Source organism: Miniopterus schreibersii (assembly GCF_964146895.1).
Source record: "Miniopterus schreibersii genome assembly, chromosome: 11".
NCBI lineage: Eukaryota > Metazoa > Chordata > Mammalia > Chiroptera > Miniopteridae > Miniopterus > Miniopterus schreibersii.
This window is the reverse complement of record NC_138111.1, coordinates 29,728,170-30,016,527: the sequence shown is the minus strand read 5'-3', so window position 1 is coordinate 30,016,527 and position 288,358 is coordinate 29,728,170. Positions and strand designations below refer to the sequence as shown.

Sequence of the window (288,358 nt, the reverse complement as noted above, 5' to 3'; positions counted from 1 at the left end):
AAATTAAGTTGTTTTAGGAAAATAAAAATGGTATATTTTTCTACACCTGACTTGATTGGTTGAGAATCCAGGCTTACCACCACTATTACCCTTCAGTGTCCAGGTCAAATTCACCCTCCTCCCTGAGGTCTTTCCAGATATTTCCCTGCCAGGAATTCTTGAGAACCCATCTCTCATGTGTTATGGACTGAATGATGTGTTCCCTACAAAATCAATACGTTAAAATCTAATCACCAAAGTGATGGTATTTGGAGGTGGGGGCCTCTGGGAGATAATTAGGTTATGAGGGTGGAGCCCTCATGAACAGAATTAGTGCCCTTATGGAAGAAGACAGAGAGTTAGTTTGCCTCTTTTTCAGCCATGTGAAGACACAATAAGAAGTCAGCCACCTGCAACCCAGAAGACAGCCCTCACTAGAATCTGTCCATGCCTTCGCGCTGATCTGGGACTCCCAACCTCCAGAACTACGAGAAATAAATTTCTGTGGTTGATAAACCATGCAGTTTATGGTATTTTGTTATAGCAGCCTGAGCTGACTGAGATATCACATTACTTTTTAGCATGTATTCCATGTATTTTATGCATTACAGTTATTTGCTATAAAGGCAGAGGTGTGGGTGTTTGGGTTTTTTTTTCTCACTTCTTTTTTCTGAAGCATAGCAACTCATAGAAAAGCACTTGGGGATTGTTCCTTGAATGTAAAATGTTGGTTTAAAATAGATTAGTCATAGAATGGGAGTAGTATCTCAAAAGTTGAATACATCATAAAATCGAGCGGTGAATCCAAAAGCATTTGACAAAAACAAAAATGGAAACAGCGTCTCTTGGCTGGAAACCTCTCCAAACAGTAGAAGAAAATGTTCTCACAGTTTAGGGGATAAAGATGATTCAGCTGAAACAAGTCCAGGTTCTTTGGATGAGTAAGTATTGAAGCTTTAAGACAACTAGAAGACTTTATTTTCAGTAAATCTAAAATTATGTTGTAAAGATTATAAAGCTAATAATACCTATAACATGCAAACTTTAAAAAATATTATCAAAGTTTATTTTTGCCTCTCAGAAAGCTGTCAAGCTTCAGTATTCTTTTGGCAACAATACTTAAAAAAAGTAGATACAGTAGAATTGTTTCATGTGTGGAAGTTAGGTTCTAATATAAAAGAACTAATATAAAAGAACAAAAATGAGTTTAGTTAAAAGTCCTCTTTAAAATCTTTTAAAATCTTTTAAGATGCTAATTAAATATTTTATATATACAGGACTCCTTCCTTATCAGTGGGTGATATGTTTCAAGATCCCCAGTGGATGCCTGAAATCACAGATAGTACAGAATCCTACATATACTATGATTTTTTCTATATATAAATATCTTTGATGAAGTTTAATTTATAAATTAGGCACAGTAAGAGATTAACAACAATAACTAATAATAAAATGGAACAATTATAAAAATATACTGTAATAAAAGTTATGTGGATGTGGCATTATTAAATAAAATGACACAAGCACTGTGATACCACAACCGTCAGTTTGATAACTGGGACTACTAAACCAAAAGGTTTTCATTCATAGAGAGGAATGTTCATTGTGCATTATCTACTTACAAGCAAATCTATGATGACAAAAAAGAAACAAACCAAACAAACGCCAAGGGACATATTTCTGAAAAGAGTGGTGCCTCCTTGAAGGCGTGAGGCAGGCCCTTCAGGAGGTGTTTTAGGAGGCAGCCCTGCTATCACAGGAGATGACGGCTCCGGCATGTTATTGGCCTGGTCTTCTAGTGGGACAAGATGTGGAAGTGGAAGACAGTGACGCTGATGCCCCTGATGACACTGTGTAGGCTAATGTGTGTGTTTGCATCTTAGTTTTTAACACACAAGTTTAAAAAGGAAAAAGTTTTGAAAAAAGCTGTTAGGATGAGGGTATGAAGAAAGAAAATATTTTTGTACAGCTGTACAATGCGTTCCTGCTTTAAGCTAAGTGTCATTACAGAACTCAAAAGTTTTTTAAAATTTAAAAATTTATACGGCCCAGCCGTGCGTGGCTCAGCAGTTGGGCATCTACCTAGGATCCACATGCCCGGGTTGCGGGCTCGATCCCCAGTTGGGGGCGTGCAGGAGACAGCCGATCAGTGACTCTCTCATCTTTGATGTTTCTATTTTTCTCCCTCCCTCTCCCTTCTTCTCTCTGAAATCAATAAAGATATATTTTTTAAAAAATAAAAATTTACATGGTAAAAACTTACAGTAAGCTGAGGTCAATTTATCACTGAATAAAGAAAAATATTTTCATAAATTCAGTGTAGCCTCAGGGTATGATGTTTATAAAGCCTACAGTCATGTATAGTAATGTCCTAAGCCGTCACACTCTCACTCACTGACTTACCCAGAGCAACTTGCAGTCCTGCAAGCTCCATTCATGGTAAGTTCCCTTTCCAGATGTGCCATTTTTAATCTTTTATACCATATTTTTTATTGTTTCTTTTCTATGTTTAAATATGTTTAAATACACAAATATTTACCATGTGTAACAGTTGCCTACATACTATACATGCTATACATGCTATAACATGCCATACATGTTCGTGGCCCAGGAGCAATAGGCTATATCACATGGCCTGGGTATGTAGTGGGCTACAAATCTAGGTTTGTGTAGGTGCACTCTGTGATGTTTGCACAACAACAAAATTGCTTAACGACTCATTTCTCAGAATGTATCCCCATCTGTCCTTAAGTGACGCATGACAGTAACTATGAATAGCTAGCAGTTCCTGCCACATTAGCTCAAACAGCCACACACACATAATTACAGCTATTTGGGAGGCTATTTTCTAGGTTTCAGAGTTGCTCAGGTTAGAATTTAGGTGAGCATTTCTCTTTGCAAGATTTGAGTCTGAAAGGGTGAGTTTGCTTCCACTGCTGGAGAACTGAGATGTATATCATGGAGAGACACCCAGACACACGACCCAAGCAGACAAGATTGCCTTTCTTCAGTAACAGGGACTGCTCTGCCACCTGGAGGATGAGTGCCCGGGTGACAATCCGGTTTACTGGGTGCTCAACATTTGTGGGAATGCATTCTCTCTTGTTTTAGAATCTCAGCTGCTGGTGAAAAGGCACACAGGCACAAATCTTTTTCCTTCCTAGACTCTATGCAAGCAACCTGAAGCTGGTACAGAACTAATCCCTGTTTCTTTCCTTCAAAAGAAATAAATACATCTCATAAAAATACATAAATGAGCCAATTCTAGCTGTGGGAAAAAGCTCTGAGCACTAGTAACAAGGTTTTGCTGAGGGATTTTAAAATCTTTGCAGTAAGACCTGTCTCTCCCACAATCTAACTAGGAAGAATTGGCACATTTACTATGTTGACTCTTCCAATCCATGAACACAGTATGTCTCTCAGTTTGTTTAGATCTTCTTTGATATCTTTCATTAGCATTGTGTAGTTTCCAGTATACAAGTCCTGTACATTTTTATTAGATTTACACCTAAGCATTTCTGTCTTTTGGGGGGAGCAATTTTAAATGATATTATGTTCTAAATTTTGGCATCTATATTTACTGTTAGTGTATAGAGATACAATTGATTTTTGTATGTTTATCTTGTACCCTATGACCTTGCTGAATATACTTATTAGTTCTAGGAGCATTTTTGTATATTATTTGGGATTTTCTACATAGACAATTAATTATCTCATCTGCAAAAAAGGACGGTTGTGGGGGTTTTTTCTTTTCAAACTGTATGCCTTATATTTCCTTTTTTTATATGTATATATCTTTATTGATTTCAGAGAAATGAAAGGGAGGGGGAGAGAGAGAAATAGAAACATCAATGATGAGAGAGTCATTGATCGGCTGCCTCCTGCACGCCCCCAACTGGGGATCGAGCCCGCAACCCGGGCTTGTGCCCTGACCGGGAATCGAACCGTGATCTCCTGGATCCTAGGTTGATGCCCAACAGCTCAGCCACGCTTGCCAGGCATATACTGCCTTTTATTGCCTTATTGCACTGGTTAAAAATTCCAGCACTATGTTGAATAAGAGTGATGAGAGCAGACATTCTTGCATGTTCCCAATCTGAAGGGTAAAAGTAATCTTTTTGATGTCCGCGGGGTCTGCAAAGATACCCTCTGCTTCATTTTTAATATTGGAAGTTTATCAAGTTTATTTATCTTTTCAAAGTACCAGCTCTTTGTTTTCTTTATTTTCTTGATTAATTTTGTTTTTCATTTATTGATTTCTGATTGCCTCTATTGATTTCAGTTATTGATTTCTGATTGCCTCTATTATTTTTTTCTTATGCTTTCTTTGATTTATTTTGCTCTACTTCCATATTATCAGGAGCTTAGATGATTGATTTGAGACTGTTCTAATGTATGCATTTGCTAAATAGGGTATCCCCAAAACTGTATACATACACTTTGAATAGGCAGTGTTTATTTAAATACATCTCATTTTCAAAGTCGAGCTATCAGCTGTTAAAGTGGGTATACATTTTTGAGGGACACCCTGTGTATTTCACGCTTAGCACTGCTTTAGCTATGCCCACAAATTTGGATATTGATATTTTCTCTCAGTTAACTACATTTTATATTTTCTTTTGAAATTTCATCTTTGATCCATGGGTTATTTAGAAATATGTTATTTAGTTTCCAAGTGTGTAGAGATTTTCCTGTGATCTTTCTGTTACTCATTTCTAGTTTGATTCCATCCTGGTCAAAGAACTCACTCTGTATGATTCCAAATCTTTTAAAATTGTTTATGTTAGTTTGTGACCCAGGATACAGTCTATCTTGATATACGTTCTATGGACACTTGAAAATAACATCTATTCTGCTTGGTGGGATATTCTATAACTGTATGTAGATTCTGATGAGTATTCTATAAATGTATTTAGATCCTGATGTGTTGGAATGGATCTCTAGGTTTATCCTGTTTGAGATTCACTCAGATTCTTGAATCTGTAGGTTTATGTACTGTGTCAAATTCAGGAAGTTTCCAGCCATTATTTCTTTGAATACTTTTTCAGGCCCACCCTTCTTCTTCTTCCAAGACTCCACTGACACAAAAGTTAGATCTTTAGTTATAGTCTCACAAGTCCCTGACCAAAAGAGTGGTCATATGGTTCTTAAATTCTAAATAGAGACTTGGGGTGAGGCATAGTAGGATACCACTAGTTCCACAGGTATGATAGCTGAGAAAAAGATTGTCTTTTATTTTGGAAGCTTGTGGTGGAAAGTCTACCAGAGGGGAAGGACACCTAGGTACCTTTCTAAGTGGGAATCAACCTAACCTAATTTTAACAAATGGTAAAACATAAGCCAATGACTCTATATTTCATTGGCCGTTAAATAATGAATTTAGTAAAGAGAAGCTGAAAATAATGAATAAACTAAGGAATGATGCATTGATTTCATTAATGTGTGCTATCCCTATCTTTGATCATGAGTATACAAGAGCTAGCTCTATAATATAGACAACAATACTTTCTTTTGTTTCGTAGTTATTGAGGTGTTTTGAAAACAAAATATTTCTGACCACCTAATTTATCACATATACTAAAATTTACAATGCATACTAAAAAGAGAAACTTAGGTGTATTACTGAAAATAAAACATTGATTTTACCGTGGAATGGTTTCAATGTTCTTGACATGACATTTGTCTCAGTCATGTGGATTGCTCTTTCAAAGATAAGAGTATTGAAGAGAGGAGAATTTCATTTGTAGAGTGAGTATATATAACTTCTGTTGACAAAGAATAAAAATTGCCTTGAACTGATGCAACTCTGATTCAAGTCACATATTTTCTGTCTAGTCTCCCTATCTTTGGATAGCATATAAATTCCTAAGAACTAGGCAGAGAGAATGCTGGATTTGCATACAAATATTGATATATTTTCCAAATTTATCTATCCAATGCAAGAAAGCTATCTCAGGAGCTGACAAAACATATTTAAATAATGGAATTTGGGGTTATAAAAGATCACATATCTGATGCTTACATTGCAATCTATAAAATGATTGCAAGTTAATTATTTTTGAAAATTGATGTTTTAATACAAGTATTTCAGAGAAACATTGAGACTCACTTAGTTTCTTATGTATTAATTTTGCTAACTATCCCTTTGATAACTATCCCTTTCATAATTAATCAATTTGTTCAACAGATTTGATATGTGCCAGGCAGGCACTGCCTTAGGCATTGGGGATACAGCGGTGAACAATAGGAGTACAGTCCTTCTTGGGGAGATTCCATTTTGAGGAGAAACAAGAAATAACTAAGCAAATGAATGAACATGATAATTTCAAACCTTGATAAGGCAATGGGACAGGATGATATAACAGAGAGTAACATAGGAGTGCAATATGAGTTGGTCAGAGAAGGCCTTTGAGGAGGTGATCTTTGATCTGAGACAGAAATTGTGCAAAGGAGGCAGCCATGTGCATAGAAATCTCCGTTCGCTCTGATATGAATAGTATAAAGGAATACCACAGCACTAGCATAATGTCTTATTCCATATAGCTGGTTGGTGCTCAAAAACATGTTTTCCTGAAAACTGTCACATTTACAATAAAATACTTATAATTGTAGGCGTTATTTTATCATGCAAACTAAGGACATGGTCAGCTTCTGCTTCAAGATGTTATAGTCTGATGTCTGGGTGGGGGTCCCTGAGGACTAAAGGAAGAGGTAGGAATTGCTAATTCCTATTTCCAGCTTTACTAGTCAGTGTCAATTACTAGAGCCTCATTAAATGCTGTTTGTGCAAATGTATCTTTGGCTGCATTCTTGTTGTTTGATTTTAAGTTGGGATACAAGTTACTTAACAACACAAAGAAGTGGACAGTTGCAGATCTCTCACAGGCTCAGACACGTCTTTCCTAAGTATTTCCATTTGTTCTCATTGTAACTATGAAATTGCAGATACAGTCAAAAACAGAAGTACAATGTACTATTGTCCAAAATATTCCAGTTAGTAAACTTTCACAGAAGCATATGTACCAGGACACATTCCTATCCTTAAACCTTTCTCTAATATTATTTGAAAACAAAACTTTAAAGCAATTTCAAGAAATAGTATGATTATGTAAATGTTCATGATGATTCAAAAAGTATGAAATGGCTCATACTGATCACAGTGTATTTACATTTCCTCAAAAGATGAGACCAAAAATTATTCTAAGAGGATTTTGTTTTCAGAAAAGTCATTAATAGTTGCAGTGACAAGGTTGTAAAGGGAAGCAAAATTGATATAAAGGAGAGGAAATGCCACACAATCTGGTATATCTCAGACAGTTAATGGATGAGGGGAATAAATGAATGAGGCTGATTAAGACATGAGAGGAGCTTCAGAAGAGAATAAATTAACTGTCGAAGGATTAGGAAAGGCCTCTTGAGAAATCTGATGACATGCGTAGTTTTGCAAAAATACTTATGCTGTGAAAGTCGATTGTGAAAGATGCATCTCTTACTATCTTGTAAAAATCAATTCTTGAACCATTCTTTATTTATTCGATTATCCAATGCTTAGAGTTGAAATTATAATCCAAATTGTCTTCAACATAAGATAAAATTTTTACCTTTTTTAGTTTTATGTTTCAGGATAAATTTCCAATTTAACCTTTTATTTTTCACTACTTCCATGAATGTTGTTCCCATTCGAACTTATGTCACTTTAGAGACCTTTTTCCAGTACTGGTTATCCCTGATGCTGAATGCCTATGCTACTTACAAATACCTATGCTATTCCTGAACCAGGTTTTCACTTGGACCTGCAGTCTTGGCTCTCTCTTAGCAAACAGAAAATAATATACTTGTCACATAAGTAATCAAGGGTTGGGTGAAAGGAGGTATGTTATGTGTCTGCTAATGATTTGTAGTAATTCTTCCACTATCACCTCTCCCTCAACCCCAGAAGGAACTAGAGGAGCTAGTGTGCTGACGGCGACATGCTCTATGCTGTATTATATCCTAATAAATCTCAATGCAGCTACTGATTCCTATCTCCCAGTGTTACCATTGATGTTGTGGCAGGATAGCAACAAGCTAGGAAAATTCCTGGCAAGTGGAATAGGGAAACTGAGACAAGAAAATCAAACAAGGCCAAGCAATTTGAACAACTTACAGCCAGCTAATGAATCCCAAGACCTTATCTGCCCTAACCGAGGACACTTGAGAGCAAATGGTTTATACCTCTCCTCCCTAACCAAAGAATACATAGCTTAAATCACCCTGGTTAGGGAAAGCAGAGAACAGAGACCCAGTTAATGCCATTTGTGCCAGCTAAACCCAACGACAGATGAAGTCAGGGGTAAAAATAACAAAAACTACATTAAAGCCAGACAGACTGAAGATTAAAAAGTGAAACATTAAAGCTGACCAAAGGATAATCCCAAACTCCCTATCTGCTTATATTGATGCATCACCTGGAAAGCTGGTGAATATTCTGCTGAAACCCTCCCATAAAATTCTCACCGGCAGGAAAAAAAAAAAAGATAAAAAACCCTCAAGACAAAGATCCAATTCAGGCTCACTCTGGAGCACGCCTATGCCTCTTCTCAGGCATGAACTTTTTACTTCCTCCTAAACTCTGAGGGTCCCCAGGAAACTTGCAACCAGGGGAGCATCAGGCAACCACAGCTCGTCCTGAGTTTACCTCCTGATCCTGTCTCCAAGGCCCCCTTTTTCTCTGACTTCCCAGTGAGCTAACAGCAGCCCCACCTTCGCTCACTTCTTTCCTATAGCATTTCTAGGTAGCCAAACATAAGCACCACCTAGGCTCTCTCCTATTGCTTCTTCTACCCTAAGTCCTTTGTTTCACTATCCCCAGCTTTCAAAAACATACTCTCAAAATCACCTAGACTTGTGTTGTGAAATCTTTCCTACACAAAGTCAAGAACCCACATACTACAGGCCGGCCTGAGGCAGACCTGCTCCAGGTAGATACCCGCCTGGTAACAGTGTCAGGGGCTGGCCTCCACATCAGACCCAGAAGAGAAAGCTGTGCATTGACTTAGGGAAAGTGTCATATTCTTATCTTTTAATGCAAATGTCTCTTTCATGGATTCCGCATGGGTGATAACAATTCAACTCCTTCAGGTATTGCAAATTTCCTTATTTTTAATTTCTTCTAGTTTAACAAACATATATAACATGAGCTACGTGCTTGCTCTAACTCATTTAATCCTCAAAACTGCCCTAGAAGGTAGGTACTATTGTTAATACTCACTCTTTTTAGATGTAGAAACATCTACAGACCAAGTTAATGGCAGAGCCAGGATTTCAACCTAAGGAGTTTCAGACTTTAGGGCCTGTGCTCTTAACCCCTAAATGTATGCCTTTCATTCTGCTACCCTGCCTCTAGTTTAAGATATTTTTCTAGAAGTAGATGGTATATTTATATACCTGCAGAACAATAGGCCTGAACCAACCCTGAGTTGGGCCTATTGCTCTGTATAACCTGTAGGCGTTCATCACTCAAGCCAGAAAGAAATTTCAGATGTCACTTAATGCTTCAAGATGCAGATTATGGTAAAAATGTAGCTTTTCTAAGCACTGAAGGGACGGTTTGGCTGAATAGATGCTTTTCCATGCCCTGCAGCTCTAAATCCTAGGCTCTGCCTTCAATTACCCCATGCTCCAAAAGAACTTGGAAGGGAAGGACAGTTAATCAGCTGGTGGCTCCAAAGAAGCACAGATCTGTTGCTCACTGGCCCTTATCACATTCCTTCAGCCCTGCACAGCAATCTGTTGTTTTTTGTACACACTCTCAGCTGGACATATGTGGTTTTATTATTATGTGTTCATTTATAGATTTTCAATATTGTTGCTTTTTGCATTATGTCTTTTTCACTTAGATATTATTTTATTAAATAACCAGTTTATTTTATCCTCTTTTACTTTTCTTTGATTTTAAAATTAAAATTATGCCTGTATTTTATCACGTCTTATTTTTTACCTCTCTTCTGTCATTCTATCTTTTGTTATGTATCTCTTTTTCTTGACATTTTAGTTTCACAGTACGCTGTTTAGATAGTTTTGGGGTTTTTTTGTATCTTATTTTTTACTCAACTTCTACAAATGATAAGCAGGAAGCCCAGACAAAAGGGGCATAGTGTGAGATTCCTCTTCGCCCCTAAGGAAGGAGGACAGGTGTCTCTTGAGTTAGGCCTGCAGGGGCCAGTTCAATCTCCACAACACACTTTTAAAATATTAAGTTCAGGTGTCATTTCAATGGTTCTAAACAATCTGTACCTTTAATGAAATCTTTCCTGTTGGGTTTTTGTTTGTTTGGTTGGTTGGTTGGTTGGTTGGTTGGTTAGTTGTTTTTTTGGATTTTTTTTTTACTGCAAAATAGCCAAGGTTTTTTTCCTCTTTGAAATCTTCAAACTTAAATGCAATTTGTGACTTCATTCTGAATTTATTTGTGGGACTGCAGGAGGAGAGTAGTATATTCATTTTCTTGGTAATTTTTAATGTTGATATAACTTTTAAGTTGCAGAAATATTCTAATAATATTACAAAGAACACCTGTAATCCTTAAACCAGGTTCACCAATTGCTTACATTTTGACCCATTTGCTTTATAATTTTCTCTCTCTATAACACACACACACACACACACACACACACACACACACATTTTTTTCCTCTGAATCATTTGAGAATGAATTGCAGACATTATGCTTCATTATTACTAAATAGTTCAGTGTTTATTTCTTATGAATGAAGATATCCTCTTAAATAATTACAATAAAATATTCAACATCAGCAAAATTATCATTGATGCAATAACATTATTTAATCCAAGTCCATACTCAACTTTTTACAGTTATCCTAATTATGTCCTTTGTAGCAATCATATCCCCTACCCCCTACCCCCTACCCCAGATTCAGTCTAAGATGACACTTAGTTGCTATGTCTTCTTTAATCTGGAACAATTCCTCAGTCGTACTTTGTTTTTCATGGTTTTGGTAGCTTTGAAGAGTATAGACGTTATTTTTGCTAGAATGTGCCTCAGCTTGGGCTTGTCTAATGTTTTCTTGTTATTAAATTCAAGTTATGCATCTCTGGCAAGAATACCAGAGCAGTGATGTTATATTCTTCTTGGTGCATATCAGGAAGCATACAATGTTGGTTTGTTCCTTATTAGTGAGGTGAATTTTGATCCGTTGCTTACCGTCATCCTGTATTTTGAATACAGAGGGCAAAAATCTCTGGCTTTGAGGGAAGAGCTTCAGAAATGTCATTGTTTATTGGAAATTATTTTAAACTTGCTTTAACTGACATAAGGTACATCCCAATCATAAAAAAAAAAGTGAACCAAAATGATTGGCATGATTACCACCAGGAATTTCTCTCTTGACATTGCAAACAAGCCTTTTAATTGTGTTTGAGGGATCAGATAAACATTTAAGTTCTAAGTCATTAAACAGAGGAATCCTGTATTTCTACAGTCCAGAACTTACCCTCCACCATCTTTCAATCTCCATGAGAACTCTCTGCATTGGCCAAACATGCCCACGTAATAACTTTTTAGGCAGCTGTAGCATACGGACCTCAGAATTACTACAAACTCTTGTCCATCTGTCTGTTTGCTTCATATCTCCTCATTTACTTGCAACCCACAGATTTCATCTGATCTCGCATGCTTCTTGGTTCCATCTTTTGTGTCATGGGATAACTGCCAGAATCCAAACCAAATGCCTCTTCATCACAGGCTTGCTTGCCAAGGGGAGCGTGGGAGGCGGGGGGCTAGGGAATGAAACAACAACCATTTCTTCATTCAACAAGTAAGTTGCCCAAGGACACTTAGCTAATAAGTGCCAGGCTCAAAACCGGTGCCCTTAACACTGTCCACTTTGAGGTCCAGCCTCGAGACACAGGCCAAGAACGGAATGCTTCATGGTCTCCTCCCTACTCCCACTGGCTGCACGAAAACTCAAGCTGGGTGGGGCATCGTACCATGTTTTAGCTAGGAATGGGCTTTAAGAATCATTCTCTCCAGCTTCAAAACACGCCCAACCTGATCACCTGCTCCCTCCTCTTGGTCCCAAATGTTTGTTCCCATCAGCCACACCCATCCAACCTTTCAAAGGTAGTAGAAGGATAAGGCTGGGGACACAGGAAGGATGATAATTTGTCAGTTTGTTTTTCTCTCCTTTCCCAGTGTCTTGCCGCTCAGATGTCGTTTTGGAGGCTGCAGGAAGTGTTGCAGGAGGAAATGGATCTTTGCCTACATGAGCAAAAAAAAAGTAGTATTAAATCTTTGAATACCATTTTTTCAAACAAGGCGTATTCTAAAATGAAATGCTGGGATCCCATGTTAGCCCCGCTCCAACATAATATTCACTAAACTGGTTCACCTCCCATCAAGTTGGATTTTGAGAGGTTTCTCTCCATGTGCTTCTTCTGGGTTTTCCGTTCTAGGAGTAGAGGTAAGAAGAGTAGGCTCCAGTGAATTCAACAGCTCAGGAAGGTTTTGCTTTTGTTTTTGTTTCATCATGGAAGTAGCTGCTTTTGTAGATTTCTTGTACAAATAATTTACAGGTCACTCGTTAACCAAACAGGATCTGTCTGGGACCCCAAAATCCTTTAGGAATCCTCTCTCCATGGACTACAAAAAGAAAAAAAAAATCCTGTTATCCAGGCCCATAAATCCTTTTATTTCTTCTGGATTTACTGAAGGAAAAATAAAAAGTGGCAGAGATAAGGCTTAGCCAGTCATGCTAATGTAACTTAACATGACATTTGATATCTGAGCATTTGTGATTACGTAATCATAACATGTCCCTCTGACCTTCATTCATCTCCCCAGTGAATGAAAATGGTATGTCTCAGTATTTATATTCCTTCTGCCAAAGTGCAAGACATCAGATATTTATTTGAGTTTTCTAAACTCTGTATATTTTATAGTAGGAAGCCTGGTATGTGTAAAAATGACTGCGTGAGAAGTCAGAATGCCTGGTTTAAAATTCCTACTCTCATTTTGGAGACTGTTACTTAATCTCTATAAAATGAAGATAATTACACCTAATCTATAAACCTGTAAATCTTAAATAAATGTATGTAAAGTGCCTGGCCTTCGACGAACTTTAGTTTATTGAAAATTTTCCACTCCTAAACTCAAATGAGCTACTTGATGAAGCTGTTGCCAAAACTGCACCCACAAAAACTCTAATTATGAGAAGTCTTTTCGCAGGAGTCACCTATAGGTGAAAGATAGATGAATCAATGAAGAAATCACCTGGCTGAGCCATTCATAACCTTCATACTGACTCCACATGCCCCTCAATCAACCACCCTATTTCTTTGCTCACTTTATAGCAAAATTCCTGTAAGGACTGTCTCTGCTCATTGCCTCCTACTTTTCCTTGGCGGCTTTTATCAGTTTTGGAACATTCTTGGCCACGATCTAGTTAAATGTTGCTTCCTCCTCTAGTTTCTCCATCTGGAGCACATGTAAGTGCTTCTGGTCTGATGATCCCTCTCCTGTCCTGTGCTTCTTCATGCCTTCTTTCTTTTCATTTGTGCGCTGTTCAGAAATCCAGGTAGGAGTCAACTGATGTTTTGGTCATTTATGTGAGACACTGAGAGAGCCCACAGACAGGGATATGAATTATTTTTTCCACCTAATGAGCAGGAAGAGAGGGGAGATTAGTTTGTGTGGATGTATGTCAGTAAAGCTCCCCGGAAGCGGAGTAAGCATTATCAGCACAAAGCTTCACAAAGATAGGCATCAGCCTCACCTGGAAGGCTTGTGAAACCACAGAGTGCCCAGCTCCACCCCCAGAGTTTTTAATTGAGTAGGTCTAAGGTGGGGCCTGAGAACTAGTGTTTCTAACAAGTTCCCAGGCGAGGCTGGAGCTACTGGTATAGGGAGCATGCTTTGAGAACCACTGCCTACTTGAAATCATAACAGAGGCTTGGGTTGGGGAGCTGGAGGTGACTTACTGATATTTAGAGCAATTGCATTTTTTCTGGGTTTGTGCAAAATAACTGTTGCCCTTTTTTTCCTGACAGCTCTCCCCTGGCCCAATAAGCCTATTTCTGATTCCTACTTCAGGAAGTTATCGGGCTTCAGCTGACTTTGTCTTACTCTGAAAAGAACTGAGCTGCTAAAAGGGTGGGTTTCATTTCTACCTGGTAGGAGGTTGAGAAGAGAGTTCAGAGAGAAGCCTCTATTTAAAAATTAGATTTTAGCAATTAGAATCAAAGAGGTAAGTTCCAATATAAAAGAAGTGGATTATGTAGGGAGGGAAAACACTTATCCAAAACTTTAACAAACAATTGGTAGCCTCATTAAATAAAGCAGGTTGCCCTCTTGAATGGGGGGGTGGGGGGTTCATCCAGTCAGTTGAAGGCCTGAATAAAATGAAGAGGCTTATGCCCATTTTCACTCCCCATAAGTAAGGGGGGAACTCCTCCTGCCTGATGGCCTTCACGTGTGGAACATCAGTGTTTTTCAGCCTTCCGACTCTAACTCGAACATTGGGTCCTCCTGAGTCTCGAGCCTGCTAGAACTACATCATTGCCTCTACTGGTTTTCCAGCTTGCCAACTGCAGATTGTGGGACTTAGCTCCCATAATCACATGAGCTACAAATTCTTTAAAATAAACACACACACACAATTCTTTATCCTATTCACTCTATTTCTCTGGAGAATCATGATTAATAAAACCATGGATGATCCCAACCACAGAACAGAATGGCCATAGAAGTCTTCTCAGTGGGCATCTGATGAGGAGACCAGCAAGAAGAAGGTGCTTCGAGCCCAGTGATTCTCAAGATAGACTGGGCTTGGAACAAAACCTCAGCCTTGTCTTCAGTATATTAATGCCTTTTCGGCACAGTCCTCACTTTAGGCTAAACCTAGGCTAGATCAGCTAAACTCACAGTAGGGATCAATGGTTTGGTCTCACCAATTTATATTTTTGTCAGTTTTTTTCTAGAGCAGTGGTTCTCAAGCCTGGCTACACATTGGAATCACCTGCAGTATTTCTAGAAAAATTTATTAATCTAACCATACTGCAGACCAAGTAAAACAGAATCTTTGGAGGGGAGGGTTGGCCATCAATGTTTAAAGCCCCCTGGATGATTCCAATGTGCAGCCAAGGTTGAACCTCTGAGTCCAGAACATCCCAAATTTGCTAGAAAATAAATATTATCTAAATTACAGTTGTGAGTCCCAATATTCCTTTAGTTGTAGTATATAAATCTACTTGACGAACTGCATTCAGAAGAGCAGTGTGTTTAATTACTGATCCTTCCTCATGACTCAAGGCTACGTCATTTTATAGACTAAAGTTTATAAACATCTTGATGATACTTCATTTAATTCTTAATCCAAACCTAAAATATGGGTAGTGTTATGACTACCTCTAAGACAGTAAAACTGAATCTTGAGGATGTTGTGACTTGCAAGGTTCATATAGCTAGTAAGTGGTGAAGCCAGAATTAGATCTCAGGTGTCAGTGGATCCAAATTCCTCTTTATTCTATCTATTAATATAGTAAAATGGTATGCACCTCTGTGACCTGAGAAACCACTGTATTTACTTTGCACTAAATACTAGATACCTACTGGGAGGCATGTAATAGATCATGTAAAATACAACAGTTCTCAGAACTAATGGGTTATTGGCAAGTTAGCAACCAAAACCTCAATTTAAAGTAACTTAAATGAAATTTCTTAGTGAAATAGACATGTTCAAAATACTCATTGAAATACTATATTCATAAAACAATTATTTAATTGCTGCAGGGTGGGTTTTCTTTTTCAGACTTTTTCTTTCCTGAGAATTTGTCATGGAAATGTCACATCTTATTTAAACAGAAATTGTCTTCCATATCTTGATAACCTATAGGTTCAATATGCTTGGTTCCTGATTATCAGCGAACACAAAATTGTCTTCACATAAGTATTTGCCGTCTTTTGTATCATTACATCTTTCTGTCCTTTCCCTGCTATTCTGTAGCCTTTCCTGGGAGTGGTGGAGAATATCTCACTTATTCCTGTGGCTTCAGAAGTATAGAAAAAGTGACCTCATTTCATACTAAACCTAAAAACCTAAAAGACAGATGGTGTTACAGATGATGAACTTGAGGCTTAGCCAGGAAAAGCAGCTTTACTACTTAGACATTTAGGTAGTAAATGGCAGAGCAAGAACTGAAGCTCAGCTTCATGTAGTCCTAACGACTACAATCTCTACACTGCTTACCCTTGGACCCCCCAAACTTACATGTCCCTGATTTTCCATTGTATGGCTATATACCCAGGAGATCCTATTGCCTTAAGGACTTGCCTCTGGCCCAGTCTGAGAGTTTCAACCCACATAGATTAATATAGGATGGACTGTCCTAGAATGTAACTCTTTGAGTTAATTCCTCCATCGAAGTTTTTTTGTTTTCTATTGCCAACTACGGTACCAATCTTAGATGAAGTAGCATGTAGTGAACCACATTAGTTTGGTTCCCAATGGATGGTAGTTCTTAGCTTAAGACCAAGGCTGGTATACATAACATTGTTTGTAGGTGTTACTTGTAGAGTTTGGTGGGACCCTTCTGGATATATTTGTTGTGAATACCACAGTGGATAGCTAAGCTTTAGTGACCAGTGTTGCAAATTTGACCAGAAACTAGATACTTGTTTTTACCTTACAAGAATCCAGTGTGCCTGACTGGCAGAGAAGCAAGGTAATTAGATGAAGCTCCCCCACCACAGTCCAAGGTCTGACATGCCTGTCTCTGGGTCATGGTATAGCCCTTCCTGCTTGGTGACTAGCCATATGGATACGTTCTGGCCTGCGTGGGGAGAAACGGAGAGCGAGCGGAGGCAGCGACTAGGTAAAACTCTACTCTTTTCTATCTGAAAACTATGAATTCTGACTTCTGTAGCTATGTAGATGAACACACCCCACCCCCCCAACTTATTTGACCTATGGAATTCTCTAGGGGGTATTCAGCCATTTCACCCACCAGGAACCAATCCAGTGACCTTACATAACTACTGTCCCAAGAACAACTCCAGTGTAAGACGACACCAGGGATGATTATGCTCTGCTGGAAAGCCCAATATACATAGAGTTCTGTGCTCCAGAAGTTGAGGTGGGGCTATAAAGAAATACTCAGCTTTACAAATTGCCCATTCTTTGCTACCCAACCAGTTGAAAATCAACATATGCCTGGTGAACTGGAATTTGTGAAATATTATTGCCTGTAGCAAGGCCTCTGGGCCTTGTGGGTAGCCACAAATCTCTCCAGTGGTCTCAGGCTGGCCACAAAATACCAAGCCTCACAGGGAGCATGACTTCTGCTTCAGGGAGCGTGACTATTCCAGGAATTTGAGTTCTGACCAAGAATATATCTTTTACCTCTCTGAGCTGGAATCCAAAGCCCTGTGAGACTATGATTTTTAAAAATGTTATATTAATGTATAATTACCAAAAATTTCACTCATTTTAAGGGTACACATCAATTCTTTTTAGTAAATTTAGTTATAAACCTCAAAGCTTAATTCAATAATCCAATTTTAGAACATTTTCACCATCCCAAAAACATCCCTCCTGTTTGCAGTCACTCTCCATTCCCATTCTTGTTATCCCAAATGCTTTTTCAAAAAGCAGCTTTATTGAGATATAATTCATATATCATGCAATTCACTCATTTAAAGTGTATAATTCAATGGCATTTTAGTATATTCAGAGCAACCATCACCACAATCAATTTTAAAACATTTTCATTACCTCAAAAAAGAAACCTTATACCCCTTAGCAATCACCCCCCCCCCCAACCCTTTATCTCCCCTAGTCCTATGAAACTACTAATCTACTTTCTGTCTTTAGGGATCTGCTTATTCTGGATATTTCATCTACTTTGAATCATATACGATGCCATCTTTTGTGACTGGCTGATTTCACTTAGCCTAATGTTTTCTTTTAAAAAATTTTTATTGAACTTACTGGGTTACGTTGGTTAATAAAATTATATAGGCTTCAAGTGTACAATTCTATAATACATCATCTTTATGCTGTATTGTGTGTTCGCCACCCAAAATCAAGTCTCCTTCCATCATCACTTATTCCCTTTACTCTCTTCTACCTGCTCTCACCCTGCCTTTCCCTCTGGTAATCACCATACTGTAGCCTGTGTCTATGAATTGTTGCTGATTTTTCGAGTAATCCCTGCACCTACTGCACCCAGCCCCACAGCCTCCCTCCCCTCTGACAGCTGTCATCCTGTTCTCTGTACCTAGGAGTCTGTTTCTGTTTGATTGCCTCTGTCATTGAAAAGTTTTAATATTAATCTTTTTCTAATAAAGGTATTGACTCTGAAAAAATAAAAAAGACTTCTGTTCAGCTACTTTTCAGTTGGTTATTCAGGTTGATTGTTCTATGTTTTAGTTGTAATTTCATATATTAGTATATTTGCAGCAATGCTAGATCTTGAATGTCCCTAGGGAGAAAAAATGCTAGAACAGTACTGGAAATGTTACTAATCATAGTTTGTAACACGTGGTGCCCCTCTCCCCCCCTCCCCCCGCCCCATACACCCTTGCCAGTATATTTTATCTGGATTAGCTTCAAATTATTTTAGTAATTCTTTGGTACAAAGATTGTTAGAGAGGTATCATTTCGTTTCTTTTTTAGCTACTGAATTCCAGTTTTGAATAAATCACATTCTTAGTCTTAACTTCATGTTATATGTTCCCACTTAATGATACAAATGAACGTAAATCTCGTTTTGTTTGTACTCAAGCATATTTTAAGAATAACTGGCACTGAATAATGGAAATATGCCATTCTATAAATAACAACATTTTTTTCATGATTTTGTTTGAGTTGTCCAAACATTTTTTTTTAATTTCTTTTTAATCCTCACCCGAGAATATTTTTCCCTTTGGCTTTCAGAAAGAGTGGAAGGGAGAGAGACAGAGAAAGAAACATTGAGGTGAGAGAGACACACTGATTGGATGCCTACTGCACGCACCCTCGCATGGGCTGGGGTTCAAACCTGCAACTGAGGTATATGCCCTTGACTGGGAATTGAACTCAGGACCCTTCAGTGTGGGGGCCGATGCTCTAACCACTGAGAAACCAGCTAGGGCCCAAAAGTTTTTTTAAATCTGGCTCAGCAGTTGAGCGTCAACCTAGGATCCAGGCGATCCCGACTGGATTCCCGGTCAGGGCACATGCCTGGGTTGTGGGCTCCATCTCCAGTAGGGGGCGTGCAGGAGGCAGCCAACCAATGACTCTCTCATCTTTGATGTTTCTCCCTCTCCCTCTCCCTTCCTCTTTCTGAAATCAATAAAAAGAAGACATAATAAATAAATAAATAAATAAATAAATAAATAAATAAATAAATAAATAATAAATAAATCTTGACAGAGTTCTCCAAGTACTTCTTCAGGTGTTTAGGGACCATGCAAGTTAAATAGCATTTCATTTCTTTTATAAAAGGTAAACATGATCACTTATAGCTCTTATAAAAAGTCACATCTAAAGGATAAAAAGAGAAATCTATATTTTTGGCTCAATTTAGTTTAGAATAAGAGTGGTTTTACATTTTATTTCAGGGCTGACAATCACAGAGACTTAATATACGTCTTTAAGCATCTAAAAGGCCACTTTTTAGGCAACCAGAATGATGTTTTTCATCTACACTGAGGACTTGTACAGAAGCTGAAGCATGAATGTCTTAATAGTTTTATAAACTCAAGTCACTGAAATGGATTTCTGAAAGATGGGAATATAAAATAAAGAACCTTTTCCTCAAAGATGTTTTTTAAAATGGGAAAAGCAAGCCATGAGTCTCAGTGTGACAGAATGAAGTACTGGAGCCTCACTTTCAGTGCTGGACAAAGAGCCTTCCAGACAATGTAGTCAAGTGGTACTGATAACCAAGACATCAAAAATCGATAAAAAGAACCACATTATGTAACTTTACAAGTCGCCAAACTCTCTCATTCTTATAACCCTGTAAGTGATGCGAAGTCATGGCTTGTTGAATGAGATCTCTGTGATTTAGCATATTCAGGAGACGCTCAAGGTGGCTTTGCTGGAGGGGAGGGGTGAGGCGGGTGGGTGGAGGTGCACTAGGGCATAAAGGGGATAAATGTTGATGGAAAAGATAATTTTTAAAAAGAAAATAACCCCTTCACTAGACATTCTGTTAAATATGGAGGACTGAACAAAGGTATTATAACATCCACAAAATGAAAGTGGAAAGGCACACACTCACAATGACAAAACAAGGGGATGAAGGAAAAAAACAAACAATATCTTTGAAGATATGAAGCAGATATATGGAGACACTGACTTGGCAGACCTAAGAAAGCTGGATCAAAGGCCAGTTGTGGGGAAAGCTAAAAAGCCACCCATTTTTGTACCCTAGAAACACCCAGAAGACCCAGGAACAGGTGGAACCAGATGCCTCCAGAGGGGGAGGTTAGTGTGAGGCTAAAAACAAAGGAGTGTGTTTAAGAAGCACCAGGACTTGACGTCTCCCAATTCCGTCTCCCAATTCCATGTTTGGCTGTAATTGCCTTTCTTCAATCCCTGTAGAAGATTAGAAAGAGTAAAGGAGAGAATCTCTGGCAAGGTGGGGCTAGCGTGGGGTAGGGAAGGGCTGCTGGAACAAATGAGAGGGGAGTTCCTTAAGAAAACCAAAGATTAAATGAAAATGTTATAACGGATGTTGTGATTCTCTCTCCTCCACTTCCCGGCCTTTTTCCTCCATTCCAAATGGCTGTTTAGCTAGCAGATTTTTGGAGCATAGTTGCTAAATTGCACAGCTCTGGGGGAGCCTTTCATACACAGACTTTATGTGAATGACACGGATGAAGCTGTGCAGTGCCCAGCTTTCACTACCATACATGAAGGCTCTAGATCAGAAGCACTTTCTCTGAGAAATCGAACCAGCCCAAGACACAAGACCCAAACTTAATGATGTCAGAGATTCGCCAACCAAATGGTCCGGCTGTCTCCTAACAGTGAAGGCAACATTTGACAAGTCCCTACTAGTAACACAGAGCCTTAGATCTGCTGTTGGAAACCCCAGGCTTCGGTGTGAACTTCTAGCCAAGAATCACCAGACTGAAGAAGTCTCTAACATGAAAAACAGAGACTGAGATTATTCGGGAGAAGGGGAAAAAAAACCTCAGAGGAAATAAAGTCTGCAGGGAGAAGAGAAAATATCATTAATGTTATCAGATATGAGAAGATAATGCATATGTAGAAAATAAACAATATTTTATTGTGGTAAGGAACATCCATAGAACAAAAAAGACCTCTTGGAAATTAAAAAAATGTGAGAGCAAAAATGAAAACTTGATAGAAAGTTTAGGAGATGAAGCTGAAAAACTCTCCCAGTCAACAAAGCAAAAACAACTTTCAATTTTTTTAAATAATCTTAAGATACAGAAAATATTTTTTTAAATTAAGGAACCAGTTCAAGACATCTGACATCTGAATAGTGATATTTTTAGAAGTTGATGACAAAGGACGAGGGGAAGGATACAATAAAATACAATTTAAGGAAATTCCTAAAACTGAAAGATACGTGTTTTCACAGTTAAAGAGTCCACTTAATGACCAGCAAAATGAGAGAAATAAAGAAAACAGATTTAAACTTTAATACGGCATCATGAAATTTCAGTACGGCATCATGAAATTTCAATACTTTATCAATCCTATTTGATTATTAACCAGTAAAGTTTAAAATACATAAAGATAAAAATACATAAATAGGTGACTCCTCAAATTTTTAAACAAAGATAACTTTAGATCAAGGAGGAATTGTAAAAAGGTGAAATCAAGCCCTGGCCAGTGTGGCTCAGTGGTTAAAGCACTGGCCTGCACACCGAAGGGTCATGGGTTTCAGTCCCGGTCAAGGATCAAGCCCACAGCTGAGGTATGTGCCCATGGCCCCCCAGTAAGTGGGCCAATGCTCCAACCACTGAGCCAAACTGGCTAGGGAGTGACTAACTTTTTAAACAGTCGATCCAGAACACAACCATACAATGAAAAAATATATATAATAATAATATATACATGTGTTATTCTTTTAACATAAAACTATAAAAAATAGATTTTTTGAAACTGTATAGTCTGTATTTAATTTTCTGTTACTTAAATGCACTTAAAACAATAGAACTAGTTAACAGTGGCAATTAGTAGTAATTGATAGTAGGAATAACTAATTAAAAATGTGTGAGAAAAACATAACTATATTTATAATGTTATAAGCATTATACAGAAGATAATTATATATTATCCCCTCCTACAGAAGTTTAACTTTTTAATAACTCTATGGGATTACTGTGTATTCTTAAGATATATAAAAGTAAGATTTTTAAAAACGAGATTATAAATACAATAGAACTAAGTTGATATTACCTATACTTAATAAAAAAAAATAACATGTTCCTTTCTGTCACATGATACAGTAGGATATTTTTATTCTTCTTATTTCCTTTCCTGAAAGCATTTCTCCAAACTGCCTGCAGCCTTTAGGATACCCTTAATTTCTCTTATGTAGTGGTAAAATTTAATACAGTCAAATGTAAAATTTGTAAAAGCAGCTCTTATCTATCCCAAGTTACACTGGTTCCTGGTATTGGTCAATATGATGACATCAAGCTAAATTTCCTCTCAACACATGTGTTTAAGCATGGAATACTTAGGGTTCTACAAGTCAAGATTTAGACTCATACGAATTAGTTTCCAGTTCTCCAAAAATGCCCATAAACTCTGTTACCTACAGACCTATTTAGGCAGACCAGTTATCTGTTAATCAGTTCCTTTGCATTCATTTATTCATCATGTGAGGCTACCTGTTTAATTGTTTAACATGCCCATCATTTTTCAACACTATGAAGCATACAGGATTATAAGTTAAATGATGATAAGTTAAACTCTCTTTCTCAGAAAAAAATGTTTTTAAAGAAAAGAGGTAATTAGAACTAGTGAAAATAAATTTGAACTTAAATAAATTAGAATTTAAGTAAGCAAATTAAGAAAATCCTATTTCACTTGACTGCCTTGTTCTGGTAAAAAAAAAATTGAGTTCTGAAGCAGTTTCATTTCCAAAAATTGGTGGAGTGTTGTTGTTGTTGTTTTGCTATATCAGTTTTTGTCACGATCTATACATACTACTGAATAACTTAGATGCAATCAGTTCATTCTTTTCTAGATTTCTTATGGCCTCTGTAAAGATTCCCATATAGTTTTGGAGAAACAATATAAATTTCTGTTTTACTGTAATTATTTCCCACCTTCACATCTTCAGTACATTTAGTGGGTGCCTACTGTATGCCAACCACTGCCCTAAACGCTGTGAATACATGTTTAATCAAAGTAGGCAGAGCTCCTGCCCTTAGGATACATATTATCTTGTAAGAGACGTAAAGATGTGTTGTTGTTTTTTTAAAAAAACAACTTTATTGAGGCTTGCAAAGAATAAAATGCACATTATTTCAATGATTTTTTACACATGCATCCACCCATATAACGATCACCATAATTAAGACCCAGAATATTCCCAACCTCAGATCACCTAGCCCTACTGCAGTTAATCATTCCTTGGTACCGCCCACACTCCACCCCAGCAGTCACGGCTCTGTTTTCTATCATTGTAGTTTAGATATGTCTTTTTATAGTTTCATATAAATGGAGTCATACTCGTTTGCTCATACTCTGATTTCCTTTGCTCAACATAATTGTGAGATTCGTGTTTTTGCATGTCAAGTAGTTCACCCCTGTTTGTTGATAATTACTGTTAATTACATCGTATGGCCATGCCCCAAGTTATTTATGCATTCACCAGTTGATGAACATTTGGGTTGTTTCCAGTTTTTGATCACTAAAAATAAAGCTATGAAACTTAATGTACAAACATGGTTTCATTCCTAAGGAAATCCCTAGGAGCGGGACTGCTGGATCATGTACGTGTATGATTAACTTGACAGTAAAAGTAGTTGTAACCATTTTGCACTCCCATCGGCAACAGGAGAGGTCCAGCTGCTCCACGTCCCAGTCAACCCCGGGAATCCTCTTCTAAACGTTAATGGGTAAGTAGCGGTCAAGATGCGTTTCTTACCTGTACCAGGCTACTTACGTAACCCCACTTTAAAACCGATTGTTTCATTAAATTTTTTGTGAGAGTTTGAAAGAAAATGGCTGGCTTGACCCTGCAGGTACTTTGTTTCTATTTTCCTTCACGAAACCCCCAGGCGCTCTCCAGAAAACTAAACTGGGTGTCGGGGAGCCCTAACTCGGCGGAACTCTAGTTACCAGAACCTTCCCTCAAGACCGCAACTGCTGGGCTCTACTAGCACCTCCGCGACTCCCACGAACCTTCACGTCACCTTCCCAAGAATTTCCCAGGTAGCCGCGCGGGACTGGGCTGCCCCTTACCGGGACCCGCCCACTATCCTCCCCGGGGACTCCGCGGACCTCGGGAGAAGGAAGGTATCCTCCTGTCTCGCGAGAAGACAAGACCACCGCCTCCTGCCGAACGGTGGCAGTGGCGAGGGAAGGGGTGTGGCCGGGGAGCTCGGAGTCCCACGAGTGTGGAAGGGGCGGGGTGGCGCGCACCGGGCGTACGCATGCGCGCACGCAGCCAGTCGCCTGAGCTGAGTGGGGAGGGGGCGGCGGCGGCAGAAGAGGCGTCGTTATTTCCGCGGTCTGGACCGAGCGTGGCGGCGCGGGTGGCCACGGGTGTAGTAGGTAGGGATCGCCCGTGCGCAGCCATTGAGACTTCCTGTCTCCCGTGTCCGAGCGCTTCAGACCCGGCTCGTGTGGCAGACCCTGGGGACGCCAGGTCACCCTGCGGCCCCGGCCCTCCAGCCGCTCTTCAGGTAGGGGCTGCGGATTCCCGGGTACCGCTGCCCGCCGAGGCCCCGGCCCTGACGGGTGTTAGCGGGGCGAAGACCCGGTGGGTACTAGGCGTGCCCGCACGGCCGCGCGACAGTAACCCTGTCCGTGCTTTCGCGCCCTGTGGGGCCGAGGCCGGGGCGCGGTGACCGGGGTGGGGGGGCGGGTCCCCGCCTCAGGTGCGCCCCAGCTCTTGGCCTGGCGGGTGGGACCCTGCGGAGCGCTCCCGCTCGCCGTGCCCTGGGCGAGGCTGCGCCGCGGGTCTGCCGGCGGAGGAGAGGTTGGCCCAGCCAGCGCCTGGCAGGTGAGGGGCCACCTTGAGAACAGTTGCGGGAGGGGACGCGGAAGAATGCCTTGGTCATTTGCGGCCTGTGTTGAATGTTGGAAGCCCTGGAGTTGGTTCTGTTTGGGCCAGCGGTGGGATGGTGTGTGTTTTTTCTCCTTAAATAGTGAGAAGGCAAACTCTTTATGAGCACTGGGAGGTGGCTGGCTAAGGAAATGAGCAGCAGTGGTGTTAATTATCGTGAGATTTAATTGTACGAAGATACGTTTTTCCAGTAACAGCCTCAAACTCAGAAGAGCTCTGCTTAAACAGTTTAGTAAGATTTTCACCCAATACTTAAACACACATGGCTTGCAAACACGCCGGCCCTGAAAGCTCCATCCTGTCTTTTACACCAGTATTAATCTTGTAGGCATAATGGTTATGAAAGCTTCCGTAGAAGACGACGATTCAGGATGGGAGCTCAGTGTACCAGAAAAGATGGAAAAAGGCAATGCAAACTGGGTGGACATAACTCAAGATTTTGAAGAAGCTTGCCGAGGTGAGTTTGAATTTTTGGATTAGAAGTTCAAAATCCGGGCAAGAGTAAAATAAAATTTTTTTTTTTCCTGCATTGTCTCAGTAAGTCAAATCAGTTAAGTGTGGCTTGCTTAAGTTTGTTAACCACACTTACTCATTCTCTACCCTCTAGCTTTAACTTTCATTTAAAGCCAGTATATATAAATAGCATTAAATACAGATGTTGAGGTGATTTCTTCTATTAAAACTTTCTAACTCTTTAAGTAAAGATTAGAGAGTGTATAGCAATAATTTTGAACTGTGTAAACAGGGATTGTGTGGACCTAAAACACAGTAGTGTTATTGTATACTTGAGGTTTGAAAATGGTGAGATTATGTCATTCTCTGCCTGAGATCCCCCAGTGGCTTCCTGTTGCATATAGAATAAATTTCAACTTCTTCCCCATGGCCTATATGATCTGGTGCCTGCTTACCACTCAGATTTTTTTTTTTTTTAATCCTCACCAGAGGATATGTTTTTTACTGATTTTAGAGAGAGGAAGTGAAAGAGACAGATAGACAGAAACATCAGTGTGAGAGAGAAACATTGATCAGTTGCCTCCCTGACTGGAATCAAACCTACCACCTTTCGCTGTATAGGACCAAGCTCCAACCGACTGAGCCACACCGACTAGGGTCCGATTTCATTTTTGTATCACTGCCCCACTGGGCTCATTATGTTACGTACAAATCCTTCTTATCTTACTAAACACTCCAAGACGGTACGGTCCCCCTTCCTTTGCGTATTTTATTTTCTGTATTTTAAATTACTTTGCCCCTGGGTCTTCACATAGCTGGCTCCTTCCTGACCACTTAAATGTTACCTCTCCAGTGAGCACTTGGCAAAACAACCAATCTAAGCAGATTCACCCCCTCATTCTCTTCTGTCTAACTCCAGCTCAGTTGAATCACCCTGTTTTATTCTCTTCATAGCACTTACATACTGTCAGAAATCATCATTTTCAGTTATTGTTTATTGTCAGTCTCACCCACTGGATTGTAAGCTCTGTGAGTGCGGAGATTTTGTCAGTAACCCTAGCCCACAGAACATTTCCTGGCATATAGTAAGTTCAGTAAGTGTTTGGGCATAAGTGATTGGAGAAATGTACATGTTTGTTGTTTGAGGGGAAGGAGCCTTACTGAGATGGGAGATTAAAGATAAGAGAAAGGAACAAAGACAGAGTGAGAGCTTGAACTTTAGGAGAGGATTGGGTGAAAAACGTGGAGAAATTAACTTGGGGGTGGAGGAAGAATAGGGATGTACTCAGACAGGAGGAACTGAGGTTAGGATGGTAAAGGTATAGGTGTATTTCTAACTGGATGAAGAGGAATGGTGGGGGGACTCACACCTTGATGGCTTCTCTATTCTTAGTGAACAAGGTTAGTCTTTGGTGATGGTGAGGTGGAGTATTTTTAGAACAGTGGTCTTGAGAGGAGTGAAGACTTGGAACAGCTGTAGGTGGAAAGGGAGCGAGTTGTGTATAAGCAGAATGATAAATCATGTGCCTACCCCTAGACTCTTAAAATGTGTGTCCAATTAACATATGCCTAAGAGTGACAGTAGAAAGAACATTAGGCTGGGAATTAGGTGACTGCCCATATATGTCTTATCTAAGGGAGAGAGAAAGAAGTGTAAGTTACAGTGTAGTTTTTGTGCTCAGAGATCTTAGACTATTAAGTGATCTTAGACTGATTTTAAGTGATCTACATTAGAGGGCTGTCATTATGAACCTAAATGGGAAAGGTTTTATAAAGTATATATGGCTTAAGTTGGGCCTTGAAGGATTGGTTGAGTTTCTCTAAGTGAATATAAGGGAATTATTCTAGACCGAGATGAACCATTAGAGCCAGATACAGTTTTTATATTTGAGGAACAGTGATTAATTCTGCTTCTTCATGGAAGGAACCTAGAGTAGGAGATATGGTTTAATCCCTGCTTTAGTGTGGATTGAGAGAGGGTGGCATGTTATTTTGTTGCCAACATCTAACCATCCTATTAACTCTTCCATAATTAGCTCTTGCATTGCCTCAAGTGGCACACATGTGAGGTGTACTTCTTGAAACTGAAATGTTGATATAGAATTAATCTTCCTTTACATGTAGATTTAGGACTAAAGACTGTTGTCAGGTCTGCAGCCTGTGGTATTAATAATTTGTTTTCCCCTCTTGAAATAATCAGATTCATTGCCTGGATTATAGTTTAGACTTCTGTTCTAGCAACTTTCTGAAAACTAAATTTAAAACAGACATCATTATATCCTTTTCTTTAACCTGTTTTTCCTCTTCTTTTGAGTTAATTTATACCCTTCTTTAAAAAACATTAATTCTAGTGGTTTTAATGAGATTTCAGGAGGAAATTAAAAGTAGTTGCATGTGTTCAGTTGGCCACCTTTATGCAGGGGTAAACTGATTGATGTTTAAATATCACTGTTCCAATGGTATTGGATTTCGGCTATGTTGTGGACTCAGGAGGGCTTTCATAGGGACCCTAGCTGGGAACTTAACCATCATTTGTAATGTTAATGTATAGAAGTCTATTCAAAGATCTTTAATACCAGTTTACAAATAACCTTCTTATTTATAAGATGGCAAAACATGTTTGCATTGCATAGTTGCATGTTTTCTGTCCTGTTAAATGATGTTTCTTCAGGGGAATGATCATATGCTTCGGGGGCTCAGCACTGCTGCATACCCAAACTCCAGCCACTAGTTATGATTCATTGTTTATTTCCAAGGCAAAGGAAGTATGTTCTTAGCAAGATGTCCTGAAATTCTGTAATTGACAAATTAAGTTAAATTTTCTCTCACAACATTTCTATCCATGCCTTACACAAGAGTGAGGATAAAATAGAAAGGTGGCTTTCTGTCAAGATTGTCCAAAATCTTTTAAATAATCAACTTTTTCTTGTATCTGATTTTTCCCTTTGCTCTGAGTGGTTTAAGCTATATACTATCTCACCTACTTAAGGCTTAACTTAAAAGTAGAAGTAACTAAAAATAAATCACTGTGTTAACTTAGTTCAGTGGTTTGGTGTGGTCCATAATCCCTGGGATCCCTAAGACTGTTTCATGGTAGGTCAAAACTATTTTCATGGTAATTATAAGACACTGACTTACCTTTTTGACTCTCATTCTCTTTATTAGAGTACAGTGGAATTTTTGAGACTGCATGATATGTGATGATGTCAGTGCTTTGCCTGCTAATGATAAATGTAAAACATTATTCTTCTCACTAAATTTTTTGAGAACTGCTGCCCAGTTGGAAAGACCCAGGTTATTTATGTCTCTAGTGCTATACAGGATCATGATTCTATGTCCAGTTATTGGTCATGCAGTGAGAATGCTGGTACTCAGTGAGTACATTTTAAAATTTACTGCCTATTGTTTACTAGTGAGTGAACTGATTACTGGAGTTCTAAGGGACCTTGTAAGAGTCATCTAGTTCAACCCCTCGTTTTATGAATGAGGAAACCAAGTCCCAGAGTGATTGACCTGCTTCTAGGTTTGTGGAGTGTGTGTTTATTTTTTAATCCTTACCTGAGGATGTTTTTTTCCATTGATTTTTTTTTTTTTTTTTTTAGAGAGAGTAGAGGGGAGGGGAAAGGGAGGGAGAGAGAAGCATCGATTTGACAGAGACACATCAGTTGGTTGCTGACCAGGGCTGGGGGTCAAGCCTACAACCCAGGTACATGCCCTTAACCGGAAATTGAACCTGGGACCCTTTGGTCTGAGGGCTGACGTTCTAACAACTGAGCCAAACCAGCCAGGGCTGTGGAGTGTTTTTATTTTAAAGTTTGGTGAAGCCCGGTTGGGCTTGGCTCAGCGGTTGAGCATCAACCTAGGATCCTGGAGATCGCAGTTCGAATCCCTGTCAGGGCGCATGCCCTGGTTGTGGGCTCGATCAATGACTCTCTCATCATTGATGTTTCTGTCTCTCTCTCCCTCTCCCTCTCCCTTCCTCTCTCTGACATCAATAAAGATATATTTTAAAAATAAATAAATAAATAAAATAAAATAAAGTTTGGTGAAGCTCTTTGGTACCCAAATATACCCTAAGTATATGATAGATTATTACAGCAGTTCTCAGGGCTTTTTTGGTCTTGGGACCCCATTATATTCTTAAAAATTATTCTCTTACACTCTTCATTATTGTTTATGTGTGTCCTATGTAGATACTTACTGTATTAAGATTAAAAACTGAGAAATTTTAAAAATACTTAATTCATTTGAAAATGATAATAAGCCCATTCCATGTTAACATAACACTTTTCTAATGAAAAATCAATGTATTTTCCAAAACAAAAGTAACTTAGAGGAGTTGTTGTATATTTTTGAAAATCTGTTTAAAGTTGGCATAATGGGGGGCACCTGAATTCCATACCTGCTCTACATTCAATTGGTTACCCCAGGTTATTTTGGTTGAAATACATGAAGTATATCTGACCTCACCAAACATGTAGTTGAAAGGTAGAGTAAACTTTTTAGGTAATTGTGAATATTCTTCTTTGAATATTCTTTACAGGTGGTAGTTTCTTAAAGATTAGTTATGTGGAATGTGAAGCCATATCAGAGGATTTTTCATGTTTTGTTACATTAAAATCCGTTCGTCTGTCTTGAACTTTGAATGGAGCTTTTATCTCTACCTAATTTTGTAACATGCATTGCCTTTTGCAAAATACATATTGAGTTAAGCAGATCCTCTTCATTTCATTAAACAATATTAAAAAGCACATTTGTTAATACCACCATCAATAGCTTCAGAAAAGTCTTTATAAGTACTGGGAAACTGCCAAGCTCACAGCAGCAGATAACCATTTTCAAAAATTAAGTAAAAATGGTGTTCTGTGATAATTGTGTACGTGCTTTTCCTCGAGACAGCTTCTTATACTGTATGCACTGGAAGTGTTAATATATACTTCCTATTCTGTCAAATAGAATATTAAAAAGATGTGTACTCAAAGATTGAGATTTAATACGATAAATCAGGGCCAGCACTAGGGTGAACCAAGTAAGACATCTCGAGTGCAAAATTAAGAAGGCACTACAGAAAGCAAGTGCTTTGTTAAATTTTGTACAATGGTGCCTCACTTGTTGCATCCTGGTCCTGTCTCTGAGATTAATAATTTTTACTATTTCATCAAGGACTTCTTGAGTGAATTAAAAAAAAAAAAAGTCTTGCAAGTACATGGAATTGAAAAATCCACTATTTAGGGTGGAGTCACTGTCTTGATTTGTGCTGAAGCTACAGCAATTTTGCCCAACATTTCTCCCCTCCCCCCTTCACATCATTACTTTTGTATTATCTATGCAAATACCAACACAATGAAAAAGACAACATTTTAGTAGTATTATGAAAATAATTTTAACATCACAGACTTCTGGGTTTCCAGAGCATCCTTGAGAACCACAGTGTGTTCTATTATATACTTTATTGTGGTATTTTGATATATGCCTTTCCTTGATTTGGTACATGAAACTGTTAAAAATGGTTGTTATTTAACTTGTGGTTAGCTAGGAGGATTGCTGTTATTTAACTTATGATTAGCTAGGAAGTTCTGAAAACTGCTTCCACAGGATTTGACCATCAAGTTTTAAGCTATTTAAAATGTCACAGTAGTGGTCCCCACTTTACCTGCTCATTGAAATGACCTGGAGTACTTTAAAACCACTGCATAAGCCCCACCCCTAGTTGATTTGGGATGTTGCTTGGACTTTGAAATTTTCAAAAGCTCCCCAGTTGATACTAGTACGCAGCCTTGGTTGAGAATTGCTTTAGAGGGGATGAACAATGTTTTGATTAGCTGTTTATGTAAGTGTTTTCTATATTATTTAAATAAAATTTAATTTTAAAAAATAGTTTTAACACTGTTCCTTGCACAGAAAGAGATTAGAGTGACACCAACTGGTTTAAAAACAACTTGAGAAATAGCAATAAGTTCTATGAAAAAGTTTATTTAGGGGGAATACTGGTGATTTTTTTAAAAATGAGGTTGGTATCTCTAATTGGAATATTTTGGCCTTTGATGGGTCATTTGTTAATTCTTAAAAGTTTAGTTTATGGTTAGTATCCAGATGTTCACTGTGTGGAAGGCATTGTGTTAGTGAGTAGAAATAATACAACCATATCTTAGAAAATGAAGTTTAATGCAGGCACATTTTTCAGGTGCTAATATTTTGTTTCATTTTTTTTCTTATTTAAAGTTAAATATGGTGTTATTCAAAGAGTTTTTCTCTTTGTTTCTTTTAGAATTAAAGTTGGGAGAACTGCTTCATGATAAGCTGTAAGTATTTGTGTCCTTTGAAATACTGTGGTGTGATATTTCCCTTTTTTCCCCTCATGTGCAGTAGGGTTCCTTGAAGTCTGTGATTTTACATTTAAAGCCATAAAAATAAAACTAATTATAAATATATTTTTAACCTTGGTGAGCTATTTTGGGGCAGCTGTCCCTAGTTGCGACATGAAATGTTTGTATCAGTGAACCTGTGACTTATGGTCCTTTCCTTGAGGATAAATGTACAGGATATGGAATTTCTTAAAAAAGGTATTGGTTATATGTCATATATGAGGCTGATTGTTGATCAGAGATAAGTGACTAAATGCCTGGATGAAAGTAGATTTGGAATCCCTGGAAAGGTAAAGTAAAGTGAAATGCTTAATTTATATTCCCATAGATAACCTCAGTTCCCATACTGCTACACGCGGGCTTAATTTGTAAGGTTAGGAATATGAAATTTTAAATTTGTAAATGGGCAAGATTGGACATTTGGGGAGAGGGAGTAGAACCTGAAATTTAGTTCTTTTCAAACTTTAATGTGCGTCAGAATCATCTGAAGGGCTTTTAAAAAAGTATATTGATGGGCCCCACCCCAAGAGTTCCTGTTTGGTAGGTCTAGTGTGGGAGCAAAGAAGATGCATTTTTAACATGGTCCCAGGTGAGATTGATGCTGCTGATCCTGGGATCACACTTTGAGAACCACTGTCGGTCATTATTTTGATGTTGCAGTTAATTATAGGAAGGATGTAATGAAACAAAATCACAAGCTGATGCAGGAAAGCTATAGAACAAGATTTGAGAGAGCACAGGTAGAGGAACTTGGCTTTTTTTTATTAGGCTTCAGGCTCAGCCCAGGGAACAGCAGCCTACCCTGACCATCTATTCAAGTTGTATCTATCCTTCCAGTGCATATCTTCATTAGCTCTTTTGTTTCTCCCTAGCGTGTACAGTCTTCTGACATACTATGTAATTTACTTGTCTTTATTGCTTATTGTGCGTTTCCTTCCACTAGAATCTAAGCTCCATGAGGTAGGCAAATTTGTTTTGCTCACTCATGTCCCAAGTGCCTGGCACAGTGTCTAGCACAGTGCCTAATACATAGAAGGGACTCAGTAAGTATTTGTTGAGTGAATGAAATCGCTACAGTCAAACTTTCTTTTAGGCTTTTCTTCTTTCTCTGCCATTTCTTGAGGCCTATCTCAGTTAATGAAATACTAATCATTCCATAGTGCATTACCACTATCTACTTTTATGGCTAATAAACCACAAATACTAGACCGTTGGGATTTCTGGATTACTTTTTATTATGTACTTGCTAAAACTTTGGGCATTGTAGAGTATAATGTGCCAATAATTGGACTTTCAAAATATAAAGAAAATGTAAAAATCTAAAAGTTACATTTGATGATTATTCTAAGCATAACTTTCTAAATGTTAAATAGAGAAAATTATTTACAGAAGGCAAACTGATTTGGGTTGGTGAACACACAATACAATATACAAATGATGTATTATAGAATTGTACACCTGAAAACTATAATTTTATTAATCAGTGTCACCCACCATCATACCCAAAGACAAGGACTGGGTCACCCAATTATTTTAAATGTACTAAAATGCAAGAAAAACAAGAATTTATTAGAGCAATAAAAATACTAAAATGGCTGATGTAATCCTTAAATTAAAAGGCCAAATGTTTAATATGTATTTTGACCATCAGTCAAATAGAAATGTGGATGGGGTCCAGGTGGCCAGAGGTGGTGATGTCTGGGAAGTTGCCTGGAAACTGATGGGCTTTCATGGTGGAGCTTCCTTTGGTCAGGAAAAGATCAAGGAAGGAATAAGCCTTAAACCTCACCCTGAAAGAAAAGTATTTAACCATTCTAGAAAAGGAAGCTCTAGCTTTAGCTCCAAGAATATCTCATATTCCTAGGTCTGGTAAGCAGTACCACCAAGGGTTGGTAAGAATCAGATGGCATGCATACCAAACACAAACCATTTAGAACCAGAAATTTCTCACTGTTTAATGAGATAATTCAGCTTGCCTTGATGATACTTCAGAATATTTGAGAACCAAACCCTAGAGAATGTGTGTTTCCTGTTACCCTAATTGATGGTCAAATGCATCCTCTTAGGAACACAAAAGGCAAGTTACTACATGATGAAGATCTTCCTCCAAATCCTCTAGACATTTAGACAAATATTCATCTACAGATGAGAATCATACATGGATTTAAAATACCTAGAATGTGAAGATGTCATAGAAATGTCAAATGACTTTCGAAATGACTGTCAAAATAATCAGAATCCAGATCTTCAGGACAAGGATGTTAAAGGTTAAGGGAAAAGGAGGTGGGTGTTCTAAAATTAAATGATTTGAAAGTGCTGGATTAAACTAAGTGGAAGCAGTTACCTTCCTGCAGGACTCCAAGAGCTAATGTGCTAATACACTCGGTGCCTCTCCAAGAAGAGGACCTGGTATAGAGTTTCCAAAATGCTGTTGACCATGGAAACTTTATTTTATGGATTCCCTATTGGACTAATGTTCTACAAAAAGTATTTTGGCACATTATCTGCATTATGAAGTCCCATATATTTGTTCAGCGTACATTCATAAACCAAAATCAGCACAGGCTCTCTAGAGGCCATAACTACTAGGTCACATAACACTAAGCTTTCTCAAGACTCAGTTGAGCATATAAAATTGGTAAGGGTCTCCAGACTGCTATCCATAGGATTAAGCTAAAAGTTTGAGAAATACCAGTCCCACTAATTTATATATACAAAAGAGAGTTTTTAAAATCCCAAAACTGCATCATATAGATATTGTGCTGAAGCACAGTTCAGTAGAATAGAAGGGCACCACAGAGAGATTTAAATACACCCTCCCGCCCAGCCGGGTGTGGCTCAGTGGTTGAGCGTCAACCTAGGATCCAGGCAGTCAGGGTTCGATTCCTGGTCAGGGCACATGCCTGAGTTTGGGCTCAATCCCTAGTCGGGGGCCTGCAGGAGGCAGCGATCAGTGACTCTCTCATCATTGATGTTTCTATCTCTCTCCCTCTCCTTTCCTCTCTCTGAAAGCAATAAAGATATATAAAAATAAATAAGTAAATAAATACACCCTCCCTTTGGAGTAGAGCAAGTTGACGTCATGCTTTCCTGTGTCTCGTTGAAGGTCTCCAACACTGAGAAAGCTGGCATAGTAAAGACCTCCTGAGGGTGACTGTATGCTCCCTTTTCCCCTGGCCAGTTCCAGCCTCTACACCTTTGTATACTCTTTTTAAACTTCATCTGTACTTTTCCTCACCTGCTCTGCCTACCTAAGTCTTTGCCCTGCCTGGTTATTTAATTATTTCATATATGCATGTCTATCTTTCCAAAAAATAAATTTAAGGCCCTGATGACAACAATCATATACTTCTTCCTGATTCCATCATAGTGTCTAGCTTAGAGCCAAACCTTTATGAAATATTGGCAATAATTGTTATATCTAAATGACATGACTGTAAGAGATTTTCTTATCACTTATATTTCAACAAAATTCCACTTAGGTGTCCTGAGAAATTAGACTAATCTGATGCTCCTGGTTCTGTTCTTTTTGTTTTGTTTTTTGTTTTTATTACTGGTTTACTTTTAAACATCAACACAGGTTCTGATTCTCTAAGATGCTGCTTTCTTAAAACTTAAAGAAGCAGCAGGAAGAAGGAAAATTGGACACCTAACACACGTTTGGTGAAGTGTTGATGTTTCTAGAAGCTAAGTTCTAGAGCTGTGCTGTCCAGTAGCCACACATGACTATCAGCTGCCCCAAATTGAAATGTGGCATAATATATGCTTTGGAGTTCAAAAACTTAATATGGAATAAAGAATGCAAAATATCTCACTAATAATTTTCAATACTAAGGATTGATTAGAATAAAACTTTTGGATATATTGGGTTAAATAGAATACGTTATTAAAATCAATTTTATCTGTTTCTTTTTACTTTCTTGTGTGGCTACTAGGAAAGTTAGAATTATCTATGTGGCTCACATATTTCTATTGGTCAGTGTTGCGTTAGTGTTTTGAGCACCCAGGACTAAAATGTGGTCCAAATATTAAATGTGGTTACTAACTTATAGATCCTAGTTTCATTTTTTTTTCAAATTCATAGTGCTAAAAAGAACAGCAACAATAAAATTGAAAAAAAACAAAAGGCGGCAAACTGGAATCTGTTATAGGTCAGTTGATGTCTTTTTTCCAAAAATTGCTAATGTGCAACCTGTTGAAAGAAGTGCAGTAATCATCTTTTTTTCCTCCACAGTGTGTGTAAAGTAATTTCAGTAACAAGTGCATGGAAGAATTTTTGTGTTGAAGGTTATTTAATTGAAGTAGAAGTGTTAGCAAGTTGGAAAGACTTAAATGTTAAATACACAGAATACTGTAGTTATTTAAAGTACTGTTATAATTTTATACCATTGTGGGAATTGGGATAAGCTTACTATTTCAGAAACAATTTGTGGGGTCAATTTTTTTATTTGCAGATTTGGTCTTTTTGAAGCCATGTCTGCCATTGAAATGATGGATCCCAAGATGGATGCTGGCATGATTGGAAACCAAGTTAATCGAAAAGTTCTCAATTTTGAACAAGCCATCAAGGTAGTCACCGTTGTGCTTTTTGTGTTTTCTTTTATTGTTTCATATTTTAAAACATTTTGATTAATAATGGAAATGAAACTTAGTATATTAAAGTATAGTTTTCTAAAAGTATCTCAGATATATAAACAAGAATTAGTTATAACTTTTAGTTATTTATCTCTTTCTGTTGCAATCTGAAAATTAATTATTTAAGGTCTTCATTAGAAATTTGCTCCAAGCCCAGCCGGTGTGGTTCAGTGATTGAGTGTCAGCCTATGAACCAAAAGGTCACTCACTGGTTCAATTCTCTGTCAGGGCACATGCCTGGGGTTGCAGGCTAAATCTCCAGTAGGGAACATGCAGGAGGCAGTTGATTGATGTTGCTCTCTCACTAATGTTTCTATCTCTCCCTCTTTCTCTCTCCCTCTCTCTAAAAAAAAAAAAAAAAAAAAAAAAAGCAACAAAACATTAAAAAAAAGTTTGCTCCAAATTTCTATGTGTGCATTTTTTAAATTGATTTTTTGAAAGCATTTGAGTATATATTCAAATACCAGGGTGTAATTGGCTTAGGGATTAAATTTTATTTGTTAATATATTATTATTTTTTAATCCTTACTCGAGGATATTTTTTTTTTTATATTTTTAGAAGGAGAGAGGGAGAGAGGGAGAGAGAGAGAAACATCTATCAGTTGCCTCCCATACGCGTCCCGACCAGGGATCGAACCTATAACTTATATATTAAGTAAAATGCTTGTGGTAGTGAATATGAAATTTACTCATTGAGAATAGATTTAGAAATTCATTCATAGTTACCACAGAGTTTAATTTTGCATATTTTAAGAAGAAAGATTTGCTAAGTAAATGGATATTGTAAACAAAATTTACAAATAGTATAGTTAACCAACTTAATGGAAGTGTTTTTAAAAATGTTTTTTCTTTGTAAGTTTTGATTCATTAAAATTATTTATATTAATGCTTGAAACTAATTTGAACTGCTTTAAAAATATTTGTTGGTTTGACTTCTTTATAAAAGGTCTTCATTCTGTTTCAAATGAAAGAGGCTTTGATTTTTTTTTATACTAAAGACCTGTTTTAGATACATTCTTTTTAAGAATATAGGTTAATTTGACATCTTAGTTTTATCAGATGATGAGATAAAGTTTTCTTAGAATTGCTATCTTTAAATACTTAATTTTTGAAAGCCAGAATGCATGGATTTGATACAGCATTTGCAAAATGCTACTGTACATAAATTTTAAAAACTTCTGTTTATATGTCATATTTCCTCTCCTTTTTAGGATGGTACCATTAAAATTAAAGACCTCACCTTGCCTGAATTGATAGGGATAATGGATACATGTTTTTGCTGTTTGGTAAGTTAAAATAACACTTTTGGTTAATTTAAAAACTATGACTTATCTGAATCTTTAGATTTAAACGTATACACACCAATGCTGAGTATGCAATACATACAATGCTTGGCCTAGTAAGGTGTACGTAAGATTAGCAGGGCAAGTTATGCTATAGGAAACAGCATTTTATCTTCTCATCTGGTGAGTTCAGGTTCTCCTTTTTTTCAGTGAGGGGATATTTTCGTTCTAGTGAAGATAATAATGTAACCATTACCCTAAGTACCCTTTAAGTTCCCAAGGTACCCAGGGAAACAAACCTGTAATTGGAAGTTTCCATAAATAAGCATAGAATTGAAACAAAGACCTTTGGATTGGCTTTGGAGAGATAGTTCTCCTAATCTAGAGTGAATTGTTGTAAATTTGCCATGTTTTTGAAGATGATGAAATTTTTTTAGTACTTTCTATGTGCTGAATAAGTTGCCTTCCCTAAACAATGTTGGTTAATTGTGGCAAAATTCTCATTTGTACTGCCTGGTTTTCCTTTTTTGCCTATTTTCTAACCATCCTTTTCTTTTTCAACTTTTAAATCATTGTCCTTAGAAATATATAAATATTATTCATTTGGTCATTTAGTAAGTATTGATTGCCATTGTGCAAAGTACTTCTATTAGGGGTTTTACATGTATATTTTTTACTTCGATCTTACATCAGCTCTGTTCAATATATGGTATCATCTTATTTGCCTAGGATTACATTGCTAGGAAGGGGCATAACCAGAGTCCTGATCCTGATTCTTCCTCCTCCAAAGCTATTTTCTTCAAAGATATCTTTCTTATCCTTTAGCAGGTTACAGTCCCAGTGAAATAGGACAAATGGAGGCAAGAGGGAGGGTTTTTGTCAAAGTTGAGCAACTATTATTTTTATGAGACTCTTGGGACTCTACCTAAGAGTTTTGTCTTTAATAGGCAGATGATTTTTAGTCTGCAAATTGTTCCGCACACTGATAATACAAAATACATACCTTAATTATAATAGTTATAGTAATTATAATTACTATAGTAATTTTCACGTGCATTTCTCATTTTGTAATACAACACTATGGGCCTTGCTCTGTTGCACAGTTCTTGGACTTTATAACTATATAAACTTGGGCAAAATTATTTACACTCTCTAACTCTGTTTCTTTATATGTAAAAGGAGAAAAATATGACACTTCTCAAAATGTTAGGAAATATAAGATAAAATACATGAAAATACCTAGCATAGCACTTGGGACATAATAGTTACATAATAGTTGGCTGCTATAGGTATTCCTAGCTTTAAGCACCTGGTACCTGGCCCATTATAACTACTCAATAAGATAGTGTTGAATGATTATTTTTACGTTTTAGATTCTTCTGGTTGGGGGTATTGAATTAGAGATGGGAGGCAGTAAAACCAATGTATAGTTTCTTGCAGTAATCTAGATGAGATATGATACTCTTGACTGGGTTGGGTATTAAAAATGCAAAAGAAGAGTTAAATAAGTGGCTAGGGACCTAGTTAGCTCTAAAACAGTAAATTCCTTAGTCTGTGGATTTTTATTGACTACATGTGGAATTGATTGCTTTTGGATGCTATATTTGGAGGCACTCTAATTTCATTAGTCTCCAAATATTTTGCAAACTGAGCTATATATAAGAATGCTTTCCATATTTATATTTTTAGCTAATTATATTTATGGTATGTGACTCTTGAAAGACTTCAGTCATTGAAAGTGAATTCTAACTTTTTTACCTTTCCCTGACCTTCCCTTTAATCACCTTTTAAATCTTGTGATTAATATTATATTTATTTGGGTCTGTGGCACTTTCATCTATGACTGTTAGATCAGTTTAGACTTTGCAGACTCTGTCACCTTAAACATATACATTCTTTTATTTCATTTATAGATAACATGGTTAGAAGGCCACTCCTTGGCACAGACAGTATTTACATGTCTTTACATTCATAATCCAGACTTTATAGAAGATCCTGCCATGAAAGCTTTTGCTCTGGGAATCTTAAAAATCTGTGACATTGCAAGGGAAAAAGTAAATAAAGCTGCTGTTTTTGAAGAGGTAAGAGTGTGTAATATAAGAATTCCTGAAGCTCATTGACCACTGTGTTCACTGTGATGTATTTAAATGATTATATGGTACATATTTTTGTAACATGTATAGTTAAGAAGAATTTTTAAAACCAATACTGTTGCTGCCTGGCCAGGCATGGCTCAGTGGTTGAGCATCAACCTAGGATCCAGGAGATCGTGGTTCGATTCCTGGTTAGGACACGTGCCTGGGTTGTGGGCTCCATCCCCAGTCGGGGTGTGCAGGAGGCAGCCGATCAATGACGACTCTCTCATCATTGATGTTTCTATATTTCTCTCTCTCTCCCTTCCTCTCTCTGAAATCAATAAAGATATATATATTTTTAAAAAAACTGATTCTGTTGCTATTTACAAATATATTGGCTAAAGTAATCCAGTTCTCTAGGAAAGGACTTTCATCTTAGTGTATGTTCTTTCTGTCGGTACCATTCGTTGAATATCTGTTATGTCCAGAGTACTTTGTTCTGAATATCGTGGGGGTTCACAAAGAAAATAGAAGAGCCAGGCTCTGCCCTCAAGTCTCTTATAAATTAAAACACAGAGTGCTTTACTTTTAGTCTTTGGATAAGAGAGAACTAACGAAAACAAAGGTAAGAATAGTTTAGGGCAGCGATTTTCAACCTTTTTTATCTCATGGCACACATAAACTAATCCTGCGGCACACCAAAAAAATATATTTTCTACTGATCTGATAAAAAAAAAAGATAAAGTTTTGATTCATTCACAGCGGACAGCCATTGTTGTATTAGCTGTTATCATTTTTTAATTTGACAATCTAAGCCTTAGGTTCTAAGGGAAAAGAGATCAGTGCTCCTGACTAGTCAGGTATTGCATGTTTTAAAAATTCTTGCAGCACACCAGTTGAAAATTGCTGTTTTAGGGTAATAACGTTTTCCTCCAGTTAGTACTAGGCACCTTTCCCTGAAGAAGTGTTCTGAGTTACAGACATAGATATTTTTTTCTCCTTATAGAAAATAAAGTTTCAGATGCTGATAATTTTAAGGGAAAATGTGATAGCATTTGAGATTATTGATAAGTAATTATTTAATTCTCCCCTTTGTTGGACCTGGTAATAGGCTCCTACAGTGGTCTGGTGTATAGTACGTAAAGCTTTTCTGAGTTAATGTTTTGCATGTGAGAATAATTAAGTATATACCGAACATGATTGTCCACATTTAAATGTATGTCTTGTGAGTTGTTTATAAAATACTGTCTACTTTTTATACACTCATTGGTCATTGAGGCGCATATTTGAATTGACATGGGTGTCATTATGGAAAATGTAATTCATTGGGTAGAATTTTTTAAAAGATTAAGTTAATAAGTGAGAAGAGAAATACAAATTATTTTAAATAGTTGCATTCTCAAAGTACATCCAGAGAACATCAAAAATCAGTGGGGCAGAGAAATGATTCATTTAACAAACCGTACTGTAACAATTGATTACCACCCTTCAAAATGAACTTATTTTACATCTGCCTTAGTCCCTTTGGGCTGCTATAGCAGAATACCATTGACTAGTTGGCTTATAAACAACAGGAATTTATTTCTCATTCTTCTAGAGGCTCAGTCATCCAAGATCAGTTTCTGGTGAGGGCCTGCTTCCCAGTTCAAAGACAGCCATCTTACAGTGTGTCCACACATGGTAGAAGGGGAGAGGAGCTCTCTGGGGTCCCTCTTATAATGAGAGTAATTCCATTCATGAGACTTCTGCCCTTGTGACCAAAGCACCTCCCAAAGGTCATGTGTCCAAATACCATCACATTGGGGTTTAGGACTTAACATATGAATTTGGGTGGGGTTGGGGGGAGGATAGTTGACAACATCAAAATAAATTACAGATGAAATTATTTTTTCAATATATTTGTATTGATTTCAGAGAGAGGAAGGGAAAGGGAGAGAGAGAGAAATGTCAATGAGAGTCATTGATCAACTGCCTCCTGTATCCTCTCCTCCTGGGGATCGAGCCCGCGATCCAGGCATGTGCCCTGACCAGGAATCGAACCATGATCTCCTGGTTCATAGGTCGATGATCAACCACTGAGCCACACCGGCTGGATTACTTATTTTACTTTTTCTTTCAGTCTCTTCTCACTCACTTGGACATTCTCCAACAGGACATTCTTTTCTACCACTACACAGAAATTGGTGTTAACAAGGTCCTTAATGATACCCATCTTGCTAAATCCATTGTTCTCACCCCTCCCTCTTCAGTCTGTCAGCATCATTTGACCTTGTTGATCACTCTTTGAAATACTTTCTTCTTCTCATCTTCCTGATACAGCAGTGTCTTAGATTTCATTCTTCCTCACTAGTGAGTCCATTTCTTGCTCTTGTTTCTCTAGAATGCTGGAATATTCTTGGGCTTTCTCTTTCAGTTGATTTCCTCTAGTTGTGTGGCTTTTAATACCAACTATATGCTGATGAAACCCAAATTGATATCTCTAGTTCTGATTCCTCCCCTGACTTCCATCCTCGAGCAATAGCTTCCTGAAATCTTCACTTGATTGACTAAAGAAATTGCAAATTTAACATAACTGAAATTGCACTCCATTTCTGCCTTTAATTCTGCTCCTCCCTAAATCCACCCCGTCTCAGTAAATGGTACTGTCATTTACCACTTGCTAAGGCCAAAAATTATTCTTGATTGTATAGTTTTCCTCAAACCCCATATTCATTTCATCAACACGTCATGTTGGCTTTACCTTTTAAAAATACACTGATTTCCACCACTTCTCACTCTTAGTTATAACTCAGTCCAAATCACCATCAGCTTCTGCTTGGACTGTTCGAATGTGTCCAGTATCTGGTTTCAGTTCGACTTTTGTCCTCCTTAAATCCACAAAGTTTTCAGCACGATCTTTTAATGGCAGCAACTCTTTACCCAGCTCCTCTGCTTCAGCCCTCCAGTGACTTAAGTTCTTGCTACTGAGGCTCATATTTATTACACAGACCTGTGATATTCTTCCAGACAAATGTTTTCCCTTAGACTCCTCTTGGCAAACTCACAGTTCACAGATAGGGCTTACGGGTGGGTTTTTTATTTGTTTTGTCTTCACAGTGTTGGCCTACTTAATTTTTTAAAAAATTGGTAACACTTAAAGATTGGAAGATTTTACATTAAATTAGGTTTTTGTTCTGAAAAATTAAGAGACCTGCCCACACTAGTCTTGCATTAATTCATGGCCACAGTAGGGTAACTAGTGGCTGACTTCCTTTAGATGAAGTATGTGTTCTCTGGTTTGCTGCAGTCTCTCCCATTCCCCAAGGTATCTTATAACCAGCCTGATGTACTCAGGAAAGTTACCAGCTGTTTACTTTTATGGCCCCTACAGTAAGCCATCATTCATTCAACAAATATGTTTTAAACAGTACTCTGAGCCAAGCACTGTTCTTAAGTCCTGGAATAAAATAGTGAATAAAGCAAAGCTTGAACTCATGAATTATGCATTATTTTGGATAGTCAGTGTGTAAGTAAACAAATACATATATAATGTCAAGTAGTGATTAGTTTTATGAAAAGTAAAGTAGGAGGAGGGGAGAGAAAGTGGTGGAGGGTGCTGTTTTAGAGAATGCACAGGGGGAAACCTCTATATGAGGAATCGACATTGGAACAGAGGCTGGAATACATGGGGGTGGAGCTCTAAATCTTTTGAAGAAAATAATTTTGAGAATGGGGTCAATAAGTACAAGGGCCCTGAAAAGAGAGTGTGTTCGATGTGTCTGAAGGACATAAGAAAGCCTGTATGACTGCTGTACAGTGAACATGGGAGAAGAGGGGTGGGTAGGAAATGAGAGTCCAGACAGAGGCCAGAGCCACATAGTGAAGGGCTTTAGAGGCCCAAGGCTCATGGTGGGCTTTTGGATTTTCCTGTGAGGAAGGAAACTACGCTTTGAGTAGAAAGTGCTGTGAGATGACTTAAAACAATCCCTTTGACTTCTGGTGGCAAATAAATTGTAGCAGGGACAAGTGTGGGAAGGTGGGCAACCTAGCTGGGGACAGTTATAGAAGTGAGAGATGGTTGTGACTTGAACTAGAGACAGCTGCGAAAGGAGTGAGAGCTGGTTAAATTAGAAGTTAAAAGATAGAACCTACAGGATTTTCTGATGGATCTGATGTGGGCTGTGGGAAAATGAGAGGACTTGAAGTGTAGGTTTTTTCAGCCTGAGTAACTGTGGATAGGTGGAAGCGCTATAGCAGTGTGGTAAACACAGGGTGAGTTCATTTTTTTCAGACACGTAAAATCTGAGAATCTTATTTGATGTTCAAATAGAGATTTTTAAAAGACTCAGTCCTGTCACTGATGTAATACCATTGAGTTGTTTGAGACCAGGGACGTAATTTATGTTTGTTTTCTTTCTCTTTGTAAGATAGTAATACCTGGTATGAATTACATGCTCAATGATGTTTTTGTTAAGAATTCAGAAATTTTGCTATAGTTCTGGCCACTGCTGTAAATACATATTAGTGCATTATATTAGGTTTTTATATACATTTTTATAAGAACTATAATGTGACAGAAACACTCCTTAAATAGAGCTTCTGGCTTCTTAATCAAATAATCCAGATGTTATTAAATTCATCCTCAATGTGAGTCAGCGAACCACTTAATTTGTTAATGTCTCAGTAGTGTTTTAAATTATTTTGGGGGTGGAAATCATGTGTGAATAATTTTTTTGAGAATGGGGCTGAAGTGGGAATGTAGTTTTGCTCTTTCACTTTGAGTAATTCTATTTGAGAAGGCTTAAGCTTTTTATCCTAACAGTGAAACAGGCATTTAATAATTTTTGAACTAAGAGTCTTATTTAAATCTTGAAATCTTATAATCAAACAGTAATTACTATATATTTACTGTCCACCTGTGAATGTGAGAATGTTTTGTAAGTGGGGATTACCTTGTGATATCATCATAAGCATTAGCCCTGTTTTACAAATGAACATATTAAATGCAAGTATATTTAAATTGCCTAAGGACAAGCAATTGAAATTAAGGACACAGCATTAGAAAATGGTGTTTTAAGGATACAATGATAAGGAAAGCTTGGATGTTTGATAGCAATATTTAGACAAGCAGGTTGACATTCCATGACTGTTAGCAAATAGTGATTTTGTAAGCAAAATATAAGGAAAGGTTTTGCTACTACTCAAGGACCTAATTATTCCTTTTCTGTATAGGAAGATTTTCAGTCAATGACTTACGGATTTAAAATGGCTAACAGTGTGACAGATCTTCGAGTTACAGGTAATACCATCTATAAAGATAATTCACAAGTTCAGCATTTGGATTTGATTCCTTTTTAACCTCATTGTCTCTTTCTAGGCATGCTAAAAGATGTAGAGGATGACATGCAAAGAAGAGTAAAGGTATATATCTATTTTTTTCCTCTCTTTTCTTTGGTATAGGATTTTTTTCTTCTAAATGTCAGGTTAACTCTAAGTACAAATAACTAATGTAGGTAGGACCATCAACTTCCTTTGTATATGTTGTGCCTTTTGGTAATGAGTTTGGAGGCTGTTATAGGAGCTTCTGATAAGTTACTGTCATTTTTAGTATTGAAAAAATTAACCTCAATTTTTCAGTTTTGAGCCAGTGTTTTAGAGTTTTTGTATGATATTTTGTTTTTGTTTTTGTTTGTTTTAATCCTCACCCGAGGACATTTTTTTCCATTGCTTTTTCCGGAGGGGGGAGAGGCAGGGGGAAATATCCTTGGCCAGAATCAAACTTGGGACCCTTCAGTCCATGGGCCAACGGCCTAACCACTGTGCCAGACTGGCTAGGGCTGTATGCTGTTTTAAGAGTAGCATAATATTGTAGAGTTTTAAGTTTCTCCAACATAACTATCTTCACCTTCATATCTTTTAATAGCTAGGACAGTGTCTACAACATAGTGGAAGAGCTCAGTAAATGATAGTATCCCAAATCTGGTAAATGCCTTCTATGAATGACATCCTTCAGCCAGGTGACCCTGATGATTTGTGTCTCATAGAGATTATAAAAGGAAAAAAGTTAATATTTCTATTTTTTTTACACTTGTATAACACAGCATGGTTGTCAAAGCAATTTCACATTTTCATCTTATTTAATATTCATAATTATTTATTGAATTAGACAATAAAATGTACACGGTGCCCTACATTTAGGTTAGGAAAATACAGCTCAAAGGAGTTTAGTAACCTGAGTCTTACTCAAGGGCATGCCACTAGTCAGTTGCAGCTCAGTGCTAGAAACCAGCTCTTCTACTAAGTCTTTCTAGAATTTTGTCAAAATAGGCAACTATATATTATTGTGTGTTAACAGGATGTCTTGCATTTTAGTGCAGGACAGATCAGTATTTACTATGTGACTTTATTTTTATGATGTGATTTTGTAAAGGTTACTTTTTTTAGCAGGGTTAGTTTTGAAATCATCAGGAATTTCAATGAATAGATCTTTTTAAAAGAAAGAACTACCGTGTTCCATGTGCGTTTACTTATGTTATTTTACTGTTTTTGCTGCTTTTAATGCCTTATTCTTTTGTGTGATCTTTGTAATTTATATCAAAGTTAACTTTCTATATATAATATTAATAGGAAAATAAATACTAATTACAGCTTCTTTTCCCTCTCAAATAGTTTTCTTAAAAATAGATTCTTACAATAAATTAATTTAGTGCTTTACCTTGTATATTTATAATTTCATGTTTCTACAGGTTTGTGTTTGTTTTAATTCACCTTTTTTAAAATTTTAGAGTACTCGAAGTCGACAAGGAGAAGAAAGAGATCCAGAAGTTGAACTAGAAGTAATTGAACTTATTTTCTGGTAGATAATATCAGAGAAGTCTACCTCTTAATGTTGTAGTTTTATGAACTGCGTTATAATTTATGGAAGCCCTTTTTAAGGTATTTCTTTAAAAATTGGACATTGCAAGGGATTTTATTTCCCTTGTATTTATTTTGATAGAATGATAATTCAGCACTTTCAAATACCTGATTGATTTCAAAGCTGAATCTTCAGTGTTCCTATGAGGTAGGAAGAAAAAATGACCTTTTACAGATGATACATCAAAGCTTGGCAAACCTCAAGAACTTACACGGTGTCAAAAGTTGCCAAACCCGTGTTGAATCCTAAATTTTCTGACTCTGTTTAAAATATTTCTTTAACAGTCCTTTTTAAATTCTGATTAAATCCATTTTTGAGATGATAGTGTAACTTTTGTCTTAAGGAAAAATCAGTCCTGTTGTTATAGAAGCTTTATATTTCTATTTCAATAGAGTAGGCTTCGTTATGTTTCCTGCAGCTCCTACTGTCAGGTGTTTAAAGACTGAGTGAAGGTGTTTGTAATGTAGTAAGTTATTAACTGAAATTTAGGACTTAAAATAACATATTTTAAAATGAAATTCTTTTGACAGACTTTGCATCTTTTAACTTCCAGTTCTTTATTTTTTAGCACCAACAGTGTTTAGCAGTATTCAGCAGAGTGAAATTTACTCGAGTGTTACTGACAGTACTTATAGCCTTTACGAAGAAAGAGGTAAGGGCATTTACTGTAATCTGTTTATTTTAGTAGTGTTTTGGGGGTAGGGGTGAGGGAGATAGAATGCTTTATTGAATTAGTTCTGAGACTTTTCCATTGGAATGCCCCTGGTTGCACATCTATAGCACTCAACATTTGGTATATTTACATCAGAGTAGCCCTGATGATTTTCTCAAAGTCACATGAATTTTACATTCTGCTCCATAACATATACTTGTCTATTGTTGATATAAAAATGGGGTAGTCATATTTTGTGAATCGAAAGGAGAAAGTAAAAATAAGAATTTTAGTGTGTCTTCTTTCATTCAGGAAATAATTAACTGTTAGATTTGCATAGACTCTAAACTAAGCCCTAGAGGGTGAATTTTGTGTGTGTGTATGTGTATCTTAATCACAAATGAATTTGTGAATATTAATAAGTGGTGAGTAAAGGGCTAACCTTTACCATGGTTCTAACTTTTGTAATACTTTTTTTTTTTTTTCACCTTGATGAATGACAAAGTAGAAATGTTGAAATTTTCCAGTTGGCTGCATCTCTTTTTAAACAGAAGATTAATAGAATAAACCAGAAATGTTTTCTATTGTTTTTAATGGTTTATACAAAATATAGGTATGGGTAAAAAAATAATTTCTATCCTAACAGGATCTGGGCATCCTGTATTAAGTGAATAATTTGTGAAAACCAGTGTCATTACAACAAGGACTTGATTTCATTATTGTTTATAGGATTTTCCTATTTAATGTATATCTTTCAGTGAAAGAATATGTAAGAATGTTTTTGGTGATTTATTTGCTAGACCAGTGCTGTTGCAGAAGCTCAAAAATTGATGGTTCAAGCAGCAGATCTTCTTTCTGCCATTCATAATTCATTGCATCATGGCATCCAGGCCCAGAATGATACTACAAAAGGAGGTAATTGTCTGTTTTGCTCCTACTCTCTTTTCATTCTTTCCCATCCAGAGTGTATAGTGTTTGATTTGTTCTAAAATATCACTTAATTCGGTCTCTCTGGACCTTGGAGTGTTTTGTTCCATAGACTTATAAAGTATTTATGCTCCCTGCTTTTAAAATTTTTTCTAGAACAAAAGCAGTACTGTACCCTACTGTATGTGCTCTAAGTATTTACCCTATCTGGTGACCATGCTGTGATGTCAGCAGTACATTCTTTTTTTTACATTCTTTTTTAGTCACCTCTCCCCTTCTTTAAGAGATCATCACCTCCATTACAAAGTCTTCCCTGACTCCACCAGGCAGGCCTCAGTATTCCCTCATTGCACTCATGCATGCCTCTATTACATCATTTTTTAGTGTATCATATTGTAGTTGTTTACCTATTTGTCTTTCCATGAGCTTTTGACACTTTAAGCTAGGGACTGTCTTATTTGTGTATCTCGATAGTGCTTGGCACATTGTTGACACGCAGATTTTATTTATGAAATATGCCTAAAAATGAAAGCAATAGTGTACTTATGTTGTATAAGTTGCAGTTGAGTTTAATCTTGTGTGTCTAATCTCCTTCTGCCTCTCTTTTAAGGACACTTAGGATAGCATTTAGGGTCCAGTCAGATAATCCAGGATTATCTTATCAAAAGATCCTTACTTGCGCCCCAGCCAGTTTGGCTTAGTAGCTAAAGTGTCAGCCCACAGACTGAAGGGTCCCCGGTTCGATTCTGGCCAAAGGGCATGTACCTCGGTTTCAGGCTTGATCCCTGGCCCTGGTCAGGGCTCATACAGGAAGCAACCAACCGATGTGTCTCTCATCGGTGTTTCTCTCTCTCTCTCTTCTCTCTCCCTTCCACTCTCTCTGGAAAGCAATGGGGAAAAAAACCCTCGGGTGAGGATTAAAAAAAAAAAAAATTTGAAAAAGATCCTTACTTGCATCTGCAAGGACCTTTATTCCAAATAAAATAACATTTATAGGATTCAAGATGACCATAAATGTGAGGGTTAATTGTTGGATTTTTTTTTTTTTAATATATCTTTATTGATTTCAGTGAAAGGAAGGGAGAGAGATAGAAACATCAGTGATGAGAGAGGCATTGATCGGCTGCCTCCTGCAAGCCCCAGAGTGGGGATTGAGCCCGCAACCCAGGCATGTGCCCTGACTGGGAATCGAACCAGGATCTCCTGGATCCTAGGTTGATGCTCAGCAGCTGAGCCATCCCTGGCTGGGCTAATTGTTGGATTTTTAACTCTGTTCCACAGGTCTGTGCCTGTCTTTATGCCAGTCTCACATTGTCTTAATTACTGTAACTGTAGTAAGTTTTGAAATCAGAAAGTATGACTCCTTCAACTTTGTTCTTTGCTCCACTGATTTCTAGTTTCCATTACTGTTGTTGAGAATTCTAATGACTTTCTATCTTGATTCTATATATGTAACTTATTTTTGTCTCTTTCAGTCTCTTATTTTTGTCAGTCTCTTAGGACTTTGCGTTTTAACACACCAATTAGAAATTTCATGATGATATGCTTTGATAGAAGCTCTGTATTGGCCCTTTCAGTCTAAGTATTTGTATCATTCGATTCCAGAAATGTTCTTAAATGATTTGGGTTATTTTGCTTCTACTATCTGATCTCTATTTCTGGAACAATTTTTATTAGTTTACCCTTCATTTATTTTAAAAGAGAGTCAGGGAGATTAGACACCAGAAGAGGAGAAGGTGATGTGAAGACAGGTATATTGGCATGATGCAGCTAGAGGCCAGGGAATTCTACCAGCCACAAAAAGCTGGAAGAGATGAAGAATAAGTTTTCCCTTTAAAGTCTTCAGAGTGCTACCCTGTCAATGCCTTGATTTCAGCCCAGGGAAACTGATGTTAAACTTCTGGTCTTCAGAACTGTGAGACAATGTGTCTGTTGTTTTAAAACACCCAATTTTTATGTCCATTTACATACATATATTTTCTAGCTGTATCTTCTAAAGGACCTGGGAGACCTGTCATCCAGATCTTGCTTCCTAAAGACCTTTGTCCACTAAAAGTAACTGGGGGTGAGACTTGACCAAGATGGTGACATAGGCTCCTGAGCTACCTTTCTTCCATGGACACAGTGAATGTACAGCTACGTACAGAGCAATTTCCTCTGAAAGAGATCCAGAAACTAGCTGGTCAGCTCCTACACGTTAGATGAATGAGAAAATACCCACATCAGAACGGGTAGGAAAGGCTGAGATACTCTTGCCATAAACCCCCACACCTGACATAGTGCCATACAGTCAGGAGAGTACCCTCAACTCCCAGCTTCTACCTGAGGAGTGAATGGTTTGGACCCCATATCTAGCGTCCCAACTTTTAAGACTCCTGGAGAGACGGACTCTCTGAACCTCTAGCTCTGAAAGTCGACAGGGTTTGTGTCCACAAGACCCACAAGACTATGGCAAACAAAGAAGCAGTTCTCATGGGGCTCATGAGCATTTGCCAAGGCAGTCCCTGTAGGAGTCAGCGCAGAGGGAGCAGGCAAAGTTACCCTTCTCCCAGTCTATCCCTGAAAGAGGTTCATCTGTATATTTTAAAAGCTGTTGCCTAAGGGCCAAGTTTCTAATTTAGCAGGCACTAGGGACTGGCTGTGAACCTTCCTAGAGACCAGGGAAGCCCTAGGATACCTTGCTTGCCTTCTTCCTCTGACCGACTCCAAGTCACCAGTATGTCCCTAGAAGGAGCTTGTTTACCCAACTGCACCCCAGCTTTTACTGCTACTGGCTGAGGGATGGGACCTGGATCATCTAGCTCTGATAGCCATAGGGTCCCAGAAGACTAGCAAAGAAGCACTTCTGTTGGGCTCCTGAGTATTTGCCCTGGTTATCCCGGCAGGGATCAGGGCAGAGGGAGCAGTCAGAATCGCTCATCTCCTGGTCTTTCCCTGAAATAGGTTTGTATGCATACTGTTAAAGCTGCTGCCTGAGTGTCGGGCTACTAATTTAGCAGGCTTCTAGGGACTGGTGAGATCTTCCTGAGACTAGGAAACCAGTTGACATCTTTCCCACCTTGTTTCTCCAACTTACTGCAATAATAAGGCCCAGTTACCAGTATCTCCCAGGAAGGAACTTATACACACAGCTGGTGCTCAAGCTTTTGTATCTGCCACCCAGAGGACAAGCCCCAGATCACTTGGCTCTACTAACCACCAGGGTTTGCGTTCAGGAGTCCCACAGGACTGTAAAACAGAGAAACAGTTGTTAGCAGGTGGAGAGCACCCTTCCCCATGGATATGCACTCAGGCCCATCACAGAGGGATTAGGCAAAAATGCCCATCTCCTGGTTTCCGCCTGGAAAGGGACTTAACTATATACTTCCCCAGCTGCTGAGGGGTTAGCTTCTAATTGGCCTGCATGTAGGTGGTGACTTTGGGACACTGATGGGTCTTGGCACACCCTCAACTACTAAGTACTGAGGAGGAGATGTGGACAATCAATAAAAGTTTGAGTGGCAGCTAGCAGCTTGGGCTGGGCTGAAAACATAGGAAAGTATGTAAAACTGTTAAAGGTAAATATACACAGCCGTCCCTCTGTATCAGAAAGGGATTGGTTCCAGGATCGTCTACAGATGCTCAAGTGCCTTATATAAAATAGTGTAGAATAGTGCATACATTCAGCCTTCTGTGTTCACAGATTCCATATCACACATTGCATGGTTTTTGATCTGTGGTTGGTTGAGTCCATGGATGCAAAACCTGTGGATACCGAGGGCCCACTAGTTTAATTCAGAATACTCTAATGCTGGGTAAACCACTTATAACACTTGTATGAAGGTTAAAAGACAAAAGTATTTAAAATAACTAAAATAATTTGTTAATTGATGCACAGTGTAAAAAGATGCATATTGTGACATCAAAAACAAATATGGTGGAGGAGCTTTTGTGAGTGTTTGAAGTTATTATCAGCTTAAAATGGAGTCTTACAAATGTATTTTATGCAAACCTCATGATAACCACAGATACCTATAGATTCACAGGAAAAATAAAGAGAAAAGAATAAAAGCATAGCACTACAGAAAATCATCAAATAACGAAGAGAGCAAGAGAAGGAAGAAGGGAACAAAGGAATTACAAAAACTATAAAACAACCACAAAACAGTTGACAGAATGACAATGGCGATTCCATACCAATCAATTAAGTGTAAACTAAATTCTCCAATAAGTAGACATAATAGGGAGTGTAGCTGAAGGTTTGTCAATTTTGTTTATCTTTCTGGTAAACTAGTTCTTAGTTTCTATCATCTTTTCTGTTGTTTTTCTGTCTCTATTTCATTTATTTTCACTCTGTTATTATTTCCTTCCTTCTGCTGACTTTGGGCTTAATTTGTTTTATAGTTCCTTTAGATGTAAAGTTAGATTGCTTATTGAATCTTTCTAATATTTTAATATGTGCATTTATTGCTATAAACTTCCCTGTAACAACTTTTGCAGCACATAGGCTTGGATAGGTTTCAGTTTTCATTTGGTTTGAGACATTTTTTTATTTTTTTTTGTTTTCTTCTTTGACCCATCGGTTGTTCATAACTGTGATGTTGTTTAGTTTCCACATATTTGTAGATTTTCCATTTCTAATTTCATACCATTGTGTGGTCAGAAAAGATAGTTGTTATGAGGGAATATATTAACCCTATTTTATCCTATTCTCGGTTTGGAGGTAGAAAGCCCTGTCACCACTACCAACACCATGTACATAGGAAATACAATTTTAGGTTATTAAATATGCTTATCTACTTTAAAATATGTGTTTATAGATATATAAATTAGAAATTATAAAATCTAGAGAGTATTGTGATTAGAATTTGTTTGGAGATTCTTTTGAAACTGGCATTTTTCTTTTTACATTTAGTAGTATTTGAGGTTTAAAATTCTGAGAAACATTGAAAATCTTTTTTTTTTTTCTTTTTAGATCATCCAATTATGATGGGTTTTGAGCCCCTTGTTAACCAGAGGCTACTTCCACCTACCTTCCCTCGATATGCAAAAATAATTAAAAGGGAAGAAATGGTTAACTACTTTGCAAGATTAATAGATAGAATAAAAACTGTCTGTGAGGTGGTAAATTTAACAAATTTACATTGTATCCTGGTAAGTACAAATCTCTATTCTGGAATATAACTATTCATTTTAGAATTTAAGAAACTAAAGTCTAGAGAAGTTAGATAATTTATCCAAGTTTTACAAATGGGAGTTTGAACCCTGGATTCTGTCTTCAAAAGCTTTTATATAATGTGTGTGTATACACATAATGCATGTGTATTAATATTTTTTCATACAAAATATTAATGCTTGGTAACCTTTTTTCATTAATTACTAATCTCTATATCATGAATATCTTTTCATGTCAACACATATATTTCTATATTATTTTAATGGCTGCATGGAACTTCACTGTAAGCATATATCACTGTTTTCTTCAGCCCATTCATATTGAACCGCATTTAAGTCTTTTTCAGTGTTTTGCTATTATAAACAGTACTGTGGCAAATATCTTTATAGGTAAATCTTCGTATCAGGTGCTTTCTTCTCCCTTAAGATAAATCCCTAAACAGTGTGGTTGCTGGGTAAAAGGGTGTATATTTTTAAGTTTGCATTTTTTTAGATTAATCTTTTTTATGGATTTAAATACAGAAAAAATATACTTTTATTTGGGGAATATTAACACGCTCAGAGGTAGCCCAGCCTGTTTGGCTCGGTGGTTGAGCGTCTGCTCATAAACTAGGAGGTTACTGTTTGATTCCCAGTCAGAGCACATGCCCAGGTTGCAGGGTTGGTCCCCAATAAGGGGCATGCAGGAGGCAGCCGATCGATGATTCTCTCTCATCACTGATGTTTCTCTCTCTCTCCCTCTCCCTTCCTCTCTTTGAAATCAATAAAAACATATTAAATTCTTTAGGAAGCAAAGAATTAAAAAAAAAATTCAGAGGTGGAGTTGTGTTAATTGGTAAGGTTATAGTGATATTTATAAGGTTGCTAGGAAGGTGGGAAATATGCAAAATAATACTATTGATATTTAGACATAAGTACACTAATCTGTTTTGCATGACGGTATGTAGATATGCATTTGACTATTGTTCCCGTTACATGCTGAGGTACATAATTCCTATCCCATGTCATTTCCTCTTTGAAATCTTCCTTATTGGTTCCAGGTTTCTTCTGTATCTGTATTCTTGAGATGACAATCAGTTTATATTCCTGGAATTGAGCAGCAACCTCTGAGATATAGTTAATGGTCAATAAAGATTTGTGCTTTTGTTTATACTCTGTCTTATAATAACTTTATTTTCCCTTCCACTAATTCTTTGTCATTAAAGCCCAGCTTAAGTCTTCATTCCTTACTGAAACTTTCACTGATTATGCCTTTATTACTTCCTTTTCTATTTGCTTTCTTTTTAGTATTTTGTCCCTAAGAATCATGAATCTTAAAGGTAGAAAAAGATCACAGATGTAAGCCAGTTCATTTTGCAATTCATTGTATAGCTAAACAAAGGTTTAGAGGGATTGTAACTAAACTAGATTGGTTAGTGACAATGTCTGCATAATAAATAGAGATTTCCTTACTCTTCTGCTGCATCTATTTTTCTGATCCTTAATTGTTACACAGATAACTATTCATGTTCAGATTAATTGTAGGGTTTTAGAAAAGGAGAAGATCAGTGTGAATTGGAAGAAGAAAGTATAATACAACAGTTGAAATTTGTATTCTGGCAGATTATAGATTATCTTATTAGGGGGGTGAATGCATAATGACGCACCATAGTAGAGGGGAGCTGGGTGAGCCTGGACTTCTGGCACTGGACATGGAAAGAGCATACTAGGAGAAAAGTCTGGATTCCTGGAAGGCCTGAGACAGAGGAATAGGCGTGGTAGTGGGAGAGTGTGGCAGAGGCCAAAAATAGAGGAAAAGATTAAAGTTAGGAAAGGTAAGAGACCAAATGGTCCTGTAGATCTGCATAAGAAACTTCTTCTTAGGATAAAGTGCCAGATTATAGAGGATGCTGACAGATCAGTAAGGTCAGATAAGCATCCAAATGAAAACTTGGGATAGGACATAAGCACACACATTTAAGAAGAAGTAAACATTAAAAATGCCTAACCTTACTAGCAATTAAAGAAATGAAATTTGTAACAACCAGATTGAAAAGTATAATAATATTTAATGTTGATAAAGGAGAATAGTCAATCACCTCTACTCCATTGGCTCTCTCCAGTCTTAAAAATATGTATACTTTGACTCAGCAAAATGCAGAATAATGTGAAGATGATACAGTTACTACCCTACAACCTACAGATGTTAACATTTCAGCATATTTTCGTATCTTTTTTCCTATCTGTGTAAAAACCCATGTATAGTTTTCTGAGCATATCTCTTGGCCTTTCCCTAGAGTCAGGAATAGTCAGTCAATAATATGAATCCAGTTGGCCTGGTTATTTGGTATTTATTTATGTGAAATAGGAAGTAAACCTCTGTCATTAGTTAGTAAATTATTATTGATACTGTTATTTTCATGATGTACAAATTTAATATGACTATCCACACAACACTATTATTGGTCAGTTTGTTTAAAAAAAATTGAAGCTCTGAAATTATCCAAAGTCTCTTCGAACAATTAGATACTTCCTGTAGAGAACATCTTTAGCTTTTGTCATATTCTAACTCTGGTAGGATATTATTTCCAGTGAAAATTACTCTCTGTACACAAATGTTTTCTGCTTTTATTTCATCCATTATTGACATTACTTTCTCTCTGTTTATGTCTTAGGATTTTTTCTGTGAGTTTAGTGAACAGTCACCTTGTGTTCTTTCAAGATCTCTATTACAAGTAAGTTCCATTTAGTACTGAAAATACTTCTTTAAACATCAAATTATATGTCTACAGACATTGTTTTATTGATTGACAGAACAAAAGGTAGATGCTTCTTTCAAAAGGATATTCCATAGTTAATGTTACATTTTTAATTAGAAGCATTGACTTAGAGTGTTAGACATTCATCAAATAAACCTCAATTTGAAAACAACTGAAATGATACAAAGTATGCACCCTGACTGTTTTGGAATTAAATGAGTAATCAATAACAGAAAGATATCTGGAAAATTCTCCAAATTTTTGGAAATTAATACATGTCTAAAGAACCCATGGGTCAAAGAGGAAATCTTAAATTAGAATGAAAATGAAAATATAACAATTAATGTGGTCGGTTTTTGACCAAGCACAAAGATAAATCAAGAGAGAAATGGTAGTCTTTTCAACGAGTGGTACAAGGACAGTTGGACAGGAATATGGGGGGAAATTGACTCAGAATACATCATAAGCCTAAATGTAAAATGTGAAACTAAAACTTTAAGAAGAAAGGATAGGAGAAAATCTTTGTGACTTTGAATTCTCAGGTGTGATATTAAAAGCACAATCCTTAAATTGATCAAGTTAAAACTTTAATCCTGTGGAAGACAAGAAAATGAAGAGGGACTACACAGTGGGGGAAAAAATACTTTCAAATCATGTCAAAAGACTTGAATCTAAAACATATAAAGAACTCCGTAAACATAACAGTAAAAAGACAGACAATCCAATTTTTAAAATGAGCAAAAACCTTGAAAACTTCAATATGAAAAAATATTTAACATCATTATTATTACTGAAATGCAAATTAAACCACAATGAAATACTCCTACCCATCCTTCAGAATATCTTTTAAAAAAAAGTAAAGAAAAGGAAAAATAGAATATCAAGTGCTTGTAAGAATGCCATACTGATGTGAATGTGAAGTGCTATAGACACTTTGGAAAACAGTTGGCACATTCTTATAAAATAAAACTAACAAATCCCAGTCCTGCTCGTTTACCCTAGAGAAGTAGAATCTGATGTTCTGGAAACCTGTGTGTGAATATTTATAGCTGTTTCGTTTATAATCAGCAAAATCTGGAAACCACCCAAATGTGTTAGGAATCAAGTACAGTATCATATAGTAAATATTAAAACGCACTGAGATTAAGGGGAGAAAATTAAATGCTAATTACTATTAAGTAATATTTTATTTTAAATTTAATAATGTACTACTTAATCTATTTCTTCCAGTTTTGGAAAGATTGTATGTGTTCTGAAATGTTCATGAGAGAGAAAGATTATTGACTACCCATTTATTATTTCATAATTTACGAAACCCTAACTTACATATTAGCTCATTTGACACATTTAGAGTAGTCAGTTTATTTTGACCAGTTCACAATTACTACTATTGACTTGGAAGATTTTTTCCTGCATATTTTTTATTCTCCTGCGTCAAAATACACCTTAAGGAGGGATTAATAACTAATACCCTTTGTGGATTTATAAAAATTTTCCACTAACTTTTTATAGTTTAATCTCTTGTATTTTGTGGTATTTTTAAGAAGTATGCTCATGTCACAGTAATGGCATCTTTATGTGCAATATGTCAAGTTTGTGATGGCATTACTAATATATGACATTTGTTTTAAGACCACTTTCCTGGTGGATAACAAGAAGGTCTTTGGAACTCACCTCATGCAAGACATGGTGAAAGATGCACTTCGGTCTTTTGTCAGCCCTCCAGTGCTTTCCCCAAAGTGAGTATCGTAGACGTTCTGTGAAAAGTCTCTCTTAAAAGTGTTTCTTAAACACCCAAACTCTCTGTTCTCCTCCTTTCTAACCAAGGTATAAAAACTGTTGGAATCAAGTATCCATGTAAAAAGCAACAAACTCAGTCATGTTAAATTAATTGATTTATGCGACATGTTGTTTACATTTAAACTGAGATTTTTATGAGGTTGACATTAGGTCCAATATGAGAAGAAAAACTTCCAAGGAGTTACCAAATTCAGTAAATTGTATTGACTTTAACTAAGTGCAAAGGCACCTGGGGGATATAATTACAAAAACAAGGTAAGGTCTCTTTTCAATGAGCAGAGTCTAGATAGAGGTAGAAAATGCAGATAATTGATTCTTAAATTATGTTCTGATAGAGTCACTGCCCCCAAACATCCTGCCATAAGAGGCTGGAAAGTGTTACAGGCAGAAAGAATAATCATTTTTGTTGGCATTTTGGAAAATAAATAGCTTTCCATGATGGAGGGAAGAGCCTATTTCTTAACAAAGAAACCAGCATGTGTGAAGACCAGGTGTATGAGATTATGTGTTTTAAGAGCAACTAGTGGTTCAGCATTCAAGTTGTTGAATAAGTCGTGCCACATCTCACTGAGAACTGTCTGGTGGCTTTCTTTCTTAAAGATTGTATTCCCTCGAAGCAGACCCTGAGACAAAGATTCATGTAAACATAATTACGAAGTGTTCCCAGGAAAACCAGTAGAGTGGTGGGGAAACGGGCCATGGAAAGGAAGAAAGCCTCCACACAAAGGTGTGCTCCATGGTGCTCCATGGAAAGGAACTCTGGTTCAGTCCTGTCGGGAGCTCTGGAGACAGTGTGGGGGACACCTCAGATTGTCCTAGTCAGGGGCAAGGGAGCTTGAGAATTTACCCAGATACCTCTCAGTAAGGACTGCCCCTTAACTGGGAGGAAGGAAATTCCCAAGCATCCCGTGTTGGTTAATATTTACCATTTCATTCACAGTAAAAGCCGAAGTCTTTATAATTGAGCCTCAAGGCCCCATATGCTCTGATCTGTACCCCTGTACTGGTGCCTCTCTGACTTCATCTCTCATTCCTCTCCCCTCATCTCCTTTCTTTCAGCCACACTGGCTTCCTTGTTCTTCCTGGAATGTGCACTCTCATGGCCTTTACACGGGGATGGGAGTAGAGGACATTTTCCTCAGAAATTCCCAGGGCTGGCTCCCTCACTACCTTCAGGTCCCTTCAGTGTCACCTCAGTGAGGGCTACCCTGATCAGCCTATTTAAAAAGTGTCAACCTCACCCCCCAAGGCCCAGCACTCTTTTTCTCTCCATTATTTTATGGTCAGTGAGAAATTGCTTCAAGTTTTTAGAAAGGGATTGGCATAATAAAGTACTTTTTATAGGAAGCAAACCAGTGGTGATGGAGGCAGAGTGTTTAATTAGGCTGGTTTGGTAGCACAGGTGAGAGATGAGGAAGAACTAAACTCTGGGACTATAAAGGAGAGGACAGATTTCAGTAGTAAAATTAATAGAAATAATTTTGGTAGTAAAATCAGTGGTACATGATAGGCTCGATCCACAGCAGGAGGCAGTCAGATCAATGTTTCTGTCTCCCTCTCCCTTCCTTTCTCTCTGTCAAATCAATAAAAACATATTTTAAATAAATAAATTTTAAAGTGCAATTGTAGTAGTTCACCCTTATCCATGAGGGATACATTCCAGGATCCCCAGGGGTTGCCTGAAACCTTGGATAGTACCAAACCCTTATATACTGGGGTTTTCTGTAGATAATGTCTTTTCACATGAAGGAAGCACTTCACAGCTTTCCTTGGTATATACAAATTGCCATTATGGGGGGAGAAAATTTTCCCTTTTCCCACTTAGTTCTTCTTCCTGATCAAATCATTAAAATGACATAGGACAGATTAACAGGAGAAAATAGTCACATTTAATTACATATGTATGTACAGGGGTTCCGTAAGAATATGGAGCCCTAGGAAAAATTAGGCAGTTGAGGCTGTGTGCCATCTGAGCTAAGGAGAAAGGGAGGTAGCGGTTTGGGACTTCACAGAGCAGGAAGGCAATTCACATAGAAATGTAAAAGCAAATGTTTGATATATGTTTTGCTGGGTCAAAAATGAAACACAGAGAGGACTTTGATCAAATAGGCCTTGCTAGGTTCCTTCCTGTCTACCACATCTAGTTCCTATTAAACTATAATTATCTATGGTGAGAGTTCCCTTCTTGGAGCAGGTCGTGTATTAAAAATCTTTTAAACAGTTAGGGGGAAGGTCAAAGGTTCTTCCTTAGTCTTGTTTCTTAAAAGTAACATCTCAAAGCAGCATGGTTTGGGTGGCAAACTCTGCTTCCCTTCACCAGCATCATTACTCTTGTGCTTTCGGGCCATTATTAAGCAAAATACAGTAGTCCTGCCCCTTATCTGTGGCTTCACTTTCTGCAGTTTCAGTTCCCAAGGTCAAATGTGGTCTGAAAATATTAATAGAAAATTCCAGGAATAAATAATTTATCAACTTTAAATTGTTCACCACTGTAAGTAGCATGATGAAATCTTGAGCTGTCCCACTCTGTCCAGCCCTGGACGTGAATCATCCCTTTGTTCAGTGTGTGCACACTGTATATGCCATCCTTCCTTTAGTCACTTAGTAGCCATCTGGTTTATCAGATAGAGACTGTTGAGGTATCACAGTGCTTGTGCTCAAGTACCTTACTAAGTGAAGAGATAAGATATTTTGAAAGATACCACATTCATATAAACTTATTATTTCTGGAATTTTCCATTAAATATTTTTGGACCACTGTTGACTGTGGGTAACTGAAACTGCAAAAAGCAAAACTGGATAAGGGGCAATGACTGTCTATAAATAATATATGGTCCCACTTGAAAATTTTAAAAATGCAGAAAGATATGCAAAATATAATACAAATCACCTGAAATCTTACCTCTTAGATATGTACATTTTGATGACTGTCAACGTATACATATTTATGTATAAAGATACACACATATATGGCTTCATATAAATAGGATCACATTAACAAGCTGTTTCTGTAAACTTTTATTTTGTGGATTGCTTTTTTAAAAAATATTTTTATTTTAAAATTGTTTTATCTTTTTCTACTCAAAAAGGTACGTCATGAATTTGTTTCAAATTATCTGATATAGATCTAATTAATTCTTTTTAATGGCTGCCAAATATTTTATAATATGATTATACTCTAAGGAGTGGGGTTACTGGATAGAAGGGGCATGTATAGTTTTAATTTTGATAGATATTGACAGATTGTATTCTAAAAGATTGTAACAATTCATATTTCTACTAGCAATATATGAGATTATACTTTTCCTGCATCCTGACTAACAGTAGATGTTATCAGCAATATGTGTTATATATGGTGTCTGGAAACAAATACCCATAAACAAGGTTATGTATTGATTAGTTGATAAAAACCTGACCAGAGACTGGCAGAAACATAACCTTGTATTTTACCCTAGCAGCAGTGTTTCAATATTTATCTAACTCAGTGTCCACAGCAACTTTATAAAAGAGAATTATCGTAAACACCAAGAATCAACTGTCTATATAGCAAAATTCATTGTCTGGTAGCTTGTAGATGGTGTCCCACTGTTTTTAAAATTCCAGTGTCATAGATAAGAAATCTGATGCTGATCTCATTAATTTTTCCCTTTGTAGTGATTTGACACTTTCTTCTGGACCATTGTAGAGTTTCTCTTTATTTTAGGAGTTCAGGAGTTTTAATAGAATGTTCATGTGTAATTTTCAGCTAGTCCTATCTGGAACTAAGCCTTTCAATCACATCAATTTTCATATGTTATTTCTTGTTTATTTATATTATTATTTATTTGACTTTTGCTTTACCTTAATCATTTTTTCTCTCATTTAGAGTTCCTTATATACTATATTCTAATCTCTATATTCCTCATGACACTTATCTCTCTGTTGTTTTTACTGTGGTTTGAGAAAGTTGTTCCTCTTCATCTTCAAGAGTACTTACTAGTCAGGATCTTTCATCTACTGAATTTTTAAATTTGAAAATCTTAGTTTCCAGATCCAGAAAGGTTTTTTTTAAGGGTTTGTTTGTTTGTTTTTAAGTCTGCTTAAGTAATTTTCGTACTCTGGAGTAAAAGATGTAGTGGATCTTCCAGCTCTCTGTTTTGCCACCACCTGTTCCAGGTGTCCTGCCTTTTTTTTCTCCTGGCTCCTGGGAGCACCATCATTTTCCATTGCATGTCACGGCTCTGTTTATCTTTGAGGCTCTGGTCACATTGCTCAGTTATGGCAAACACTTGGGACGTTGTCAGCTCCTCTCAGTGCACCCGGAGAATGTCTTTGCTTTCTCCCATCTCCTTAGGGCAAAGGCTACTGACCTCCCATCTCGAGGAAAGAAAAAGACTGTCTTCCGTCCACTCAGTCCTCGTGTTCCTCCAGAATCAGGAAAGTAGCAAATGCTTCCAGACTGCTCAGGAAAGCCTTAGTCAAGAAGCATTGCTTTTGACTGAGATGAGGAATGCCACAGGGAAACACTTCTTGAGGATAGAAAATGAGGTGCCAGAGAGATGTGCGGGTGATGATTTTGGCCAGTGGTTGAAAATGTGAGCACATCATGGAGAAATTAGGATTCTTTATAGTACTTTCTCTTTAATAACATGATTACAGTCCATAAGGTTATCCGTTGTAGGAAAATAAATGACATTGGAGTAGCATCAGGTAAAAGTGGAGCTTTGGAATTTTCCTTCTTTCCCTGTTAATTTTATCTTACTCGATCTAACTCTAATTGTTCCAATATAGAACTATGGAAATTGGGAATAATGCACATTTATTGTATGAACAACACAGTAATAATGAAATATTTCTTCATCTAGAGCCACCAGTCTTCAGCTTAGCAATGTATTTGGTTCCATTTTCTCTTTTTTCCACCATCCCTATTTTGGTAGCACCTACAGAAATCACTGCTGCTTTTTGTAGGCCAAATAGTTTGATTTTAATAACATGAATATTGTCTTACAGGTGCTGCCTATATAATAACCACCAGGCTAAGGACTGTATTGACTCCTTCGTTACTCACTGCGTGCGGGTAAGAACTACAGTTTGGATCATTGTGATGATACTTTAAAATTTGTGGGGTGTAATTCCTTCAGTGGCATTAATTTGTGCTGTTTTTCCATCTAATATTTCTTACTCATTTTCACTGAATAGGAAGTTTCTGTCTCTTCTTATGCTTGAGTCGATAGCATCATAACCAATTGTCTTCCTGGCAGGTTATCAGGTACAGAGGCTCCTTTGGATGCCCTCTTACTGCTACCCTCAGGAGCCACAAAAACGGGTTAAATTATGACCCCCATCTAGTAAAACAATTCACATTTCTTTTTTTTGTAAATGGACACAAAAATTTATTTTTGGCCTTATAAATTAGGAATATTTGTAACATCCCCAGGCACACATATCCCGTACTATCTTAATGAACAGGATTATAGTAAAATTGAAATTAATTTAGATGAGATCACAAACTTTTTTCAAATCTCAGGTAATTAGGATAAAGTACAAACTTTGTGGTGGATTAAATTTATTGTAAGTCATTTTTATTTATAAGCTCTTTATTGACAGCTCTTTCGGATCTGATTCCAATTATTAAACATATATGTGTGCGCGCACACACACGAAGACGGCATGGTATGGTCAAAGGAGAATCAATAAAAGCCCAGATCTCATTTTTATCACTAAAATTTTATCACTATCAGGCAGATTACTTTACTTTTCTATAAATGTCCCAATCTTTAAGAAGTGAAATGTTAATACCAATTCTATACTTCTTAAGGAATAGACTAGTTATTGATCAAATGAGATAATCTGTCAAAGTATACAATATTTAAACAGTGTTATACGTGAATCTTATGATTCAGACTTCTTAAATCAGAGCGCCCTACTGTTCATGTCTGTTGTCTGATTAATGAAATGTTATAGTATTTTATATGAGAATACTATATAGATTAGGAATAGAAGAACCTTAGTCAGTGTTGATGGGTATTAGCCCTTACGCAAGCCTTATGATTATTAGGCATTGTGATATATTTAAAGCACCACAGAAATGTCAGCCTTGAACATTGCCTTTTGACTTGAAATAAATACAAAAGAAACTGTCCTCTTGAAATTGTGGGACAATATCTGAAGATTGAAGAAAGATATTTTTGTCATATGGAAACAACTTTCATAAACAGCCACTTTCTTCTAGCTATTGATAAATTCTGGTGTTGAGTTCCTTGAAAAGAAACGCCTATGTAAAAATACACATAGGCATGATTCTTATATGCACAGTATTTTTTCCTCCTTAAAACAGGTTTTGGAAACTTGGAATGTTAATTTTTTATAGTGTCAGAAATTTCATATTGAGGGTTAACAGATTTTATTTGTATTGCAGCCATTCTGTAGTCTTATTCAGATCCATGGGCATAATAGGGCTCGACAGAGAGACAAGCTCGGTCATATTCTTGAGGAATTTGCTACCTTGCAGGATGAGGTAAGAGCCAACAAGTAGCCCTCCCTTCTAAAATTAAGCAATTCCTATGCCCTGACCAGATTTTTAAAAACAATTCTTTAGAATAGTATTTTGACTATTTAATTTTTCCTACAGTGATTTCTCTTTTCACTTACAATGTAACAGTTTTATATACCAAAGTAAGAGTTTATAGAGAAACAACAATAATCCAAACTGAGAAACAAATTATTTCTTTGATAATCACTATAAATTATAAAATATGTATAGAACTATAATTTTACAGCAAGTTCACATTAATATAAAAATATATTACATATTAACCTTAGAGTAAATTTGTGAGCAGCAGCAATATTAATTGATAATATAATTAAAGACCTGAAGTCAATTATTTTTATTTTTGGCCTATAAATTGGATGTCTTTTTAGTTTAAGGACTATTTAGCTAAATGTTATCCATTGTGAAATGAGAAGTTTGGATATAAACAATCAAAACTGCTTTTGTAAGTATGAGTTCCTTTAGTGGCAAGATTTATGTTTTCTGCTCATGCTATTTTTAACTGTTTATTTTAAATTCTCTCATTACCTAAAAAGGAAGTAAATGTTATGATACTTTATTCTGATAGGCAGAGAAGGTTGATGCGGCCCTTCACACTATGCTGTTGAAACAGGAACCCCAAAGGCAACATTTGGCCTGTTTAGGTACCTGGGTCCTTTACCATAACCTTAGAATTATGATACAGTATCTTCTCAGTGGCTTTGAATTGGAACTCTACAGCATGCACGAGTACTACTACATATATTGGTAAGAGAACACTTTGAATTAAAATTGGTAGTGGGTGGGATAGAAAAGATCTGAGAAAACATCTGTAGAATATAATTTCAGGCTACTTTTTTCATTTAGTATATTTTAACTTTAGTTGTGAGACAGTTGGAAGATTTCTTATCTATTTCTAGGCGGAAAAATTAACACACATTTTGCCCTACGTTCAAAATTTGAATCAGATCTTTCTTCTTAGAAAAGCAAGATTGAGATTATCCTTGGGAGCATAGTTTTTGCAAACAGTGGCCCCAAAGATTTGTTTCGGAAGGTTTGAAGAAGTTGATAAGAGACGATCCTCAGCAGAGTAGTTCTTAGCTTTTACTTGGAGATGAGATAAAGAAACCTAGTAAGAGGATGCTTGAGAATATTTTAGGAATGGAAAAGCTGTCATAGAAAGAAAATAAAGAATATCAGCCAGGGACAAAGTAATTCCTTGTTTATCCCAACTTGGCTTTTGGTCTGCGTCATGCCTGGTTCATGCCCTGGACACGTGCAGGGAAAAAGAGAAAATTGTGAGCTACTGAATTCAGTCATCTTGAATCTTTTTCTGAGTCTGGCAAAATATGGTAATTTTGAAATTGTAATAATGTACTATTGTTCACAAGCAACTAAGCTTAGTATATTAGATCTTAATATAGTTCATCTTTTTAACTCATTCAAGTTATTTATATTACTAATTAAGATACCCTGGAGTAACTGCTATGAAGGAAAGTAACTCTTTTCCATGCTGTTGACATTTTATCATCATGGCTGCCAGGTTTCTTTAACAGAAAACTCTTGGCTATGAAAATGGAATTTGAGCATCAACTATAGTGATGTAAGAAAAATATTATTTAGTATATTCTCCAACATTTCAGTAGATAACTCTTACCAGCAGGTCTTGGTAAAAATACTTGGGATACATTTTGTTAACTCATAGTAGACAAAGAAGACAGCTTATAGGGGAAAATGCTCAAGTTCTTTCTTTGTGGTTTGAGGCAGCTGATTGGAAGCTTTTGTACTCTTGGTCTGGATTTATTTGCTTTCTTTTGTAATTAACAGGAAAATAAAATATTTACTTACTAGGTTGAGGTGAATTGTGTCCTAATAGTAAAACCAATGTAATGGGCATTCATTAGATTTACATATACACATCATTATCAAGAAATCTTTTGTAAAGTTGTAAAATGCATGTTGTTGTAGGAAATTAAACAAATGTTTCAGTATTGTATGGCAACATAGATGGCTGCAAGAAAAGGAAAGTTAATCACTTGTGACCCTCATTTCTAATCTTTCTAATTTATCTAATCTAAGATCTATCAGTTATCTAATTGAATAATTATTTTTTAAAGACTTTATAGCATTATGGAAAATACCTCTTAATTAGTACAATACATGTGTTGATAAAGCTATCTCATTTAGACATCCACTATTAACTAACATTTTTTTATCCTGTAAGGTATCTCTCTGAATTCCTTTACGCATGGTTGATGTCAACATTAAGTCGTGCCGATGGCTCTCAAATGGCAGAGGAAAGGATAATGGAAGAGCAGCAGAAGGGCCGTAGCAGTAAAAAGACAAAGAAAAAGAAGAAAGGTGCAGTGGATTATTTTTAAACTTAAGTAAATAACATTGGAGACTCTAATTTCTACAAATAAATAGATGGAATGCTACCTGTCCCTCTAATGTGTGAATTAGTCACGTATTAATTTTCATCTTCTCTTCAGAAGTATAAGGTAGAAACTGAGTCCCAATATTAGTGATACAAGCCTTTTTGGTCCCTTTCTTTGCAATTCCATGTGTCAGAGGTCCTCAGGACAAGAAGTAGCACATAGGTCATCCAAGCAAGGTACAAGGTTAAGGAACAAGATCATCCAAGGTTAAGGAACAAGACAGACCTTTGATCTTTGGACAGAAGGCTGACAGCTCAGAAGGGAAGTAGATCTAGAGCTGTGCTGTTAGAGTGAGCACAGGATGATTACTTAGCGCCTGGGCACACCACCCATGGACCACGAGGAGAAAGAAGTGTTTCAAAGGGACTGCCCCTTTGCTCACTCATGGAAGGGTACAGATACTGCTACAATCATTACAAAATATCACTTTGTATTTCCTTAGGATTTCAACAGTTTGGGTGGGCTATTAAATGACTGTTCATGGGTTTCCTATTAAATAAGTCTCTGAACTATGTATGGTGCCAGGTGGGTACTGGAAATATGGGGGAGAACTTGTAAAGTATATGATTGTCTTACTACTGTGCTGTACACCTGAAACTAATACAAAATAATATTGAATGTGAACAGTACTTGAAAAAAAAAGAAACATCATTTATCACAGCTATTTGGGATTAAACATACCAAATTGCATATAGGAAAAAAAGTTAAGTCTCTGTATGATGAATTCAGAAGTTAAAACTACTTCATATTAGAATTCTATGGTATTAGCCATTTGAGGAACATGATTTTTGGTTAGCCTTTCAGTTATATTTTATTATTTATAGATTTGGGCGATAAAATAAAATGTAGCCCATAGGAACAAACTGTTTGAAATTTTAATTTAATAAACAAGGTGGAAGGTTTTTTTAAATTTAGGTTTTCTCCTACAGTAATGCAAGAGGAGAGGTGAAAGAGTATAGGTGATTTTCTTTCTAATTACAGTTCGCCCTTTGAGCCGAGAAATCACAATGAGCCAGGCCTATCAGAATATGTGTGCTGGAATGTTTAAGGTAAGTTATTGAAAATAAAGTTCTTCGTGCTTTTTAACTACATTGCTATTAATATAGTTTAGTTAAAATGGCCTGTTTTTGTGATTTTTTTTCTTTCTGGGTTCTAATTTCACCTCTTTTAACTATCTGCTTGAAATACCTTTTCTCTGAGTCTAGTTGTTTTCATTAAATTGTTTACCAAATATTTGGGCCCATGCTGTGTGTCAGATATCTTGTACTGAGTACATTGCAGAATATCAAGTCTAATCAGATGTGATCCTTGTCCCAAGTGCCTAATTACTGACAGGCCAGATGACGTTGTGACACAGGTAATCAGAAAAGGAAGAGTTTACTTCTGATTGATGATCAACAAAGTTTTATTGGAAGAGATGGGGTTTGGATTTTTTTAGGAGTGTATTAGGAAAGGAGTGGGCTCCACAATGAATGGCTTAAACAAAAGCAGGCATTTTCAAGGAGGTATAGTGAGTACTGAATCCTAACTGGTATTGGCAGTAACAAGAAACTTATATTAAAATACATAGAACATGGACTCCTTTTTGAAAAACAGGCCCTATCCTATGCTTTTCTTATAAAAATGTATATGCTACTTGTTTCTTCAGAAGCTTTTACTTGAAGGTTTCTTGTTATGAAGCATGGAAAAATAGTGTGCAAATGGTGTCATTTCACTGAGAAAAATAGTAACATAAACATTAGACATTGAGAACTTTCTATGAAAGGTGGCACGACATAAAAACACTAAAGCCAGTTTTTCTCTTCCTATTTCTGTTTCTGAGCCTTAGGTTTTAGCTATCTGTAAATAGCTGTTTCTTGTTTTCTATTCTGAATTAATAAGAATGTTCACTTTTTCGTGTGATATCTTTTCTCATTCTCTTTTTCCTTTAGACCATGGTAGCATTTGACATGGATGGCAAAGTACGAAAGCCCAAGTTTGAGCTTGACAGTGAACAAGTTCGGTATGAGCACAGATTTGCTCCATTCAACAGCGTGATGACACCACCCCCCGTGCACTATCTCCAGTTCAAGGTGACCCTGCTCATTAAAGGCACTGTAAAATTTATGCGGCCTTAGACCTTAGAGATGTTTGTTAAGATAGTCAAATCAGGCTATTGTTAGACCAATGGGACAAGGTGAGAAAATATTATAGTGTGAAAATTTATTTGGCTTTTTGGGGATAGTATTCATCATGTGTAACAGTCATGAGAATAATATGACATAGTATATGAAGCTTGAGAATTTAATATTATGAAGGAAAAAAATAGAGATGCTGAGTGTTCGCTTCAGTGTTCGATATAGGAATGGATAGTCAGTGTCGGATTCTTTAATTTAAAAGGGTGTTTTAGAGTCGTTCCTGTTAAACATGTTTTGAATAATAGTATTTCCCCCTTTTAGGAAATGTCTGACCTCAATAAATACAGCCCTCCCCCCCAGTCTCCAGAACTGTACGTGGCAGCCAGTAAGCACTTCCAGCAGGCCAAAATGATCCTGGAGAACATCCCGAACCCCGACCATGAGGTACGGCGCAGTCACAGCGGTTCTAGAGGGAAAGACTGGTGGGGAGTACATGTCTTACTACTGGGTGACAGTTTAATTATAAAAGTGAACTTCACAGTATTAATAAATGAAGCCTGTCATGTTTCTGCCAAGGATTTCAAATGGCTTTGCTAACCTAACTTCGTCAGATTTAAAATTATTTGATAAGAGAGGTGATGTGAATACCTCCTATGGATAAATTTAGAAATCAATGCAAGGAGAAATTAAGACTTAGGACCGTGAAGAAGAATAGAAATAAGATCCAGATTGATCCACAGCTTAGAAATGTTAACATTTAAAATATTTTAATCTATAGTTTACTATATTCAGATATAATTATATAAATCTTAAATCTGAAAAAATGATCTGGTCAGTTATCACAGAGGTAAAAACCACCTTATCCCCTTGACCATCTAAAAAAGGCTATTGTTTTTGATTATTTTAAAATACCATTTTACAGAGCTTAGAACTTGTATATTAAGTTTCAGGCTTTCATTATTTTCACAATTTGCTGTATATCTAACTTTATTGAAATGCATTTATTTTGTAAAGAGAGTTTCCTGTAACATACATCATTTTAGGGGAGTATATCTTGGTACAAACTCCATGGAAGGGTAGTTCAGTATCTGTCAAAGGTCACAGATGCTTAGGCAGTTCTGCGTCTTAGGGTTTTTCTTACAGATACATGTGCACATGTGGAAAGTGATGACTATACAAGAGTATTCATTGCAACAGGATATCTAATAGCAAGAAGATGAAGAAACTTCAGTGTTCTTCAGCAGGGGACCGTTAAATAAATTATGACACATCATACAGTGAAATACTGTGCAGCCTTTAAAAGGGCAAGGGAGACCTTTATGTACTGTAATGGGACGTTCTTTGGAATACAACAAGTTTAAAAGGCAAGGTAGTAAACTGTATAGTATGCTGCCATTTCAATCAAAAGGGGCAAGGGGCAAGTATTTTCTTATACAACATATTTCTGGAAAGATATGTAAGAATAACAGTGTTTGCTTCTTGGGAGGGGAGATGAGTATCTTAGGGAACAGAGATGGGAGAGAGATGACTTTTTAAATCACATATAACCATGTAAAAATAAAAGGGGGAAGTATAAAAATTAGAGGAAGGTATATATAATAAATGGCATATTTCTTTTAGTGGACTTCATTTATTCAACGAGTATTTCCTTAGCGCCTCCTATGCCTACAGCACTGTGGTAGATTCCAGCAGTGAAAAAAATCCCAGCCCTCCTCGAAGTTGGGGAGAGTGATGAGTTGCAGACAGTAAGTAAATAAGTAAATAAATGAAAAGATAAAAATAAAATTTAAAAATATAAAAAAGAAAGAAAATAAATGAAAAGATAAGTAAAAATAAAATAGTATATTAGAAGATCATAAGTATTATGAAGAAAAATCAAGCTGGGAATGGGATTGCTATAGGAGATAGGGAGTTAGAGGGATGAGGCATTTTTAAGTACGGTGGCCTTTGAGCAAATCCTGGAAGGCGAAGCAGCAAGTCATGCGGCCATCTAGGGATGGAGCCTTGGAGCCTTCTAGGCAGTGGGACCTGCAGGGTGTGCCTGGGATATTTGAAGAACAGCCACGGACTGGTGTGCTGGAGTGGGGTAAACAAGGGATGAGTTGTTTGAGGGTTTTGAGCAGAGGAGTGACCAGATCTGTGTTCTAAAGGATCATTCAGTCTGGCCAGTCTGCTGAAAATAGACTGTAGTGGGGTCAGTGGTGGAAGCAGGGGAGCTGGTTAGTTGGCCACAGCAGTATCCCAAGTAAGAGTTATTGGTGACAGTGGAGGTGATCAGAAATGATCACGTTCTCTATGTATTTTAAGATAAAGCTAGCAGGTTGGTTGATGGATTGGATGTGGAGAGAGTCAAGGATGACTCCAGGGTTTTTGACCTGAGCCCCTGGATGAATTGAGTCATGTGCGGGAGATGCAGGTATAGTAGGATCAGGTAGGCAGGCAGAGCTGGGAAGTCAGGAGCTGTTTTGGACATGCCTATTGGATGTCCACCCAGATGGAGCTGTCATCAAGGCAGCTGGATGTGTGATCTGGAGCTGAGGAGGAGGGGTTCTTGAAGTTTTGGTAAAGTGTTTTCCTGAGAGGTCAGCAAGACAACAGTGGGAACTTTTTCCTTCCAGCTGCACATTACTCCCTCTTAAAGAGGAATGCAGTATGCCATTCCATTGGTTTTCATGTGTTGAAGTGCAGCTTTTCAGACAGTGATAGTCACAGATAATAACAGTTAACACTTAAAGAATACATACTACCCGCCAGGCCTGGTTCTCAGCTCATAATATATATGAACTCATTTAATTTTCACAACAAATCCTCATGGGACAGGTAAAATTATTGCCCCCATTTTTATAGAGGAAGAAACTGAGGAACAGAGAGGTTAGAGAACTTGACAGAGGTTTCATAGCTAGTAAGTGGCCAAGCTAGACTCTGAAAACAGCCAGCCTTACTCCAGAGCCCAGGCCCCACTCTATGGTGCCGCCTTTGCAGCCTAATGTTCTTTTGTTTTCATGAGAACAAGCCTACAGTAGCCCTTTCAAGTTTTTAAAGTTGACTAAAGTAGGGTTCTGTGCTACTAAAAAATACATTTTAAGTTGCTTTTATTTAATAAAATATCAACACTTCTTTTGTCAAAGTTCCTATTAGTATCTATAATGTAAAAACATGTTGACTATGAATTTTGTGTTTTGATAGCTTAAATGTTGCTCATTGTTTAGGTGAATAGAATTTTAAAGGTTGCCAAACCCAACTTTGTGGTTATGAAGTTACTGGCAGGAGGACACAAAAAGGAATCTAAGGTAAGTACATTGTGGGGAAGATAAATGATCCTAAATTATTGTAAAACCTCACTTTTTTTCAATAAGATGTATAAGTATTCCAAAAAAGTTAAGCAGTCAGAAGTCATCCTAAAAGAGGTTCAGCAGAAGGAAATAGAAAATAAACTGGAGCTTGCCATTGTGCCTTAAGACACATTGTTAACTTAAAATTTCAAGTCTGCCTTTTCGTTTCCCTCCCACCCTGTCATTACTGAATGATTTGGGTTAAAAAAGAAAATGTGTATAAATACGTTTACGGGAGAGGTATTTAAAGTCATCTGCCTTTACAGCCCACCAGTGACTCACTCGCATCATTGATATTTCTCTTTCTCCCTCCTTCCTATATTTTAAAAAAATACTTTATTTTTTTTTTAAGTCATCTGCCTTTAGAAAAGTAGATGATTCAGTAAGATTTCCAATGGTTCAGGAGATGGAAGATTCCATAAGCTTCCTGGGTAATAATGTTTTATCAGTGCTTTATAAACATTCAACACAGAGGTTCTGCATCTTGTTAGAAACCAGCCACTGAGGCACTTTTGGTGGCACCTGCCCATTATATGTACCTTTGTTTACTCCCATTGTTTTTCTATCTTACCTCCTGCCCTGCTTTACCTGTGACTCTCATTTCGTTGCTCAGTATTATCAGTGACTCTGGAACTAAAAAATTTGCTAACCCATGACTTTTTCCTGTAATTTAAGTCCATTTTCCTTTGTTAACTATTCTCCAAAGATAGAAAATAGATGGTCAGCTTGTTTTCTAGTGATCTTCATAAAGCCAGAGAGAAACTAGTCGTTTTTTTCCTCCAAGTTAGTTCCTAACTAGTTTTTTTCATTTAACCAGCTTTTTAAAAATCTCTCTTGTGCTGCCTTATCTCTTAAAATATAGGAAACTCTAAAATAAAAGTAATCTTTATGTTGTTTACTGTCTGAATATTTGTTAGATATAGTAATTGACTTTCTGATTTTCTTTACAGGTTCCTCCTGAATTTGATTTCTCTGCTCACAAGTATTTTCCTGTTGTGAAACTTGTTTGAGACTGAAAGGTGACCATAAAGGGATAAAATCTACTTTCAGATTCTACTCTTAGAGGATTCACCCATCAGTCTTACCATATAACATGAAGTGAAATGGATTTCCTGGATAACAACCCATTATAAGGAATTCTTTTAATTTGACAGCCTTATATGACGTGAATGAAAACTGCTGTTTTAAAGTGGTTTATTATGTCCATGGATGAAATTGGTCTTGTTGAATGCGTTGATGAACGTTATATGGTTTTATTACAGATTTAATCATAAATCATTTTTTATGAATGAGTGAAAATAGTGTTTGTAAAGGTTAATAAATTTCTTGACAAAAATCTGTTACTGGAGATGAGAAACAATAGCATTTTGTTGATATATGTTAAGAGCTGAAGGTGTTGACTCTTTAGTGTTTGAATAATTCACACAAACTATCCAAAAGAAGTTTCAAATCAAGGGATTTATTAAACACTTGTTGGGATTTGGGCAAAATGCATTTGAAAGGGACCTCGTCTAAGCTATATAGAAAGGCTAAATTACATGGGCATTGCGATTCTGTGTCATGCCATGTTAAATTATATACCTGTAAGAACGTAGATATTTTTTAAAATGTCCTTAACTGTTACTTTAGTACTTTTAAAAGATTAAAGTTTAGACCAAGCCCTTTAAAAGTACTTAGCACTTATAGTTGTAATTTAAATAGTTGTTTCTATTTTCCCAGCTGTAGTATAAATTTGAGAAGAGGGACATCATCCCAGAACCTGCCCATTCAATTAATGGAGTGTGGATTTTTTTTTTTAATGTGCAAAAGACGTCCTGATGGTATTGAGCTATCCTGGAGGAAACTGAGTAGAGTAGGTAAAAGGCGGCCATTAGGGCAGTAGGTTGACTGCCATTTTTAGTAAGAGAAACACTGATGGTGGGAACACGGGACGGCTGGAAGTGCAGAGGAATTTGAAGGTAGCAAGTTGGAGTCCGGTGCCTTCCCCTTAAACAGTTTGCATGAGCTGATGACATTGATTCATTTGTCTCATGTTTGCAAATCAATCCAAGCACAAGTTGGTGTATAAAACACCTCCAAATCCTTGAGTAGGGAGCCAGAGCTGGTGGCTTTTGCAATAAGGAGCCATAAAACTTGAAATGATTGAATTATTTTATCCTAGAGCAGCTGCACAGTGTTTTAAAATTTTGATTCTGAAGAGACGAAATGACCTGTCAGAGAGACTGAACCAGTCCACCTGTGCATTCATTTACATTGTAAGGTGTTTTTTCTGTAGTCCTCTAATAATGCCTTCCATTCCTTCCATTTAAAAAAGAGAATGTATCTGCTTTTGGAAGATCATGTAGTTATTACAACTCAAACCTTCTGTCTACAATTCAAACATTAAGTGAAGCTTAAAGGAAGGTGTACTTTGTTTTGATCACAGATATGTAACCTGTTGAGTTCTAGAATAGTTTTTGAATGAGCCCATCTCAAAATACCAGAGCAAGATTGTCCTTTACAGGAAAAGAAAACCCTGGCATTTGTAGGCTGCTGGTTGAGGTCACAGAACTACTCTGGTTCAATGGTACAAAAATGTCAAATGTTGATGGTGCAGCAGCTTTTTTAGAGAGTGAAAACACTCAGGTGACTGTTTAAATGTGAACATGTGAGTTCTGGGTAAAGGCAGGTGTGGAACATCACCCTGGCAGTGCATTACTGTCACTCACTACAGCTCTGAGACTGATGAGTAAGCAGCAAGCTAACGAACGCCTGGAACCCTTCCACAAAGACTGGCTTACTCTTAGAGCCAGGCAGGTTGTCATCCCGATTCCCATGTGTTTAACATCCATCTAAATGTTTATGAAGGTTCTAAAAGGCAAACTTCATTGACATGGAAAATCAGGTTATCTAGGACATCTCTGATCAATCATTTATTTGGACTGAACAGTCAAATATTTACCAAGCACCCAGCATAGTACTAGAATCTCTGTAGGGGATATAAGTTTTATTAGCAACTTATGATCTGTATCACTCAACTTAGGACAAGGTAGCACACTATTCTACGGATAGAAAACAAGCATTTGTCTCAACTGGTTAGGGCCTTGGTTTGTAAAACTCACTATCTGCAGTGTGCATATAGTTTAAAGGTGAGAATATTGAAAGCCATTTAACTTTCCCAGAGATGCACACCGAGAAAAAAAGCCATTCGGTCGTAGTTAAGTGCATGGGAAGATACCTACTCAGTAATCCTTCAGTGTATACATTGTCAGAACTTTACAAACCAGTTTTTAAGGAACAGTGGCCTAGTACACTTTAAGAAAGTGTTGCTCTCTGAGCTCAGAAATAGCATACAAATACACAAACATTTAAATACACAACTAAAATAAACTCTCCCCAACTTTCTGCCACTAATGAACATTTTCAAGATCTAATGTGGAAAAAAAAAAAGTGCATAACCCAGTTAATGGAACCTCTTTATTTATATTTTTTTCTAAAATTCATTTCAGAGATGTGTTAGAAATTGTTAGTGTCCTGTGAACTATCATTATACTTAATAACCTTTTAGGCTAAAACATAATTGGAGTAAAACTGATCCCCTGGACCATGAACTCACAATCCTGTTCACCATTCCAGTTTCTACTATGAAAACCAGTTGTTACCAAATGAAAACAGTCATGCTAGTTATCAATCTAGTTATTTAATAACAACATACAACGGAGAGGTTTCGTTCTCAAATTTCATCCCACCAAAGCACAAACATTAGCTCTGTGCCATGATTACATTATACTCAGGAAAGCTCCGTCTAATCCCAGGCTGCGTAGGGAATCCCCACCCGCAGCCTTGTCTGCAGGAGAGAAGATAAACGACTCATCGCCCCTGTCCACGCACCGTTTTAAAGTCGAGCACGGTGTGAATTAAAGAGTCGATGCCTATTAAAAATTGGAATAGCTGCTGATTTACGTTTGGACGACACCGAAAGACCAAGGTCGGAGGCTGGATATCTACTTGATGCTAGTACACGGGTGCGTTTCGTTTATTAAACAGCCGTGATCCCTCCGGGGGGCTGCCCTGGGCTGGGCGCCCGTGGTAATAAAGCGCGACGACTGCCCAGGAACCTGCTCCGAGCGCGCCTCGGGAACAGAGGCCTCGGTGCCTCTAAACGAAGATGAAACCATCACGGGTTACGCGGTTTGTACTGACATCCCGCCGCCACAATTTAAAAGCTGGTTCTTTAGGGAGCAGACAGGTTGAGGGGAAAGCTGAGAGCAGTTTTAAAGCTGAACTAACCGTATTCTATTGCCCGGCAGCTGTGTGCGCCGACGGAACAGGAGGGGAACAGAGGCTTTATTATGGGAAAGCGAGAGAGAAACCAACCCTAAGACGGAGGCTGGACCAGGACTGAGATAAGATCTTATAAAGCTACTTTTATCCTTGTCTTCAGTTGCCTTTTCTGGGTGGAAAAGTTTAATCTTAGCGATTAGGTAAAAGGATATTATACATGAACATCCAAGGTGGACAGCCTGACCCGAACGCAGGGCAGGAGGCGGCAGGTCCGCAGTGGGCGAGGCCAGGTTCTGCTCCGCAACTTCTCCGGGCCCGTTTCCTCTCTGAAGACCAGGAGCTCTACCAAACGATGCAAGGAGACGGCCTCTCAGTCCTGTAACTCCAAATGCGTCTTAGTGAGCGTCCCCACTTACCCTGTGGAGAGCTCAGTGCCAGTGTGGCTTTGCCCGTCTTTCACAAGTGGGAAAAGCCTATGGACCTGAAATACTAAGGACCAACTCAAGGCAAACCTACTATCGCTATTACTAATGTAAATTAGGGTTAGTCATTTTCAAATGAACGTTAACTTGATTTTTTAATCAGTTTTCATAGACATTTCCCATAAGCTAAATATGTAAACTATAACGAACACTATCTCCGCTTTCCCTTTCTAAGCTTCCCCAACTTGTAACACAGTGTGTGCTCTTCAACATCAGCTTCCTCCTGTTGTGCTAGCAAATAGGCAGTGTGTCTACAACAAACCCGCCCCGGGGTGCCCTGCCGTGCCACCCTCCACGCTCTGCGGCGGGCACCCCGGGCCCCCCGCTCAGGCCCATTGTGTCGAAAGCCTAATCCACTTGTAGCTTTTCTTGGTGACAGGCACTCATTACAGAAGATTCTGCTTTGCCCACACATATTAGCAAAGTAAGTACAGATCACAAGTTTTCAAATTACAAGCCACTTAACACTAATGACGGGCTATTATACAAGTAATCTTTTAAAAATTCTCCCACAAAACACCTTCATGTTTAAACTCATTTAAAACCACTGTTAGTGGTGGTAACAGTTAGTGCTCCAGGCCACTGAGTGTCAGAACCAGGAATGAGCACAGAAGAGCAGAAACCCATAAACCAGGGCTGACCAGGGAGAGCAGAAGTGATGGCTGGTGCTGTCAGTCGCCGCGGCATTTGGAGAAGGAACCGAGGAAAAGATCTCTAAGTGCAGCAGGCCTCTCCTTCGCATCAGAAGATGGCTTGTTTTAAGCAAAGGTGGATTCCAGAATAAGTGCCACTGTCGCTGAACTCAGAGAATTTGTGTTCTGATTTTGGTGTTGATCTTGTGAATTATCTTTTAGCCAACACACTTTCACATCTTCAATACAGATGCTTCAGAAGTAAACCCCAAAAGACTGTCTAAAAGACAATGTCATTTCCCTACATAAAGTACATACTAAAATTCCACAATAATTATCTCTAGATGTACATTTTATTTAGTACATTTCACAGTATTCAATCCCTCATGAATATTTTGTAGTTACCACCGTTCAGTCCTGACACGAAGTATCTGATTCCAGTTTGTGTGATTCCTCTTTCCATGCTGATCAAGTAAATTTATCATCTCTATTCTGATTTTCAGCATTAAGAACTAAAAAGGGAAAAAAATAATATTCTAGTATTAAACATTTTGAGAAACCAGCCCAAGCAGGTCCGATTTGACATAAGTATCTAGAAACTGTCATAAAGACTATCTCCCAAAGCAACATTATAATGGGGACTGCGCTCCTGCCAAGGACAAGATAGCAAACTAGACCACAGGGGCCATGAAACAAAGCTAAACCATCTGAAAATGCCATACTGTTTGAAATAGTGCAATAATGCCCCATGTCCTACAAAATGGGTAACAACATGTATTCTCAGAAAAGTTTTGATGCTCTCACAGTCCTCACGCGCCGTGTGAACCCCTCTGTTGGGGCACCTGCAACAGGAAGCCCTCTGCCTCCTGAGAGCCACCGGCAGCGTTGGTCAGCTCTCCTCCAAAGCTCTTCCTTTACAGAGCAGAAGCTGACACTGGCTCCCACCGTCCTTACTCTATCCTTGGACACACACGCACATCAAGGACATGTCACAAATAAGACCTAAAACCAGTATCTGATTTACAACTATTGCACGTTTAATTGTTAATGATGTTATTTAATTAACTGCCTTAAATTGCTAGTCTTTTACAGTTCTCTAATAAAGTTGGAGCTAATGCCTCTTTCTTCTATTGACCCTAGAGCAAGCAGGGCCTTAAACTATTTCAGTGGCATAATCTTAAAATGCTATTGATGACATTTCTTCAACTTGAAACTCTTAAAAGAGCTGACAGAGCGTTCAGCCTACCTTGCCTATCTCCTTCTTAAAGCCTTACACGAAGTGAAATCCTCAGAAGGACACCTGGGTGTAGGGGATGCAAAGCCGAACATTTAGGAGGACACTAGGCTCATTTAAAAGTATGGTAAAGAGATGTAAGACAGTAGCCACATCAGAAAGCACGCTATTCAAGAACTGAGGTACTACACAAATGAGTAGTGATAAAGAACAGAAAGATGGAAAGACCCTGTATTTGCTCAAAATTCTGACAATAATGTGTTAACCTGCATTGAAAAAATGTTACCTAACTAGCCTAAGAAAATAATCTAAAAATCAAGTTAGGATTGTCATTTCTAGAGACCTCAGACAACTCTGCCAAATGTAAAAGTTGACATGCTGGATAAAATATGAAAGGTATATTTTAAGAAGACAATGTTGAATCAAACCAAATTGAGGGACTTTTCTACCAAATAGGTGTTCTAGCCAGAACACTTAAAAAATACCCAGGTCATAAATGATCAATACAAACAGCTCCCGGTTAAAGAACACTAAAAGGCATGACAATAAATGCAGCGTATGATCCCGAATTAGATCCTAAACCAGAAAGTGGCATTTGTTGGACAATTCACTACATCTGAATAATGTCTATAGATTAGATAATACCATTGTATCAATCAATATAAATTTCTTCATTTCAACCTCTGCACAGTGGTCACATTTGGGGAACCTGGATGAAGGGTATAAGGAAATCCCTTTCATTATTTTCTTTTAATCTAAATTACTTTAATATGAAAAGTTGACATTTTTTAAATAAAACATTAAGAAAAATGCATTGCCTGTAATGGTAATAAAAGAAGGAACCTGTGAGGCCAAAAGTGAAGTGGAAGCAATGGCACCTGCAGGTGGTAAATATCAAAGCCAGCTCTGCCCTGAGGACTCTGCTGAAGACTGAAGACACTGGGCTTCTCCCTTCAGTTTCCAGAGGTGCAGGGGGACAAAAACTAAAGACTTGGGCTCCACTCAAGGTGGGGAGTCATGACAAGGACCCCTCTATAAAGCTGAAACATCAAAAAACTCATATCCTTGGTTTAAACGTAGAGTGGGAAATAAACCTGCAATGAAAAGCACAGCAAGAGAGCCTAGTGTGTGGATCGGGGCCATTCTTAACCATGTGAGATGACTGTGCAAGTACATAATTTCAACTCCTTTTTTATCCAAGAAAGACCTGAAGAAAGGAATTTACTTTATTAAAGAGTTTGTGAGTCTGTGGTGCCTGCACTGAGACTGGCAGAAGCAAACCACCTTCTCCGGTGGAATTCCTCACAGACTTCCCACAGATACAGTTCCCAGGAGACTAGTAGCTCACGGCTGAAAAGTAAAAAGCACTAAAGGAAACAACTGGAAGACATGGAATATAAAACAGCTCTGTGATATATTTAAGGAAATAAAAGATGTTTGAAAATGAGCAAGGAATAAGGGACCATAAAGAACGGCCAAGTAGAAAGACTAGAAATAAAAAATAAGTAACATTAAAAACAAAGTGTGAATTAAAGAATAGGAAAGGTACAGCTGAAGGAAAAATTAGTGAACTAAAAGATATTTTTGAGGAAATTATTCTGCATGCAAGCTAGAGAAAGTGGAAAATATGAAAAAGGGCAAGAACATAAATAGAATGAGATGGTCTGACACACTTGTGAGTTCAAGAAGGAACCAAAACGGGAAGCAGCATTATTCAGAGATGTTGGCTGAGATGTTCTTCCAGAGGGACTAGCCTTGCCAGATACCCAAAAAACCCCACATACACACACACACACAAAAACCCCACCAAAAAAATCTGTTATACTTAGAACAGTGTGTACAATGTGAATCAACAGAGAAAGCAATGGGACAGAAATAGCCCCAAAATAAGACCCAAGCACACATGGAAATTTAGTATTTGATGAAGGTAACACTTCAAATCACTAGCTTTGAGATGGCCATTGGAGGTGGTGTTGAGTCAACTGGACAGTCTTCGAGAGAGAAAATTTGACTCATACCTCATGTCATATACTGAAATGCCTTTAAATCCAGAGATCTAAATGTAAAATACGAAAGCAGAGAGGATTCTGGAAAGATGGTGGCAACAGTGGCACAGTTTCTGAATCTGAGAACCTAGATAAACTGAATTTAAAAAGTCAAAAACCAGAGACATTTACAGTGAGACTAGATGACGAGGAATCCTGCAGATCCCACGCAAGCATTTAAAGACAAGTTACAGCCAGCCACCTGTGTGACAGCATCTGGGAAAAAACAGGGAAACAACGGAGCACCGATGGCCCCGGGAGCAGGACCCCAAACAGCCAACAGATTTGCAGCAGAAAGTACCCGGGTCCCTGGCGAACTGCAGCTGGAGGTGGGGGGATTTCTGCTACTCCCAGAGCAGGTGACCACAAAGTGGCCGTGCTGAGAGCTGAGGGGCCCATGGAAGCGGCCCCCGTGGACTTCCAAAACGGACTGCCTGGGCTGCTGACGGAGCTCACTCCCAGGTGGAGCCCCACAGACAGAAAAAAGAAACCTTGGAGAGCTGAGTGTGCAGAGAAGCAGTATCCAAGCAGGACAGGAACGGGACAAAGGAACCTGAAGGTTCAGATAAACATGGGGAAGGCCCCACTGGCCATAGAAGATGGGGCAATTTCAGAAAGGTAATAATATGTTTAAATCCGTAAGTTTATTATTACGTTTTTAAAATCATCATCTTCAGAGGATGACAGGAAATAATTCATTACTGGGAAAACTGGGAAATAAAGAGAACCAAGCATTTGTCCTGCTTACATTAAATGAAGAAAACCACTGACTTGTCTATTTACAAAAATATTCCAATTAACAAATAGAACAGAAATGGCTGACTCAGAACAACCCTGGTGAATTAATAAAGGCACTGAGCAGCAACTGCTGCTTGTATCACAAAAAGAAGACACCAGACATTACGCTCCTCCAGGTCAAGAGCAAACCTCTACCTACCATCTTCCCAAGGGGTGAGCCTGAACCTGAGTCTTATTGAGCCTCTGGAGATCAGCTGCTGGTTTGTAGGAGGTAGAGAGAAAAAAATGGTAAACTGCACCATGAACATATAATCAGCACTATCCAGACTGCGGGAAACTCCAAGTCAACTTGCTTTGGCTCTTTAACAGACTACAAAGAAAAAAACGGGAATGGAGCCCTGGGGAACTATGGGTTAAAGGACATATCGAATTTAGGAAAATAGGCAAGACTAAACTATGTCCAGGGATGCCCACTTGGGTGATAAACCCGTAAGAAATGCAAGCAAATGCCTACGAGAATGGTGAGGAGAGCGGTTACTACTATGGGGAGGAAAGGTGCTGGAACTGGGACAGGGCACAGTGGGGGGGGCTCCGGCGGGCTGGCCAAGTTCTATTTCTTGACTGGGGGTTGCTGGGCAGGGGCAGTTACAAGGTGCTCACCTTCTAAAAACTTGTTTGCTTTGTGTTGTTTTTCTGAATCTGTTTTACATCATAACAGAGGAAAACTTTGTGAGCATACTCAAAGAAAACACAGGTGAATTCCTTCCAACTCCCAGAGGCGATAAAAGACGTAAAAACTGTCGAAACTTGCACATGTTTTGCAAAATACACCAGAGGCAAAATCAAGACAAACAGGGAGAAGGTATTTGCAACCTCACAGATACGGAGCAATCTCTCTAGCACATGAAGAGCTCTTAGAAACTGAGAATTAAAACACCAAAAATCTGATAGAAAAAATAAAATTTTAAAAGGAAACCATAAGTTCATAGGGAAACTAAAACAAACCAGTATGTGTGTGAGTGTGTGAATGTGTGTGTGGGCAGGGGTTCCTCAGAGAATGGCAGCTAGTACCCGTGAAGGGCGCCAGGATCGGGAAAGTCACGCTTAGCAAGGGCTTGCAGCGGACGGTAGAGCCCCGCCACTTCAAAGCGCCCGCCTCTCGGGGATGGAACGTGCAGTGTAATGGAAGCGGTTCAGTGTCTTATGAAAGTTGTTAAGAGAGTGGATCCTAAGTGTTCTTATCACAAGAAAATATACTTTGTAGCCCTATGAGATGCTGAATGTTAACTAAACACTGTGGCAATCATTTCACATATACATAAGTCAAACCATAATTATGCTGTGCAACCTAAACATACAGTGTTGTATGTCTATTTTTTTTTTAATCCTCAGCTGAGGATATTTTTTCCATTGCATTTCAGTGGAGGGGGGGAGGGGGGAGGGGGGGGGCATCCATGTGAGTGACACACATCGACTGGTTGCCTCCCGCACGCACCCGGACCAAGGCAGGATCGAGCCTGCAACCAAGGTACATGCCCTTGGCCACAATCAAACCCAGGACCCTGTAGTCCGGGCCAACGCTCTAACCACTGAGCCAAGGCGGCCAGGGCTGTCTGTCCATTCTATCTCAATAACAATGGAAAGGATCCATCCCTTTCTAGATGACGTATTAATTATATGGGAAAGTGGACTCTTATGAGGGAGAGACCTGGCGGGCACCGCCGTACCAAGCCATCAACCTGCCATCACGTGCCTCCTGGTGTGAGCGAGAGGAACACACGGGAGCTGCAAAAATGCCCAACCTGAATCCAATCACAACAGAACTGACACACCAAGAACGTGACCCATCCCACTGGCCTGGACGCTCCAAAAATTCAAAAGCAAAACAATACAAATGCTACTATAAAAAGCTGCCTGGAAGCTCTGTGGATAGTTTAGGGCTTTCTGATTAGTGCTGTAGAGTGATCACGTGGTTCCCTGGCCATTTTGTTGGGAAATCCCTAAATGGCACTGAAGACACATCCTCCAACTGACCCTCGAGGGCCCGAGCCCCAGAGCCTGCTCCTCAACCCTGCACCTCCCCCCACTGCCCCTCCACGCAAAGGCTTCTGAGGAAAAGAGAGTCTTCAAGTGACGGATCCCTTACAATGCTACCACTGGGATTTGTACAGGCACCTTTGTGGTGAAGGCTCACAAAGCAGATCATTACCACCACACCCAGAACAAGGTCACCCCCACCCCCATCCCCGCCCCCACAGTTATTACCATTTACGTTTTTGTCATTTCCTGCAAGGGCTGCCTGCTTATCTGTTTCAGATTCCGCCTCATTTTCATCCATGTTGTAGTCATCATCTCCCACTTTTTGCGGGTTTCTCCCTGTAAAATCAGCACAGGCACATAAAACATAAACTACGTCATTTCCCTCTCGATGCCACAGACACACCAGAGCCCAGATGCTGGGTGCTCCCAACCGCAGATTCACAGTCCAGTCTTCTTGCCACGTCCCAGGAACGGACAGGGATGTGCGTGTCTGCCAGAACCCGTACCGCGGAGGGGTTCTCCACTCACGCGTGTTGCTTCACCTCCGAGGCTACGTAAAATGGGGTAACTAGCTAGCTAGGTGAACCCAAGCCCCAGTTTTTCAAAGAGACAATCAACTCGCCATTAGAGGAAGACACCACTGCTTTTTGGAAACAGCGGGTTTCTAGTTATTGACGGCATCTCCTTAGCAGAGCTCATCACTCTAAAAGAAGGAAAGAGCATGGCTGCTGTGAGCCAAGGGATAAAACTTTCCATCATACACACAGGCGTCTATCATTCATCACTACATCCATCCCTGGAGAGAACAGCAACCAGAAAAGATTAGGACAAAATGCATTCCACAGACACAGTCACAGGATTTAATGGAAACATGTTACATATGTATACAGGTAAGTAAACAAAATCTTTTTAAGCACACCTGGAAAAGTCAGCTCTAGTGCTATTTCTCTGCACTCGCTGCCTGAAGTGGAAACAAGCACAGGCCTGTGTGCCCTGTAGCTTTGCAAAGCAGATCGTTACTAGTGCACCTGGGACAAGGTGCCTCGTGTCCTGCAGGATCGAGAGCCCTCTGGTGACTGTTATGCTTTGTGACCAGCCGCCGAGTGGTCTGAAAGCTGAATGCCATGGAACCAGCCACCTGGAGTTTTTTTATTTCAATTCTTGAACTAAGAACTCATGAGAACACATTCTTCCGAAAGAGAAAGTTGAGTGAAAATTAGATTTAAATGGATAACTTCTGCAATAAGCATATTCCCCAACTTCTATTGCTTGGTCACTCCCAGACACAGGTGTCTTCTATTTAAGTGCTCCTGGCTCAGCTGGAATTGAGATTTTTCAAATCTCTAAGAAACCAAAATACATCCCAGAATATTCTGTTGATCTCAGTTTCTCATACTTTATTATTTTTTAAAATATATCTTTTATTGATTTGAGAGAGAGGAAGGGAGAGGGGGAGAGAGAGATAGAAACATCAATGATGAGAGATCATCACTGATCGGCTGCCTCCTGCACGCCCCCAACTGAGAATCGAGCCCGCAACCCAGGCATGTGCCCTGACCGGGAATCAAACCTTGATCTCCTGGATCCTAGGTCGATGCTCAACCGCTGAGCCACGCCCTGCCGGGCCTCATACTTTACTTTAAAAAAGAGAAAAGTCGGCCAAACCAGAAAGGTGAGATTCACGTGTTCCTTTTCCACAAACTAACTTTCCTCCTTCCTTCTTTCCCTCCATCCGTCCTTCCCTCCCACCCTCCACCACCTCACCAGCTACTAACTGGTGACTGCATGTGGCAGTGCAGAGACAGAGACAAGGCATGTGGTCTGCCTGCCGGGAGGCCTACTTTACTGAATGCTAAGCACCCATCAAGGTGGGCTCCCTCCTGAAAGGGCCCCTCGATTCCTCAGAATATTATTCTGAAAACTCCACGTGCCAGGGAGTGCACTGCTCTTCCCTCCTGCCTCCTACTTGACAGCTGATACTCAATACACAAAATGACGCACGAGATCGTGGACTGCTATTTCAGGGGGACCTTTCCTTCCCATCAGCAGGCAGCCCCCAAAGCCTCTCACCCACCTTCCTCGTCAGCATCCGGCTCCTCCTGCCCATCCCGGACCACGAGCTGGTCCCGCTCCAGCTCCTCCCCCTCCTGGTTTTCCTGGCTCATCAACAGCGTGGCCGGCACCTGCGGGGCTTGGCCGAGGTCCCCAGCATCTCCCGCGGCTCTTCCGCCCGCAGGTCTCTCTGCTTCCACAGCCTGCTCGTGCTCTGGCTCCTGCGGCAGCCCCAGGCTGTCCCTCCGAAGCGCCTCCTCGCTGACGACCTGAATGTCGTTGGTTTCCTCTGTGCACAGAACATTGTTAGCGGTAACCTCACTGGGCTGTGGATGGTGGGGCAGCTGAGTAATTCATTTAGTGACACTGGCAGAAGGCTTCAGTCCTCTCTAGGCCTGCAGCTCATCTTTAAAACCATGAGAGAAAAGCGGTTTAGAAAAAAAAAAGCTGGACTAAGTTACCTCGATGACAGTGACAACCTACAAGTGGAGGAAGGTGTACTGCTGAGGTCATCTGATCACTGTATAGGAGACGAGTACTTGGGAGCCACTAGACGTGCCTAGGACTCAGCTGCCTCCCGTGATCCTACAGTCCCACCAGGGTCCCGAACAAAGGCCAGCCTAGACCTTTCTGTACACAGCTGCCATAGAACAAGGCACTTTACAGGGATGAGACCAGACAGAGAAAAAGCCCAGCAGGCCCAGCTCCAGGTGCCCAGGGAGGCACCTGCCACGTGCAGCCCCTTATCGGGCTCGCGGCCGCCTCCAGCGGCACACTCTGCCCTCGGACTGTTAGTTTGGAGGGGAGGGCTTGAACTGCCACAGTGTTTTTATTTGGATGGGGCTCTGCAGAGGGTTTGAACATGTAATTGCCAAGCTTCACTTACCTTTCTCACCCTCTCTCCTCAAATCCAAAGCCGCCTCAGAGCTGGGGGCTGGCGTCTGGGGCTCGCCGTTCCTGGGCATGTTTCCTGTCACTTGCGGCTCCTCTGCCTGGAGCAGGCCTGCTTCCTGCGACCTTGACTGAGGCTCGCTGGGAGCTCGGAGCTGAAACAGGAGCACAGGGCAGTCGAGGCAGGGGCTCTGTGACTAGAAACCTTGTTAACAACCCTGAGCAATGCAACAGACCACCATGTCCTTCTGACAAATGAGAACACGGAGGCCCTGAGAAGTGCCACGAGATTCCCCAATCGTGCCCCATCACCTAGCATAAAAACCAATAAATTGCAAATATTACATGGATGAATTGTACGGTATAATAAATTACATCTCAAAAAAGCTGCTATATTTTAAAACAAAAACGAAGATCTCCCAGAAGCAATTTCACGGGCCGTGCTTTACGTAGGTGGCAGCTGGGCTCCGATCGGCTCCATCACTGACCGGGTGGGGGGACCTTGGCCATAGTATTCAACCATCTTCATGGGCCCAGCACCCTTGAAACAGGAAAACAGCAGCAACTCTCCCCCAGGGTGGCTGTCAGCTTTCAAAGAAGTAATCCTGGTAAAGCCCAGACTCGGGGACAGGGACCGGAGGCTGGCCTACCCAGCTGGAGTCCCAGCACCCCAGGACCCGGCTGCGTGTCTCAGGGGAGCAAGCCCACTAGGGAGAGGAGAGTGCAGAGCACCCCGCACAGCAGGTCAGGGAACAAAATGCCTGAGGAGCAGCAGGACTAACCTTCTGGAAATGCTTGGCAGAAAAATCCAGAATTACCTGCTGGCCCTGCTCCTTCTTTTCACTCAGGTCTCTGGAAGCCACAGCTTCGTTCCCCTTTTTGGTGACTTCTTCTATCTGCTCCTCGCACTGCTCCTTCACCTCTTTCATCTGATTGATGCACTGGCTCCTTTGGTGACAGAAGGAAAGGACAAACATCTACAGGTGGGTCTACACGCCAGGTGTGTCCCTGCTCACCTTTTTCCTACTCCAGGCACTTCACCTACAGACGATACGTAAGGCAGGGCAAGGTGTGTTTTCCCTGCTAAATGACAAGAAAGCTGCAACTGACTAAAACTTACTAAAAACTCGTCACCTTGCTCTAAAACAGGTAAACGTCACTGGTTAGAGAAAAACAATTTTTAAAATACAATCTGTGGTATAATTTTTTTTTAATTTGCTTTGTCCCCAGCTGCTGGCACAGAGCTTCTAATGCCCTAGGAATTCCCTGAGTAACAGGAGTGGCTTGTTATTCATAATGAAACCTGGACCTTACCTGTGCTAATGGGTCAACTCACTGAGAGGAGCCTACAAAGCTTTAGGATGGGGCTGGTGGCCAGAGGAACCAATCCTGTGATTAAGGGGCTAGAACTTTCAGCCCCACACCCCCATCTTCCAGGGAGAGGGGAGGGACTGGAGATTGAGATCAATCAGGAAATCAGTAACATAATCAATCACGTCTACGGACTAAAACCTCAGAGAGAAATTCTGGACCATGTAGCCTGGCAAGCTTCCCAGTTGGTGAACAAAAGTACGTACCAGAAAGGTGGCACCCCAACTCCAGTAGAAGCTCCTGCCCCCACCCCACCCCATGCCCATGAGTCTCTACCATCTCTTTTAGCTGTTCCTGAGTGGTATCCTTTATAATAAGACGGTAATTTTAAGTACAGAACTTTCCTGAGGTCTGTAAGTTGTTCTAAAGAATTATACAAAATACCTGAGCATTACTCCTCAAAACTATCACAATCATAAAAAGTCTGAGAAACAATCACTGTCAAGAGGAGCCTAAGGACACATGACGAATACATGAATGGGATCCTGGACAAAAAAAGGGAAGAACTGAGGAAATCTAAATAAAGTGTGAATTTTCATTAATAATAATGTATCTATATTGGTTAATTGTGACAAATACACCACACTAATATAAAGTGTTAACAATAGGGGACACTGGGTATGGAATATACAGGAACTCTCTGTACTATTTGGAAATAAATATAAAATTCTAAAATTCTAAGTTATTTTTAAAAAATGAAGATAATTGAACTGAACTGGAGGATGCCTGGTTGGTGTGAGAACCTCTGGTGGAAGGTACAATCTAACTCAGCCAAGCTCCTAGTTAGCAGACACTTAGAGGTATCACTTCAGCTATCTACCTGGAATTCATTTAATTAGAGTATCTCAAGTGTTGGTCATAAAGTAATTGAGAGAATCGCCCACTTGTACAAACAAGGAAGCTGAGAGATGACCTGACTGACACCATCCAGGGTTGCAGAAAGAGAGAAGGTGGGAATCAGAAGCCGGACTGTGGTTTCCTGTCTGTGCAGCGCTCTCCCTACCACACGGCCGCCTCTTCCGAGCCACACGCTTGTCAGAGCCCAGTGTAAGTGCACTCGAACCTCTAACTCCTGTAATACGCCCATCAGTTCAAAGGACTCACTGGATCGCAATGTACCACCCACATACGGACATCAGGTACTTTAGAAATAATTAAAGACAGAGCTTCTGACTTTGCAGAGCTTGTAGATCAAGAGAGGAATTGGTGAAAATTCATTTATAAAAATTTCTCACACACATGCAAGCCACAGGTGGCAGGCTAGTGCCCAGTAGCTTAGCACAGCGAACAAAAAGAGAGACACCTCTATTCTGAAAGAACCAGATGTGTCCAATTCACTGTTATCCAACAATTTCACAGAAGCTCAGGATTAGCAAACAAGCAGGTGCAGGGCCGTTCCTGGACCTTTAAACCTACAAGAAGGAAATACTGTGTTCGCCTGCTCTTCCCCCTGCCAAAATCAAGTACAAAAATCCTCTCTCTCAGCCCTGCGGATTAAGGTCAGCTTTCCACTTTCCACCTCGACAGAGGAACCACCTCTGAAGGAAGCTCAAATTCTGGGACGCAGGTCATACAGATCGTGACAGTGTTACTTTCTGGAGGCTCAGGCCAGCTTTTCTTACACCTACATGGTGCATGTTCTGGCAATAACTGGAGCTAAAATGTAGAAACATACAAGATGAGGGACCTTCCTAACTGGTGCAACTGATGGTCGGAAGACTATGAACGGAATGAGCTCAGTATAGGAATCTGGCAAGGCGACGATCTGATTAGCCGGGTGCTGACGTCAGAGACGACTCATTCCAGTCCAGAGCCCTGCCTCCTCACGGCCCACGGAGACGGGAGGGCAGCAGCTCACCTCAGGCACCAGCCCCACGTGCCATGGGGAGAGAACGCGAGCCTGTGCTTGGACCAAGTACAGGGATCGCTTAGGGATGTCTGCCACGGGGCGGGAGTAAGGAGTGGGGGCGTGTGCTCACTGTGGTGTCTGAAGAAAGAACACTTAACTCATTCCTCAGGAAACTTGGCCTTCCCACCCGTTTCTTCATTTTCAGCATTGCCTTTTATAAAATGTTGAGACCAGAGAGGGAGGGTGTTTTAACAGAGGATGGGCAAATTTATACATGGACATGTACACAACATTGCACACTCAACTTGTGGGACCCTGATGCACAACAATTTATAAATGTCCATTTATAGATTTTCTAACAAGGTGTTCCCACCTTTTATCAGGTCCTCACAAAGGGTCTAAAATCCAAAGAAAGTTAAGAACAGACAACTCTTTCCGGCTTTCAACATTCCATGAACGCCATCGCTGGGAAGCATCTTGTATCCGGTTCAGGGCTTTGGACACAACTAATGAAACAGATGTGCTCAGCCAGAGTTTTTAATCCATCATTCTCCGAAGAGAAAACAGTGCGTCCCGCACACATAGCCAACCCAGGCTGGAACATTCTGCTCACTGGTTGTCTGACTTCTCCTACCCAGGAAACAGAGCTGCCCTCCCTGCCACTGGGCCCTGAATGTGGTCCGGCTTAGTCTTCCAGGTCAAATATATCAAGTGAGGCCATTAATGGCTTACTGTATCTCAGTCAATGGAGGGGAAATATATGTGTTAAGATGTCTTTCAAGGATGAATAATAATAAGACTGCGGCGGCCGTGCCAGCTTGGCTCAGTGGTTGAGCATCAACCTATGAACCAGGTCACAATTCGATTCATGGTCAGGGCACATGCCCAGGTTTTGGGCTTGATCCCCAGCAGGGGGCATGTGACTCTCTCATCATTGAGGCTTCTATTTCTCTCTCTCTCTCTCCTTTCCTCTCTCTGAAATCAATAAAAACATATTAAAAAAAAAAAAAAAGACTGGGTACTTCATCTTTGTCTGAAAGTTTTCACTGATTACCAGCATAGCTCAGGGTTTCTCAACTAGCAACTACTGGTATTTTAGGGCAGGTAAAATTTTGTTGTGGGAGGAGCCCTGTCTTTGTAGGATGCTTAGCAGCATCCCTGTTCTCTACACACTAGATGCCAGTAGCACCCTCTTGAGTTGTGACAACCAAAAATGTCCTCCAAAAGTCTCCTTGGGGCAAAATGCTACCCAATGAGAACCAATGGCCGAGGTGAGTCAGGTTCCATACGTATATTTTCTTATGTTTCCTTTGCATTGACTACACATGTCCTTTGCATATTTATGTATTGGGGGTTCCTGGTTTGAGTTGTATTTGGCTTTAAAGTGATCAGGAGGATATTACAGGGAGTAGACAATCCCTTGGAAGACATCGGAATCCCTACAAGGGCAATAGGTGTGAGAAGACGTACTCACACGGATGTGTATATTTAAGGTGTAAAGCATGATGTTTTAGTACACACTGTGAAATGCTGCTCCCGATCAAGCTACTTAACCATCCATAATCTCACATACTTACCTTTTTGGTCACCATGCAGGTGGCCAAAATCTTTTCAGAAGGCAATTTGGCAATTTATACCAAATGACACACTAAACCCAGAGTTGAGTCTTTTTTAGAAGGAAATAATCCAAAATAATATTTTTTATTTTATTATGTTTTTAAATGTCTTTATTGATTTCAGAGAGTGGAAGAAAGAGGGAGAGAGAGAGATAGAAACATCAATGATGAAAGAGTCACTGATGGGCTGCCTCCTGCACACCCCCGACTGGGGATCGAGCCTGCAACCCGGGCATGTGCCCTGACCGGGAATCAAACCGCAATCTCCTGGATCCTAGGTCGATGCTCAACTGCTGAGCCACGCCAGCTGGGCCCAAATAGTATTTTTTAAAAGTTATAGGCATTAATGTTAGGCCAGTTACAATAACCAAAACTTAGAAGTCACCTAAATATCCAACAAACAGGGACGTGGTAAGTTAAATTTGATACCTCCACAGTATGGAATATTAACCAGCCATTTCTAATGGTGAAACATTTTGGAACACGAATTTTTATATATACATAATGCAAGTAAAAAAAAATTAAAAAAAAAAGATTTAAAAATTTTAACAATGACTGCAATTACGTAAAAAATTTGTGTGAACTTGGGCACAGGCTAGAGAGAAGTCACTCTAACAGAAAAGAGGGCCGGGGTCGTGGGTGGCTGCACATCTCCAAATCCCAAACTTCCTATGCCTGAGTTACATTGTTTTTATGAGGGGAAAAAGGGGGAAAAATACACCAACTACAACTTCATTCTCTACCTTCTAAATTGTTTTCTTTTTACTATCCTACTTAATGGGTTTACCTAACTTTTTAAAAGTTTGTTTTGTTTTGATCCTAAAAGTACTCCAATAAGTAAAACTGCAGTTTTTGTATGTGACTAAGGTTGTTATCAACTTAATACAGATGTCATAGCTATAAGCCAAAGGTCTAATGTACAGCATGGTGACTACAGTTAATAACAATGTATTGTATACTTGGAATTTACTAAGAGAACAGAGTGAGTGTTCTCCCGAAACACACAAAAAAGGTAAGTATGTGAGATTACGGATGCTTAAGCAGCTTGATCAGGGGCAACATTTCACCCTGCACATCAAAACATCATGTTTTACACCTTAAATATACACATCCGTCAATCGTACCTCCATAAAGCTGGAAAAATAAAAGTACTCCATTCTCACTGCAGAAATTTGGAAAGACATTTAAAAGCCTCAAGAAAACAAAAGGTGTTATGCCACCCTGCCTCTTGGCCTGGGACGTAGACTTAGGCCACATCTGAGCACTTCTGGAAGCACTTTTAAAGGCCTTAGATTTACAGACTGAACCAGTTCGCCTGCACGTCGGAGTGCTCGCCTGTGCTTCACTGAGTGTTAAGTTACATTACGGTTTAACATATGCTGAGTTAGTCATTTCCTGCTGAGGAGAACTGCCCCCTTATTTAGCTTGGATTATGAGCCCACCGGCTAACACTTTTCCACGGCTTTGTGAAACTGCTAACACTTAAAACATAAAATGCATTATTTCTGAAGGGCCTGCCTCCTGGAAGGGACTGGACCTTCCCCGCAGAGTCCTGTGTGCTCTATAACGGGAGGGCGAGTGGAGACTGTGCTGGGCCCCGTCTGCTGCCCGCAGCCCCCGCGTGCACGCACCGACGCCGAGCCACACTTACAGGTCGTAGGAGAACTTCCTCTCCAGGTTGGTCTGGTTCCTCTGAAACTGGAGGACCTCCTGCTGCAGCTTGCCGTAATTCTTCTGCAGGGCCTTTAACTGGTCTGAGCCAAGAGGAGGACAAGAGATCACACAGGTCACCAGGATGGTCGTCAGGACAACAGCAGACACGTCAAAATGCACAACCAGAACACAGTGGGCAGTGGGACGCCAGCGGAGGGAAAGAGGAATGGGTAAGAGCACAGCCCCTCCCAGCACCCACGACACCCCAGCCCCGAAAGCGGCCCTGCAAGACCTACGATCCTACAGGACCTGGCACCTTGCTTATTTTCCAAACGTCTCTTCTCTCTTAAATCTCCTTTTTGACCTCCAACCCTTAAAATGCCTGTTTCTTTTTTAGACGTCATAAACCCTGAGCTGCCCCACAAGGTCACAAACACTGCTGTGTACCCCACTGATTCTGACACCTGATCAAGTCAGTAGCCCCTCCTGCCAAACCCCCGTCCTTGGCTGCCAGGCTACTGCCAGTATCCTCCTGGCATCTATCCACAGCCAAGCTATTCTCTGAGGCCCCTGGGTTCATTCAATCACTGGCCCTCTTATCTGGGAAACTGCAGCTTTCTTTGAGGAAATTCATCAGCCTCAGCCCGGATGCCCTGAGGGCTCGGCTCATAAAAGCAACACAGTAGGAAAAACAGAAATTAAGTAGGTATTTACAAGTCTGATAAGAACTGCAAAACTGAAAGGATGGGATGCTATGAAACAATGAAAAAAAAAAATCTTGTAAAAGCTCTACAGAAAAAAGCAGCCTCTGACAAAGCGCCAAGCTGGAGGTAGAAGGACAAGCTGCCCTAGAGGTGACACCAGAATGGGCAGACGGCAGCAACCCGGGCGGGGACACAGCCCTGGAGAGACACCTGCGGTCCCCAATGCTTGTCCTTGCAACTCCAGGCCTGCAAGGTTCTCTGGGGGGAAACAAATGAAAGTGAAGGACTCAGTGGAATGCTGATGCACACAGCAACATGGACCCATCCAAAAACATGTAATCTATGTCCTCGAAAAAACAAAACCAGGAGGGGGTGGGGTGGGAAACTGCTCAGCGGGTGCCTGAGGCTGAGGCTGGGCAGGAGATTGACCACGAAGGTGAGGCAGGAACTTCTGGAGTGACAGACATGGACTGTGTCTTGACAGTGACTGTGGTGGTCTAGGGGACTCTGCATTTATCAAAACACACAGAAAGGCACACTGCGAAGGGGAAACATTATTACGTGTAAATTACGGTTCAATAAACCTAACCTTAAAAAAAAAGATTCCACAATCAAACCAAGCACGGGGCAATGGAATACTATTCTGCGATGAAAGGGAATGAACTGCCACCCACAGCAGCACGGACAGATTTCAAAGTGTGCTGAGTGAAAGAAGCCAGACAAAAAAGTATATACACTATACGTATACCGTCTGATTCCATGTATATAAGATTGTAAAAATGCAAACTAATCTGCAGAGACAGCAAGCAGATCAGAGGCTACCCGGGGAGGATTACCAACGGGCACAAAGAAACTTCTTGGTGAGGGATATGTTCTCTGGGTTGATTTTGGTGGTTTCTTGACACGCACACTTATGTCAAAACTTGTCAAACTGTGCTCTTTAAATATGTGTTCACCGTGTGTCAACTGCACCTGATCAAAGTTTTTTAAAAATACTAAGTACAGTCCCTCTGCATAACGCTGCTCTGGTCAGTGATGGGCACGTACGTGACGGTGGTAAACCATGCAGCCCAGGCACGCAGTGGGCTGTGCATCACGTTTGGGGGAGTGCACTCTGTGCCGTTTACACAATGACGAAATTGCCTGACACATTTCTCAAAAGACATCCATCCGTCACCGAGCACACATGGCTGCATGGGAAAGGCTGCAGACCAGACCCCCTTCGTGAGGGCTGATCAGGAACATCAGCAGACCACAGGCCTGAGAAGCCCCCGGGAGCCAGGTAACCCACTTAACTGTGCGTAACCCTGCATTTCCCCTATTAATATTCTTAGAATCCTAGACCAGCACCGTCCAGTGGAACCACAGGGTGGGGGAAAAGGAGGTTTGTAGTTGTTCGTATGGAAAAGGATACAATAATTAATAAGTAATAATAAAAACAAACTCTGTTTCGTGTACTGACAACTATAAACCTACTTCTGCCCCACCCGGTATATACAACATATATATAAAACAGATCACATACACATCATAGATATGTGTGTGGCGCGCGCGCATGTGTGTGTGTGTGTGTATCTCTCATCATATCAAAAAATGGGAGTGTAAGTTCTTCTGTTAGAAAACAGCTTGCAATGTACTCAGTAACCCTTTTAAAGGAAAAGCTCTTTAAGGAAATATAGTTAGGCAAAAAGAATAAAGATACTCAATCACTCGTAATCACACCCATCATGAGATCAGAATAAGAAACCCTAGAGAAGGACAAGAGGAAAGGTGGGTCCCCCCACCCCGAAGGCCTGATGTCTGGTACGGAGGAGGGGAGGGGGCTCACCTTGCAGGGTTCGGATGAGCCTCTCGCCTGTGGTGATATTACTCACTAAAACTGCCTGCAAGGAAGAGAAACACAGAATGAAACACCCAGACCCTAACCCCTCAGAAGAGCCCATGTAAGACGCACACGTGGGGAAAAGGAAGGGTGCAACCCCTCTCCCCTAGAGCAGGAGGGCGGGCCCCAGGGTGGGCAGCTCTCTGGGGGACTATCTGCCGCTCACAGCCGGAAATGGAACTATCATGCAGAGAGAGATCTGCTTGCCAACCATCAGCTTGTAACCGGAGGAAGGGGTAACAGGGTCGCCCCGTCTATCTGAACTCCAGGAGCGGCCCCTCCTCGTGCAAGGCCCCAGAATGCCTGGCTGAATCGGAACCCTGGCCTTTGTCTGGGGAAGCCTGGGTACAGTCCCATCCTTAATCAGAAGTCAAACTCTGAATTCCAGGCCAGCTAACAGAGCAAAGAGGAGACTGGGTGACCACTCCACTGGCATGGAGTCCTGAGCCATGTTAACCTCTGGCCTCTTCCTTCCTTCTGTCCACAGTCTACAAGCCTGGGGAGAGGAGGGTTCACACCCAGTTAGTTACACAAAGTTGGGAATGCTGATGACAGAAAAGGGGAAAGGCAACACAGGACTCAAGATAACGACGTAAAAAAAAAGTTAAAAAAAATAAGCATGAGTGTGCTGCTGAGCCCGACCAACAGCCTGTATGCGCCTTGCAGCAGGTGCGCTGCTGAGCGCTCCACATCCACGCCCTCAGTGACTCTTCAACCAGCTGTATGAGGTGCACAGAACATTCTTCATTGTAGGGGGTAGGAAACTGAGGCACAGATTGCTTAGGAAGCTCGAGGTCATATGGCTCCCTCAACAGCAAACAGGCAAAGCCACACCTGAGCCCCAGCAGGCTGGCTCCAGGAAACAAGCTCTCCATCACTACTTGCCAAATTGGGTCTAAACCCCTAGTAGGACACCAATCTAGCGGAGTGCACGCAGTGCTAAAAGCAAACAGAAACCTGAAAAAGACGGGACTGGAATATTAAATATCAGAGCACATCACACTGGTAAGTGCTCTTTTGTAAACACACACACTGGATACTGGGCCAAAATAGAAAAGTTTCTTACTGTGTCATAACCAACAAAGTTCGGAAAATGCCACATACTGGATATGTCACCCATAACTTGGAGACACATTTCTGTCCCACTCCTGGTTAATGGTGACAATGACGATCACACCACCTCCCCCTTCCGTGCTCGTGGCTTCCTCCTGGATTTCTCTGTCCAGCCCTTGCTCTTTCTTTGGCCTGGACAGAGTTTTCTGGAGTCAGGTACTTATGAATACAGGGGCGTGCTCCCAGGAAAGAAATCTGGCGAGACTAATCTGGTGTTTATTTTGGGAGATATGAGCACAGGAACATTTCCTGGTAAAGAGGAAAGAAATCACAGTGATAATATGCTGTATAATTAATTGTGCAAGAAGAGGTTATCCAGAGGGGTGCTTATAGATATTGCAGGCCAACAAAAAAGAAAAAAATATATATTTTTTCTACATGGGAAGCAGAGAGCAGAGAACCTGCAATGACAGGAGGATCTGCACAGCAGGAAATCCGATTTACATAGCTTGCAGCTCCTGCTAATCTTGGAAAAGGCTTGCACCTATTCAACTAAAAACAAAAAAGATGATCATATAATCCAGTATTCTCACTTCTGAGTATATATCTGAAAGAACTCAAAGCAAGATCTTGAAGCAACATCTGCATCCCTATGTTTTATAGCAGCACTATTCACAGGAGCCAGTGTCCCTCAATAGGTAAAGGAAATGTGCATACAATAGAGTATTATGCAGCCTTTAAAAATGAGTGACACAGGCTACACCATGGATGGACCTCGAGTACACAATGCTAAGCAAAACAATTCAGTCACAAAAGGACAAATACTGTACAATTCCACTCATACGAAGGCTCTAAAGCAGTCAAAATCATAGAAACAGAAGGTAGAAAGGTGGATAGTTGCCAAGTCCTGAGGGAGGAGGGAGGGAAATTAGGGTTGAATGAGCACAGAGTCTCAGTGTTGCGTGGTAAAAAATATCTAGAGCTCTTTTGCACAACAACATGAATATATTTAAAGCTACCGAACTGTACACTTAAACTTCCACCTCGCCTAGGCATCAAAAACTCCTTCCCTCCGAACACCGGGGCTGAAACAAACAGAAACAGAAAAAGAACACTTAAATGATCATACACTGGTTACATCTCAAAAATGGCCATCTCCTGGGTAAATCATGTCTAAATTTTGGCAATATAAAAATTATGGCAATCTGACTTGTCCCTTCTCTACTCATTCCCCTTAGCCCCACCCCCAAAAAATCCATATGGAGTTTGCAACTGTCTGGGGGATTAGGAAGGTTCAGAAATTGCTACATTCTGAGGTATCTGGAGATATTTCAGTCTCCCATGTGACTATATTCTGCCCAAGAAAATATATTTTAGTTGTCTTCCTCCACCTACTTACTTATGCATCAAAAAATACAGTCTCCACTTCAGTAAATGAGGAAAGGATCATAAAATTCCATCAAGCTTTTATATGCAGTTTTATCATTTATATTGTAAATCTTGTCGGATCATTTTCAGGAAAACAATGAAACTGCTTATCGCTCTTTGGGGAGTTCAACAAAAAGAAAAAAACCACCTGCATTAAACAAAATTATTTTTAAACGAATGATACAGTCAACCCGGTTGTTTTTCACATGTTGGTGCAGAGTGACTTGGGGTTGCTGCCCCTCCGGGTGTGCGGGGACCGTCCCCTGGGAACGCTCAGCAGCAGGTAAGGAAGCGCAGGAAGTGCCACAGGAACGTAACAGGGAACTGAACGCGGAAGATCTCAAGAGGAGTCCTCCACATACAGATTCATTATCGCCACTGTATTCTGGGAAACAAGTATATTTGATCAAACTATTTCTAAATTAGATTCCTAGAAAAATAAGCTCAGCATTTCACAGTACATTTCCAAAGCAGTAAATCTGCAATGAATGATGTTCTGTAAGCTCAGTAAGCTACGTAAACGGATAAAATTTTAAAGTACTAATTTTTGAGAAGCTCACTGAAGTGTGATGCTAACTGCATTATAAAAAAGAGGTAACTTTTACTGCTACATTTATCTGGCTCATTAAAATAACCAACCTGCCTTGAAGGGGAGGGTGGACCCTAATACTCTAAGCCTTGCTAAAGAGGATCCTCAAACCATCCAACCCTGTCAACCCCACTGGCTCTCAGGTGCCTGGATAACGTCTTGGTAATGATATTCCTGTTAGTGCCTCGGGGAGATGAACCTTAAAATGGAAAACTTCACCTTAGGGACCTGGGCTTGGTATTAAGCATGAAGGGAAGATATGAAGTATTCATTAGTGTCTTCATTTTACCCCTCAGGAATTTCAAAATCTCCCAGAGAAGTGCCATCCAACAGAAATATATTAGCCACACGCAGGAATTTTAAATTCTCTAGTAGTGACATTAAGGAAAGAGAAACAAGTTGGGGAAAGGCTTTGAATAGGCATTTCTTCAAATGCCTATTCAAATACATAAATGGCAGATAAGTATGTGAAAGATGCTCAGCAAGCATAAGTCAAGAGAAATCAAACCAAAATGAGAAGATGCCACTTAACATATACCAGGTCAATGACAAGTAAAAAAAAAAGGGGGGGGGATACGTATCGACGAAGATGTGGAAGAACTGGACCCTCACACACAGCTGATGAGAGCGTAAATGGTGCAGTCACTGTGGAAAACAGTTTGGCAGTTTGATGTAAAGGATTTACTGGATTTATGGGAAAGAGAAGACCCCACCTCTTGGAGATATATACTGAAATATTTAATAGTGAAAAAGTATGAGTTATAATCACTGACGCTGGATGTTAGACACATGGGGGGTCCAGTAAATCATCCCATCTACTTTTTCATGTTTAAAATGTTCCACGACTGGTCTCCATACGCAGGCAGACACACCGAATCCTGTCATGTGGCTAATAATTAAAACTGCAAAGCAAAGCTAAGAATGAATTCTCTTTTGAATCTTAACTTCAAGGTTTGTTTTAGTGGAAAAGGTCAGTTAGAAGATGCTGAAGTTAACCTCTGTTTCCTAAAGGAAATTTTGGGTAGGTTCAAGGCCTTTAAGAGGAACAGATCTCTCCAGTGTGCTATTCGTACTTGTAATTTCACAACAGAGAGAAGATGGGGGTATTTTCTTGAAGAAAATGAAAAGACTTGAAAGGTGGGAAAGAAAGAAGACAGAAGGTTCTATAGATCCTGGGGTGGGGTCTGCTACTGATTTGCTCCTTGACTTTGGACACACCACTCAACTTTTCCTGGCCCAATATTCCCCAGCCGTAACCCAAAAGGTCGGCCTGCAGTGTTCTAATAGGGGCCCATTACGGGCATTTCAGGTGGGATAACTATTCCCCTCCCCGCCCCCCACATGGCAGCCTATGTATAGCTCTGCTTCCCTCTAAATGCCAGTATCACCCTTGTCCATGTGTCACCAAGAACCAAAAAAAAAAGCCCCACCCCTACATTTCCAAATGGCCCCTGGAGGCTGGAGGTTTAATCAGTTAACAGCTGTCTACATAAAAAAATTGACAGTGGAGCCAGGGGGTTGGGGGGCCCAGGTCAGCCTGCCTGGCCCCTAGCCTCTCTACCACGTGCTCCTAGATTGAAAACCACTAGTCTTGACAACCACAAGCATCCTTCAATCCCCCAAATGCCTGCGATCCTAAGCCCCCCGGGAAGCAAGCACCAGCAGGAGAAAGCCGTTTCCCTGTGAAGGGGCCAGGAGAGACCTGTTCATCCACAGCTCCCTCGGGTGGATGGGGTGGGGGAGGGCACTGAGGAGCACAGCTGTTCTCAGGCCAGAGAGCCACGTGAATAATTCAGAACTCAGCAAGCCGGCACAGTGTGTGCATCCTGCGTCCATGTGAGCCAGGGCCTGGAGGCGCAGAGATGAGCGATTCACACCCCTGCCCTCGGCCCACTGCTGGGTGGGGAGATGGCCAGGCAGGGCCCTCAACCAAAGGTGACAGGAGTGAGGGAGAGGTGTGCACGGCGCAGATGACACCGAGGATCTCAAAAGTCTGGCGGCAGCAGAGAGGCTGCGTCCCAACCCACAGAGGAGGCGCTCAGAGAGAGAGAGAGAGAGAGACTGGGCCTACGTGTTCAACTGAAGATGAACGCGGGGGTTAAAGAAACGCAGGACTCCAGAAAGTATAAGAACGTGCAGCTTGAGTCATTCAAGGTCCAGTAAACGGTAGGAGTGAGTTTGTGTGTGTGAGCGTGTGTGTGAGAGCGTGAATGCATCCGTGTAAGAAGGTGAGTGTGTTAAAGACATCAGCTAAGTGAAATAAGCCAGTCACAACAGGACAAAGCATGATTCCACTTACACGAGGGGCACCGAGTAGTCAAATTCAGACAGAAAGTAGAATGGGGGTCGCCAGGACCTGGGGGACAGAGCATGGCGAGCTCCTGTTTAATGGGTACGGAGTTTCCGATGAAGATGAGAAAGGTCGAGAGACCGATGGTGGTGGCGGTGGGACTTGGTGCCAATGAACTTCGCATTTACAACGGTGAAAATGGTCACTGCTGTATGATGTATATTTACCACGATTTTAAAGATGCCCAAAAAAACACAAAGAATGGGGGGGGAGTGAACTGATGTGTGAGGGCATGGATGGGAGTGAGCGAGCGTGAGAATGCGAGTGTGAGAGCACGAACAGGAGATGAGTGTGTGCAACAGCTCAGCAGACACACACACAGAGCGCGCAGGGGGGTCCTCGTGGAGGGGCCCAGGGCAGGAAGGAAGGTCTGGGCAGGAAGGCGGGTCTAGGCTTTCAGGGCAGGAGAAGGGGCTCAAGTCATGGGTCTTCGTGCAAGGTCGTGGGGAGATTAAGCGTAACTCTATATGGAGGTTTAGAAAAACAATATACCATCTATCCAGAAAGCATGCAGGCCCCGTTTCTCTACGCCCAAAATAGCTCTGCCAGGAGGTCCTTGTGTCCTTACGCAGCAGACAGCACCAGCGGTCGGGAGCATTCCCTGGCTCGCTCTTTACTCAGCCAGGAAACGCCACCGTGACAGTGTGGGGCTGGCGCTTACGGCAGGTTCCAACCTCACCCACCCGGCACGGAGGCGGGAGACGTCCTGGCTGAGCCCCTTCCCTGGCTTGACTTCTTTCCTTCCCACTGGGAATCCGAGCAACGTCTCCGCCCTCACCTGTGGGGAGGTGAAATCCTGACCCCTGCACACAGGTGTACACAGATATGGGACTAAAGAGAAAACGAAAACGGAGTTAAGTGTGCAGGTTACAAGGCCACAGCCAGTGCTGCTAACAGAGCCCGCGTAGGGCTCTCCCGCAGGAAGGTCACAGGCCCCCTCCCACACGCCTGTCAGCACCACAGAGGAAACACATGGGAAAAAAGGTAGCAAGGTCAGATTTCCTCTCTGTGTGTCACATCAAACACATGTCCTGCCGTGCTGGGTTAAGCAGAGTGAACAGAGGGGCAGGGATCTGAGTGAAGAGAGAACAGGCCGGCCAGCCCAGGAGCACCCCCTGGGTGTCCGCAGCACTTCCTACAGCAACGAAACATGGCAAGGCTCTTTCCAGTAAGAAAGATGCCAAGATCAAGAGCGAGTCCCTCTGCAGGGTTTTTCCTGTGCCTGCAGAACAAGAGAGGAATGCATAGAAAACAGCCACATCTGCTCAACCACTGTCATCACGGGGAATCCTCACTGCAAGGTAACGCCCTCCCTGTGGAATAATCCGAGGCCTATTGTAAAATCAAATCAGTCTTGAATCAAGTAAGCTTTCCCCAAGTTTCCTCCTGAGGTCCAGCGACAGGCCCCAGGCCCCTTCCCCTGGGAAGACACACAGGGCGGGGAAGGCGTGGAGGACAAACGGCTACAATTCAGGGACAGTGCAGAAAAGGGCATCTTTGTAAACGGCAGTGTTTTGCCATTTTTCCTAATTTTGTTTTTTTCAAATGTGGGAGGTAAATAACTCAAGTTTAATTACAAAGCTATCTTTGAAGGTCACATCCAATGGCAAACTAGAGAATTAACAATCTGAAAAGACTGCAAGTCTTCTGAAACCCACTTTTTTTCAGGGAAACAGATTTTTGATGGGTTTATTTCACCTGCTTTCCACTTTCTGCCTCTATGCAGCCTCTCCCTCCCCTCTCCATGTTGTACCTGTCACCCAGGCCCGTCCATTCCTCCTGCTGGATGTCTTTAATCTGCTCACCTTGCAGAATTCATTCTGCTCTTACCTCAACTCAGCACAATTTTTGCTTCGAACATTTCAAGAGCTGCCTGACTGGTCTGCCTCCTCTCTGCCGTGCTCCCCATTAAGGATGCTCCCCAGGGGCCAGGGCCTGCCTTTTAAGCTCCCAGATCTGATCTCATGACTTTGATCCACAGCTTAAACCTGTGATGGGTCCCCTGTCCTCCAACTCAAGCCCAAACTCTATAAGTGGCTTAAAAGACCCTGTGGGAAAGGGCCCCTATGTTCCTCTGCACTCCCTATATGCCCAACACCAGCCTCTGGTGCTGTTCCGTCCTCCTGACCCCCTGGAGGGACATATTCACCTGGCTTCCAGATGAGACACCTGAGGACAGCTCTCCTGTGACTCACACAGCACTTGGACACCCCCACCCTGCCTGGCTGCTGGAAGATGGAGGTGGGCTCCCCCACGTGTGCGGACACCACCTTTACTGTGCCTTCCTGGAGAGGCTTGAAAGCTGAAGTACATTTCCCAGACTCATGCCCCGTGGGATTTAAATCCAATCAGATGCATTCACTTGCGACTGGAATGCTGAACAGGATTAGGGGACTGGAGGTGCAGAATGGGGCAGGGAGTGTGGTGCCCTGTCTCTGAGCTAAGGCTGCAGCAGCAGCCTCCTGGTTCAGCCTCTGGGTCAGGGCCCTGGGGCCAGTCCTGACAGGAGCCATCCCAGCAAGACTGCTCCTCCAGGCCCTTCCCACCATTCCGTCGGCACCTACTTCCTGTACCAAATCCTCCCTTTCTGCTTCAAACAGCCAGAGTGATTTCTCTGTCTACGACTGACCCCAACAGACTCATTTACTCGTGTTTCTCCAGCACGCAATGGGACATGTACAGACACCAGACAGCCTGGTCCACAGCTGGGCACAGACCAGCATCCGGCAGAAAACTGAGCAGACACAACTGAACACAGAAAATCAGAAAATTAATGGGAATAAGGACAGAAAAGCTTTTCCAGAACCCTTGGTTCTTCCATCAGTCACAGGGATAAGAGGTGATAAAAATCAAAGAAACAACATCGATCTGCACAAGTCCACTCTGGTCCTCAAAAAAGCACCTCTCCAGAAGAGTATCACCTCGTTCTCAGGTGCGCAAGAAAAGCTGACCCGGAGAGGAGAAACTGGAACACCCCGAGAACTGTGTCCTGCCACAGGGGAATTCAGCGGTGGAGCCAGCAGCCTGGGCCCAGCCCCCGCTGGCCACTCTGCAGGTCCCTAGAGCCAGCAATGAGCTTTCAGAGGCATAACACCTGTCTCCCAGTCGGGCACTTTGAAAAATTAAATGTGTTCTTATGTGTGAAAGGACTCTAAAGTGGGACAAATGGCCAAACTTCTTAGCATTAGTCACTTTCTAAGAGGCAGAATCTTACTGAGAAATCACTGACATAAACAAATGCTGCTATAGCTGAAAGAAGCAGCCCCCAGCCCAGGTCCAAAGCTCCACAAGAACCCAGGACACAAACCATATCAGCTCTCCTCTCTTTCATTGCCCGACAACCATGAAAACGCCACTAACCTGTCATTCACAATAGGAAAGCCCTCTAAAACATGTTTTTTTCATGCCACACACCCTCAAGTAAGGCCCGACAGAGTCTCCTCATGTCCTGAGTTGCCAGGCAAAGAGAGGAGAAACCAGGACGCTCACTGAAGCCACCTCAATGCAGGTGCAGGTCACACCGGGGAGTGACAAAGGTGAGGCTAAGGCAGGTGAACAGTCGGCCTGTCATCCCTCTACCTTCCCCGTGGCCTCTATTTGTAAGCTTTTCTCTTCTGGACACAAATAAGCTAACATGTCGCCAACATTCCCCCTTCTTTTCTTCTATTCATCAATATTTCTTTTTTAGATCAGTTGCTCCCCTTCAGGAATGACACAGAACTGTATTTCCATTACAAATGAAATGTTAACTCAAGTGATTTTCTTTGCACTACTGCACTGTTAATTTACATATTTTAATAATAAATGAAAAGTCTACATTTCAACATCAGATAAATGGCTGCAAGAAACCAGCCTAGAAAGAATGTCACAAACAAAAAATATAGAAAATGTAGCTACTTCAGACTCCAACTTGTGGCAAACAAAAATGTACACAATAGCAGGGAGCTGGACATTCCCTGGATGGAGTGCTACCAAGTAACTCAGGGTCTTCTGATTCTTCCCCAAGCATTTCCGGTATTAGACAATTTGTCCCTCACATGCCTCTAGGGCGACTGTGTAGATACCAAGCAGCCAGGAACCAGGAGAGTTCCGAAGATCTCAGTACGTCTTCAGACCCAAAAAGACTGACCAGCCCTCCAACAAGATAAACGAATGAATTAAACCACTCTGTGCCGGCCGTAGAAGAAATGCCGACCTTCACAAGTGAATCTCTGTTAGCTTTTGCCAAAACACTAACTAAAACCTGAGGGTCTGTTTCTACTTGGGTCCCTTAAAAACGTGTTTTATACATACACGCATATAAATCTAAAAAGAAAATAGTGTCTCACTGCTGGTCGTGTAAAGATTATTTATACCCCCGCAAATTTGGTGGTTTAAAATGTGACCTCAGGTTTTTGACACTGTTTCAAAGATAGAGTCTAATTCCACACCCTTTAATTTGGGCTGGCCTTAGTGACGCACTTCTAGCTAACGCAGAGGAAATGACTCTGCTGACCACAAAAAAGGTGCCATGGGTTGTACCCCAAAAATTCATGTTCACCCAGAGCCTATAAATGAACCTATGAAAAACTTATTCAGAAACAGGGTCTATGCAGCTGTAATTAAGATGAAGTCATGAGGGTGGGTCCTACATCCACGTGACTGATGAGAAGAGGCAAAGATACAGAGACCTGGAGGAAACACGGCCCTGTGAGAACAGAGGCAGAGATCGGAGCGATACATGTGCAGTCGAGTAATGTGAAAGATTGCTGGCACACACCAGAAGCTGCAAGAGGCAAGGAAATATCCTCCAACAGAGCCTTCGAGGTCCTGCTGACACCTTGATTTTGGACTTCCAAGCCTTCCAGACCATGAAAGAATAAATTCATCTTGCTTTAAGCCACCCAGTGTATGGTAATTTGTTATGGCAGCCCTGAGAAACTCACAGAAAGGTGATAGCCTCCTCCTGGCTCAGACCCTCCCTCCCTCTGTCAGGATGCTCGGCCTGGGAACCCAGCCTCCAGGCTTCAAGGAAGCCAAGCAGCCCTGTGGAAAAGCCACATGTAGGTGCTTCAGCCCCAGCCCCACTGAGGCCTCGGGTCATTGATCGCCAGGCACAAGTGAGGAAACCTTCTGCCCCCAGGCCTTGAGGCGCCCCAGACGGTGACACAGCGTGGAATAGACACAAGTTGCCCCCACGGAGCCCTCCCAAACAGCAGGCATATAAGCAAAATAGATGTTGTCTGTCATGGTTTTAAATCACTGTGTTTGGGGGTGATCTGTTACGTACCAATAAGTAAGTGAAATAGCACATGAATGTGCAATCCTGCTCACCTGAGTCAGAGATAGTTCCTCCTATCCCAGCCCAGCCCCACAAGCCAATCAGGTATCAAGGTAATCTACTACAGTTTCTTTCAGCAAGCGTTTATGAAGAATTCTCTTATCTCAAATTACACCCCGATTTTCCACCTTTGAAGTGGTTGCCTCAACACCCCCAAAATAACAATACATAATAAGACAAAAGTTTCTGGGTCCTTTTTTATGATATGCAAAAACTAGATGTGTTCAAATATGTTTATCACTTAAAAAGCCCCCTTCCCATTCTACAACTTTCACGGCAAACCTACATTTATAAAAGCTTGGCTGTAACAATAAGCTAGGAAAGCTTAGATGGGATCTATTTTTGTTAAAAGGGGATAGGTGCTTCTCAGTGGTTAATTTCTGAGCGGTGGAATTACAGGTGATTTTAATTCTTTTCTTTGAATTTCCAAAACTGTCTACAACATTTTGATAATTAAGAAAGATGACTTTTTTGGAAGTTATTTAAGGATGACTTATTCACAATCATTTCTGTTTCAAAACAAAGCTGTATACCCCATCTCATATGCAACTCATGAAATGACAGACTATACAAGGGCTTCCACCGAGTTGTATCAATACACATGAACTCACATAACTGCACTTCTGTAGTCAAAGGGTCATACACATACCTAATTCCGCAACACATAAGGAGGCAAAAAAGGAAAGTGGAACAACAGTCTAACCCTCAAGAATCAGCTGAAGTCCCACTGGAAGTATCTACCATCCACTGATGAAAATTGTTTTTAACTTAAAAGCCAGCATTCTGAGTCCCCTCTCTGTTACTACTTATTTAGAGGCCTGCAACCCTTCCAACCCAAGAGCTATACCGAGGGCACAAACGTCACTCTTGAGACACAAACATCCAGCCCAGGCCAGGCCTGGAGTAGGGACTTAACTCGTTTGTAGACACTAAGAAGAAAAAGCCAACAGTGGGATAAATCTGATGCTAAGAGAGTTCTTTCCATTTCTCCCATTTCTCAACATTGCAAAGGGTTTTACAAGAAGCCCACCCACCCAAGGACTAATGGGCAGATGGGGGGAGATCCCCAAAGCCTCGTCGAGGGGCTAATTCCATTTCATTACATCCATATACACACAGCGGCTCACCCTCCCGCGGGGAAGAACTGGACGGCGTATAAACCGGTGCTCAGACCGATCGGGAGGAGCACAGGGCAGGCCTTGCCTTTTCGTCCCGGTGCAACTTGTTGACGCTCTCCATCTGAAAGTTGTGGCTGGACTGGATTTTGTCGAGCTGCTCCCGTTGCTTCTCCAGCTCTCCCTGGAACTCGTTCTTTTTGAGCTCCACCGCGCCTCTCTCGGCAGCCGCCCTGCGGACCCTGCCTTCCAGCTCCATGATCCGCGTCTGCAAGGACACCGCAGCGTGAGGGCCCCCGCCAAGCCGCCCCTGGATACCAGACCCCCTGAGCAACCCGGGCCCCAAAGCCAGCTGCAAGCCTCGCGCACACGGTGTGTGCCCAAGGCCCAATCTTTAAGTCAACCGGGTAGAAGCTACAGCAAGTTTTTCTAGAGAAACAGTCTAGAAGCAACTATCTCCACTGCCTGTCTCCATGGAAACGCCACCACACCCTGCGCGGGATTTTGTGAGGTTTAAATCAGTACATAAAATGCCTCAAGCTTTAACTGGAGTGAACTGCTGCTCAAATATTTAGTTTCTTTTTCCCCCACTAACAGTGCACTTAACCACTCCCTATCTGACGAAATTCCTAAAAACAGACCAAATCCTCCAACTCTGGACACCAAGACACATCTGTGCAGAGAACAGGGCTCCAAGGCACTACACACCCCTCATGGGTAAGCAGGAGCGGAGGCCAAACACTCAGGTGGATGAAGTTCCAGGGCGAGGAGCCCATGCTCTGACATCAGACAGGCTGGGTTGGAATCCCAGCTCCCTGGGCACTTTACCTCTCTGTGCCTCAGTCTGCCTACCTGTGAAATGGGGAAAATAAAGCCCCAACCTTGTAGAGCTGTGTACAAAGGACGATGATTATTTATATAATGTACTGTTGGAGGAAAACTGGTCTGATGCTTGTTCAAACAGTACAGAAAACTTTATTAGAGACTAGGGGTCATGACTGGGGCAGGAGGGCAGAGAAACTGTGCTCAGCTCTGAATCCAGCAAAGACAGCCAAGGATTTACAGCCAAAGAGCAGACGGACGGGGTCAGTATGTGGAAAAGTATTAAAGAGACATCCAGAGTAAGGGGATTCTTGCTAAACTGGGATAACAGGATTCTCGCTAAAGGAAGACTGAGGGCTTAAAAAATGAGGGTTGAGGAGCTTGATCGACACGGGGGCACACACAGAGCCTGAACTTGCATTACAACGGGCACACACCACTGAGCCACGTCGCAGGTGGCGGTAAATACAAACCCCTCGGACCCCACCACCCAGCAGCGTTAAATACTCTACGACAGCCACACAAACAAAACAAACAAGCAAAATACCTGGAGATCCACGCTCCGGGAGCTTGCAATCCAGTAGTTGAAGCCCAGGACAATGATACAGGCCACCAGGGCAGCCAGCACAAAGGGCGGTGACTTCATGGTCCGACGCCCGTTTCCCAGTCCCATCATCTCATAGGCCAGGCTGAGAATCTGCAAAATAAATGCAAATGCGTAAGCCTCAATATTTGTATTCCATGCCGGAAGCAGGCCACGTCCATCGTCACAACCAAAAGGAGGGCATCACAACCAAGGCACGTCTGGCGTCTTCTTGAAACATGAAGCTGTGGAGGGAGAACAGGTAAGCAGCACCCACACTGGGCAGTGTGGCTGGCTCCCTGGGACACGCTCATAGACCTCGGCAAGTAACAATTTCTCTTATGCTTGGGTTTCCTCGTAACACGGGGACAGAATTACTAAGGGCACCAGCTAAAGAGTTTCTTGAGCAAAGCAGGAAAGCACCCTGGAGGAGTGTGAAGTCCCACTGTGTAAGTCACAGGACGCACAAGGCCCTTATCTGTGCAACTGCAGCACACTAAGCCACACAGCACATCCAAGTAACAGAGACTTTGAGAGCTGCAAAGAGCGCTACGTTCTCAAACAACACGCAAACACAGCTGGTAAGAAAGGAGCCATCAATTTGGTTCATGGGCTTCAACGCAACACCAGGTCTGGCTGGATGCCAGCACCTGGCACCAAGGGCAAGGAAAGTTGACTTTGCCAAAAGGCTTTTGCTGAGCCTGATAAAACAGGACCTTATCAGAGGGAGGGCAACAATAACAGCTTTTATTGAGGGTGGGAAAGACCACCAGGGACTCACCTCTGAGGTCAAGTTCCTGTGAGAACACAGGAGCGCTGGCAGAGCCCACTCTTACCCGATGGCATTTCTAAGTGCGTCACTGAGTGAGTCCTTTCTTAATACAGGCATGCCTTGTTTTATTGCTCTTCGGTTTACTGAAGTTCACAGGTGTTGTGTTTTTAACAAATGGAAGGCAAGGCCTTCCACCAGCAAAAAGATTACGACGTGCTTTCTCGTAAGACGCTTTACTGCGGTGGCCGGGAACTGAACGGGCACTACCTCCGAGGTGCGCCTGTGCCGAGGCCTGGCCCCGCTCCTCCACCTCTCATTCTGAACAGGCTTACCGCGGGGCCCAGGTGCTGGTGTTTCCTAATCTCCCCAGGTTATTCCAATGAGCAGCCACGTTCCTCGATGTCATTCTCAATGTTTTTTGATGCATTTACAAGCAAACAAGATCACTCGCACTGTTCTGTACATGGCGTGACTCACTTAGTAATACATCTTGTCGCCCTTTTCCCGATAGCACATTACGGTCTGCTCCATTCCTTTTCAAGGGCTGACCAGGGCACCACTGTGTACCAGGATTTACTTAGTCAATCTCCTCTCGAGGGCCAGCAGGATTTTCTAGGCTTATTTCCAACAATGCTGCGACACACACTCTTCTACATCCTCAACTGTGTTTACAATCTCGTATCCAGGTGTACAGTCCCTTACCCACAATTCTAAAATCCAAAATGCTCTAAAAACCCAAAGGGATTTTTAATCCCTCAGCCAGCAACAAAACCTGACCTGAAATCAGATCATAGTCTTACCAGAACTCACCTGAAGATGCTAAAAAATCGACATTACTTTTCTCCCTTTGTGTGAATATTCATACATCTTGCTACAGAAAAATTAGTGTTTGACTGTGGGATGCTGCAGCAGATCCTCCTGGGGCTGTCACATAATATATAATAAATGCATCTTATTATCTTCTGAATTCTGAAAAAAATTCTGAATTCCAAACTGGCCTCCAGGAGTTCCTGGGAAGGGAGAGTAAACCAGTGGGGCGCTTACTATGTGAGATGCACTGACCAGGTGCTTCCCATACGGGGCGTCACGGAATCCTCCACCAGTGTGAGGGGGCATCTCACCCCCATATTCCAGCAGATGAAATATCACAGCCATATACCTAATTCCCTAACGATATAATTTTAGACGGGATCCTTCAATGACCTTTGGTTATTCCAGCAGCTACAAGTCAGTGGGTGTGTGTACTTTAAGTCTGAAAACAGAATATGAACTCAGTTCTCACTTCAAGGGAAGCGTATAGATGACTGTTTAATATTCTCATTCCCTTAGACAGTCAATAAAAAATTTATTGAGTAGCCACCATGAGTCGGGTGCTGTGCTAGCACCAGGCAGCTCAGGATGGTGTTGAGAGAACAAATACTAAAACCAGACGGCCAATGTTGGATCCTGGTTCCACCTCGTAGAGCCACAGGGCCCATTTGTGCCTCACTGTCCTCCTCGTAGGGTTATAATCAGCAAATGAGTTAAGATATGAGAAGTGCTTAAAACCACATCTGGCACAGAGTAATTACTCAGTGTTTATTATTATCATTATTAGAGGTGGAAAAACGAATACAAATTATTTCTAGATCTAGTCTTTTCCTATAAGGAAAGGTGATGAATGTTTTCCTCCCACGATCATTCTACTTAACAGAAACCAACCATCTGCCTTCCTCCTCTGACCCCTGACTCTTCCGTCCGTTGCAGCAGCAGTAGCTGCCATCACCCGGAGCCGACTCGCAGGTGCCGCTGCAGCAGCAGACGTCCAGACCAGGCCATCTTATGAAAAAAGAGGGGTTCGAGGAAGCCAAATGTGAGTCCAGCCTCAGAAGCCCCTCACGGTGACCCAGTGCTCTGCTGGCCAGGAAGGTGTGCAGCTGCCCAGAGGGCACGGTTAGGAGAGCCTGGGCTCCCGATGGGCACAGGGCTGCCCAGGTAAGAAGGTGACCGTGAGGAAGGAAGGGCCAACACTCATCCTTCAGGTCTGCGAGGTGCTCCACCACTGACTTCTGGTGACTACTGTAGTAACCACTGTGCTGAATATAAGGGGCAGATACAGGTGAGACATGACAAAGACTGAAGACGACTTCAGGCAGTAATTCAGCGCCAGAGTCTACAGCTGTCAAATACTATAAACACTCTCCTTCCCCCCACCTTAAATTTAATTTATATGCACTGAGGGAGTGATGTAAGTGGGTGGGAGATATACTGCATCAGATATATTACATTTATTGTAATTTAGGCTTCAGATTGTGATTTGTCTCGTATTTGATTACAGGTATCTGAACATACTAAAAAAATGGTTAACCTATATCACCTCTGCACCCCAGGCTTCCTGCAGTGATCGTGTTTCTGCATTAAAAGTCTCTTGGTAAATTGGAAAAGTCATGAAAATACTGCAGATTCTTTCTTACTGGCTTAATTTTTAAAATTTGACCTACTGGTTAAAGCTGTTGTTGGCTTTTAAGACAAGAATTTTTATAAGAGAACACAGACCTCTAATTACTTTTTTTTTTTAATATATCTTTATTGATTTCAGAGAGAGGACAGGAGAGGGAGAGAGAGAGATAGAAACATCAATGATGAGAGAGTCATTGATCAAGCCAGCAACCCGGGCATGTGCCCTGACCGGGAATCGAACCACGATCGCCTGGATCCTAGGTCGACGCTCAACCGCTGAGCCACGCCCGGCCAGGCTCTAATTACTTTTTTTTAAAAAAAAAGAAAGAAAAAGAGCCTGGCCAAGTGTGGCTCAGTGGTTGAGCATCAACCTAGGATCCAGGAGATCGGGGTTCAATTCCTACTCAGGGCACATGCCCGGGTTGCGGGCTTGATCCCCAGCAGGGGGCCTGCAGGAGGCAGCCAATCAATGACTCTCTCATCATTGATGTTTCTATCTCTCTCTCCCTTCCTCTCTCTGAAATCAATAAAGATATATTTTTTAAAAAGAAAGAAAAAGAGTATGAAAATGGGCAACCAGCCGAATGCATCAGCCCCTTCAACCTCCGAGTTAAATACTTTTTCTTTTCACTTCCTTATTTTCACACAGGGGTTTTTAATCATACAGGCAAACATAAAGGATCAGATTAGCTTGTTTGACCCACGTCACCACTGCAGGACAATGCAGCTTCTCCAACAGTGGGGGAGCTGCACCTTTATTCCTTCTCAGGGAATGGCCTCACCTGGATATCAGAGGGCCCGAGAGCCGGCCAGAGCAGAGCAGGAAGTTCAGAAATCCCTGCACGAGCAAAAAGACCTGGGAATACACCGCTCAGCACTGGGGGCCGTGAAGAATTTAGTCACTGACATTTCTTTGAGGGTTTAAAAATATTCTACTCTGTCCCAAGAATGTCTCCAAGTCAGGTCAGCAAACCAAGGCCCATGGGCAGGACATAGTTGGCCTGCTCTGGAATCTAGTTTTACTGAACACAGCCATGCCCATTCCTTTAAGTATTGCTCATAGCTGCTTTCTGGCTGCAAGGCAGGGTTGAACAGTTGAAACAGAGATCTCATAGGGTTATTGTGAGGATTAAACCAGTTAAAATATTTATCTGGACTTTTAGAGAAAGTTTGCAACTCCTGCTCCAAACCATTAGGGTTAAATAACCAAGTCCATTGTGTTCTTACAATCGCTTTCAAAACTTACCAGGAAGTACAAAGACTCTCCTCTCACTTCCCCAATCCACAATTACATTATAAACATCATGTTTTTCCCAATTCTGGAAGCTGATAGTTTATAAAGAAAAGACTTTAACAGCATGGTGACTATAGTTAATAATACTGTAACGCATGTGTGAAAGTTGCTAAGAGAGATCTTAAATTTCTCATCACAAGAAAGAATTTTATAACTATGTATGGTGATGATGTTTTAACTGGATTTACTGTGATCATTTCACAATATATACAACTATCGAATCATTACACCAGAAACTAATGTTGGTGTCAATTATATGTCAATTAAAAATTTTTTTCACTTAAAAATTAATGTGCATATTTAATGTTATGTAGTGGAAATACCAAAAAGAGAGATGGATGAGTGAAAATGAATGAGAGGAACAGGAAGTTCCATCCTGTTTTTTCCAGCACTTGGATTTCTAAAGAAAGGCCGCCTCCCACACGCACACCGACTACATCTCAGCAGGAGCTCCCAATTTTTCCTCTAGCTCAGGAGTCTGCAAGCTGCAGCCCTAGGACTGAATGCTGACAGCCACCTGTTTCTGTACACAGCCCATAAACTTAGTTTTTAAACGGCTGAAAAATCAAAATAATAATACTTCATGACTTTTGTGTACATGAAAAGTACACAAAATTAAAATTACAGTGTCCACAAATAAAGTTTTACTATAACACAACCACGCCCACTCATTTATTTACTGTCTGTGGCTGTTAGGCCACAAGAATTGAGTAACTGTGATACAGTTGGTATGGCCTGCAGAACCTAAAATATATCATCTGGGCCTTTACAGAAAAGGGCTGCCAGCCTTTGCTATACGTAGTTCCATGGTTCTTGAAGTGTGGTCCCTGGACCAACAGCATCAGCATCACCTGAGAATGTTAGAAATGCACATTTTCTGGTAACAGACTTGGGGGGGGGGGCAGCCATCTGTGTTTAAAAGCCCTCAGGGTGATTCTGATGCAGGACAAGCTTGAGAACCACTGTCCTCTCTAGACCACCATGGACACGTCTGACAGTGAATTTTGTTCTGGCTGCACTCACTTATTTTCTTTCATTTTTTTTTTTAATTCTCACCCAAGGAAGTGTTTTTACTGATTTTAGAGAAGGGAGAGAGAAAGAGAAACATCGATGAGTTGCCTCCCATACACACCCTAACTGGGGACCGAATCACAACCCGAGTATGCACACCGACCAGAAACTGAACCCACCACCTTAGAGTGTACGGGATGACACTAACCGCTGAGCAACCGGCCAGGGCTGCACTCACTTATTTTCAAGAAGCAGAAAGGCATGGTGGAGGGGTGTTTAATCTTTGGAGAAATGTCTGTTCAACGGTTGAATTTTATATGTTATGCCCCCACTGACCCCCCCACACCCACCTGGCTCTTTTTGGCCTTTGGTTTAATTCTTCCGTTGTCTCCCACCTCTCATCTGTGCCGCAAACATTCTTCCCAAACCTTAACCTACTACCTGCTGCGCCAGAGAAGTAAGGTTTCCGTTTACTTGTCTACAAAGTAAAGAGTAACCTAAAATGACTCCACTTGCAGTGACTTCTTAGCCTGAGGTTCTTTGCTCCCTTTGGGCATCTCCAAGCCACTGTATGTGTGTGGACAAAGGTATTTGTTCTTTAATCAGAATGAAATGTCACTAAGTCCAGAGCAACACAGCTTATACAGGACCCTCCCTCACTGACACAGAAATGGGGAGAGAGAAGGAATAATCCATCAGCTAGAAATAACAGAGACCAAGATGGGATGGGCGAGACCCTCCAGTTCTGACAGCACTGAAATCAGAGAACTGTAGTTAATTTTTTTCTAAAGCACTAATTAGTATATAAATTTGTCTCTTCTAAAAACTTGTCAAGGCAATACTTTTAAAAACTGACATTTTTAATATAAAAGTCAAACAGTGACAATAAAAATGAAGATGTAAGGAAGACATACATTGGTAACATTGGCAAGTTTTAAAGCTGTATTTTTGGCATTTCAAGATTAAGTCATGGTATTTTACAGTTTTCCCTGAAACAAAATGATTATACCACATGTATGTTCATGAAGTAGAAGGGAAAAAACTGAACTCATTCAAACAGATTCCAAGGCTCTCTTCTGTGCTGGAACCATCACTGGAGACACCAAGCCAGCAAGAAAGATCTCTACCCTCAAAGGGCACAAAGACAACCCAGGTGCCCATCTTGAGCCTTGGACAGGTAAACGAGAGATGTAGTGGAGCATGAGGACCTGTTTCTACCTGGGTGCCTGGCAGTTATTCATCTTCTCCCAGCCCTCTGGAATAGTCTGTAAAGGGGTAACCTTGGTGCCTGTCTTCTAAGGCTAGTGTGAAAATTAAATGCGAGCACTTACTTGTCACCAAGTAAACACTTAACTGAAAGGGACTGTTGTGGAATTACTTGACCTTTTTAGTCTGTTTACTCATTTTAAAAAGAGAGAGAGATCAATTGTACCTGCCTTGGTGAGGTTCTTCTGACGCTCAAATGAAAGAATTACCTGAGGCTAACATAAGAAACCAGCTGTCTACAGCAGGGCTCATGCATCCTAGAGAGTACAGAAGATGCTCCACAGGACTGGGGAAGGGAATCCCAGAGTTATATTTATTTTTATCCAAAAAATAGGATAGCAACTATGTTTTAGTGATACGAGTATTACATATAATAACTTAAATATGTTATGTATATACTAATTATGCTAATTATTGTATACTAATTTTATTACACTGCCACAAAATATTAACCATGCTGATAAAAGCAGAAAGTGACTCTGTATCCTCAGAGTCTCTCTCTTCAGGGTCACTTGTCACCACCGCTGAAGTGCCTGAGGTGGTCCTTTGTCTTCAGGACTTGCAGGGTGAAGTGGACTGACATATTAGAACTAAACTAAACTTTACAGAGGATATGAAGCTTTACAATTCCTATAAAAAGCATAAATTAGTTATAATAATAAATGCAAGCACAGGCAAACACAAGCCCAGTTTGGAAGGTGCATGTTTCTCACCCTGAGTCAGCTTTGCATGAGCCACATCAAGAAGTAAAAAGCTATGATCTGACAAGAAACAGGCCAAAAATACTCAAAATTCAAGAAGCAGTATTTGAAATAGGGTTTTACTTCCACTGTTATTAACAATGAATCCAGCCCTAAGTGTATATTGGGCCTTGAGATACAAGACAACAGTAATAGCTCATGATGTGTGTATGGGGAGAGCTAAAAGGTTATTTCATTGAGATATAACTGACATATAACATCATATAAATTTTAGGTGTTAAAAATTTTTTACTGATGAGAATCATCAAAAGAATTTGGAAACCACAGCAAACTACAAAATGTATCACTGTACCCATATTATATAGTACTTTACATATACTTTCTTCTTGTCCAGAACTAATCAATCTTCAAAAATCTTAGCCAGGGGAAATATTGTGAATACAGCCCTGAAGGTTTTTAAAGAAAAATGAGATTAAAGTGTAAATATCTGAGAACGCATGCATTTTTTTTCTTTCTGAAAGTGTAAGAAATTTCTGTGTGAAGCAAAGTAGACTCTCTGAGAATTAAGGAAATACTTCTTTAACTTCAAGCCAAGTCTCTCTTTTGATGTCATTTCATCAGTAACTTGAAAGTCTAGGAAAGAAAACTGCAATCAAAGAACGCTTTTTGGGGGCAAATGAAATACCATTCATACTTTCCTAAGGTGAGAGCAAAAGCCTATCAAGACCATTCCTCTACTTTTGCAAATGCTTAAAAAAATTAACAAAGTTTTCTTTTTGGGGGGAGGGGAGTTGTTTACCAATAAAATGTATTTTTTTTTTCTTTCCCCAATTATGCATATTATTACCCATGTAGGTCACATTAGGTCACCAAAAAAGAAATGAATTTTTCCTAAGGCAACTTATTTTCTTCTAAAGATAAACATAATAACAAAACTGAAAACCAAGGGCACCAAGCCTCTCATCCCTCATCCCAATCTCCCCTCCCTCCCTCCTGGTGACCGCAGGCAGCTTTAGAAGAGGGGTTGGTAGAGATGGCCCGCAGGGACCAGGTTGCCTTCAAGCTTCCTTGTGATAAAGTGCCTGTCAAGGAGCCGTACTTCCCTGCTCCTCACAGCCTGCTTGGTGACACTCCAGCCAGTAAAGGCAGTTTCCCCAGGCTCTGCCAGGCTTCCCTGCATGTTTCAGATGCAGAAACCCAGCCGGCAGAGTCACAGGATTGTCAGTAAGGTCAGCACTGCCCTCCCTGCTGGGGGAAGGTGGCCACATAAATGAACTCAGGGTAGCCCTGGGGCTGACCAGGTGAACCATCTTCACTGCTGTTTCTGCCCCATCCCTGAAAAAAATATGTGAATGCAAAATCTTTGCACCCCCATCAACAACTGGACCAGCAGTTAGAAAGCAGATGGCATCCTTAGCTCCTAACAGCAATGTCACTGCAATCTGGCAACACCCCCCCACGCTTCCCGCATCCCTTCCTCTCATCCTGTCTTTCATTTTTAGCAAAACCAATGAAAAAAAATCACCTCTCCATAGAAGAACAAAGTATGTCCTGAAGAGCTAACCTTTCCCTTTATTCAATGTCTTTTTCACCACTGACACCTTAAAAACTGAGTTCTGGCCTAAGAACAGTGTTAGCAAGTTACTGGTTTCCATTTACAAGTAAAGTAAAATTAATCTTCCCAATAGCTTGAGCTTAGTTTTACCTTCTACGGCACAAGGAAGAGGTGCTAGAATGGCCGAGGAGACCACAAGGACCTCCTGGAGATTACACTGCTCCCCAAAACCCAGAAACTGCCTAAATATGAGTCAGTCTGATGCCCATCAACCACAGAGTCGCTCCAGAGCTGTTAAATATTTCATCGGGCTGTTGGACATCCTGATAATCCGTCTCTAGGAATGTCCCTCAACATCTGCATAATTTCAGGCGCTAGGCCCTCGGAGACCCAGCAGACAAAGGAAACGGAGAGAGCCACCCAAGTTTGTTAAGGCAAATCTAGAAACGGGCCGTCTGCACGTGGCTAGCACCATCGTGACATTCCGAAAATAATGATTAAGTTCCGCTAAAAAGAACATTTATCAAAACAGGTATTTTTCCCATTTTGCTTTACAAAAAAAAAAAAAAAACCCACGCAAAAAAAAACCACATTAAAAATAATAAAGAGGGTGTGAAATATAAAAAGTATATAAATCCCGAAGACTCTTTTTACAGCAGAGCAAAAGTCTTGTGCGCCCTTCACATCCCCAAAGGTGGAAAACAGGCGAGGGACCTGGAGCATCCCCACGACGCGCTCGGGCGGCGCGGTCCCCGGGCGGGCGCGCGGCCCCGGCCACCTGCCGGGACACGGCCGCTGCCCACGTCGGCAACCGCGGCGGCCCGAGCGCACCGGGCGGCGGGCGGGGAGGGCGGGAGCGCGGCGCGGGCAGCCCTGCCCCCGGCCCGCGCGCCCATCTCGCCCACAGCACTGGAACTAGTGCGACTTCGGGGGACGCACGCGTTAGGCTTTGGCTGCTGACGCGCGTGATCAAGCTACGAACAAAAAGCAAGGCCCGGCACCGTCCCCGACGGGCCTCCGGGGGCAGGAACCCTCGCACGGCCCCTCGGCGCCCGGGGACGGAGCCCAGCGGGTGGGGACGGCGCCGAGGCGAAGGCTCGGGCGCAGCGAGGTGCGGAGCCGGGGCCGCGCCGACGCCGGGAAAAGGCTGCAGCCGGGGCGTGAGCCAGGCGGCGTCTCCCGGGACCCGCACAGAGCCCCCGGGAGCGAACCCCGGGCTGAGGAGGGACGAAGGGACTGGCGGCTGCGGGGAGCAGGGCGCGCCGGGGGACGCGCGCCACCCACTCACCTCCTGCGGCGCCTCCCGCGGCCGCTCGGCGCTGCAAGTCCGGCCCCCAGGCCCGGGCCGCTCCCGCCGCCGCCGGCGACCCCGCGCTCTCGCCCGCTCTGCCCCGCGCGCCCGCAGCCGCCGCGTCTGGGTCTCCGCAGCGGCGAGTCCCCGCCCCCGGGCAGCGCCGGCGGCGGCGGAGGCGGCGCCTTGAGCGCGCGGTGACGAGGTCGGGCCGCCGGGGCCGCGCCCGGGCGCCGGCCCGCAGTGCACGCGCCGGGCCGCGGGCGCCCTGGGCGGGAGCGGGGGGCCCGCGCCGCGCCCCCTCTTCCCGAGCGCGGTCCTTCCCTCGGGATGCGGCGGCGCGCTTCTGCAGGAGGCGCGTGGGTGGGAAGCGGCGGCGCAGCCGAGGGACGCGGAGGGACGGTTCGCCGCGGCCCCGACACCGCGGGGTTTTCAGCGCAGCAGAGCCGGCCGCGCCCAGCGCCACGCGCCACGCGCCACGCGCCTCGCCGCGCTCGCCTCCCGCGGCCCAGGCCCAGGCCGCCCAGGAGAGGAGCCAGGGAAGGAGATGGGGGGGGGGGCTTTTTAAAATTGCCCTTCCATTCCCAGGTGGCCGGAACCGACTGTTACCTCCCGCACTTAATTTTTGGAGCTGTGGCGCTCCGACTGCTTGCGATAAATAAAACGACCATTCCTGGGCCCTCGGAAGTTTGGAAAGCGTTGTTGTCCTACAGGGTTCCCACAACAGAACTTTTTAAAGCAGTGGTTGGTTCTTCACCCTGACCGCACTGGCCAGAGGTTAGAGTTATCTGGGAGCTTTTAGAGTATTCAGATGCCAGGGTCCTACCTCTGGAGTTCTGAGCCCAAACGTTGGTATTTTTGTTTGCTTTAAAGCTTGCCAGATAATTATAACATATGGCCAGGACTGAGAAAAGTTCTAGAATTATCTATTTTTGGAACCTACTTAGCTCTGGTGTCTGGGAAAAGAACCCCTTCCTCTCACCACTCCCAAATCCCAACAACAAAAAAATCAAACAGGGAAATACACAAACTCCTAAGGGAATGCTTTCAGCCAAAATTGTTCTCAACCTGAACAGAGACCTTGAAAATTTTACACCATGGAATACTATGCAGCTGTAAAGAAGAAGGATCTCTTACCTGTTGGGACAGCATGGTGGGACCTGGAGAATATTATGCTAAGTTAAATAAGCCAGGCAGAGAAAGACAAATGATCTCATATGTGGGATCTAAACATAATAAACTGATGGACAAAATCAATTCCGTTGCATAGAAGCATGGAACAAACTGTCAAATCTCCGAGGGAAGATGGGGGTGGGCTGGTGGGTGGGGAGAGATTAACCAAAGAATTTATATCTATATGTGCATAACCCATGGACACAGACAATAGATAGTGTGGTGAAAGCCTGGCGTGGGAAGTGGGTGGAGGGTGGAGGAGACCCATGGGGAAAAAGGAAGACATCTGTAATATTTTCAACAATAAAGATGAAAGAAAAAGATGACCAAGATATTTTACTACCTCCTGACCATGGGTCTCCTGCACCGCCGGAAAGTACCTTTGTGAGCCAAAACTTCCTAACTGAATTATGAGTTGACAGCAACGCCCCCTTTAGAGTCACGTTCTACCATATTCCAGCGTGATATTTTCATTCCTTACTGTTAGACTGCCACCTGGTCAGACCAAATGTTCAAAAGCCGAGGGTGTGTTGGACACCAGCCCTGGCTTTTCCAGTGACTTGAGTTGTATCACTTTGCGAGTAGAGGAATCTTCCAATCATGAGAATAACTACATATTTTAGAAATCGTAAGTTCGCACTGATACCTCCCATTCCAACCCATCCCCCCAGAGTTCTTTCTTGCCTCTCCCCTTTCCATATTTGTAGGTCCCCTCTCCCACAGTGAGAATCCTGGCTTCCGAGTATGGACACATTTACTCTTTTGTTTGATCCTATTATACATCTAAAAATTGTTTCAGAATTGCTTCGTCCGTTGACTACACAAATCCACTAAAAAGAGCTCAGCATATTTGTAGTTCTCCCTCCCTGCCAAGCTAACACTTGTCCTTGAGTAATGTCATTTCCTTAAATGTTTTGTTATAACACTGATGAGATGCTGTAGGAACTTAACTCTTTGTATCAATTATGGTAAAATTGGTTTTGTTATACATTGTTTCGCTTAAAGATCCAGAACCTATAGACGACATTGTCTCACTGTGCTGTATTTACCTTATCTAGATTAGTTTTTTCTCCGGTGTAGTGACGGTATTCATTGGATATACTGTTGAGTTCATTTTCTTTTCAGTTTGCTTTGTTTCATATATTTTTTCCATCTTTTATTTGTTAATTTTATAGCATGAATACACAGAACATTAACCTGTTTCAAATAGTCAGAACTATATAAAAAGATATACTCAGAGTAATGTCCCTTTATTTTATATCCCTCCAACCCCTCACCTCCCTTACTTCCTGTAGGCAGGAAGCTTCATTATTTACTGGTTGATTCCCCCACGTTTTGTTTTTTTGGTTTTTTGGTTTTCTGTGTGTTTTTTAAGATAAGCAGATACATGTATATTTTGTTAATTTCCTCATACAAAATGTAGCTTACCGCATGTGCTCTTCGGCGCTTTGCTTTATTGTCTCCCAGAAATCACTCCATATTAGTGCATAGATATCTTCCATGTTTTTTATAACTTCTCCATTTCATGTGTATACGTACATTTAACCAATCTCCTGTGCTTACGTGTGTTTTCATATTGTTGGAGAGAGATCTTCAGAGAATGTACATGCTAAGAGATGAGATTTTCATACTTATTGCCAAGTTGCCCTCCAGAAAGCTGTATTAATAATTCCACCTTTAGTGCTTTAGACCATATCATCTTTTTAAAAAATAAAAATAGACTTACTGACTTTAATGGAATATTTAGTAATGTAGGATTTCAGTTTCTTCCTTTCTTTCTAAGGCAAGAGCACCTGTCAGCTGCTTCTCTGTCTAGGTGAGGCCAAAATTCTACTCGGAGCAAAGTCTTTTTAAAAATTATTTTTTATTTTTTTTGTCCTGGGAATAGTCATTTGGTAGTGGTAGACCTCTCTTAGTTATAGTGAGGGGAAAAATATAAGTGACTAAAATACTGTGTCCATCTCCTAGTGTATCTGTTTGAATGAGCAGCAAAGCTGTCTTTAATACAGTATCTCAAGCGAGATAAATTGAGATTATACTTTATAAACGGTAAAATTCTAAACAAATAATCATCGTCCTTAACTGCCTAGAGCCCATTAAAGGTACATCAAAAGAAGGCAGGCTGTCAGACAGGGATCAATAAGAGGCTGGTCATGGGGGGTGGGAGGGGGTAGTTGGGAGGAGTCTAAAAAAAAATTACATTGTAAGTGTAAAACCCAGTGTATAAGGATGTTCTGTGTTTTTAAAGCCTCCAGGCTTAGTGCAGCACAATAGGTTGCTGTTGCCTTCCTTTTTCCCTTTCTGCCTTTGACCCGTGTGTATTTCAAATGCTTTAATTAGTGTCACCAAAAGGTCTGGTTTATTATCACCCCATGCCTCCGGTGACGATAAATAATTCCCTTCCTTAAGATCACAACATCTAATCTCTAATTTCAGACATGACGATAATTAGAGCATTTGTTTTGTTTTTGGACCTGGTAAGAGACCCCAGCAGTTGCTTTTTAATTGGGGAAATTGCCATTTCCCCCTTAAACATCATTTCTTAATAGGAAGCCACACAAATTCAAAACTAGTATGTTTCTTACCATCATCCGATTGTATCACTCAAGCATTAATTTTCCCCATGGTGATTTTGCAGGTTACATTCTGATTATCTCATAATCCTAATTATGTTACATACTCTAATGAAACTCCATGTGTATCTGCAGCCCCCAATCTTATTTTTTAAAAATATGATTTAGGTTAATTTTATTACCATTCTGGAAACAGATACAAATTAGAGGAAAATTAGATGCAAAATTGGCACAACAGATTCTCAGTTTCATGATGCATTAAATTTGGAGGCAATTTATCGTAAGTGGGAAAAGGTAAAGTGCTGGCAATGATCAAGAACCCTTGAAGAGAGAGAATCTTACCCAAGGTCTAGAACAAAGAAAACTCATCTGTTACGACCCTGAATAGAATTGAGTTCACGGGTCCCACTTTCAATAGTGAAGCACTTTGATTATTCAGGGATTGATTTTAAAATTTTTACTTTCCAAAATAATTCAACACATGAGCCATTGTATCTGCCATGATGAGGTTAGCAGCCACAATTGGAACTCTCCGGGGGCACTTCAATAGCTGCAGAAATTTAATCTCCTCTGGCAAATTTCTGGGAAAATGACTGTGAAGAGAGAAAATGTGTTGTGTAGTGAAGAGAAAAGGTATGATTCCATAGAGATGCTCTCAGTTCAATAAATATCTAAGATTATTTTATTCATTCATTTATTCATTCCACAAACAATCATTGAGTATTCATTAGGCCAAGAAGTGTTTTGCAACATAAACAAAATAGAAACAGACTCATAGACACAGAGTGGACTGGTGGTTGCCAGAGGGAAGGGGGTTTGGAGGATTCCGTGTTAAAGGTAAAGAGATTAACAAGTACTAATTGGTAGTTACAAAATAGTCATGAGATATAAAGTACAGCACAGGGAATATAATCAATAATATTGCGATAACTGTGTAGTGCCAGGTAGGTACCGAAAATATCGGGGGGAACACTTCGTAAAGTATATGATTGTCTAACCACTATGCAGTACACCTGAAACCAATACAAAATAATATTAAAAGCCAACTGTAGCCCAGCTGGCATGGCTCAGTGGTTGAGCGTCGACCTAGGCACCGGGAGGTCTGGGTTTGACTTCCTGTCAGGGCACGTACCAGGGTTTTGGGCTCGATCCCCAGTAGGAGGCAGCCGATCAATGCCTCTCTCATCATTGATGTTTCTGTCTCTCTCTCTCCCTCTTCCTTCCTTTCTCTGGGAAAAAAAAAAGTTCAAATTGGGCTGCGAGTATTCACCCTGGGACTTAGGAGTAGACAATTATGTCTTCTGGATGAATAAAACTTTTATGATTAATAAGTAATCCTCTCTCTAATGGTGCATCTTTTCTTAAAGTTGGCTTTGTCTGATAGTAGTATAATTATACCAACTTTCTTTTAGTTAATGTTTAGAGGATACGTCTTTTTCCATCTTTGCCCCGTCAACCTTTTCGCATTACTATACTAAGCTCATGTCTCTTATAAGCAGCATATCATTGACATTTTTTTATACAGATTGACAATCTTTGGCTTTTAATGGAAGTAAAAGACAGAATGCAGTTTTTTTGTAACTTAATCTTGAAGTAACAGCTTATCACCGCTGCTGCATTCTTTTCATGAAAGTAAGTCATAAGTCCAGCTAGACTCAGGGGAGGGGATTACACAAGGGTGTATCTACCAGGAGGTAGGGATCACTAGGAGCCTCAAAGAGAGTGCCTACCATTTTCATCTATGGATGGAAACCATTAGATGAAAGGTTGGTGGGGAACTTTATAAAAGGCACCCGGTTGTCATCATCTGAATCCAGTACTCGGTCTTATAATCACTAAAACAGGGTCAAAGAGATTAGCCAAAGAACATATATGCAGAGCCCATGGACACAGACAACAGTGTGGTGATGGCCAGAGGGAGGGGGCGGGGGGCAGGGACTGGATTGAGGGGAAAAAAATAAAGAAAAAAATGCATTTATTTTACCTTACTCTTTAAAGAGGGTTTGGCTAGTGTATTCCAGATTGACAGCTGTTTCCCTCAGCGTTTTGAGTATATGACACCATCACCTTCTGACATATATTGTTAGGGAGAGTTCCACCACTGTTTGGTCATGTTCCTATGTCATCCATCTTCTCTCTTTTGTAGATTATATTTTTGCTTTTTGTTTAAGGATCTGCAGTTCTGCTGCTGCATTTCTAGGTATAGATTTATTTTCTTGCTAATCATTCAGTGAGATTTTTCAATTTAAGTTCCCATGTGGTTCTTCATTTCTGGAAAATTATCAGTCATTGCATTTTCAAGCATCATCTTTCCTCCATTCTCGTTTCCTTCTGCAGCTTCCATTGGCTCTATTTCTGAACTTATTCTACCCTACTTTACTTTTTGTGTGTAAATTCAGTAATCTTAAAAGCAAAATCTACATCCAAAATATTTTCATAAATTACATATTCCATTGAAGAAGAAAAAGTTACACTTTGTGGATGAACAATTTGAGGATACATGACCCTTACCTTCTTTCATAATTTCCTCCTTTATCTCACTGTGCTGTGATCTGGAAACTTCTTTCTCAGTGCCATCTTCCAACTCATTAATCCTTTCTCTCTTCAGATAGATCCAGTATAACACTGAGATAATTTATTGAAGTAACTTATTATTAATATTTTATTTTCAATGTACACTTTTCACTTCCAAGGTTTCCAATTTGTTCTTTTTCAAATATTCCCATTCTTGTTTCAGGTGCTACTTCCTTCCTTGTGTCTTTGAGCTGTTAACATGTTATCTTTAAGTTCTCAGATTGATCTCTATATCCTCAGGTGTCAATTCTTCCATTTGTTGAATTTACCAACTATTTCTATGACAGTGGACTTTTTCATGTGCTTAAAGTTTTTAAAGAGCTATTCTTGCTTGTGTGCCCTCCTTCACACACACCCTAGAAAGTTAACTTGGATCTTTTACTCCATATTAGTGGTTTAATTTTAGGCCTTAAGTGCGTATCATATAGTCTCAGTTCCCATGTTCCATGGTGCCTCTGCTTCTTTACTTTTTGTTTGTAATTTCAGTATTCTCAGAACCAAAATCTACATGCAAAATATTTTCATAAACTACATATTCCACTTCAGAAGTAGATGGCACATTTTGTGGATAATCAATTAGAGGATAAATGACCAAAGACCTACGAACTAGAGAGGGGGAAATAGAACCAGGCATCTCCTTGCTCTCTACAAACCTCTTCTCACTGTTGTACTTTATTTTTGCATATGAATCTGAAGTTTTGCGTGCCCACTTCGTGATCCCCTTATAATATTTCCATTCTAGATCCCTTAGATCCATAAATTGTTTTTCTGAAAAGAATCAGATGTTCAAAGAATCACATGGTGGTGTCATTTAACCTTCAGTGATTCAGAGGTGTTTCATGATAGAATAAACCCTTAATTTGAGTCTCCTCTTTCTGGTAGAAAGCCTTTTCTGAATCTTTATAAACTAAGGGGGAACCTCTGGTGTCCGTCTCATTTAAAGTCCTCCTCCAAATAGAATATTGGGTGGGTCTGGCTAACTGGACTGGAGAGCACCCTGCAGGGCCATTGCAGGTAGAGAAAGTGTCTCATGTGGTGCTTGGAAACTAAGCATCTGCAAATGGAGAGAGCACTGAGGTCAATGGGGGAGGCGGAGAGGGGAGGGGGGAGGGGGAATCCTAATGATTGGTGAAAACAAGGAGGAAGATTTATCAGTAGTATATACATCACTAATGACATTTCTTCCTAGATGCTGGTGTAAGCCCTGAGTGTAAAAGGACAGTGGCTTAGTTAGAATTTGGCTGTTTTCCCTCCTCTTTCAGGACCTACCAGTGTGGAGTGTCATTAGTAGTTGCAATTTCTTCAAGAAGCCAATGAGCAACAGCCTGTTTTAAACCCAGAAAAGAGAAAGAAAGAAAGAAAGAAAGAAAGAAAGAAAGAAAGAAAGAAAGAAAGAAAGAAAGAAAGAAAGAAAGAAAGAAAGAAAGAAAGAAAGAAAGAAAGGGCAAGGCCTAAAGCAGGGGCTTGAAAGTAAAACCAGAGGCCAAAGAGCCAAGAGGAGTTTAAGGAGCATAAAAAGAATAATAGTAGGTACAGCGAACAGGCAGGTCTGTTCCTCATGGGTGAGTATATCATCCTCCCTGTTTGGTGGTATTGGAGCGGGTCACCTAAGGGCCAGGTACCTGCCCCTGCCCCAATCAAGCCTCCATACATGGGACAGGCCTGGGTGTCCCGGGGTCTACCTGGTAGAAAGTCTTTATATATCTGTTCAGGCAAAAGCCACACAGGAAAAGATAGTGGAGCCTGGACCCTCAACGACATCAACACACTGTTTCCACCTTTGTCTGCCCACCTCCAGACTTCTAATCCTATAGGAAAAATAGCCCCTATTTTGTTTTTCCATTATTTTTGGTCAAACACATTCCTAACCTACAAGATTTTAGCCTAAGCAAGAAGTTAGTCCTAAGCAAGGGGAAGAAAAATGGCAGCCCTGCCGCCTCCTCCACTTCTAGTGCTTGAAGCTAGTAAAGATCTGACCTACACTATTTTCTGATATACCAGGAGTCCTAAAGTTTTCCTGGACTAAGAACACTTCAGGGACTAGCTGGCTGATAAAATGATAGTAACACTGGGCAATATAGGACAGTAAAAGATAAAATGTTGTAATATCAATTAAACCTAAGGAATCACTGGGTATTTCTCATATGGATTCCTACCTGGCTTCATGTATATTCCTTGAATAGACAGGATATGTCTCATAAATTCTATCTTTAGGATCTCCAAAAAATAGAAATAAAAATGAGGTCATGGAGGCAGAAAAGAGACTGAGTCAGAGTCTGGGAGGGCACATGCAAGACCTCCAGGGGTTAGGTAGACAGCAGGCAATCTGTGAATTAGGAAGGACAATTTGTCCCCCGTGGGTGGCAAAGCCATGAATGCTCAGGACCTAGCAAACATCTAAAGCCTTCGGCACTTCTTCAGTAGGCTTTTCGTCAGTTCTTACTGATCCTCAACACTTTCCTTGCTTTTTCCTCTCTGGTCCCAGATTTTACCTGTGCACTTTTGTGGATTATTAAGGCCGTTCCACAATTGCCTTAAATTCTAATCTGTCTGAGCTCCAAAACACAGAAAGTATGATTCTGTCAAAGGAATTTGAAGCCTGCATTAGATCTGTGTCAAGATATCAATGTAGGGCTTGGCTCAGTGGTTGACACTCAACCTAGGAGCCAGGAGGTCACAGTTTGATTCCTGGTCAGGGCACATGCCCAGGTTTTGGCTCGATCCCCCGTAGGAGGCATGCAGGAGGCAGCCGATCAATGACTCTCTCATCATTGATGTTTCTCTCTCTCCCTTCTTCTCTCTGAAATCAATGAAAACATATATTTTTTTTTAAAAAGATATCAGTGTAGGGAGTGAGAGCAAAGATTCTTCCAGCATCTTGAACCACATACATATGATCAGAGTGATCAATTTATTCCTTTAAATTTGTTTCTATCTCTCCCACTACTTTTAATAAAAATTGTGATGTCAAAATATTTGCTGTGCAGACTGTTTTATCTTGAGTCAAGAACCTATTTTAGAAAGACTCAAATATTTTATATCATTAGTTTAATCTATTTTTTATAGCTACAGAGAATGACAAAATATTACTTTCCTCAAATTACATAGGAAAAATGGAGACCTTAAGAATACTCCCTTTCTCATGATAACTTACCATCATTTGTTTTACATATTATTAACTTTCTCTGTATGGTCTTTGGACTTTTATGGGCACTTCCTTATTAAAGAATCAGAACTGGAGAGTTTCCTTCTTTGTAGGGGTGTAACAATATGAAAGTGTAAAGGTTCATAAAAATAAAACCTAAAAAAACCCTCAATTGAAGAAAAATGAAGATATTTAAGAAAGATAAGTCATTACTCAGTAAATACTTGACTAACTTCATGAAGCAAGAAACAAGGAGTTATGGGTGCTTTAGAGCCTGAGTTTAACTGGCTCCTTGTATAAAAGCAAGGTCAAGGGCCGTGTCTAAATCACACACCTTTGGGGGAAGGGGCCTAGATTTGCCCCCGAGTGTTTGGTTTTCTGTTCTGTTTCCCTCTGCCATGATATGTAGCAAGATCATCAGACCTGCAGTATTCCCATGGGTCAACCCTGGACTCTTTCAGCTCTAGAAATCTAGGTAAGTTTTCCAGCGAGGTTTCCACCCTTTCTCTCCCACATGGCCTTATCTGTTTCGAGTACCTGGTTCAACTAATAAGTATTCGGAAATTCTATCTTCAAAGATAAACTTTTCTGGCTTGATGTGGGTAATGCCCAGCTTGGATAACTTTCTGGGACGCGAGGTCTTCTTCCATGCGGTGGCCGAATACGTGGTGCCGTCGAGGAGGATGTCGTAAGGGAAAGTGTGTGAGGGAGGGGGGATCCCATAGCGAGCGAGCCTCTGCTGGGATTTCCAGAGCTTGTCTATCTGAGAGAGGGAGCCAGTCAGTAGGCTGCGGTGCAGGAGTTCGGTCATCGATACTGGCTTCTCTTCGTCTTTTCTAACCACCTTCCACGTGAAAACAGGTTGGGGAGCTTCTCTCAAATCACTTCCGCTGGTGAATGACACGGTTTTCAGGTTGTCATCAAGTATTTTCTGGGATTCACCTGGTGAAATACCAAGAACTTTCAGGCGATTCGATTTCTTGCTCTCCTTATTAAAATTCTCAGCAAGTGCATATAATTCTGGCATCTGTGGGGGAAAAGTCGGAAGTCATGAGACTGATGAGTGGTCATTGTCTGGCAGATCCGCAAACCCTAAAACAAATAGCATAGCAAGTAGCCATGCAAACAGAAGCATCTATCTTTGGAAGGTATTGTTGCCTAACAAGTCAATTGTGGCAATGCAGAACAGAGACCAGATGGACAAGTCTCAAATTCATTCCCCAAAAGAGGTATTATTTCGACACATCACTGAAAGCCTGCATTATAAAATGAGCCCGTTAGACTTTGACTCCATAGTCTTTAAGCTCTTTCCAACTCTAAAATTCTGTGAGTTACCATAGAGAGAGGCAGCTTTGGGGGTTGGCAACGTTTGTTTTGGGTAAGGCTACATTTCTTTTAAGGAAGAGGGGGAACCAGATCATCTAGATAGCAAGGCTTCATCCTGGGGTCCAAAGGGCTTGGTGTGTTTAGGAATACAGAGCAGAGGAAGCTGTCTTTGTCCTGATTAACTGGAATATTTTACCAAAGCAAATGGTCACATTTGTGGAGTGTTTGGGAATAGTTGTTGGCAGAAAGGACAATAAATGTTCCCTCAGAGTCCCCCTTCTCTATCTAAAATCCTGGATTAAAGGAATATAATTTTATTTTCTAGAGCATTCTCCCTACTACTCCCATTATTCCTAAGAGGTTTCTCAAGTCATTAAATTGGGAGGCCAAAGAGGCCAAAGTGAGAGCTCACACTTGGGTCATTTAGCCCAGTGCAGTTTCCCCTCCATTCTAGTCAAGAGCGGCAAAGAGGGAGTGGGCTGAGCTGGTAATCTTAGCTCTTGCAAACGCATTACCATTATCAGGAAGACAAGTCGGCGCTCAGGCTCCCTGCCCACAGGAGCGCTGCATCTTGCTGTGCCAAGGAAGGGCAGGTCCCTGACGTGAGATGTTTGTGTTCCCTATGCCCCACCCCCAGGCGTGCCACTGGGTACTCCATGGTTTGAATTTTTAGAGTTCTCCAATATTGCAGAATTGTAAGGACATACCGAACACCTGGGAATATTGGTCTCATCGTCATCTTTACTTGGATCAGCGTCTCTGTTGAGGAACATTGTGCTGAGCTGTTTTCTTTAATTCCTAAAAAATCAATATAGGGGAAGGTGAAATGAAAGATCAAAAGTCAGATAAAATACATGGGGGGGTAACACTTTTTAAAACTTCTGAACTTTGTTGTTGTTGTTGTTGTTTTTAATATATCTTTATTGATTTCAGAGAGAGGAAAGGAGAGGGGGAGAGAGAGAAGCATCAGTGATGAGAGGGTCACTGATTGGCTGCCTCCTGCACGCCCCCGACTGGGGATCGAGACCGCAACCGGGGCATGTGACACTCTGATCATTGATGTTTCTATCTCTCTCTCCCTCTCCCTTCCTCTCTCTGAAATCAGTGAAAAAATATATATGTTAAATAAATACATAAATACATTAATTAATTAATTAATTAATTAATTAATTAAAAGCTTTGCGGCACCTTGGCTGGGCAGCTCAGTTGTTCAGAGCATCATCCAAGATGCCAAAGTTGCAGGTTTGATCCCAGGTCAGGGCACATACAAGAATCAGTCAATGAAAGCATACATAAGTGGAACAACAAACCGATGCTTTACTTCACACACTTGGAAGCCTTCTGGGGAGACCATGTGGAGCTGAAAGCCAGCACCAACCACTAGCCATGTCAATGAGGCCATCTTGAGTCACCCAGCTCCATCTGAGCCTCCAGGTGATTGCAAATAGAGAAAAAGAACCATCCAGCTAACTCCTGCTGCACTACTACCGAGCAGGCTTCAGAATGCTAATGCAGATCAGCAGCCAAAGATGCTTTTATCCACTTGAACGCCAATGTCACTAACATCTTTTCACTTTCGTCCCTTCGCTTGAGCCAAGCCAATGCCTAACCCCTAGATTAGCCCTTCAATCCAACCTCTCATGGAGGAGTGTTCCTGAAGAAGTCATGAAAATACAGCCAATGAGCCTGTTTCAGATTCATGCGACCAGAGCTCTTCATCACTTCTACTCATCTTTTGTTACTCCCACAAATTCCCACAGTAAATTCTGATTTTACTGAGAAGAGCAAGGGCATCTCGCAGGGACTCCTTGGGTGGTCTCCTCTCCTCCATCCATCTGCACCCAGCTTCTCTCTGCTCATCTAATGGTAACCCTCTCTCTCCCATCCAGGATAGTATATTTTATCTTCATAATCCTTATGGAATATTTCCCCCTCCTCCTTTCCCTTCACTGGGGATACAGCTTCTCTTCCTCCATCACTCTCTGATCTTCCATATCATGTTCCCCAATGGCAACGTCCTTTCTCCACAAACATCTCTTCTGCTGGGAGGGAAAATGCAATTCCTCTTGACTCTGGTCTTACCAGGAACGCTCCGCCTTCATCCTTCCTCTACCTCTGTACTTGCTATTTTTACATCCTCATGATCGAAGCCTCAGTATGAACCGCAATTGAAGTCGTGAAGGCAACAGTGAGTTCTTGATCGTCAGGTCTGACGGAGCTGTCACAGTCTTCATTCTTCTCCATCTTCACTCTTAACCATCCTTTCACTTTGAAATTGATTTTTAAAAGCACCTTCTCTATTCTTTCCAAACTCTTTGCAATGATTCTGATAAGAAGCCTAACTGACTTCATTTGGACTGTTACAATGACCTCCTCCTGGTTTCCTTGCCCTTATGTTGCTGTTATTATTGTTATTATTAGTAGTAATCTATCCTAAATCACCCAAATCACCAGTCTTCGAACTTGGCTCTGTATTCCTTCTAGGATAAGATGTAAACTTCTTGACCAGACTTACAAAGACTATCCACAATCTGCTTCTAAACATTCCAAACATTTAAAAATCATATCTCTATGTCACCACAAGGTCATCGATGTTCTCTCTACTGAAGCAAGCTGGGACAATTCATTTTTTCCTGAAACAATCTTCCATGCTTTCATGCATTCTTGCTCTTGCCTGTGCTCACTCTGACTCCCCACTTAATCAAGCGGAATGTTTATTTAATGCCCCTCCTTTTATGTCAATCTAAATAAGAACATAATAGAACTGAAGATAAAATTGAAAGAAGCATAATGTTGATTAGCTATTGTGACAAACAAAAGCAAAATTTGGAACAGGAAATAGAAATAAAGAAAAAGTTAAAAATTATTTAGAGAGGATCCAGTTATCGTCAGCTGATTTTTACAAGGTGCCTAAGAGAAATCAGTGGGAAAAAGAATCATCATTTAAATAAATGGTGTTGGGACAAATGGATATCCACTTGTAGAAGAGTGAAGTTGGACTCCTACCCTAATCTATACACAGATTAACTTAAAATGTGTCTTAGACCTAAATATAAGAGCTAAAACTAAAAAACTCCTAGAAGAAAACATAAGAGTAAACTTTCATGACCTGGATTAGGCAAGGGTTTCTTGGCTACAATACCAAAAACACAAGCAAAAAGAATATAGATAAATTAGGCTTCATCCAAATAAAACTTCTGCACTTTAAAGTGTAAAGGACACTATGAAGAAAGTGAAAATGACAATGCACAGAATGGGAGAAAACACCTGCAGATCATGTATCTGAGAAGGGATTTGCATTCAAAATGTACAAAGAATACTTACAATTCACCAATAAAAAAGACAAACTACTCAATTTAAAAATGGGCAAAGGATTTGAATAGAGGTTTCTCCAAAGAAGATATACAAATAGGCAATAAAACATGAAAACATGCTCAACATCAGTAGCTATCCGGAAAATGCAAATTTAAGCAACGGTGGGATACCATTTCACTCTCCCTAGGATGGCTATAATAAAGACAGATAATAATGATTATTGGTGAGGATTTAGAGAAATTGGTACCATCACACGTTGCTGGTGGGAATAAACTATGGTGAAGTGACTTTGAAAAACAGTTTGGCGATCCCTCAAAACGTTAATCTGCTGTATCACCCAGGAGATTCAATCGTAGGTACATTTAAGACAAATCCCATGTCCTTGCAAAAACTTGTGCGGGAATGTTCATGGCAGCACCATTCATAATAGCCAAGAAGTGGAAACAGCCCCAATGCCCGTCACCCGGTGAGTGGATAAACAAAATGCAGAATAGCCATAGAATAGAATACTATTCAGTGATAAAAATAAGTATGCTGCGACATGATAAATCTTGAAAATTTACACTAAGTAAAAGAAGCCATCGACAAAAGGCCATATATTGTGTGACTCCATTGATATGAAATGCATGGGGTCGGGAAATCTGTAGAGACAGAAAGTAGACTGGCGGTTGCCCTGGTCTGGGGGATACAGGAATGGGGAGTGGCTGCTAATCATATGGGGGTTTTTTGGGGAGTGATACAAATGTCCTAAAATTGATTGTGATGATGGTTACACAACTCTGAATATACTTAGAACTACTGAACTGAAGACTCTGAATGGGTGAATTTTATAGTATATCAATTATTTCTCAATAAAAATGCTTAAAATTATTTAGAGAGAGAATGACAGACACAGAAGATGGGCTAAGGCGATACAACATATTTAACTGGATATCCCCAAAGGGGGCGAGGGGACAAATTCATGGAAAAGAAAAAAGATTTAAAATTAAAATTCAAGATTTTCCTGGAATTAAAGATTTTAATCTATATATTGAAAGATCACACCCTCCACGGTTTCAGTTTTCAGCGCTCAACCATGGTCCAAAAATATTAAATGGAAAATTTTAGAAATGAATAATTCATGTGTTAAATTGCGTCCAGTTCTGAGGAGTGGGAGGAAATCTTGCGCTATCCTGGCTTGTCCCCGGGGCTGGCTCTGGGACAGGGGAGAGGAAGATCTCTCCCACTCGCGGATCTCCTCGCCCAGGCTCTGGTCCCTACCGAGGCGCTGTGCTCTCAAGGCTGGATGTGGGGATGGGACTCCAGGCATGGCGACAGCAGAGCCAAGCCAGGGCCATGTTTTGGTGGGAACGTGGCGCACAGAAATACAGGGAGGAGGCAGGGATGCCAGTGCAGGCCCCGGAGGAGGAGGGAGACGGTACAGGCTCAGTCATGACCAGCTGGGTCCAGCTTCCCTTCCCCGGAGCTGCTGGAAGGAAATGACTGTCTCCCAGCCACCATTTCATCTAGGCCCTGGCCTTTCCTGTCTCTTCCCCCACTGCCCACTTCCCCCCGCCTCTCCTTGCCGAGCCCCACTGGCTTCATTTTCACTTTTTTGGCTCTGATTATGCCCATTATCCACCCCTGCACTTACCCTTGCTCAACAACGGCCTGTTTATGGGCCCTCTCTTTCATGAACCTGTGTGCCTGGGGGCGGGGGCTGGGTCCCACTCATCCAGTAGCCCCATGGTCTAGGCAGGCACCTGACCTACGCTAATGCTTAGCAAGTGTTGAGTAAATGAGTACCTGTCCATTGTGACGTAAGGACATCCTCACATAAACAGCTGCGTGACACTAAGGGTCCGGGGATTACCTTCCTGCATGAGGGTAGTGGGTGGAGGGGAGGGGGAGGGGGCAGAAAGATATTTTTCTTAAAAGTGAACATTAAATAGCTGAATTGTGAATATAATTTCTAATCAGGTAGGTGTTTCCTTCTATAGATAGGAGAAATTGAGGCAGTAAAACAGGAGACAGACCTGTGGTTCCTGATGACCCTGCTGGGAGGGGACGGGGGCTGCATGGCCAAGCTGACGCTACAGGAGCCGAGCAGCCGTGCTCTGCGCTGTGTCCCACTCTTCAACGGCTTCCCCCTTGCGAGGATTTTGCGGCAACCATTAAAAACTGCCAAAACCATTTCCCCAGAATGGAGTCTATTGGTGTATTAGTCAAGGTGTATTTCTCCAGAGAAACAGAACCAGTAGGAGATATATAAATAATTCTAATTACATTAATTACGTATTACATTGTAGTTCTTTTCAAACAAGTTACTGTGGTCATTTGAAAGAAATACAGCAAATTTCCCCCAGCTTTTAATAGGGGACTATAATTCCCTAAATGTGTGGAAACTCTCATTTCCATAAACTCTTGCTTTGATTGACAGTCAATCCATGGGTAAAATACGATGTATCTAAGCTGGATGCTGTATTGTACTCATACAATTTCCCCAAATTGTGAGATTGTTCTACAGAAGGGAAGCAGGCTCAGAGAATTTACCTAATCTGTGCCAGGTCATCCGGCTACAAAGTGACAGAAACCATGGTTCAAATACAGGTGTAGCTCCTTCGCAAACCTACACCTGTGCACACCAGCCTCCCATGAACTGCACCAGGCCAGCCACATTTGTACCTAAGCAGGTTGACGCCGTCTCTCCCGCCCAGGTCGTGTCTGCTCTGAGGCACACACAGGACACTGATGGTTAAAGAGCTCTGCAGGCTGGAGGGTCTTCACAGCTGTTAGATGGCATGGGAAGGGCCAGGTGGCCTAACATCACAGGCTTTTGCATTTCCTGATGGCTGAGGCACCAAAACAAGACAAATAGACTGTTTATTTTAAAGGTATTTCCTGCTGAGTGAAACCTAGGAAGTACTAGAAATCTTAGGAACATCTGATCTCGTAGGGATTTTTCCAACCCTACTCCACCCTTTCCATGTTGACAAAAAAAATCATTCTGTGGGTCCCAAAACAGAGGGCAGGGACAGGCTCTGTGGCAGTGCACCACAGCAGCACCCCACCCTGAAACGCCATGGGGTATTTAGCCCAGTGGCCCAAGCCATCCAGTTAACATCTTGATACGGAAGAGTGGGCTTTACGGTGACAATCCATCGGCTCTGCCTCTGCCTCTGCCTCTGCGTAAGCTTCCCTCCACAAAGCTGATGGTCTACGTGTAGGCAGGGGCACTACAGCGACGTCTTGCAGGATGCCCGGGGTGTGGAGTGGAGCTTGGATGAACAGGACACAGGACGGAAAGAACACAATATGGCTGCTAATGTCCATAGGAATCATTCTGCCAAAATACTTAACGATGTGCCTGGTGTTAGGTGCGTAGCAAAGAAAATGATAAAGCTTGTCAAGAACCTTTCAATACTGAGACAAACCAAAACCAAAAAACCAGTACCGGTATTGCTAGTGTGGGAGCCAAGAGCCGCAAACTCAGCCCTTCCGGAGCTGGCCTGTTAATGGAGTCCCGCTGATCTCGCCTAAGCCTTCCTCACACCGGTCCCTCCCTCGGGTCCTACTTGGGTTTTGTCGCAGCTTCCTCCGGTCCACATCACGCGGCCTTCTCCGTGCTCCACAGAAGCCCAGCTGACACTTCCAAATGCACTTGTTCTGATGAGCGCCTTGTTGAAACCGACGGGGGCTCCCAGCACCTGCACCACCTGGAGAAAGCCCATGTCCCAGGCCTGCCCTGTCCTCTGCCCTGCCTGCTGCTTTCCGTGCCTCATGCTCTTCCGAATGCTCAGCTGCCTACATCTGTTTTTAATTCTTTGGTTTTGTTCTTTATCTTCCCCAAATCTCCTATGACTTGGCTCAGGTGCCATCACCTCCAAGATACCTCTTTAGAAGGGCACCCTCATCTTGGTCCTTTGTGATATACAATGTGGCCCAGCTACTAGGAGCACGGGGCTGGGGCCCAGGGCATGGGTTGTCACCTACCATGTGACCTTAGCCAACTACTTTGTCTCTCATCTATGAAAAAGACAGTAGCCAGACCTATTTCACTGGGTTGCTGTGAAGACTGTTAATTAGAGCAATTCTGGGCATGTAGCAAGTCTGCAATAAATGTTAGCTATCAGCAACACTTACCATGCTTTCTTTACTGGTGTCTGACTCATCTGTCAACTCTAAGATCTTTGAGGTCGGGGACTGACTGTCTCTGGTCATCTGTGAAACCTCAGGTTGAGTGGAGAGCGGACGCTCATGAATCTGCCGGAAGGGAACTGTTAAGGACCTTTTTGGAGATGAGCGTAAAACTTGGATGACAGATTTGAAAAAGCATTCCAGGTAGGGATGACGACACGAGAATGTAAGAAAGAAACCTGTGTGGGGGGCTTGAGAAATGGTGAATGGATGATCCTTAAAGTGAGACGGGGAAAGACAGGGCTGAAGAACGGGAATGAGAGGACTCGAGCCAAGAGTGACTGGAAATGGCTATGCCAAGGGCTGCATGGAGAATGCAGCAACTGAAACAACAGAGCCAGGTGGAGAAAATTCTGGCAGCAGGGAGACTAGTTAGAAAGGTACAGCAATTACTTATAAGTAGCTGTAACAGCTACTACTCCCAAACCCATCTTCCTTAAAAATAAAAGGCAATTTCATGATCACAAAGAGGCCACTTTTTTTTATTTATTGACAACTCAATCACTACATACATTCAGTATTGCACAACTTATAAGTGGGTTGACAATTATATTAATACAAACTCATGAGCATAAAGCTACTGCTATAGGTTTTGGTGCACTTTGTGACAAGTACTTTAGTAAATATGACAAATATCAAGAACTCAGCTACTTCAATTCATAAGACTCGGCTTTCAAAAAAAGCAAATGGCATCTCATAAAAACACTTAATATCTCAAACCCAGGAAAATAAAGAATTAAATTACAAAAGGAACACTGTTAAAAAGAAAAATTGGTGATAAAAATGTTAGGTTAAAATATTAGATTAGACTTAGGATCCAGGAAGTGTATGTACACTGGGAACTCTAGGAGACCCGTGTTCTGCTTCGCAAACACTACTTCATTCCGAAAGCGTTTCTGGGTTGCTGCAATGTCTTCCCTGCTGTACAAACCATTGCTTCATACTTCAAAAGCAGCAACATGGACATTCACATAAAGGGGTTTAAAAATAAGATTTTTCTCACTCAAAATAGAAATTACATAGAAATCTTATCAAAATGTCAATCAGCTAGAGAAGCCAGACCACCCATTTACCTTCGCTGCCTGTCTCAGAGCGCCAGGCTGGCGTGTCATCTACACAGAAGGGGACATGTGAATGGTCCCCTGCAGTGTACGGGTGGACACAGCCCTTCTCCTTCCCTGCGGTTTTGCTTCCTCAGGTATAGAATTGAGAGGGTGCGCTAGATGGTAAGAGACCTTTCAAATAAAAGGGTCTAAAGTCTGAGATCCCACCTTGAGCAGACATTTAGAGTGGCAAAAGAAATGAATGAAAAATGGTGGGCAAAGTATCTTTTGATATTATCACTCAAAACTATTCTGCACTGTGGTTCAAGGATATCTTTGACACTTTCATCTAATGGCTGATGCTGCTAAAAGGTAAGCAAATGAGGCATCTGACAATGAAATTTTGGAAAAAATGTGGAAAGGCCGTGCCAAGTTTGGTTAGAAAAATGCACCACCATGTAAACCCAGTGGTCAGGACTTTCTCTGAATTTCAAGAACCATCAATCTGGCCTGGATATGCACATTGGAGGTTCAACAGAAATCTAAAGAGTGCACACCTATTAAGAATGTGTTTACTGAAATCCTCCCAGGCAGGCACCTTCTGTAAAACTGGTTCTAACAGAAAGGATGCAAGAGAATTAAGAGTAGGGTAGGGTTTTTTTCTTTACAGATCAGAAAAATGACCCAAAGAAAGTGATGGCTTCTCACATTCTGTCCCCTAAAAAGAAGACACATGTAACTTCTGAAATCTAACACACTGACTTCATTTTCAAAATGCATCAGTTTATTTTCCGCATAAGGCAGCCATGCATTATCAACCTTAAGCACATGTGAGTCACTTGATGTCTTCAGTGAGCCAGGGCTTCCTCAGCTGTCCTGGAGCTCATGGCCAGAGCAGTCCCGAGGAGTCAAATGTTAAAGCTTTCTCCACAGCCACATGTTCCTTTGATGTTGGGGTTATTGAACACAAACTCACTGGATAATTTGTCCTCAACATAGTCCATTTCTGTCCCCAGAAGTGTTAGCTGTGCTTTCTTTTCGATGAACACTCTGACTCCTTGGGAAGAAGAAAACACATGTCATACTAAGCCTGTGAGACACCAGAACCTGCCAGTCACAGCATGAGTGAGCTTTAAATAGTAACCATTAACAAAACCAAACAGGAAGTTTCTGAATCTGTCCCATTATTTCTTTTAAGGGATTCAGTGCTCAGTTTCCTGTTGCTTTTTTACACAATAATCTATGTCAAAAACAATTATATTAGGTCAGAAAGTTGGACACAAGCAAATTCCATGACAATTATATGTAAAACTAGAATCTGCCTTTCACTATATGTCACCCATTTTTCTCATTTGCAACATAAAGAAAATGTGTATATTCTCAGTGAGAGTTTTATAAAGATGGAGTCGATACATTTATGATAACCCTGAAATGCCATGTGTATACAGGACACACTGCCATCCACGCCAGAGACACATTGAGGGACTGTGGTACAGTGGGCTGGTTTAAGATGACACAACAGTTCTGTTCCTCTGTGTACAGGCTGGAAAACTGGTAATAATATAACCCCATAGTTACGTAGGCAGAAGTCAGCATCTTCATAAATACAATTGGTTTAAGAAAGCTCTCCCTTATAAGAAATTGAGTCATTACTTAAATATAAACTAAACATATTTATTAGATTTCCTCTTCATTAAGATGAAAAAGTTAAGGTTTACATTTATGTATTGATTTTAAAAATAAAATATTAACAAATATCTTTCTTGGATAGTGACTTCACTTTAGTAAAATGAACTCACACTAGGAACCCAGGAAAGCCAGCCAACAGCACACCTCCAATGCACAAAGCCACCACTGCAAAACCCATGTACACTCAAGTCCCCCCTCAAAGTTGTAGCACTATTTATTGTCTTAAATAGGTTTAATCAGATTATTGCATAGGGCCAGGCAGTGAGGGCAAATATAATTAAAGAACTGAAAATTTTAATTTGGAAATTAAAATCGAAACTATAGAGTTCTCAAAAGCATGATATAAAACTGCTACTTTACACAAAAGTAGTTGGTTTATTCTGAAGTTTTATCATCTTAAAAACTTTGCACACACTGATAACTTCTTATAATTGAAACAAATAAACTAGTTTATCCAGTAATTTACCAGAGCACACAGCCTCTGGAATAAATCTGATTGGGTTCAAATGTTTACTAGGCCACTAACTAGCTCTGTGACCTTATGCAAATTATTTAACCTCTCCATGCTTGTTTCTCGTATCTGCAAAATGGGGACAATATGGCACCATTCTCATTTGGTTGCTGTGTACAAATCAGTTAGTATATGAAAGTCTCTCAAACCATGCCCACCTCATAGTTAGCACCACATATGCCATTCCTACTATTATTATTACTCTTCATGCTATATAACGCTAAACATTTTAGGCAAAACAAAGTACCCAGAAAAAGTTTAATACTCACCATCTTGAACAACTTCTTCATCAGAATCTCCTTTTGTCTTCGTATATTCTAGAGTATAAGAAAGGCCATTACAACCCCTGGTTCGGACACCAACTTTCACACCTACCTGAAAAATAATTGTAAATATAAACTTAGTTTTAACATAGTATAGGTTAAACAATCATATTAATAAAAGTCCTGGCTATATGATGATATTATTAATTTCTTCCTAAGTTTAAAAACATATATTAAATTCTTGGCTATAATGTAGCCCTTTAGGAAGTGTAAATGGAAGGAAACAAGTGCTTTAAAAATGTACCTATTGTACAAACATCATTATGACACTACAGGGTGTCCTGAAAAGAATAAAAACCAATTATATACAAAGAAAACAATACGGGGGGGAGCCCTCAAACTATAGTCACTATCATCCTAAAAACACAGCTTATATGTTTTTTCCTATTTTCTTTCAGCCTTTGTCATATATATAATTTAAACATAGTTTTTATTATAGGAGAAACATTTTTCTCTGCTTTGTTTTTTTCACTTAAGACATTATCTTTCCATATAATTGCAAGTAATACCTATATAATATTCCACTATGCTAATGCTTGTTTATTACTTAACCAAATACTAGTCATTTAGGCTGGGGATAACATTTTTAAGGAGTTTTAATTCAAAAAATGAATCATCGCTTTTTTTTTTTTTAAAAGGAAAAGTATCTGATGGCAGAGAGGACAACCTAAAAAAATGAACTTGCTTGAAAGCATTTTTGCTCCACCTCATCATGTGAGGCGTTCTCAGGAAGTTTTCCTGTGGTTAGGTTTGCAAAGGTTAACAGGCCTGGCAATCTTGCTGCCTCTACACAGGGCCTTCTAGGGCAGACCTGTGTAAACATTCCCAAATACCAGGAAGCAAAAGACTGACACCAACACAGACGTATGAAATGTAAAAAGTGACCAATGTCTACCTTAATGTAATTCTCTAACAATGTCTACTGAATTTCTATTCTTAGATCCTATCTGCTTTATAAAAAGTATTATTTCACCAAGAAGATCCTGATTCTCTGAAAAGCAGCAGCATGTGCTTGCTTTAGGAAAGCAATCATGAGGTGGGAAGACACTGGTGAAGAGTGAGAATGTTAAGCTGTCTGGGGTTCTGATGAGCTGAAGTATTCGTGGTAGTCTCTTCTGTCGTTAAACAACAGCAAGGAGACAGAATTATGGTTTTACTTACTTTCAGAGTGACAGCTCAGAGAGCCTATGAGGGAGTTTAACACATTCAGTATGATAAATATGCAATGAATTGCCCAGCTGTAATTCTGGAGCTCAAGTCGTAAGTATTTAACTTAGTTTTTATCTTTGTAAACAGGAAGACTCAAGCAAGCAGGAAGTCCAACTATCAGAATGGATCTAGACACTTAAGGAGTCTGTGAAAGTACAGCTTTAGGTAACTGGAATCTGGAAAAGGGATTGCTTGTGCAGTGATACCTGATGAAGTGTTTGCTCAACCCTTTTCATGTCAACACAAACATACATCCCTCAAATCTACACAGCTAAATTTTGTTTCATTTGGTCAATTTCTACTCCAGTCATTAGTGTATACAAATGGAGTTGTAATGCTGACATACTTTAGCATTTAATAATTCTCAGGAGGAAGGTGCTAGAACTCTCACTGTAGTGGGATGTTGTACAATGGAACCTAGAAACCACTCTGTAGTCTAATCACTAAATGTTAATTTAATAGTCTTGGAAGTAATTTATAGTATTCCGTAGGCAATTGGCAATGCACTAAGATTAGGGTGATGTGCACACCCCTTACTCATCACTCCCACATCTAGGTAGATGTACTAAGCTATGCTTACAGGCCTAGAACAATGGGCCTAGCACACTACAGACACTAAATATTTGTTGAATGATGCTTGTGGCAGCACTGAATGAAAACAACCCAAAAGACATTAATATGGGGGACTGGTTAAATAAATCAAACTTGTTCAATGGTACGTACTATTATATGCAGCCATGAAAAAGTATGAGGTGGATCTTTATGTAATGATATGAAAAGATCTTCAAGCTATTTTATTACAGGCAAAAAGCAAAGTGTAACCACAGCATGTATGGCATGCTCTCATCTAAGCACACACAAGCTTAACAAGCAGAGTTGAGGTCAGTGGGAACCTCAGGGAAATAAATATTTTTGGTTGTCACAACTAATGAGTGAAGCGGAGTCACTGGAAGAGGCCAGAGATGACACTAAACCTCCTGTAATCCACTCCCAACAAAGAATTACACAGCACAAAACATCAACAGTGCTGAGGATGAGAAACCCTGGTCTAGGTAAATAAAATGTACAGATTATCTTTGAAAGGATACTAAGGAGTTGCCTCCTGAAAGGGAGAATGACGACAGTGTGTGGGTAGGACAGTGACTTCCTTTTCAGAGTATTCTGTTGTATTCTGTGAATTTAGGGAGCTTCTGAGATCTTGCTCCCTGGCATATGTTGTCAGTATGGCTCAAATAAACTTTTACAAAAATTAAAAAAAATCATAAGCATAATTTACTTTACTTTTCTTTTTTTTTTTACTAAGCACTTGACTGGTTTTACTTACATGTTCAGGCTTATCTTTAAGAAGCTGTTTTATCTTGTTTACTGCTGAAGGTGTCTGAAAAAGAAAATGTTATTACAAATATATGAACTCAATTAAAACCATTCTCTTTATTTTTACTTACTTATTTTCCTCACCTGAGGATATGCTTTCACTGATTTTCAGAGAGAGAGAGAGTGGAGAAACATCGAGTGGTTGCCTCCAATATGTGCCCCGACCAAAGACTGAACCTGTAACCTATGTATGTGCCCTGACTGGGAATTGAATTTACAACCTTTTGGAGTATGGGACAATGTTCCAACTGAGCCACCCGGGCAGGGCTTAATCATACTACTTATTTTTAAAATATCTTCTAGCAACAGCCCTTTCATCTTGCTTCCCCTGGTAAAGGTCCTTTCCCTTTCATAATCTCTATAGTACTATCTACTTAAATCACAAATGTAATCCTTTTGGGCAGCATTTATTTTGTGCTCCTACTACTGTAGCCCAGCAATAAGCACATTGTCTGACACACAGAAGGTGCTCAATAAGCCAATGAATGAATCAATTAACTGGGAAAGCCACCATTCAGGCAATTTTCCTGCTATTAACCCTATTGCTCAGTTTGCTTACTGAAAATCTATTTCAATCCATCAAAATGCTTACATAGCTAGATAAAAGAGTGCTACCACATCAAATAACCCAGAGTGTGCCTCTTGTCCCAGCCCCACCAAATGTTCAGATTCTGAAGCTGGCGTAAATCAGTACTTCAGGGTATCTAAGCTCATCAACAATAGAAGGAAAACCAGGGAGGAGTTTTTGGGGAGAAATGCTTTTAACCTAGCCCAGCTGTCTTCAAAACAAGAAAAACATCACAACATACTGCCTCTGTATAGGTCAGCACCACCAACCCCAACTTTTTTGAGAAGGAAGCTATTAGGGACAAAGTCTGTTCCAGGTCCACCTCCTAGCTGTGTTCCAGCTGGCTTAAATGAGTATAATAGTCCCTCTTCCTCAGAATTCATGAAGAGTATTTAGAATAGTGCCAAATATAAGGCAGCTGTAGCTACAACGAAGAAATAGTGTCCTTCCTACTTTGTTAGCTCCTGTAGCTGGCAATGCTGTACTGGTCCTCCAGTTTTTTTGTGCTGGCATTTTCTTGGGTTGTGAAATCCCAGAGTGGACATCATGGCCTATGACTGGGTAATAACTGGAGCAGGAACTCAAGCCTGTGCCGAGGGAGCAAACCCAAGGGATGGCCCCAGAGCACGCTCTTCTGCTTTGCCTCCCGGGAGCTCAGCTGGGTGAGGATGGTGAAGCAAAGTCTGAACCCAAATCAGAAAGGTCACGAGACCAATTCAGAAGGTCGTGACTAGCCTTTTTAAAAACCAGAAAATAAACACAAAAGAGAAAAGATGCATCGCATGTGATAAAGAATATGTAGTGAAACTCTGATTTCAGTTATTAATATACGGTGAGTGTGTATCTACCTTATCGTGTGTCACTGTAAAAAAAAAACTAAATCACTACCAGCGTCCACATATCACTATGTGTCATTGTAAAAAAAAAAAAAAAAATTAAATGAAGGCCTTTTTTTATGCTTTTATCAGAACAGGAGGCAAGCAGCCCAACAAGACATGGAACAGTATGCAGGGGGAGGGAGAAAGAAATGCTGAACAGAATAACTACGGCTTTTATTTTATTGGGAAACCATAGCATATCAACCTCAAATACAGAAAAATAGTGAAAAAAAATTTTAAAGTGCTCATTTGCCCGTCCAAATGACCGTCAATAAAAACTAACCTTGCACCATTTTCATGGTCATACTTCGCACATGAGCCCTGAAGAGATTAATCGAATTATTGCCAAAAAACTAAAGATATCTGACAAGTCACACAAAAAAGGCACAGCCATGGGAAAATATTCCTTGGAAGTACAACCCAAGGCGTAGCCTTGGTTAAAGCTGGCGGGTCAAAGGCATAGAGGGTGCACCACTGCAGGAGGTAAACAAGGGGACCTGCACACTAAGTTGTCAACAAGCCCCAAGGGTTTTTGTCTCCAACTGATTTTCTAAGTGATCTAATTTAGTTTTACAAAATAATATACTTTCTTCCTTTCTCAACTCTTAGTAAAAAACAGGAACGCAGGCATGTCTTAATTTACCTGTGTGAGGCAAAAACCAAATATACTCCATTGGGAGGGAGGAGTGCTACTAATGTTGCATGACCCAGTTGAGTACTCATTTAAGGGGAACGATATGGTTCTTATAACTTTCCAAGTGATGAGCCTGATTTTCAGAACAAGTCAGAATGACTAAACAGGGAACATTTGGGACTAAAAGAAAACTTCTAGGCAGAAGGTAAGGTGCCCACTTTGCTCTAAATCTATTTGCATACTCCAGCAACTTTGCACTTAAGTAAAATCAACCTGGGAAACAGTATAAAAACCTCAGCTAAACATGCTGCAAGCCTAGCAGCCTTCCCATTTCACTGCATTTCCCCAAACAACTAAGAAACTATATCTTTCCAAGAAATTTATGTATAATTAATGGCTAAGTTACCTGAGATTTGGCCAGTGAATTAAAACTTAAGAGATTCTTAAGTGTGGGGGGTGGGGGAATGGGGGACATCTGTAATACTCTCAACAATAAAAAAGAAAAAAAAACAAAACCGTAAGAAATTCTTAAAACTCAATGAAATGGTTTTTAATTTACTCATATGTGTATCACAGAACAAGACATTCTTTCAAATGAAGGAACATCTTTGAGTGAGACAGTTCAGCCTTTTAGAAAAGGATTACTCAGTTTGTTTTTTGTGCTGAAATTATGGGAAAGGGCAATGTAGATTATGTCTTTTTCACCTACTTTATAGCAACATACTTTTATCCAATGCCATAGGGTTTCTATTCTTGTAGCAGAAACTTTACATCCTCAATACTGTGTTTCCTTAAGTAATTACCCAGGCAATTTTCATTTTTTGCTGCTTAAGAAAATAAAATTTTTATTAACTCCATGATTATGTATACTTAAACATGTACCAACAACTACGACCTATTTTAATTTCACTATAAATCTAGCATTTTAAGGTTTAAAAGATGGTAGATAAGCAGCACCCCATGAACAAATTATAGTCTGTTTTGTTTCTTTAACAGCAATGGCTGGCATTATGTGCTGCTTCCCTTTTGTCTTTTCCTAATCCTTTGTGTGTGTAATCCATGAATATATATAAATGATTTTGTAGCCTACAGTTTAAAAGTTTAACATGTTTCTAAATTGCCTACATGGACAAACCTTACGGTTTGGTCACTGATCCAAAGGCTAGTCCTTTAATGAATTAACAGCTCCTTATTGAGCACCAATGCATTTAACATCTATTGTTTCCCAGCCCTTCTCAACCAGGTGCCACCAGAAAGTTAAGCCCTAAAGCATCCACTGCACATAATGAATTAACTTCTCTCCTGTGCATCAAGAATGGTGCTGGTTATGTACCATAATTCTCTCACAGCTTTAGTTGAGCTTTATGCACAGCCTGTGGGTATCCCTAATTCTAAATTACGGTTGCACTAATTCTGATTTACACAAACTTGGAAATAAAGGCCTCTGCCAGAAGGATAGTGTTAACTCTTCAGGTTCTTTAGTCATATTTTACCTGGTTCCTACAAGTTCAATTCCATTTGTCAATTCCTGGGTATGTAGGAAAGTAAGGAGAGGGGGAATGTCATCCACTCTAGATGTTCTCTGCAGGTGTCCAAGGGTACTCATTTTAATGTGGTGGGTTGAAGTGTTAAAGCATTTAATTAAGGAACTATCTCTGGTTTGCATAAAAGTGTCATGGACAGTGTGTCACCAGTCTTTTAAGTCTTTCTCTCCAGCAAATGATCAATCCTCTCCCGGATGAACATTACTTAATGCAGATAATTTGGTGCTGACAACATGGAATCATAATTACATTTCATCAACCCCTTTTCCTAGCCTCTCACTAAGGTGACAGACTGCACAGGTACAACATTTCTCAAAGGCTGCAACATGTCAAATTCCTGATGTCAAAATTTATATATCTAGGTAACACTGAGCTCCTTACTCATTTCACTGAATTATCTCTAGTTTCGTTTGCTCTCTTCTATCTCCAAGCTTTACTCTTTGATGACTTCACTCCTTTTACATTTCACACAACACGTAGGAGTTAAAAATGTTTGCACAAACACTTGGAAACTAAGCGCAAAGGGTAAGACATGCATGTCACAGTGTCTTAAGAATAGGAAACATATGCTAGGATAAAAATGACTGCAAACCTGTCACTCTACACTGTTGGTAGAAGGCAGCACTGACATGCTTTTTCTCTGGCACCAGCTTCTATGAAGATCACAGAGAAAAGAACTCCTAAAGTCAGCCAGACAGTTAAGTAGGATGAGTTCAGATAGTAGACTCTCGCAAGTTAATCAAAATAGTTGATCAAAGGCAACATAGAGCCCTTTTGAACTGAGAATTGATAATGATAAAGCAGTGCTGGTAACAGAACTAGCTTGGTAAGTTCTAACACAAGGAGTTGAAGTGTGGAAAGACAGCCCAGGTCTGAGAATGTGGGCAGTGTTATTATTCCTAGTAATTCCTAAAGGTCACAAAGGCCTGGCTCATGATTGTGTCCCCAGGGAGTGGGAACTGTATAACATTTATTTCTTAACCAGAAACACAGTAGGTGTTAAATGTCTGTGGAATGGAGAAGGGGATGACTCAGGAATTTTAAAGAACCAGTAATATGTCAAATACTGGAGGAAAAAAAAAAAGGCAAAAAAGTGTCTGTGCGCTACCTGGCTCTACCATTACTAGTGGTAGAATTCATTTGAATTCAGAATAATTTTTACTGAGATTAAAAGTCATGCCCTTCAGTTCTTGTGATTTCAAGACTTTAGAAAATCCAAATAATCAATGTTGTATTGTTATAGCATAGTAAAAGCTAGGAAATTCCAGGACAAGCTGAATAGGGAGGCTGAGACAGATTGTTAAACCCAAGTTTGAAGCCACCTAGTAAATCCTATCTTTCGGAACTAAACCAAGGCTACTCAAGAGTAAATGGTCTGCATTTCTCCTCCCCAGCCAGAGGGTGGATAGTTTAAACTTCGCTACTCACTCACGGAGACTGGTAACAGAAATCCAATTGGTGCCATCTGCCAACCACACCCAAGGACAAATGAAGAGAATACACTTCATTTTGGTGTATTAGCATCAAGCTAAAAGCCCAGGCTTAAAACCCCTGAAAATGAAGGTCCCATGGGGAGCTCTACCCCCCTTCCCCAGGAGAGCACACCAGCACCATCTCCTTCTCCCCTCCCAGGGGACCCCACGAGACTTGCAACCAGGAGAGCAATGGGAAGCAGCAGCTCCTCTGGCACTTACCCCCTGAACCTGTCTCCAAGGCCCCCTTCCTGACTTCCCAGGGAGCCAAAGCAGCCCCGCCTAGGCTCTCCTGTTGCTTCTTCTATGCCCTTCCTTGTTTCACCGTCCTAAGTATATTTTTGCTGCAGCCAATAAATTCTTGCTTTCTTCTCTACACTTTGCCTCTTGATTGAAATCTTTCCCTCAAGAATCGAGGTCTCCTCAACGTGTGTCCCCGGTAACATCAACTTTCAAACATGAAAACAGGCTTGCTGGTACAGAAAGAAGTACTAGAGAATGTGGCCTAAAACATTCACCCCTTGTAAAAAAGAATTCTTCCACCTGATCATGACTTCCTTCTACTTTGCTACAACTAATTTTCTGGATTATGGCATTACAATGACTGGAATCCAGGATTCCATTTAAATCCGGCAATCTATTTTCCTAGTCTCTAGGTGATAAACGCTTGTACTGAGTCTCCTCCTTAATCAAGGAGAGGGGGAGTGTGTGTGGCAAGAACGCTGACCCGATCCTAAGCTTTCCAATGAAATTAATCTTTCCAAACTGCAAATACAAGCGACTGCTTAATGGATATAGGGTTTTCTTTTGGGATGAAATGTTTTGGAACTAAATAGATGTGCTAGTCGCACAACATTGTGTATGTACTAAATGCCACTGAATTGAACGCTTTAAAATGGTTAATTTTATGCGACCGTTTCCTCGGTCAAACCCAACCAGCCACTGCACAGTACGTCGGGGCCCGGCACGAACGCTAAGTTCTCCGTCCCCGCGTTTGTACTCTGGTGCCCTCGCGGCGAGTCAGACCTTTCACCCAGAACACGCCGTCAACAAACCCAGGGTAGAAATCCGTTTTGTTCTTTGGCACATCTGACCGAGGCCGAGGACGGCTACGCGCAGAGGGCGTTTAAAACCCCTCCGCGGACCCCAACACCAGGAAGCAGCCCTCGACGCCCCGCAGCCTCCGCCTCAGCCCGGGGTGCGCCTCGCTGGGGACGCGCCTGCCAATCCCCGCACGTACACCGTGGTCCGTCCGGCAGCTTCCGACCTCCCCTAGTACTTCCAGGGTACATTCTGGCTTATTCACCAGGTAGGCCCCGCGCCTGGCGCGTTCGACCTCTAAACCTGCGACCTCAAGCACCGCAGCCCCAAGGCCCCCAGAGATCCCGGGCTCCAGGCGGGCCGCCGCGGACGGCCGCAGGTGACGCACGCAAACCGCCGTCCCCCCGCACGCGGCGCGCGCGGCCTGACGGGAAACGTAGTCCCCCGCGCGCCAGCTCCTGCGGAGCAGCCCCTCGCCGATTTATCTTCACGGCCGGGGCGGGCGGCCGGCAGCGGCGTGGAACTGCGCAGCGGGCTCGGGCCCCGCCGCTCGGCCGTACCGCTCCCCGCCGCCCTGACTTCCCCTTGCGGGACGGAGGTGAACCAATGTCACGGGCCCGGCCCAGCGTCCGGGACACTCACCAGGGTGAGGGCGGCCCGGGTGGCTTGCAGCTTCCTCTTGCTCACAGCACGGACAGTGGCTCGGACTAACGACGCCGACATCCTCGCCGTCCCGGCGCCCAGGTGCCTTGGGCCGGAGCTTCGGACGCCTCAGCCTCTCTCCATGGACACAGCGGCGCATTGACGCCACAAGCTCGGCGCAGGGCGCCTCAGGCCCCGCCCCGCGCGTGCCGCGGCCATTGGGCGGGGCACGTGAGTGACGGGCGGAGGGCGGGGAGCAGGCCTCTGCGGTGGCTGGCTGCGCCGCGGCCCAGCCGGAAGGCGGTCACCGCGAGGGCGCTCCGGGCGTGACGTCGGGAGCCGGCTGGGACACGGGGAATGACCTCCGACTCGAGGACACCGAGGCGCGTGGCCCCAGGCCCTGCGCACCGGGCAAGGCGCTCTAAGGCAGAATGGCTCCGAGGCCCGAGCGGCTACGGGCCTTTCAGCTGTGTCCAGCTGGGCAGTTAAGAGCTTAGTTGCAGCAGAGTCATAGAGCAGGGAGTCCCCCAGCCAGCGTGCCGGACTGCCTGGGATGTTGAGGGATGGCGCTGTTTTCCCTTAAGGTGTTGATTTTGGAACCTGACCCTGCCCTAAGATGGGACTGGGCAGCTCTGCGGAAACAAATTTATAGCAAGACCCAATCAGTAAACTTGAACACCTGTTGTCAGCCCTTATTGTGGCTGCTCAGGGGCCCTGCCTTTTAATTCTTCCTGTTAATTTAGCAAGTATTCCTAACAGGAAGCCTGGTAAACGGAGGGCCCAGGGAAGAAGGAGAGATCCTGGCAAGGCAGACGCGCTGCAGGGTTAGCGGATGGGAGAGCGTCAGGATACACGGGTGCTTCCCACGGAAGGGCTAGGAAGAAAGGTTCTGTGGAGTGGGGCTGGGGAGGACAGCTTCTTGCTCAGGGTTTTGATGTGGAAAGAACCAACCGGTGCCTTGTGCTTTGGAGCCCAGTTTATCTTTAATGCTCTAGAGCTTAAAGGATTGTATAGTTCAGAATTCCGTTAAGCAGTTCCCTCTCCCTAATAGTGAAAGGCAACTGTGTTGACAATAAGAGGATGTAAGTTATTTTCCTAAACTCCAAAGCACACAGAAGAAACGGGGATTAGGAGACAGAAGTGTAGTGGGAGACAGTAGTTGGGTGATTTAGGAACAAGATATTTTATTTCTCATGTCCTTCCTCCTCCAAATATTGTGAAGATTGAATGAAAAGCCCTTAGAGGTGTGCAAAGCACACTGCAGCACTCAATAACCATTTTTAATTACTAATATTTAAAGATGCCATATATTTTGAAACTACTCTGTGACACAATGGTGGATACATGCCATTATGTATTTGTCCAAACCCATAGTATACCACACCAAAAATTAATTCTAATGTAACCTATCGACTTTGGATGGTAATGGTGTGTCCCTGTAGGTTCATGGATTGTAACAAATGTCCCACCCTGGTGCAGGTTGTGGATAGTGGTTGGCTTGTAGGGGTGTATGGAAACTCTGTACTTTCTGCTCAATTTTGCTGTGAACCCAAACTGCTCTAAAAAATAAAGTTAATAAAAATGTAAAAAAAGGCTGGGTGGCTCAGGTGGTTAGAACATTGTCCTGATATAACCAAGGTTTTGGGTTCAATCCCTGGTCAGGGCACATACAAGAATCAATCAATGAATGCATAAATAAGTGGAACAAATCAATGTCCCCGTCCCCCTCTAAAAATCAATCGATAAAAAAAAATATATAAGGAAAGTCCTTTAAAAAATGTAAAACAAGATGACGTGTTGTCATTTTTTATCCATTATTGAAATATCACACAGTTGTGTAGCACTTCATAGCTTTTAAAAGAACCCTTAAGCACACTGTGTTATAGTAGCCTCACAACTCTGAGCTGTATGACAGGAATGTTGGTGTAGCTATTTTACAAGTGATACTTCAAAATCAAGCCTTTTAGTATAATGCATCAGACACTATTTTAAAAATTCAGTTCTAAGTTTTCTGATTCAGGACCCAGTGTATATTTAACAGCTTTCTTTCCTTTATTTAATACACACTATTCAGCTTTTAACTTGGTTAGGTGTTTTGCATGGTAAGTGCTAAGTCACAAAATCTAATGTCAGTAGTTCAGTAATATCTAACGTTATTTGAAACTGGTGCAGGTCCCTTAAATTGGTTTTAGAAGAGTTTTCATGACTAAGAAATATGTGCGCTCCTTTATCTCAGAGCAGCAGCTGTTATGTGGTGTCGAAACGAGGTGGGGGTGGGATCTGTTGAAGATGAGATTGCAAGGGGTTATCATTTTTAGATTTCCACTAATAGGTTAAAAACTTTCCAAAGGGAAATGTTCAGTACTGCACAGGATTTAGTGTCAGGGTTCTAGATATTTTAAAATGTCTTTTCCTAATAAGACCTCAGTTGATCCTCACTATGCTGTGGAAGGGCAAGTATGATTTCCATTTTATATGCAAGGAAACAACTGCCAGCAGGTTAGTGGGAGTGCACACAGCTGGAAAATTGGCAGAGCCAGACCCCCATTATGTCTAGAATTTCAAACAGTGAAGTTTGCTAAAGGCTTAGGCTGTTGTCCAAACATACCCTCCTTCAAAGAAAAAAGCACGGAGCACATTTTTACAGTTTTTTTTGGGTGGTGGTTGTTGAATTCTATATTTGCTTTTCAACATTTTTTTTGCCTATAACACTATAAACCCTTTTGACTTATCTACCTATTTTTTCCACTGGAAATTAAAAAAAAAATAGAACCATTTGTGAAATACATTTTAAGATGAAAAAAATAATCTGAAATTACCTCAGAACATTTAAATAACATCTCTAAGTGTGCACATTGTTGATACTGTACACACTGCGCAAGAGATTAGTAAGTATTGATTGGGGCTATAAAAAATGGATTTCATATTTTTGTTTATTCCTGAGAGAAAGAAAAGGAGAATCCCAGTAGTGGGGCATTTTTGTCAAGCCTGTTAAGAGAGAGAGGCCAGCTGCATTTAAAAGATAGCTACGCCCTGGAAACTGAACATGGTATGGAGGCAGATGTATCTGTCCCCCAGGGGCACTGAGAAGGCTCTATGATCTGCATCCAAACAAAGGGAGCAGAGAACCAAGGGCAATTCATTCTCCAGGTCTGCTGGCAAATACTGGTCACTGTCCCACTGATCCAGTGGGGATAGAAATCAAACAAAAAGCCCAAAACACTGGGTAGACTCTACTTTGGAAATCAGAATAGAATGCAGGAAACTTGTAACATCCTTAAAAGGATATAAAAAAACATGGTTTCTATGAAAAGGAAGACAATAAAAATAAAGTAAAATGAAAGGAAAAGGAAGGTGGGTAAAGTCAGTCAAGAAAATTAGAAGCGAAATGACAAAATTTATGTTAGAAACAGCAAACAACAGAATGACACTAAAAATCAAGCCAGTCATGTGGAGATTAAGATGTTTTCCTAGCATGAAGGAAAAATATGAGAGAGGACTATTAAGTGAAAAGTATTTTTGAGAGAGAAAAATTAAGAACATAGATACTTTCTCAAACTGATAATAATAATAAAACCTTGACTAGGGAGATACACTGGATTCAATTTTGTTTCAGACAAAAGTCACCGACACAAACATTACAGGGGTAAACACAGAAGCACCCAAGCAGAAAAATAAAACCCTTGTACAAGGGAACAAAAATTAGGCTGGCCTCAGACTTCTGCTATAATGCCAGAAGACAACAGCGTCAATAGGCTTTCTACAGAAAGTGTGACAAGGACTGTATGCCTAGTCAAGCTAACTTTCATGCATGAAGGCAAGAGAGGAACTCAGAAGAGCAGCAGCTGAGGAAAGTCCTGTGGAGCAGAATTTCAGCCCAGGTTGCATAACTAACTCATCAGTTTGTATTCATTCAAACTGAGTAAGAAATGATCACTAATTCTACCACAACTTCCAAATTCTAAAGTTAAATCTTTTATCATTCTTCTTTAGCTGGAATGTTTCCAACTAATTTGTTCAAAAGAAGGGCCATGGGTTTGTATTTTTTGAGTTCTCTCCTACCTAGGAATGCTTGCCCAGCAAGCACACTCTGCATCTCTCTCTACGTGTTTGTCCCCGTAAATCTGTGCTTATTTGTGCATTCCCAGTGCTTGCCACACAGTGGGTGTCAATGACCACCAGGTCGCACGAGTAAAGGGAGCACGATATAGAGTTGCGGATCAGTACTGCCCCTACTCCTTGATCTAGTTTCCTTATAAATTAGGACTCTCACTAGAAAGGGGTGTGGATAAAATTACGAAATTTTGCTTTATTTCGAAATCAAACTGAAGCATAGTTCTGACCATGTACTACTTCTGAGGGGCTTGTGAAGTTACAGACACAGTTCGACAAGGGTTCCAGTCAGACCCAAAATGACACCAACCAAACTTGTGATTGGCAGAGATGGCCTCTTTAATCACCAGGGATTTTTTTAAGTTCTCCACCCTAATTTCTGAATACCATAAAAAGTAAAAAGCACTTTTATTTGTCTTTTTCCTTTGAAAATGTTTTTAGCAGCAAACAGGACTACTTTTTTTCCTCACTTCATTTTTATGAGCATAGCAATTATATATGTCAACTTAATTAAAATTAGAGAGGGGAAAAAAACCAAAAAGCCCCTCAATGGCATTGCTCATCCATGGAAGACTCATATAAACAGGTAATTATGTTCATGTTATCACTTCTACAAATATCAATAAAATAAGGTTCGTAGATTGTAAATACAGTAGTAGCAGTTCACACGTATTTGACACACTTTCACACAGGATTCAGTAAACAACAATAAATATAATTTCCCCTCTTCAAAACAAAAAAAGGGATTTATAGGAAAGAAAGGATTAATTTGCTTGGGGTTTATCAGCACACCATTTTAGTGTGGTCTGAAAGAATTAAAAACCATGAAATTGTATTCACTGAATACTGGCCCATAGTTACATTTTTTTTTTTTTTTTTAATCCTGGCTTAAATACATACACCATGGCTTTCTATTAAAATCCTTAAATCTATGAGGATTTTTGGTAGGTAAGACTACATTAAAAATTTTCTTCCTTATTATGAATTTCATTCAGTTAAAAAAAAAATCTGACATTTCCCTTAAATGTTAAGTTGAAGCCTGATCTATGCTGCTGAGTTCTGTAAAATGAACCTAATTTTCAGAATGATTGGGAATGCCTGAGTGGCCATTTAGAGCGCTGCGTTTTCCTTCCCTCATGATTCCTGCTGGGTCCTCTTCGCTGAGGCTTTTCCCTGAGTCATGTATTTACTGGAAAGGCTACCTAGAGGAGGGGAAGAAACAAAACCCAACATAAATAAAGTCTCACATCATCGCAAAATCAGTAATAGTACTTCCTATCGTTAATTATTCACAGAAACTTTTCACACTGGAATTGGTTACTTGTTTTGAATTAAGTAATTAGGCTAGATATAAAAAGTCTACAGTATATGGAACATGATTTATTAAAATAAGCCTAGTCAAAAGTCCTTTTAAACCCTGACAAGTTGCTAGAGTGACATCATTTTAATACAGTTTCAGAAATGAGGATTACTAATTAAAACCACACCATAAAAGAGTTAATAATATATGCTATGACCTAAACAATTTGACTTCTGGATACACGAACCCTATAAAATCTCTCACCTACGCTCAAGGACACTCACAACACTCACAGAATTTTCACAACACTGTTTATAACAGCAAAAAGCAAGATGCAATCTAAATGCTCATGTTCTAGGTAACGGATACATACAATATTCTGCATTCATACGATGGAATACTGTAAAAAATACCCTAAATCTATATACAGCAACATGTATAGAGCTTAAAAATCATTTTGTTAAATATATATGAAAAAGCTGGTTATAGATCATTTTATACAGCATGGTATGTCATTTAAATTTAAAAATTCACCAAGGATATGCCTGGCCAGTGTGGCTCAGTGGTTGAGTATCTACCCATGAACCTGGAGGTCATGGTTCCATTCCCAGTCAGGGCATATGCCAGGGCTGCAGGCTCGATCTCCAGTAGGGGGCATGCGTTCTCCCCAGTAGGGGGCATGTGGGCTCGATCCCCAGTAGGGGGCAATGATTCTCTCTTGTCATTGATGTTTCTCTCTCCCTCTCTCTGAAACCAATAACATATTTAAAAATAAGCAAACAAAAAAAAACAAATAAAAATTCATCAAGGATGATATGCTAAAGGATACATATATAAGAGCTTTAATGAAGAACTGAGGGTTCCTGAACTCATAATAATGGATGCCTCTAGGATGGAGGGGATAACTGACAGAATGGGCCTGGGGGTGGTAGTGAAAGGGCACTTTGTCTATTTTAATCTTTTATTTTAAAAAAGATTGAAAATGTGAAAAAAATACCAATTCTCTAGTAGATGGGTAGTTGTTACACGTGTATCTTTTTATATTATTCCCAAAGTGTTAAGAAACCATTCTTTTCTAATAGCACTTAAACATGTAACCCCCTAAATATAAAAATAAATCTCAGCATACCTGAAGACACTTCAAAACTAATAAATAAAATATAAACAAACTTTAATGTAATCTGGGGAAAATCACAAAATTGTGTAAGCATGACTTGAAACTACTCAAAAGTTTGCTTGAGATCAAACTACTAAAATAAAGAAACAGGCAAACAAATATCTGTATCACAAAACAAATAATAAATGAGGTTAAAAGAATAATAAACTGGGGGTGGAGGTGGTAAAGGATGTTGTAACACATTTGACAAAGCATGAATGAATTTCTATGTAGAAAGAACTAAAAACAAAGATGACTAATAAAAAGTGCAAAGATATAACTTGAAGAAATACAAATGAAAATGTAAAAAAAAGTTAAGTGTTCAATGGTAATAACAGAAATTCAAGCAGGCTGATGAAAAAACTATCCCAATGAAGTGAGGGTATGGGAAACAGGCTGTGAATGACTCTCTGGGGTTGCCAACAATCACAAGTTGGCATTATTGGTACCACTGCTGAAATGTACATACTTTTTAACCCATCATTCTAACTAGGAATTTATCCTGAGGATATATTCCTAGATATATATGCAAATATTCTTTATAGTGTTTTACATATACATATACATAGTGATCTTCAAACTTGGATATATGTATTCCTGAACTGCCTTAACAAGACAAGTGGGGAAGGGGTGTTAAGAGAGTTGATTTCAGCCTCTCAATATCTATCTGAATTCTTTCTGAGAATGCCTTCATTGCCAAGGCTTTGGGAAGGTTCCTAGGAATCACACCAATTTTCCTTTCCAACTCCCCTTTCACAATTATTCTCCTATTGTATTTGTCCATTTCCCAGGGTGAGATTACTGTGATATAAAAGACAGGCTTATCTCCTAACCATCCATATTTTAATGTGGTAATGTTGCCCTGGAGAGGTAAGGAGACAAAACGATGGTCTGTGATAAATGTGAATGCCGCTAACAAAAATCCAAATTTTTAGTTGTTGTAAAATCACATTAATAGCTGATAATCATCAAAAATAATTTCTGATGATACATCACTGTGTGATTTTTGGTCATTTGATGAATGAAAAATAATTAAGAGTCACTGTTGTACTATATCTTCCATTCCCAAATTCTTAAAATAAAATCTATTATTTTTAATTTGTTATCATGAATACTACTGAGGTTTCTAAATATTTACCAATCATAGAAACAAAAAAAATTAGAAAGTAACAGTAAGGAACACTGTTTTTATTCCTGCAATAAGTAGTATTGGTCTAAAGATAAATGCGTTGGGAAAAATCCCACCTACTTGATTATATGATAGTCATTTTTAGTATGTAAACATAAAAAGTAATTTTAAATCCAAATTTGTAACATTTGCTTTGACCAATTATATTGCTTTAAAAATTGTAAAAACAACTTAGAAGAAAATTTTACACTTTAACACAATAAAAAGCTTAAAATTACAATTACATAAATATTTTTGTTGCAGATAAGTATGGTAGGCTGATCAATAAAATGCTTGAAATGTATGATAAAAATATATCATCTTAAGATAAAATTCTGTGGAAGTGAAACAGAGGTATTCAAGGAGCAAAAGAAAATGATGTAAAGTTTCTATAATAATATTTATATTTCATTTGATACACTTAAGGCTGACTTAAAAGTTATATTTTATATTGCCAGTATATAATCCCCCCCAAAATTACAAGCTTTGAAACTATGATGAAATGTTTAATTTCAACTTAAAAATATACAAAAGAAATATACAGACGTTCAATATTTTGTGGAAGAGTATATAAGCAAAAAAGTTTTGAAGACATTGATATATATTTGTAGTCCCTTAATCAGGAATGATTAAATATATTCATATACTGGAATATCAAGAATACTGGATATGAAAAAGGATGATCTATATTCATGGATAATAAGACCTCCCCATACTGTTTTAAAAAGTCTAATTCTAGCCTGGGTGGTATGGCTCAGAGTTCAATTTCCAGTCAGGGCACATGCTAGGGTTGCAGGTTCGATCCCCTCATCACTGATGTTTCTCTCTCTCTCTCCCTCTCCCTTCCTCTCGCTGAAATCAATAAAGACATATTTTAAAAAAATCTAATTCTATTATATTAAATTCACTATCATGAATAACACTTCTAAAAAAAATTAAGGAAGTTTTAACATTCTGGTCCAAAAAAAAAAAAGTTGTATAAGTATACATCATCATGAGGGAGAAAAGATACCCATTAATCTCTTTATAGCATATCTAATTTTTAAGATTTCAAACCAAGGGATTAAAATGGAACAAATGAAGAGACAGGAAGTTTCTTTAGAAAAGTAATTTTCTTTACAAAAATGGGGGAGGATTAAAGATCAGAAATATGTTAGTTTCTTGAGATTCTCATACTGCATTATTAATTATACATAATTATGCCAGAATAATTAACTTATGCAAAAATATCAGTTTGTAACCATAATTCTCTAATCTCCACATACTTGTTTTATTAAGAAATTCCACTATATATTTGTCCTATAAGTTAGATAAATTACAGCAAGATTGGTACTTCCTGTTAATTACAGTAAAAATAGTGATAATTTATTGAGTGGTATGTGCCAGATGCTGTGTTATGGGCTTTACATATATGAAATTAATCCTTATTGCCCTGTAAGGTGTTAGCCCCTATTAATTGATAAGGAAACTGAGGTGCAGAGAGGTTAAAAACTTGCTGAGGTGATGCAGCCAGAAAATAGCTGGGCTAGATTTCAAACTCAAGTATGTCTGACTTTAAAAGCTCATGTACTTTTTTTTTTTTTTTAAATATAGCTTTATTGATTTCAGAGAGAGGAAAGAAGAGGGAGAGGAAGAGGGAGATAGAAACATCAATGAGAGAGCCGTCATTGATCGGCAGCCTCCTGCACGCCCCAACAGGGGATTGAGCCCGCAACCCGGGCATGTGCCCTGATTGGGAATCAAACCGCAATCTCCTGGTTCCTAGGTCGATGCTCAACTGCTGAGCCATGCCTGGCCGGGCAAAAGCTCATGTTCTTAACTGTTCTACATTTGATTTTTCCTTCAAAATGAGTATATACCTCTAATCAATACAATTTACTGAACATCTAATGCACTGTGTTGGCTGTGTGTATGTTAGAGGAGGGACGTAACAATGAAGAGCAAGGAAATTCATGAAATTTTCTATTCACTATCATCTCATTTAGGAGTTAAGAACTATAAGTAGCCTAGTAGAAAGGAATGGAGGTGGGTATTAGGAGACGAAAGGAAACTTGACTGAGTGCTTACTACAAACTGGGTGCATTATCTTAGCACCAGGGAGATAGACCGTGCGACTGAAATTTCGTAGATGAGATATATGGAGCTCAGAGAAGCTAATCTCATGCCTAAGGTCAATACAGCTAATGTGCAAGAGCAGGGGCTGCCCCTACCAACAGGGTCTTGTTAGAAGGAAGAGCTTTGGGAAAACTTAATACTACTTATAGTTGAGACATTTCACATTTAGAACAACATAGATAATTTAGGTAAATTTATCCTGGATAAATCTGACAGTCTTAACAGCTGTCATATACCTACTTGAAGAGTTTATTACAAAGGGTAAATTTTAACCACCTATAACTGTGTTTTGTTTTGTTTTTCCTGGTAGTGTACTAATTTTTTTTTGTAGTAAATTTAAGTTTTACAGTTGCTCAAAAGATTTATAAATGTCAGTTTCTTACTTAGAAGATAATTACAAAAATCCTAACTTACTGTCAATCAGTAATGCCATTTCTATAATGTCTAACATCTATATTCCTCCAGCACTTAAAAAATTATAAAATTATAATAAAATTCTACTTTCAAGATGTGTAAAACCTTTAGCAGGAGAGATGCTGATATATCCCTGCAGAAATATCAATGACTCACCACCCCCACAAACCTCTGCTCTGTTCTTGCCATACGCAGGTGCTGTTCTAAGTGCTTTTACATGGATTTCTCAACATCCCAACGAGTCAGGTATTACTATTACTATTATCATCCCCTTAAAACAGATGAGGAAACTGAGGCAAATGGAGGCTAAGTAGATGTTTCAAGATTACAAAGCTAGAAATTATACCAAGCAATCTGACCACAGAGCAGATGTTCTTAGACATTTCATCCTTGGCAACATAAACATCTAAACTAAACAAGAGTCATTCCTATGTAACATGCTCTGGAAATGTCTGTTCAAGGCTGAAGCTTGTAAAACAACATTCTTTTGGCTTGTTTACATATGCTAACCTTATGTGACCCTCAAACTCTCAGAAGACCTATGGGAAACAATCCCATACACTGCAGTGGCATCTGTTTCCCATAGGTTTTCATCTGTTGAAAGTTGCTTCCAGGGGCAGCTGGTCAACCTCCTTATCCATCTTCCATGGCTGCTCTCATTGTCAATCATCTCACAATAGGCCCCATCCTCATTTCACTTCTATTTGATTTTGGGGGTTTTCCCAGTAGCACTTTTTTTTTAAAAAAAAGTCCATGCATTCTTCTGAGAACAATTACAAAGCCTTCCCAGGAAACAGCTGCCCTTGAATTTTCTCACTGAGCTCCGTGTCTTTATCTTTCACATACACCATTCCCTTTCTGGGTAAGGGTGGCAATTCTTTGAAGTTTTCTGTTTCTCTTTGAATCATCTGCCCTCACTCTGTACACCAACCTCAGTGCCCGCCTTTGAAATTCTGACTGCAAAAAGGTTTGATGCCACTTCAAATGTCTGCCCTAATCATTAAAAACCTACCCCTGTAAAGTTCACAGATCACAAAAATAAATGCCTATGTCTTTTTAGATTATTTTATATATTTGAGATAACTGACCTTGACGCTGACAGAAGTGGAAATAGTTAAATAACTTAATAATTCCATTTACTTTTCTCTTGTTAACAACATTCAAAAGAGAGACAACCAAACATTCCTCGCCTGGAGCTTTCTTAGCTTTCCCAGATGGAGATCACTGTGCCCTGGCACTGGGCTGGGGAGAGCAGGGAAGAGCTCCCTGTACTGCAGGATTTAGGAGGCTGCTGACACATGATGGAAGAGACAGCTTAGACTCTCCACACTCTTTAACTAACACAGACATCTCTCCAATCTAAAGGCAAACAGTTGTTTGCACAATAATATAATATGTACAAGCTGAGCATAAAAGATGTGGGTTGTTTGATACACCATACAAAAATGTCAGGTTATATCAATGAAGTTTTAAAACTTCAAAAATTTTTCTCATAAATTATACAATTAAGTTCAAAAGAGTACACATGCTTATATCATTTCCCTCCTTTAACCCTACTTTATTGAATAAGATGAGAGAGGGAGAAAGAAGAAAGGAAAGGGGGTGATGAGAGAGAGGGAGAGACAGACAGACACCTTTAAGCAAAGTTACTAAGGATACCTACAGGCCAGAAATCAGAATGTTTGTATCAAGTTTATAGTTTTATCCCTTCTTACCAAAAAAGCTGAAAAGGTTAGTATGTTAAAGTTACTTTATTTTTCTTTTCTGCCTCAATTTTCTCCCTTCCATTTCAGGACTCAAAAGCACTTTTGAAACACCAGAAAAAGGCCTTCAGAGCCTCCCAGTTTCTCCTCTTTTAACACCTGTCCATAGACCTGGGGACCTGGCACTTGGTGCCCACAGCTGAAGTTACATTGCCTACAATTCCTCTGCTGGCATTTCTCACCAGAACTCCCTGTGATCAGGTTTCTCTCTCCTCTACTCTAAAGAAACAGCTCTTTTTGAAGTCACCAGTGACTTCTGCATTGCCAAATCCAATGCTTAATTCTCAGCCTACAGCTGCAGCAGACCTATGAATAGCAATTCATACAAATGGTCCATCCCTTCTCTTTCAGACACTTTCTCCATTTGGACTCCAGGACTCAGCTCTTGCTGCTTCTGTTCCCTTGTTGACCAATTTTTCTCTGTCTCCTTTATCTTCCATCTGAGTCTCTACATGCTTTGCTTTTCTATCTGCATTTACTTTCTAGGTGATCTCACTCAGACCCAGGCCTTTAAATACTATGATACAATGATAATACTCAAATTTGTATCTCCAGCCTGGAGCTCTGCTCTAAAGGCCATGCTTGTATATACAATTGGCTACTTGGCATCTCTACCCAGATATATAGCAGGTTTTGTAAAATTAAGTGTCTAAAACTAAACTCCTTCTCCCCACAATATGTTCTTCCTGAGTGTTCCTCAGCATAGAAAATACAACCTCCATTCTTCTAGTTGCTCAGGCCAAATATCATAGTGTCATCTCTGATTCATACTTTGCCATCCAACCCATCAAAAATCATGTTGATGCTACCTTCAAATTACAGAAGTCCGCACTTAATGTCATCGATAGGTGCTACACAATCCAGACCCATCTACCCTGACCTCACCTCCTACCACCCTTGCCTGCTCATTCCACTCAGTGACTCGAGGACAAAAACTGTTTTTAGTTCTGCTCTTACCGTCTAACTCCAATTTCCCATTGACCTGCCACTTCCTTTATTCCTTGTTTAGATTTAAACGTTACTTTATCAGAGAGGCCGCCTCCCTCTCCAACATTCTCTTTTTCCCTTTTCCTGCTTTATATTTCTTAGCACCTGTCACCACATGAAATGTTTATGTATCTCTTCTGACCAGAAAGCAGAATAAATGAGAGGAGTTATGCTGGTTCAATGCTGTACCCTCAGTGTTTAGGACCATGCCCTGCACTTAGCAGGTAGGTGGGTGGGGGCCTTAAATACTTGTTGAAGGAATAAATTAAATGACTTGGAGAGAGTGGAGTTCAGACCAACAATTACTTTCTTTCCTTACTCTGCTGTAGTGAATAATCTCCATGAAGAGATTATACTGTTGACAACACAGTGGCAATTTCAAAGCAGAAACAAAAAGTGTGGAAGAGAAACAAATAATTAAAGGCTATGGTTCCTTCTCAGGGATGGTATAAGAATCACCTATGACATTTAAAAAATACACAGGCCCAAGCCTAACCTTTGAAAAATCTGATTTAGGAAATGAAGGTGGGGGCAGGGCAATCGTATTTTTAAAAGTTCCCCAAGTGATTCTGATGTCCAATCCCTGTTCAAACCACTTATTCAAAAGAAGTGTCTCAAAAGGCATGTGGTAAACTATGCAGTAAATAAAATAACACACATTTGTTGTTTTTTAACCCACATACCTGACTGGGGACTCAAAAATATAGTTGCTTTTTGTTTCTTTTTGTCTTCATGTAAAAGCACTGCCTAAAAAACGAAATACACTGGTTTACAAAATCGAAAGGAATAGCATCCGAAACAGCCTTAAGACTAACCATATCCAAGGAAAGTTGAAATTAGGCACGTGGGTGGCAGAACTTTGCAAGTTAATTTAAAAAAGCAAGACACATACGCAGAGATCCTTAAAGCATGCCCTGCCATCCCGGGCACAGCAAGCCTCCTAACCACACTGTGCAGAGGGCAGAGTGAGGGGGCCAGGGGTGTTAACCAGAAGGAAGAAGTCAGGGCCTGGGCCTGCCCAGCACCTCGCTGACCCGGCACAGAGCTGCTAGCACCCAGCAAATGTTTGCTGAATAGACAGATATGGAAGGCCTTCTTGCTCAGGTTTAAACCAGGTTTACCTGAACAAATGTGTCAGTTGACCTCAAAGGGGTAGGTGAAGGAGGGGATCCACATACCCAATCTGATTTAAACATACCTGAGAAAGAAATCAGCACTTTTTGTTCCTACTTTAAATTGAAAGCAGTAACCCAGTTTTCAAACTTTCACAGAAAGATTTCCTGTTGATATGACAGAAGCTCCACTCAGTATATTGTGTGGATAAAGTAATCACATATTTGAAGAAATGAGAGGGAGCAGCATAACTTTTAGAGAGGAAGAAGTAGTTAATTAGTTTTCATTGCTACTGGAGGAAATTCACCACACTCTAGCCCCATTCCTCCCTTACTTTACTCTTATAATATGACGACTACTTGAGTTAGGGTATAAATAGTGCATTAGAAGTAACTGAGATTCTAATGCTTTGCCTTTAGTTGAATAATGCACACTTCCGCCCCAGGATATCCTGTCTCCCTTTGATTTGCTGCTGCCCCAGCCCACCAGAAGCACTGCTCTATTTTGAAAGCTTCACTAGTAGGCAACTTAAAACTTGCTACTGGCTAAAGGGAAGAAATCCACCCACGCTGGCAACTGCAGAGGCGATCCTTCACCACTTCCTTGTACCAAAAAGGAACACAATGACAATGTGCATCGAGCTATTAGTGACACAGACCTTGAGTTCCTCTGAAGGGTAGCCTACAAAAATAACTTCGGTAAAACTTTATTGCATCTGATCTATACTGTTTACAGTTTCCTCATCTGTAAACTGGGGATACCAATACCACATTTGATGGGCTGCGGTGAAAATGAGATGACGTTACCCATGTAAAGTAGTTAAAATAGTGCCTTAACTATATTAAGGGCTCAATAAATGTTAGCTATTGCTATCATGTCACTTTCTCTTAAATATATTTACCTCATATAATCATAAAAGAAAATCCTTTTATCCTGGCATATGTCCCACATCAGGGCAAAAGAGCTTGAATTTGAATTTGTCTGAGTTCCTTAGAAGTAGGGCAAGCTGTATCTTTCATAAATATTTAAGTACTATTTTAAAATGAGTAATTAATTTTAAAATATACTTTTTTGCATATAATAAATGGGGAAGAGGTATTAGTGTTCCAAGAACAATAAACACTAGGGTGAGCATTTTAAGGAAACTGTCAGCAGTGCTGACTTTTTGTATGCTGTTCATAAACATATGCAATTGAGGACAGAAATGGGGTTACTATTTTAATAAAAAAAATTTAATTATGTCTGAGTTTCTTTTCTCAGCTAATCATATTTCATTTACATTCACAGGTTTGTTCTGAGGAAGTAAGGGTGTATAATTGCTTGTAAACCACAACTTATTATACATATGCAGGCATCCTTACTCTTAACAGTCTTAAAAAGGTACCTTCAATGGACATTTGATCCATTTAATACAATGGGTCAATTCAGATCCAACAACTTAGAGGGGCAAGATAATGGATGATTTTTAACTACTAAATGACAATACATTTTCCCTCATCATAATAATCAACAAGCTTACCGCAGAAAAATATTTAAATGATAAAATCCAAAGATAAAATCCTTCACAATTTTCCTCTGCAGTTAGAACTACTGTTAACTGTAAAACCTATTTCCTTCTAGTCCCTTTTCCATGCATGTGCATGAATGTATTTAAATAGAAATACATGTCGCTCACTGTACCCAGTGTGGCATTCTGAGATAACTTCACGCCTCCTCTGTGGCTGGGCAGTGCTTCGATTTCAAAAGTGCACATACTAAGTAGTGAAGCTCAAGTTACAGCTTGTTTTATGGTCACTTGGGCTACATTTTTTAGGTACTAGGGATGACCAGGTTTTCATTTCATTGATAATCTTCTTTAAAAAGTCAACCAAATGACTTTCGTAAGTCTCTAAATAAAACCAGGAATAAGTGTTTAAGACTTATAAAAGATCAGAATTAAAGGGGGGTGGAATTCCACTTTCTTAAAAATAAAATCTTTTTGAGTCATTAGATTTGTTAAAGAAATAAATGTAACTAAAATAGTAAAGAACTCTAAAAAAGAGATTTCCCTTCAGACGTGATTGGGAACATCAAGGTGTGACTGGTGTGCATACCTGGAGAGCCTTTAAACTGCGGGCATTCCTTTTTAATGTGCCCTTCGCGTCCACAAATAAAACAACGTTTTTCTCTCAAGTCTTTGTCATCCTGCCTCTTCCACTTTTCCACTGGTGGCCTGAGCATCTTCTCTCTCCCCAGCTCGACCGCTGCCTTCGCCGGCTTGGCTTTCTGGGGAGTGCACTGCAAGGGCTTGTCTTCTTTTGCTGGCACCTCCCTCTCTGCGCACTTGTTTTGAGTTTCTTTGTCCTCTCTGCTTCTCTTCTCTTTGTTCTCAGGGTATCTTTGGTTCAGGGTATCTTCCTGATCTCTCCGTCGCCGCACCCTGGAGAAGGAGGTATAATACTGGTAGGAAAAATCTAAACGGAAACCTAACTGAATAAGACAACTCCAGGTTTCGGAAATAAACAGAAATAGAAGGTATCAGAGGGCAAAACAAGAATTTAACACATTTAAGTCTATCTTTTCTCTTAAGAAGCAATCTCAGGCCTTAAGGGTGTTTTTCCTTTTCATTTTCACAATCACTCCAGTGCTGTAAAACCAGTTTTTACAATTAGTGGAATTCCTTGGTTCAATATGTACTTTGATATTGATGTAATGAAATTCAACTCATCCCTGGGGTGATTTTTTTGAAACTCTTTGACCCACTTAGCATTATTTATTAGGCACTGGAATTCTGAGATGTGAAACTTTAAATAAATTCATGCACATGCCTAGAAAAGGGACTAGAAGGAAATAGGTTCACAAGGGAGTGATGGATATAAGGAGATTTAGGTTCTTAAATATTAAAGTTATTTCTTCCTTGCCCAGCATGATCAGTAACTATTATTTAAGTAAAAAACAAAGAATGTACTAAATAAGAGCCTCAAATTCCAGATGATGACCTGTTTCTAAATGAGCATATTATTGTCCAGTTTAAAACACCAATCACCACCCCGAACAATAATATGTTCTAAGCAAGCAACCAAAACCATGACCTCCTGCAAACATCACACAGAGAAGAAAGCATGGTCAACAAACTGAGTAGGTCATTATAGCAATATTAAGGGTTAAACTGTGTACAAGTGAAGGGTCCTATAGCCCAGTAAACTGCCAAGATTTGTACCAAATTCCACCATGGTACACCTCAGTTATTGTACATCACAAGTGTAATTGACATCCTGAAGGAACTAATTTTATTTTTCATGGACTGAAATGATTCTGAACTTCTCACTGCTGTAAAAGGGAAGAGTTTTAGTATCCTCTTTTCTCTTCCATCCCAGCTAGAGAGGCCGATGACTAAAATGACTGAGTGATGATTAGGGCCATGACCAAAATTAGGAAAAGGGACCATGCCTGGGAGACTATCACCTGTACACCAGAGTCAATCCTTGTCATATGCACTTAAGACCATATTTTAAATCACTTCATTTTCATTGTAAAATATATCTGAGAACTGCTGAATTTCCTACAAGTTTATTTTCTGTTACAATCGATCCTCATTTAAAAACTGGTACATTAAGAACATAAAAACAAAACCACCCCTTTTGAAGATTTACTTACTTTCTCCTCATAGGACAGTCCTTCATGAAGTGTCCAATTTTCCCACAAATTCGGCAACATCTATCATTTGGGGCCAATTCTCCTTCAGTTAGAACTTCTGGATCAAAAAAGTACTCCTAGAAACATAAATATATACAAATATGAACTATTTATATGAGATCAAAACACAGAAATTAACCCGACAGCAATCAGGGATCTTATATTTCAATATCAACATTATAAATATTTTAATAAATATTATTTATACTGTTTAATTTCAAAATCTAAAACCATTATGAGGTTTAATTCAGGATAGTTTAACCTAAACTCCATTTGTGTTTACTCCTGTTCATCATGTAGAACCCCATTTATCCTTAACCATAAACATAGCTTTTTCCCTAGTGCAGTTCTAAAGAGCACCACACATTTCAAGAAGTCGGCTGCCCCAAGACTTGGGGGGAGCTGAGTCCAAGTACAAAGGCTTCACTTGTCTCAAAAACTGAAAAGGCTAAAACCTAATGAATTGAGGAACATGACTGCATTACACAGATTACAGAGAAAGAGAAAGAGGCTATGTGCTGTTGCTTTGTTTTGCTGTGGCTTCTAAAGGAAAATATCAGAAGAAAAGAAAGACAATGGTCTGGACTCTAGCCTCTTTGCCAGTGAAATTAAGGTGGAGACCAGCAGCATCAGCATCACCTGGGAGCTTATAAGAAATGCAAATTCCTCCTGAATCAGAATCTGCATTTAAGAAAATCCCCAGGTGATATGTTTGAACAAGTTTCAGAAGCACTGAAGGACTGCCACAGCAGTATCTAGCAAAAACTAGATGTACAGATGCAATCAAATGCAGAACATGGCTATACACCAAACAGTTAAGGTTCACTGAAAGTGTCTTTATTGAGAAAATTAATGCAGAAAAAAATAACTTTATTCTAAACATAAAACCCTCTAGCTCTGCCCTAGCCAGTGTGGCTCAGTTGGCTGGAGCACCATCCTGTGTACCAAAGGGTTGGCAGTTTGATTCCCAGTCAGGGCAGATACCTGGGTTGCAGGTTCAATCCCAGGACAGGAGGAGGCAACTGATCGATGTTTTCTCTCTCCCCCCTCCCCCCCTGCCCCTTGCCCACTCTCTAAAATCAGTAAAACATATGCTTGGGTGAAGATTAAAAATAATAATAATAATAATAAACCCTCTAGCTCCTAACCCCCCCCCTTTTTCTCACTGAAATACATGTTATGTTTATACTGTGATTTTGTTTTGTTTTCAATGAGTGCAGCTCAATAGAAACCTGAGTATCGTTACATGAGAACAGACAGTTTAGCACAGGCAGCACTGTCCCATTAATGGGTTTATTTCTCTCTGCAAGTAGAGTAATAATAAATAAGAGGAAAATCTAAGCTTCATGAGAGTGGAAGGTGTCCTTAGGTATATACAAACTTGGCTTGGCAGAGGCTGCCATGGAGCTTAACACTGGTGGCACTTATATGTGTTACTAAGGAAAAGCAACAGCACCAAAATTAATTTTCCCACCCAAACTCCACTTCTGACTATTTCTCCCTGTTTGCCTGATGAACTGCCTCAAAACAGGGATGTTTTAAAAAGGGATTTTAGGAATTTGTGTTGTAATTGTCTATCTTGGGAAGACTCACCAGATTTTCAGAGTTTTTAAGTTATCACTGAAGTGTACAAATTAAGTGCTTAACAAGGGCTTTCAGAATTGTTTTTTGGTGTTTCCAACAGACACTTACCATTTTTGAGGGATAGTCCTTTGGAAATCCTTTGACTGGAATACCAAATACTCTTCTACCATTAATGAATGCTTTCATTATAAAATTGGTCACTAAAAAGAAAAGAGTAAGGGCTCAAATAGATGAATTGAAAGGAGAATACGTTAATATTTACAAACAAAGTTAACTTACTTTTCCTTGATAATCCGGCTCCAAGATTATGATTCAAATCAAAGGGATCTAAGTAAAAAAAAATTAAAAAAATAAAAAGATAATCAAATAGAAAATACCACTATTCATACAATAAGTGGTCTACATAACAAGAAAGTGTTACATAATTTATCATTAATAAAAGCCTTAAGTAACTGACTTTTTAATTAGCTTCAAATCTGTTATACTGTTAAGTACTATATATTCCCAAATATAAGGCAAGTTTTCTCTTAAGTGTCCATCAGAAAAGAGGCTGTTACTTTATGTTTGAATGCTTATAAAATCCTTCATTACGAAGAATTGCTTTATTTTGAACAATAAAATACTATTTGGAGAAGGCTAATATTAGCTTGACATTACCTGATGCTAGTTTTTGGATGCACAAAGAAGTCACAAATATATTTAAAACATTTTAGCACTATATGTTCCTGCCAATTATCAAGCTTTTAAAAGATCACTTTATAAAATAATTCATCATGGATATGATAGAATACACTCATAAGATAAATTAAAAAACACATAGGCAATGGCTACTTGGATCTCAATTTCTAGTAAAGGCTTCATATAAGAATTCCCATATGATTTTAAATATTTGCACTCAAATGTTGTGTTTTGGAAAATTATTTTGTTATATGACCCAGAAAGTGGTAGGAATGATGAAATAGATGCTGATGTTGCCCAGCGAGCATAGCTCAGTGGTTGACCATCAACCTATGAACCAGGAGGTCATGGTTCGATTCCCAGTCAGGGCATATGCCTGGGTTTTGGGTCTGATTCCCAATAGGGGGTCTGTAGGAGGCAGTCAATCAATGATTCTCTCTCATAACTGATGTTTTTCTATCTCTCTCCCTCTCCCTTCCTCTCTCTAAAATCAAAACATATTAAAAAAAAAGAAATAGATGCTGATGTCAAAGATGTATGTGGGATCTGAATAACAGGTTCATAAAATAAATGAGTGTAAAATACTCTTTCTAAATCAAAATACTATTTTATAAATGATTTTTTAAAATATATTTTATTGAGTCCGGAGAAGAAGGGAGAGGGAGAGAGAGACAGAAACATCAACGATGAGAGAGAGTCACTAATCAGCTGCCTCCTGAGCCCACAACCCAGGCATGTGCCCTGACTGGGAATCAAACTGGGATCTCCTGGATCATAGGTCGATGCGCAACTGCTGAGCCACGCTGGCCGGGCTTTTATAAATAATTTAAAACAAATTTACACTCATGATAATTCATAACTGAAACATTATGTGTAGGTATTTAATTATTTCATGTAAATGCTTAAAAACATATTCAAGAAAGCAAAACAAACAAAATACCCCAAAATCTTTTTGGGGATCATCTCGTTGAAAAAAAAGTGAGAATTTCACATATTAGTATATAGAAAAAGAGTAAAGAAGCAAAAAGAGGCACCTTCTGATTGTCTGTCATTCTTCCCATGTACGATAACCAGGATATCTCAGGTAAGGATTTATACTCACTGACAGTACTGAAGCTTAGGACCCTTCCCTCAGCTTAACCCTACACTAACAATCGCTATGAGAAGGTTCCTTCCTAGTAGGTTTGGTCATGCTTTCTTCTGGTAATTTATGTGTAGTTTTGGTTGTTTGCTTGGGGTAGTAGAGATGCTATAACTTTAACTACTACAGAGTTACAAACGGTAACTCTTACTAGGAAGGTTTTAAAAGTCCCACTTATCTTGAAGCTGGCTTATTTCTATTGTGACCTTTCTTATTATCCAGTAAGTGTTCAACAAAAGTAAAAGATCGGTCACAGCGACCAAAGACTTAATGAGAGAGGACCCACAGGAGGGCATTAGTCATTTATAAATCAACGTTTAGGCGGGAAATAGAAGCCTCCACCTGCCCCAGGCAGTAGAGACGGCAGGCTGCACATTCCAATCAGTGGCTCAGGGCTGCCCTGGAAGAGCTCTGGAGGGAGAAGGAACAATGGCCTCCCACTTCAAACTCTATGTTCTATTCAATTTTCAACTGTGACTTTATTTGTACCTTCAATAACAATGTATTTTGAGGTCCACTGTTTTTTAAAAGTTGTAAGCAGACTTTTTCTTCTGATGCTAATAACATGTTCTTTAAAATCAAATTCCTCTGTATAAAAACGAAGAAGTCCCAACCAGAGCTGCCCAACAGATTCTGTATTTTTTCCATATTCTGGCCAATAGGTGGGCTAGAAACAGAAGAAAACAAGGGATATCATGCTCTATAGTAAAGTATTAATATCAATATTTACTTGTATCTTACTAAGTAAATATGGACTTATTTCTAATTAAAAATAGAGTTTAAAAATACAAAATAATATAACTACATAACTTTTCTTTCACATTTCAAAACACTACTTACATGAGTTTATTAATTCCCTACCCTAGGACTTGGAGTAGGGAGAGCTCAGAGTTTTAAATGTAAAACCTCAAAATGCATGTTAGTGGAAGAATCTTGAAATAAACCTAAAGAGCCTTGGTGATATTAAGTCTTTCCAAACTCTCTGTACAAAACCAGAGAGCAAATATTCATTCATTTGGAAAAAGTTACCAAACTATTTGAAATTATTAGGTATTAAAGAAATCCTGGATATAGTCCCTAAAAACACACCGAGCTTAATAAAAATGTTCTCAACTTCAAAGGAAACATCTGCATATGCTAGTTTTGTTTTTTTTTACTATCATAATATAAATAAATATAACAAATGATATAGTTGTTGACCATCTATCTACACTATAGCTAACTTTTAGTCAAGGATGTAAAAAAAAAATCTTTACTATTAAAATACTTACCAGTTCATTTATTTGATCAAAAAAATAAATATTCCAGCCATCAACAAATATTTCCGGTTTCTTTTCACCTTTGTATATCTGCAATTAATTTTTAAACTATTAGTATGGATTACAAACTTAATGCACTGATACAAAAACTTGTAGGAAAAAAATTGTTAAAAATTTAACTACAGAATTTTCTAGAAAGAAGAGGGCTCAAACATCAGCCAGCTTTACAGAAAAGAAATACAATTTCTTTTACTAATACCTCTTGAAGGACAGGAATGACTGGTGGATTCCTCTGCTGGAGAAAATATAGCACCATAAGTGTGTATGCATATGACGATAAGCTGCCTCTGGATGCATCACCAATATCGCACATCTGGAGGGAAGGAAAACAAGGAACACAAAAGAAAGATCACCAATGTTTTCTGCTTGCAGCTATTCTATCATCACTGAAAGTATGTGCCTCTACAGGGCGCTAATATAAAAATTACATTTTCAAATGCTAAAATATGCCAACAAAACAAAACAAAACAAAAAACCCAAATAAAACAAAACAAAGAAAAACCTGAACAAAACAAAGAACCCAACAAAGAAGTGGAACAGTCACAAGCAAGATTAGATAATTATGGAAACTTTAACACAAAAGTTTAGCTTGCTGGGTAGGGCTTCCCAAATAGTTAAAAGAAGCTTCTGACATTGCTATGGTTCTTTAAAAAAAAAAAGACTTATGATGTTTTCAACAAGGTCTGAAGATGCAATAAAATTTCCTGATAGGTCACAACCGGAAGCATACTCACCTTTGTAAAAACTTTCATGGTATAGCATAAATATTTCACTCTGGGATCAATGGCTGAATAAGCAGATAGGAGCCTTGTGTTATGAAGGGCCTGTTAAAAAGGAAATTATACTATAAGGCTATCATTTGGGAGAAAAAGTTTTAAGCAAGAATATTCTGAAAAGGTTTACATTGTAATTGATTTTAGAATAAACACATTTAGACTAAAACTAGTATTTCTTCCCCAAAGATGAGCTTCAATTTATGAGATGATAATTAAGAATTATAAGTGACAACTGATTTCATGATTTCCATTATGCTAATATATCCTTAGTCTGAACAGTCCTAAAAAATAAGGGCTATTAAAATAATCAGATTCCTGTAGGTAGATGGATGATTCACCCAACCTGTCCCGGAATTATTTATTTAAAAAAAATTTTTTTTTTTTTTTAATTCTCATCCGAGGATATTTTTTCCATTGCTTTTCAGAGTGGAAGGGGGAGAGAAAGAGAGAGAAACATGGATGTGAGAGACACACATCGACTGGTTGCCTGCTGCATCTGCTGTGACGAGGGCCAGGAATCAAGCCTCCAACTGAGGTACATGCCCTTGGCCAGAACTGAACCTGGGACACTTCAGTCCGAGGGCCAATGCTCTAACCACTGAGCCAAACTGGCTAGGGTTGTCCTGGCATTATTAAATCAAATGCGCTTAGGAGCTAGAGAGGTCCCATGAAGCCCTGAAGCAAACCAGGTGTGAGACCAAAGATAAACACACACTCCAAAATTAAAACAAAGTTAAAGCCAAACAAAAGCATCTGCCACTGTAACCTCAATTTAACTGAATACTAGTATTAACTTAATTCTCCGTTATACTGCAAGCTTCAGATGACTGCCAAGCACACAGCAATTACTCAGTAACTACTGAAAGAATGAATAAATGGAATGAGTGGCTAAGAGACATTTGTTTCCCTTAATCTCCCTAAAGAAAAAGCCTAGAAGACATCTTACCAATGTGTTATATAAACTGATGTCCACTTCCAGACCACTTCTCAAATGGTAGAACTTTACTATTGGCACCTTTGCTGTTGTAATAGGCAAGATGTTTCTCAGACCTAGGTTGAAATAAGAGCGTATCATTAAATACAGCTGGGCACAGAAGCTCTCATGTGAGTAAACCTAACTTTCGCTTGTTTCACTGTAGTCCCTAGGACCAGTCAAAGAATTCTGTTATTAACAAACATCTGGTAAGACACTTCTGGCAAAGTTTACATTTATTGAACACATCCATATGTGAAGTTTAAGAATCAAGGCAGCCACTGCTCTCCAGGAACTCACTGAATCATGGGAGTGGGTGTAGGGTTGTCAGTTTGATAAACACCAAAACAGAAGAATCCACTGGAGTCTGGATTATGTGGCCCCCACCTATTCTTTCATATGACTGTACCTAACATGGAGAAAAGTCTATGGGGCAATCATCTGAACACTTAAAGCAAAAGCTACTTCTCATGGAGTTAGTGGTTATGACAGTAAGAGGAAGGAAGCAACTTCAACAGGAGAGGAAGAAATTGCCTTAGATAGGCTTTGAAAAATGAGAACAGGCAAAAACAGAGAAGGCCGAGGGGATTTACCAGGCAAGGAAAACTGCACATGGGAACGGTAGGTGTCTGAAACTGAACAGCATGTTCAGGGAACTTCCATGGAATTGTAGAGGCCAGGGTGATCTTGAGGAAATGGAATAATGAGCAACAGGAGAAGGAGCAGGAGCTAAGAAGAGCCCGAAGAGAAGCCAATGAACTGGTATAAATTGGGCAGAACTGTTGACCACATCTATTCAGAAAATGCCCCGGGCAATGGATGGACTGGAGAAACCTGGAATAGAGGGAGAGTGACCATTATGAAAAATGGTCTGGGCCTGAACTATCATCGTGGTCCGGGAATGTAGAGCAGCAAGACATGTCTGGGCGTACCTATATCTAGATGGGTTGGGAAAGTGGAGGTAGGGTGGTAAGGGAGGAAGGCTGTAACAGTAAGAGTTACCATTTCCTGAGTACCTAGAATCCTTTACAAACATGACCTCCAAAGACTATTCACCTGCACCTTACAGATGAGGAAACAGACCCGGAGAAAGGAACTTGCTTAGGAATATGCAGCTGGTAAATTGTGGAGTGGGATTGAAGTCTAGGTATGTCTGATGCTAAGCTTCTACTGAACCTAGTCCAGGACAGGCTAATTATCACTTCATACATTTTGATGATTCCAGGATGCCAATGTCAAGAAAGAGGCCTTAGATAGAAGGGAACAGAAGGGGCACAGTAAAGGGGAAAATAAGTTCATTCTAAGATGCTGGAGTCTGAGTTTCTTCTGAGAGTTAGTTAAGTGGTGATATATAGAGGGCAGATACATGGTGATCTGGAACTCAGGGGTGGGGTGTGTGGGAAGTATGTAGATGACAGAAGAAATTTCAGCAAAACAGGTCTGCGTGGGAGACAGAGGAAGTCTAACTTATATTGATGGAGAGGAAGGACAAAGAAGCTCATGTTTACTGAATACTTAGCATATGCTAGGCCCTGTGCCTTAATGTATTATTTTTATCTTAAATGCTATTATTGTTATTCCCACTTTATAGATGAATAACTGAGTGCTTACAAAGAGGTTGAGTGACTTTCTGGGATCACACAGCCAGCAAGTGAGGGAGACAAGATTGAAAACCAGAGAGTTTGATTCCAGAATCCCCCCCCCCCCCCAACTACTTTGCTTTACTGCCTCTAAATTAGATGGCCTTTTTCTCCACCTACTTCCCATTCTAGAAACTGACACTGTTAATCTTTATGTCACTTATTATAAACCCATCCTCTAGGATTTATTTACAGCACATCATCCTGGTTCTTATTTCATCATTCCAATGGCTCCTTTTTCAATGTCCTTCCTTAATTTCTACAACAGAAATGAAAGCATAGTCCTCAACTTCTCTCAAACAAAAATTCCCTTGGAATTGTTTTATTCTTGGCCTATCTCTCTTTATGGCTTTTAATTCAAAACTTCTATTTTGTTCTTCAATCCTGATGGACAACTCCATATTTTTAATTTCTTGCTAGATTGCTACCTCTTAGAGATTACCTTCATGGCAAACCAAACACCTCCACACTGGTGTTCTCTGCAAAATTCCCATTTCTCAAGCACCCAGACATCAGCCCGAACCCTTATTTCCTACTTCAAGAAAACAAATCTAAGAAATTTCCCTTTGGAATCTCTCTTCCTTTTCAGGCCACTGGGACCTGGATAAGGTCTTTCTGCTGTCACTTAGATTATGCCCTCTATCAGAGACTATGCTAGTTGCCTAAAAAGCTTGTTATGCTTTTATTGGGTTCCTCTTCTCCTCAAGAAACTTCAGTGGCTTCTTAATATCTATAGACTTTACCTTACCATCTCATAGTTCCCACTTGAAATGCCTCTCTAAATACATCAATCTTCTCACTGTTGCCCAGAATATACTACACTACCCTCTAAGGAATGGCTTCTCCTCCAGTCCTTGGCAAATCATATTCGTCATCATCTGAGATCAGAACAAGCCCATCTTTCCCACGAGCCTCCCCTATGTAGTAATTTCCCACTCTCTCCTCAGAAGTTATTTAATACTTACTATTAAAAAAACCCCCAATACTGCAAATATGCTATAAATAAGCCAATATATACTGTTTTACTGGCATTAGTAAATTCTAAGTACGCAAAACACTGATAAAAAGACAAAAATATTTTTAGGGTTCTCTCTCCCCCCTGTGCCTTCTTCCTTTAGGCGTCTCTCTGCTTTCCCTCTCCTGAGCTCCAAGGGCACTTCTTTTGTCTCTGTAACTTGTTTCCTGAGTCCACACAGCCCAGCTGGCTCACTTCTACTTCTGTGACTTTCTAAAAAAACTTTTGCTTGTAAATATATATATATGTGTGTATATATATATATATTTAGATATTTATATTTATAAAGAATTTCTAGAGATACCTGAATGTTTTTTGAGGACTCTTGCCAATTCTTCAATAGTTCTTACACAGTCCAACCCCTGGAACAAAAATGGCATAAATTACTGAACCAAAAATGGAAGACACGTTTCTAACCTGGTCATAGTTTCCATTACCTTTAGAAATAATGAAACTAATTTCAACTCATTCTATACATATTTTTCCCTTTTAGGTGAGCATCAATTTGTATTCATAGGAAATATCCTAAGGATACAAAACCCCCCATACATCCTACTTACTAATAGCTGTTGGAGCCCCCAGAAAAGTGTCTGAACCAGTGAGGACCTCCGGTTTTTTCCTCTAGGTAATTATGTCACTAAATAAGAGGGAGCCTTTGTACTCTGTCTAGTTCATTCTGGTAGCCCTTCATCGCAGCTTCATTAATAGCTGATGAACTGCTGTGGAGCATGATGAAGCGCAGATTATTTCTCCATAGGACTTGCGAAAACTGTAACACGGGAAGTGAAAGTCCCACAGCACACAAGACTATTTCAAGTGGATCATACTTTAAACTCTGCGCTGCCCTTTCCAAAGCAAGCTGTTTTGAAGGTTATAGATGTACCAGAGTATATTTTATTTTAGAAATTTTATTTTAGAAATGCCTTCAAAACCAGTTTATAAATCATGTAAAAATTCAGTCTTGATGACGTACACTGAGGTCACTCTATACATCAACCCCAACACTGCTTATCCACCTTATTTACCAGAGTCGGGCTAGAAAACTTGGCTATTTTCCCAATTCAGATTCAGCCTCAAAAGACAAAGTCTTGAAACTAAGAAAGGCATAAAAAGACCTTTGGCAACAGCAGCATCACTCAAGTGGATATACAGTATTTGGACTGTTGTTAAAAATTTTTAAAGAGTAGGGATTTGGTACTTCTCAGATTTTATACCATTTCACGTATTTTATATTTCATAAATGCCTTCATATTCACTGAAGCTGGCAAACCTTGTTTCGTAGACCATATGGTCTGTTGCAACTACTCAGTCTGTGGTTATAGAGTGAAAGCACCAGTAGACATTAAATAAATGAAGGAGTATGGCTATGTCCTAATGAAACTGTTTACAAAACAGGCAGCGGGAAGAATTTAGCCAGTGGACCATAGAGTCTGCTGAATCCTAACATACATGATCCAAGCTGATGTACCTAACAATCTCCTGAGGCAAGAGGACCAGAATTAGAATTACTATTTCCATTTTATGGATTATCAACCAAAGACTACACATGTAGGGACTGATGAAACCAAGTGTGTCTTGAATACAGGTCTCTGGAATGTAAGTTTAACACTCTTATCATTATACTACATTGCCTCTTTGCTAATCCAAGCCAGCCTAGTGGCCATGCCAATGGGACAAAGCTAGCTTGGCTTTCTTGAACTCCCAGATGTTGCTTTCAAATCCACTTTGTACTACAGGTTGAAAGTACAAGCCTTTCTTTTTTTTAAATCCTCACCCAAGGATATTTTTTCCATTGCTTTTTTGGAGAGAGTGGAAGGGAGAGAGAGACAAAGAGAAACATTGATGTGAGTGACACATCCATTGGTTGGCCCCCACACGTGCCCCGACCAAGGCCAGGGACTGAGCCTGAAAGCAAGGTATGTGCCCTTGGCTGGAATCGAACCCAGGACCCTTCAGTCTGCGGGTGGATGCTCTATCCACTCAGCCAAACTGGCTAGGGTGAAAGTATAAGCCTTTCTACTCCTCACATTCACATCTAAACTTCTTACTGTATTTGGCCAGACAGATTGTGCCCTGATAAATTTGAAAAACACCATGCTGTACTGCCAGTCAGGGTTGTCAAATCACACTGCCACAGCAAATGGAAGTTTATGTGGTCACTGTACCTCAGCAGTTTCAAGTCCGTTAATTGTCATACAGACGTCAAGGTCACTCTGTTTGAACCCAAATCCATTTTTGGAGGAGCCAAACAAGCTCAATTTAGTTCCTGTTAGGGATATATGAAAAGTAATAACTAATTACCTGAGTACATTTAATTTTTGGATCAAAAGGTCCCTCTCATGAATCAAAATACCCAGTTAACTATTCTGTATTAATCTCATAATTATGTTCTCTTATTACTCAGTCATCTATTATATTTTCTCTTAATCTTTACTTTAAATAAATACAAGCTCTAGATGGCGTGAAAGATTACCAAGTGCCACTTTATCCTTAAATTTCAGGACATTTTCAGGAAGATGTGGATTACCTAAACATATTTAAAACTGGAAGCTTACTACTTTCTAAATAAATTCACTTTTTAGAGGTGGGAACTTTGACTCTAAACACAGTCCACAATGAAATTCACTTTGTGGCATCTGCTAAGAGAAATCCTACACTGCAGCTGTCTTCTCTCTTGGAAAGCTAGGACTGGGCAGACCAAGGACCACCCTAGGCATGCCACACACTGAAGTTCTGTCCCCATTACTGCAAGATTACATTCTCATTCTCAAAAGTAATGTGACTGCAACACATGGAAGCTTTCTGAAGGAAGGTCAAGCTACCTTTCTTTTCGTAAAGGTAAAAAATTATTTACCTGGAAAAAAATAAATACTTTACCTGGAAACTCCTGTCTTATGAAACTTTCCAGGTTTTGCCGTATATGTTCACGAGCCTGATCTTCTGCAATACTTGGAGAAAAATCCTCTGTTTAAAATAAAGAGAAACAATCAGAAACGAAGATTGTTCACAATCTCTGAAAACTGTATTTTTAATAAAATAAAACCTAATAGGCTTAGGGAAAACAACTCCTACATTTTGTGTCTTCTTGGTAGACAGCACAGGCAATGTAAAATAAAGAGGATGCTGTTATTTATTTAAAGATTCTTTTTAAATTGATTTTCAGAGAGAGGAAGGGAGGGAGGGAGAAACACTGATGTGAGAGTGAAAATCAATCGGCTGCCTCCTGCACATCTTCCAACAGGGACCCAGCCTGCAACCCAGGCATGTGCCCAGACCAGGAATCGAACTGGCAACCTTTTGGTGCACGGGATGACACCCAACCAACTGAGGCACACCAGCCAGAGCTAAGGAGGATGCCTTTTAACAAATAAAAAGATCCTATCACCAAGAACTCTTCTGAAATGAAAACTAACCTGAACAAGGGTTCTAGTACTGGGTTTCAGTGACCCAGAGCTCTAAAAGGGCAGCTTTCAGGGAACTCTCCCAGAATGTGAATACAAAAATTTGTGAGAATGCACATGAACATATATTTAACAGTTCCTTTTCATAGCTTATAACCTCCAAAAAGGTTTAAAAAGTAAATCACTCGTTAAGAATGAAGTCTTCTAACACGAACAGACAATTCAAGATGTAGCAACACGACTGCTCAAGTACTACTCTAAGTAGCTGCATCCCTCTCTTTTAAAGTTTTTTCTTTGTAGAAATTTAAACCTTTGTATACCAATGCTTCCCAGATGCGGTGTTTCTTAAAGGGCTGTTATGTAGGTTATCAATTAGCATTAACCGAAAGTTTTCTATGCTCAATTTTGGAAATATTGTTAAAGAGTTAAATAAATTCTTCACCACAGTATTTCTCAGAAGTCTTTATTATGCTAATGTGCCTGTGAATCTCTAAGGGAGAGAACAGGGGGTAGAGTTATTTCCTACTTGACCTGTGGAATACTTCTTACATTTAAAAAAAACAACACTGATTTTAAAGAGAGAGGAAAAGGGGTGGGGGAGAAAACGAAACATCAATGTGAGAGAAATACACTGAATGGTTGCCTCCTGTATGTGCCCTGACCAGGGATGGAACCCACAACCTAAGTATGTGCCCTGACTGGAACCGAATAGGAGAACTTCTGGTACACAGGAAGATACTCCAACTGAGCCACACCGGTCAGGGAAGTGTGGAATACTTCTTGTCACAAAATACTATTAACTAACTGTACCTAGAAACTCATTTCAAGAAACACCAGTTGGGAAATGGTAGTACTCTAATCTTAAGACTTTAAAGATCTTCCCTCCCTGTCTTTAACAATTATTTATTGTATGTCCCAAAATACAACCAAGAATGGAACAGACTTAGTCCCTACAATGGAGCTAGCAGGTTAGTGATTCAGATGACTTTTGAGAAAATGTAAGTGTAATACTTTAACAAATCAAAAGAAATGTTAATAACTTACTATAACACTGGATGCAAACTTGATCTAGGATATTTGTAAATTTGGGTGTTAGTGGTGGCAAAGGTTCCAGATGGATTCTTTTGAAGTCGTCAGGGCAGTCCTTCTTTAGGTGACCTTCTCGTTTGCATAAACTGCACACTACTGTCGGAGACTTCAAGAAGAAGGCAAAGCAAAACAAGGTAAAACTTTATTTGCCAAACAAAGGGATCCTGAATCTTTAGGTACACATTCTACCCTTCACATTCCAAAGGAATGAAAATTCGTTTAACAAACTATCTGATGGCATACTCAAGAGGAAAAGGCAGTTATGTTCACTACCAACGGCATTTCCTTTCTCCTATGCAAATTCTCATGAGTCTAGGAGGGAAATGGACGAGTAGTGGAGTAAAAGACTAACTCATTCATCACTACCAAAATGAGGAGAGCCCTGTTCTAGTATATAAAATTGCAATCACATGCATTACAGCTGTTTCAAGTCTCCCAGTTCTATGTCTAGGATTGGCGCTGATTACCTACCTTGCCTTTGGTGAAGGTGAGTTTACTAAACTCATAGACGAAATCAGATGGACCCACAGTCGGATCTTCTTCACATACGTTTTCTTCCTTAAGACTGATTTTATTAAGTTCCATTAGCAGAGCTCCATCCACATCTTTTCCACATTCCTTCAAGTCTTCACACTTAGACTTGCCTACAGCCTCATCTTCAGACAGTGCGCCCCCACCCCCTGACCCAGCGTAGGCGTTGTCTAACTCATCTTCACTGGCACCATCGCCCTCATCTTTTCGGGTAACAGGCAGCCTGGGGTCTTTGTCCTGCTCCTCCTGCTCTTCCTCAGAGTGAATGACTCCTGATGTCTGGCCCTGTCTTGAAGGGGCAAAGTGGCTCGGAGTGTCTTCTAGTTCATCAGTACCTTCTAAGCTTTCCTCATCAACATCAACGTGGTTATCTAAAGTTGCAAATCCATCGCATTCTTTTGCTGTAGAATTTTGGAAGCCTTCTAAATCCAAATCGCGACCTGTCTCAGTATTTCGTGTGCTACCAGAGATGAGAGGCTCTCCGTGTTTGCTACTGCTTAAATCTTGAGCATCAGTGGTCAAAGGATGCTTGCCCTCCCTTCCAACTTTTTCTTTCTCTGTTTTACTTCCTGTTTCTCGATGGTGTACATTACCATCCTCATGATCATCACGACTGACTTCTGCCTCGATACAATCTGTGTTTTCCAGCTGCACACTGATGTGTGTGTTTCCTGTTCCCTCTGTTGGTGGGCTTCCAAAGCTTTCAGCAGTCTCTTTAAGAGTAAGTGACTGTACCTTGCAGGTGTTTGCAGCTGAACTGGGAGCACTGGGACTTTGAGCCACAGCTGAGTTTTTGAGTTTATCATTTTTCGCTTGTAAATCTGGATCACACTTTGCTCCTTTTTTAGAATGTTCTGAAATACACGGAATAGTACTCAGAGGCTTTGGAAGGCTAGATTTTGTAATTTTGTGTGGAAGAGCAAAATATTTATAGGTTGTCCTTAAACAATGAAGTATATATTCAAACACAGGTTGATTATTTAGGGTCCTTGCCACATTTCTCTTAACAGAGTAGGGATCTGTAATGAAAAAAAAAAATCCACCACTGCACACATTTGTATTACATGCTTTAAAAATTAGCCTGCTCTAGGTAAAAACAGACAACAAACAAACAACTGTAAAATTTAGCATGTATCTTATCTATGCTTTTAAAAACTTGGGGATGGGGAGTAAGAAGAGTTTAAGAACAAAAAGAAATGTTTTCTTAAATATCTGCTCTATGAAGAGAACCCATTCTGTTCTGAACCAGTACCCCTTCCCTAATGTGTTTCATGACTGTGGAGGTAAAAAAGATGTCATGAGTGTGGCTCTCGTGCCCTGGGGAAGTGAGGGCTTCCCGCCAGGCTCTGCTGAGTGCTCTGCCTCCCCACTCAGCCAGGCCCTGTGGTTTGTAGAGCTTACCTCCACTCTTCTGCCCTGGGAAGCCCCATCACTGAACTGGCTGGACTGAATTCAGGGGCGAGAGGGAGGCACCAGGAGGAGACACCACTTCTCTCAATCTTTTCTCCTCCCCTAGACTCCAGCAGGTTAGGCAATTGGCCAGAAGAGCTGAGCCAGAGAAACTGCAGGGGAGGGTTTAAAAAGGTGAGATCCCTATGACTGCACACAGAATTTATGCAAAACGCAAAAAAACTAAAAAAAAAACTAAAAAAAAAAAAACCCACAAAAAAAACAACAAAAAAAGAAAAACCCTCTTATGCAATATAAAGCTTGAAAAAAAAATCAAGCAAAAATAAAAGAATTCCATTTAGGAGATTCTTTAAATTATTTAAAGGAGAATTAAGATTTCTAGAGGGGTTTCAACCTCCTGACTTTGAAAAGCTGAGAAAAGCTAGTCCATTTAATGAAGTTTATGGGGAACATCAGTGTGTCCTTTATTTTTAATCCTCAGCTGAGGATATGTTTTAGTGAGAGGGAGAGGGGAAGGGGGGGAGAAAGAGAAAAGGGGAGAGACACTGATGTGAGAAACACTGATTGGTTGCCTCCAAGGTATATGCCCTGACTGGGAATCGAACCCGCAACCTTTTGGTGTACAGGATGATGCTCCAACCAACAGAGCCACCTGGCCAGGGCCACACTAGTGTGCCTTTTAAACATGTTTTCAATTAAATGAGCCTTTGCTAGAAGAAGAATTTTCGTGAATAAGTTCTAAATCTTACTGCAGACATTCCAAAAATAGCTATCCTTTCTACGGTGAGGAATCTAACAAAAGAATGTTATTTTTCATGAGAATAAGTATATTCCTCAACCTCTGTAAAACTAAACAACATCAACAATCCATGAAAAGACTGAATCTAAAATACAGAAATGAGAACATTAAAAGAGGAAAGGAGATTCCTATATAACTGGGAGAAAACTTTTTAAGGGTTCAAGTTTTTAAGCAATTTACAAAGAATGAAAGGACTCAGCCAGCCATTATTTTAGTTGCTTAAGTAATTAAGATATCTTATTGCTGAAATTTAAAAAAACTCAGAATGAACAGTTTGGTCCCATGGACCACTGTAACACATGCAAGATCCTACTTATTTCACTTCTAGGGTCAGGCCTACCTTACATATAGGAGCTTGAAAAGAGACTGAAATAAAAAGCATGCTGTTAGAAGGGTACTTTAAAAAAAAAAAAAGGAATTAAAGATAAACACTATGAGATACCTTCAATAGCAATGCGCTTTTTGGGCCAATCCTTTGATTCACGAGATATCATTTCTTTGACTCGGATACTTATCACTAAATCAGCCAAATTAAATTCTAAAGCATAGAATCGAAGCAATTCCACCCAGAGCTGCCCAACTGGTACTGAAGGTTGGTGTTTTAAATCAAAAGTTAATGACACCTATTAATAGCAAGGAGAAACACAGGCATTTCAGATGTCAGCACAATCTGAAAAATTAGAGAGCATTCAAAAGCATCAAATTTAAAAAAATCTTAAAAACTTTAGCAAAGATATGAATTTGACAAATCATTTAGATAAATCACATCCTAGTTTTAATTTTGCTTGTGGAATAATAGCATTCTTTCACTACTGGGATTAGAGTATTTTAAAATTGTGTCATTATCATAGGAATAGACAGTCAGTTGCATGTAATCAGACAGCACTCCTAATTTTGAAGTTTTAATGACAGGTGGAGAGAACTGTGCATCTGTTTCTACTCTTGGCATTGAGCTCTCTCTGTTTCTGCTGCTGGAGGATTCCTTTACAATGTCACACACGGAAATGGGCAGCAGCTAGAAGCATACAGCAAAAGGAAAAATGCTCCTCTCATTTGCTCTGAGAAGCTACGTAAGCTCACTGAATCTGCCAGTGATTTTAAATTGACTTTAAAGTCAAATAACTCGATATCAGAAATTACTGCTAGTTTTACATTCAAAGACTCTTGACAAGTTGGAACACACTGTGATGTAATATATTGGAAAGCACATAGGACTTAAAACAGGAAAAAAAATGTGTCCAATATAATTCTGCCACTTCATAGTTCTTAACTGCTGTGACTCAGCTCTTCATTCTCAGTTGGCAGTACAGCACAGTGGCTAAGAGAACTGGCTTTGGAATGAGACAGGCTTGGGTCTGAAATCCAGTTCTGCCATGTACTAGCCGTGTATGACCCTAGTCAAGGTGCATAAGTTGCCTAAGCCTCAGTTTCCTCATGTGAACAATGGGGACCACAGTACCCACCTCAAAGGGTTGTTGGGAGGATTGAGTGAGAGAGTGTCTGAAAAGAGCTTAGCACAGTGCCTGGCACACATGTTCAAAAAATGGTCGCTATCATTATCTGCAGAGTAGGGATGATACCACCTATAACACAGGATAGTTATGAGGATTAAATCAGAAACAAGGGAAAGCAGACTTGGTTGCTCTCTGTATTTTTTTACTTAGATAAGTACAAGAAATCCATTTATCACTGAAACATGTCACAACTGTAAAATGTTCTTAAGAGGTAATGTAGTTCAGCTCCCATAGGTTACAAGCGAAGAAACTGAAGCCGAAGAGTTTACATGGCTTGTCAAAGGTCCCACTGCTTGTCAGTGGCAGAACGAGAACAGTGTCTCCCATCCCAGTACAGTGCTCTTTCACCACGCCATGCGATTCTGACAGTACCTAGATCTCACTTACAGAAGCGGCAGCATGACAACTCTCTCCAAATAGCATAAAAATGTATTTAATTGGACTTACAGTAATAGCTTTTCCTTTTAAGGTATAAATTTGTTCCCGATTGCACTTACATCAAACTTCAAAACAAGTGGCAGAGTATTTTATTAACCACGAAATCTCCACCATGACTTTGTCTAGTACGACAAAGTCATCAGGTGGATTTACAAAGCAGACCTGGTTGAAAATGGAAGTTGTCTAGGTCCCAAACACTATAGTTGAGGACACAAAGAAAATCCTCGGAAATTGAAAGCCTTACTAAATTTCACCTCTTTACCCATAAGCCTTTTTCAACATTACTAAGGATTTTTAAGCACCTCACTGAAATGACTTGATACTGTAATATGGAACTTAAGAGAACTTCGACCTATCTAGGCTAGTGGTACTTAAGCTATTTTTTGTTATTATTTTTGTTTCCTTAAAGTAGAGAACATTTTCTTTTTTGGCACTGAGTTAAGCATTCTATATGTAAATCAATTACCCTATGAGAGGGTACCAATATCATCCCCATTTATAGGTGAGGAAACTGGGGCACACTGAAAGATTAAGTCACTTGCCCAAGGACACACAAGCTAGAAAGTGGGAGAGCTGGAATACAAATTCACATATTCTGGCTCCACAGCCTGTGCTCTTATCCATTACTGAAACCCCAAACAGGACACAGATAAAATTGTTGCTGTGCTGGTGGGCAGCAGAGGAAGAGAGGCACCACCTCCTCCTTCTCCACTCCAGGGCTCTAGAAAACAAAACTGGAGCATCTACGATTCATCACTACCTCTTCTTCCTAGGCATGGACTAGGAGAGTGACATGACCTACGGGGTGTAAAGCTGGGATTAAAATCCTGGTCTCAGAAGTAATTTGTAGATATTACTGTCATGTCACCCCAAAGAGTTATAAGGAAGGTTGTGGGGTCTTGCCCCAATTTGGGACAGAATTCTATTCTTATTACTAAGTATAATTATATTGCTCAGATTTTTGTGTGAAATTCAAATGGCAATTCTTTTCTTATGCATAAATTTCCCTGCCCACCCTAATGGCATGAATGGAAACAAGTTCATATAATTATTCATTGTTATTTTAATAACCTGAGGTTAACTTTTCATCTATTTAAACCTCATAAATACCATCTAAGTACTTTGATGATAGGTAGGGATTTAGCTTTGAATTCTCAGTATCTTTCACAGGACCTTGCACACAGAACTACATTAATAGCTGTAAATCTAATGTTTTAAATTTTACCTTTTCTCATTACTCATCTATTCAAAGGACTGCATAGACTAGGAAATGAAACATCAATGAAATAGTTAAGATAGTTGAGAAAAGAAGAGAGGACTGATTAACTCATGAACTCTACAATTAATGACAGAATTAAAAACAGATGGTAAAATGAGAAATAAGAGAGAACAGACCTGTCCCGTTTTAACAGGTATTTTTTTTGGTGCCTCTTCTTTTGCTGTGTCTGCATCCCCTGTGGCATTATCAGTGTATTCCCAGACCACAACATCTTTCTGAATATCTTTCAGGTTGAAATTGCCTAGTTTATTTAATGAGAATCCTTCAATCTAGGGAAAAATTAGACATATATTATTATAAAGCAGAAACAATTTTATATCAATCAGAGCATATTAATACTGGAAGGAATGAAAAGATAACACACTTATGGTTCATTGAAAATGTGAAAGGTATCAGTTATGAAATATAATGAAAGGAATGAAAAGATATACATGGTTCATTGAAAATGTAAAAGGTATCAGTTATGAAATATATCTGATAGATAGGATTTTTGTGAAATAATTCTTTCGTAAATAGTCTAAGAGAAGGCAACACAGCCCAGCCTAAGGCCATGAGTTCTGTGGGAAACCTGTCTGGGATCAAACCTCAGCTCCCGGGGTGGGGCTAGGTAGAAGAGGTTATGGGGGGATAAATGGTGATGGAAGGAGATTTGACTTGGGGTGGTGGACAATATACAGATGATGTATTATAGCACTGAACACCTGAAACCTGTATACTTTTATTAACCAATGTTACCCCAATAAATTCAATAAAAAAAAGTGAAATGGGGAAAAAAAATCTCAGCTTCCTCATGTACTTTCTTTAGAGCTCAGGTTTCTGTTTAAAGAGGTAACACTAGAACCTCCTTCATGGGATAGTTGTGATATGAAATAATGGAAATAAAGGATTCAGACACAGGGTTTGGCACGTAGTAAATGCTCAATAAATGTAAGAAGCTGTTTCTACTGATGCTGTTGAGATGTAAATTGCTGAAGAAAACAGTCTGGGTTTAAAGGGTCTATGAAATGCAGAACTAATCTGAACAGGCTTCTTTAGTGTACAATGGGATTTATCATAGCCTTGAAACAGGTCAATGTACACAACGAACGTGGAGAAGGTTGTGGATGTGGTATACCACTTCCCAAATGTATGTCCACATCAAATGGACTATTTCTTTGGTTTAGCAGAGTAATCCTTCCCTCCAAAAAGAGAGAGATCATGTTGCTCCCAGTTATAACGATTTCCTTCAAATTCAGGATGAAACTCGCAGTCCTTTCCAGGGCATAGAGAATGCCCACATAATCTGGCTCTTTGCTACTTCTCTGACCCATCTTCCTGGCTCACAGCTGACATCTGCTACTCCTCCTGCTCAGCAGGTCCTTTCCCCTAACCACCAGGTAGCCCACTCTCCCTCAATGCACTCAGTCTCTGCTCAAATATTTGTCAAAATAGATCCTTCCCTTTCACTTTTTGTCCTTTCCCTGGTTTATTTTTTCCTCAGAGAAATTACTGCCACTTGATATATACTAATTTACCTTTCTCACCTCACTGGATATATAAATTCAAAGACAAGGATGTTGTTTTGCTCACTGCTCTAACTCTAGCATCCAGAACAGTGTCCAGCACAGGTAAATGCTCAGTTAAGGATTTGCTCACTGAAAGAAACCCCTCTTACAGAAAACACTCCAGAAAATATGAAGTGTGGTGACTATTAGATTTATATATTCACTATTTTTCTTTAATTCTGTGGCTTATGTTTTTGTTTTCTTGATGGGTTTTAGAGAGTAAAAAGTTTTAAAGAGTTTATCAATACTTTTCTCTATTGATGTGGTTTATACTTTTAATGTTCTACCTAAGAAATCCTTGCCTATTCCCAGGCTGCAAAGATTTCTCTCCTAGGCTTTTTTCTGGGCATTTTATAGTTTTAACTATGACATTTATGTCTTTGATTCATTTTGAGTTAATTTTGGGGTATGTTGTGAGGCAAAGATGTAATGTTCTTTTTTTTCCTTATGAGTGTTTATTTTTTCTAGCATCACTTGTTGAAAAGACTTTCCTTTCCCCCAATGAATTGCTTAATTGGGGGAAAGTCATTCGGACTTTCACAGGCCCCTACTTGGGGCTGACAGAGAGGGTTATTTATTAACTAAGGGCTGACTTTGTTCTCTCTTTTTTCCCACCTGGGGAGAGTAGTCTAGCAGAGATACCTTCTCAAGGCCCTGAATTCTTTGATTTCAGTACTACAAACATGAAAAGAACTCCCTTTAGGCAACCTGGGAACAAAATAGACTGCAACTCCTTATGCCAGGACAGAGTTTATAAAGGGCTTATTCTGCATTAATCTTTATTCCTAGGCCCTGGCAGATAAAGGGTGCTGCTTAATTCTCAATCTATTCAGTAAAAAGAAAAACTTGCCTATAATAATTTTTTCTTCTTCTTCTATGTATACACAGTAAAGAACTACTGCTCTGGTACATGCTCCTTAAATAATGAGAATTCTACACATAGTAAGAAGAAAGGTGTGGCTCAGTGATTGAGCATCGACCCATGGTTCAATTCCCGGTCAGGGCACATGCCCGGGGTGTGGGCTCAATCCCCAGTAGCAGGAGTGTAGGAGACAGCTGATCGATGATTCTCTCTCATTGATGTTTCTATCTCTCTCCCTCTCTCTTCCTCTCTCTGAAATTTAAAAAAAAAATATATGTGTACATATATGTACATATATAAAATACCCAATGTACCAGTTACCAAGTGAGACTTTCTGTAAAGTTAAGTGTACACAGACTTTATCACGATAAATACCTAGGGATTAAAAGTTTAATTCTTCTTAAAGATAATACCAAAGTATTATTCAAGAAGTGACTACTAAGTTCTGCATCAATAGCAATATTTATATTCTTTGTTTCACAGGGATTGGGGAAGAAAGAGAACTAAAGACTAGAAACAGAAAGTAAGTTATAGTAAACGAAATGCTTCCTACAGTGTGTCTGGAGGTGATACATAATTCAAGAATCAAATTATAAGACTGTACCCAAAGACAGTGTGTACCAAGTGATAAATTTAACACAGGTACACCTCTTGTTCCTCTTGTTCGAAACCCTCAGGATGGTATGTGTTTCACAACTCAAGTGTTTTCTTCAGTTCAGGAAAGTCCTCCCAGCAGAGTACTTGTAAGCAAGTACATGAATGTTTCAGCAGTGAAAGGTATGAATATTCACACTAGTCGGATAAATAAATTCATGTAAGTTCTGAGCAGTTTTTTAGGTTTGGAAATTATGCACAGGTATTGTAAGGCCCTGAAATAAAAAATCAATATTGAATATATAACCACAAAAAGTCTTATACCCATGGTCCTAGATAAACAGGCAGAAGGGGTTCTCTCCTCTGTTGGAGAAAGAACACGGTCATCAGGGCAAACACGTAGGGTGGCAAACCTCCTTCTTCAGGTCGATCTACACTGCAGAGCTATGGATGAGAGAAAAACGGACAAGCATTCTTTTGTACTAGTTTGTCGTTTACATAATTTTGTCTAAAGCCTGTAACTTCCTTTGCTTGTATTATATAATTTACTCCTCAGAATAAAACACCACAGCGACAAAATGTAAAATCTCCTTATACTTTTGGAGCAACCACATATTGTGGTTTCGAGTAACAGCTGTAATTTCAAAATTTTAATCTTGTTAACTACACTTATTTGTGAAGGACCTAAAATAATATTTGCTGTTTCATTTTTTGACATCCACAGTAATCCGTTCACTTGGTTAAAACACCTGCCTTGAAAATGCATGCTTTGAGCACATAGGTGATTAAGGGAGAGAATGTGGGCAGATTCATGATCACTAACGGAAACCAACTTAAAAAGCATGGCCTAGTCTGGCCAGAGAGGCTCAGTTGGATGAATGCTGTTCTGTGCACTGAAAGGTTGTTGGTTCAATTCCTGGTCAGGGCACATAGTTGGGTTTCAGGTTTGATCCCTGGCTGGGGCACGTAAAGAAGGCAATCGATCGATGTTTCTCTCTCTCTCTCTTTCCTTTCCTCTCTCTAAGAATGTCACTGGGTGAGGATTAAAAAAAAAAAAAGCATGGCCTATTTAGTGATAAAGCAGGTGGCAGCTTTCAAAGGATAGCATACTCTAATTATCAATACACCCAGTTAAGAGTGGCACACTCTCTGTTTACTCTGGACCCAAGCAACAGGAACTATGCATTGCTATTGCTATATATTAATCAGTAAAGCTTTGGATTTTCTCTATAAAGCAATTGCAGAGCAACTCAATTTTATAATCAAGATGGGACCTTACATTTTGGGGCAATGGTAAATGCTCCTCTGGAATTTTAATTGAGGTAATGTACTTAAAACATTATGAAAATGTAATAAGCAAGACCAAATAGTGGCTTTCATTTTTTGGAGTCTCTGGATATAATACTGGAAATGAAGCTTTACCTCAAACTTTCTTATGCCTAAGAATCACCTCATAAAACTAGTTAAAAATGTAAATTCTTGGGCATATCCTCTGGGATTTCACCCACAAATCTGATTTATTATAAGCACTATAAGTCATTTTGATCTTTTGAGCAATACTGTTATATAGTGAAACAGAAACACTGTATTTCCTTTCTTGTGCACATTAAATTTCTGTTCCAATATTCACACGCCTACTCTCTTGGTGTCTATAAATATGCATCTGAACATTGAAGATTTAAACTGACCATGCAAAAATCAAAGCATACTGCTTATGCATACACAGAATGTATTCATGTATTTAAGCACCACACCTACCTTTGCCCAGTACCTAAATGCAATCACCAAAGGAACCAGCTTCAAATCTAGTTTTCCAAGGGCAGTTAAGTGATTTGTTGTCAGACAAGCACTTTCATTTCCTGCACTCACTTTACAAGAAAGACCACTGGGGGGGTCATGGGTGAGGATGGGAAGGAAAAAAAGAAAGATAAAAGTGTTATATAGGTATAAGGTATCTTTTATGCCAATAACAACTAATTTGCATTGATAAGTACTTTAAAAATAAAGTTTAAAAAACCTCACTAAATCTTTATGTGTCATTAAAGAAATTGTGTTTTCTTATTTTAAAAAGATAGGGCAGCTATTTTCTGAGTAAATTTTATTTTTCAGAACTAAAAACTTTGTGTTTTCATATATTAAAACTATTCTGGGAGGAAATAAAAATAAGGGAAATACTATAAAATGTTTCAAATGGGAGCCTGAATTTATACTTGTAAGTATGAGTGTTCTCCCAAGAGTTGGAGAAATCTGCCCAGTGAACAATCATTACAGCCTACAAATCACCCACTTATAGTATTGATAGTACTTCCAGATGGAGGGAGAGATACATGGGTGAAGTCATAATAATTGCTATTTAGCAGTGCTACAAATGCTGCTAAAAAAGATGGCAAAAGGTGATCAGAGTAAATAACTGAAGTTGTTTTCTTGCCATGTTGAAATGGGTCAAAATGCTTCCTTCCTCTATTTCTTCCTTCTAAATAATTTTACTCTTAAAAACAGAAGTTTCCTTTTGCATCAATTGCCAAAAGTATAGAGAGAATGCTAGTAGTAAGCCTATGAAATTAACCACATAGCTTATCATTCTAGAAGTTGGACACTAAGATTTAGTGAAGTACAAGTGCTTTTGACAAGTTGATACATAATGTATCAACAACTTAAAGAAACAGACCTTTGCTTCTCTTTGCATACCACCACTGGCACCCTAGCATGGAAATCTGCATCAACGTCAATAAAAGAATCTGAGGAAAGAAGGAAAAAATATTAAGTAAGTTAATTATACTTTTGTTTAAAAAAGAACTAGGTAAAGTACAAGTTCCAGTTGTGACTTATCTGCTCAGCCTTTTTCAAGACCATTACTAAGTAAAGCTCTGGGATGACTTGAAAGGAAATTATTATATTCAAGAATTAAGTAATCACATTAATTAAAACCCTTATTTTGTAAAACTGACTGAAAATGACTATATTATTGAATTAGAATGTTTAAATAGTATATGAATAACGCAGTTAGTAATATGGATAGGCTATTCAAACAGAATTGCTACAAAAGCTACTAAAATATTTAGGGTCAAAAAACATTGACTAAAGTAAAAAAATATGTTTACATGTTTAATTCAACAAGAAAGATAGGAAAGACTAATTCAAGAGATAAAACAGTTGGATGAGACTTATGGAAAGCATAAAAAGCCATAAAGTCCCAAGCTGGACATTACCTAGACAACTGACGAATCTATCTAGGAACTACTACTGTTGGTTCATTATTCAGGGTTGGGTCACACCTATTTGCCGTTAGAAAGTATTAATTTAAACCACTCAGTAAAGCAGATTACCCTTTAGTTTTACCCTCAAGAGTAAATTTTACATATTTTGTCTTTTTAATCTTGGTCTAGGACTCATTTAATCCTTACAAATTATGACATTATCAAGCTAAAAGCTTTACTTACAAAATGGTTATTCTGCATAGTAGAACAACTAATAGGACTCTAGTTTGTTATAGGCATTTGCCTTGGTTTTTGTTTGGATATTACCAGTATAATTTTAAAACAATGACTTCCTATTTTCAATGTTTCAGAAATGATACATTCAAATTATAGACAAAAGACACATTTAAGAGCAAAATGTAGAAAGAATTTGGCCTTACCGCTGTTCTTTAAACATTCCTGAACAAGTAGGAGAACATCTGGCTGAGACATCTAGAAAATAAATCAGTGAATACATCGAATAATCTGTAAGTACTTTTGCTTCACTGAGATAACACACAGTCATCTGAAATTATCCAAATTAGAAAGAACATTACGACCAGAGTGAAGATATTAATCAGTATGCTGTGTGCACAAGTTGGTCAGGGACAGAGAAATGAGCACCAAATGAAGATGAGTGTGGGCAAGAGAGAGCTACTACAGTTAACTCCTAATTAACTAATTCCTGAGTTACTTAGCCTCTCAGCAAATCTCAAAAGTTGTGGCTAGAAGTTGTCAAACAATATTACCTCTCACTCTATGAGACTATTTCAACAGATCATTTACCCCATCTCCACTTCAGTCTTGCCTTTCTTCAATCGATGCTCACAGAGGAACCAAAACTATTTTAAACCATGAATCCCATCTAGTCATGCCTCACCTTAAAACTCCCAGTGGCTTTTTACTGCCCTTAGGTCAAATGAAATTCTTTACCATGGCCTACAGATCCCGTCTGTTGGGCCCCAGCCTACTGCTCCATCCTATCATATGCTCTTCTTTCTCTTGGTCCCTTCACCACATCTAAACAATCCTCCCTTTAGCTCCTTGAATAGGCCAAGCTCCTTACTGAGTCAGGTGTCTGTGAATGCTGTTCCCTCTGCCTGAAACACTTCAACCCCTTTCACCCCCCTCTCACCCCTTTTTATCTTTTGGGGCTCAACCTAAATGTTACCTCTTTAAAGGGCCTTCATGACTGCTGTATGTGCATGTCCCTTGTTTTTTGGCACAGAACCTTGTTTCCCTGCATAGCTCTCACAATAGTTACTGCATATATGTAATTACCTATCTCCTTCACTAGATATATGTTCCACAAGGGAGGAATCATATCTGTTCTATCCTCTAGATCTAGTATAGTGCCTGGGACACAACACAGACTCAATGAATATTTGCTAAATGAATGAATGAATGAGATTAAAACAACTGCTGTGCTGGTAAACTACTAATCATAATTTAAGGTTAAAAGAATAGTAAAATCTTTTGGTCAGCTGACCATAAGGCTATAGCAGTCAGAATGAGGCTGTGAAATAGAACATCTGGGGATGGAACCCAGGAATCTATATTTTAACTAGCAACCCAGGTAAATGGGCAGGAACCACCTGTATCTGAGCTATGGAAACCACCAGTGGATAAATGGATAATCCACTAAAGTGCCTTCCAGTTTTAAAATTCTAACTCATCAAAAGCTTTTGAATCATGTTTAAACCAGAAAGCTAGGTCAGGTGTGGTTCTTCAAAAACATAATTATTTTAATAAAGTAGATGTATAAAAGAGGAAACCCAGAAGCAAATTAAGCTTTCAGATCATAAAAGTTATATATCTACACTGCTTAAAATCTAAAATTCTTTCCTGCACTGGAAAGTTGACTTTACCAAGGTAATTTAATCGTTTCAAGTTTGCAGAACCTAAATAACCCCACAGGATTCATATGGTGAGAATACCAGTGTTTGAAGTATGAAAGATCTAAAGAGTAAAGTAAGTATGAAAAGCTGTAGAGTATTAAAAATAATGTCCTAAAACTGAAGACAGGCAAAAGAACATAGAAATAGAAATTTTAGGAAAAAGAGCAGCCACCATTACACATAAAGTATCTGCATATCTCTAAATTATATTCATATGTGAACTATAGTTCATTCTGAAAAAAAGAATTGCCATACCACTCTATGAAAATTCCAATATTTCATTTTGTACTTACAATGGCTGGAAACTGAATGTCAATATTTACATCCGAATTTTTGAAACCCAATTGGCTACAGGATGACCCATATAATCTTAGAGAACAATCTAAAAAAAAATTAAATAAGTCAAAGTCATAAAGTAAAATTTCTTGAAAGTTAAAACAAAACACCGCTATTTCAGAAATAGAACCATCAATTAAAATTAAACACAAAAGCAAAACACTATTTAAGTCTGGCATAGAAGATAGCAAGGATGACTTCTTGCTTTCCATTTTTATATTTTATTTTATTATTCTACTATTCTATTCTATTCTATTCTATTCTATTCTATTCTATTCTATTCTATTCTACTCTACCCTACCCTACCCTACCCTACCCTACCCTACCCTACCCTATCCTATTCTATTCATTTAACAGGGAAGGCTGCATTGACTGTGATTTAACTTAAGGGCTACTCTTTTCAGTTGTAAAACATGTTTTAAAAATTCCTAAATCAGCAGTGGCCAGTTTGGTTCAGTAGTTAGAGCGTCAGCCCACGGACTGAAGGATCCTGAGTTCGATTCGGGCCAAGGACATGTACATTGGTTGCAGGCTTGATCCCAGCCCCAGCTGGGGCCTGTGCAGGAGGAAACCAATTGATGTGTCTCTCTCACATCCATGTTTCTCTCTCTCCTTCTCCTATTCTCTCTGAAAAAAGCAATGGGGAAAAAAAATTCCTAAATTATTATTTCAGATTTCACGTGCAAAAAATACTACTTGCTATCATTTTAAAAAAAATCCTCACCCAAGGATATTTTTTCCATTGACTTTGGGGGGGGGGGCAGGGAGAGACAGTGATTGGTGCCTCCCACACATGCCCTGACCAGGGCCTGGAAATCAAATAGCAATCAGGTTATGTGTCCTTGACTGAAAATCGAACCCGAGACCCTTCAGTTTGGAGGCTGATGCTCTAACCACTGAGCCAAGCTGGCCAGGGCTCATGTTTTAAATGTTGAAATGTGAAAGTCAAAAAGAAATGCCTAACTTTTGTTTAGAAAGGCCACATAGGTGTAATTTATTATAAAGATTGTGTTTCTGTAAACCAATAATCATAGCAATGACCTTCAGCATAAAGTTATTTTAATATGAATACTCACTATATTATAAACAAAAAAACATTTAACACAATATAATCCCTTTAGGAAAACTTTTGAAAAATAATTATATAACTGACTGACATAATTTAAAATGCTAGGCAACATGTGATTGATTCACTTTTCAGAGAAAAATGTGTGCATATACATGTACTGCCTGTATTAATTTATGGCATTTTCCCCTCAATATTTTACCACTATTGTGCCAAAAATGTATCCTTTCTCATCAGGGAACTCTGTAGGTTTTTTTTTTTTTCCCCCCCAGGTTAAGTGATTTCTTTGGGCTTTACGGGTTTCCCATGAAAAAATACAATGAAATACAGTGTACTGAATAACAGTTTCCCATTCAATTTTACAATGAAAGTCTATGGAAAAAATTACAACATAAAGGATGAAATACCCATATGATGAAATGAGCAGATTCTCACCCCTTTATTTTTATGAAAGCATATATGAATATGAATGATATACTACATGTAATGATCTTTCAGTGGAACAAATGGTTCTATGGGTAATATGGTAATAATTTAAACAGTGATTTCAACCCTAGCTGTGGTTTAGAATCACTTGTGGAACTTCCATAAATATGGTTTTCCATGGCTCCACAGACATAACATGAAAAATGAATTCAACAGTACATAAAATCTATTACAAATTAGTTTGCAAAGCTCATTTTAGATATTGTAAATCTTTTAAGTGTGGTTAAATAGAACCTCTTTTGGACACTGATACCTGAAAATGACTCCAGGATACTTCTCTTTATTTTAACTCAAAATATGATGTCAATTTAAGTATGTAGAAAGGTAAACAAATATATACACAAGAGTCCCATAATGCCCCAATAACACAGGGCATTTCATTTAAGTACATGCACATAATGAAATTCGTAATGAAGACAGATTTAATGACAATGCATGTAAAAGTCTTTGCTACCGTGGGAGAAGCCAGGAAAAACAAAAACCTGCAAAAAATTAAGAGTTTCAGGATATGGCAAATCAACTATTAGGTGAAAATTATTACTACTAGGAAAAATGACTGAAGTACTTTTAGGTAGCTAAATAGAAAAACAAATCTAGAAAATACCTGATAACTTGTGTCGGAACACATTTTCCATGATACGTTTAATTTCTAGTCTCTGTTCCAAGTTCTCATTGTGTAAGCCAAATTCCTGTACCACTTTGTCAATGGCAATACCAATTGCATTTATCTGAGAGGGTGTAGGCGGGGGTAACGTAGTGAGCAACTCTTCCTCCTGCTTCTCCTTTTAAAATCAATGTTGAGATTAATAATGAGTCACACGTTTTCAACCTTCTACCATTTTTTGAGAACACAATGTAGAATATTCTGAAATATTTTTCTTAGTCTCCCCTTTCACTTTAGCTGTGTTAGTCTTCACGTTATCAAATACAACACATTTCTTCAAGCACATAAAATGATAATAGAGGGAAGGCAAGAATAGGAAAAGTGCCAAAAAACAACATAAAAACAGCAATGACAAATTATTTTTATTATTATCTGCATAACAACATATCCTTAAGTCCTATCAACGACTTCATCTTCATACTGTCCTTAAGGAAATTTACAAGGCTACTCAGCAAAACATATCTGACCAGCATAAAGTATTTTTGGTAAAATGAATTTAATAACATAAGCAGTAAAGTTATTAAGGAGAGGAAAGTCACAAAGAAGTCAACGGACAGGTAAACATTTATTTTGGTTACATTAAACTTACCTTAATGTTTTTCTTGTGCCTCTTCTCTTTGATATGTTTATGGGCAAATGCAATGGATTCAATGAAAACATCACAAAGTTTGCAGTTGTACTTTGCAGTAGGGTAGTTTCTTGGTCGCTATAATTTGAAGAGATTTATAGATATATATCCTCAAAACTATAGGTCAACAAAAATTAGCCAGAAGACGATTTCCCCTCCACTTTTAAAACTGTTAATATGTTAGTCACTCTTCATCACTATCCTAACAGTTATTTTTATTTCAGTAATTCATCAAATCAAACTGACTAGCACTTGTAGCTTGTAGTGCTTCAATACTAATAACCAAAGTAGGATATCTAATTCATCAAAGCACATATCCCCAACTGCTAACATAGTTTAAACAAAGCAAGGATTTTAACTAACAAATAAACGATGTTACCCTTTTCAGCCTGTCAATGCAGTCCCTTTTCAATCGCTCCTCAGCCTGCTGTAAACCCAGGAGCTCCTTCGGTGAAAGCACAGACTCGTCAATCACAGGGCCTTCCAAGTCTCCGTCCAGTTCACTTTCCTCATTTCTCGTCCTCCGCGGCTTCCTAGGTCTGGACTTCTGCTTCATGTCTTCTTAAGTTAGGGGAAAAATATTATTGGCAATATTAAATAATAGCATTGACTAAAAAGCAGAATTTATATATTTATTAATGAAATCATGTAATATCTGAATGACATCTGAACACAGAGCAAAAGGAAAGGGATAGCGCTCTCCCATGGATAGAATGCCTAAATACTCATTAAGCACCTCATCTACATACATCAACCCATAGAAATCATTTTTGGGGGGGGGAAACTTAAAAGGAATTCTACTTTAACCATACAATTTGATTTTATCATCTCTTCCTGGTATACTGTTGAGCATACACTCAAGCAACAGTAAAAATTATCCTCTGAAGGTAAGTATACCTGTAATTCTAATATATCATAATCTATAATGTACATATATCTACTATATTCTAGCATACTTGTAAGTATACCTATTATTATTATGAAAACTATCCACATTTGCTTTCATTTTTATAAGTGAACAATATCAACAGAGCGAAGATGAACAATAAATATATCTCCAAAGAACTCAGAAATCAACTACATTCTTATCTGGAGCGAAACCCCATCATCTAGTTGTAAATTTAGTCTTCACATAATCCTCCCACCCCCATTAATATAAAGAAGTTTAAGTCAAAATTTTATTTACTAAGGACAACTATTTCCCATTTTATTTTTACTTTCATTTTAGCTTCTTTGATGGCATGCACACTGAGCCCATTTCAAAGGAAAGAAACAATTAGCAGTTGAACTAAAAGTTTTCTGCAGGTACAGACTAATTAATTTGTTTATAGACTGTGCTGATGGTTCTAGAATCCTTACAATAAATGAATCTGTTGTTTTTTAAAAAAACTTGTAACTTTTCAACCTGTGAAACTGAAGATGATTGTGGGATTGCTTTACTAAAGATTGTCTTAAATAGCTTTGATAACTTCTATCAAGTTCTGAAAATGAAGCTATTACTAACACATGTGATTAAAGTTAATTTCTCCAATTAAAATTGTGATAAATGGACTGAATAGTTTCTAAATGGCTTACCAATAACTAGTCTGAAAATAGAAACCTACTGCAATGCTCTGCATGAGGCAATTCCTGTCAAGTTTCCAGTGGAACTTATTACTTGTACAGCAGCTACAATTAATCAGTTGATTGAAAAAAAATTCTGTCAGAAAAGGGAAGTATAGGACCTTTACTTTAAAACAGCTATTACCAACAGTTCTAAAGAAAAATTAGCAAGCATTGTGCTTAAACTACCATAAGATGAATATAATGAAATTCTGCAAACAGCTTCTATACTACAGTGAGAATTAAATAGAATTGAAGAAATATTAGGACAAATACAGTTTGTTTTTTTAAAAAGCAATCAAAATGGACCAAACAAAATAGTAAAACGTAAGTAGTCACTAGAAGAGAAAATCAGCCAACCTTAATACTTGCTTTTAAATACTCCCCCTACACCCAATGAAACTATCCATACCTTGTAAGGACAGTGCTCTTGGTCTGCCTAAACTATGGAGATAATCACTCCTTTATTACTTTAGAGGTGCGTCTATTTTCATCTAATCTGCTTATCATTACAAACTCCACTCTAAATAACTGCATCTGGTTTCAGTATTCAGGATGGAACTTTCTTACTTAAGCAAACCCTCATTAGAGATTTATACCAACATGAGCAATACCCACTAGGAAAGTCCATATTAGTTCACAAAACACTGATATGGGACCAGATTTATTTTTTAACCCCTCCTCTCTCTCCTGATCACAAAGGCTTCAAAATATAACCAAATTTGCTATCATTTTCTAGAAAGAATGACTTCAATTTCCCTTCAAAGAACACAATTAATTCCTTATTCTTTTTAGGGAAGTAGGTGGCTTTAGAAATTTTGTCTGATGATGACAATTACAGCAGCTACTATTATAGAGTATTTAATTATTCAACAGTGCAATGCAGGCAGTTTGTGTGCACTGCTTCATTTACTCCCTACAGTGATCCTGTCATGGACGCTGAAATTATCCCCATTTTACAGGTGGGGAAAATGGTGGTCCAAGAAGATAAGTAACTTGTCTAGGGAAACAGTACTAATTCAAAGTAAGGGGGTTTGAAACAAAGATTAAAGCACAGATGAAATTCTTAAGTTCAGCCTTGTAACAGTATAAAAACTAAAAAGAATTAAAATCCCTTCTTGCAGCACACCATTTCATATCTAGAACAGACCAGAACTGATAAGGCAATATAACCTTCTGAACTGAGTCTCAAAGGCCTGTATGGTAAAAATGATCAAATAAAATCTCCCTGCTGGGAATCTTGGAAGGCAAAGCTGGGTATTGCTAAAAAATTCCCATAATTACTTAAGGTAGACTACCTACCTGGCTTATCCCAGGTGTTTTTCTAATATGAGTTCTCTATATAAAATATTCTAAGTTTCCCGTATTTTATTTGCATATGGACCATGTTCCATTCACAATGGATATGAGTATTTGAGTGGATGTTTTCCAGCTAAGGTCATTAACAGCACTGCCCTAAATACGTTAAATTGGCAATCTAGGATATTTGAGAGATGAAGTGCAAGTGGTGATGGAGAACTGAAGAACAGTGTTAAAAACAAAGCAACTCGAGATAATTTCATTACATCTTCTCACACCATTTAATAAGACCCTTCCTTACTAGGACACTTTTGATTGCAGGAAAATTTCAGTTCCTTTAATGAGATCCTTTTTAAGAATCTGAGTGCAGTGCGAAGTTTATACTTTAAACTAAATTTCTCTCTACAGTAAGCAATGTTATACCAAAGCTGAATATTTCCTGTTTGAAGATTTTCAAGGGATAGAGACTGAAGCATTTGTGAAAGCACACACCTATATTTCATATAGAGAAAGCATGGGAGCTTTTGGAGTGCTTTCAATAAAAAGACAGTAAAGATGGATTTCCTATTCAAAACCACTTAAAATCAACTTCTTTTAAGACTAAACAAAAATACATATCAGAGGTTTTTGGTGTTTAAACAGTCCCTTTTAATATCTTTCTGGTCGCAAATTTGATCTATAAATCTTTCTTTTTATAATGCTGCTCAAGATCAAATTTTCTTTTCTAAAAGACCAACTATTGGTAACTAATGTCCATGTTCCTTGGACACAGCGAAATATAAATAATTAAAAACACACAAACTTTTAAAAAGAAAAACACAAATTGAAAGCCCAGAAATTATCAATACATGTTCAGTTTCCCTTTGTCAGATGTCAGGTCCAGTGACGCTATCAGCCAGAGCAGCACAGTACATGATTTCAGTTTCGTTTCCTCATCTACCATTCTACATAAACAAATCTGGATGAATTTAACCTCTCTGAGCCATAGCTGCCTGCTTTGCAAAATTGTGATTCTATCTTTGATATATCAGGACAGAGAACTGCATCTGACCATTCAAGTTCTTTACAAGACTATGATTTTATCTCTCCCTACTATTTGATTCCTTTCTAATACCTCATTCTGTTTTGGCTATTTGATTCAAAGCATTTTCTTTTGATTTTACTATTAAAAAAAAAAAAAGTAAAATAACACCTTTTCTCCCATTTTATACTTTCATAAGACCCCCTAAAGATAAAACATGATTTTCTCCTAAGTCTTCTAAATGTTCAGGTCAAAAATGTCCTACAGGTAATATACATATACACACCCATACCCATGCACACACGCACACGCTGACCACTGAGAGGGAACATGAAGGAAAGGTCCTCTGGAGACCTAGAAAGTGCCAACATTGCCTACATGCCTTTCAATTAAAAACAACAACAACAACAAACTTTAAAAGTGCTGGCCAGTTCGCAACCCATTCTATATGGCCGTTAAAAAAGGCTTACAAGTCAACAAATGTAATAGCCCATTTTTCCAAGTATAATTTTCTAAGCATACTTTGCATTTTCAGACTGAATACTATTGTTTTATTTTTCCTTCAAATTTATTACTTTACTTCATTTCAGTAATTATTGCCCATTAACTAAAACAATTTTCCTGTTTATAGATATCACTGCTACATGGACAAAATCTACTCACCTTTTAGAAAAAAGTATAATCGCTTTGGGGCAATTATTATCAAGCACTAAGGGTACTCAGAAAAGGGGTCTGGTTTTACCGAAACTAAAAGGCAAAGCTTGTATCTGTATTTCTGACTTTCTAAACTTAACGTCTCTCAACCTATTTTCCATACTCACTTTTGAAGAAAAAAAGAAAAATCTTGGACTACCCTCCTATCTCTCTGTGGCAGGAGATATATGCAGTCTACATTGTGCTTTTACACTAAATAAGATTTTTTAAAAGCTTATATTATGGACACACTCATTCAAATACAAAACTGATATGTAATTTAGAAATTATATACACACTACTCAGAAATTATGATATAGTCTCCTGGAGGATATATATGATCACCCTCTTCTGTAAAAAGCACCAACAGGAAATATGTTTACTAAAGTAAAATGAGCCTTGTGGCAAAGAAAACTTTTAAAGGAACCAATATACACAAGTGTTGAAGTTGCCCAAATATCACAGCTGCAATCTTTAAAATAATAACATTAAATAAGCAGAAACTATGAAAAATTTGAACTTCATTGCTAAAAATAAAACTCATTTGGATGAAAAGAAAAGACACTGCTGACTGGGTTGTAAACTGACAAGTTGTAACACATTACCGAGGCTTCCTGCTTCCACTTCTGACATGGTTTCTAGGCTGGTCAGGTCTTTATGAAATAGTCGCCTTACAGTTCTACAGCCCCTTCCATCTTGCCACCTATATCCATCCTCACTTTCTTGAAAGGAGTCTTTTCTTGGTCGATTTATAACAGGAATTCTAGGTCCTGGTTTGAATTCTCTCCAGCTCTCAGAATTGCCCGCAAGTTCATCTGATAACCATCTCTTACTCTGATCTTTGTGGTTGTCATTTATCCAAGCAGGTTGACTGTAAATTGGGTTTTTAAATGCATATGGATTGCTGGAGACAGCATATGGTCCTTTTCTGGGGGTATTCCCATAGTTCCCTAGTGTTACTTTTTTCTTGGGAAGACCTTTTTCCATTTTACTGTTATGGCCTTTAGCATAATCATCCATTATTAAATAATCTTGTTGAGGATGACCCCTTCTGAAATCCTCATCATCTACAGTCCCTCGGTCTTTAGCACGCTTCACAAAATAAGGTTTTGCTGCATCTCCCATGGTCCTTGACTTCAGTTTTCTTACTTTGCACCTGAAAGAAAGCATTTTGGGTAAAAATCAAACTTTAAGAAGATATCATACCAAATGTACAAAATACCACACATGTATTGCGCAGATGCTCAAAAGCCTTAAGCATATAAGAAACTCTTTTTCCTAATTTCTATCACATTCCAATAATCCGTGTATTACATTAGATGAAGTTAGGAGGCATAGTCCCATGATATTCATGATAATTAGTACTTACTATTTAACACGAAGATTAAATCTGTGACTAAGGGAAGCTCCCTATAGTCTCGAGAACTGTAGTATAAAAAATGTTACTCTCCCAAGTTTTACCTATGTGACAAATGCGATTCTCTTGAAACAACCGTCATCCCAAGCCTATACTGTGAGAAAACTCCCGAAAGTCTTTAAAAAAAAAGTTGACAATTACTTTTAAGTGTTATACATAGCAACCGAATCTTTCTCTGAACGTAGCACATCTCGTAAGTCCAATTTTCCGTCCCTTCTCCGCAGCCCGGGACCTCGGCTCATCTCACCACTATTCAGAACGACAGGCTTCGATCACTTGGGCTACGGAGGCCCCACCAAGGCTCCGCTCTAGTCAAAGGGGCGGGGTTTCCGACCAAGAAACATCATCAGCTACCCTTCCCAGTCCCCATTCTCCAACCCCAAACAAGTTTGGTTTTGTCACAGACTGCAATTTTCCCTCTTCGACCACCATCTGATCGCCCCACCCCCGACCAGCCTCAGTTTCCACCCTTTGGGACCGGAGGCGGAGAAAGAGGAAGCGTCCCCAGGACTCCCGGCCACGAAACCATCGGGTACCAGGAAGCAGGAAGTGACCTACCTCCTTGATGGGTTCCGAGGTCCCCCCGGCTGGCCAGGGTGCCGAGGCCGAGTGCCTCCACCCAAATCCCTTCTTCTTCGGCCCTCGCAGGGTCTGACATAAAGTGAAGATGTGGGCTCGAACCCGAGTGCTCAGTCCTCGCTGGCCTGGGGGCTTCCCGGTCCTCGCCACTGGGACCAGGAGGCCGGCGGAGGATGAGGCCAACGTAACTCCTGGGCGGGGCCCGCCCTCGAATCTGGAGACCAGGGAGACCCACCCCGGAGGCGAGTCTGGGAGGGGCGCGGCGAGAAGACGCTGAAACACTCACCACCTCCACAGCGGCCCTCCGCCTCTTTCGGTCCCGGCTGGGCTCCCTCTCCGTGTTTTCCTTCGGCCCCACTTCCGGCGCTCAGCGCTGTCTCATTGTGCGCGATTGGGTGACGGGGGGGTGCCCCCGCCGAAGAGCGCCGCTGCTCACGCCGGAAACGCGCTCCGTTCCCGAAGGGCCGCCCGCCGCCCCGCCCCCCGCCCACGCGGCGCCCCGCCCACTTCCGGCGCCGGGGCCGCCGCGGTGCGCTAATTCCTCGCAGGTCGGGTGTCCAAAGAGGCTGGGGGCGTCCGTGCCGGGTCCCTCCTGTCTCCGGGCTGGTCTCGTCTCTTTCCTAGGCTGTGAGAGCACCGGGGAAGCGTGGGGAGGAAACCTCTGGTTCTCCGAGAGAGACGCGGAGCCCGCGGTCCGGGCGCCGCAGGCCGGGGTAGGCGCGGAGGCTCGGCTCGCGCCTCGGTGCTCTGGCTGCTGGCTGAGGCCTCATGGCGCTCTTGCTGTTTTCCCGGTAATTCCGAGTGATGTAGGATCTCAGGGAGGTCTTAGTTACCTACCCTGTAGAAATGCCAGCGTTCCGCATCCGCTGTTCACCCGGCTCTCAGTATGGTTAAGGGAAATGCTTTGCTTTTTTCTTAGATTGTGTACGTATTAGTTTTACTTAAACGAAAACAAAACAAAATGGTGTTTTGAAGAGTAAGTGTAATCGAAAAGGATGATCAGGAGGCGTGGTACTCGAATTTTTGGACGAAGATTGCGCACCTGGAACCAGCGAACACCCCGGAGTGTTGAGGAAATGTGACAGTTTTGATATCTCTGCTTTAAAACATTTAAATTCACGGGACTCTGTAACGCCTTGGCCTTAAAGTAATTGTGAACACATAAGCACTGGCTACTACCAGGCACTGGTCTGGGGGATTTACAGGTATTATTGAGTCATTTAATCCTCCAAACAGCTCCACTAGGAAATAGTCCCCGTTTTAAGGGTGGGGAAATAGCATTTATGGTAAAGCAAATGGCACTGCTGGAATCCAAACCCAATGAGGTGAAGTCTGTTTTAACAATCTGTACTTTAGAGGTGTTTTAGAACATGTTGGTACAACTTTTGTGTAATGCTATATCTAGATGCTTTGGTTCTGAAAATACATGAGAATCAAGTCAATAATCTGACAGGCAGACAGTGGCTTTTAATAGAGTCCAAAGAGAACGTGGTGATACATGATTATATTTATTGTGGGACAGTAGCGTTGGCACACCCAGTGGAGTAATTCTTGAACATAAGAACTGGTTTAGGAAAAGTTCTAGAGGAGCAGTAGTAGAAGATCCATCTTTTTAAGGGTATAAAATGTTTTTTACTTGCTCTTTCTTCAGTGTGTTTCTGAAAACCTAACTTATTCTAAACTTGATTTTAAGATTTTAAGAAAGAAACAACAGACTCAAAATGCAGTCACTTGTGGTAAGCCCCACCAAGACTTAATACGTAACCTAATTACAGTTTCAGCCTCTCCCAGGAGTGGAATTTTAATCCAATCATTTTGGAAATTCCTGATTTGCATTAGTGAGGTAATCTGCCCAGTAAGACCCCTTCTGCCTTTCCCTAAGGGAAGCTGACCTTGCCTGAAATAATCCATCCTTTTACTTTTCTTGTCCCACCCTCTTTCTGCCTAAAACAACCTCCAATTTTTTAAGACTCCTTGCAGTGCCCTTCGAGTTGCTAATGGGATGCTACCTGACTCATGAATCACTTAATAAACCAATTAGTGCTTCAGATTTACCCAGCTGAATTTTGTTCCTTAACAGGACTCATCTTGAGGATAAATAAGGCTCTAAAAAAAGATGCAATACTATTCAAATGATATTGACAGTTAATAAACCTCTTTCTGTCTATATTATGCTGCAACAGCAATTTAAATTGGTCGTTGGGACCCTTAAAATTCAGTTGAAAAATTTGGTTTGATGTTTGTTTCTTTTGGTTTATTTTTTAATGTTACTGGAAGGAATACTAAGTTTCTCAGAATCTTTGTGGTGATTGCTTCTCGGTCTGGACGTATTTCCAACAATTTGGGGTGTTTGCTCCATGTGTTACAATGCGTCATTTCTCTTGAACCAGAAGCTTAACATTTGGCACCTCTTGACAAGTTAACCTTTAGCAAATACTTTGGCAGTGCTGTTTTTCCTGTAGGGCCACGAAGGCAGAAGTGCAGGAGTTTTGTTCATTGCTTTGTCAGCCATTTTAAAAAATGTTTTACCTTAGTCCTTTCTACCCACTTTATTAGTGAATTATATTGGCTCCCCCTTTACACCCAGGGTCCCATGACTCCTCACTGCTTCCGCAGCTCCCAACGGTTTGCTAGTCACCGCCATGGCCTCGAGACATTGCGTAATCATCAGCTATACTTTAGTCCTCTATTCTCAACACTATAGCCAGAAAACTCAAATTCTGAGCTGGATTACTATTTTCCCCTCAGAATCCCTCAGTTGCTCATTCCTTTGGGAGTAAAAGCCAAAGGCCTTGCATTGGCTACAAAGCCCCTCCTTTTATTTCTGATCTCACTCCTTAGTCTTCTGACTCACTCCACCCAAGCTACACTAGCCTTCTTGCAATTCCTTCATCACGGCAGGGAATCTCTGGCCTCAGGGCACTGTACTGGCTATTCCCTCTACGTAGAATGCTTTCTTTCCCTCCTTTTGGTATCTGTATTGGTCATACCTTCATCTCCTTCAAACCTTTGCACACATTCTCAATGAGAGCAACTCTTACTATTTTAATTGCTGTCTACCACCCTGTCCCCTGCCTTCCCAATCCCCCTCACCTGGTCTATTTTTTTTTTCCCTTGTAGCACCATATACCCTTTGTAGCACTATGTCACTTATCTATTTGTCATGGTTATTTGTTTCTTGTCTGTATTTCACCACAAGAATATAAGTTCAACAAGGGCAGAGACTTGCCTATTTTATCAGTATGTCCTCTAGGACCTAGAACATTACCTGGCTCATGGTAGACTCTAGAAATATTTGTGGAATGATAAAAGATGCAGGATGTCAATGCAAGAACGCCCAACCTTGTGGAGAATTTTTGTAACCATTTATTTGAGCTAAACGGGATACCTCTGGATGCAGGATCTCAACAGAGAAAATGCTCCCTAGAATGACAGTTTGCGGTTTCTTTTATACATTTGGGATTACAGAGTTGAGTGTAAAGAAGATTAGTACATGAATGTGAAAGAAAGCAAGGCAGGGAAATCTCCATGATTGGATTTCAGGATAGTTAAAAAGAAAATGTGCTTCCTTGAGGGTGGTTATGCTTCCCAGGGGTCTGAAAAAGAGGCTTTTCAAGTGTGTTAATCTAGATGCACAAAAACAATGAATAGGACTTGCTTACGGCAAGGATAAACCTTTTATGGGCCTGGCATGTAATACACACCATCACCTTGCCCAGTTAGGAATTTGTGATCGGATCACCCTGTGAGGTTACTTTTGGTTAGTTTTATTACAGAACCTCTTTTTCATCCGTGAGGACAAGCCAGGCTCTACGGCAATGTTCTTTAACATTTGATTTCTCTCTCTCATTAAGATGTATTCGTATTCTTACAGATGTCTAATTTTATAATGGCATGGAAAATCAACTCAGAAACTTGAAAATATTCTACCCTCTTTCCCCTTTCACTGTCTGCCTAGACTTTTCAACATCCTCATAATGGCTTGCTTCCTTTTTAAAAAAAATTTCTTTTTTTAAAAAAAAATATATCTTTATTGATTTCAGAGAGAGGGAAGGAGAGGGAGAGAGAGAGAAACATCAATGATGAGAGAGTCATTGATCAGCTGCAGCCCGCAACCCGGGCATGTGCCCTGACCGGAAATCAAACCCTGATCGCCTGGATCCTAGGTCGATGCTCAACTGCTGAGCCACGCCTGGCCGGGCTAAAAAAAATTTCTAAGATAATTGAGTTAGAATACTTCTTTGAGTCAGTTAGGGTACATACAGCTGAGTTTGATATAAAACCTAATTTAAACTGGCTTACACAATGAGAATATTGATTGGCTCCCAAAACTGAGAGGTTAGAGGGATGGTGTAGGTTCCATTGCCCTCCTATGTATGTGGGCCGCATCTTCTGATCTATAGTGGCACAGTGGTAGTGGCAGTTGCTGACTTCATATCTGTCCACCATAATGTTCAGCAGAAGAGAAGGCAGCCTCTGGAAGCCAGGACAAACTTTCTAAGAAACTGTTGCAAACTTCATTTTACATCTTAGTATCCTTAACTGGGTCAGAGGCTTCGCAAAGTTGGTTGCCATTAACCTTAGATCAGAGTTGCTCTACCTCAGAACTATTGGCATTTGGGGGTTGGATAATTCTTTGTTGTGGGGGGCTGTGCATGGTAGGATGTTTGGCAGTGTCCCTGGCCTCTACCCAGTAGATGCCTTCCCACTAGTAGTTACAATAAAAAAATATCCCCAGGTATTGCCAAATGTCCCTGGGAGGGCAGTATCACTGCCAGTTGAGAACCATGTCTTGGGCCATCAGGCTCACCCTTGGAGCCAGGGGTTGGGGTCAACTTGCTTGGAGGCACTTGAGTTACACGAGGGCGGATGGGATATGGAATAAAATCTGGGTCCCTTTAGGAAGGACGATGGTGAGAATGGATAGCAGCCAGCAGTGTTCATTCTGTGTCTATTAAATTTTGTCTCTAGACTTTGGAACACATTTTGGCTTTCTTATTAATTAGGGTATGAGTGGGAAAATTGAAAAATATGTGTTTAGAATTTTGATGTTTGATCTTCAAAGAACTTTGAGTCAGATATCAACCTATTCAGAGGAGAGACAGCTGCTCCTTCATCTGCCCCATGGAGGGCAGAGGACAGAGAAGAACTACAGTGTAGTACCAGGAGGGAAGCAACCCCTCAGGACCCTTGGGCAGCTCTCCATATGCAGACTTTCGAAGCCCTTCCACCAGGTCAGGCTTGGACTGGACCTTTCTAACTTCTGTGGCTTGAGGAATTGCAAAGGACTAACAGAATCTCCTGCTTCTGCCTGCTAAAGAATCTTTTAAATTACTAAAGGACTTTATATTTACAACCTAAGATATATTTTGTGATGTGAAATAATTTTATTTCCAGTGCATGGTTTCAAGGAAAATCTTGGGAAAGTCAGTGAGCCTAGTGTACTCTAATAATTAAAACCTAGACTTTGCTGTTCTAGAGTTAGCCATTTAGTTATAATAATTTATTTCATTTTTTTCAATAAATGTTGAGTGCCTGATATGTGAGAGCAGACATAGTATCCCAGTTCTTAAAGTGTTGAAAAATATGGTAAAGGCAACAAATGTCCTAAAATTAAAAATGTAAAGCTCAGCTTAGATGAATGTACTTTTCCCCCTAAAGTTGACCTAATCTTCCTGTGGAGCCCTACTCCCTTTTGGGAACTATGGGAGAAATTTTAACTTGCCAGTTAACATATCTCAGTCTTTTAAATCGTATCTTTGATGTTTTGCTCTCTTTTGAATACATGCCCCATTGTTCAGATTTCCTTCTCTACTTCCCTTGGATGCCATGTGGAGATGTGATGACCTGGAGTCACATGACTGGAAAGAAGTGTCCCTGGGTACCCATGCACAGGTTCTTTGGGTGGTCTTCTTTGCCCTGTTGCTCACTCTCTGATGCTGAGGTCTGAGATTCATGAACTCATGGTTAGTCTTCTCAACTTAGTAAGTCTCCAGTGGTTTACTGTTGCTCACTTGGACCCACCCTGCACTTGAGGGCACTATGCATCCCTCTTCAGATCTAGCAGCAACTCCCAGGTGATTTTCAGCATGGATGCTTCATTACTTTCCTCCAGTTCTGGCAGGCTCCTGGCTACTTCACCATCTGTTTTCCTTGGCACCTGGATTCTTCTCAAGGACACATAGAATCTCAAGTATGCCTGAAAATGCATAGAGAATGTGTCCTCCTCTGTGTCTATTAAATATGTGGTATTTTTCTACCTCTGGAAGATATTGCTAAAACAGTTCTATTTAATTGGGTTGGTTAAGTGTTTATAAGGATTGGGCATTCTAAACTCTCACAGAAAGAGAGACTAACCCATTTTTTTGAAGTTTACATAATCTAGGAAAGTCTTTAGTGAACAAAAGCTAGTTTAAGTTTGTTAGTTTAATTAAAATAGACATGTCTGTAGAGTTATCAACACTGAATATAACACAGATAAACAACTATTCTACCTGGATTTACTAGTCAAATAAGTTCGTTATCTCTGTTACAAAATTTGTCAGTAATAAAAATAACTTGTTATGATGAAGTTTTCATAAGTAATTTAAACATAATTCTTAAGAGCAAGTAAGTTAAGTAGGATAAAAGTTTTTAGGTGAACTTCTCATACATTACATTTCATACATTTTCATGTTGTTTTTTTTGTTTGTTGGTTTGTTTTTTAGTGTTCTTTAATGTAGCACAAGTTGCCAATTTTTTTTCATTTATGATGTTGACATTTTGGAAGCGTCCAGACAGCCCCATTCTTTTTCAGTTGTTTGATTGCTTCCCCATGGTTAGACTTAGGTTAAACATTTTTGGCAGGAATACTACATAAGCGATGTTGTATCACACCTCTCAGTGTATCACAACAGAGGACATATGATGTGACTGTTTTTTTAATGATGATAAGTTTGATCGTTTGGTTAGGGTATTATCTACTACATTTCTCCATTATAAAGATTCACTTCCCCCCTTTGTAATTAATGAATAACTTGTGGTGATGTGATGCTTTGTGCTGTGTGAATATTCTGTCCCCCATCTTTCTACCAGTGGCTTAAGAACCCATTAATGATTAACTACTGGAATCAAATATTGCTATGGTAGTTGTGAAATGGTGACTTTCCATTTCTGTCATCCCTTCTATATTTATTAGTTGTCATATATTTTTTTAGTTTATCTTTATTGTTGAAAGTATTACAGGTGTCCCATTTTCCCCAGTGGACATCCTCCACCTCACTCCCACCCCCTCCCCAGGCCTTCACCCTGTTATTGACTGTGTCCATGGGTTATGCATATATGCATATAACTTCTTTGGTTAATCTCTTCCCACCCTCCACCCCCCTTCCCTCTTTCCTCTGAAACATGATAGTCTGTTGCATGCGTCGATGTCTCTGGATCTATTTAGTTGTCAGATTGTTTTGTTCATTAGCTTCTTCTTAAAGAAGACCCTTCAACATTTCCTGCAGTGCTGGTCTGGTGGTGATGAACTCCTTTAGCTTTTTCTTATCTGTGAAGCTCTTTATCTGACCTTCAGTTCTAAATGATAGCTTTGCTGGGTAGAGCAATCTTGGTTGTAGTTCCATGTTTTTTGTCACTTTGAATATTTCTTGCCACTCCCTTCTGGCCTGCAAAGTTTCTGTTGAGAAATCAGCTAACAGTAGTATGGGTGCTCCCTTGCTCCCTTGTAGGTAACTAATTGTTTTTCTCTTGCGGCTTTTAAGATTCTTTGTCTTTAACCTTTGGCATTTTAATGATGATGTGTCTTGCTGTGAGCCTCTTTGGGTACCTCTTGTTTGGGACCCTCTGTGCTTCCTGGACTTGTAAGTCTGTTTCTTTCCCCACGTAGGGGAAGTTTTCTGTAATTATTTTTTCCAGTAGGTTTTCAATTTCTTACTCTCTTTCTTCTCCTCCTGGCACCCCAATAATACAAATAGTGGGCCTCTCGAAGTTGTCCCAGAGGCTCCTTATACTGTCTTCATATTTCTGGATTCTTTCTTCTTTTTGCTCTTCTGGTTGGGTGTTTTTTGTTTCCTCATGTTCCAAATTGCTGATTTTATTCTCAGCGTCCTCTACTCTACTGTTGATTCCCTGTAAATTGTTCTTCATTTCAGTTCATGTAGCCTTCATTTCTAATTGGTACTTTATTATGTCATCAATTTTCTCAGTTGTTTTCATAATACTGTTACTAATATGCTTGAGCATCCTTGTAACTGTAATTCTGAACTCTGTATCTAGTAGCTTGCTTGGATCTATTTCATTTTGTTCCTTTTCTAGAGATTTCTTCTGTTCTATTGTGACATGTTTCTTTGCCTCTGCATTTTGGCTGCTTCCTGGTGTTTGTTTCTATGTATTAGGTAGAGCTGCTGTGTCTCCTGGAATTGGTAGAGTGGCTTTGTGTAATAGGTGTCGTGTAGGGTCCAGTGGCTCAGCCTCCCTAGTCACCTGAGCTGGGCCTTCTAGGTGCTCCCCTGTGTGGGCTGTGTGCACTGTCCTGTTGTAGTTGAGCCTCGGTTGCTGTTGGTGTCCCTGGGAGGAATTGACCCCAGGCCAATCAGATGTGAGGACCAGCTGCAACTACAGCCAAAGAGCTGCTGTGCTGGAGACACCCCTATGGAGCAGGATTTACTTCAGTGGAGCTTTGGTGTTCACCCAGTGTGCCCCTTGAGTGTGTCACTTGTGGATGTGGTAGGGTTGTAATCCAGCGTGGTCGAGTCTGACCATCAGGTGCACTGTCTGGGGCCTCCCTGGAGGTGCAAAGTCAGCCTCTGCCAGTGCCTTGCCCGGGGCTACCCAGCATGAGCTACTCAGCAAACTGTAGTTGGCTGTTATTTGTGCTGGGCTTGGCATTGTCCAGGAGAGGCCAAGCTATGAGCCAGTGCAGGCTGCCGCTAGTGCCAGGCCTGGGGCCACTTATCAAGCCATATGGAGCCCGATGCTGCTTATTTGAGAGATTTTAATAAAGTCCTAAGCATAAGATTTGAGAGACCATTTGCACAGAAAAGCCCCTGGAAATGGCCTGGATGAGCCTGCAGGTGGGGAGGGGCGGGGCCTCCGGGAATCACGGGGCGGGGCCAAAGATGTGAGTCAGGTGCTGGAGGTTTAGATATGGCACCTGCCTGCCGGCTGTGTGCGGGGAGGACTCACCAAAGGAGCAATGGCCTCTGCCAGCTCTTCTGTCTGGGAAAAAGCTTCCCCTCCACCTCTCGCCCCTATTCCAGGCCGGTTAGTTCCTCCCCAAGTTTCCCAGGTTCCTTTCAAGCTGCTGCCGGGCGCTGGGGCTTAGAGGGAGTGCGTCTGGGTGAGTCCATGTGCAAGCCCTTTAAGAGGAGCTGCCTGAGGCTCCCGCAGCCTCCATGACCCTCAGTGACAGTCCCCGCTGGTTTTCACAGCTCGGAGTTATGGGAATTTTTCTTCCCGGCCCTGGAGCCCTGGGCTGGGGGCCTGATGTGGGGCTGGGACCCCTCCTCCAGGAAACCTCCGCCCCTGAGATGTCCCTCCTGGGTTTAACCCACAGCGCCGGGTGTGGGCCTGTGGCCGCGTCTCCAGGATTCAGCCCTGATCCGCCTGTGTCTCCACCCCTCCTCCCAGTGTCGGTGCTGCTTCAGTTCCCTGCTTGTGGGGCTTCTGTGTAGCCAGATCTCAGGAGGCTGAGTGATGGTGGTTCTGTATTTTAGTTGTAATTTTGATGTGGTTGCAGGAGGTGGCGGGTACAGCTGCTACCTACTCAGCCATCTTGTTTGCCCCTCCTCTAAGGATTTTTTTCCCTTTGCTTTTTAGAGAGAGAGGAGGGGGAGGGGGAAAGAGAGAGAGAGAAAGAGAGAGAAACATCGATGTGAAAGAGACCCATCAGTTGGCTGCCTCCCGCAAGTGCCCAAACCAGGCTGGGGATCGAGCCTGCAACCAAGGTATGTGCCCTGAGCCAGAATCAAACTGGGACCCTTCACTCCACAGGCTGATGCTCTAACCACTAGCCAAACCGGCTAGGGCTATTAGTTGGCATTATTATATAAAGGAGTGCTTTTCCTTCTCCCAATTTCTTTAAAATTTCTCTTTAATATCCACGTGGTGGACTCATAGATTCTATTTTATTAAGTGTGTTATAATCCGTTCTTGTCATTATCTATTTTGATGGCCAAATTGTCCCATATTTGGCAAGTGGCAGCCTCTTAAACTGGTTTTTATATCTCTGACATATCATCCTCAATTTTGAACACTTCCCTAGTTTCTGGCTCAAGATGCTCCAGGTTCACCTTGAAATTAGGCATTTTCCTAAAGGGTTTGGGAAATACTGTTTGGAAAGCAAGACCTGGGTACCATGAGTACTCATTGCTCTCAGCTGAAATTGCTTTTAGGTCCTCTCAATGGGCATAACTAGGAAACATGTTTTAAAAGCCGTCAGTTCCTAATGCTAGCTCTAATTGATACCCAGTTCAGTAGGATGGGATTCCTCCTCCCCTTCCACCATTCCATATTTGTGTCTTTGCTCTCCCGTAGTGAACTCCCTGCTTCCTCAGAACATCAGTATAGTTTCTCATCTGCTCAGTCCTGCAATATACACACAGCGGTTTTGGAACTGCCTCCCCACATCATTACCCAAAACAGGCATACCAAGTAAAGTTCAAGATATTTTTTGTCCTTAGAATATATCCCACTGAAAGTGTATAATCAGAATATGTTTAAAAGGGTTTTATTTTATTTTGTTAATTCTTTTTTCTTTGCAATTGTAGGTGTTTCTACCACCCCAAATCTTTTTGATTTAATTTTATTTTTTGAATATGTAAAATGCTAACATGGTTCAAAATCCAAAACTATATAAAACACCATATTCAAACAGTTCCCCTTTCTATCTCTTCTATTTCCCCCACCCCCATAGGTAGCCAAATTCATTTGTTTCATGTTTATCTTTTCTGGGTGTGTTTTTAAAAATAAATGAATAAATATATATTTTATGTGTTTATATAAATATATACAAAATGTAGCATACTACATATAATCTTTAGTATCTTTTTTTTCACTTAATGTATTATGGAAGTCAGTGTATGTCATTTCATAGAAACTTTCTTTTTTTAAATTTTTTATTGTTTGTTTTTGTTTAAAATATTACAGATGTTTCTTTTTCTCCCCAATGACCCATTCTACCCTGTCCCATCCTCCTCCCCAGGCCCTCTCCTCACCATTGCCTGTGTCCTTGGGTTGTGCATATTGTTTTAAAAAATTTTCCAGCTGTTTGGTACTCCATTAAGTAAATGTAATATAGTTTATTCAACCAAACCCCTGTGTTTGGGCCTTTAGGGTGTTTTCAGTATTTGCAATTATAAATAATTCTGCAATGAAAAACCTTGTGCCTGTGTTTTCTTGTACTGTTAGAGGTGTATTTTCAGGGTAAATTCTTAGGAGTGGGATTTTAGGCCAAAGGGTAAATGCGTATGTAGTTTTGCCAGGTATTGCCCAATCCCCCTCCATAGGAATTGTACCATTTTGTACCCACAAGTAGTGAATGAAATTGTTTGTTTTCCCAAAATCTGTTCAACAGACTGTTTCTTCGAGAGTTTACACTTTGCCAATGTGATGGGTGAGAAATAGCATACCGTATAGTTTTAACATGAACTACTTTTTTTATGAGTTGAGCATATTTCATATATCCTTTTCCTTCTAAAAGTAGATATAAAACTTTGGTGATAATACTTAAACTGAATCTTTTACAAGTACTAAAATATAATGAAGCAAAACTTTCTTCTCAAAGAATATCCTTCCTGGTGGTTTTATGTACACAAGAAGTAGTTTCATAATGCATTAGAGGGCAATGACTTTCAAGATAAAGCATTCTGTTGTAACAATATTGCAAAACAGATAGACGTGAAGTTAAAAGGAACATTATCTGACTGGAATATGTTGTGTATTTTCCTCTGCACTTTAGGGAAAGGTTAATAATAGTCTCTATTTGCTGTTTTGCTGTCTTACAAAAGGTGCTCACTTTAATTCTGTAGGGTCTGTTGGGCAAAAGTTATTACCCCTTTTTTCCAGGTGAGGAAACTGAGACTAAGAGAGGTTTGGGGACTTACCCAAGATCATGTGACTAGCAGGTTAGCAGGTGGTCAAGACAGAATTAGATCTCAGGCTGTTTGATTCCTCCTAATCCAGTATTTTTAAGTTAACGGAAGATTAAATACTGAATTATAAATTTATACACTGGGCATTTGTGTTTTGATAGTGAGTCAGAATTGTGTGTTTTTTCCTTGTATGGTGATGGAAAATCATTAAAAAATACTGATTATATAAATGAAATGACTAAGGTAACAATGTCCATTAGATGGTTGGTTGTTTGTTTGTTTTCTTCTGACTTTGGACATGCTCAGTTACTCAAGCTAAGCCAGGTTGATAGTCAATGGAGATCCTGAGAAAAGTGGGGATACAGTGTAAACAGGGGTCTTATTTACCATTTTCAAGCTTTTTAGGGGGTTCCTGTCAATCTCCCTTCCATGACTTCCTACTGCTCTTAAGATAAAGACCAACTCCATCATGGGGTCCATAGTCCCTGAGGACCCTGGTCCTTCCCCAGGGCTTTCCAACTTCATGTTGCCCATTCTCCCCAGGCTGTCTTTGCCTTAGCCAGACTCTGCCTTCTTCTAGTTCGCAAACCTGCCATCCAGGGCCTTTACACATATTCTCCTTCCTGGGCTGATTTTCTCTTTCTTTACACAGTTAACGTCTTCTCATCTCTCAGTGCTAAGATCAGGCATCACTTATTTGGGAAACTCTGATCTCCCTGTCAGGGCCAATCTCTGTCATATTCTCTCATAATACCACTTGCCCCTTCGTAGCACTCCTCACAATTGCAATTTTACAAATGTTTGTGCACTTACTTGATCAATGTCTGTCTCTCCCACTAGTGTGAAAGTATCGGGAGAGCAAGGACTCTGGCTTTGCTCACCATGGTGGGCATGGTGTTCCACAGTCTGGCACAGTGCCTTACACATAGTAGGAGTTGAACCAATATTGATAATGAGTGATGGTGTGCATGGCTGCATGCATGCTTGAGCACAGGCAGTTTCCTATGCTTGTCAGGCCACTTTCATACCTCCACATCTTCTCTAGGTTTTATTTTCACCTTTCCATGTCTACTTATGATATTTTGAGCCTTTAGTAGATGTATGTTTGGTTGCATTGCTCTCTAGCTCCTAATTCTGCATGTATATTCTCTGTTTGGTAACCTGTCAACTCAGACACAAACCCCACACATACTTACAACCCACTCCTAAGCCTTCATGGTTTAGAGGTTTTGGTGAGAATCTGAGGAGTTGTCTCCTCCACCACTACACAGCTACCCATCATTTCACTGACTTTTCTGATATCTTTCTCTCTACTGACTCTTCTTCCTCTTCTACTTCAGGAGTGTTACAGGTACCTCATCCCACACGGTGATTTTGCAGAAGCCATGTGCCAGCCAACATCCATGACCCCATAGGTCTTCCTGCCCCCAAGTGGTCTGACCCAGGTCTTTTCCCAACCAAGATAGGTCTTATGCAAGAATAATTTTAGTTAACAGCTACTAAAAATAATAGAAGGATACATTTCATTATGTTATGTTGGAATGAAATAATTTCTGGTCAAGTTTGGATGATGTCCAGTGCCCTAGCCCATGGCATTTGGGGAGAGACTGGTGGGGAGGAGGGTGAGAAGTGTGAATAATGATTAGCTTTCCAGACTTCCTGAGGCACGTTTCTCCTCCTGCAGTCCTATCATAGGTCCTTCTTAAAATTACTTTCCAGACACTCCCTTCTCTCCCCATTTCCATCCTCAGACAAAATGGTAGATTACATCTTCAAGAGTTCCTCTGAGGACACTTGTGCAAAATCAGATTCAGGGCAGGCCATTTGCATTTCTGGAATTACCATGTAGGATCAGTTCAGGGAGTCCTGACCTTACTATGCCATCTTCCTTTCACAAACACTCGAGAGTGCCTATGTTTTCAAAGTGGGTATTTCTGTCTTCCTCAGTTCTCCTTTCAGGCTTTGTTGCATTTCTTTTTTTAAAAAATATGTCTTTATTGATTTCAGAGAGAGGAAGGGAGAGGGAGAGAAAGAGATAGAAACATCAGTGATGAGAGCATCATCATTTATCAGCTCCCTTCTGCATGTCCCTTACTAGGGATTGAGCCCTCAACCTGGGCATGTGCCCTGACTGGGAATCGAACTGCGATCTCCTGGCTCCTAGGTCGATGCTCAACCACTGAGCCATGCCGGCTGGGCTTTGTTGCATTTCTTTACCGAAAGCTATCTTGTACAAGTATTTCACGTGATGTTGTCACTTTAGAGTTTGAGGTTTTAGTGCCCATACCCTGAGAGCTTTGGTTTTATTCTGTATCAGGTATTCATAAGTGTGAGCCTTTCTTTAGATAAATTAACAGCAACACACTGCCACCCCACTCCATACCAGCAGTCACTGAGCATGTTTTGTGTGCCAGGAGCTGCCCTGTGGCGGTTACCTACAGTATTTCATCATTACTTACAACCCTTTGACAGTGATTGGCAGACTATGATCCCCATCATCTAGGAGCAGAAACTGGGACTTAGAAGAGGAAGCTTGTCCTAAGACACACAGCTGTGAATAGCAGGATTTGAACCTCTGACTCAACACCAAAGCCTGTGAGCCTAAATGTCAGACTATTTACCATGGCTGGTGGGGAGGGAAGGGTGAGGAATGAAAATCTGTGTTTTGTTAAGTCAACAGATATGTTGACATGTCTCTGTATAAACAGTGAAATAGGAGTTACACAAGAAGAAACAGCAACTCCTAAAAACACATTGGTGACCTTGGCTCTGCCTTAACTGCTGTGAGCTCTTGATTTCACTCGTCAATGTCTTACTTTTCTTTTGTCAGCATCTTTTTGTTACTCAATCAAAAAGCCTCATCCAGCTCTCTTTCAGAATAACTTTTTATAGTTTTCTAGAAAAATCTGCTTCCCTTTTTTCTTTTTCCTAGGATCTTTTTTCACAAAAGCCAATATCTCTAAATTTGTATCATTCCAGTCATGAGAGAACCAAGATCAGAAACCATTTTGGGATTTTTAAGATTATTTACTTCCTTCTCCCCACAACACACACACACACACACACACCACTTTGCTTTTGCATAGTCATTATTCAAAATATGGACTTTAAAACTCTTGGCTGCAGGCAATCAATATTTAAGATGACTTCAAAATACACTGAGTTTGTGTGAAAGTGGGGAGGGGATCAGTTGCAGTCTCAAAATACAGCACACTGTGGACCAGTTTGGGAGCCTGCTTTATAGACCACGAAAGCTTATGCAGAAGGAGGGCTAATGACCTTCTCCCTTCTAGAAAAATGGAGTGACTCAGAATACAGATGTTCTGCCTACTCCTGTGCTTGTAATTATGAGCTGTGCAGTTGTCAGGGAGTCTCTGAATCATCTGTTCTTATCTTTTTTCATGCTGCTGCTCTTTTTAGAACAATCTAGGACATATCAGCTGAAAAATGCACCAGAGAGAGGAATGGCTTTTTATGTGGGGTGGGGACACAGTTTTCTTTCTTCCTCTTCTTGGGAAATGGTAGGGAGAATGAGCTAATAATTCTGAGAGAAATAGATGAATTCTGATGAACCTGGACACTTGGAAAACAACATGACATGAAGGCAGCTGAATGTAGCTTTGAGCCCTAATCCTGGCATGAAAAAAATGAAGATGTGATCATTTCACTTTAATAAATACGAACACAAAGGAGATGAACCAGAGAAACCTGAATTTGCAGGCAGCCTCAATAAGTAAAAACAAACTGGGTAGCTCCTGCAAAATCATTTTTGGTGTGGTGTGTCCCTGGGCTGTGTCACTCCGGGTGTTTTTTTCCACCCTCATAGGAATGTCCCAGTCTAGGCAGACCCTAAATTCAGATAAACAGATGAAACTTCAGGTCAGATGAGTTCCTGGATCACCTGGCACAGGAGAGAAAGCCTTAGTTTTTTTTATTTGTTAAATTTTTATCTGTACAAAGCATTCTGTGCGGCACTAGATCCTGGTTTTCACTCGAGTCTTCTATTACCTTTTCAGTTCCTGGAATTCTGGGAGGAGTGGAAAAAGAAGCAACAGTAGTAGCAGTACAAAACTTCAGAGCAAAAAAGGCCTTCAGAGCAAAAGAAGCAACAGTAGTAGCAGTACAAAACTTCAGAGCAAAAAAGGCCTTCAGAGGAATACTCCTCCAATGTTCCTCACATGCCAGTTCATGGGTAGGTGACAGGAGATTTTCATCAGCTTGGATAAAGTGACAAAGGATCAGGGAAGTGAGTTTTGTATAAAGCAAAATGTATTCAATTTGGGGGCAATGAAACACTTGTCCTCTATCCTATCTTTGCCCCTTTTTTTGTGAAAGAAAACAGAATATATCACTCCAAAATGGGCTGCTTTGACAGAGAAATTCTGAGCTGAAAACAATTAAAAAGCAGAAAATGCAGGAAAAGCTCCCGTGTGTGTGTTCCTAAAAGCAGAGTGTAATTTCTACTTTGACTGGAAATAGACTCTTATTAGCCTGGAGGCACCAGAGGAATCTGCAAACAAACCTCACTTCATTAGTTCCTTCCCATATATTTACCTTCCCACAGTTTGCAATCCTTGGGAGCCTAAAACTGCTTTCCTTTGTCCTGTCATTTTTCTAGAAATTCATTTTTTTTTATTGAGAATGCTATATAAGCTAGAGTTCTAAGTTGCTGCTTTGAGTTACCCTTCATTTAGGTTTCTCCCACTGGTGTTTACTGCTGCATGGTGTTTTCCTCCTGTTAATCTGGTTTTCCTTTCCCCCTTCCCCCTTCCCCCTCCTTCCTCCCCCTCTCCCTCCCCCTCCCCCTCCTCCTACCCCCCTGGTGGAGGAACCCTTTGTGATAGGGTCCCTGGGAAAACCAAACCTTATCACCGGGCTTGTTTTTAGGATAATGTGAAGTACAGTTTAATTTTTGGAGTATCTTTTAAAAAAATTATTGTTGACAGTATTACAGATGTCCCCCCTTTTCTCCCCCCATCCACTCTGTTCCCACCCTGCCCTAGGCTTTCACCACCCTATTGTCTGTGTCCATGGGTTATGCATATATGCATATAAGTTCTTTTGTTAATTTCTCTCTCCCCTCCCCTCACCCCTACACCTTCCCTCTGAGGTTCATCAGTCTGTTCCATGTTTTTATGCCACTGGTTCTATTTTACTTGTCAGTATATTCCGTTCATTAGGTTCCACATATAAGTGAGATCATGTGATGTTGGCCTTTCTCTGATTGGCTTATTTCGGTTAGCATAATAATCTCCAGGGGAAGTATCTTTTTTATTAGAAATTTTACTTCATCCAAAGTAAAACAAGAAGATCATGGTAGGTATAGTTTTCAAAAGTTTATTCTGCAGTAAAACAGGCTTCGAATCCAGATAAGTAAGCAATACACACTCACTTTCTCTCTCTTTAAAGATATCTTTATTTCAGAGACAGGCAAGTCTCTCATCATTGATGTTTCTGTCGTTCTCATTTTTCTTTCTTAATGGAGCACAGAATTCTTTTTCCTCCACACTAGGTGGCAGTAGAGTTAAAGAAAAACACGTAAAGCAGCTTTGGTGAATTTTCCACAAAGCTGGGATGAGGATGGAGCCAGAGCAAATTCTATATAAAGAGAAAGTGAAATTACAGCGCAGGCACGATATGACGCTCCACCATGGTACACGCTCATTTTGACAAACTATTTCTGGGGCAGAACCGCCCCCCCCTGGCATGTTGTGTCATTATGGGGTAAGTAAAGCATTAGAGATCTATTAAATCTAACTCCTAATACATAATGTAATTTTTAGTTGGCAGGATGAAGCTTTTAATTTGAACATGTCCTTAAAAATAGCTCCTGCTGTCCTGGCCAGTGTTGTTCAGTGGTGGGAGTGTCAGACTGTGCACCAAAGGGTCTTGGCCTGGTCAAGGGCACGCACTTGAATTGCAGGTTCAATTCCCAGCCCCCCTTGGGGCACATGCGGGAGGCAACCAATTGACATGTCTCTCTCACATAGATGTTTCTCTCTTTCTGTCTCTCCTCCTCCCTCCCTTCTACTCTCTCTAAAAATCAATGGAGCCCAGTTGGGCGTGGCTCAATGGTTGAACATCGATCTAGGATCCAGGAGATCGTCGTTTGATCCCCAGTCAGGGCACATACTGGGGTTGCGGGCTCAATCCCCAGTTGGGCGCCTGCAGGAGGCAGCCAATCAATGATGACTCTCTCATCATGGATGTTTCTATCTCTCCTCCCTTCCTCTCTCTGAAATCAATAAAGATATTTAAAAAATAAAAAATAAAAAAATAAAAATCAATGGAAAAAATATTCTCTGGTGAAGATTAACAACAACAATAAAACCTCTTGTGTAGATATAAAGCTATCTACACAGCTCTATATCATCTATCTATCATCTATCTATCATCTATCTATTATCTATCTATCTATCATCTATCTATCTATCTATCTATCTATCTATCATCTATCTATCATCTATCTATCATCTATCATCATCTATCATCTATCTATCGTCTTTTATTTTGGTCTTTTCCCTGCCACTCAAGATCTGTTATGTTTCAGAGGACATTTAATATAAGAATTGGAAACCCAGAGGAAGTCAGCTCTTCAAAGCTTTTCAAATGCCTTAGTAATAAATTTAAGAGTAATGTTATCAAGATTCTCAAATAATAAAAATAATAAATATATGGTGAAGGGAGATAAAGCAAATGTATTAAACTGTTAGCAATGGGTGAACCTGGGTGGAAGGTATATCGTAGTCATTGTACTACACTTGTAGCTTTCCCATAGCTTAAAAATTTTCAAAATAAAAATTAGAAACTAGAAAAAATGTGTGGCTTAACTTGTACACATAATAGATATGTAGGGGGAATTATTATGCAGCATAATAAAAACTACATGTATACTTAATACACAAGTGTAAGAAGTCTTGGGTAAGATCTCTATCTTTCTAGCAAATAAAGGCTAAATCTTAAATATTCATTCATGGCCCCCTGCCTGCATTCATTCATTCCATCATTTGACAGATATCTATTGAACAGCTACTAAGCGTATAACACAAAGGTCACAGCAGTGAATATTGCAGAAAAAGTCCCTGCCCTCCTGAAGCTTGCTTTTAACTAGAGAGACAGATAAAGGCACATAAACATATGCTAGGTTGGGTAGTGATGAGTAGTAGTTAGAGAAAGTAGGTAGTTATGATAAAGAGTGACAGGGCATGCTCACTTTAGATAGGTTGGGCAGGGTAGGCTGATCTCTCTGAGGAGGTGACATTGGAGCAGATAGATACCTGAGGAAGTAAGGTATAGACCCTGTGTATGTGGGGAAGACTGTTCCCAGAAAAGGGAGTGTGCCTAAGGAGTCAGAGATTGGCAAGAGCCAGTGTAACTTGGATGAGGGATGGGATCCAGATAGAAGATGAAGGTGATGGGTACCAAGGCCAGATCAGGTCTGGTCTTTTGGGCCAGCAAGTCAACAAAGAAAAGAAAAATAATCATTAGCCTTGGTTGGTGTGGCTCAGTTGGTTGGGTGTCATCCTGTGCACCGAAAGGTGGCTGGTTTGATTCCTGGGTCAGGGCACATGCCCGGGTTGTGGGCTTGATCCCCAGTAAGGGGCATACAGGAGGCAGCCAATTGATGCTAGGCTCTCACATTGATGTTTCTCTCTTCTCCCTTCCTCTCTCTAAAAAATCAATAACCTATATTTAAAAAAAAAAAAATCATTAATGCCCAATATTTATTATCAAATATTTTTGTTTAACCATAAAGACAGAAAGTAGAAGTTAACGGGTTGGGGGAGGGGTAATGGGAATTACTGTTTAATGTATTTAACGGATACAGAGTTTCTGTTTTGGATGGCAAGTTCTGGAAATGGACAGTGGTAATGTACAACATTGTGAATATACTTAATGCCATTGACTCGTACACTTAAAAATGGTTAAAGTGGCAAAATTTATGTTGCATACATTTTACCAAAATAAAAAATTTCTTAGTTTTCTTAATATTACTCAATTTATTCTCTCAATATGACTAATTTACAAGGATTTTCACAATATGAATATTTGTCAGTAATATTAACCATCAGTTTTTACCATCTCCTTTTCCCCCATGAAAGAAACACATATTCAAAACAAAATTGCTTTATTTACACTTGTCACCAAGTGCCTTTTCTTTCATTTAAAAAAAGTGTTTTTATTGATTTTAGAGAGAGAGGAAGGGAGAGAGACAAACATTGATGTGAGAGAGATTTGTTGGCTGCCCCCTGCACACCTCCTCCTGAGGATCGAGCCCACAACCAGGGCATGTGCCCTGACTGGAAATTGAACTGGGAACCTCTCCTTGTATGGGTAGAAGATCAACCACCGAGCCACACCGGCAGGACCACCAAGGGCCTTTTCTTAAGGAGGAAATACATTAGTAAATTAAGATCATATTAAATTCTTATTATGTGAGTGAAAAATTGGACACAAATGTTCAATAATTGGGAAATAGTTAAGACATTTTATTTATTTAATCTTCACCCTAGGATATTTTTTCCATTGCTTTCAGAGAGAGTGGAAGGGGGGGAGAGAAAGAAATATCGATGTGAGAGAGACACGTCAATTGGTTGTCTCCCAGTTGAGCCTGCAATGGAAATACACCCCCTTGGCCAGAATCAAACCTAGCATCCTTCAATCTGCTGGCTGATGCTCTAACCACTGAGCAAAACTGGCTAGGGCTAGTTAAGACATTTTAAAACACATTTTCAATAGAATATTAAGCACCCATTAGTATGATGGTGATGTGAAAATTCTCCTGAATGAATGTGAAATGAAAATGGCAGCTATAAAACTTTATGGGGAGTAGGATCTCGAAAGTTGGAAAAAACACATACTCCAGGAACTAAAAATAAAAGCTACTTATTGCCTAGCTGATGTGGCTCAGTGGATTGAGCATCATTCCATGCAACAGGAGATCGATGGTTTGATTCCTGGTCAGGGCACATGCCTGGGTAGTGGCTGGATCCCCAGTGGGCGATGTGCAGGAAGCAGCTGATCTATGTTTTCTCTCTCTTGGATGTTTCTCTCTCTCTCTCCTTCTCCCTTCCTCTTTCCTATTAAAAAAAAAGCTACTTATTTAGGTAACATCTTGCTAAAATAGCAAGATATTAATGGTGTTAATCTCTAGATGCTTCTATTATGGAAGATATTTATTTTCATTGTATTTTTATGGATCTTCATTTCCCCCAACATTTTTTAAAAAAAATATATCTTTATTGATTTTAGAGAGAGGAAAGGAGAGGGAGAGAGAGAGATAGAAACATCAATGATGAGAGCCATTGATCGAGCCCGCAACCTGGGCATGTGCCCTGACCAGGAATCGAACCCCGATCGCCTGGATCCTAGGTCGACGCTCAACCGCTGAGCCATGCCCGGCTGGGCATCCCCCAACATTTTATTATGAGTATCTTCAAACATAAAGACAATTTGATAGACTAATATGATGAACTTCCATGTTCTTTACTTAGATTCCACAATTGTTAATGCTTTCCTGTATTTGCTCACTCTATCATCTATCTATCATCTATATCTATCTCCATCCATCCATCCATCCATCCATCCGTTTACATTGGGAGGTGGCCAACTATGGCCAAGGCCAAACCTGGCCCATCTGGTTTTTTTTTTTTTTTAATTGATTCTGGGGAAAGACAGACAGAGAAACATCAGTTTGCCAACCTAGGAGACACACACATACACACAATTTTGCTGAACCATTTGATAGCAAATTACAGACATTATAGCATTTCTCCCTCAAATAATTCATTATGTATCTCATAAAAATAAAGTAATATTCCTACTTAACCAAATAGCATTATCACAATAAAGAAAATGAACAATTATTTCATAAAGTATCCATTTATATGCAAATTTATGTGATTGCATTTACTAATTTTACAAAAGGAAAATGTATAGCTTTATAATAGTAAAATAAGATTTATTTTCTGAGAATTAGACTTTTAAATAGTAAACATGAGTTTTTAGCATAGATTTCATTATATAAGGGAGTTAGGAAAATTGCTTTATGAAGCTATTAGCCCTGGTCATTTCAGGTTGAAATTAAATACGTTTGCAGGTCAAACAGCTTATATTCTGCAAAGCATTTAGTGTAGGTGGTGGTGGTATTGCTTGCTGTAGGTGTAGGCAGGACAAGGTAGGATGGTGTATAATCTTTTCTTTGTATTTGAAAACATAATCTCTAACATCTCTAATAATCTTGAAGCTGGGTGATTGGTACATGGGAGTTTGTTATACTATTTCTTCTACCATTTTTTGTGTATGGTAGAAAATTTCCATAATAAAATATTATGTGTGTGTACACATCACTATAGTAGTAGACTTGATTCATGACCTAATCTACTAAAGCAAAGTTGCATTTAATATAGGTCAGAATCCTGATACTTAGATGTGAAAACTGTGTGTTTATATGAACCTTTTATTTTAGGACAGTAAACATGGTAGTTATGTCAAAACATAGAAAGACTGGCTTAAAATTTGGATTGATTTTGAGAAAAGGCTACTTTGTCCTTTGGGAGCCTTGCTTTTGTAAACATTTCATTTTTTGTGGGATGTGAATCATGTGTTGGAATCACCTGATTTAGCTGTGGTATAACTAAGTCTGGAGGGTTTAGGGGAGATTTCTGTTTTTAAAATTCCCCACCACCAATCATGACTATGGTTACATGAGATTCGTGTCTCGAAAAAAGAGATCTGTGTCCCAAAGCTCTGGAATTATTTAAACCATGTACTTTGTATGCTCATCTTTGCTCTGTTTGAGCCATAATGTTATGTCTGCTTTTACCACAATCATATGGATAAGGAACTGGCAGGTCAGGCCTTCTCCCATCATGCAACAGTGTAGAAACTGCTTTATAAAGTCAGAAGGTTAAACAAATTCTTCTTCTTTGCTTTAGGAAGAGCTCAAAGATAAATATTACAGTGCATTTTTCTTTAAATGTAGACATAATAATGTTATTTAATAATAAAAAATTTGGAAAAGAGTTGTGAGAGCCCTTGAAAACTCCTTTGGTTAAAAAATGTGGTACTATTATATTTTTGCAAATATAAGACATGAGGATTTTTAATGTGCTCAATGAGATACAAAGAGCAAAGTTATTAATTATGGAGTGTTAAATTCAGGGCAGCCAGATATGATGAATTTGCATAAGTGTTCATTCTTTTGGAAAGATTATCACAGAACATTTTCTTTCCACTGAATAAAAAATGTACATTTATTACCCCCGTTTTGTATGTTTTCCTTATCATAGACAATCTATTTCTGCCTGTACTACATAATAATCTGGCACCTCTTTGTTATATCAATATAAAATTCTATTTGTATATGTTTCCTTCATGTGGGTTCACGAAGCAGCTTTTCATTTGTTAATGTCATTTTCCCAACCAGATGTCTTCTGTTCTTCATTTGTTCATCACACACTTCTTCACCACGGGCTAAGTTGCTTCTTCTCATTCACAGTTATGCTCTACAAAGTCAGTGGGAACACAGCCTTAGCAATACTGAAACACTGCGCCTAGGGGAAAATACAGGGTTTGGTTCCTGCCAGTCTGTGGTCACAGTGTTTTTGTAAACCAATCAGCACACAGCTTTGTTTTAGGTACGGTTTTGTTTAAGGACACCTTACTTAATATGTAGTAATGAATTATTCACATTGAACTCACGGCCAACAGCACTGTAACTCAGGCTGAAACTTATCTAATGCACCTATTTTCTCTGAAAGGCACATCATAGCCTTCTTGCACTTAGGAACACTAGTCAGCACTTCAGAACAATGCTTGGGAGTCATTTTATTTATTTAACGAAACTTTTTTTTAAATTGAGATAACATTGGTTAATAACATTATATAACTTTCAGGTACAACTTTATAATTTGATCTCTATATACTATAGTGTACACACCACCAGAAGTCTAGTTTTCATCTCTCACCATACTATGACCCCTTTTAGCCACTTTACCCTCCCACCTACTCCTCATCTCCTCTCATAACCACCAATCTGCTGTTTGTATCTATGAATTTATTTTTGTTTCTTTTTTGTTTTATGTTCCACATATGAGTGAAATGATATGGTTTTTGTTCTTTTTCACCTGACTGACTGCGCTTAGCACAATCCTCTAAAGGCCCATCCATGTTGTCTGAAATGGCAACATTCCATCCTTTTTACGGCTAAGTGGCATCCATTGTGTATATTCCACAGCGGCTTTAGCCACTCATCTGTTGTCGGACACTTAGGTTGTTCTCATATCTTGGTTATTGTAAATGCTGCAGTGAACATACGGTGCATACATCTTTTCAAATTAAGTGTTTTCACATAAATACCTAGAACAGGAATTGTTGGGCCACCTGGTAGTTCTATACTTATTTTTTGAGGAACCTCCATACTGTTTTCCATAGTGGCTACACCAGTTTACAATTCCACCAACAGCGTACAAGGGTTTTGGCAGTCATTTCAAACAGTGAAATCACCAAAAAAAGCACAAGGTTGTGAAAAACATGGCAGTAAATATGCCACAGAAAGGATGCTTTTTTATAGTATAGGAGCTGAAACAAGAAGGCGAGTATTGCCTTGTTGGACCTCAGCTTGGGTGAATTGGGTGACTCAAAATTTTCATCCTCTGCACATGCTCACATCCACAAAAGTGCCCCTAACGTTGATTTTGGGGTGACAAAGTTTAGCAAATTCTCAAATATGGAATCTCTGAATAATGAGAACTGTCTTTGCAGTTACTTTGCTGACTTCTGGGGACTCAAAGATGAGTACTACTTAATTCTTATGCTCCAATAGTCAAAATCAGTCTTAGGTGATAACCACTGAAATTGAGCTATAAGCAAGATGTTATCAGAGTTTTAAAGAAAAAGCACTAACTCTCCTACGACTCATTGTTGAATAGTGAGAGGACTAATCAACTTTGAATTCAGGCCTGAGCACCAATTCTGGCTCTGCCCTGAAACATCTGTGTGACTATATCAAAGTCCTTTAAAAATTTGGGTCTCTGTCTACTCATTGAAGAAACGAGGATGGTAACACCTACGTTCCAGAACTACTGTGAAGAAAGCATCTAATACCGTGCTTGTAAAACAGTAGGTATTCAGTTAGGTGCTTAGGGTAGGAGCAGGCAGGGGTAGCTTTACAGAGGAGATAAAATTTGAGCTGTGTCTTGAATCATGAGAAAGGAGTCCATGGCTACACTGCTGGTTGGGGGAAGCACCAGGCTTCTAAGCCTTTTGTAGTTTCATACTACATATGTTCACATCTAGTCAATCATGGTGCTAGGAAAATAAGTTACTCAGTTAATAAATGTTGACAGGTTTGTTGTTTGAGTGAGTGACCAGTGAAGGATCCCTTTTATATTTTTTTGGTATGTACTGTATTTTGGTATGTATTTTTGACAACACATATTTTTGGCATGTTATATACAAATCTTTGGGGATTTAGTCTGTAGTAATGGAACAAGGAGTTGCATACTTCCAAATTGATTTCAAGTAAGAATGTGGCTGGAAAATGAGACAGGGAAGAAAAAAAGATAAGAAAATTTGTGTTTGTGTGTGTGGGTGGGTGTGGGAGAGAAAAAGAGAAATGGGGACAGGGTAGAGAGAGGTGAGATGCAACAATACAGATAAATCTTAGCAATGTAATATCAAGTAAAATAGTAATCCCCCCCAAAATATATGCAAACATATAGTCTGGAGAAAATGGGCAGCACTGTAACCAAGGGACCAAAGATAATGTCACTAATAATATGCCTCTGGGTGTGATTTACTAAGGACACAGCACATAGTATCACTTCTGTGGTATTCTTGCCAAAAATGTATAACCTTGATGCAATCAAAAGCAAGCATTGGGAGAACCTAAACTGAGGAAGACTGGTAAAATATTACATGAATGTTAGGGTAATGAGGTGAAAAATAAGGCTGAAGAAATATTTCAGATTAAAGAAGACTAAAGAGACACAACAACCGAATGCAATATGTGATTCTGGACCAGATTCTGGACCTGAAAAAATTGCTATAAGTGATATTATTGGGACAATTGAACAAACTTAAAAATGGACTATTGATAAGATGTAAGCATATACATATGGTATTAATATTAAATTTCCTCACTTGTGGTTATGTAAGAATTTTCTTATCCTTAGAAAGTACACACTGATGTATTAAGGGGTAAAGAGGCAAGATATATGCACCCTATTTTCAAATGATTTGGAAAATAGTAACTCTCTATAAATAAGTACATAATATATATGGTGAGGCCAAATGAGAGCTCTTTGTATGTATTATCCTTGAAACATTTCTAAAAGTTTGAACTTATTTCAAGATAAAAAGTAAAAAAAAAAATAAAAATATAGCTAAAAAAGTAAAAGCACTAACCTTTCCGTAAACTTAAAAAAGAGTAAAAATAATTCTTTAGAACTACATATAGACACAATTAATCTGTATAAAAAGAAAGGAAGGAACGATGGCCAGGATTCAGCACTGTAACTACCCCGAGCGGGGGCAGCCAGGGTGCGGGGTCTTGGGCTACCAGGGGTTTGCTGTAGGATATCGTTGTGACCCTCCCGCACCTTTTGTTTCAATAGTTGTCAGAGTCAGTGGTTCTTATCACATTATTAAAAACAAGTAGTTAGAAAAAAAACATGAACCAAATCAAAGAGGGCCATGCATGGAACCTGCTGGGAGTGTCATGAAACATAGTATGACTAATCTATTTCCTTTTGTCTGAGGTCAATTAGAAAGAAAAACGGAGTGGGGAAAAGAGGGAGGAAGGCAGAAGGAAAGAGAGAAACGGAGAAATCAAGAACAGGGAAAGAAAGGGCCTGATATCAGGTCTTTTGAAGGAACATTAAAAAAAAATAAACCAACCGTGGAGAAAATAAACTGAATGAGCGAGGAAGGACTGCGCGTATTTCCAAGAGAAGAACGGATTGGAAGAAGCTGAAGAATGCTGAGGCAGAAGAAAAGCCTAAGTGGTATTTTGGAGCCACAAGAGGGACACTCTGTCTCCACAGAAGAGTGTCAGCCAAAGGGCTGGATTCCAGGAAAGGGTGATGCGGTTGAACAACACACCGAGGTTTGTTCTAACGGAAGGCTGACACGCAGCCAGCTGGGCTTTTCCAAAAGCTCGGAGTGTTGTGGTCACTCCTGGCTTCTCCAAGCCTCCAGGCTATTAATTAGGAGGAACCGCTAGATTAACCCGTGGCCATAATCACCTATGATGAGGGCCTGTGCCCAGATGCTCGTCGCGGGTAACTGAGGGCGCTGCTCCGGGGGCTGCCATCTTGCGCCAGCCCTTCCGTTCGCAGGGCGGCGGGAGCAGTGCATGCCGGGAGCGCGCGGGGACGCCGGCGCCGAGGCTTTTACCCGGACGCTCGTCGTTCCTGCTCGCTGTCCTGCAGCCTCTGAGCGCTCGGCGATGACTGACCGATGAATGTCTGGCGTTTAGCGTTGAAATTACTAGAACACTTTCGAAGGAGTCGGGCAGTCTCAAAGGTTCGGCCCTTTCCTCTGTTTTGCTCTATGGTTTTTGGAAACAAAACTAACCAAAGAAAAGGCCTCTGCTGGAGAGGGGCGGGGGATTCGCGTGTGCGGGGAGGCTCAGTGTGGCCTCCGGAAAGGGGAAGACGAGGCCTCCTGCGATCTGGCTCCGGCCTCGCTAGCCTGTCCCGTGACCGCCTTCCGCCTTGGGTGCCTTCCTGTCACGCTGAGCTAATCAGAGCTCCTTGAACAAATGATGCTTTCCTCATATTACCTCCTCCATTTGGAATGTCCTGTTTCCCAATTTCCCTCAACCCGGGGAATGAGTACTTTATAAAAAATTAAATTAAGTGCTCTCTTCTAGTGGTGCTTTTGTGAAAACCATTCCTGATATCCCATGCCCCTGCCCCATCCCACATGCACACATGGCCTCTCATCCCTTGGGAATCCCTTTTGTGCTCTTTGGGTGTCTGTCAGGGCATGAGAGCACTTTACTGCACTGATTTGATTACATGTTTCCTACTTCCATCTTATGAGGGCAGGGAATGAAAATCAGTGCTCAACGAATGGATAATAAGCACTTACCACAGGCCATGTAAGTGCTTTACACATCTTACCTCATTTAAGCTTCACACAGCCCTAGAAGGTGGTTAACTATTATTAATCCTGTCTTTGCAAATGAGGAAACCAAGGCTCACAGAGCTTAAGTTATTCATCCAGGCTCATACTAAGTCGTAGATGTTGGATTTAAACTTAGTCTGACTCCAGAGTCCTCCCCTTTAACCACTGTACAGCGCTGCCTCCTGAACTATCATGAAGCACAGGTTATCAAGGTACTGAGCTTTTCTACCCTCCATGGATGTGATTATATCCAAGCTCAATCTAATCGCAATGAACTGTCTAATAGTGATGGATGTTTACAAAATATAAGACATGAGCTTTTTACTCAAGGAGTTTGGAACCACTGGAGAAACTTCAGCTAATATTTGGGGCAATTTGTGAACAATGCAAAGTAATATGCACTCATCTACATATACATATATTTTTTGGCATTCTATGTAAAAGGGATCTTGTTATAGATTGTGAGGGTTAAAAAGAAAAATGTTAAAATATTATGCTATCCCAATTTCCCAGGAATAGACTGGATTTTTAAAAATGGTAGCTTTATTGAAATATAATTCATATACCATAAAATTTACCCTTTAAATTCTACAGTTCAGTGGTTTTAAGCAAATTCACTGTCTAATTTAGAACATTTTCATCACCTGGAAGGAAATCCTATACCCATTAGTGGTCATTTTCTGTTTCCCACTGATGACTCTGGGCCCCGGACAACTACTAATTCCCATTCTCTCTCTATAGATGTGTCTGTTTGCAAAACTGATTTCATATTTATGAAATCTATTCATTTTGCAGGAATTAACAAGCTGATGATCTTAAGACATTAAGTCATCTGAGTAACAATTGGCTTCAGTAAGGTAAGGTTTTTTTGGTCATTGGAGAAAGGAATCTAGCTAAAGGGCTGAGAGTTCTGAACTCATCCTTAACTGCAGTTGCAAAGCCAGTAGAGGGAGCAGTGCACCTACACTTCGATCTCTAGGGTTGCAAATAAGTGCATTGACTAGATACTACTTAAATAGCCTAGATAACCAAGACTTGATTTTACCTAGAAAGAAAGGATTCTGGGACTACAATTTGGTTTTGACAATCATGATTTTATGTTAAGGAATTAGCAGAGTTATAGAATTGCTTTACCATTCTTGGGAAATGTTGAAGAGGGTGCTGCATAAAGACTATTCTTTTGTTTTGCTTCCCAGACAAAAAATCATGTGAATTTTGTATCAAGTCCACAAAACACTGGCCTGAATAAACTCATCAACTGGTTTAGATTCTGGATATCCAGAATTGCTTGCGCAGTGCGTTGGGCATTTTCACTAATCCCTGAAACCTTTGATGTGGCTGCAGAGTGGGAGCTGGGATGCATTTTTCCTCCCTGTCTCATCAGCTCCCATTCCAGTCTCCAAAGTCTGTTCTCAGCCATCTCCACAGCTGACTTAGCAGAGATAAGATGCCTCCTGTTCTCTCCTGTCTGCCTGACTCACTCCCACAGTGTGATTCTTCCTTAGCTACAGGGCTGTGGGCTGAGGGAATGAGGCAGCTCATCACCTCCACCTCTTTCTGCAACTGTCAGTTTATGCGGTGTTTTGCTTGTCCTTTCTCCACGTATTCTCCAGTTACCAGTTCAGTTTATGTGTATTCTCCAGTTACCAGTTCAGTTAGGCTTATGTGAGGGCTCTTTGCTTTGCTTTTGCTTATCTTTTGGTCTGGAAACCAATGCTTTAGTGTAATATTATCAGGCCATCTTTTTCAGCATTTCTTTGGAATACAGTTCTTTTGACATTAGCTTTAGGTCTTCTGATATCTCCTGTATTTCTTAAGCAGGTGTTTAAATCTCTCTTTTTTATGTAATATTTTTCTTTGTTTATGTCTTCTTTCTCCAGCTAAAATGTGCATTAATACCTGTGGCTGAAAAGAATTTTCTACATAGGAGTCGAGATCTTTCTCATTTGGCTAAAAGTGTCTTAGAGAAAAAAGATACAGAAATTCAGTACCAATCAGCAATTCTGCCCTCCACCCTTTTGAAAAAAGAGAAAAAGATTAGTGCTATTTGGGATTCAATTTATTTCTCCTTTTGTCTGACAGATTTTGGTAAATGTCCAACTCCAGTAATATGTTAATATTTTCAGGGCCAATCTGGGTTCAAAAGTAAGTGAGCTGTTTTCATTGTTGTTTTTCTTTTTGGCTCTTTCCTACTGTTAGGTTTAGGCCTCTTTTTTTTTTCCCCCTAAGAGGTCAGCATGTGCACTATGCTTGCTTTAGGTCAGTGTGCTTGGAAGGAGGATTCCAGTCCAACCGCTCAGTTAATCACTAATCACTCTCATGTGACTTGCTTTGTAAGACAGACTAACTGTTGGCCATTGTTAAAGTATAGCTGTGGTGACAAAATCATTCAAATGTCTTTGGCCGCTGTATTCAGAAGAGATCTTAAATATAAGAATTTGGAAAAGGCAATTTTATTCTTTAAAAGGGATAAGGCACTCCCACCTGCTTTACTTTTATTTTGCAATTGGTCCAGAGGTTAGGAAGGAAACTGGACTGACTGACTGCTGTCTCTCAAATCCCCAACATCAGGATGTGATGGAAAAGATTGAGTTTTAAAGGTTTGGGGAAGTAGAGTAAGTTTGGAGAGAGAGAGAAGGCCAGAGGGTAAGGCTATTGTCATAGAGATGGGAGAACTGGGAATGAGGGACCAGATTTTGTGTGGATTCCAGATGTGGCTTATGCCAGTGAGAAATGAAGACAGAAGTCCACGCTGTTACACGGAGAGTGAGGATAAAACAAAGTTACCCTGTCTGAAGAGTCGTTACTGTTGAACTGGGAGTTTCAAAGCTTGTTGAAAAGAAGTTCGAGTCACCATTCTACTCTTGGAAATGCAAGTCTTGTTGCCTTAGTGACAATTTTATCTGATGATTGTACGGCTACTTTAGCTTTTGTTTTTTAGATATATTCTTAGTGTTATGTGTGTGTGTATATATATATTTAAATATATCTTTATTGATTTCAGAGAGAGGAAGGGAGAGGGAGAGAGAGAGATAGAAATATCAATGAGGAGAGAGTCACTGATTGGCTGCCTCCTGCACACCCCCCGACAGGGGATAGAGCCCCCAAACCGGGCATGTGCCCTGACCGGGAATCAAACCGAGATCTCCTGGATCCTAGGTCGATGCTTAACCGCTGAGCCACACCTGACCGGGCCTTAGTGTATATATATATATGTATATATATATAAAATATGTATTTTGATGTTTTCCAACCATTATATGTCCTTTTAGGTGCATCTCTTACAAACTGCATAACCTGACTTTATTTTTTTTAAATTTAGTTTTGTTTTCATTGTTTTTACTTAGTTCATTTAGTTTTATTATGGACTTTCCTTTTGTCTCATATTTTTTTTAGTTCTTCCTCCTTTCTTTAAAAAATTTTTTTGGGGGCATCATTTGGAATTAGTTTTTGTTTGTTTAAAATTTTTTTTCTAATTTGATTTTTGTTTGGAAGTTATATTCTATCTTTAAGTCACTACCAAAGCTAATCAATACCTTTATTATTCCCTGATAAAACAGAAAGACCTTAGAAGGCTTAAACTATTCATTCCCCTTCCCCCTTATACATGATTGCAGTTGTATTTTATATTTAGAATGTTTTCTGCCACAAACTAGATGATTATTATTGTTTTAGACAGTAAATTTGTTTAGATTTACTTGCCTGTTTACTAATGCAGTGTCTTTGCTGACCTTTTCTTTTTCACATCTAATCCTTTCTATCTTAGATAATCCTCCTACCTGAAGTATAGTCCAAGCAATGCTTTAGTTTATCTGACAATGTCCCAATTATACCTTACTCTTGAAAAGCATTCTTTCAATAGCTGATTTGAAGGTTTTTAAATATATAGCAAAGTTGAAAGAATTTTATGGTGAACTCACCACCTACCATTATTATTGGAAAGGAGTATTTGCTGAAACTAGAATTCTAGGTTCTGGTTATTTTCTTTTTTTCAGTGTGTTGTCTTCTGGCTTCCAGTGGACGGATATTGTGAAATCAGCCATCAGTCTCAGTGCTATTTCTTTGTTGATAATATATCTTCCCTCCTTGGCTGTTTTTAAAAGTTCTTTTCATTTCTGCCATTCTTTAGATTCACTGTGATATGTCTAGTATATATTTGTCTGAGTTTCATTGAGTGCCATGGTCTGAGGGCTAGTATCTTTCAGAAATTCTGCAGAATCTCACCCACATGTCTTTAAATATCATCTCTTCTTTATTTTCTCTAATAAGTCATTCTGCAACTATTTTAAGCTAACTTCTCCATTTAAGGTTCTTTGGGCTATCCGAGCACTATGAATTGGTACCCCAAACCCTAGTGAGGGCCACCTGGTGGGTATTGCTCCTCAGAGGAGATTTTTCCTTCTTTCCTTTCCCTTTAGCATCAAGGATGGAATAGGCAAGTTCACATGCCTCCCCGTCTTCCTCCTGTGGGAAAGGTCAGTTCTCTTTTACCCTCACAGGGCAGGCCTCTGGGGCCTCAGCTTGATGCAGGGATCTTTGGTCACCTTCTCCACCTTGGTTTTCCAGGCCTTTGCGGCCAATCTCTCCCTGCACATGAGAGTGGAATGTCAGTGACTCTAGGAATGCACAGAAAACTTTAGGTAAAGGCAGATTTGGCATATTTCTCCCCTCCCCTCCCCCAGAGTTGTTGGCAAATAAAGTAACATATGGACAGAGATTCTGGTTGGACTTGGTTGGATAAAATGGGCAAAAGCAATGGGAGTCCTTTTCAGGGCCATGATTACCAGAAAATTAAACCCCAAGGAAAGCTTCTTCCAATCAAATGCCAGACTTTCTGGGGAAATAGAATTTTTGGATGTAACTTCCAGTTACTTGACCCTCTCCGCTGATGAGGAAACCATAAATTTTTAGAAATGACCACTGATATACTTGTCCAGATATGACATACTATCATCTATACATCAAAATGGGACTCCATTGAATAGCAGGTTAATTTGAAACTTTTATTTTTATTCTAGGTGAACTTTCTAAACATATGGAAACTTATTTTTGGTATCAGGTTGACCTTTTTAGGGGACCAGATGTAATTCCTAGACTTTTTTAAAATTCTCATTGTTAGAATTGTGTTTATATTGGCTAAAATTGTGCATGTTATTTATAGCAGAAATTTATAGCAGAAATTGTAAATGCAGTCTTATCATTCATCATTAATACTTAATAGTTTTGTAAACATTTCAGGATATAAATTAAATATCACTTGCTACCTGACTATATATTTTTTGGTAGCTTGTGCCAACTATGTTCTGACCATATTTAAAAATTTTTGTCGTAATTTGTTCTTTTGGAACATTTTATGTAGACTTTGCCAGTTAATGAAAAAGATACACTTCATGAAGATTTAACTATTTACATGTTTATATCATCTTAACATATGACTCAATGGCAACATGTATGTACAAAGAAGAACTGTAAGTGAATCTATGCTTTTTACATTAGGAGAGTAAAGCAAATAATGAAAAAGTGAGCTAAATTGCTGTGTTGCTATTTATACTTCATAAATCATGGAACCGTGGTGAATTTTCAGTTACATTTCTCATGTACCAAGCCAGTACTTTCAAAATAATTATTTTTATAATCATTATTAATTGGTCACATGTGTACTTTGGCAGCAAAATCTCATTCTTTTGAGATTTTGTATGTTTAACATTAGGCAATTCTTAATGTCTTTTATTATTTCATTCTGTGGGGCATCAGCTCTATAATCATGTTCAATAAAAATGAGAAACAAATATATATGTGGACAAACATGGCCCATTGAACAAAGTGGAGCCTTTAAAACATTAACAAATCTCTTAAACAATAGCTAATTTATTATCAGAACCACTTAGGCATTGGGCAATACGACTGAATAAGTAGTTTGAGTACTGCATATTATTTCAAATACTAGTGTAATTTGTCATATATGAGACATGTGTTTTCAAAATTTAGTTTGAAATAAATATATTCTGCCCGCTGTAATGTAAGCTACAGGAGGACAGGGACTTAATTTTATTCACTATTAATTTCTAACTTGGAACATAATAGTCACCAATTTAAAAAAAATGAACAAGTTAATACTTAATTAGGAGCTAATTCCTAGTGGAAAATATTTTAGTAAACACAGAAGAAGTCAAAATGTAGCCTTAATTTAAGTCAATATTTATTTAATATGATTTGTGGCTATAGGGATAAGTGCATACAGATTTAAAGCAAGTATATTTTCTTGGTGTACTGCTCTTTTTATCATTAAATAATGACCCCCTTAATCTGTAATAATGATTTTTTTGGTCTTAAAGATTCTTTGTCTAAATTGTTATACTTGCTTCTTTCTGCACCCCCCTTCCTTCCTCCCTCCCTCCCCCCTCCCTCCCACCTTTGATTCCCTGTAATGTTTTCTTCATTTCTGACTGGTTCTTTTTTATGGTTTCTAGTGCCATTTTTATGTTTCGTATCTCTTTGTTGAAGTTCTCACAAAGTTCATCTACTCTTCCCCTAAGTTCACTGAGCATCCTTAAAACCAGTGTTTTGAACTCTGCATCTAGTAGGTTGCTTGTCTGCATTTCGTTTAGTTATTTTTCTGGAGCTTTGTTCTGTTCTTTCACTTGGGACATGTTTCTTTGTCTCCCCATTTTAACAGCTTCCCTCTGTTTTTCCCCCCTATGTATTAGATAGAGCTGCTACGTCTCCCAGGCTTGGTAGAGTGGCCTTATGGAGGATCCAGTGGCACAGCCTCCCCATTCACCTGAGCTGGGCACTGCAGGTGCCCCCTCCAGTAGTGTACACACTCCTGTTGTAGTTGAGCCTTGATTGCTGTTGGTGTGTCAATGGGATGGATTTACTCCCAGGCCTATTGGTTCAAAGAATTGGTTGCAACCACCAACCACTGTGGAGGGTCAGCTGTGTAGGGGCTGACCCGATGGAGCAGGACTGACTTCAGTGGGGCTCTGGGGCCTGCTGAGCCCACCCTTGAGTCTGTTGCTTGTGGAGGTGGTTGGGTGGTGCATGGTCTGAGGCTGCCCGCTGGGTGTGCTGGCTCTGGTGCCTCCTGGGAGGTACAGGCCAAGGTCAGCTGCTGCCTATGCTCTGCCTGGGGTCACCCGGCATGAGCTACAAAGTGATCTGCAGATGGCTGCAACTTGTGGTGGGTGTGGAGATGCCCATAGGGGTCAAGCTGTGAATCAAGGTTGGCTGCAGCTAGTGTTGGGCCCAGGACCACTTAACAAGATGGTACAGGCATGCAGAGGCCAGACGCTGCTTGTTTGAGATATTTTAGGGAAGTCAGAAGCATCAGTCAAGCATATGGAAAAGCCACTGGAAACAACTTGTGTGGGCCCACAAGTTGGGTGGGGCAGGGTCTCAGGGAATCAGCGGGGTGTGGTGAATAGTGATAGCCAGGTTGAATATTGCCCTTGCCTGTTTCCTCTGTGAGGGGAGGGCTCAGAAAAGGAACAATGGTCTCTGCCAGTACTTCTGTCTGGGAGAAAGCTGCCCCTCCACCTCTCACCTTGATGCCAGACAATTCAGTTCCTCCCTATATGTTCCCAGCACCCTTTGAACTGCTGCCCCAGTGCTAGAGCTCAAAGCGAGTGAGTCTGAGTAAGTCCGTGTGTGGGTCCTTGAAGAGGAAGACCTGGGGACTCCAGCTGCCCTCTGTCTTACTCAGCCACAATCCCCACTGGTTTTTACAACCAGAAGTCATGGGGACTTTACTTCCCGGTAGTGGAATGGGCTAGGGGGCCTGGTGTGAGGGTGGCACCCATTGTTCTTCAAGGGGGACCTCTACCCCCTAGATATCTTTCACGATTTTTATCTGCCACACTTGGGCGTGGGACCAACCTGTTCCATGTCTCTTCCCCTCCTACCAGTCTCCATGTTGCTGCTTCTTTATATCCTTAGTTGTAGGACTTCCATTCAGATAGGTTTCAGGTGGTTCTGAATGATGGTGGTTTTGTCGTTTAGTTGTAATTTTGATGTGGTTGTGGGAGGATTCAAGTACCACATTTACCTGCTTCACCATCTTGACTGGAAGCCCTATTCAACAATTTTAAATAAGTTTACTTGTAGTCTTTTTCATACTGTGTATAATCCAGATTTTGGGCATGACATTTTTCCTGTTGATTGAATTTTCTGAATCTCCCTCACAATGTCTTAATTTCTCATTGGGTTTATAAATGATTTCAACAATGGGGCTCCCCTATCCCATCTCCTGACCCCTTGGGAGTTTCTTAAATCCTTGCTTCTCCCTCCTTTTAAATATTTCCAAAGAGTGATTTCACATTTTCTTGAATGCTAAAAGTGCTTTAGAACACTTTTTATATCAACTGCATGTTTGTGGTACCTTAATCATGTGTGTGTTACACATTTAAACCCTACACCCATGTGTAATGGGTACCTGAAATTTTGATTTCTCACAGGGGATTTATTTTTAACCCAAAGCCCTGGAGAGATGGCAAACTTGCTAACTGCTTTCAAAGTCAGATATGAAGAGTATTTTAGTCTTTTCATGGAGGACACAGTTTTTCATGGCTCCATGCTTTACATGGGGTATATAATTACAGCCTTTTGGCCCTTTGCAGACACTCTATGTTCTGTCCTCACAGAGTCATTAGAACCTAGTCCTGAACTTCTAGTCCCTGTGATTAAGGTAGAAATGCCTTTTGGGTCAGCTCTCTACTCTGGCCTTGATTTCCGTTTATCTGGCACATGGGGATTTTCTCTTCTAGCATGTGTATGTGTTAATTTTTGTTGTTGATTTGGATATGTTTTACTTATTACTTCTAAATGTTTATAATGAGAAAGTGATTCGTCCATAATAACAAAGAAATTCCTGTTCTTGACTGTCCTATTGGTCTTAGAGATTGTTTTGTTTATATTCATTTGGTTCCGGCGTGTTTCTTGGTTTATCTTTGTGTTTCTTTCTTATCCTTTAATTCTTTGTTTGGCCTTTTTGTTGCTTCCAGGTGAAGCTCTAACATTCTAAATATGGTATGTTTTTAAATAAGCTATATTATCTTAAAAATGTAATATAAAGTTAAGATATAATACACATATCACAACTTCTCTTTTATTCAGATGCTTTTGCCTGGTATTTCCATTAAACACATGTATTCTTAGAGTTGTGAAAATCCAATTTGTTGAAAATGACCCCCTTCAAGATGGAGAACTTTCCCTAAGAAAGTAGGCACAAACTTTGAAATGGTAAGTTTTCTTCCCTCATTCTTACTAAGAATGCTGAAACTAAGGATTTTTGAAGATACCGGTGTCCAAAGGCTAATTCAGGACTTTTAAAGCAAGATATTCTAGAATGATCAACTATTTTTAATTCCTTTTCCATTTTTTACTCTTTTCTTCCGTATATATATCCATATAGTCAAACAACAAAAAGTAACCAAACATTCACCTTGGAGGATCATTAGGCCTTAAAGATGTTATTTTCTTGGATAAATACTTGTTATTTATTTATACAATGTCTTTCAATGGAGAGTGCTAATTTTTAAAAGAAATTATAAACTGTGGTCAGTAAATCCTACTGTTTGTTCTAAGGATATTTTATTTATTGAGTCATTAGAAAATTGACAAACCCTCTGTTTCCATTTTTATGGCTTTTTAAAATTAATTTGAAAAACCAGGTAACCAGAGTAAGTTTTACAGCAGAGCATGTAATGCACACACACACACGATCCGTACAGTCGTGCCATGCCATCAACGTCATTTTCATTTACTTTTTGTTTTTTCTGGCAGCAGTGGAACATGCCCTGACAACACACCTTCCATTATAAATATTTTAACAGCTAGGCAGGAGAGAGCCATCCTTTAGCTACAGTCATATAATGTAATGAAGGATACACACAGCTGCAGCAACATTATTTAATTACTTAATTTGTTTTTGACAGCTCCCATTTGCAGAGGAGAGGAAAGTATGAAGCACACATGGGCAAGGATTTTATATATGCCCTAATTTGTCAGTTGTGAATATTCACACATTTTCTTGGGGAACGTCACGAATCATGGGGCAGGAAATCAAAGCCAACATCACCCCTTTCCCAGTATAGAAACAGCTCAAGATGTTAGCTGTCCATGGAAAGCTGAAGTAAAAACTCAAGTCTGCATCTCCTTACCAAAGGGAAGAAGAAATGGATTCGCAAGCACTTTCCAGCTTGACTTGTTAGGGTGGTAGAGAGAGTTAAGAATCTGGGCCTTGCTAATCAAATGGAAGAACTCATTTTAATGAGTAAAAGGAGCCTAGGTCAGGCAACCCCGCTCATCCCAACCCACCTTTTATAACACTTACGTGTTGGGCAGTATGATAGCTCTTCCTGTGGTTTCTGTAACCCAACTGTGGAGGCTTAGGGTGCTCCTCATCATGTTACCCCTCACCTAGTTACTTCTAGGTAACTAGTTCTGGTAGTTGTCGGATGGAGGTCAATGGGGCCATGGGATGTTCCCTGGATCCCCTGCCGTGCATCCTGAGCTGTCAGAGACTGAACACTTTATGGGGACAGGGATGTGTGATTGTGATTTGGGCTCTTTTAGGGGTATGAGAAGTCTCCTACCCCAACTGGAAGTTGAAGTAGTGGTGATCCTGAACAAAAATACAGACAATTCTGTGAGGGGATGATGGCAGCATCACAAAGTGGGGAGCACTAAGTACGATGGGATGATGTGAGTTAGCTCAGAATTACCATCAGCAGTCAAAACTGTACTATGATTTCACTTCTTTGTGGAAACTAAAGAACCAACCAAACAAAATAGAAACAGACTCATAGATACAGACAACAGACTGACAGTTGTCAAGGTGGTGGTGATGGGGGATTGGGTGAATTAGGTGAAAGGATTAAGAAAAAAAACAAAACCAACTAACCAACCAAACAAAACACCTTATAGGCAGACACAACAGTATTGCGATTACCAGAGGGAAAGTGGGTGGGGCCGGGTAGAAGGGGGTAAAAGAGGAATAAATGGCAATGGAAGGAGACTTGACTTTGGGCGGGGCACTCAATACAATATACAGATGATGTGTTATAGAATTGTACACTTGAAACCTATATAATTTTATTAACCAATGAAACCCCAATAAATTCAATAAATTTTTAAAAAACACCCCAAATGCCTGTGCATCTGGATGCAACAGAGTATGGAATTGTAATAAAGAAAATATCATTATTCTGTTAATATTGTAAGAGAGAGACGAGAGAAACTAGGAAGAACCCCGAACTATCATTTACCTGGTAGAAATCTGCCCAAGTAGAGTCAAAAGTCTGTATGTGCTTTCTCTGTCCCTGACTGCCTTGCTTCCTTCTGGTAATAGAAGTCTAATGAGTAAAATCACATGCAAATGTCATAAGCAGTAATAAAAGGGAGAGTCCCATGTGGTCTAGTTAGTTCCACCTTGAAGAAAGTTCTTGGGAGGAGTTTGGTAGTTTCTACTGCAGAAGAAGGTCATGAAGAGGAGGAATTTGACTTACGAAAAAGGAGTTAACTTCAGGTCGGAGGCTTGAGAGAGCTCCTGGTAATGCTGATCTGTCTTTGCTCCTGCTCCCCTAGATCAAGTCTTATAGTTATTGTCAAACCACGTTACATATTCACATTGTATTGCTCACATTCTGTTCTACTCAACAGAAAGGAATTAGGGCCTGGAAAGATGCAGAAATTCCCTCTCAGGTGTCTGGAGTATTTTGGCCCAAGGTCATGGTATCTGGTAGACTGTGGCTAAGATTGCGCTCCCTGCCCTTACCAGCACCTCACAGCCTCAGGCTTCCAGAGTAGACATGGTGTCAGGATTATGCTTGAGCCTGCCTAAAGTTTATACACATGGGCAAGTATAAACTGTAGGGTGCTGAAGGTTGTGGGGCACCTTTACCCTCTCTTATTCTAATGCCACCTTATTCCAGTTTTCAAGGTCAGTCTTCCAAAGAGCACATGTTTAAGCTATGGTACTTTAGGTAGAAGCCACCTTTCTCTACAGTTCTATCAGAATATTATTTGATGCTTTCACTAAGAGGGACACTTATAAATATATATTTATTTGAACTTTGGAGAGTGATTATACTTGATGAAAGTCAGCAGCTTAGTATATTCCCATTTGGATCTGTCTGAAGGTATTAGCAAGTTATAGATGAACTTATCGAAGTCAAAGGCCTATGGTTCCATATTGGTTTTTCAAGTCCTCTCTTTTACATCAGAAACATTTAAACAAATTTTGATTGCATACTACTTAGCTCTTCCTTTTTACACATCATTGTTTAATGATAGATTATTCCTGAATATGTCTAGATGCTATTTATAAAACTAGAACTGCTAGTTAAATTAGGTAAATCTAATTTATCAGAAATATTACTGGAAGATGAATTGAAGGTAGAAAGAATTAATCAAAGAAAAAAATTCTAAAAACAGGGAAACAATTTAGGTTACTGGAAATAAATTACTGGCATTTAAAACTTTAAAAGAACTTATTAGCACCGTCTATACTTCCCCTTCCTCCAATTTCCTTTTTTACTTTTATTCTTGATTTTGTGGTTGTTATTAACAAGGGTAATTTATGATCATTATGGCTATTTAAACAATATAAAATATAGAAAGAAAAATTTTATGGTACCCTACCCCACTAATGACCTAGAATAAACGTTTCCGTTTCTCTTTTTCCATACAAAGACATGCACACACACACACACACACACACACACACACACACACACACACAAACACCTATGTTGAAATTATTATTATTTTTTTAAAACTAGAATTACAATATACAGATTCTTTATATATTATATTGGAAATGTTTTTTGGCTTATGCTTATTTTTCTTTGCTGAAGAAATTCAGCAAATTTATTTTCTCACTTTATACAATGTAGGTTTCCCTCCAGGATGATAAATATAGATCAAAGGCATTTAAAAAAAATAAAGCTGTGTAATATTTCATATTAATTAGGTATCACCATTTATTTAGCCATTTGATAGACATTATACAAGAAATGCATACCTGCATCTTGTCTTAGAGGAAATATGAGATCTGAAATATGGATTTCTTTTTAAGAATGGAAGTTAACCACTAAGCAATAAGGTTCTTGCTATGTAGATTTTCAAGGATAAGGAGAATCGGAAAAATAAGTGCATTTCAGCTTTGTTCTTAATCCCATGACACAGAAGGTAAAAAAGGCAAAAATCTTTCTAGTGCTAATAAACAACTTTTCTACACATGTAGAGACCTTATAGAGCTTAATTATTTCAAATGTTTCAGAAACACTTTAGATAATTACGTGAGTCATAAAACAGTGGTTGTTGTGAAAACTAATGATGATTTAAAAATGTAACAGCTAATGGGAGTGATTCATCAGGAAGCTTATTAAACCTTTCAGAAAGGCCCATTATACTTAAAATCTATTGATGCCCATTTTGCCTTGGGGGTGTTAGATGAAAAATGCAACTTAGATTCCTTCTTACTGTAGTAGATTTTTCAAAAAGCATTGAGTTCTATCGATCTAAACACAATGCACGTGTCTTTGGTTAGCTTTTCTTTTCCCAACACTTAAACCATTACAAATAACCAGCAATCAAAGCATGAGCACATATATCTCTATGTACTGCTGCATTACTCCAAAGTGGGGTTACTAAGTTCAGTGTGGGCACATTTTGCTTTTTAATAGAGAGTGGCAGGTGACCTTCCCTAAGAGTTATAGCAATTCATATTGCCTTGTCCGCTCACATTGTTATCCTACTTTAGAAGGTGACATCAGGGGCCATGCTGACTTCAAGCTGCCATCTTTCCAGCTGGCTCCATATTTTAAAGTATGATATAAATAAATAGTTTAAATTATTTCCACCTGGACTTAATTTGTTCTTGAGATGAGAATTTGGAAATGGTATACAGTCCAAGCACAAGTCCCCTTTATCTCCTGCTCAGACTTTCCCCAATTTTCTCCGATTTTGTAAGAGAGATGGATGAGACTTGCAGTTCTAGAAGACAATCAGATGAACACAATGGCAAGAACAGATGTTGCTCTATTTGCAACACAGGGAGGAAAATGCCATATATTGCCTTTCATCCCAGCTTTTGATTATGTATGTTTTTTTCAGTTAGGTTTTCTACTTCTTACATTTACCTATTGATGCAGAATACGGAGAACTACATGGTGCAGCTATAAGATGAGGTGGGAGGAAGGAAAAAAACTCATCAAAGGAAAGAAGGTTAGTTTGAATTCCAAGCTGTAATCTCCTAAGTGCTGTGTATACTAGAGGGACTAAATGACTGCCTACTGACTTTTTTTCTGAAGCAATATCAAATCTCATTTGCTCCTGATTTTAATAAAATACCTACTTTAAACTGAGAGGCAAAGTGATATTCGATACTACCTATGTTGACTCTGGAAAGTAGTTTGTCATGGTTTCTTGAGAGGATGGGCTGAAAAAAAAATTCCAAACTGATAAAATAAGACTTAGTTGAAATATAGGTTTTCAGTAATTTAAAAAATTACTGCCTGTTACCCTAGCTGGTTTGGCTCAGTGGCTAGAGCATCTGCCCATGAACTGAAGGGTCCCGGGTTCAATTCCAGCCAAGGGAATGTACCTTGGTGCAGGCTCGATCCCAGCCCCAGTCAGGGTGCATGCAGGAGGCAACCAGTCAATGTGTCTCTCTCATATCGATGCTTCTCTCCCTCCCTCCCTCCCACTCTCTCTGTAAAGCAATGGAAAAAATATCCTCAGGTGAGGATTAAAAAATAATAATAAAATAAAATAAAAAAGGAAGAAGAGTGTTAGAAAAGGAGTAAATGAAGATAAAGTAAAATAAAACCTTTATTAAAAAAATTTACTTCCTGTTAGGAACTGAATGTTTGTGTCCTGTTCCAATTCATATGTTAAAGCCCCACTCTCCAATGTGATGGTATTTTAAGGTGGGACCTTGGGGGAGTGATTAGGATTAGATGAGGTCAGGAGGGTGGGGCCCTCATCCAGCGGGATTAGTGCCCTTATAGGAAGAGACACTAGAGTTTCTCTTTCTCTCTGTGCACACACACCAAGGAAAGGCCATGTGGACACACAGCAGGAAGGTAGCTTTCTGCGAGCCAGGAAGAGAGCTCTGACAATGCTGGCACCTTAGTCTTGGACTTCTAGCCCCTGGAACTGTGAGAAGTAAATTTGTGGTGTTTAAGCCACCCAGTCTGTGGCATTTTGTCATTGTAGGGCAGAAGTAGGGGTAGACAATATGTAAATGAAAGGGTGAATGGACATGGCTGTGCTCTAGGGAAGAGGCTTAGGGCGGCATTTGGCCTGCAGGTCATAGTTTGGCAACCTTTGTGTTAGACTATCCCACATCCTCACCACTCACCAGGGACTTAAAAGCCACACTGTATCTTTACCAGGGCAACTTCCCTTGCAGCCTTATTGTTAGAAGACTAGGCTCAGGGTTTGTTTTTTTTGAAAAGTGTGATTTCATCCCATACCTGTTAATTCTTAAAAGCCTATCATTTTGTGTTCACGATCAGCTACTGTTGTGACCTCAACAAGTGCCTGAAAGTATGTGAGTAGTCTTGTCCTAGGCCAATAACCAATCATACTTTTTATTGTTTAATTCTATCATGATTAAATCATACAACACTGAACCCATAGCCAAACATGGCACCTCTCTGGGTCATAATGTCTACAACAAAATAGTCCTTTAGTTGTCTGAAGAGTAGAGAAACACCTGCATTTGTTTTCCTCTGTGCATGTTCCAAACGGTCTTAATAGCTATTTCACTGAGCCTTCGTCTGTATCATTCTTCAAAATTTAGTTGAATTCTTACTATGGGGCAGGGACATAGACTGCTAGAGGTTGGTACACTGTGGCCCTGGGGGTGCATATGGCTCCATATCTTCCTTGGCTTCACCCTTTTATTTGGCTCCCAAGGCATTTTGAAAAAGATTTTATAATTGACAGATATGATGGTTGGCCTGAGACAAGTAGCTCAGACAATTGTGTTTGCTGCTTGGCCCCCTTTCCCATTTGAGTCTACAGTCTCTGAATACCTTGATGGCTATGGGACGAAGCAGTGCTTAATCCTGAGTCCTGGGGATGATGAGGGTCCAGCATCAAGTGGATGTGCAGCCAAGGATAACAGCTGAGCCCTGTGCTTCTCAAAAGTGGCTTCTGTTCTCCCTGATCGCACAACGGTGGGGTTTCTCCTGGGCTTTTGCATATGGTATGCCTTCTTGAGCAGCCTATTTTGCTCAATGGAGAGAAATTGATCTTATGTTAACTTTACATCGAAAAGAACAAAATACCGTATAGGGCAAAATACAAATTTTCCATGACTTTTGAAAGCTATGTGATATTTACAAATGCTGCCCTGGTCATGCCTTCAGAACCTCTGTGGTTGTGAATCTACTCAGCTCTATCATTAGTGTTCCTGGAAAAGTCAGAAAGCTCAGAGTTAAGTCACTTCTTGGCCTCTTTAGACTTGCCCTCTTTTAGTAAGTGAGCTTGAATTTGGTGGTTTTCTGTCCCTTTCCTCTGACTTTGAGTATTCCTGGTCTTGGCTTGGTGACCTGGTTCTCATCTCTTGTGTTCTTGACCTTGCTTTCTCTTTTCTGATTCTCTTCTCCTTCTGATTTTTCTCTTTAGGTTTTTAATCTTGGTCTGGTGTTGGATTCTGTTTAATATCTCAGCCAGAGGCACCTGGGTCCCTTCCTCCTGACATTTGGGTAAAATGAAGCAGAGGGGAAAAACTGGACAGGACTTTTAGCTCCTTGCAATGTTTCTTCATTCTTGCTCTGGGGCCTTTACTCCTGTGCTTTTTCTTTCTCTCCATGTTTTAGATGAACTTCCTGTAGTTATTTTAAATGGCTGTTTTACAGGCAACCTGTTTCAAAAGCACACAGGAAGAAAGCTTTCTTAGAAGTGGGTTGCTGCCACTATTCTTACTCTCTCCTTTAACAATGACATTTCTTGTTTCCCCCAGATTTTTCAAAACCTGAGAATTCAATTTCTAGAAAGGCCAAACCACTGCATTTCATCCACTAATTATTCATACGGGCAGGCTTCCTGCTGCAAAATCCGCATAAGTTATTTTTGTTTTTTTTAAAGAAAAAGAAAGCAATATGATTCTTTGGCAGATACCATTACTTTCCCAGTAAGCTGATAAAATTCCATTCCTCCATTCCCAAAAGCAAATCTTGAGTTAAACTTTCAACTTTTTTTTTGGCAATGGGGTTAAACGAATGCACTTAATTTGAGGAAACAGATCTTCCTCTAGGCAAGACAGGCAGAGCTGCATTCCTGCATTTCTCAAGCTGCAGTGGGAAAAGTTCATGAATGTCAGGGAATGCGTCTAAAGTTATCTGCGAGGGGAAAAGAATAGTTACTTCTGTGTGATTCAAACCTGGGCTCCATCCAGGTTCTCCTGATTAGCTGTAGAAATAGTGCCGGCTATTGTGTCTCAGGTTTACCTTGAATTCTCCAAGGAAACCGTCTCTTGATCACTGTGAATATTAATTAGAAAGCAGGATCTCGCAAGATTCTTCTTTCCTATATTGAAGCAAAAGAGGCCCAAATGACCACAAGAAAGGTTAAGAGACAAGCAATTGCTGTGAGCATTTCATTCTCTCTCTGTGTGTGTGTGTGTGTGTGTGTGTGTGTGTGTGAGAAAAGGGAACTATGTTGTGATTTTTAATATTTTTTTAGAAGAACAGTCAGAAACTTTTGCTTTATGAGGGGTGATTGGATATAGATATTTTTTTCATGCATGGGGAAATGGTGGGAATTATAAAAAAAATTTCCCATCTTTGTCTAACCCTGTTTTTCAGTATTACTTGTATTTCTGAAGTTATACTGGACTAAGGATAAAATTAAGATGAAAATAAGTCACAAGCCTGGCTGGACGTGGCTCAGCGATTGAGCATTGACCTAGGATCCAGGAGATCGTGGTTCGATTCCTGGTCAGGACACATGCCCGGGTTGCGGGCTTGATCCCCTGTCGGGGGGTGTGCAGGAGGCAGCCGATCAATGACTCTCTCTCATCATTGATGTTTCTGTCTTTCTTTCCCCCTCTCCTTTCCTCTCTCTGAAATCAATAAAGATATATTTTTAAAAAAGAAAAAGAAAATAAGTCACAAAATAGCATATCTCTGGCTCTGCCTCTACAAACTCTGGAAACTCCAAATTCTCAAATTCTTCCTAAATAGCTTTGGAGGGGTCCATTAGAATAACTTCACAAGTGCTTCTCGGGTGCTACCATCTGCCATTTTCCACCTTTCCAGGTGCCATTCGCATAGGACTACTGTCTTGCCTGTTTTCCCTGATGACCCTGCACCTGGTATTAAGGCTCTGGGTCTGTGTCGGGAGCATCAATGTTGATGTCCTCACCTGTCAAGACACCACTGCCAAGTGGGATGCCTGATGAAAGAGTGGGTGTCAGCAAAGTTGATGCCAAGATCGCAGTGGTTCTTGCTCAAGGTGCTCACTTCTGCACAGAGGTTGTTCTGAGAAAGCCATTGGCCAGTGTGGCTTCACCTGTGCGCTCAAAGCCCCATGGAGCTCTCTGTGAGTGTTTCCTTTTAATAAATCTGTTTCAAATGTGCATACGAGGTATGTGTCCCTGAAGACTGGCAGGGTAACCTGAGCAACAGGCACAGGTTTGACTCAGAAGTAACTTTCCTTTTTTTTACCTGCTTGTTCCTCTGAAATGGACCTAGCATCAGTTAACCTTGGTTGTTTCCCTGGCAGCTCCTTGGTCCCTGATGCTCATAGCCTCCATTCTCAGATGTGTCTGGTATGCGTGAGTCTTGGGATAAGTCTAATTGAATTAGCACAACTGCATGCATTTGATTTCATTCCATGCAGGGTGCAATTGTGTGAACAAAGAGTGTAACATTTTGCAAATCTGTCCAGCATACTGATTAGAATGAAGCCTTTGCCTCGCCTACATAGGCAAGGACAGGTTTTTTAAATTTTTATTTTTTGGTGTAAAAAGTCTAGAGCCCATTTTAACACCTCTTTTGTAGACTGAGTTCAAAATTTATAATTCTGGCCTAGACCTTTCTCCTGTGCTTCTGACTCTTTCCTTCTTGTCTTCCCCTCAAAAAGACTCTCCTATAATCCTTGTTTCCATCAATGGGATGGCCAGTTTCTGAGCTAGAATCATTCATATATATCCTCCTGCCCCTACACAACCAAAAATTCATTACAAAACCAAACACTAAACCCTTGATCTAATATTAGTGGGGAGGAACAGAAGGGTGTGGATTATGATATCAGTTTTTTCTTTAGAAAAAATGTTCTGGAAAATAGTATCTAATTATTGCAACATTGAATTAATAGTCCTATTGTAATAGGAGGAAAAGCTTTCCCTTTCAAATTTTATGGGATGAAACCAATCAAAACTCTTTTTTTATCACATACTAACATCTCCAACAGTCAAAACAATGTAGGCTTTAACTTGGCCATAGTTAAGACATGAATGAGGAACATGTTGTTCTAAAAATAAGCATAGTCAGGGAACACATATTTAGTGAATTTGCTGCATGTGTGTATGTATGCTTTCCCCTTTACCGTAAGGTAAGGAAATCACTATGTGTAAATGTATCCTCTGCATTGTACACTCAGAACACTTTATAGTATTTAAAAGGAACAGATGATCAAGGTAGAAGGTGAATCTGTTTGCTGATGGTCATCTAGGTTAGTCGAAAAGAAGTATTGAAGATACCACATGTCAAAGACCTCCTGGTCAGATGGGCTCCATGTTTTCTGGGACTGGAGACCAAGGGTTCCATATATCTGTAAGTTTGGTTTAGTGTGGAACTGAGTGGTGGGTAAATCCATTGAGGAAAGCCTTGCCTCATCAGAACCTGTGAATTAACAGTTTAACTAATTCAACATCTAATTCAACCAGTTACACATCTAACTGCCCTACTCCTAAGCTTCTGTTGCAGACCCTGATTGTTCTCTTCAGGGAGAGTTTACACGAGCACAGACAGGTCCATAGGTTTCACGGAGCAAGAGGAGCTTTGGACTGGCTTTCCTGCCTAATAGCTATGCGACTTTAGACAACTGATAACATTTTATTTACTTATTTTTTTGCTGAATGCTTGTTCTTTATTTTTCACTTGGTGCAAGGCACACGATTGTGGGGGGTCAGGAAGGCTCGAGTGTGGCTTGGCTAGTAAAGAGTGGGGCTCTTTTTTATTTATTTAATTTTATTTTTAAGATAGAAAGCTATACAGATTTTCCATTGCTTTAATTTTTTTTTAAAAAATTGACTTTTTTTTAAAAAAAAATATAACTTCATTGATTTCAGAGAGAGGAAAGGAGAGGGAGAGAGAGATAGAAACATCAATGATGAGTCATTGATCGGCTGCCTCCTGTATGCCCCCGGCTGGGGATCGAGCCCGCAACCCGGGCATGTGCCCTGACTGGGAATCGAACCACGATCTCCTGGATTCTAGGTCAATGCTCAATTGCTGAGCCATGTCCGGCCGGGCACTTTAATTTTTTAAAATAATTTTTATTTTTCAATTACAGTAGGCATACAATATTAAATTAGTTTCAGGTGTACAACTCAGTAGTTATACATTATGTAACTTATTAAGTGATCATCCCAATAAATCTAGTACCCATCTGACATCATACATAGTTATTGCAATATTATTGACTGTATTCCCTGTGCTGTACTTTGTATCCCCATGACTGTTCTGTAACAACCAATTTGTACTTCTTAATCCCTTCACCTTTTCACCCAGCTCCTCAACCGCCCTCCCATCTGGCAACTGTCAAAATATTCTCTGTATCTGTGAGTCTGTTTCTGTTCTGCTTGTTCATTTATTTTTTTTATAGGCTCTTTTTAAAAATAAATATATTTTTAAAGAACATCTCTCTATTCAGATTTTATTTCATTTCTTTCTCCACCGTCTTATAGTTTTCTGGACATGGATTTGTACATATTTTATTAGATCTATAACTAAGTATTAAATTTTTTTGGTGCTATCATAAATGCTATTTTTAAAAAAGTTTCAATTCTGATTGTTCATTGCTGGAATAGAGGAAATACGTAGCAGTTTGCTTTTTGTTATTTCCATCTGCTATAATCAAGACATGAGATATTGTGTTCCATTTCAGTTTTTCCCCCCACATGGTACTGCAGATCTCTCATTTTTTCTTAAAAATTTTTTTATTGTTGTAAGAATACTAAACATGATATATACCAACTTAACAAATTTTAAGTGCACAATGTAGTATTGTTAACTATAGAAACAGTGTTGTACAGCAGATCTCTAGAATTTATTCATCTCGCATAAATGAAATTTTACACCGATTGAACAGCAAAGATATAAACATTCTGACCATTAGCATTTTTTTTTTCAATGTCCGTAAGGTTTTATTGGAACAGAGCTATGTTCATTAGTTTATATATTACCTATGGCAGCTTTTGCACTGCGATGCAGAACTTTTCCCTGCAGCTTTATTGAGATCTAATTGACATATAACACTGTGTAGGTTTAAGGTGTACAGTATAATGATTTGATACACATCTAGAGTTGCAAAATGATTACCAAAATAAGGTTAGTTAACACCTCTATCACTTCACATAATTACCATTTTGTGTGTGTGTGTGTGTAGAACCTTTAAGATCTACTCTTTTAGCAACTTTCAAGTATATATAATACAGTATTGTTAACTGTAATCACTATGCTGTACTTTAGATCCCTGTAATTTATTTATTGTATAACTGAAAGTTTGCACCTTTTGACCAACATCTCCTCATTTACCCCACCTCCAAGCTCTGGGCAACCATCATTCTATTCTCTGCTTCTGTAAATTTGATTTTTTTTTTTAGATTCACATACAAGTGAGATTAAACAGGACTTGTAATTCTTACTATTCCCCTTAGCTTAATACCCTCAGGGTCCATCCATGTTGTCACAAAAGGCAGGACTTCCTTCTTTTTTAGTGACTGAATAATACTCCATTATATATATATCTCACGTCTTCCCTGTCCATTTTCTGTGGATGGACACTTAGGGGGTTTCCATGTCTTGGCTATTGTGAATAATGTTGCAATGAACATGGGGTGCAGACATTACTTCAAGAGAATAATTTCATTTCCTTTGGACAAATACCCAGAAGTGGAATTGCTGGCTCCTATGGTGGTTCTCTTTTTCATATTTTTGAGGAAACTCCATACTGTTTCTGTAGTGGTTGTACCAATTTACATTCCCACAGATGGTGCACAAGGCGAAGCTCAGTGCTTATTATCTGTGAAATGGAACAATAATACCAAACTGGATTGCTGAGTCGAGGCTTAACCTAATGCACAAAGTGCTTATGATAGAATCCTGTGCTTTCTGTGTACAGAGATGCTATTATTCATCCCCTTATCCCTGGAAGTGACAAGGACAATCATGAACGGAGTTGTAACTCCTTTTCTGGAGTTAGCACTCACACATTATACCCTAAGTGTTTATAGGCTGTTTTCTTCCACTAGATTGGATTTCTTAAGGGCAAGCAGGGCCCTAGTGGTCTCTGACATCTACTAGGCTCCTGATACATGTTACATGTTTCTAAATGAATGAATGAATGAACTCTGATCCCTTCACTTCAGAGATGTTTAAGAATTTTTCAAAAATTTGAGGGAATCTTAGTGCCAGTTCCTTCCCCAGTCCTACCCTTTCCACCCTTCTTTGACTAAAAAGCAAGGAATGCATTATCTGCAGACATTTGGCCCAAGGGAGATTTTGGTAAAGCAACTAACTAGAAATGCGCTATTAAATGTCAAACTCACTGCAAATTAGCATGAATCTAAGACTTCTGTTTTATGGGGGAATTCTTATGGTGTGTGTTTTTTCATGATTTTTCTCTGAAAATATTTTAACAATTACCATAAGAATATTTTTAGGCCTTTTTTCCTCCTAGAAGTGAATGGGTTTGTTGAATGTAATTCACTAACTCCATATCAAAACGACAATATGAGATTGTTGAGTGTGATCCCCCCCCTTTCTAGCCTAAATTGGAACCTTATGGACTTTGAACCTAGAAACATATGCCAATGTGATTTATATGTAGAAAATCTTTTCATATTATTAACAAAATCACTATTGTGTTCCAATCTTTGTTCTCTGGGGATGGATTTTAGTAAATCACTTCCTGCCTTTCAGATACCTCAGAGCTCCAACTGCCTGAAGCTTAACAACAGATTCATCAGAAAATGCAATTCAAAAATCCAAGGAGGGTTAGGATGACAGGAAAAATGTTTTCCATTTCTCCTGAAAGGGTGGGGAGGGGACAGGAAGGAAAGGAGAGAGTTTTAGAATCTGGTTCTTCTATGTCTGAAAAAAGACAGTTCAGATTAATTACTAGTGCCTTAAATAAGAAACAGGAAAATATCCTCCATGGAGAGAGTCACTTTAGCCAGCCATCAACATTTGGTACTCATCCCCAGGCTCCAGATGCAAAGAGAAATTTAGACAGGTCTGAAAAAAATCAGGACAAGCCTATTTTAAAAAATAAAAATTAGAAACACAACACATTGTGCTCACAGTCTCCCTCGTCAGACTTATCAGCTCTCTCTGTATCTTGAGTCTATCAAGTTAACGACCCTGGAAAGTTCAAGGTTTCATGAGTGTGTGTATATACTACCTTTTCCTCCCAGATAGAACATATTTTACCAATTTGGTTTACAAAGAAAATTTAGGTCTTCCCTGTTGTGTTTTACTCACCTATAATGTGGGATCATAAATATGTTTCCATCTCCCAGGGAACATTCTCTCACGTTGCATTTCCAAGATGTGCTGTCCAGATGTGAAAGGTTAAGTCACTTTTAGAATTTCTTCAGAGCAGGGATCTCTTCATGGAATACAGCATGTTATTCATACAGTGCCAGGTTGGTAAAGAATGTCTTTTGTTAAGATAGACAAGATACATCTGGGCTTTCGTTTCTTTTCCTGTGCAGCCCTGAATTTCTATTATAGGAGATGTCATAGAGGAGGCTTAGTGTTTGGAGGAGGTTTGAACAGGATGTCAGGTTGATTCAGATCTGTTATTTCTCAGTTCCTGAATGCTCAGGTTTTATGTGCTTGTTGCTACCTGTGAGTCTGAATTCTTGGGAAGCAGCCTAAAAATGCTGGCAGGTCTGCCTTCCAGGTTATCAACGCTGGTTCTGCTCGGTAGCCACCGGTGTGTTGATAGGACCAACGACGTGTGTGGGTCAAGATCTATGATAATTTCTTTTGAATGAAACTCACAGCGGCTTGATCCAGGTTAGGAATTTGAGGATGCTGGCTTTTTTTGTTTTCTATGAAGAACTGACCCTCGTTTTATATCAGTTAGAAAAAAACCCATTATGAAAAAGGGAAACACTTTAAATTAAAGGGAAAGCAGATGGCCTGGGAAGCCATGTAGTTTCATGTGTTCATTCTACCCATAAAGGGGGGGATTGAGAGGCCCAGACAATCAAGAATACAATAGGGCCCTTTATATGTATTCCTTCTGTGTCTCTTTCCCTTGTCCTTATAAATTGCTTTTCAAAATGTAAATAAAGATAATCTCAGTCATTCTTGGGCTGAATCTTCTCCTTAGTACACCTCAGTGGGTTCAGGGAAAAGAGATTGTTTAGATCCTGAACATCCTATATGAGACATCTTAAAGATCCTGACCTATGTATTGCATTTAACACACTACAGTAGAAAAAATATTTGGAATCAGAAGATATGGGCCCTAAGTATTGGACCCTGCTCTTACTGGAAGGTTTTGTGCCAGTTTCTTAACCTTTCTAAATTTCAGCTTAATCAGTAACAGAGGAATAATAATACCTTTCCCACAAGATGATTGTGAGGAACCAACGAGATCTATTACATTGAACCACAGGAAACCATCAACACTCAACTGTTTTTGACCTTCACAAACAACTCTTTTAAGTGGGGCAAATTCACATAAGCAATGTTTCGTAAATTGTGAAGTACAATGTAAATTTTTTTGTTAAAATAAAGGGTAAAGGTACATTTTCTTCTCCTGTGTGAGAAAGAAGTGGGACTTTCCTAACGGCTGGAGAAAAAATGTTACAGGAAGGTGTGCGCAGAATTTAAGGACAAAGGGTGTGGAAGACAGTAAGTGGGGAGATGAACTTCTGTTTCCATATTAATAGTTCAGAAAGTGAATTTATTAATATCAAGCCCTTTTCAAAGGACAAAACATTTCCTATTCAAGCTCCTCAATCAAACTCCTCCAACTTAATATGATAAATAAGGTCATTTGAAACAAATGATATTTACACATTGCATAAAGGGAAAGTAACTTGATGTTACGGGTCATCTGGAATAGAAGATTCATATATTTATTTGAAAAAAATAACAATGAGAAATCTAACACCAGCATTTTTTGGAGGTGATTGTATTACAAAGTGTGGTAAGGCTTAGGAAATGAACCAGCTAACTATGGTGGGTATTACACTTGATATGTTTTCTTCTTATGCACTTGAGATATGTTAATACATAAAGTATATTCTGCTTCCCATCTTTAGACTGATATTCTGCAGCCAGAGTTAATAGCCTAGGCTTAAATTCTTTAATAAAGATGGTAACAGTTAAAAGTGGAAGATTTAAAACAGTGCTAATTCTCTGCATTACGAGAAAAAGGTCAATTAGAAAGAGCTAATATTTTCCGAAGAGGAAGGAATCCTATAATCATGTGGTTTTGTGTAAAAACCCAGTGAGGGTTTTCACGTTGAAATTCGCAGACATGAGTTCTGGTCTTGAGTTTGGCAGTGAATTATGCAGACGGTTAAACCATTTACACTCATGCTTTCATGGCAGATGCTTCATTAAAGAACTTGGCTTTGGTTTCTTGCTTTTCTCTTTTTCGTTGGGTAGAGGGTTTTTGTATGCAGAATGTGCATCTGGGATGAATATTTGCATGTTTTGGAGACTTTGTAAGATGACTTAAAACACCGAGAAGTTTCACTATTTGCTCTACACCATTTAATTCTAAAACATGGGAGATATTTAGAAACTCAGAAAATATTTTTTTTAAGGGCAGGACCTGACCTATAAAGAGATGTTCTAAGTGATTAGTCTTCCTGTGGGGAAAAACCCCAGTGGAAACTAAAGAACCAAATTGGCCAGGCAAGACAAGTGTGAATATGTGTTCATGCTTGTGTATGGCCCTGTAGGGGGGTGACCTGTCTGCACAGACTTTGTCAGAGGAAGGAGAAAAGTTATTCAAATTTTTGTCCCAGCATAATGATTATTAGCACCTCTTTAATGTCAAAACTGCCTAAGTATGGATGATAAATTACATGGCCACCAAATGTTTAGAGGGTCATACTCTCAGAAACATAAGCCGAGGCTCAAATATACCAGAATTTCCACTTGCCTCCTGAGGAGGGTACCAGGGCTATAAGAACATTCACTGTTTCCAAATTTTTGTGGCTGTTGCTGATGTTATCCTTTTGTTTGCCCAGGTGTTTAGTATTCTGATAGAGCCTCTGAACTTGTCTTCAGCGTCAGCAAAGAAGTGGGTGGGAAAGATACTGGGGAACCTGCCAGTGTCAGGGGAGAAGAACAGCAAAGAATGGAACTGAGATGTACCTGGTGCTGTTACAGAGGGGCCTCTTGGGCCCTTCAACAGTGTTTGATTGAATTATGTGGTCATGCTTATAAGCGTTTTAGAATTGGGAGTGGTCTAAGAAGTGGTCTGAGAATCGAGTTTCTCCTTTTGTCTCAAGGAGACATATGCTGGTGTTTTGATGGCCTATGGAATCTTGTTCTAGTATGTTATTGTAGCATATTTCCCTCCAGACATATTCAGTAGCTGGTTCATCTGGAGAGTCAAACCACTGTTGGCAGTGGATGTTTAAAAGAAATGAATGCAACAGGTTATTAAAATGGAAATCCTAGCTATAGTTCACCCCATGTCATATATATATTTATTAATATATTTTATATCTTTCTGTATCAGCCATCCCAAAGCAAGGATGGAGACCAGACTGCAGAATCTTTGAAAGATACGGGCAAAACCCAGTCTGATTATTTCTCTATCTTTCCCACCCACTTCAAGGTTATAACAGTCAGAATCTGGAGATTAGAGGAGAGGATTTTTGGAGCCATCTCTCTATGTGCTGCAAGTGCTCTCCAACCCTAGAGGAGAGCTATGGGTGCCTCTTATCTACAGCCCAGGGAAACTGGAGAGCTTAACATGGGACTCTTGCAGTTCAGTAGATAAAGTTGGACTCAACGCCAGTTGGACTCAAACTCAGAAGTCTACAGGATGAGTGACTGGCTCACCTGCTGTCATGACGTACCACAGAAGACCTTCCTGCTTCCTTGGGATCAGCCTGTGCTCCAGAGTTTGTAGAAAACATGAGTGTTTCCTAGGGGCCAGGCTTCTCACAAGAGAAAGGAAGACACTAGAGGAACACCCCTGGAAGCCTACTCGCTGCAGGAAAAAGCTGCAGCAGCCAGGTGCACTAGAGAATCATTTACTCAGGTCAAAGGAACTGCAAGTATGTAATCCCTCGCAATAGGAGGAAGGAGCATCTGAGGAACCCACAAAAGAGTTCAAGAGAGAGTCAGCTTTAAACAACGGTCAAGTCCAGAGGTCACCACAGTCATATTCCAGGACAGTAGTCATCAAGGAAGAATGACCCTGTCTCCTTTTCTTTTCCTTCTACTCCAACCCTGGAGGGGCCAGGAACCACAACTAACAGGTAGGGAAGCGGAATGGAAGGTCTGTATGGGGGAAGGAGAGAGGATGTGCCCACCGAATCCGTTCTTCCTCCAATGGCGGATACTGGACCAGACTTGGGGACTGTGAAATAGTCTTTAAAATTTAAATGAAGATGAAAGCTTTACCTATTACATGATGCTGGGTAATTTAAGTCTGAAATTGGGGCTGTGCTATGTGACTCAGAATGCACATTGTTCAGATTATGAGAAAGGGACAAGAAAAATAAAGGGTTTGACCAAGTTTTCATCTGGAGTCATGGGAAAAAACAGCCCCATAACACATTTAAAAGAACAGTAAGAAATGAAAATCAAGTTTCTTTGTGATTACACCCTATGATTCCTGCCATTTCAATGTAATAGTTACACTCTTTTTTCAATTTGCAACATTTGATTTTTAAGTAAATATATTTAGATTGTCCTTTTCTCTGGCAGTAATTAAAATATACCTGGCCATGTTATAATTTATTAGTATTGCCTTTAAATCTGTTTACTTTCTTTTGTTGTTGTTCTTATATAGTCTCTAGGAGACTATCCAGGAATTGAAAACACATTTTCAGATTGGCACTAGGGATTGTCAGTCTGTTCTTTTTGCAGTGTTTTTCTTTAGTTTTGGAATTTTTCATTAGTTCTAATGATCTGCTGTTCATCAACTATTGTTTTCTTAAGTGAAACAGGACTTTCTGTAGTTGTCAACAAATAAATCATATACTTGTTATACATTTTCCTATTGCACAAATTATGTTTGTTACTCCTAACATCTATATGTCATATTTCTGCTACTTAGATGGCATTAAAAAATACATGGTATACTCAAATAGAAATAAACCTTGTCAAGGCACCATTCTGTGAAGTTTATTGTTGACCCGACCTGATGCTCACCAAAATTTAACTGAAATTGTTTTTCCCAATTCAGGTATTTATCTGTAGTGACATACTTGGAGGAATCTCAACTCAAGTCTTACAGTGGCAAGCAAAGGAGTAATTGAGAATAATTGAACATGCAGTTAGGAATGGGAAGTGTATTAAACAACAGATGGCAATAGTAGGTGACACAGTCCTGGTGTTATTGTCTGATTCTGCCTCGGTGTGAATTAGTGAACGTATAGCTAAGGGAAACGTCTTCTCGATAATCTCTAGATTCTTTATTGTCCCATTCTTCTGCGACTCTTCTTTATGGTTGTTCTGGGCCAGTTTCTATTATTTTCATGACCCGCTTGACTCTACCTCATCCACTTGCAGCTCCGTGAAGGCTCGTGCCGTCATCAGTGTCTGGGAGTCTGGCTGTGCCCAGTGGTCACCATCCCCATAGACCAAGGAACCTCTGTGCTGGATGCCAACCAGCAGGGAGAGACCCCTGCACCCGGGGAACTGCCTGATAAGACCCCAGGAAACTCTGGCTCCCTCAGTGGTTGCCTTGAGATGATGGACCCTTGTGGAGGCTGGAAGGTGGGATAGGGGAGCAAGCAGATGCATCTTCCAATGGTTTCAGGGGCTTCTTTGGAGGTGGTTCACAAAGACCAAGCAACTAACTGCTGTTGTGGAGCCCTGACCTGCCTAGAATGACCATCCTTCCTGCCCCTTGCCCTTCCTTTGACGTTAATTTGCTGGGGCTACTTCTTTCTTTGGGACTCTCCCTTAAAAATGGTTTTTCAATTCTATTTATTATTCATTCAAATATTTCTTAAACTGTTCCTATGTGCCCAGATGGTGCTAGTTGCAGTTCCTTGTGGGCTGTACTGAGAAGTTTGATTGAAGAGTGTTTTTTTAAATTAAAAAAATAGGAAGTGATATAACCTAGTAATGAGAGTTTAAAAGGTCCCCTCGTCTGCTGCCTGGAGAATGGACTGTGGATGGCTGGAGTGAATAGGGCTGCTGTCCTATCCACGGGCGCCAAACGAGGGGTGTGTCGGTCAGGATGGGGAGGAGTCGACGAATTTACTGTGTGATTGGGAAATGGTGAGGAATACAAAGAGGGCTGAGAAGAGAGTTCACAGCAAGAAGAGAGCCAACAATGGCCCCTAACGTGACATGAGGAAGATGACGGGTGAGGGAGGTCCTGGGAGGATGACCAGGTTTGTGGGGTAAACAGGAAACTTTCAAATCTTTTATGGACTAATTCGCTTCTTAAAAATCCCTATTTCAGCTAAACAACTCTACTTAATAAAATAAACATATTTTTCTATGTCTGTATTGGCTCACAGTTGATTACTGTGTAAAGACTGTCATTTGAAAATCTCTCTCTTTAGTGACTCTTTGCTTTACCTATTAAGGACTTGTGCTCCCAGTAGTATATCTTTGGCATGCTCAAATTAAATAATGTATTTTGTTTAACTTTTTGCACGTGTGAACTAAACTTTATCTTTTATCATCACCAGTAAGTAGTATGTCTTCTAGATCTTACACTTTTACTTTTCAGTACATAGCCACCCATCATAGTTTAATTACATTTATGCTTTAAGTGACCATTTTCTTCATTTGATAGAAAAGAAGTGCAGAAAAAGGGAGAAAGATCTGTCATATAAGCAATCTAATTGAGATATTTTTAGGGGAACTAAAGGAATAATTCAGGGGAAAAATTGCTCTGAAAAACACAATTTCTATTTCTTTAAATACTAGTTGTCAAGGAAACATTCATAAATTATTGGTTAATACTCGAAGACAAATATAGAATTAAATTGAAATGCTTTCTCCAGAAATATCCCAGCTGTTCCCAACAGGACCTCAGAGTCTCACTTTCATTGAGGATCTGGATGGAACAATAGTCATTTTATGATAAATGTTCCCCATGCCAAGATTTTTGTGGCTGGAAAAGTCAAGAGAGAAATTTAGACAAGATTTTTATTGTACTTGTTCAGTAAACTTCAGTAAACTTGTTCAGTAATGACACTGCAAGATGGCAACAGAATAATCTTAGCATTTCCTCTGAGCTGTGCTAGATTTTCCAGAACCTACATTTTTCTGGCTTTCTGTGGCTATCCCTTGTGTCTTGATGAGTACCCATTTTTAGAACCAAAACACAAATCAGAACTTCACCGAGGTTGGGACCTTGCTGACGAGGCTCGGATTTAAGAATGAAGATAAGCACTTAGTTGGAAAAGTTCAGCATTTCCTGATCCCCAGCTCTTTTTCCCACTTCAAGATGGAAAAGCAGAATGGCAGTAGTTTTTGTTAGGTGGAATAGGCATGTTTCCCTTTGATTGATGTAAGCTTAGTGTTTGGAACATGGAGCCAAGGTCTTTGGTTTTAGGTTGAAATTTACTCTGTGACCAATTGGTTTATATCTTGAATTTGGGATTTGGAGTATTAAAATAAGTATACTAATTCCCTTCTTCCCTGGGGAGGGCGTGGAGGGCCATTGTAGAGTTTAATTAATTTGTAATTTGTAATATGCTTTGAAGAATAAAAGGACTTCATAGAAATAATAAACATTGTTATAACTACAACTTCTGTGTTTGTAAGCAAACTGTCAACACAATTGAGGCTGTTTATACATCAAAAATAAAGTGAAGACTTGGCAATGTTCCAGTTGATTTAATAAATGTACATAGCTGAAAGACATACTTTATTACATAGAGTGAACTTTCTTTTTTTTTTCTGTAGGAGGAGGTACTCTTGAATAAACCAGTTTCTTGTTCGTGGTATTTACATGAACTGAATGACTGTTAAGTCTTCACTTTTATTTTGTAGATGCAACTACTACAAGGGTAGCAAGTAGTTTTTGTTGTTGTTTTATAGTAAAGTAGGCACTTCTACTGACAATGCTAAGTGTTGGCAAGGATTAAGGTTGACAGACAAAACACAGGAGCTTCAGATAAATGTGAATTTCAGATAAACAAGGAATAATGTTTTAGCGTACTCGTGTCCCATGCAACATATAGTGGAGAAATAAATTCTAGTAAATCCCTACAATCAAGTACTATTCAGCAATGAGAATTAAAAACTGCAGCTACATGCAACCACAGGGATGAACTTCTGAAACACAGTATTAAAGAAAGGCAATACTCACAAAAACTAAATACTGTATCATCTCATTTACATGAAGTTTAAAAAGAGACAAAACTAAACTGTGGGGTTAAGTCAACTTAGTGGTTACTCTTGGAAGGTTGTGACTGGGAGGGCCAGGATGGGGTCTTGGAGGTGCTGGTCTTTCTCTGTTTCATGATCTGCATGCCAGTTACATGGGTGTCTTCCTTTTATGGAAATTCACTGAGATGTTCTATTTATGGTCTATGCACTTTTCTTGATGATATATCTGAATACAACTTACAAGAAAAGAGAAAAATAACATGCTTTAACATACTTTAACAAATATCTTAAACTTAGAAAGTATCAAGAGAGAAATTTAAGAAAGTAAAAAACTTGACAAATATTCATGTAGTTGTGCATTTATTACCATGTATGTGCTTATTTATTCTATAAAATTAAGATATCTATTTAAGCTTAAGGTGATGTTTAGTATTATATTAATTGTTTCTAAACAAATACTTTGAACATAAAACTTGGCTTTAATTATTTGTTCATATACTGACACTTTTTTACTTCTCAACGGGGACTACATAAAACAATGATTATTAGCCCTGGCTGGGTGGCTCAGTTGGTTGGAGCATCATCCCAAACACTGAAAGGTTGTGGGTTTAATTCCTGGTGAGGGCACGTACCTAGGTTACCTGGGTTCCATCCCCAGTCGGGGCACATGCAGGAGGCAACCGATAGATGTTTCTCTCTCACATCAATCTCTCTCTCTCAAATCAATTAACATATACTCAGGTGAGAATTAATAAAAACAAAAAACAAAACAATGATTATCAGATTTGATCACAAATATTTAGTGAATTATATTTTTAAAAATTACTTGGATAAGAATAAAATAAATGGACTAATTGATTAACTCAAAGCAAATAACCATTCCCCCCTCTTTTAATTTATTGGGGTGACAATGGTCAATATGAACATATAGGCTTCAGATGTGGGTTTCTATGTTACAAGTTTTGTATATTGCTCTGTGTGCCCACCACCCAAAGTCGTATCTTCTCCAGTCACCGTATACTAAGACCCCCTTCACCCCTCACCCCCTTTTCTCTGGCAACCACCACACTCCTGTTTGTGTCCACGAGTTTCAGTTTTATATTCCACATCTGAGTGAAATCATATGGTTCTTAGCTTTTCTGACTGACTTATTTCACTTAGCATAAAAAGCCATTTTTAAAAGGGCAGAATATCAGTATTTATTTAAAACTGAAAGTCTACCAAATAACTTAATGACTTCTATTGATGAGAAGGTAAAGCTGTGCTCACTTCGGTGGAGTACAAATGTACCACGAATGATCGAGCACCAAACGTCTCGGCACGTGAATAACGACAAGTGCGTGGTAGCTGCCTAGCACCTTTGAAGATAAACACAATTGACTTGAACACTATAAAAAAAAAAAAAAAATCTACCAAATGAAATATTCATAAAATAAATATATGTGAATAATAAGTCAACATTGAAAGACTTAATGCTTTATCTGTTCTAAACATATATAAGGTGAATATAGGGAAAAAACGAAGAATGTTTTATCTCGGTAATGATACAATTAGTAACGTCGTGTTGTCCTTAATTGTTGTTTGGGTTAATTGGTTATAATGCATATGCAAGGTGTGATGATACAGTAAAGTGGCTGGCTTTGAAAAATAAACGTCCTAGAAATACATTAAAGTGTATGTTCACTTTGGAAGACAACCTTGTTTGGGTGTCTCTAGTCCAGCTGGCCATTGAGATGTTTGCACTGATTTGTAGTCACTGACTTGTCCACCCCTCGCTGGTACACGGCAGAGTCCGCCACATCATTGTTTAGCTCTCAGTCCCTTTCAGGCCTATGATTTCATAATTCTGACTTCCCTGCTGTACCTTTATCTGAACGTGACACTAATAGTCACCATTTCCAAATGAGAAATTTTTATAAAAGACCAATGTTCCATGATGACCCAAATCAGATGGCTACAGCTTCTGGGAAGAAGCCAGGCAGAGTGGAGTAATCAGACGCACACCCAGGCTTTGAAAACAGACAGACTTGTTTGTGAGCCTTGGCTAAGACACTAACTAGTTACCTTGGCAGTTCATTTAACCTCTCTAAGCCTCATTTTCTTCATCCTTAAAATGGGAACAATAGCATCTTGGGCTTCACAGGGGTTGTTGTGTATAATAAAGACAGTAATGGTAAAGCATTTAATGTAGTGCCTGTTATGAGGAAGACACTCAACCTAGGCAGTGGGGTAAGAAAACCAACAAAATAATAGGTTGCTTAGGTCTGAAATCCTCGAACGTTCCCCTGGTTGGCAGTTTTGGCTATAGATATTATTACACTCTGGGACAAGTGGAGGGTTTCTTTTACAAACTGGGTTAGAAAAGAGCATACATTTCCTGGTGCCAAGCTCTAAACAGTCACTCAGTGTGGAAAGCCAGTGTCTTGCCTTCGTTCACTTACATGTGACCAGCTGGAGCTAGGACTGAAGGCCTTGTCTTTTGGTATTGAGTTTCTAAGAAATAAGAATGAGACAGAGGTGGTACCTTACCTGTCATGGGCAGGTCTGTCTATGGGTGACCTTGTCTGTGGTCTTTTAAATATGTCTCATTTCTGTTCACTTCACAATCTGCCTCTAGGATGAATCTGTATGTAGGGCCATGGATATATGTATATGTTGATATTAAGCAGTAAGGACAGGAAATTCAAAGATGGGTGACTTGTATTCATGGGGTTAGCAGAACTGCAGCAGTGCATGAAGCAGGAGTGTGGCTTGTGGAGGAGGAGGCATCCCCACCCCTGCATCCAGGACACTGGCTGTCCGATGAGTTTCAGTCTTCTCAGAAATGAGACAGGAATCTATTGTTTAAAACCAGTGGTTCCTTAGTGATTGTAGAGCGAGGGCTCCTTTTAAATGTCAGACCATTTAAGGGACCCCATGTGCTTGTGCCTTGTACTTTCAATATCTGTTGCTTGAGAACATCTGTTGCTTGAAAATGTCACAAAGATACAGTAAATTCAGTGGTATTTTTATGAATGTGCATTTTATCTGTAATAAGCATTGGAAAAATGAGCCCGGCATAGTATGTATTTTGTCTACAGATGGCCCTCTGTGTACCTGTGGCTTTCAAGGGGACTTGCATTGCTTCTGGAGCTCCCTAAGGGATCTCCCTTCTTGGGAGCACAGCCCTAAACTCTCTGTGGGAAGCAACAACTTTTGTTAGGACCTTATTTAAGCCTGGGAATAATTGAAGTAAAGAACAACAGAGAAAATGAGTTGTGTGGTTCCTCAAAGTGGTTCTCTTGCAAGTCCAGAGATCCAGATGTCTTTTTGGCTGCCCTCAGGGAGCAGTGGTTGGCTCACCTCCACCTCTAAGACATGTTCAAATGAGATCAAAAGAGGAAATTAAATTTCTGTCACTCAGGAAGGCCTCTGAGTCACAACTCTGACTCAATTCTTTGTGACAACTGACATTTCCAAATCAAGGCTTAACTTCCTCTCCTAAAAAAATGGAATTAAATTAGAGGTTTTTTTCCCTCCCCTAACAACCATTGGGAGTGTTCTTGATTTGCATTAATGTGACCAAAGGGCACTTTTTTTGTGTTTTTTTTTCCCCCTAAAGTAATAATTCACCTGGAAGGTGAATTCAGTCTTTCTTAGAGAAGAGAGAAAACTGCTTTGAAATATAAGATTTTCTCACACTAGCAATGCCCTCCCTACTGTTCACTATAAGCTTCAGGCACTCATTGCCTAAACATAAGGACCATGTCACACACTTTTGTCCACTTCAAAAGACAAACACACTGCCTCCCTACTGCAGGTATGTAGCAGTCAGGATTGGCTTTGTTTTGCTGCAATAACAAACATCTCCAAAATGTTAGTGGCCTAAACCATATAGGTTTGTTTCTCACCTACATTATATGTTCAGCTGGTTACATGTTCTGTGCAGATAGGCCAAAGGGCTGTGCTCATGACATTCTCCCAGCAATCCAGGATGGCAAAGCAGCCACCATCTTGAATTGCAGGCCACTGTGCCACAGGGACTAGCCATCTCAGAGTCTTGCATCAACAATTCAGTGTTCTGTCCTGGAAGTAACACATGTCATTTCTGCTCTCATTGACCCAAACTAGTCACATGGCCCCACCCAACCACCTGGGAACAAGCAGGACAATTCTCCCCTGAGCCTGGGAGTGCTGGCCACTTTGGTGAGAAGTACCAATGTTCCTCACAACATTCTGAATAAATATTTGGTGACTAATTTCCCTTCCTTCCTCAGAAAGAGGTCATGGATCTTTTTTATTTCCAATTGGATTTTTAAAAATTTCTCTTTTTGAGGAATTAGAGATTAAAAAAAAAAAAAAAAAGACCTAGCACATAGTATCAAGAATGTATTTATTTTTTCAATTGGCTTTTCTCTTCAATTTTATTTTGCTTGCATTACTTTTCCATTTCTGAGACTTTTGACTTGTTATCTTCTCTTCTAGCTTTGACAATACTCTGAAAACCTGACACTGGAATTTATGGGGCTCCTTACCATAAATTCAGGGAAAAAACATTCGGCTTGGCTCCCTTTCTGGGTCCTGCCTTGCGTCCCACTTGTTTCCCTCCCAGTATTCAGACATCACTATTACCACATTTCTGAGCATTCCTGAGAGAGCCTCCCTCCCTCCTCTCCTGAACTTTCAACTCCAGAATCTCTTAGGCCATGGAAAGGGAATTGTGTTGTGAAAATCACAACTCTGGTTAGAGTCAGTTCTTTTTTCCAGTAAAAAAAAAAAAGCAGGTTTCATGAAAGAAGGAACTTTGCTGCAGGATGGTTCTAGCTGCTTCCTACGTTTTGTCTGTTCAGATTTAATGTCCATGTTGTATAATTTTAGTAACTACTGTGGTGGATCAAGTCAAAGCTGCAGTAATGTGAGTTATCTACTCAGGTATTAGAAATAGTAGCTGCTAAGAAGAACTGTAAAAAACTAGCTTTTTCCAAGTGAAAAATTTATGTATTTTTAAGAGACAGAGACATTCCTTATAATCAAACCCTTTAAAATTTTTGGTGTGTATTTAACAGACATAAACTTTCCCACGATGAGATAGTTCACTCTGAGGTAAAACAGATAGATATGTTTATCCAAACATGGGTATAGTCTTACTTCTTAGCCCTTCCCTTAGAGCCATCTACAGAGATATATACAGCTATAGAAATGTCTTGGCAACAGGAAAATGTAATGAAAAATAAACCAGACCATGCCTTGCATTGATGTGATATATTGTAGGGCAGGCAATTTTAAACACTTCTGTTAGGTCAGGCTAATTTTCTAGTCTAAGACCAGAATGCAAACATGGCTAAGCCAATGTATGTGGATTTCTATATAAAACATATGTGAATAACATTATTTTTTGGAGAGATTATGGGCAGGCCCTTTCTTGTAAATATAATTATCTGGGATTATGGTTCAATTCCTGGCACTGTCAGTGAGGCTTAGGAGCTTTCCAGGGAATGGAAGTTTTTGCTCTCTGTGTGTCATGGTTCCATTTGACGGAGAAGGACAGCATATGAAGCAAACAGGATTTGTTTTTTCCCCCTGCCAGGTGTGAAATTCTCCTGTAGCAGGATCAGCACCGAGGCTTCTTCCTAGAAAAGAAAAAGTGGTCAAAAATCAGAAAAATATTTCAAGTGTGACCAAAAAATTGCACAGAAACAAAATAAGTTTGTTTCTGTTCCACAAGGTGGCGGTAAACACATTCCTAAGTAGCCATCTGCTTGTGCAAAGAATGAAGCCACTAAATGGCAAAGTGTTATTTAGTGTATGTGTTGTAGGAATCAATGCTATTGAAAGCAGAGTGAACACATTTAAAGCCTGGGTGAGTGTTGTGAGGCTCTCCCTCTGCAAACTGCTTCTTTAACCCTCAGGCGGGAAATAAAAGCAAAAGAACAGCAGTGTTTGACCTCATTCCGTGAGGTTCTACTGTCCACCAGAAATGGGACCTCACTAGAGACCACAGAACTTGCTTTCTCTTCACTAACAGTCTTGAGGTTTTAGTGAAGTTAGATAACAAACAAGCCATCTTTTGGCTAAAAATATAGTCTGAATGACGAATTGGAGAGAAAGAAGTTCAGAAGCACTGCACTTGGAGCAAGTGGTCAGAGAATGACCTAATTAATAACACTAACATTTATTTGTTTAGATTTTTACCTAGAAAGATACATTCGTCTGTAATTCAGAAGTAGCATATTAAGTCAGTTAAATTAGACCTTTTTAAAATGTCAATCTTTTCATCTGGATAAGTAGAATCAGAGTGATGACTTCGTTGCCATGTTTTCTGGTTCTATTAACACTGGAATAAGAGGAACATGCAAGATGTAGGTCAGATACAGGAAGTTTCTAAACATGGAAATTGTCTCTTTTCTGCAGGTCTAACCAAAGTGGATATATTCGCATGAATTATTCAAGACCGTCCTAAGTCTATACCCGGATTCACATCTCTCCCCTGAAGGCAAGGATCAGGCACTTGGAAGCACACGTTGGGCCACTCAGCACAAGTATCAACAAACACTGATTGAGCAACCCGCTATTCAGTTCGGGCCTTGAAACCCAAGAATGAGAAAGGCGTATTATCTGCCCTCAAGCAAAGAAAGTCCTTTCTTCTCCATCTCTTTGCAAAAATTGGTTAGTAGCCTTGTTTATGACTTTTGTTTCCATATAAAACCTGAGAGCAGAGTTGTTGAAGAATCGATCTGAAGTTTCTGTTGGGTCCCTGAATAGGCATTTAGCTGTGTAGCTAGTGCCTAGCTAGGCCTTTTTCATGACAATTGCATAGCTAGTGAAATGAGAGCTTCTATAAATTTCCCTTGGCGAGGGCTACAGAACAGTTTTATTTTCCTTTTTGATTAGAGAATAATTCATAGTGAGTAAGTAGCATTTTCTTAGGACAAAAGTGAAGAAATAAAATCTAATGTTTAATATAAGCATTGCATTCTTTAAGGACTCTTTCTAGTGAGCTCAGTCTATTCCTTATAGTGACTACCTCAAGGCATAAAACATGCAGAAGCACTGCTGTCACCATTTTACAGCTGGAGAAACTGAGGCTATAACTAATTAAGAGAGTCATCCATTCTTATGTCCTCTGTCAGGAGAGAGTAGATAACACCCTACTATAGGCTGTTGGCATCTGACCCTGACATATCTCCTGTAGAGGGCCTCTGTTTATCTAGAAAATGCTTTTTTTGCACATTAGAGAACAGCCCCCCCCCCCCCCCCCCGGGGCAGATGCAGCCCCAGGGGGCCTGGCTTGGCAAAAGGAGCAAGGGCTGAATTTCAGTTCCTACTCTCACTTCCTGTGTTGGATACCCTTGTATAGTACACAACCTGCACAATTTTGTGTCATCCCTGCCCTGTTACTACTACACCCTTTGGAATGAGACTTTAAAAAGATTTGGTGATGCATATATGCATATAACTTCTTTGGTTAATCTCTTCCCACCCTCCACCCCCTTCCCTCTTCCCTCTGAAATATGATCGTCTGTTACATGCGTGGACACAGACAATGACGGGGTGAAGGCCTGGGGAGGGGGTGGGAGCGAGGTGGAGGGGGTCAGTTGGGGGAAAGAAATGGGACACCTGTAATACTTTCAACAATAAAGATAAATTAAAAAAAAAAGACTTCCACTGGAGAGAGAAAAAAACAAAGATATAAACATTTTAATACATAAAAGTAAAGTAAGGCATATTTTCAAAAAGAAAAAAAAGATTTGGTGAGAAAATTGCGCGTTAGGAAATCCAGGAAAATGGCAGCTGTGTAAAGGAGTGTTTCTTCAATGACTAGATTGGGTCAGGCAGCCATCCCTGGGCCGGGTCACCCTGTGCCATCGCGTCACTGTGGCGCGGAGCCCCCTCCAAGGCCGTGCCTGGAGCAGAGGCAGGGGCAGGTGCTAGGCTCGGTTCTCAGCAGGTGCCTTTTCTCCCTGGGAGTGTTCTAGTCCTCTGGAAACACTCTTTCCCAAGCCGTATGAGTACGGGCTAAAACCACTGAGGCCACCTGTCATTTCTTTGGAGCTGACCACATGCGATAAGGGGGCGCAGCCTATGTGGGGCCTGCGGGGAGGAACCAGGCACTGGGAGTCTCAGGCAGGAGGGTGTGACTGAGCTGTCTGGGGGGCAGTTCTGTGACACAGACTTAGATTTTCCAACAGACCTGGAATGACTGACTGGGAGCCCTCGGGGAAGCGGGGCTTCTTCCCTTCCGTCGGGGTGAGGGCGATTGCTCAGTAAGTCCTTAGAGAAACTGGACTCTGTTCCAGGGCAGCAGGCTCTCAGGCGGAACGAGAGCATCAAGCCCAGGGCTCCCTGGGTTTGGAGTTATGATCCATGGAAAACTCGAAGGGGCCACAGTGTCTCTTCATCCTCCTGCATTTTCTGTCACACTGACCTTGTTAGCTGGACGTGTCAGCGTAGGTTCCTGATGAAAATCTAGAAGTTGCCGATAATGCCCGCCTTTGTCTAGACAAGTTGTGATCTGGGCCCGGCGGGGTGCTGGACACACCTCAGTGAACTGCTCTTTGTAAACAGCAGAATCGGGCCATCTTGTGCATTGTCTGTTATTTTCACAATGCAGCTATGAAAATGAGACTATCCTGCTTTGGGAAAAAGACCCCGATTCCTTCTCTCTCAACGAAGTCTTATAACCATTTTGAATTCCATTTCTCAAATTCCATCTCTCAAATTCCTCAATTTTCATCTTCTTTGGGTAACTTAATGATTATATCTGGATTCTTTAAGGGTTAAAACAAACGTGATTTCTCCGTTGTTTTAATTTTTATATTTTAAGTGAATTTTTAAAAATTGGCTGCATTGATTTAATTTCCTGGTGTTGATGTATTAAATCTTTTCTGGAGGGAGATGAGTGAGCAGGTGGGAATATACTCATGAAAAGTTGCTCTGACTTAAGAAACTCATACCAGCAGCCAAGCAGCCAGATGACCTCCTCTGCCCTGGCTTCTGAATTCTGACACACAGAATTTTTACTGCATGTATGGTTTATCCACTGCTCAATAGATTCCTGCTGCTATAAAGATTTTATAGTTGTCTTGTGATAATATGACGCTGAGACCCCAAGAGAAGTCTAGGCTTACAAGAATGTCTTCAGATAAGGAGCTGAGAGGGGTATCTGCTGAGAAATATGTTACCGAAATCTGAACTTTGCATTGTAAAAAGTAGAAAGATGCATGTTGCTATGGCAATATTTCCAGGTAGGTACTGTATTTTTTAAAATCCTCATTTCTGAGCATCATTTTAACTAGTGTTCCTTCAGGAGCAGTGCTAGGAAAGATCACTTTTCTTCTAGCTTCCTGAGCCTCCCGCTTTGCACCAGCTCCTGAGAAATTAGCACTCGAACCGCGGTCAATTGACATAAGGACATAGTAAGCTGATGGTTGCCCATGTAAAAGCACCACCAAGTTGTATATTTGTTTTGTTAGAGACTTTCATTTTTTTTCTGATTGAAGCTTTATAAACTTTGAAGGGTTGTACCTGTTTTTCCCCCTGACTTAAAAGAAAGTCTTTGTAATCCCAGTCCTTAGCACACCATCAGGCATGTACAAAGGTCTATAACTGCAAAATGAACAAGCAGATGAGTGACTGGAACGGCCACAGTGCTTTCCGGTACACTAAGCATTTTACTGTATGGGGCCTGGTGCATTGTTGTCAAGTTACTGGTTTGGAGAAGTCACTGAGCCACAAATATGCTGCTGACATAGTTTCCAGTGGTCAACGGGCATTTCCAGGAGCACATCTTCCTTAGCTCTCCCCAGTTTTATGAAACCCAGGGGGAAAAGATGTAGAAGGAGGGGCACATGGGTTAGCATTTTTTTGTTTGACCCACTTTCTGGTTCCTGCGAGGTCAGCTCTGCTTTCTCTCAAGCCTGTGCACGTGGCTAGTGGGAGTTTGAATATTACCTGCAAGCAGAGTGCTCTAAACTTGACCAACCATTGAGGTAACTCATCTAACCCCTTAGGTAACAGGATCAAGTTTCTGCTCTGGATTGTAGATCTAGCCTCAATAATTTATAGCCACACCACAAATGCTGAATTGGGGTGTCAAGCCCTGTGGCGACACTCATATTAGTGGCATTCTTCCTCGAGGATCCCCCTGGAGTGGTCCTATTCCTCACCTGTGTGTTTTTTCACCACTAATTATATAATAATAAATTCTGTTTGTTCTCTGCTCTGAACAAATATAGTGATTAAAAAGGTAATTATATGTACATTTGGAAATGTGCAGTTTAACTCAGGGATGGTGAGATTTGTTCATTCACTTATTGTTCTGAATGCCTAGCACAATACCCGGCAGGCAGGAGGCAATCAGTACATGTGTGTGAGCGAAGGAGAGAAAACAGCACATTATAAACAGTGTTTTGAAAAATGTGCCAAAGTGGCAAGAAGTTTTTATTGCACGAAACTATATGGTTTAATGTCAGGCACAATTTTACATGCTTTACTTATATTAGCACACTTTCTCCCCACAACAGTCCCTGGAGGTGCTTTTCATTGCCTGCCTCGCCTTATAGATGGGAAACTGGACATGTGTGAAGGCTGAGTGAGTTGTCCACGTCAGTGAGCTGCAGAGCTGAGGTTTGAGACCAGGCATTGTGTGCCTTTAACCACAATCCCACCCTGTCTTTCAAGCTATGATACTGCCAACATTCGTGGGAGCCCTGGAGAAGCAGCATACATGAAGTGTAATTCATTACCAAAAAAAAAAAAAAAAAGGCTCTTAGCTCCAAGACTATTCCAGGCTTGAAGCAAATGTCTGGGATTTGGTCTAGGAGTTAGGAAGGATAAGAGTAAAATCCATCAAACACACCGAAGTACTGAAATCTTATCTCTGCTGATTTCTTATCTCAGCTTTCATGTTGCATATAAAATACCCCTGGACTTCTTTGTCCTCAGAAACTCACACAAAGGGCACTTGATTTAATGACGTCAAGTGATCAATCTTTGTACAGTTGTCTTATCACAAGTGCTACGAAACTATTTTTATTGTGTCTCCTTTTGAGCAGCTATTGAGAGTTCCACATCCACAGCTAATTCCCATTTCTATGCAACTTCCTCAGTACACTGGTGGGCGTTCATGTCTAGACAGTCAGCCCATAACCCTGTACATGAAACTAAACTTGAACACAAAGGGCCATGACTCTGAATCATGGATTCATTTCCATAGACACCTCCCTCGTGCTCTCTTTCTTATTTATAATTTTCAGTTTTCCTTATTAATCATGAAAGTAATACATGATTGTTGTCACAAATGAAACAATGTAGAGATATATAAAGAAAAAGTTAAGTTAATAATCACTTCCCTAGCACACACACGTTCCCCTCCCTCCTAGAGTAAGCAATAACGGGCAGGCAGCTATCCTTCTGTGCTAATTGTCCTCTATCCTAGTGAAAACATGTAGAAATATAGACGCATATTATTATGCACATTAGTGTGAATTTTTAATAATTTAATAAACTTTACTTTTTAGAGCAGTTTTAGGTTCACAACAAAATTGAGTGGAAGGTACAGAAATTGCCCATATACCCTGTCCCTACACGTGCACCGCCCCCCCATTACCAACATCCCCCACCAGAGTGAGACATTTGTTACAACTGATGACTCTATATACAGTGCATTTTAAAAATATATAACAGCATAAGAGATGGCCAACATTTGACCATTTTAACCTACAAAACTGGCAATTTCCTATGATTCATCATAATAGCAGTTCCAGTGATACATATTTTAAAAATAATTTTAAATAAAAGCATAGATGCACAAAATTCCATCATGGTTATTTAACCATATCCCTATGGAGGGTCAGGTTGTTTCCAGTCCTGGGGGGCACAACATTGCTGCAGTAAACATCTTTAACCATATCTCTCTTTAAAAAGCCATTGTTCAGGGCCGTATCCCAGTTTCTTAGAACACAACTTGACACACGGAAGGTGCCCAGTAAACATTTGCTGAATGACTAAGTGAGTGAAGGAACTCTGATAGCATCATGCCAGCTGCATGAATCTTATGTCGCTCTTTTGGTTTACTCGGTTGCCATTGGATGGGACCGGGGGTTCTCCATGGCCACTCTCATTCTTCCTCCCTCCCACTGCCTTTCAATCTACCTGGGGCAGCCAGAGAGTGTTTCCTATCATACCCAGTTTCCTTTTTGAAAAATAACTCTGTTGAGGTATAATTCACACACCAGGCAATTCACCCATTTAAAGTGAGCAATTCAAAGGGCTTTAAGTATATTCACAGATATGCAAAGTCATAGTTTAGAACATTTTCATCACTTCAAAAAGACATCTAATAGCCTTTAGCTCTCACAATCTCACCCCTCCCCTGCCCACCACTGCCACCCATCCCTAAGGAACCTCTAATCTTTATGTCTCTATTCCATTTCTGTGGATTTCCCATTCTGGACACCGTATATGAACAGAATTATATAATATGTGGTCTTTTGTGTCTGGTTTCACTTAGCATAATGTTTTCAAGGTTCATTTATGTTGTAGTGTGTATCAAGACTTTATTCCTATCTATGGCCAAATAATATTCCATTGTATAAATATACCTCATTTTGTTTATACATTCATCTGTTGATGGACATTTGAGTAGTTTCCACTTTTGGTTAATATAAATAGTATTGCTATAAACATTTGTGTACACATATTTTGCATGGGTGTATATTTTTTTCTCTTATGTACATACCTGGGAGTGAAGTTGCTGGGTCACATGGTAACTCTGTTTAACTTTTAGACTAACTGCCAGACTATTTTCCAAACATCATTTTACATTCTCACCACCGGTGTATAAAGGTTCCAATTTGTCCGCATCTTTGCCAACATTCGTTGTTGGCTTTTTGATTGAAACCATCCTGTAGGTGTGATATGATATCTAATTATAGTTTGCATTTCCCTAATGACTAATGATGTCGAGCATCTTTTCATGTACTTATTAGTCATTTGTATATGTCCCTTGGGAAAATGTAAATTGCCCCTATTTCATTTGGGTTGTTTTTATTGTTGAATCGTAAGGGTTCTTTACATATTCTGGGTGCTAGTCCTTTATCAGATATATACAGATTCCTGTTTACTGAGATGCTCCATGTGGCATTCCTGACGTTCTTCAGCAAACACTGCTTGCTCTTGAGTGATGTGCCTGCAAGGCGCACAGGGAGCCAGGAGGAGACAGCCCCTTTGTTGAATGTCTTCAGCTGGCATTTGAGAGCATGTTGTGCCCTATCTCCTCACCCTGATAGATCCCATATCAATAAACCCAGAACTGTTCCCCCCTGCCCCCAAAACTGCCTCATTGCAAAGGGTGGCTTCTGAGTAGTGGATTAATGTCTAAACTTTTTAGCTAATTGGTGTGGAACACAAATCACCCTTATGTAATAAGGCTTGACAGTAAAATGAGAAGTCAAAGTGAATGTTTCAATTGGGTGAACCTTTGAGACTGCTGGATGGGCTGTTTTGTATCTTCTCCAGTATAGTGCTGATAACTTCTGTGTTATGAGTAATACTTTCTATTTTGCACAGATAATTACTGCATGGAAACACCTGGGGATGCTTTATATATTAAGATTATTTTCTGGAACTCTAAATGGAGAATTAACCTTGAACAACTGGGTTTCATTCCAGAATAAGATTTTTGTGGATTTCTATTATGGGAAAAGTCTGAATTAGTTAGCCAGGAGACAAGACCAATGGAATTGATCAGTGAAGTAATTGTTAAGTTGCAAATGGAGAAAATATCAATCATTACCCCAAACCCCTCCCAGTATTCTCTTGATGTCCTCTTCATAGATGTGTTATATCTAAAGTGGTATCTGAAACTGTTAATCCAAGGACGTTCCTCTGGATGGATGCCAATATTTGTCCTTCTACATAGCTGTCTTTCATTATAACAACATATTGTTTAATGGTAATTGGTAAATGATAAATTTGTAATCATCAGTTGTTCAGAAACTGAGATATTCAGTCTGTGGCAATATATATTTTTTTAATTTGTTGATTTTGATGATTTTAAAACCACTCATCCTAAGGAAGATTGACCCACAAGAAAGTCTTAAATTAAGCTAGAAATGAGAATGGTAAGAGGGAATGTGTGTAATTTGAGCTCGCTTTGGGCCAGACTCGTCGCAGTTCCTGAGAGTTTCAGCCAGAATTGCTAAACTGCAATAGCTCATTCTAATCTGACCTCTGTCTCAGAGCAGTTTATCTCTCCAAGCCCGGCCTGGCAGATAAAGCGCCTAGGCAGGGTTTGTGGTTTTCTTGCCCAGGACGCCAGATTCCAAGTTAGACTGTCATTGTGGCTTCCATGAGGATTCCCAGGAGTTCTATAAACTTGAGGTTAAACCCTGGCCAGTACACAGAGACCTGGGAACAACCTCTCTCAGGCAGTACTCTAAAAACACTTTTGGCTTCAGTGGGTAGAGGAGCATAAGGAGGAAGGGAGGGACATACAGTGCTATGAGGCTGTGGATATTCCACTAAGCAAAGTCATGAAGCTGCTGAGAGCACTGGACAGAAAATTAATGAAAGATTTTCTTTTCCCATGGCTCGGGGTTTGTCTGACAGCCTGGGTTGGGATTCCAGACTCTTTTGGATCACTATGATTGTTGAAATTCTGCTGATCTTTGAAAAGATACCCTTGGGATTCAAAGAGGTGAACCCTGAGTAGCTCCTGTTATCCTTCCTGACTTTTCACCACTCAAAATGATGACCAGTGAACTAACAGGCCTCCTCTACATTTTGCCTCAGTGTCCCCCAACATTTTTTTTCTTTCTCCCAAATTTGCTATCATATCACAAGGCAGTTATAGATGGATAGATTTTGAATCAAAGTACATAACTGCAATGGAATTTTCTCACGTGAATATTTCTGTCAAGGGAGATTATGAATCTCTTAAGAGCCCTGATCTATTAAGTAACCCTAATCCAGAAAATTCATACTCACACTGTCTAATTATGACAAAGGCACAAGGGCACTGACTGATGAGGATTGGTGACAATTTAAAATATATATTAGATCACTTCCAGTGTTCCTTTTACATTTGTAGTTTTTTTTTAAAGCCAAAAATCCTATGTAGTTATAACAAGAGAGCAGAAATATTCCTGGACATACTGCTTCCCAATCTTATTTAGAGAACATTTGGTCTTTAGGAAAGTATGGACTCATTCAGAGAGTAAAGTACTAGTTAATTAGGGAAAATTTGCATTCTTTGCAGTTAAGCTTATTTTTAGACAGCTTCTTCTGAAGTAACTACTAGGCTTGCAAAGACAAAATCACCCAGCTTTAGCACTTTTCCTTTAAATGACTGAAGCTATTCATCCCTCAGTCTATATGTTTTGATTCTTTATTTTCTCTTTTGGCCGCTTTGCAGTACACTTACTATAAGATACCTTACCTATCATGCCCGACACATAGATGGCATTCACTACATATTTGTAATATGAGAAAATGCTATGATGCTTAATACATTTAGTTAGGATAGGCTAAGTTATGCTTCTGTAACAAATAACTGAAATCTCAGTGGCTTAGCACAACCAAAATATATTTCTTGCTCACCACAAACTCTGATGTGAGTTGACACATCAGAGGGGTCTTCTACATCTGGTGAGTTGGGGATTCTCTGACACTTATGAGGCCATTATTTCAACATATGACTTCCAGAGTGTCCCAGCAAACAAAAGGAAAGATGAAGGAGACCCATCAGCTTTCCGGTGTCTTGGAAGGGAAATGGTGCATCACTTCTCACATTCTTGAGTACCAGATGCAATCCCTGACCCAGCAACAGGAGAGTTTGGGAGATGCAGGAAGCCCAGGAATAATCAATGAGCACTAAGGGTCTTTGCCGGCCTTCAATTTTAGGAAACACAGAGGAGTAAATAAAAAGTCAATGCAATATTTTCCTTTTTTAGTTGTCTGGCCTTCCTTAACCTTAGCACTACAAAGAACTTTATAGGGGAATTATTTTCATGGTAAGACAAGTTTGGGAAATGCTGTGTACTATATGTAACTTATTGAACTTACAATGTGTAATTATTTATTAAAGGTTTTGAAAAGTGCCATATTAAAGAAGCCTATTTAATTAGAATTGGCAAGATATCATACAGGGAAGTCAGTTTATTTATTTGATAAGTATTTTTTTGAATACTTATCACTTGCCAGGTATTGAGCTAGTCTTTGGAGGGAAATTAGATGAGTAAGGGCTTTTTCTGGTCCACAAGCAGATTAACTCCAGGGGAGAAGAATAAAGCAGTTCCATATGAGAGCTTGCATTGTAATAGGGGAATAAAACATTTTACCTGTTCATCGATGGGTTTCTATGTTTTTATGCCAAAGAAAATAGTCTTGTGATCCTCTTGAGAGCATATTTGGGGTGCTATTTTACTGCATAATCATCCTATAATAGGCAGGCAATCTTTTTTTACAGACTTTATTTTTATTTTTAAATATATCTCTATTGATTTTAGAGAGAGGACGGGAGAGAGAGAGAGAAACATCAAATGAGAGAGCCATTGATTGGCTGCCTCCTGCATGTCCCCCACTAGGGATCTAGCCCATAACCCAAGAATGTGCCCTGACCGGGAATCGAACCTCAATCTCCAGGATCATAGGTTGATGCTCAACTGCTAAGCCATACCGGCCAGGCACAGACTTTATTTTCTAGAGCAGTTTTAGGTTCATAATAAAATTGAGAAGGTACAGAGATTTCCCATATACCCCCTAATGCAGACAGTTTTGAAATATAATGACTCCAGTTTACTTTCTGTGTAGCTAACAATTTTTCTTAATGGAATTCACTGTAAAAACAACTATGTTTTCAAGATGGAATATCATAAGATGCCAAATTAGTAACAAAATATACTAGTGTGACCATCAAATTATTTTAATTAAAATGTGGTGCATTCTTATGGTAAAAAAATTAAGCCCAAGCAGAGTATACATAAATTTTGAGACTTTTGTCTATTTTTGTGTACAGCCTTTAATCTCAGGCCTCTAATCTCTTTCCAGAAGTAACTAGTTATCTGTTTTCTATATTCTTCTAGAGATAGTCTGTGTAAATACTATTATATATGCACACCCATATCATATATATGTATATTACAGATCTCTTTTTAAAACACAAGTCATAACCTATGATAAGCACCATTCTGTAGTTTTGTTTTTTTTAAATAAAAAGCATATCTAGAGTTCCATTCTGTACACACACACACAGTTTGGATGTATCATAATTTATGTAACTAGCACCCTATTAATGATGATCATTTAAATCAAAATGGCTTCTAAAGTTTATTTTATGTTTCTGAATTTTAAAAAAAGCAGCCAAAGTAAACTAATGCATCCTTAAAATATGATTCTTATGAACTATTTTAAATACCCAAATGGTTTTTTGGTATTTTTTAAAGAAAAAGTACCATTTTACATTTTATGGCTTATTAGAATATATAAGAGTTTATTCCACATGAGTATGTATGTATTTTATGTGCGACTTAAAAATGTTTTTTTCTTTTTAAAGAAATGTTAATTGATTTAAATGTTGGACTCACTAGGAGATAGCATTTAAGATTCATTTGTTTTTGAATTCATAGACGTATACCCTTGGACATAACATAGGCATAAATTGATGCATACAAATAATTATTGATGATTATTCCATAGCCTGGGCAGATTTTTACAAAGATATTAACTAAAAATATGAATGCTTTCTGAGTTGTGATGAGAATATGGAGACCTGGGCAGATTTTTACAAAGATATTAACTAAAAATATGAATGCTTTCTGAGTTGTGATGAGAATATGGAGACCTGAGAACACAGACATTTAGGACAATGGGATAATATGTTTTCCTGTGGATATTCCATGTGAGTAGGAAAAGGTTATGGGAAGAGCATCCCCTTTCCTCCCTCCTCCAAGACGAAGCTGCCAGGACCAGGGAGGGAGGACTCGGGCCAGAGACCTTCCACCTGCCTCAGCACTGAGCAGTCACTCTCCTCTCTGAAGTGATTTACAAACATTAATGAAGCTTCCCAGCAGCCTCGAAGGCAGGGAGCTTATAATTACCCTCTTTTTCAAATGGGAGATGGAGACACAAATAGGTTAAGTGTTTTGCCGCAGGCGCACTGCGATTCCTCCACCACAGAGGAGTGCTTGGCTTCACCAGCTCTGCTTACACCCACCCTGGGCAGCTTCACCAGCTCTGCTCACACCCATCCTGGGCAGCTTCACCAGCTCTGCTCACACCCACCCTGAGCAGCTTCACCAGCTCTGCACACCCACCCTGGGCGGCCTTCCTCTCCCCCAGGGGATGGTCCCTGCCCTGCAGAGACCAGCACTGGCCTAGGAAAAGCAAGGCCAGGTCTCCACTAGGACAGAGAGGCAGAGAAACAGGGCCACAGTGAGGTGACTCAATGACTCCGCGCAGATATTCTCTCTTGTTTATGGGCAGGATTGAGGATGTCTTTCCACATGGAATGCACCAGTAGGCATTCAATAAGAATGTGCTGGTAATCATGGCAGGTTACCCAGATCATAAAGGCAGCCTTCTTTCCCCTTAACTATTTTGATAATTGTGAAACTTGACTTTTCCAAAGACTTGTCAGAATCCAGATTCCAAACTAAAATGAAGGCCCTCTTCTTATCATACTTGTGCTTAACTCCTTCTCAAGAATGCTGTTTTAAAATGTAAAGCAGAGAGTTGAGAAAATTGACAAATATAAAATGATATATAGAATGGCAACCTGGGAATGAGTAATCGGGCCTATCCTGATACTTGTCCTAATCCTATACCACTCAGATGTAGAGTTGTTAGTATAGCTGGAATTCTATAGGTGAAAAATATACAAGGAAAAGTGTAAAGAGAAAAATCTTAAAAAATATATATATATTTTTATTGATTTCCGAGAGAGGGAGAGGGAGAGAAAGAGAGAGAAACATTAATGAGAGAGAGTGATCCATTGGCTGCCTCCTGCATGCACTGGGGATGGACCTCCAGCCCGTGCGTGTGCCCTGACAGGGAATCAAATCAGGATCTTCTGGATCATAGATCAATGCTCAACCATTGAGCCATGCTGGCCGGGCTAAAGAGGAACAATAAATATTATTTATTTATTCATTTGCTGTTGGTTGGGCATAGGGTAAGTTTTGGGAAGGATAACGGAGTAAATTTTTTAGAAACAGTGCTCCCTTATAGCTCAAGAATTGATGAACGACCTCAGACCAGCTTCCCATAATCTACAACAGTGAGGACAGCAAGTGGGCAAGCTGACAGGACTATGAGGACAGAATTTGGGCACACATCGCTTATGGAGAATACTTCCACATGCTCTTAGACAACACATCTATACGTATCTTGGACAATATGCATACATACACACCCCCCCACATACATACACATACACACACATATACACACACATATATGTTATAAATTTCTCATCCGTAAGTATGTGTAAGAAAATACATAGTGAGTACATTTACTCCATTATAACTTTCACATATGTGTGTATTTTAGTTATTTGTGCAAATGTCTTACCTTCTAGTAAGAGGGTAAACTCTCTGCAACTGGGGGGACCATGCTCTTTCACCTTTTTCATCCTACTGAAGATTTTGCATAGTTTTTTGCTTCTCATTTGTGAAATGATATCCAAGTATGTGTAAATAAAGGTGTAGTCCCAGCTCTCAAGAGGCGTAAAGCTCTGAAGCACCATTCAGGATTAGCCTGGTCTTTCAGAGCCTGCTACCCAGGAAATAAATCTAGAAGTCTTGCTTTGGAAGGGCTTTTTCAAGGACCCCCAATGCAATTACTTCTGTTCTAGAGACAAGGCCCAAAGATAAAAGCCCAAGTTTATAACTTAAATGTTTCCTCACCACTGTCACATTGTATTTTCCTTATAACAGTGGACAATAGTTAACAAAACTGAAGAACTACCGCAGAGGATGACAACAAAATACCTGCGTGATTAGTATTTCTTTATTCCACCTATATTTTGGGGGGTGTAGAATTTCAACAGATTTCAATAGGCTCTCTGCTTCTTTCTCTTTCCTGAACTCTGAGTGAATAATCTTCAGTGTTTATCTAAATTTTCATTTTCTCTTGAAGCGTTCTCATTAAATTCGCAGATCTTGAAACTGCATTTAAAAAAATGCACACATCTCTAGCTTTTTAAAAATGAAAAAAAATCAAAATAAAGTTAAACCACAACGTAAACAAATCATTCCACTCATATTTGTATATCGTGATAACTCGGAGAGTTCCTTGAGGAATGAATTCCACTGACATCTATTCATCTTCAGTGTTTTTATTTCAGTGAAAAATCCTGCTGCTTTTGCTACTGCGCCAGCGTTTGGTTGCTTCTCCCTCTGGTTGGCTCCCTCCTTTGGGTTATGGCTCCGGCTGGCTGTTGGCTGCGGTGCTGGTTCCTGCTTTATTGTTTTGTGTTCCCTCCTCGGTCCTGGGTGCTCTTTGGCCAGCCTCCTGCCCTTCCTGCTCGAGCGGCGCTCATCCACCTGTGGGCAGATCACTTCCATCTGTCCCCAGCGCTCTTTGAACAGTGGCTCGCTTCAGAGCCGTAAATGCCTGGGCCCATGAGCTAATCCAGTCTCCTTGGCTGATAGAATCCACGACAGGATCACAAGCCCCAGGGTCATAAACATCATTTGGGTGCTAATAAATTTCAAGCTTTGAAAGGAGGTGTTTATGTCTAGCAAGAGATATTGTTTGCAGAAGGAACTTTCTTGGGGCATCTGTAATTTGTTTGGGAGCAGTGACCCCCCTGAGGTCTCAGGTAGAGGGAGGAGAGCTCCATTTAGTAGCAAGAGCCCTGGGATGGCCCAGTCCCTCGACACCTCGTCCTTTGAGCAATTATTTTCACAGCCTGTCTTTTGTAGCTGACTCTCTCCCTCTGTAAGGAAGAGCCTGGCAGGCTTTAATCTTCTGGGGGAAGGGGCGTTCATTTTTATTACATTCTTCTACGCTCTGAGTCTCTCCCCTTGCATATTCTCCTACTGACGTTATAGAATTTACAACTTTGATCTTTCGGTCCAAGGCTCTTAATTACGTTACAGAATAAAGTAAGTGGAATTTTGTTCTTTGTATGTCTCAAATAGGATAAATCCTTATGTGGTGTGGTCTGATTTGCGTTCAGCTGCCTGCTCAGATAGGACTGTACTGATCAGTAAGCACCTATGAATGATCTTAAACTCATCTAGGACTCTTTGGCGGTGGTGTAGGTACAAAGGGAAGAGAAGGCACAGGCTGGCAATCTCGTTGGGAAAGAAACATAGGAAAACAAAAAACGGAATAATCGGTGTACTGTCTACCCCTCTCCTCACGCAGCTTTGAGGGGCTGTCCGGCTGTCAGCGTGGCTGTGTTTCTTTCAGGCTAAGGGGACACATAGGCCCATGCCCTGGCTTCACCTGCTGGTACCAGGAGTTCAATTTTTGTGCCACTTTGATTGATTGCTTTACAAGGACAAGACTGCTAACAGAAGCCAGTTGAGTTCTTCCAGCTTCCAGGGACGGGGTATGGCTCTGCTGGAAGCGGCTGCCAGCTGCCCTGAGCTGCCTCTGTCCTTCCCCCCCCCCCCGGAGCAAGCCCCTCCTGATGCCCCTGCCTCGCCCCCAGAGGCCTCAGCCAGGGCGTCAGGACAACCTGTGCTCCTCCCCTTCCATTTCGGAAGTACAGCCGGGTTAATACCTGAATGCAAATTAGTTCTTTAGAGGTTAAAACACATGACTGTCCTCTAATGAGTTTCGTGGCCAGAGAGTGAAAGGGAACAGCAAGTCAGTTAATGTCACTTCCCTGTGGGATTTCCCCAAAAGGTGTGGTGGGTTTACCTTTTTTTTTTTAATCTCTAAAGGTGAGAGGCTGTGTAGCTGCCACCAGCATAAAGTTTCCTACCAGCAAGAAGTGCTCAGGTTAAACTGTAGCCCCAGCTTCAACTTTTGCCCTAGCTCCTCAGTGCACCCCCACTGTGAAATACGTACCTGCCACCCTGATGGATGGCTGCTTCGCCGTATGGGTAAGGAGCCTGCAGCTGATTAAATCGCAGGTTTCCCATATCATTCTTGCGAGTTCTGCAGCACTGTTCCTTGAGCTGACAGCTGGACAATAGCACTTTTTGAACTGGTCTTGGTCTCCTGCCAGAAAACTTATCTTTTAACATTTTGCACCCACCTCCCAACTCCTAAGGGCAAGTAGAGAAA

At 39.9% G+C, this 288,358-nt stretch overlaps 4 protein-coding genes and 1 long non-coding RNA gene across 19 annotated transcripts; 2 read left to right on the top strand and 3 right to left on the bottom strand.

The window, feature by feature from the left end:
* The first annotated feature begins 24,574 nt into the window (after positions 1-24,574).
* On the top strand, positions 24,575-74,276 carry NAA35 (N-alpha-acetyltransferase 35, NatC auxiliary subunit). 4 transcript variants are annotated; one of them, XM_081151556.1, is made up of 24 exons: positions 24,634-24,856; positions 25,568-25,696; positions 31,961-31,994; positions 36,142-36,208; positions 36,512-36,626; positions 37,904-37,978; positions 39,889-40,056; positions 45,262-45,328; positions 45,407-45,450; positions 46,815-46,865; positions 47,514-47,597; positions 48,398-48,512; positions 53,479-53,657; positions 56,333-56,392; positions 58,049-58,155; positions 63,206-63,272; positions 64,614-64,712; positions 65,314-65,492; positions 66,949-67,085; positions 68,144-68,211; positions 69,094-69,234; positions 69,601-69,723; positions 72,489-72,569; positions 73,562-73,965. In XM_081151556.1, the coding sequence occupies exons 3-24, from the start codon at positions 31,985-31,987 to the stop codon at positions 73,619-73,621; spliced, it is 2,097 nt and encodes a 698-aa protein (XP_081007682.1). In that variant the 5' UTR covers positions 24,634-24,856; positions 25,568-25,696; positions 31,961-31,984; the 3' UTR covers positions 73,622-73,965. The 4 variants fall into 4 exon arrangements, with proteins under 4 accessions (XP_081007680.1, XP_081007679.1, XP_081007682.1 ...); XM_081151554.1 differs by lacking the exon at positions 36,142-36,208 and having other exon boundaries at positions 24,575-24,856; positions 73,562-74,276; XM_081151553.1 differs by lacking the exon at positions 36,142-36,208 and having other exon boundaries at positions 24,577-24,725; positions 73,562-74,001.
* Positions 74,277-76,053: 1,777 nt separating this feature from the next.
* GOLM1 (golgi membrane protein 1) lies at positions 76,054-119,805 on the bottom strand. Its single transcript, XM_081151557.1, has 10 exons — positions 119,650-119,805; positions 109,288-109,437; positions 108,007-108,186; positions 96,010-96,064; positions 93,476-93,578; positions 87,807-87,936; positions 86,984-87,143; positions 86,120-86,386; positions 84,271-84,381; positions 76,054-78,500 (listed from the first exon to the last, which is right to left on the bottom strand). The coding sequence occupies exons 2-10, from the start codon at positions 109,414-109,416 to the stop codon at positions 78,457-78,459; spliced, it is 1,179 nt and encodes a 392-aa protein (XP_081007683.1). The 5' UTR covers positions 109,417-109,437; positions 119,650-119,805; the 3' UTR covers positions 76,054-78,456.
* Positions 119,806-138,400: 18,595 nt separating this feature from the next.
* Positions 138,401-151,099, bottom strand: ISCA1 (iron-sulfur cluster assembly 1). The gene is made up of 4 exons (XM_081152325.1): positions 150,863-151,099; positions 144,034-144,087; positions 141,447-141,552; positions 138,401-140,034 (listed from the first exon to the last, which is right to left on the bottom strand). Exons 1-4 carry the CDS (start codon positions 150,941-150,943, stop codon positions 139,886-139,888), a joined length of 390 nt encoding a protein of 129 aa, XP_081008451.1. The 5' UTR covers positions 150,944-151,099; the 3' UTR covers positions 138,401-139,885.
* A 4,046-nt stretch (positions 151,100-155,145) lies between these two features.
* TUT7 (terminal uridylyl transferase 7) lies at positions 155,146-206,640 on the bottom strand. 10 transcript variants are annotated; one of them, XM_081152104.1, is made up of 29 exons: positions 206,158-206,636; positions 204,788-205,338; positions 199,947-200,128; positions 199,529-199,645; positions 198,880-199,057; positions 196,681-196,769; positions 194,891-194,942; positions 193,922-193,991; positions 193,012-193,138; positions 191,578-191,697; positions 188,370-188,522; positions 185,465-185,645; positions 182,754-183,832; positions 182,238-182,388; positions 180,670-180,756; positions 179,958-180,058; positions 178,097-178,154; positions 175,111-175,214; positions 174,123-174,212; positions 173,588-173,701; positions 173,341-173,418; positions 172,559-172,736; positions 170,530-170,577; positions 170,359-170,450; positions 168,628-168,743; positions 167,085-167,410; positions 165,000-165,076; positions 164,562-164,625; positions 155,146-156,177 (listed from the first exon to the last, which is right to left on the bottom strand). In XM_081152104.1, exons 2-29 carry the CDS (start codon positions 205,305-205,307, stop codon positions 156,110-156,112), a joined length of 4,620 nt encoding a protein of 1,539 aa, XP_081008230.1. In that variant the 5' UTR covers positions 205,308-205,338; positions 206,158-206,636; the 3' UTR covers positions 155,146-156,109. The 10 variants fall into 10 exon arrangements, with proteins under 10 accessions (XP_081008230.1, XP_081008232.1, XP_081008238.1 ...); XM_081152106.1 differs by lacking the exon at positions 206,158-206,636 and adding an exon at positions 205,741-205,827 and having other exon boundaries at positions 199,947-200,125; XM_081152112.1 differs by lacking the exon at positions 165,000-165,076 and having other exon boundaries at positions 206,465-206,640.
* Positions 206,641-215,686: 9,046 nt separating this feature from the next.
* Positions 215,687-273,345, top strand: LOC308563618. 3 transcript variants are annotated; one of them, XR_013999797.1, is made up of 4 exons: positions 215,687-216,107; positions 235,182-235,243; positions 243,498-243,623; positions 261,444-262,944. It is a non-coding gene; the product is annotated as an uncharacterized lncRNA (long non-coding RNA). The 3 variants fall into 3 exon arrangements; XR_013999796.1 differs by lacking the exon at positions 243,498-243,623 and adding an exon at positions 272,528-273,345 and having other exon boundaries at positions 215,699-216,107; positions 261,444-262,092; XR_013999798.1 differs by lacking the exon at positions 243,498-243,623 and having other exon boundaries at positions 215,690-216,107.
* The last annotated feature ends 15,013 nt before the right edge of the window (positions 273,346-288,358 follow it).

Excerpts from the sequence above, each read along its gene's own strand:
- NAA35 (XM_081151553.1), top strand. The coding sequence starts at position 24,605 with ATGCGCGCACGCAGCCAGTCGCCTGAGCTGAGTGGGGAGGGGGCGGCG. Across the intron at positions 45,329-45,406 it reads GACAGATCTTCGAGTTACAG|GCATGCTAAAAGATGTAGAG; the intron begins GTAATACCATCT and ends GTCTCTTTCTAG. Across the intron at positions 53,658-56,332 it reads CAAATTTACATTGTATCCTG|GATTTTTTCTGTGAGTTTAG; the intron begins GTAAGTACAAAT and ends TTTATGTCTTAG.
- GOLM1 (XM_081151557.1), bottom strand. The coding sequence starts at position 109,416 with ATGATGGGACTGGGAAACGGGCGTCGGACCATGAAGTCACCGCCCTTT. Across the intron at positions 93,579-96,009 it reads GCTCATCCGAACCCTGCAAG|ACCAGTTAAAGGCCCTGCAG; the intron begins GTGAGCCCCCTC and ends CTCTTGGCTCAG. Across the intron at positions 87,144-87,806 it reads AGAAGGAGCAGGGCCAGCAG|CTCCGAGCTCCCAGCGAGCC; the intron begins GTAATTCTGGAT and ends CTCCTGTTTCAG.
- ISCA1 (XM_081152325.1), bottom strand. The coding sequence starts at position 150,943 with ATGTCGGCGTCGTTAGTCCGAGCCACTGTCCGTGCTGTGAGCAAGAGG. Across the intron at positions 144,088-150,862 it reads CCCGGGCCGCCCTCACCCTG|ACACCTTCAGCAGTAAACAA; the intron begins GTGAGTGTCCCG and ends TTTCTTTTTCAG. Across the intron at positions 141,553-144,033 it reads TTAAAGATAAGCCTGAACAT|GTAGGTGTGAAAGTTGGTGT; the intron begins GTAAGTAAAACC and ends ATTATTTTTCAG.
- TUT7 (XM_081152104.1), bottom strand. The coding sequence starts at position 205,307 with ATGGGAGATGCAGCAAAACCTTATTTTGTGAAGCGTGCTAAAGACCGA. Across the intron at positions 196,770-198,879 it reads GTTCCGACACAAGTTATCAG|ATTGTTCTCTAAGATTATAT; the intron begins GTATTTTCTAGA and ends ATTTTTTTTTAG. Across the intron at positions 173,419-173,587 it reads TCATTCCTGTCCTTCAAGAG|ATATACAAAGGTGAAAAGAA; the intron begins GTATTAGTAAAA and ends AATTAATTGCAG.